A 239,503-nucleotide genomic window follows, 5' to 3' on the forward strand; every position below is an offset into this window, starting at 1 on the left:
CTCTTCCTTTACATTAGATTTCAGCACCCATGCTGTTGAATGCCATTTGCCAGCCATGTTCGTTCCTAACAAAGGCTTATGGAAATGTTGGCTGTCACCAAACAGTCGAACACGTCTGTATCGGCCATCGGCACAAATGGCCCTCTGCTTTGTTTCACAATGCTAGATTTGCAGAACTTGTGCCGTGCAGAATCATTGGTCGGTGCCTCTCCTGGCGCTTCCCAGTCATGCAGTTATTTGCTTCAGAACAACTTTGTGGTCATTACCCTGTTCTCAGGACTAATTTCTTATGGCGCCTGACTAATTTCTTGTGGTTCATTTGCAATCACCCATTCTTTTCAATTCCATTGCTGAGTTACCAAGAGAAACGTTTCTGCAAGACATAAAATTTGAAGAAACAACGCTTTACATGAAACCTCTGCACAAGATTGGTCTATCCAAAGACTTGCCGGATCGCGCTGCACGCCATTCAGTATTAGGGACCCACGTGGAATGAAGTTCACTACATTCAGTGCATTTCAAAAGGCAGCTTGTCGAACAACAACACCAGCAAGAGTCCTCTGTAGTCATGCAGAAAAACACATAAAAATTTGAAAGTGCTACCTGTGTTTCGTTTATGCTGGAGCACACACTAATTCATGCACTTGAAAATAAAAAATAAATAAAGAATGATAAAAAAACTGGAGCATGGAGCTCAACACGCCAAATTCTTCAGCTTGCAGCCTGGGACTTGTTTTCTGCTCAACATCAAGGCCTTCAAATAATCTGCAGAAAGGGCATGTAATACATTCTACCCCGAGCCACATAATCCATCATTTTTTGCTGGTCTGGTAACGATCCTAGCTACAAGAAGTCACGCAGACACAGGGGCAGGGGAGTTGGCATTAGAAGCAAACATCATTCAAAATTAATCAAGCACACTAATATTACAAACCTTGGTGATAACTTTCATCGGGTCTTCGATCTTATTTCAAGCACGCCAGCCGCCTCCTGATTGCATATTCCCATCCTGGCAGATCTGGCCGTGATCATAGATGATGTTAGAATTTATGCATGCAAATGAACAAGAAACTAGAAAAAGTTCATATATATATATAGGGATTTGCGATCCAATAGTAAATTTGTAAAAAGGTGCAGCATTAATTTGTGCCTAAACTTGCTGACTAAATTGTAGTATTTAGATACTCAAATGTGTGATTCCGAAAGTTAAATGGTTTAGGTGGCACAACTGCCCATAAATGGCAGATTGCAGTCGACGCATGTATCATCAATGGTTGGCTAGAGGCTCTAAGCACTGCTAAAGCATTTTTTATCATTAACTTTGATCACATCCCGTCGTATCTAAAAGTATGCTCAAGTCACAGGTTGCTTTTTAGGAAAAACCAATGGACCTAATGGTCACTTTTTAATTAAATGAAATGAAAATGAAAACGAAAACTGGAGGTTACCTTCGTAACGGGCGTCTAGCTCTTTCTCCTCGAGATGATCCAGACGGTGCTGTAGGCTCGGGGGAAGCACCTTTATACCAGGGCAAGATTGAGGGCCTGTTTGGCACGGCTTCACCGGCTCCGGCTTCGTCTACTGTAGCGCACTGTAGCAGCGCTGTAGCGCGGAGCCGGTGAAGCCACCCTTCCGTAGCTTCAGCGGCTTCACTCCTGCCGCAGGCAAAGCTGTTTCGTTTCAGCTCCGTGCTACAGTGCGGCACAGTGCGCGGCACTGTAGCACGGAGCCGGAGCCGTCCGCGTGAAGCTCTCCCAAAGGGGCCCTGAATACGAAGACTTCTAAGAGATGAGTACGCTTGAGGCCCATTCGGCAAGGGGAAAATTCGATTCATGCCACCACAACTCCGTGAATTTGGATTTCATGTTGAAAATCATGCCACTCAATGGCATGGATTTCAACATGAAATCCAATTTCAAAAAATTGTAGTGGTATGGATCCAACTAACCTTTCGGCAAGGATTGCAGGCTGCTGCAATCGTAAAGGTCGAGGTCTTCCAGCGATGGGAGCCTTCCCAAGCAAGATTCTAGCGATTTCAATTCACGGCACCCCATAATATTTAATGTTTGGAGGGCATCCAGCTGTCCTGATAAGGAGCGAAGATTGCCGCATGAAAACATATGCAAGGTCTTGATGGATGAAGGAAGATTGGCAACCTCTGCCAAGCCACCGCATTTCAGTATCGTTAGCGATTCTAGGCATGGGAGGAAGGAATGGTTGGCTGATGACGACAGCTTCAGTACAGCTGCAGACGCCCTGGCCTCACCGCTGGACCCTTGAATTAATGATGACATATCCTCCCGCTGGCCGAATATGATAGACTTGAGATTATCGCACTCGTGAATATCTAATGTCTTGAGAGATGGCGGTAGGTTGGGAACCTCTACCAAAGATGCACAGCTAGATATCCGTAGAGACTCCAGACATGGCAGGAGTCCACTCTGTTCTGTGATAGTATAGAAGCAGAATGCTTACTTCATTGCTAGCCCGAAGAGGCAGATTTATACTGGTACAAGTCGGTAGACTTACTACTTGCATGAAGTGGTAAAATCTAAGTTGACTACTGCTACTTCTACTGTATACAGCAGATATACTTACTAGTTAAGGAAACTACATGTCACTGCTGACCTCATATACTAATATAGGTCATGGGTGACATCACAGGATTACATGTGCAGCTTATACAATGCTGCTAGCTTTGGAGAGTGCCTTAAGCTAAGACTTACTCATCAATCACCCCCTAAGTCTTGGCTTCTTCTAGTTTTGCAATCTTGATCATGCCAATTTTGCTGCGCAGCGCTTCAAATTGGATCCTTCCCAATGCCTTGGTTAGGATGTCAGCTAGCTGATCTTTAGTGTTGATGTAGCTCACCCTTGTCTTCCCTTGATCAACACAGTCCCTGATGAAGTGGTATCTTGTGTCGATATGTTTGCTGCGCTCATGGAAGACAGGATTCTTGCACAGCTCGATTGCTGCTTTGTTGTCCATCCTTAGCTCAAAGGGAGCTGGTTCTTCATCTTGGAGCTCCCCGAGCAGCCTTGACAGCCAAATGCCTTGGCAGGCAGCAGATGTGGCTGCAATGTACTCTGCCTCACATGAGGAGAGTGCCACAACTCATTGTTTCAGCGAGTACCAGCCGATAGGACAGCTGCCGAGGAAGAAGATGCAGCCACTCGTGCTCTTGCGAATGTCAATGTCACCAGCCATATCACTATCAGTGTAGCCGACCAGCTTCATGTTCTTCTTTTCTTCTTCCTTCTTGTACTGGAGCCCATAGGACAGAGTTCCTGCTAGGTAGCGCAGAATGCGCTTTACAGCAGCAAGGTGCTCTGTTGTTGGGGCTTCCATGAAGCGACTGACATAGCCCACAGCAAAGCTGATGTCAGGTCGAGTGTGTGTGAGGTAGCGCAGGCTCCCCACAATGCTTCTATACAAGGTTGCATCTGCTGCAGGTGCTGAGCTAACCTTGCTCAGCTTGAACCGTGGCTCCATGGGCACTATGCAGGGATTGCAGCCTTGCATTCCACCAGCAGTGAGGATCTTGGCAGCATAGGCAGACTGAGATATGGTGATCTTGTCCTTCTCCTGTTTCACTTCAATGCCAAGGTAGAAGGAGAGCAGTCCCAAGTCACTCATCTTGAATTTTGCCTTCATCTCTGCCTTGAATCTTTCAATCTCCCTTGGATTGCTGCCGGTAATGATGAGATCATCCACATAGATCCCAATTACTCCCTCCTTCCTCGTTTATAAGGCACGGTGGAATATGGCACGGTCTTCCAAATGATACTTTGACCATTTATTTGTCATATATTATATCACTTATGATTATAAATTTATAATCATTGTAAACTATATTTGATCACGAATCCAATCATATAAAATTTACATTATAAAAATTAAAAATTAATAGTTAAATTATTGGTCAAAGATATAAATGTTTGAATCTTGATATGCGTGTGTGCCTTATAAACGAGGAAGGAGGAAGTAGGAGCCTTTGATCTCTGCAGCCACGTGTGTATATGCCATGTTCAGTGGCACACTGCTTGAAACCGAGTTCCAGCAGGCTGGCATCAAGTTTGATGTTCCATGCACATGGTGCTTGGCGTAGGCCATACAAGGCCTTGACCAGCCGATAGACAAGGTGTTCCTTGCCTTTGATGGTGAAGCCCGGCGGCTGCTCGATGTAGTCCTCTTCTCTGAGCTCGCCATTGAGGAAAGCCGACATGTCGAGGGGGTGGAGTGACCAGCCGGCGTGTGCAGCTGTAGCGACCAAGAGCCGAACAGACTCAAGTCGGGTTACCGGCGCAAACACTTCATCGAAGTCAATGCCGGCGCGCTGCACATATCCCTTGGCGACGAGCCGGGCCTTATGGCGAACAATGTTGCCAGCAGCGTCCTTCTTCACCTTGTAAACCCACCGGAGCCCAATTGGCCGATGTCCTGGTGGGAGTTCAACAAGCCGCCATGTCTTGTTCTCCTCGACTGCCCTGATTTCTTCATTCATTGCTTGCTGCCACTCCAACTTCTCTGCTTCAGCAAAGGATGCAGGTTCCAGTGATGAAATCATGTGCAGCTCGCCTTCAGCCAGCTCACGCTCTGCCATGCCGGGCAGTGGTGCGTCATCGCCGAGGACATTGTCCAGGCGGCGGAAGCGCACAGGCGTGTCGCTGTGCTCTGCATCAAGCTGGTCTTCAGCATCAGGTGGTGGTGTGGCGAATTCCACCGGAGCTTGTTCTGCAGTAGGTGCTGCAGATGGCGCTGGTGGTGGTGTATGAGCTGTTTGCTCTGCACCCCCATCAGTTGGAGTCGGTGATGCTGCTGCTATTGGTGTTGGAGCAGCAGGTGCTGGAGCATTATACAGCATGGTGGTTGACTCGACGGTGAACTCCAGGGTCCGCCACTCGCCATCTGTTGATTCTTCCACCTTGCTCCAGTCCCAGCCCCTCTTCTCGTCGAACACCACGTCTCTCGTGATGTGGACGCGCTGGGACACAGGGTCAAACACCCTGTATGCCTTGGTTCCAGCTTCATAGCCGATGAAGACAATGGCAGTGCTACGATCTTCCAGCTTGGACTGATGAGGCCGCGTCTTCTTCATGAACGCCAAGCACCCGAAGGTGCGGAGAAAGCTTACGGCCGGCTTCTTGCCGTACCATGCCTCATATGGCATTTTGCCATTGAGCGCCTTGGTTGGCGCCCGGTTCAAGAGGAACACGGCTGTTGACACGGCCTCTCCCCAAAACTTGGCAGGCATGCTGCGTTGCTTGAGCAGGCTGCGCACCGTCGCCATGACGGTCTGATTGCGCCGCTCCACAACGTCATTCTGCTGCGGCGAGTATGGCGCCGAGTGATGGCGCTGCACCCCCTTCGCCGCGCAGTAGTCACCGAACTCGAGGGAGGTGAACTCCCCACCATAGTCAGTGCGTAGGATCTTCAATTTCCTCCCACTTTCAAGTTCTGCTACAGCCTGGAACCTTTTTATGGCTGCTGGTGCGTCGCTCTTCGCTTCCAGTAGAAGCAGCCACATGAAACGGCTATAATCGTCGACCAGCAGCAAGAAATACTTCTTACCGCCGGGAGTTGCAGGCATGACGGGGCCACAGATGTCGCCATGAACCAAGTCGAGGGTGTGCTCAGTGCGGAACTTCGCCTGAGCAGGGAATGGTGTCCGCTTCTGCTTGGTGAGGACGCAAGTGTCACAGAACTGATCTGCGTGCTCGATTGCTGGCAGGCCGTAGACCATCTGCTTCTTCGCCAACTGCTGCAGGGCATTGAAGTTGATGTGGCCGAAGCGTTCGTGCCACTTCTAGGCGTTGTCGTTGGCGCGGGCAGCAAGGGATAAAGGCCTGTCGATGTCGAGGTGCAGGGTGTAGAGCCGATTGCAGCCCCGCTCGATCCTGGCCAGTAGCCGCTGATGCTGATCCCAAATGCGCATGACCCCACGCTTGATCTCCACCGTGGCGTCCCTCTCATCAAGCTGCCCAACGCTGATGAGGTTGCTCTTCAGGCGCAGGATGAAGTAGACGCCTGTCAGAGCTTGTTGCTCGCCGCTGGAGGTGGAGAAGACGACCGTGCCTTGGCCCTCAATGGTCACCAGCGAACCATCGCCAAAGCAGACCGTGCCGGTGATGTTTTGGTCAAGCTCGGAGAAGACATCTCGCCGGCCGGTCATGTGGTTCGTTGCACTGGTATCAAGGTACCACTTATCAGCATGGCGGTCGCCATCAGAGTTGAGGTGGAGTTGACCACGTGGCTCCTCCAGATGGACTTCAAACAGAGTAGGGGTGCTCTGTTTTGGCGAAGTAGAGCCCCCTTTCTCTGGTTTGGAACAGCAGAGCAAAGTGCTCTATTTTGGTGAAGCAACATCTCCTCTGTTCTGGAACAGCACAACAAAGTGCTCTGTTCCAGCGGTACGCAGACCTCCGCCATGAGCAGCGCTGGGCCATTGTCTTCCTCTTCGGCAAGATTGGCCCGTTCCCTGCGAGGTTTGCGGCAATCCTTGGCCCAATGGCCGTATTTGCCGCAGTTGAGGCACCGATAGGACTGCCTCTGATCGCGAGGTGGATCGCGAGAGGAATCGCGGCGGGGCGCCCTGTTTCCTCCTGAGACACCTTGCTTCTTTTGCTTGTGTGGCGGTCGGTGATGGCCGGTGTGGCTGGTCCTGCAGCCTCCAGCAGAAGACCCCTCGCCGGAGTTGCATTCCTTTCAGCGTGCCTCCCACTGCTCCTCAGTGAGGTACAGCTTGCCTCCCGCTTGAGGTTGTTCCACCGAGGAAGAGGTCGTTGCAGGGCGCTCATCCACCATCTTCAAGCGCCCGGTCACCTCCTCAATGGTGAGTGTGTCGGTGTCAAGTAGCGTCATGATAGATAGGGCTATCTGCGCATACTTGTCTGGAACCACTCGAAGCAGCTTCTCGATGGCGTTCTACTCCGAGATTTGCTCACCATAAATGGAGAGCGAGCTCATCATCCCGGAGAGGCGTAGGGCGAAGTCGTCAACCTGCTCGCCGTCGCGGAAGGAGAGCAGCTCCCAGTCGCGGCGGAGGCGCTGCAGGGTCATCTTCCTTGCACGGTCAGAGCCAACATGGATTGACTTGATCGCCTCCCAAGCTTCCTTCGCTGTGTGCTTGCTGGCCAGCGGGCGGATCATCTCCGCTGGCATAGCAGAGAGGATAGCATCTATCGCCATCCGGTCTTCCTGCCGACCAGCATCACCATGCTCCATCGCATCCCATAACCCTCTGGCCTCCAGCTTCACCTGCATCAAGAGGCTCCAGTCCTCATAGTTTGTGCGAGTGAGCTGCGGGTAAGGGGTGCCACTGACTTCCTTCACGATGCGCTGGACAACCACCTCTCTGGTCTGTCTCTGCATTCTGCCACGCCGGTGTGGTGGAGAAGGGGAACGACGGCGATAGGTGCGGAGCCGGGCATCGCCTGGAGCTGAAGACATGGCGCCTCACTCTCTCAGCAGCAAGACAGGGAAGAAAGCAACACGGCAAGGAGCACAGGTCTCTCAGAATATTTTTTAGCTCTGGTGCCAAATGATAGTATAGAAGCAAAATGCTTACTTCATTGCTAGCCCAAAGAGGCAGATTTATACTGGTACAAGTCGGTAGACTTACTACTTGAATGAAGTGGTAAAATCTAAGTTAACTACTGCTACTTCTGCTGTGTACAGCAGATATACTTACTAGTTAAGGAAACTACATGTCACTGCTGACCTCATATACTAATATAGGTCATGGGTGACATCACAGGATTACATGTGCAGCTTATACAATGCTGCTAGCTTTGGAGAGTGCCTTAAGCTAAGACTTACTCATCATTCTGGCGGTGCAGATTGCTCAGAAGCTTCTTGTGCGGTCAGGTTCTTGCAGGTATCAACAGTTAATTTCCTCAAGGATACTAGGGACTGGAGTTCCTTTTCTGGCCAGTACGCGAGACCATCACAATACCAAATAATTAATTCTACCAGCTGTGCAAAATATGTCCATAGCAACAGTGCACTTGAGTGGGAGAACAGAAGGTTGCATGAAAATAACAGCATTCTTGTCAGGGGAGATTTACGATCCCATTTCTCCTTGCCATGCACCAACTCACTTGAATTTTGATCAACCACAAATTCTGTTACTACGTTATCGGCACCCAAAGTCAGGGTGGACAATGAAGCGATATATCTGCTAGCTGCCTGTAGGGACAATATTTGTTGGCTGGTTCCAGTTACTTCTAATACACTTAGCTTCGGTGCCTCTGGTAGGATAGTCAACTTTGGGCATCTTCGAATTGTTAGTTTCTCGAGCCAGTGAAATGTTAGCTCTTCTTCTGGAGTTCCTTTGCCTGCCTCCCATCTCTCAAGGGTTCTCAAATCAAGTAGTACTAATTCCCTCAGCGCTGGAAATGCTGAGCGGCACTCGGTCTCAACCCCTCCAAATGGTGGTTTAATATCTGATGCCTTCGGCAATGCAGCTAGACTTTTACAATCGCTGATTGACAGCTTCTCAAGCCGAGGAAATATTACATGTTCTTCTACAGTTGCTTCATTTGCCTCCCATTGCTGAAACATCTCCAGGTGACGTAATTCCATTTCTCTCAATGCTGGAAATGCAGAGCACAACGCGGTGTCAATTCCTTCAGATGATTTTGTAATCAATGGCGCCATTGGCAATGAAACCAGACTTTTACATTCTTTGACTAACAGCTTCTCAAGCAAAGGAAATACTGGATTTTCTCCCTGTACGTCTCTTGTGTCCCACCATGTCTCAAAACTTGGCAAGTGAAACAAGCGAAGAACTTTCAGAGCTGGTAACTGCCAGACTGCAGGAAGCTTCTGGAGCTTTTTGCAATCAAATAGCTCAAGCTCCACTGTGCCTTTCAAGTTATTCAGCCATGTTGGACAAGTGTTGCCATTGTAAGAATATATCCTCAAAACCTTCAGCCCATCATGTGGCTTCAGACCTTCCAGCCCCTCTGTATCACTATTTTGTGCCTCCTTGTCACTATCAGTCCATCTTAATATCAATCTGGCCAGTTTTTTCTTATTTCCAAGATTTGCCGCATATGCATCTGCTTCTGTCACATTTTCTAGCTGCCTTAGCTCCAACTGCCCACCAAGGTCGTTTAACCGCCCCAATTCTCCCACCTTACTGCAACCAGAGCCTGCACCTGCTACAAAGCATGTAAGCGTCTGTAGGGAAGTGAGGTGTCTGAGGCCAGCAGGCATACTCTTTAACTCATCACATCCATGGGTGTACAGGTGACGGAGGGCTGTCATATACTTCATTCCCTTGGGAAGTCGTTCAAGATTTTCACAGTAAGAAAGGTTCAATGTTTGTAGATGATATAGGATGCTTATGTCTTCAGGAAGCGAGTCAATATCACTATTTGAGAGATCAAGATACCTCAAGTGATGAAGACATTTGGGTTTTAGGAATGAAGCTCGTGTGCTGATTATCCTTAATGCTCGTGCACACCCGTATTTTGACAAAAGCTGCGTGTCTGGGTCTAGACTTTGCTCACATATCAGTGTTTGGAGAATCAGATCTCCTTTCTCTCGAGAAGTATTGAGAAGAGTTTCTGGTTCAACTGACAATAGTAAATGACGAGCTGAATGGGGAAAAGCCTCACTTTTACTCTGTTCTGTAGTTATAGCAGCACATTCTTTTCCCATAGAATCCAGTGCGACATCATGCATAAGATCATGGATCTTACATGTAACTCTAGAATCCTCAATACCATTGAACTCAAATGGGATCCCCTTCACATCTTGGAAAAATGACCTAGACGCCAACTCATTGAAAATGTTTTTACCTGAAATTTCAGGATGTCCTTCTCCTTGTTGCTCTGGGATAAAACCATTGGCCATCCATAGCTGGATCAACATTTCCACATCAATCTCATAATCCTTGGGAAACATAGCACAGAAAGCAAAGCATTGCCTCATATGTGATGGCAAGCAGTTGTAACTAAGCTTGAGTACTGGTAAGATTCTGTTTCTATCATCACAAATCTTTTTTCTTCTTAACACATCCTTCCATTCACGCACGGTGGTCTTTGTACTTAACACAGAGCCCAATGCTGTAGCAGCTAAAGGAGAACCAACACATCTCTTGGCAACATCTCCAACCATGTTAACTAGTTCACGAGGCCAATCCTTTTCTTGTTTTGAACTAAATGCTTTTGACTTGATAATTTCCTCTATGAATTTTTCACCCAAGCTTCCAAGTTCATAGGCTTGTTTAGATGTACCCATCATTAGTCGAGCGACTGCTTGATCACGAGTTGTTATCAGCACTGAGCTACCCTTGCTACCATGCTGGAGGTAGGACTTCATTTTTTCCCATTTGTGTGCCTCATCACGGTTCCATACATCATCCAATACCAGCAAATACCTCTTCCCGCTAATTGCATTTTCAAGATTGTCCAATGCGGAATTTCCACTTGCTTGACAACCATTCTCTTTCACTATTCTTTCGTCCAGAGAATCCGCATCAAAGTTGTCGGAGACACACACCCAGAGCCGCAGCTGGAAATGCTTCTTAATCTCAGGGTCATTGTAAACAAGTTGTGCTAAAGTGGTCTTCCCCATCCCCCCCCCCCATGGCGACGATCGGAAAGATTGAGAGACTCACATTGCTGGCTTCATCAAGCAATGTCTTAATAACCTTCTGCTTTTCTCCATCTCTCGATCTGCTGGCAATCTTCATAGGGTCATCGATGATATCAGCACTATTCTGGCGCAAGTAATTTATGGGCACTGGCGGCTCTAGTTGGAATTTGAACCTGAAGGCATTCATCTCTGCAATAAGGACATCAAGTTCTTGCAAAATCGTACGGAGCTTGTTGCCCATCGTGTGACGGAATGCAACACGGTTGTGAGAAGGGAAGAGCTTTATTACATTCATGCCGAGCTCCTTGTAGTGACCCTCCTTCTTGGCTTTGCGGCGGAGCGCCTCGTACTTGAACTCATCCAAAACATCATTCGCCTGGTAGGCCATGTTTCAGACCGCCTCCAGCCAAGCCTTCGCCCCTTCTCTCTTGGCTGCTGCCTGCTCCTCTGCGTCAGCGATGACGTCCGGGATGGCCGGCAGCTTGCGCTTGAGGACCTCATGCTGCTTCTCCAAGCCCTCCATCACCCGGTACTGGTCCAGGAGGTAGCTGGAGGCCTTCTCCTTCACCATGGACAGCAGTGGCCCGACCACCATGGTGGCCAGTACCTCAGCCATCGAACGCCCGGAGCTCAGAACACACACACAGGACAGTGGACACACGGAAACACAGTTGCAAGGTGGAGAGGGTGGCGAAAGCTAGACGACGGGTTTGAGAAGCTGCTTTTGGGGAAAAGGGGAGAGTGCGAGCATTGACGGTGCCAAGTGGATGCGTTCCATTGGTTGCATAAATTACAGCAATACAGAATAATGGCGTTCGTACAGATGTGTTCCCGTGGTGCATCTTGATCTGCGACTCTTCAACCAACGAGAAGCCAAGGAAAATTTCAAACCATGTGGGAGCATGTGCCCTTCGCAATTTCCAGACCATCCATGTGCATCTCGACTCTCGAGGCCGCCTTCGACGCTGCCGCTGTCCTAAAGTCAGCGCTGCCGTTTCACTAACCGAAGTATTAGGGCAGTCCCAACCCAGATTCTATCATGGAGTTTAAGCCTTCTATTTATTGTGTTTTGCTGATGTGACAGTATATTTATGAAAGAGAGAGGGAGAGAAATCAAGACTCCAAGTCTTATTTAGACTCCAAGTCTTCGAGAGAGACAAGTGAGCCATATAAACTAAAGTAACACACTTTGCATTGGGAAGTATAGTTTCTTATGATGGAGTCTTTGAGGCTTAGACTCTATGAGTGGAGTTTGCATTGGGACTGCCCTTAGATGATGATGGAGCCAGGCATGGCCAGGTGGATCCGACCCCTAGACACCGCCCGCCCCCACTGCCCCCGGCCCCGGCCGCGGCCGATGTCGAGCGCGTCGCGCCCCCGCCGTAGAGCGTCGTTGCCACCCCCGCCGCCCCGCCATCAAGCGTCGTCGAGTGTCGTTGCCATCCGCTCGCCCCCACGCAGCAGTAGCAACCGGCGCCGCTACGGGGAGCGCGCTGTCGAGGCTGCTGCAGGAGGCGGCGTCGGAGCACGGTGGCGTCGACTGCTGGAGGAGCCGCGCGGGCGCGCGCAGCGTCAGGAAACTGGGTAGGACCGAGAGGTGGGGGAAGGAAGAAGATAGAAAGGAGCCTGACTGGCCCTTCGATTTTTTCTCCATGGAGGGTGGCCACACCAAGGCCACAGCGGGGCACTTCACATTTTGCTGGATCCGGATGCAGGGGCGGGATCCCAATGATTATGAAAGTGCAATAAACGCAAAATAGTTCAGGCATCTAAATAATTTAAAAATTATTTTATTGGAGTGTTATTTGTATGGGCTAAAAAATATAGCTCTCAAAGTAAACAGGGCCATGGACTGATGGACATCGATAGTAGGTCTAGTTTGACCCTTTGAGTAGATCAGAATCCAGGAGGTAGGCGATTAAATAGTAATTAGCAATAATAATAACCTTAATAAAATGTGCGGCGATGAAGCAAGGACGACGTTGTTGCGGGCCAAAGCAAGATCGGAAAAGGAGCAGTGCGTGGGTATCATCGTTTTTTCGCCCATAAGCAACATTCTGGATCGAGAGTGTGTTTAGTTGGTGAAAGTTTTTGAGTTTGGCTATCGTAGCACTTTTGTTTTTATTTTATAATTAGTGTCCAATTATGTACTAATTAGGTTCAAAATATTTATCTCATTATTTCCTACTAAATTGTGCAATTAATTATTTTTTAAACTATATTTAATATTTCATACATGTGTTGAAAAATTCGATGTGACGAAAATCTTAAAAAATTTTAGAAACTAAACAGGGCTTGAGAACTAGAAGAACGCCATCAACAATAATGGGCATCGCCCGGCCGTCGTGTCCGCGACCATGGCTCGAGGTGCCTGGTGACGTCCATGGCAGGTGCAACGGCAAAGACCATGTGAACTTCAGCCGGCAAGGCATACGGCATACCTGATGACGGACCAATGATATTGTTTGCATTCTTCTGTTCAAATTATTGCAAACTTACATTCAATCGTTCTAGTAACAGCCTTAAAACCCCTCCTGCTCTTTTTCCAAGATACATTCGCTGTATTCGCTTGGCTTATCAGCCAACCAGCCAGTAGTACTGTTCTCTCATACTAAATCAGCACCACCCACCAGCAACCAGCCAATCAACAGTACTGTTCTCTCATAATAAATCAGCACCAGTCATCAGCCACAGCCAATCGAACACAGCGGGTCGCTTTGAAGGTGCAATAACAATTTGCTGCTATTCCAAATATATATGGTGACTTTATTCGCTGAACAATTACAATTTCACCTTCTCCTGTTACAAATTGTTCTTGTAGATATATTGTTTTAGCTCACTCGTACTTGTTTATCAATACTGATCTCCTTTAAAAAATTATAATCAATATATTCAAACACCCTCCTTAGCTTTGGAATTAATAATGTTCTTCTAGATACTAGATCCGAAAAGACCAGCAAGCAAGAGCAGCAGGGATGTAAGGTTTGAGTAGGAGCAAATAAGAATTCAACCCAATAGCGCACTTGTTTCAACTTTCAAGTATTGGTCCCCATAGATCACACAAAACGATCGATAACCCTATTACCCTAAGAAATAAAAAGACAAGCACCATAACCAAAGAAAAAAAACAAAAAACAAAATCAAAACGAGCCAAAACCTAGCCGCATTGCAATGCCGAGCTGACCAGACCTGACTCATGGGTATGACAATGCTTAACAAGCCGCTTTGACCGCAAGCACCATTAGGGAAAACTCAAATATCAAAAGCCAAGAAAATCAACACCAAATTAAATGAAAATGTGGAGGACAGATCCATCTAGGTAGAGAACCAAATATCCCACCCTGATCAAGAGAAAATTAAGAGTGACATTGAAATTAAAGCTCGGAGGCAGAGTAAACTGATCAAAAATGGAATTCTTGGAGGAGGAATCATGGGAATGAATATAGTGTGCATGAATACTATCCACATCATAGTTACATCTCTTCCTTTCATGTTTCATCTAAAAACATAAAAAGAAACCTAAAGGCAGTAACCACCTGCACCTCTCCTTGTATGAGGTTTACACAAAGTACACTTAAAACTTGAGCACAATATGCCTATGAGCTAAGGGCTCCATCTCCATGTACATTTCCCGCATGCATCTTAAGGCGATCCCATGACTTGGTCTTCGATCTTTGCATGAACCGTGTCAACCTATGTTATCTTGACAAGTGGGTGCCTTGCCAACCACACGCGCTGATACGTCGGCATGTCTATCCGTCAACTAATTCAGATGGGTTCGGCTGGCCCGGTCGCCCTACGCTACTGGTGCTTCCAAAGGCGAAGCTCTCGTCTTTGGTGACCAGCAAACGGAGGGCTAAAACCTTTAGTTTTGAAGCAAGGGATGAGCGTGGATGCAGGCCTTGGTACCCCCAAAATTTGTATGCAAGATGAGCTTACAGGACTGCCAATCAAGCGAGCCACTAGGTTTGAGAATAATGTGGGATCCAAGAATGTAGTGGCTGGTGAATCACTGATCAAAAAGCGGATTTTTGAGAGATTCTTCATCGATCTAGTGGCCGGTGAATCACTGATCAAAGAGCGAGCAGCCGCCAGGTTTAATGATTTTGTGGGATCCCTGGATGTAGCGACTGGCGAACCGCTTCTTCTTCCACAAAGATTCAGACAAAACCGAGCTTGGATAGAACTGAAGAAGATTTGGCGAACGAAGAAAAAGGTAAAAGGGTTTAAAATTAAGAAAATCAAAGGAGGTTATTCAGTAGCCATCGCAGGTTTCATTACTTTTCTTCCATTCAAATTCAAAAAAGCTCTTAAAAAAAAGGATAGCGAAAGCTCAATTCACCATTGATAGCTTTATCCCTAAAAGGAGGGTAGATCCCCCCTCTGACCAGTATACTCATACGGGGTTGCCAGAGCACTCATCCCGAGCCCGCACGCAGGCTTCTAATCTAGATGCACTGAAAATGTCTATAAAATATCCAGTTTTAGAAAACAACACTCACTCTCTCTTTACGAGAATTTCAACGAACCCCTCACCCAATTATTATCTCACTAAGGTGGGAGCAGGTGAACTTATTTATTGGGCACCCGGGGACGAGTACATCTATCTATCACAAAGTAACATATTGTAAAAAAAGAAAACACTTTTCTGCATAGTTGACCTCTTTGAACATGACTGGAGAGGTCCGCCTGGAAAGCAGTTTACAGAGTTCCACCCAGTGAGTAACCAAGATAAGAAGTGTCTACAGTGGTGGAATAGTAGGGAACCCTGAACAACACCTCACCCTTTTCAAAGCTACATGCGGGAATACTGGGGGCAATGAAGCCCTTCTTATCCTATTCGGTACTAAATAGAAAAGCGAATTCTAGGAAGAGTTTTGAATATTTTTACTTAAAGGAAGGGCGGTTAAAACAAAGCAAGGGATGACACTTTCAATGCGCGAAATCCGTTTCGAGTTAGAGTGCGAAACTTCTTGCTGCAGCCTTCGCTGCTTGCTACTTTCTAAAATGGAAGATGAGATGAATAGATTGAATTGATAGTCTAGAAAAAAAACAATCTATAGTCTAGATTCTATTCCCTCGATCCACTCTCATTTAAATGATGGGATTGGGCCATACCAACGTTCACTTAGTCTTTATATAAGATTGCTTCGTATCTTCAAGGATTGGGTGGAGGTGGCGTAAAAAGGAAGGAAAAAGGAATTTTAAATCCGTCCCTTCCCACAGAATCATCAGGCTTGACTTTCCTTACTTTCCCAACCCCGCTACTGTAAAAAGAACTCTTTTGTTTTGAGACTAGCTAGTCGCTATGGTTTGCGGGGAAACTCTTCTCTCTCTGGTCTCACTTCGAGTCCTTCTAGAAGTAAATAAAGGAAATGCTTATTCAACTACGGCACTGTCGGACAACCGACCGGATAACTTTCTTACCCTGTCAAATCTTTCTACAGAAACAGCACCAGACCTACTTCAATTTAGTAAGGTTTCTCTTGGACGTATCCACGATTTCCGCTTTTTCCAGGTGAAGAGTGCACAATTGAGGGAGCTCAGACTTTCTTTCCCAATGAAATGATTCTATGAGAAAGCACCTTCTGGCGCCTCGCTCACACCAATGCGCGACTAAGGCCGTACTTTTATAGATATTAAAAAATCCAGATGGGTTTTATCTCCCGTGAACTAATAGGAGCCGTATGAGATGAAAACCTCATGTATGGTTTTGGAACGGAGATTTTTTGAATAGAATGAACGACCGTAACGGATGTTGGCTCAATCCGAAGGAAATTATGCGGAAGCTTTGCAGAATTATTATGAAGCTACGCGACTAGAAATTGATCCCTATGATCTAAGTTATATACTATATAACACGACTAAACGAATAGCATTTCGAAGACAGTCTGACTCTTGAATTATCCCTCATCTGTTGACTGACTCGCCTACACAGCTAACGAGGAAGGATATGGTCTGGTAAGGAATGAATTGTAGTACACACCCACTAATTGTTGAATAGTTCACAAAAGAATGGATTGGATCGAAAGGACTTTCCTACTTGGAAATAACAAGAGAACGAAAACACTGATTCTTCTTTGAAGGAAGCAGATCAATAAAATGAACACATTCAAAGTGTTAGGGATGCACGCACGCGCCTGGTAGCGCACCAGAATGAATTTACCCCAATTAGCCGCCTATTGGGAAAGATAATAGCAGGCTCAGTCCTAACTGGAGCGTATATGGGTATGGTTCAAGTCGAGCCAAGCCCTATATCAGTACTAAACAGAGTTAATTATACAGTCATCATACAGTTGTATGCTGTTCGGTGTGGACTGCGTGGTCTCAGAATGAACTGGATAATAGTTACATGGTTGTATCTAACGTGTCGGTGTGAATGGATTCAGATCTAAATTACGACCCCGTCGTAGTTCTCAATCATTTCGTGGCACCGGGTGTGGCTGAACCATCTACGATGGGGGAGCGAAGGGAGGAAGCTTAGATAAGAGAATACGCTCTCGCATCGCTTTTTTTTGTAGAAAGCTCGACCAGCGAGAAAAAGTGTTTGGCCTGAGCCAAAAAGAGGTTGATCCACTTCATTCGCCAAGCGAATGATCTTCGCTTCGCGGGAACAACAAAAACCACCATCTCGCTCTTTCCTTTCTTTGGTGCTACATTTTTTTCCAAGGGATGGGGTTGGGGTGTATAATAACCCATTTTTTGAGTATGCCCGGGAACAACTCCTAGGTCAATTAAGGATCAAATATAGGAACCTCATGGGTAAGGATAAGGTAATGGAATTGATAGAGAAATTCATAGACCAAGGTAGGATAGGCAAATTGATAAAGGGAATAGAGATGATGATAGAGATCATACTGAGAAAGAGGATAATTCCGTACGGGTACAACTCTTATTTGAACGAAGTGCAAAAAATGCGATCTTTTTTTGTCTAATAGAACAAACACTAATACCTTAATTGAGTCCAGAAAAGAAATTGACTTGTGACACCGTGAGATTGGTTGGTCTATTCAAGACTCATGACTCAAGTCTCCCTTTAGCGTCTTAAGCCAGAAATGAATGGATTTTTTGCAATATGAGATTGAATGCCATAACTCTGTTTTGTATTTTACTTTTTATTGGTGCAGTTGGGAAATCTGCACAGATAGGATTGCATACTTGGTTACCCGATGCAATGTTGGCTAGACCTAGAAATGTGACAGAGTTACTAGGAGGCGCGCAGCGGTATCTTGTATATTGAAACGTATGGGTTGAGTCGAAGGAAGAATCTCATTTATTTTTTTGAAGTATAAAGGTCAGTTTAATTAAGTATATTTTTTAGTATAAAGGAAAGGGCGTGCGTGTCATTAGTCAGCCTGTTTTTCTACTATTTCTATCGCATTTCATGCTAGATCGGTCCTGTACTTTCTATTGGGTTTTCATTATCATCTTAATCGTCATTCTTCACTATACGTGGGTGGAAACAAGTGTATTGGGTTGCGGAGCTAGCACTGAATCAAAGTAGACACGACCTTTCGCACAATGGAAATGGTACTACTGTGTCCCTAAGGGCCCGTCTTCCTTTTCAGAGAGAACTGAATCAGAACATCTTTCTCTATGAGAATTTTAGAGTCAAAAGGGAACCGAAAACATTGATTTTTTGTGAGAGCAATGATGAATCGAGCCGCATCACATCAACTATAGAACCCGAGACCGAGAGCGAGAGCGAGAGGAATTAAAGGGTGAATCAAAAATGGATCTAGTGGGCTCTCAATTACAGGTACGCGTACTCCTGGAAGACCCGCGTCATTGGCAAGGCCGGCTTCAACTGGGCCAGGGCGACCCTCTATCTCTAAATGATCTATCCACTCCAAGTTGGTGAAACGGCTCTCCGGATCCGTCAATTTCACTACAGGATTTGCGGATGAATGCTGGGCTGGGCCACCTCAAATGGCATGAGCCGCATGCGGGAAGACCCGCACGTACAGTTTTCAGGGGGATCCGGCCGGCCGGCGCCCACCCGACTAGAGGGACTGAGAAATTAATCGAGTACAAAACTTATCTTCAAGCTTTACCTTATTTTGATCGTTTAGAGGGCGATCGCGGAGAGCCCCTATGCTCCTAATGTAGAGCTGGAACTACAACAGTTACCATGGAATCTGCGATCACACATGAGTTACAGTTGTTTTTCCGATGAAGCTAGTACTTGAGTATACCATACTTTTTGTGTTGGAAACACCATTGTCACACGGGTCTAATAAGAATATTGACTGGCAGGTGAGCTAAAAGCCAACACCTGAGTCAGTCAGTCTTCCACTTCAGTTGCTGGTTGGCACTGTTAAATCTATGTTGGTTGTCAGTCTTCGGCATTGATTTTCCTTGAGCGGAGGAAATGGTGCTTCGTCGATCCGATTTCTCACTTCCTCACTTGAACTGGTCAAGTCTAATAGGCACAGATCCTACACCACCTCCAGTGCTTCATTGGTGCACGTGATGGTAAAAGTATATGGTTAGATTACCTCCAGCTTCACTTGGCTAACATGACTGTTCTTAAATCTGGACCTCGGCATAGCTTAGTCTTGACCTCATCTCCATTGATCCTTGTAGCACCACCAAATAACAATCATCCTGGGGACTGGGGTCAGTACAACACTTCCATGCAAACAACAAAAAGTCGACCATCAAATCGAAAATGCACTTCAGTCTCAACTCACTATATGCATGGCTGGTCAAGCTGGCCACGACAGGGCAGTCAAACTGACAGCCAAAGGTCATGTAGACAAGCACTCCCCTGTACCCGGCAAGATTCAAATCGATGGTCATTGGCAAAAGGTCAGTTAGATCAGAATTCACTAGGGAAGTTTCTGTGTAAAGTGTAAACTCCAGCTAGGCTGGCTCTCAACTTCCAGTGCCGGACCAGGAGGGCTGATAAGATCACCAGCCAGAGGTCGGTTAGATGTGCGGAAAAGTTCAGTTCAACCAGTTATATCAAATCTAACAAACTCAAATGTCAAATCTAGGCTTCAAATTGATGTCAATTACTCATCGCAACTTCGCAAGCATCTAGACATGGTATATATCCACCAGGTTTCTCAGATCCATTCCCACCTAATGAAGATTTTTATTATCGAAATTTATGTGAGAATGGTCAGGTGAAGCCTGTCATTTGATTGGGTGACTACTATCTTCTGTTCATAATATAATCATTATGGTGTATGTTAATATTAGTACTCTCAGGCAGAGTTAGAGCCATTTTCACAACAAAATATCTAGATGCATGCGGTTCGGTGTCTCTGGTTACTATTTGGTTTTATCAGTTCAAGTGCCTAGCTTAAATGGTGCTCTTGCCGTCCAAATTCATACATGCACAAAGAAATATCTTTTTGTGTGACTCACTGAAGTAGTAAAAGAACTAAAGACAGCAACATAGCTCTTGTACTGTACATTGGAAACAAAAGCTGAAAAGAAAACGGGCCCAACTCTTCCCCAGGCAAAAGAAAATGACTGCATCCAGGGGCGAATTTTTGCCCCCCGCCCAAAAACTCCATTGACGAAAAAGAAGAAAAGGGGGGAAGTGGAGATGGAGGAGGAAGCAAGAAGCCCCCCTAATCTAATCCCTGCCTCCGCCACTGACGGCATCTACATCAGAAAAACTCAGTTGCATACTCATCATGGCTCACCTTATTCTGTCCCAACTTGCAGTTCCACTCCCCAGTTCTCAGGATTCAATGTATAATTCTCATCTGTTACAAAAGAAAGCAAGGGCTTTAATATGATGCATAAAAAATGTGCAGGGACTCATAAGAATAAATCAAAGAAGACTATGGATATAAATAAGGCAAGGAAAGAAACAAAGGACAAAGAACACCAAAGAAACCAGTGAGTGATATCTGATTCATATAAGTTTTCCAAATAAAAAGAAATGCATCCTGCTAGAAGAGAAACTATATGTTTGAGCAATTTCATGTTATTCCCTGCAACCCAAGGGCCAGGTAAGCAACCTGCTCACCTTCCTCTCCCTCTCCTTTGCTCCAAGGTAGAAGAAGAGCTGAGCTCCTCTACACACATACACTCACAGCTCTCTGCGTTGGCTGAGAGCTAGAGACTGGAATGTGGCAAACTGAACTGCCTTTTCTCATTGCATTGCACTCATATTTATACACCATTGCTACCTACTCTAAGGTGCTACCACTTATGGCTAATAACTTCTATCATTAGTGGCCTAGAGCCATAAGTCAACAAAAGCTGCAAGTCAACAAAGGCTGCTAGCAAACTGCAGACTTGCCTTGCTAGCAAACTGCAGACTTGCCTTGCTAGCAAACTGCAGACTTGCCTTGACTTAATCAGATAAGGGACAGCTGCAGATTAAGTCTTACATTTCATGCCCTGAATTAAAGAAAAATGTGTGCCTAAACGGAGGAATTCCAATAAAAATGCACTGTTTCTCTGCGACTAGTATTGTAACAAAATTGTATGAAGAATGGACTTGTCTTATTAAACCTCGTAAGCGCAATTTTGAATTACCTGATCAATGTCCCGCAGACCATCCCAAAGAAATGGTGCCAATAAGACACCGAAAAGATTGATCATACCCTGTCAAAGCTCGGTTATTAGCAATCTCCTAGTTTTGCAACAACCCCGAGTCCATTCCCTCAAGCTGAATTCAATCTTCCCTGCTAACCTCAATGCTCAACTGAAGACCACGTGAGCACTACCATGTGCGGCTGTTACGGACTAGGTAGGCCCCATGCTTGCCCATAGAGAGCATACCCAAACCACAAGGCGGAAAGGTCCCATGCTCCCGTCCACCCAGACCTCACCACTATGCTGCCCCTTTGTCATCTCCGCTTGCAGTCTTCGGCACCTCCTTCGTCAGACACCCCATCCAAATCTTCTCCGCCACGTGGATATCCAGCACCAGGCTATAGCATGAAGCTGCTTGGCCGCTAAGACGTGGCATGGACCCTTTGCTGGCGATGTGGTACCCTCTGCTGCTGCACCTGTAAACTCCTTATTTTTGCTTGGGCTATTTACAGTTCTGCCCCAACTTTGATCTCTAACTGCACATTGCCCTCCTTAATTCAACTTTGCACCATTGCCCTTGCTTTGAACAAGTCAACGAATCGTTGCCACCTTTTTGTCATCAAAGTAGGGAAAATCAGGGGGCAATGATGCATTATCGACTTCGTCAAAGCAAGGGCAATTGTGCAAAGCTGAAAAAAAAGGGGGATAAACATGCACTTGGAGGTCAAAGTGAGAAAATATCCCTTTTTCGCTTTCCTCGTCATTGAACTCACCGAGGAACACTCTAGGCAGCACTGCTCGCTGCGAAATAGGGACACCCTAGGTTAACAAGCGTTGCCAAGCCGAGCTTGAGCTTGTCTCAAAGCCCAGCGCGGATCTCATGCTTGCTCGAGCTCAGTTTGAGGGAGTGTCAAGCTGAAGCTTGACATAGCAGGCTCGCTCAGCTCGTTGACAGCCCTAGCTATCTCGATGTGTGTAGCCTGGCCAGTAGCTCATCATCATGCACCAGAAAATCTCTCCCTCTTCCAGTTGCCACCAGACCAACTCCTGGCTTGAACTGGCTGACTCCAACTGATCCCTATTCATGACTGACACAAGTAAACCTACAAATTCACCTGCCCCTATAAGTACAAACTTATGAGCAATATCTTCACCAGAAATTCAGCTGCAACAACAAGCTGCCTATAGATCCTGTCTAGCTGAAACTTATGCATAAGCTAGCTTGTCACTGGCAGACTGAAAAGATGCTGCATGGAGAAGCTGGGTGTTTGGAAGCCTGGATTTTTTATGGGCTGATGAGATATTGAGTCTTACATGAAAAGATAGTGACTGAGGGTTATTTTTAACACAGCTCCAACATCTCAGATACCTGAAAATAGAGACCATTTAAGGAGACACAAGAGTGCAAGACTTGAACCAGGGAGCCGACAAGGTTACTGGCTGGGGTTTTAGGGCTTCAGGGTTAATGGCTGCCGGCATAGAAGGGTTCGGGTAGGCAGGCAGGCGATGCAGAGGAGCTAGACAGTGAGGATGGGGCGGTGAGCCAGTTGACAAGACAAGTACATCTTCGCAACCTCAACCAAAACGAAGTTGCCCAGAGCTTTTGATGTGGAAGCTGTTGGCAAGGGGGGTGGAGGAGGTGCTTTCCAAGGAGACCCGTTGAGGAGATGCATAGTTGGTGAACGACAAAGGAGACAGTCTAGATGAAAGATCATCCTAAAGATTAGAATAACACATATCTGATAAAACCGTTTCAATGTGGTGTATGATGTTTTACCAAATTTCCCTTCCACATGGTAAATCTTCAATTCACATGGTCTGAAACAGCATATATGCATATTTATACAAAATTAGAGTTGACCTATATCATGCGTATAGCAATTCGTCCAACAATAGGACATAATAGTTAGATCTTATAGCTTAAAATGTCTCAATCCAATTAGCATTGACCACCCTACGTACTCACTTATTCATCTATTATTGCCTATCAGCAGTTTTTCCAAAGAATTAACTTGAGAAGACATGACACTTAGAGCTTATAGCTTAGAATCATCTTGCATGTTTTTTCAAAAGAAAAAAAAAATCTGGCATGGCTGTAAGCAGTTTTTTCACCGACTCATTTATTAACCACGATGAAACACCTGATGATGTGAAAAGAACGTTTAGCATTAAATCAAGCATACATGCAACTTTTTTTTCAGCAATATGCTAGCAAAGGAAAAATTATTTGTCTAGCTTTTCTTACTTTTCAGTACTTGTTTTTTTTTTTGAAAGGATGGCAGAATGAAGCATTCTTGTTTTTTTTTCTTGAAAGTACTTTTCAGTACTTGTATCAGAGTAAAGCCTAAAAGTGAACAATTTCAGGAACATATGACAAAGTAGGCTCAAAATTTTGACAATACCATCCGCAACAGATATATTAAGCATTAAGCACGAATAGCAAACGAGCTCAATCCAAAAACTGGAAGAGATATCCAGTTTAACTTCTCCTATTTAATACGAATAGTGGTCAATAGGGGCAGAAAGAAAACCAAATTAGCTGCCACCACAAAGAACACATGGCAAATTAACTATGGATCTGCCACCACGAAGACATTGACATTGCAACAGATTGTTGGTCAACATTTATTCACCAATCGAAACAACTAGGAACCTCAATTTCAAAAGAACATTGTATAATCAACATTCCGCCCAAATTTCCTCCCAAAATTCAAACCTCACGGCAGCCTAGTCCTCGAGCTGCTTGAGCTCGGCCTTGAGCTGCTCCATCTTGAGCCCCATGGAGCGGCGGAGCGCGTCGGCGTCGGCGGGTGGGAGGCGCGCCAGGAGCGCGTCGAATGCGGCGAGCGCCTCGTTGGCGGCGTCGCGCGCGACGGACGCCTCCTCGTCGAAGTAGACCGTCTCCTTGCTCTCCATGGCCGCCTCGATCTCCTCCCGCGCCTCCGCGAACTTGCGGTTCACCTCGTCCACGTCCTTGCCGTAGTCCGCCGCCGAGGAGGAGAAGGCGCGACGGCTGCCGCTGGCCGGGAGCGCCGCCGCCGGGAGGGGTGGCCACTCCGCAAGCGCGGGCGCGCGCGTCGCCTTGGGTAGGGCTTGGCGGGCCGCCGCGCCGGGGGCGGCGCCTGCGGCCGGGCGGAGGAGGGCGGCGGCGGCGCGGAGGACCGCGCGAGGGTTTGGGCGCATCTTGCGTTGCGTGCGTGATTTGTCCGGTGTTCCTGCCCCGTACCAGCAATTTCGGACTCGGAGGTTCGAGTGGAGGTCCAGCAACAGAAGAGAACTGTGGAGGGCAGTAACGCCGTGTTTAGTTCCCAAATTCAAAGTTCCAAATTTTTTATCGGCACCTGTATGGACTTAAATTTAGATGAAATAAAAAACACATTGTACAGTTTGCATATAAATCGCAAGATGAATCTAATAAACATAATTAGACTGTAATTAGACTCAAAATTGCTACAGTAATACTACAATAAACAACATCTAATGACGGATTAATTAGGCTCATTAGATTCGTCTCGCGATTTATAGACGAGTTCTATAATTAATTTTGTGATTAGCCTATGTTTAGGCTGTGTTTAGATAGAGCGCAAAAAAAATTTCGACGGAATGTTGCTAATTTGAAGTACTAAATGAAGTCTATTTACAAATTTTTTTACACAAATGGGTTGTAAATCGCGAGACGAATCTAATGATACTAATTAATCCATGATTAATCCATGATTAACGGATGGTTACTGTAGCATCACTGTTGCAAATCATGGATTAAGTAGGCTCATTAGATTCATCTCGCGATTTACAGCCCATCCATATAAAAAGTTTTGTAAATAGACTTCATTTAATACTCCATGCATGTGTCAAAACATTTGATGTGATGTTTTTTTTATTTACGAGATTTATGAATAAATATCTAAACAGGACCTTAGTACTTTAAATATAAAAAAATGATCTTTCAAAAAATTTACGGGAGGCAATTAAATAAGGCCTAAAATGAAAAATCCAGCCAAAAAAATAATAACGGAAGCCCAACTGAAATCTATTAGAGCCAGGTTTTGATCCTTGGACCTGTGGGTTATGGGCCCACCACGCTTCCGCTGCGCCACTCTGATGTTGGTGTCCAAGTACATACTAATGTATATCTGTAACAGTTGTACCGACGCCCTCTTCAACACTGAACTTCGTCCGTTTGATGTGGTCGCTCTGAAGCTTCAGATACTTGTTTACTGCCTACTGAATGCTGGTCGCGTTCGGCATCATGTAATTCATAAGGGCAGGCGAATGTCAGGGCAATGGTTAAAATGCTTTGGCCGTTTGGCGGATTAGTCATAGCGTAGTTGAACACTTGACTTGGCATCCAAAGATTCTGATTGCGGTATACAAATACAAACTTCAAAATCCATAAAAAGCGATCACACTGGAAAGTTTCCAAAAGCGTCAGAAAACAACTAACTCTACAGCAAACGTATCTCAAACGAGCACAGAGACCTGTTGAGAAGATAAGCGTGAAAAGGAAATGGTGAATCTGGTTGCAACAGATGGACAATAAAATGATTCTTCGCGGAACAAACTGCAAGGTTTCGAGGTTCCACTATGAGGTCAGAAAATACTTGATCATGGCAACATCTGGAGTTGCCGCCGAATTTCTAAATCATAGTGAAAACTTAAGTTGGCAGGGGTATCGCATTGGAATCGACAAGAACCCTCTAATTCTTCAGCTGAACTCAATGCCAGATCGCATTTCAAATTGAACTTTGCTTTCTATGGTTCTGTCCTTTGTTTTCCTACCAAACTTGATTCCTTGACATCTCTCCCCGATTGTTTTTCTTTCTTGTGCTGCATGATAAATAGCTGGTTAAATGAGGCTGAGCATAGTCGAAATGAGAGAGAACATAGGAGAATGGAGTACATCAGTGTCATGTGCAGAAAGCCTGAGATCACTGCTCATGTGGCACCTAAGAAGCACTTTAGTTGAAAAGAAGCATGTAGTCCGGTAAAAGAAAATTGCTCGCATAAAAATTTGATGAAATGCAGGGACCGTGTTAGAACATAGAAGTGTGATAGTAGGTGTTGTTTTATGAAATCGGTAATTTGTTTTGGAAATGTCAACAGACATAAGTGCATTGGCATGTAAAATGATTGTTAAGAAAGGTATTTCAGCTCAACACAGAAAACTAGTTGACAACTTATGTTCCCTTCCTTTTATAGCAGTTCAACCTGAAGTAAAAGACTGACCTAAGCAAAAGCAAGCAGGAGTAGAAACGTCAAGCAAAAGTCAAGCGAGCAGGAGCGAAGTCTTTAGCACCGGTTGAACCGGTGGTGCGTCGGAGCAATGACGTCAGCAAGGGCAACGGCTACAAGATGATCAAGAGTCACCGGTTGAACCGACACAATAGCATCGGTTCAATCGATGGGTGCCAACTCAGCTGCAGAAACGTCAGAGAAGCCAACGGCTAGTTTCAGCCTGTGAGTGACCGAAAGAACCGATGCAGAAGCACCGGAAGTTCCGATGCCCACGCAGAAAAGCTGCTAACGGCTACAAACGGCTAGTTTGAGTTGGTGGCCTATATATATGTACTCCCCCGGCCATTTAAAGATTGCTGGAGTCCCAAGACATCTCATACACATCCAAGAACACCTCCAAGCCATCCAAGAGCATAAAGATCAAATTCTTAGTCCTTAGCACAAGCTTTGTGAGTGTTAGTGCTAGGTTAGATCTTGAGTGAGTGATCAAGTAAGGTTTAGATCCTTGTGCTGTGGTTCTAGAGTGAACCAACATTGTATCTTGGTGCGCCGGCCATTCTTGGAGCTTTGGTGGCTCGCCGGCAAGTCAACGACCCTCCGGCTTGGTGTGGAACGGCGTTGACGACATTATGCGGGGGACGGAGACCCCTCCTTCGTGGGCAATCTCCCTTAGTGAAGATCGGGATTAAGTTGACCGTGATTGTGTTCACGGAAGAGACTTGATTGTCGGGAAGCGATACTCTTCGTGAGTGCTTCAACAACGTGGACGTAGGGGTGCTTTTGTGGCAAACCGAACCACGGGATATATCCTCGTGTCGAGAGTTCGCTTTCTCTCATCCCTCTCCTTTAGCTTCCGCATTTCATATTGCAACTTGTGTGCCTTTACTTTCTTAATGTAGTATCTTGTTAGAATTGGCTATAAGTTGCAAAACTCTTTTGAGATGAGGGTTACACACTAAGGTGAAACATAGTTGCACATCTAGATAGTTTATTTTAGTTTAAGGTTTGTGCAAACTAGTTGGAGCCATGAGTTAAGGTTTTAATAGAGCCTAATCCACCCCCTTCCCCTTTTAGGGTAGAGCACCCGATCACTTTCAATTACGCTATCCCGTAAAAAAAATGTGCTAAGTCCAGTTAGCAGATTCTTCATGGTATGTGGTGTAATAAAATCTACAAGCGCATGCCACATGTAACATCAGGTCCCTTTTGTCCGAAGAGCGCATTGCAAAGATACTACCAATTTAATTGGGTCGCCACATGCAAACTACTTCATGACACTGTTGTCATCGACCATTACTCAAGCTTGAACCTGAAAAAAGGTCAAGAAGTTCGCAGTAAAAATCAATAAGTACTATCGGAAAATGACAGAACCAAACAGATTTGTACAGTTCAATTTAAATTTGACGGCAAACATTACTAGACAAACGAGGAGTTCTTTGTTCAAGAAACAGGAAATCAAATAGCCAACAAAATTCAGCTAGCTTCAGTGTCGGCTCAGGTACAAGAATTTTGGCTAGAGATGCACTTTCTAGTCTTCTAGAGTCATAACTCATAAAGAACGTTTTTGATACCTTGAATCGATTCAGCAATTGAACAAATCATCCTCGTCAAATAGTCCAAAACATTTCCGAAGTAAAAGAGTCTTAGCACCTTAGACTTAATGGTGTTAGCTGTCTAAACTCACGGTAGTGTCAAATAGACAACAAAAATTCAACTTGAGGACATAAAGAAGTGTCAAATAATCAATTCTCTCGAAAAAATTTGTACGCAACACGGAGATTCTTCTAGAGTTCTACTCCAGCAGACAAGAGCTATAAAAGTCAACCCGACATCCGTCAGTCCGTATGGGCCCCATGGCCAACATCAGCATGGTGGTGGTGACGACGCAGGATTCCGGAATCTCTTAATACGATTCGTGCACCAAAAGAAGCCCGCGGCCACGTCGCCTGCAATTCCCATCCGTCGGATCGGGCTCGCGAACGGTCCAGATCGTCTGTTTTCCAAAAAATTTCGCGAACGGCCTCGAACTTTAGTGAAATTAACCCGCAGTCCTCGACAGGGCCGCCGCCCCGCCCCCCGGTCCCGCACCTCCGCCGCCTCGTCCCGCATCGCCGCGGTGAGGCGGATCTCGCCCTCAAGCGGCGGGCGGAGCTTTCTCCCTGCCGCCCTCTGCTCCCCCCGTAACAGCTCGCGCGCGCCGGGCGCCGACGGGCTTCCCGCGTCTTCTTGCGCTTCGCGGTCGCCGCCCAGGCCAGCACCCAACCCCGGCCGGTCAGGAAGTGCCCACGCTCTCATCCCCTGCCCCCGGCGAGCGGCAGCCGCCCTCGGCCTCCGCCCCCAGCCAGCGGCCGCCGCCCTCGGCGGCCGCCAACTACTGTCGCTTGCAACTGCCGGGCGCCGGCTCCCAAGAGCGCGCGACGCCTACCCCCAGCTAGCGACCGCTCCGGTCGCCGGCCATAGACCGCGCCACACCGCCCGCCCGCCTCGCAGCACCTGCGGCGACCCTCCTCCGCGCGCTCGCTCCGGTCAATCCCCGCGCCTCCGCTCGGCGTGCCTCCTGCTCCTGGCCACGCTGCGCCACGCCGGCGCTGGTGCGGACTGCGCCGCCCACGCCACCGGGGCTCGGCGTGCTCCTGCTCCTGGCCACGCTGCGCCACACCGGCGCTGGTGCGGGCTGCGTCGCCCACGCCACCGGGGCTGGCCGCACCACGCCGCGCCCGCGCTACCTGGCGACCCCAGCTAGCGGCCGCCGCCCTCGGCGGCCGCCAACGACTGGCGCTCGCGACTGCCGGGCGCCGGATCCACATGCCACCGGAGAGGGGGAGATCATCTTGCTGGTGCTCAGTTTTGAATCTTGGGATGCACACAATCTGTTTGACTAAATGCTTCAGGTTGGAGACGATCACGGTGGCTCCAGTGCTGGGGATCGCAAGAGCTCCTTGGCATTTCGTTAAGGTCAGCACACTGCTCGCTTGATTTTTTTCAACTATTACAATGGCTAGTATTTTTTTTCCAGCATGTAAAGGTTTATGCGCGATCTTCCTGATATGTTCCTGCTAGAGCTATTCCCTATATTCCTACGGGTAAGCCAATCAACGATTCACAGATACTATATGCTAATTCTACAGGCAATCTGCACACAGTGTCACGTAGGTGTTTGTTGGAATGCTTGTCTGAGAATTGCATTACATTAAGGTCAATTAAAATTTGGAATAGGACAGAGCGAGTTTGTAGCCTTGCCACATCTACCATTATATTTCAGCTCCCAGCATCTCGAACTTCATTAAGTTTGTCGGATACTGAACTGAATTTCCTTTGCATTAAGGCATGCTAGACTGTTCCATTTACAATAATGAAGCAATCCGATTCTGTGCATTGATTATTCCGTACTTAGTCTAATATCATTTATTTATACTATCCATATCCAATTTCAGTCGTGTACTTTTCTTGTATGGGCTGAATGCCATGGAATGGTCACCAACTCACCACTATGCAGCAAAAGGACTGATCACGTTGAGCTATACTGATTAACTTGACATTCTCTGCAGATTTTTGTGTGCACAAACACTGAATTAGGATATGAGCCAGTACCACAATTCTTTCAGAAGTGTGGCATTATCGCAACTCAAATTAATTAACTACAATCTAAAAAAGAGAACTGCCCAGTAGTAGCCTAAGTTTATGCCCAGTGTCCAGCTTCAGGCTAAAAACAGCAGCAGCGTTTTCAACTGCATATAGCACAGCTCCTGATAAATAAAAGATAATATAAACAGAGATGTCAAATCAAGCAGGTAAATAAGCCTATATGCTCTCTTACAGATAAAACGGAATGTGTTATAATCGTTCAATAAATGATCACCGCAGAGATTTTAAGGACTTCTAATTTGTTGACACAAAGTTACAGAAGTGTGTAATTTTACATGAGAAAAGCACACAAGGATTGCCTTCTTTAGTCATAGACTCTGCATAAATGCACAGACCTTGTTGTGTTGTCCATGAGGAAGGAGTGGGGAACAGGAGCCGGCGCCACAAGTTTCACATGTTATATGGCTCAATGTTAGTCCATTGCTATAATAAAATGTGGTCACTCAACTTATATAATAGGACAGATTAATACATCTTATACTCCAAAAATTCTCTTTTGAGCAATGGTCGTCTTCTTGGCCTCTCCAGTGATTATTGTTCATGCAGATTGTAAAATCTACCTATAAATCTTCCTGTCAAACCCGAAACAGTTCGCATCACAAAGTATATGTGCATTATGCTAAAGATAAATCTGTACCGATGCTGTTAAGATGACCACAGTTAACCCAAAATTAATGTTGGCACTTATCTGAAACAATTACAATTCTTATAACTTTGAATCTTACATTCATTTTCAGAACATGGGCTGAGAATGACAATACAAACAAAAGGAATTTTAAAGACTTCGACAATAATCAGCAGGTACAATATATATCTTTGTCCTAAGTTGTTTCTATACAATGAACTATACAAAATATCGTGCCATGTATCACTTATTGTTTGCTTGCTTACACATAGGACTCGAATGGTAGTAGCGATGATGACAAATTGACAATACCCCTTTGAAACAAACTAAAACAACACGCTCATAAGGGAAGATCAACCAGTAAGGTATGCACACATTCACTAACCTGTCCACAATCTATGCTACATATTATTACTAGTATATGAAAGATATCACAATTTTATTAAACAAAAATTTAATTATTTCATCACAGGCTATCTCAATCTATGATTCTCCCTTCAAGATGTTCATTCAATTCAATCTTGTTGTTGCCATGTATTTTATTCATTAGTTCGAAACTATGTTTCTAGCACCATATTTTATCTTTATCAACAACTTGTTCTAGATTCAAAACATGAGATTGACTTTAATTCATTTTTTAAAAATGCTTCACAATGTAAAAACTACATATCAAGTGGATTGCTTTTGAACAGGAGCTAGCACCAGCTATGTCTACATATGAACAAATAGAAACTATCTTTTGTTGTATATGACGCCTCTGAGAAGAATGGTTAGACGAGCTGGAACTAATATCAACAATGTGAAAAAAAGGTGGATCTTTTGTTATAAATACTCCCTAGAGGATCAGTTTCCACCTCATCTGTTCTCGCTTTTGGACAGAAACTATCTTTTGTTGTATATAACAGCTCTAAGAACAATAGTCAGAGCAGAAGATCCTCACCCTTTTGTTATAAATATTACATATTGCCAATCCTACCGTTTCTGGAACTGATATCAGCAATGTCTCAAAAAAAAGGTGGAATTTTTGCTGTAAAATACTTTTTTAGTACTCCTGAGAATGCTGAAAAGATAATCTTAAAAAAGATGCTCATTAATAACTGCCGATCAACTTGAATATATCAACTAAATACACAGTACACAATTCAATTGCATGTTCCATGATAACATGACCACACACTGGCCAAACTCAGTACGGCGCAGCAAAGCTGCGCCAAAGATTCTAGTCCTTGCACGGTTCCCCACCAATCCCGCGTCTTCCCAGCCGCGCAACATCGTCACCCCCACCCCGCCGCCCGCGCACCAACGCCTGCTCAATAAATCCCCCGCGCTCCGCGCCCGCCGCCGCCCTACAACCCTAGCCGCCCTCCCTGTCGCCGCGGCCGCCGCCGCCGCCGTCATGGTGAGCGCCGAGGCCGGCATCGAGCGCGTGCTGTGGACGGAGGCCGAGGTGGCCGCCCGCGTGGGCGAGGTCGCCGCCGAGCTCGCGGCCGACCTGCGCGCGCTGCCGGAGCCCGCGGTCGTCGTCGGCGTCGCCACGGGCGCGCTCCTCTTCCTCGCCGACCTCGTCCGCCGCGTCGACGCGCCGCTCGCGGTCGACTTCGTGCGCGTCGAGTCCTACGGCGGCGGGACCGAGTCCAGCGGCAAGCCCCGAATCACGGCCGACCTCAAGGTCGACGTCGCCGGGAAGCACGTCGTCGTGGTGAGCGGCTCGACCATCCTTTTCTCGTGACCCATTTTGCTATGTTTCCTTTGTCGTGTGTGGCTCCTGCCTTCGGGTGTGGTCCTTCGATAATTTGTTACCTGCCGTTTGCTCGTGGATGGACTCTTTCTAAGATAATTCACGTGAACTTCTTAAGATTGTTTACATGCTTATTTATTGCTTTCCTCGGGAATTCAGTAGCTTCCAGCAAATGTTTTCTCTTCAATGACATGAATTCCATCCATTCTAAATTTCTAATGCAAGCAAAATAAACCCACACTCATCTCTCTTTGGTAGTTAATTTTAAGATTGCATAAGTGTGGACCGTTTTGACGTGATGTTCCTTTGCTGCATGTAATTTGTAGGTCCCTGCATATGTTCTTTAATATGTCGCTCGTTACAAGGTCCCTTATTGTGAACGTTTGAAGCTATCCTAGAACTGTTCTCCAGAAATTTGGCAAAAATGTTATATATGGGGGAGGGATATAATCAGGCAAGGCGCTAATAATCTGAAATTGATGAAGTATATAGTCTTTTGGGTGAAGGTTATTCTGTACAATGAGCCCTATAAGATTGTTTGACTGCTTAATGTCTTCGGAGTATTCTTTTCTCAGCAAAATAGGCTAATTTTCTTTTTCCATGATTCTTGAGCTTGGCAAGTATCAATAGGATAGTCGCACAGTCATTTCTATCAAATTGTTTGTTGGGATTACTATCTGCCAGAGAGTGTCTATTTTGAAGCGGGGAAAGATTTCGAATCATACCCACTCATTAGAATGATGGTTGCTTGTATGCAGTACTTTTGCGGATGGTAGAAATGCCTTCTATGTCCATTATTTATTTTAATTTTAACTAGGCTATGTGTTCAGCAACTGAATTGGTATATTGTATTGCCTGAGATGAACTCCTAGATCTTTGTGAGTCTGTTTCTGCTGGTATATGGAATTTGATAATGATATCATATCTTTGTAGGTTGAGGATATTGTGGATACAGGGAATACTCTCTCATGTCTCATTGCTCATTTAGAAAAGAAAGGGGCATCATCCATATCGGTTTGCACTTTCCTTGACAAACCAGCAAGAAGGAAAGTTGATATTCAGCTTGTGGGGGATGGAAAATTCTACAGTGGCTTTGAGGTACAATTACCATATCCTTTTAATATTGTTCTATGGCAGACACGTCTTTCAAAAATCACTACCAAAATGTTACATTGTTACATAGTTCAAGCAAACTATATTTGTTACCAGTGAAAGATGCAAACTAGATACTTATGTAGCCTTTTTTTTTCCTGGTAAACAAATATAGTGATGAAAAGCTCTACTAAGCTGCCCTTCCCCATCTTACAAGGGTTAATTTGCTTTTGTCCTTTTCAGTGCCCGGACTACTTTGTTGTTGGTTATGGTTTGGATTATGCAGAGCTCTACCGCAACCTGCCTTATGTCGGAGTTCTCAAGCCTGAGAAGTACAAAAAGGATTCAAGCAATTAGACCGGAGCCTCAACTTGCACAACATGCAAGAGGGCAGAGTTACAAATGATACAAACATCTCAGTTTTGCTCAGCTTTGTACAAGAAAGAAGCAGAAAGCCTGATAATTTACCTTTTTCTCCTTTTAAGCTCAGGAAAACTGCAGCTTCCCAGATTTCAGCAGCATAACAGTAAGATGTATCACTGTCAGCTTTGTTCGTCGCGGCCCCGCAACCCTGGAGGGAAAGATGTGGTTGTATGACATGTTAAATTCACTTTACAGGCCGAACAGCATATCTCGTGGTAACCTGCGTCTGAAGATACATCTCAGAAGTTTCAATGTGCTTGTCTATTCTCTTGTACTTGCTACTTGGTTTGTGATGCATTGCCAATGTTTTTTTTCTCCTTGGAAAGATGATGCATTGTCAATCACGTTTTTTTCTTGGAAAAACGCTGCATTGTCAAAATTGAAAGGATTGTGGATTCAGGCTTTGTCACTTAGGATTGGGAGAGAAAATAAGCTTGTTTCCCTACCAGTCAAAATGAAGGTATGGTGAGGTGACTATCGAACTTTTTAAGTCCGGGCGTTAAAGTTGGTCAGTTCAGTTTACATTTTGCTGTGTTCTTGCACATGGTGATGGTGATGTGCCACCGAGAAAACACGATTCGGGTACGGTTGCTCGATCCAAGAGACTTGATGATGGCCCCCGGTTGCCGCTCGCGAGTCGCGACTCCCCCGAGCGGCTGCCATGCGGGACGACGGTTCGCCTACAGCGCCAGGCCTGGCATCACCTTCCAGGATTGGTTGCTCGCAGACTCTAATCGCCGCCGCCGGCATATTGACGAGGACTAATGGGCAGCTCGGCTAGGAAGGGAGTGGTGGCGCTGCACCTCTGAATCTCTGATCAACTGTCCCCAAGTGTCGCGCCGGCGCGCGCACGACGCATATAGATTCCAATCTGTGTGCGTAGGCACAAAAACTGCAGGCTGCGTGAATAGGCTCATCAGCAAGAGCAACGCACCGGCAACGAACTGCTCGTCCGTGAAGGCCATTGTTGAGGTGCCATTGGAGCTGATCAGGACGTGCCCAAGGTGGCACTTGGAGAAGCTGGTGGAGACAAGCGATTCCGGCTCGTCGGAGGCGTCAGTTGGCCCTCTCGGTTGTCTCGCCTGTCGCCTCGCCCCTGCCTCGCTGGAGCCCGCGGCAGCTCTCATGTCACAGGCGGCCGCGCTCTCTGGCAGCGAGCATCACCCGCATATCAACGATATCCCGAGCATCCCCGCCCTCGCGAGCGGGCGCCACTGGAGTCCAACAAGGCAACCACATTTTGGTGGTGCGTTGGACACAAAGAAAAAACAAATTATTACTGGCCGGCGTCAGGGATTTCTAGTACTCTTCAATTTCTCTGCAAAACCAAATGCTCACTCTAAATTTCTGAGCATCTCCATTGCCGATTCCAGAAGCAGAGAAGACCCCCTCGGCCCCCAGCATATACTCTTCTTCTTGCTCGCGACAAAGCCTCGGCAACGGCGATGAACTTCATCTTGCCCACCACAATTCCCACATCCTCTGCCTCCCTCCTCCGCATCCGCCGCCAACCCGTCGCTGCCGGCCCCTCCCTCCCCACCCCCCTCAAACCCAACCGCTTCCGAATTCCACCCAAACCCCCACGCTCCTCCAGAGCCCCCTCTATCTCCCCCTCCCTCAAGCCCCCGATAGTCCGCGTCCTCTCGTCCGTCGCCTCAACCTTGAGGACCCTCCTATTCCTGCTCGCCGCAGGCCTCCTCTCCCTCTCCGGCGTCCGCCCGCCCCCCGCCCTCGCCTCCGCTCCCCCGCCAACTCTGCAGCCAGAGGAAATCGAGGGGCAAGGCGAAGACGAGCAGCAAGAATCCGAAGAAAGGAAGCAGGAGGTCGAGAAAGCAGAGGTAAAAGAGAAAGAGGAGCAGCACGAGGATGAGGACGACGATAAGTTTCGTATGTATTCGGCGATTCTGAGCCGCAGCCCGGGCGACCTGGACGCGCTCAAGTGCGCACTGTACGCCAAGATGAGGCGCGCGGACTGGGGCGGCGCGCTCCGGTACGCGCGGCGGCTGCGTGACGCCGAGCCCGGCGAGGTGGAGTGGCGGCTGATGGTGGCGCAGCTGCACGAGCTCACCGGGGACCTCGACGAGGCCGAGCGTCAGTTCAGGGAGGTCCTAGCAGAGGAGCCGCTTCTCGTCCGTGCTCTCCATGTGGGTATAAGTATAACATACATGCTCCTTCTGATCTAAAGCATCCACTACCTGCAATTGTTCTTGTTGATATGGTTACAATTGTCACATTATGATATCAGATTATGCTATGATTATTGGTTTCTGCTTGCCTTGGTACTGATCAAAGATCATACATGTTAAGACATTGAGAATTCAAATTGGTACTTGTAGCAATTGCAGTAGGTGGTTAGTGGTGATGGAACAAAAAGTCATGCCACAATTCCATTACATTTTGGCAGTTTACTGCAGCTATTTCTAACCTATGCTCGTGGTGTCCTAAGAATCCATATAATGTTATCTTAATGCTTGAAATTCTCAGAATGGAATAGAAATACATTTGGCTCACACTTGGTAACCAGTTCACATGCTAGCAAGTTCAAATGCAACATAAATTGGAGGGTTGTGGCACAGCCCATGAGCCCTTCCCATAAGGTGTTTTGTGATGAATATTTTATAGGTTTCATTAACACTCAAATTTTTATTTTAAGATGGTAAGAAGTACTATGTATGAGGAGGCTTTCTCAATATTTATTGTAGGGGTTATATAACTTGATTTGTCAAGTGTTGTAAATTTAACTGATTGATTTGAAAAAAGAACTGATTATCAAGCATTGTGAATTTCACTGGATAAAATGCAGCAATAAAAAAAACTGATTTTGTGAGAAATGAAGCAGAGCAAGCTCTCTACTTCTTGATCTGTCTGTCAGCATTTTGTGTTCAGGCATGTGCAGCAGATTCTGAACCCAATTCTAGTCCTTAAGACATTCTTAAAACATGTTCTTTCTTATAGCCCCATTCATAGGATATTTCTAAGTAGTTGGTATTTCCTCATAATCTGGTAACACCACACTTGCAGGGATTCGCACTGTGTATGCATAAGAAACTCGAAGGCCCTACTGTTTTTGAAATACTTGAGAATGCTTTGCAAGTTGCAATTTCTGACAAAAGGGTCCCGGAAGAGCGCGACATAAAGCTTTTGATTGCACAGATGCATGTTGTCATGGTAACAAATACTTCAAATGACATGGAGTTCTGAATCCGTGGCAGTTTGTTGCTGTCTAAATGAAAGTTTTGATGGCACACAGGGTCAGTTCGAAGTTGCATCTGAGAAACTACAAAATCTTATAGATGAAGATCCTCGAGATTTCCGGCCTCACCTTTGCCAGGTACTCTTTTATCTTCTGTAGATTGTGGTTTGTCCTTATTCCTGAAAGTATCTTTGTTTTGATTCTGACTTTGGATTTTACTTTTGTCTTGCAGGGCATTGTGTATGCACTTTTAGACAGGAAAGAAGATGCAGATAAGCAATTTGATATATACAGAAGCCTCGTGCCAGATGAATTCCCAGATAAGAGTTTTATTAATGATGTTATACTAGCAGCTAAAATGGAGTCAGATAATCAGATACAAAAGGAATTTGGATCAGAATTTCTATCAAAGAAATGATCCATTTGGATTTTCGTAGCTGAACGTCTCGATGCTCCTGGTAGAGGTAGATACGTTGCAGACGAAATATAATAAAGGGAAGTGAGTGAGAGGTACTTAATCTAGCACTATTTTTCTTGGCTCCTTCTCTGCCCCTGCTGTCACTTTGCATTAGAATATAATGATGAGAGATGAAGTATTTATGTCCACCACAGAAAAATCTGCTTGAAAGTTCATACTGAAAGAAGTGTGCATTGTTTTATTTCAAAAGAAGAAGTGTACATTGTGAGTTCACTGAGATGTGAAATGATATACAAGTGTACATACTGAAAGAAGTTGTAAACTCTATCACAGTAAAGTATTACCTCCCCTCTTTTGCACAAGCATATCCTTGTCTTAACTAACATGAATTCATGTTGAGTTCCATTCATACAACTTCCATAAGTGAGTAATGACACTTTTCAACGAATACTTTCTGTGTTCCAAACACCTTGCCTTCTAAAAATTCCTCTAGTTTTCCAGTCCTCTTGCACATACGATTCTATCCTATTCCTAAGCTTCCTTATCGTTTTGCTGTTCAATTGCTTTTCAAATGAGTATGATACTTGCAAAGGAATCTTCAAAAATCTCTAAATTCCTAGTGTGGAGAGTGAGAGAAACACTCGAGAGTGTGATTTAGCAATTCCAAAAGCAAAACTCTACCGTGAATAACCCACCGTTGTTAGTTGACTATCCACGGTCTTGTACAGATATTTCTAGTTTGACATATTCCGATTAATTATCCACTATCCTACTAACTAGATATCATTAAGATTTTGTTTATTATTTATCATTAAGATTTTGTTTATTATTATACTTGCACATAGTTTATTTGATAATGTTCACTGATCATATATAAACTTTGATTGGAACTATATAAGTGGTCATAGCTTACTGTTAGTAATGCATAAATTACTTTCACAAATTCAAATATAAAATATCGTGTAACAAATGCACATCCATTAAATTTCCGATTAGGGGACCTCACTAGATTAATCCTTTTTTGATAGGATTAAATCCTTCGGATACATCTCTCTCTCCCTCCCTCTCTCTCTTTCTCTCTCCCTCTCTCTCTCTCCCTCCCCCTCTCTCTCTCTCTCGTTTGACAACAAAAGACGTCCTCTAATCGTATAGTCAAAGAACTCATTAGATACAGTAACAGCTACTATACTATAATTGTGGAGGTGGTTTTGTAATTAGATTTCATTTAATATCTCTAATTAGTGCTCAAAGCTACAAAAAGTTTCACCAATTTTTTCGCGCCCAAACCAAACACGGCCTATAAAGTCTCTGCCGTCCATAAAAAACATGGTCACTTCCCATCACCATTGAAGTGACACGTTCACAAATCCTAAATTCAAACTCTTTTTTTGATCAGAAATTGAAACTCTTTTGACGGTGAAAACACGCAAAAGTCGGTGTGAAGTGTTCCTTTTTCTCGCGAGAAGACTACCCCACCTGTGAGAGTTGTTAGAGGGTGACAGAATGAATGTGAATGGATGTGTTTCCATTGATTGATTGTTGCTTATATACAAGACCAAGAGACAAAGGCCCAAGGGACATGTCCCTTTGGGATGATCCCTTCATAAATAGTAACTTCCTAGTGACATCATAATGATGTCATTAATCTAATTAATTACTTAATTACAGAATTGATCACTAATTCCTAATTCCTTCATAACACTCCCCCTTGATCAATTTGTCCTTCTTGTGGTCTTGTAATCAATTTGATCTTCTTGTGGTCTTGTAATCAATCGAATAACTCCTTGAAAACCCTATGGGAAAAATCAGGAGATGCAATACAATATATCTCCCCCAAAAGCCTTTCAGGAAAAATGTGAGGAGAATCTTTGGAAAACCATGTGGAAAAAACCAAAATAATACCGGTATATTAGGCAAAACTTCTTAAAACCCAATGGGAAAAATAAGGAGAAACACCATAATATACAATTACCAATGTTAGTAGACCCTTGAGATAAACCCAAAGTCTTAGTCTAATAACACCTTGACCCTATGGTCAGTATGCTTCAAATATCATCTTCTAAAAACCCCGGTGGGGAAAACTAGATGACATAGCATATAACTTTATGTTGTCATTGCCTCATCAAAAATTTTATATGAGAAACCTCTACAGGAAAAACTCACATAAAGAAAAGATTACAATGAATCGTATGTTCCAATATCATCCACCAAAAAACCTCTTCGGGAAAAAATAGATGATATGACATAGTCTTGTGTCGATATTGCCTCATTAAAAACTTTATATGAGAAACCCAAAGGGAAAAACTCATACAAAGAAAAGAGTGCAATATGATATTTTCAACAAGTTATTAATCAAAGAGACGAGAGACTCTCCCCCTGAAACTTGCAAACATTTCATACCAATGTACTCGACACATACGAAATATGGAACATGGTAGACTTTGTGAAAATCTCAACGAGATTATCACATACTTAATTTGCAAATGTTCATATGTCCATATGACCTATGGAACAGAACCATCTTAATGCAAAATATTGTATTAAGTATAACTTGTCTCCATCTAAACAACACAAGTTGCATTATCTTTATAGATAATGACCTTTGATTCAATAGAATCAATATCACATAACTTTAGTATGTGATATATCATTCTACCAAGCTATTCACATTCATGTGTAGCCTTATACAGTACAATGTCAAAATGAATAATGAAATTGACCATTAAATGTCTACTTAAAGACTATTATATAATGGTATTTCCATATTCGTGTAAAGCTTGTTTCAATGATCTGGAATTTTGGGGATCTTATAGATAACCATAATCATAATGTCCACGTAATCGGATCATGGATTATACCAAGTTCGTATGTGCTATTTTAAGATCTCAAAGATATTCTTAACTTCAATCTACCAACCTTAGGTAGAAATAGCGCTGCTATTAGATAGCAAATTATTGCAAAGACAATATCCGGCCGGAAACTTTTGCAATATATGTATTAGCGCATAAATAGCACTGGGATAATGGACCATACGTCCCAATATCTCAATTCAATCACTATGGCATAAAAACAATCTTCCTCATGCCTTTTATCTACCTATGTAGAACCACCATATGATTCCCTTTCATATTGAGTCATTCAATATGATGTGGATATAGATAGCTTTACTATAAAAACCTGGAATAAAATACTTGGATCCTAAACACAAAATAAAGTTTTGATGTATACCGTATCTCCCATCTCTAAACTTCGTCTTTAGATTACAATGTGCTCTTAATAAGTGTTCATTACCAATGACGTCAAGATTATTGACAATCATATAATACTAGAAAATCCAATTAAGAATTCTGAAATGAACACCACGTGTAATTAATCTTGTATCCGTTTAATTTAAAGATACATATAAAGTCGATTGTACCAAAATCAACTTAACTGCTTTAAGCCATATATTGACTTAAGCAATACACGGTATATGTTGCGATTTTATATAAGTAAGTATTTGATATGTGAACTCCTTCCCGGAAGTTTCACAATATACCAAATCAAGTGATCATATGTAATCATTACATCTATCAATTGCAAAGATAGACACTTTTATACTGCCAGTCAAAAGTTAGTATCGGAAATTTTATAATTTACTATGGAGAATAACCTGCATTGAAAATCAATGCTCTGGGCTTTGCGTAAACCTCTTGTGCTACTAGTCTTGCTTTAATCTCACCACCTCATCGTTCTCAATCCATTCTAGGATGAAAACACTTTTGTACCCACAGCAAAGGTACATCTAGGTGTTGGCTTTACTACCAAAAACACCTCTCTTCTGGTGAGCAAGACTATCTCTGTATATATAACTTTACTCAACAAGTTCCAGTAGATCGACAAAGCACTCTGCCATGGTATTATTAAATGGATAACTTGGGATAATATATACAATTTATTCAAAGAAGTATGTATCGATACATGTAATCTTTATATGATATAATTCTCCGGTTATCAAAACTCAAAAATAAAACCCCGAATGACTCATCGTGACTTCCTTAAACGAGAGTCAGGGCTTTCCGATATCCCAGCATCAGTAATTTGGTGCACCTCTGAGCTGGGTTGTGGATTATAAATATCCACAGGACATAAAATGTCCTCTAGGTACCTTTCAACCAAAGGTTGATTTGCATTTACTACTTTAGAAGAAAAGTCTTCTATTGCTAGCATAAATAATCCTTCTTTATGACCATATTTCTCCCCCTCTTATTTACAATTGGGAGTTGAGTGGTTTTACTTAGTACCACTACTCTTTCTGGCACATACTTGTATCAGATTAATGATTAGTAAATGCATGTGGCAGTTTATTTGCAATACTATGCAAATCAATAATTCTTTGAACTCAAAGTTCAGTTAATTTAGTACGTGATCCTGAGCTTGAAATGCTTCATGCATTCAAATATTTTTCGGGCATTATATATGGTACTTCTAATCTCCCCCTAATGCCTGGAAAAGCTCATTTATACTGAAATCCAGCATACAGGTTGTAAATATATCCTCTCTAAGAGATATAGATACTGAACAATTGATGGAGATTTGAAATCTCAGATTGATCCCCAGTTTCCTGTGTGAACCCATCAATGTATGCTGTGGTGGTGAGAGTGGTACGTATACAACGTAACTCAATTTTACGCAAATAGGAAATCTTCTTGTATTTCCACGTACTATATGCATATGGGGATATGCAGTTAATCATAAGTCAGGAGTGTGTAAATCCACCTGACTCCAACACGAAATTGGCAATAGCAATTTACTAATAGTGGTCCTGCTATGACTTAATGTCATGCTTATAGATTCCAATTTATCCTTTTGGATACATAGCTAAACTTTTGTTATACCAAACAATCGTCATTGTAGGTATAAAAGCTCAGTAGAGTTCGGGATAATGCTCATAACAAGAGGCATTATCTATCAAATGCATGGCTGAGTGTGTAAACTTTACACACTCTAGATCATCTCGTAGATGTATCTATACAATCATGAAATGCTTGAACTGTCCATACAATCTTTGTATCGGACACATACATATTCTTTTGAATATGATCAAGAAATCTAAGATAGTCAATCTGATTTTGAGATAAGAGGGTCTTAAAATCCGTGTCCCATTGGTACTTACCGTATCCATATTGTGGGAAAATTATGACCAAAAGAATTGCTATTAATTTTTCACGCATCCCTTTGGATGAGCAAGTTGATCATTCCAAATCTTGAATGGATCAACAATGTGAAAAAAATTTATACGCGACATATTGTACGAGAATGGTTTTATGCATAATACAACAAAAAAAATGAGTCTTATCTCATTTCTTATAAGCCATATCCTTAGGAAGAATGATAGTGGAAGAATTGAACAAACTATCAATGCATCGCATCAGTGATGACCAAAATTATTCCCTCTTCTTGTCATAAGAACCAGGAATATTTTGCTTCCATAAGTATAGAGTTTTTGTGGTACAAATATCCACTAGGCATATATCATTCCACATTGGAATGATTCCCGTACAATCTATATATGACAAGAAATTAATGAAATTCTTGTCAAATATATAGAAATTCATAAATATTGTCGAGTATCAAATCCATTAATATGATACTCACAATAGTTATGTATTGACAACAAGTGTTACAACATATTTCGATGGACAATATTAAATACTATCAATGGACCATGAGATTATTCCAAATCTCGAAGCAAGTCATTGGAATTATATTTGATGAGCTTGTTGTCAATGAATTTAGGTCCTCTTCTGATAAAACTAGGAGTTCTTTGTTATGCAATCTTCAAAAATCCAGGAAAAACAATCAACTTCCTAGAGAGCTTGAAATTTAAGATTGAAAAACCCTTCAAATCATATGTGTTAGCTCCCGTTTTATTCCTTATTGATATTTGGTATAGATCAATTTTTCCTTCCATAAGATATTCTTATCGATAATCTATATGGATATTGTTACTTAACAACAGTAATGCACAATTTTCTTTGATCTATAATAAAGGACCCCAATCAAAGGTCATTAAACTCTTTTATTAGTTGGGATAAAACCAATATTAATGCATATTGTCCATGTGGGATATTGATGCCATCAAGAATGAGTTCAATAGACTCATCTGAAGTCAATATCCAAAACATGTGACAAACCATTGATTTAATGAATTTACACCTTAGGTAAACTCAAATCACTATGGTGATGTTGTAATATCAAATGCAATACTTTATAGTTGTGCATCTTATCATAGTTTTGGATTATTGTAGGTAACCATATAAATATGTAGACCATACAACAAATCATCACAAATTTTGTTGATACACAAGACAAATAATCTCTATGTCAGAAACATAGAGTAGATCTTTATAGTAGTCAATGTAAATTGTTGCCTAAGCAAGGTCTCTGGGCAGAATAATTCGCAAGGAATTAAACGCAATCTTTGCTTAGGACTCTACTACCTTGTGTAATAATAAAACAATATGATGACAAAGAGCAATCTAAAACTTTTATTTTGATTAAAAAACACAATGTAGGTAATCATCAAGTTTCGTAGAAACAAGATGTAGACCTCTCAGTAACGGGTGATTAGATCACTGCTATGGCATGGTCTCAAGGCAGGATAGTTCATAAGGAATTAAACGCAGCCAATGCCAGAGACTCCATTACCTTGTGTTGATTAACCAAAATAATCAAGATATTTATATTGCATTTTTAATCCTATAATCCTATAAGGATTAAAGTTTTCTTGTACCAGAGGATAATACTATTAAATTGCGTCTACATAACTAGCAAATTTAACTTGTATGTGATTCAAAAAAATGGTTTGGAGGCACCAATATACCCAACTCTATTATATAATTACAAATGCAATCTATATGTTGGTGCAAAATAGGAGGTTTTGGGGCACCAACATATGCCAAGATAAATATCAAGTCACAAATATCATATAGATGTGGTGCAAAGGAGGAGTGGATGCACCACATATTTCAAAAAATTATAATAGAATCTTCTGGTCTTAAAAATAAACTATGTATAGGAGTAAAAACTCTACCATACTAACAATGTTAGAGTGACTAAATCAGAAAATCATAGACACAGAAAATATGTCCAAATATTAACATAATAAAACAACTACAATATATTATATTATGATGTAATTTATAAAGACTCGTAGGTCTTAAAAATTTATCTATTTGCACTATGCAAATAATTTGCATCGACAGGCATTTAAACACAAAGTTTAAAACAAGCATTTATAACATCAATTATAAATGCAATATATTGTAGTGTTTTATCTAGTCTAGGAGTTAAAACAGAATAATCTAACACCTCTAATATAAATAAGCAGAACTAAATATTTTTTAAACATATAAATATATAAATATCGAGAGATCTTATTGCAAAATTACTGGAGATAGAGAGAGGCTCGGCTAAGCTTGTTGGCCTGCTTGGGGCTGTGGGGCGTGGCCCATGGTGGCCCATGGCGGCCTGGCCGTGAGCGGCCCGTAAGAGGGTAGAGGAGCGGTCAGGGTTTGGCCCCAACCGGCGCCTCCCCTGGAACCGCCGCCGCCCGTCTGTTGAGCGATGAGGTGCCGTTCCGCGAAGCGCCGCCCCTTGCGGGGTGCTGCCGCCGCCCTGGGCGCCGCCACCGCCTGTGCCGCGCGCCGCCGGCGTCGAGCGCCGCGCGGGCGCAGCACCTCCTCTCCCCTTCTCCTGTGGAGCGCAGGTCAGGGACTGGTCGCTGGCCAAGGCCGACTGCCTTTTCCGGTGCCCCGCCGCACGGCCCCCTGCGGCCGCCACGAAGCGCCCCCGCCGTGCCTCCTTTTTGCCGCCGCCGCTCCCCTTGCCCGCGTGCGCCGCCGCCATGCGCGCCTCCAGGCGCGCTGGTCTTGTCTGCGCCCGCCCCCACGCGCCGGTCAAGGACCGGCCGCCGGCCTTGCCAGGGCGGCGTGGCCGAAGGGCCACCGGCCCGATGCGTCACCGTCGGGGCCTTCAGGGCGCACCACCGCCACTGACGTGGAGCAATCGCGGCCGGCGTGTGCCACCGAGCGCGCAACCTCCTGTGTGTTCGCCGCCGCCGGCCTTGCGTCGTGGCTGAGGGCCGCCGTGTGCAAGGAAGAAACGGCCGCCGAGGGCGGCCTGGGAGGGGCGAGTGTCAGCCACCGCCGATGATTATCATGGGGCCGCTGCCGCCGCCGAGGGCGGTCGGGCTCCCTCGTCGACAGCGAGGGCTCCGATGGTGAGCCATCCAGCGATCCCGACAACCGGTGAAGCTTCTGCCGCGAGCACCGGGGAAACGACGGCCATGGCGGTGGCGTCCAGTACAGGCGACGAGAGGAAGGACGAGGGATTCGTCCCGAAGTGCAAAGAAATAAAGGTGTGGCGAGTGCATTCTTACTCAATTTCTGTTGCTCTTGCCTACTCATGAATTCCGGCGAGTTGAGTTCTCCGGCGAGAACTCCCTGGCCTCTTTTTGCTTCTTCCGCTCAGTAGAGAGTATGCGTGCGTGATAATGTGTTAGAGAGTGACAGAATGATTGTGAATGGATGTGTTTCCATTAATTGATTGTTGTTTATATACAAGACCAAGAGACAAGGGCCCGCCCAAGGGACATGTCCCTTTGGGATGACCCCTTCATGAATAGTAATTTCCTAGTGACATCATAATAATGTCATTAATCTAATTAATTACTTAATTACAGAATTGATCACTAATTCATAATTCCTTCATAACAAGAGTAACCCGCTCCCCCGTCCAAACGCCTACCTATATTAGGGCCTGTTTAGTTCCCAAATTTTTTTCAAGATTCCCTGTCACATCGAATTTTTTGACACATGCATGGAGCATTAAATATAGTTTTAAAAAATAATTAATTATACAGTTTAGCTGAAAATGATGAGATGAATCTTTTAAGCATAATTAGTCCATGATTGGACACTAGTTACCAAATAAAAACGAAAGTGCTACAGTAGCCAAACTCAAAAAATTTCGCCGACTAAACAGGCCCTTAATGCGCTGCGCGCCCCCCTACCTGCCCAAAAACCAAAGCCCAATCCTGATTTTGCATTCACGCGTGACTTCCATATCTAGCGGTCAATTTTTTGTGCTCTCATGTGGCGGGGCCCACCACCCACTACTCACCTCTTATTATTGCCTTTCTTTGATCCCGCAGCGAGCCCGCGTTTCTCCTTCCTCCTGCTCCCCTCAGATCCATCCCCGCGCGTGCCTTCCTCCTTCTCCTTCCTCTTGCACCAGCGCGCCGACGGCGGCGGCCGCAAATAGCTCTGCCCGCAGCGCGCCGGTTCCGGCCGCGGGGAGCTCCGCCCGCGAGCTCGCCCCCGGCGGCGGCGGCAAACCCCGAGGGTAGTCGCAGTGTTTTTCTCTTTTTTGGATGCAAAGTTTTTAAAAAAAATCCCAAATTCAAAAATCACCAAAGTTTTTTTATGTTTTTTGAATGCAATTTTTTTAACTTGAGTTTTTTATGCAAAAATATTTTAATTAATTTTTTTGTTCTGACGCAAAATTTCAATTTTAATTTTTTTTCAATTTATTTCTCTAAATTTTTCTCTATGAAAATTTTCTGCCTCTTTTTTTCAAATTTTTTTCTTGATAATTTTATAAAATCAGGAAACAACCAAAAATTTTATTCAAATAGAAAAAACGAACAGTCGGAAAATCAATCGTACAGTCAACCGTAAAATAAAGGGAAAATTAGATTCATACCATTGAAAGAATCGAAACTTAGATATATACCATTGAAAATTACAGTTTCAGAATTTTAGCATCGAAAGTTCCTCCGTTACAGCAATCTACCATCCCTGTTAACTTGATGTTATCTAGCTGAAAAATGAATCAACACAGGCCGCCGCACGCCGCCGTAGAGCTTGCCAGCTTGGCCAGACCGAGCCCACAAAGGTACGGGCTCGCCGGCGGCACAGCCCCACCGCGGAACCTTGCTCCTCGACCCATCGTAGTAGCTCTTCCCCGGGTTGTCTCTCCATCGTGGGGCTCCTCGCCACCGAGAGCAACTAGTACGGTGGTTGGACAGCTCCAGCCTGCGCCAGTTGCCTGTCTGCGCTGTGGACAACACGCGTCGCTGCCCCTATCCGCTGATTTTTGCCAGGGTATCTTGAGTCCTTGACGCAGCTGGAACCTGACGGGCACTAGCATGTTGCGGAACCTTGCGGGGTCCTCGTCATCGAGGCGCGGCCGCGCGGGAGGTGGAACATGAGCAAGAGCATAATGAGGTTGGAGTTGGACGGGAAGAAGAGGTAACCTAGCAGGCTGGCACGTCGGCGTTGCGCACCGCCAGCAGCATGTCAGCACCGAAGAGATCGGCGATGAACGGATGAAGACAAAGAGGCTAATTGGTTGTGAACTTGAGGCCCGATAGCACTGCAGGGAGCGCCGGGACGGAGCGCTGCACCTCGACGAAGAGGAGCGTCTCAATGGTGGTGCCGCCGGCGCGGAGGTCGCCGAGCAGGACGGCCGGCGGCAGGGACGCCGGCAGGCCCAAGCCCGTGGCCTCCACTGCCCCTGTCAACGGGGCGCCCCTGCTGGAGGTTAGGGATGACAAGTGGACCCAAATGTCATAGGGAGAGGAAGTGGCATGCATGTACTGTGTTAACGTTGAGTTCACGGGAATGCTATATTACTATAACGGAGGGAATTTTCGATGCTAATATTCTAAAACTGAAATTTTCGATGGTATTTTTCTAAGTTCCGGTTCTTTCGACGATAAAAATCCAATTTTCCCTAAAATAAAATAGACAGACCCAAGGCTTCTCCGCTCTCGCGAAGCAGAGCTTCCCGATCAACATTTATATAACCCGATGAGGCGGCGCCCGGGCGAGGTCACGCGAGCGCGACTGGAGACAGTACGGCGGCGGCGAGCGAGATGACGGACGGCCACCACTTCAACAACATCTCCCTCGGCGGCCGCGGCGGCTTCGTGAGTCTCCCCGATCGCCTTTCTACCTATCCCATCTCATCTCGAGTTCACTTCGCACGTGCTTTTCGGCGAGTCCACTAGTCGAGGGGTTGTGTCTCTAGGGTTCCGGCTTGCTGCGTTCGGTTTCGCGGCGATCGGGCTGAGCGCGGCCGGGTTATTTTGTTGGTGCTTTGCGCGTTCGTGCGGCGTTTGATTTCCCTGGGCATCACGCCACGCGTTAAGGGTTTCCTCGGGGGGCACAAGTACTGCTGCTGCAATAAGGAAATTTTGCGACCTTCGAGGTTGTTTGATGAATGTAATTTAGCTAAAGGCGAAACGGGTTTTTTTGGTCCTTTGTCTGTTTTGTGCAATGCGCTGTGCTTTGTATTGAGCACCGACTGGAACAATCTGGAACAGTTTTCGATCATCGTTAAATGCAATAGTTGAAATTAATATCAGATACCAGATCCTTGTCATTCTTGCTAATGCTTGGCTGTCTTGTTAATCGCGCATTTGGGAACAGAAACGTACTCGGAACACGGGAATTTTGGAGGAATCTTACAATAACAGAATTCTGATGAGAAAAGTTCCAATATAGGCCTTTCTGAACAATGAAATGGGTTCATTGTTCGTATGATATCACGATGGAACCACGAGGCCTAACATAATGCCAATTGTTTTTAGTCTGCTTCCAAGACTCATTTAGCGTGAGGAGGTACTAGCTTGTGATTATTGGGCTACCACTGCACCATTTTGTAAGATCATAACCCATGGCCTCCATCATTGACAAAAATTTTAAATTGTTTCTTTTCCGCTGATCTTTGTACTTGTTTAAGAATTATTCATCTTATCATGGCCTTTTGCATTGATTATCATACTAAGTATGATGTAAGAACTTGATCAGCCAACCAATTCCATTTTTATAGCAAATATTTACTCTCCATGATTTTTTTACAATCTTTTATGTCCCTTTGCGGTCTTGAATTTCTTTTGTGTTGTTATGGCTTGTGGTTTTGTAGAACCCTGGACAGTTTAAACTTAGTTCAGGAGGACTTGCGTGGAAGAAGCAAGGTGGAGGAAAGATTATCGAGGTTGATAAAGCTGATATCACTTCAGTAGCATGGATGAGGATCCCAAAATCTTTTCAGCTTAATGTTGTGACGAAGGAAGGCCTATTTTACAGGTTCCTTGGCTTTCGTCAACAGGTGATATTCCCTTGGTCCCTCCATTACTTTTATCTGAAGGAAATTAGGTATTTGTATTTATATATCGTCTATGTCTAATTAATAAACGCTGAAAAGCAATGTGGCCGCATCGGGACTTCTCAGTCCTTATATATCTGCCAGTGTCTATGTTTCTATCTGACAATTGGAAGTTTGGAACCATTGGCCATATTGTAACTCGAAAAGTATTTAATTTCCTTTTAGGATGTTAGCATCCTGAGTGACTTTATACAAAAAGGCACGGGAATCTCACCACAGGAGAAGCAGCTTTCCATTAGTGGGCATAACTGGGGTGGAGTTGAAATCTATGGTCAGCTAAACTTTCTATTGCATTTAAATGTTTCCTATACTCTATTGCTTTCATATAACCTCTGGTTTTATTCCTTTTCCTATTTTCTTTCCATTTCAGGAACTAGGCTTTGCTTTAATGTTGGTGAGAAGGAAGCATTTGAAGTCTCTCTAGCAGATGTATCACAGGCTCAGATGCAAGGGAAAACAGATGTTCTCGAGTTCCATGTAGATGATACTACTGCAGCTAATGAGGCATGTTTCGCATCCATTTTTTCTTTTGCTTTTGTTTGCATCACTGTTTTCTAGGTGTAAAGGAAGAAGTGCATTATTTATGTCTATAAGTTTTGATGAAGGATTCCATAGTTGATGTAATTTATTTTTAATCTTTTGTAGTGTTTCTTGTTTGTTCCAACTTCCAAGACTGTGTAACAAAAAGATTGTGCTTCCATGTTGCTCTCTCAATCTTATTTGGTTGTTCAAATAACAGCAACGTGGTTGTTAGATGAAGTTTTCAACTCTGTTAATGGGCCAAATAGCAAATGCATTGAGTACTGTTTAAAAATTGTTTTGATTAAGGTGGTTGCAATTCTTATGGTCGATACAGCAAAGCTCAACTCCACCCTTGTTTTGACTACAGAAGGGTTTGCTGATGGACTTAAGTTTTCATGTACCAACTTCAAATGCTCAATTTATCGGGGATGAGCATCGTACTTCAGCTCAGGTGAGGTTGCTTGATATGCGTAATATGACAATCACATGTGCCGGTGTGAATCTGGAATATTCTTCTGCTTTTCAGATGTTGTGCCAGGAGATTTTGCATAGAGCTGATGGTGGGAGCCCCTCAGAAGCGGCTGTAGTTACATTTGAAGGAATTGCAATCCTCACACCAAGGTGGGAAAATCATAAATGTACAGAGCATATGTTTGGTTAAATTTATTATTTTGTTTTGCTGAAGTAACTAAGTTCTCCTTTTCAATTCAGAGGTCGATACAGTGTTGAGCTTCATCAGTCATTCTTGCGACTCCAAGGACAAGCTAATGATTTCAAAATCCAGTATAGCAGTATTCTTCGCCTCTTTATTTTGCCAAAGGTTACATTTTTTGTATTTATTTTATTTATGTGTTGTGAGCTCCTATTGTATGGGTCATTCTCTTCTCCCTTTATTGTGTTATTATTGACTCCAATCTAATCGAATGATTTTCTTTTGTCACATATGCAGTCACAAAATCCTCATACTTTTGTGGTTATCGCACTTGATCTACCAATTCGAAAAGGACAAACATTGTATCCCCACATTGTTATTCAGGTGTTGTATCACAATCCAGTTTTCACACTAAATTTGATAAATCGAACAAAAAAATGAGTTTCCTTATTGTGTGAACAGTTTGAGACAGAGGCAATTGTAGAAAGGGAGCTGGGATTGAGTGAGCAAGTTTTGGCTGAAAAGTACAAAGATAGGCTTAAGGGCTCTTACAGGGTGATATATTTACTCACTTTGATAAGTACTATATGCTTGCATCAATTGATGTCTACAGTCTTCAAATAAAAGATGGATCCTACATTATCTTGGTTTTACTCAATATCTGACTTGTGATTGACTAATAGCTCACAGAATTAATTGAAATACTTGTAGGATCAAATACATGTGGTATTCTCCAACGTCCTTTGTGGCCTATCTGGTGCTAAAGTGACTAGGCCAAGTACGTTCCGCAGTTGCCAACATGGATATGCGGTCAAATCAGCACTTAAAGCTGAAGATGGTTTGCTTTATCCACTTGAAAAGGCCTTCTTCTTTCTGCCAAAGCCCCCAACACTCATTCTTTATGAGGAGGTTTGTCTTTAAAAAAGATTAAAAAAATGCTGTTGATGGTTGCTAATTAATTTGCTTTTGGTCCGATTAAAGCTCTTTTTGCTGCAGATTGAATATGTATTGTTTGAGCGTCATGGTGCCGGTGGTGTTAATATATCATTCCAGTATTTTGACCTCTTGGTCAAGCTGAAAAATGATCAAGAACATCTCTTCAGTAACATCCAAAGGATTGAATACCAAAACCTGTTCAGCTTCATTAGGTATTTACCTTTTTTATTGATTTATTAATGGTCTTGTATGCCTATGGAACTGACAAGGGCTTCTTGTTCCTTTTATATTTTTCCAGTGACAAGCATTTGAAAATTCTGAATCTTGGAGATGGCCAAAGGAGAAATGGTGGTGTTACAGCTGTTATAGAGAGCACCGATGATGATTCTGTGGATCCACATCTGGAGCGAATTAAAAATCAAGCTTGTAATGAGGAAAGTGATGAAGAGGTATTGCCTTTGTTAATTGGATAATAGGATACTATAGATTACCTTGTGTATTTTTGTGTAACCTCTCTTCAAAAATAGGATGAAGATTTTGTGGCGGACAAAGACGATAGTGGGTCTCCTAGTGATGATTCTGAAGAGGAAGACTTTGATGCTAGTATGAGCGGAGGTGAAAAGGAGGTGACTAGATTTGCTCTTACAGTATCCCTTCTTCCGGTTCAAACCAGGAATCTCTATAGTAATGCAACATGCTAATGAACTTCTTGATCCAGAATTCTTCCAAGATGGAAGCTAGTATCTCAAAGCCGCGTGTGAAAAGGAAGCTGAATAGTGGGTCTGATGAAGGTTCTCAGAATAAAAAACCAAAGAGAAAGAAAGAGCAGAAGAGTGGGGTCGATGAAGGTTCTAAAAAGAAAAAGGCAAAAAGGAAGAAAGATCCGAATGCCCCTAAAAGAGCCATGGTTCCATTCATGTACTTCTCGAAGGCTGAGCGAGCTGTAAGTTACTTATAACCCTGAATTTCAGAAAGCCGTAATATCAACAGAATTTTGCTTCCTCTGGCTATACCTGTGCTATTTTTCCTATTCTGCACGTATACAAACATGCTAGGTTGCAAGAAACGACATGCGGCATTTGGCCTATAAATTTGCAAATCAAGCAGACAAAGTAGGTACATACTACAAAGTTAACTGACCCTTTTCCATTGCAGAATATAAAGAATAGCAACCCTCAACTGACTACCACAGACATTGCAAAGAAGCTCGGGGAAAGATGGCAAAAGATGACAGGTAACTACTCCCGTTCAGATATCAGTGTTACATACCCCGGTGACTGTGACGACATCGCTGTGCACATTATTATACAATCTTCATGAATCATGATGGTTGTCAATCATCAAGTTTGTTTGCATAAAGTAGATTTTTTTAAAATAATTTCTGCTGGTCCAATTTTACAGCCGAGGAGAGACAGCCATACTTGGAGCAATCCCGAGCCGACAAGGAACGTTACGAGCAGGAGTCTGCCGCCTACCGTGGTGCAGCAGCTCAGCAGGGCCCCGGCGACGGGTCGGAAGGAAGGTTATAGGTATTGACAGTTGATAGAAGGAACTGGGATTGTCGAGCGATCAGTGTAAATAGGACGGGAAAATTATCTTAGCTTTTAAGTGTTGCATGCAATCTTTCTTAGCCAGTGTCACTAGTAATATGCATGTATTGCCTGGAGTATCTTATAATCTGCCGTAAAGAGTGTAGATCGATCAAGATTCAAGAACAGTATAGAAGTAATCCCTCGTATACTCATAAGTCATTAGTCATCTAATGGTGCGAGCACAAAAGTGCCGCATTGTACATGTAGACTCGGTTGAAAACTTCGCATTGAGAAAATCCATTTCGGAAAAAAGAACCTCAACCAAGATAACAACCAGTCCGTTCAGTTTTTTTTATTATGAGCCATGATCTCCTCAAAATTGGCTCAGCGCTTGCATAGTTTACTGTACTCAACGCGGCCCTAATCATTTCCTCCGCGCGGCCACCACCAGCAGCCTATACTATGACTAAAAACAATAGAAACACTGATAAAATTAAGATGCACTAAATTCTTTCAACTCTGCAATGAGGACTTTATTTTTTTTTAGAATTGGGAAAATCCCATGAGGACTTTCTTGGTCCCAACGTATAAATCAAAGGCCGTTGAAGCAACTGCTTCGAGCATCACTCTCGAGTCTCGACCACAGTATTCCCATGCCACACTCAATGGCTGCGCTGCTAACATCTTCAGGGCATGCCATCACTTCTGCTTGGAAAGTTTCAGAACATATTCATGATGTCGTTTCCCGCTCACCACGTCACTATCACTGATCACAAAAGCCCGTCCACCCAAGAAAGATACTCCTAGAGCCATCACAATTTGATTTGAGAATATCGATCTAATGGTGGTTTTTGCCAATGTGATTTCTGTCGCATTCTACTTTTCTCCTCCTCTGCTGTTGTACGCCAGATCGGCAGATTCTCAGCACTATTTCTCCTCTACTTACTCTGTTTCTCTCTTTTCACCACATCCAAAGACTTGTCACTATTTTCAGCTACTTTTCTTCATCAACATAAAGTCATATTAGACATGTTTCCCGTACTTGCATTTAAAAAAAAAAGAAAAAGTCTATTTTTGGCCATCCAACTATTGACTAAGTTTGATTTTAGCCATCCAACTCCAAAACCAGGTATATTTGACCACTCAACTGTCAAAACCGTTCATACTTAGCCATCAGGTTGTTTTGGTGGGCGGTTTTGATGATGTGGCTGACACAGTGGCCGCTGGGCGCTGACATGGACGACACGTGGTGGTGGGGCCCACATGTCATCTCTATTTCTGTCTCCTTTTTCTTCTCTCTCCTCTCCTTTGTCTTCTCTCTCCCCTGCCTCCTCCCGTCCTCCATCCCCGATCCACCGCCGCCGCCGTAAGGGAAGATGGCACGACGCCGCCGCCCGTCTCCTCCATCTCCACGGTCGTGCCGCCGCCCATCTCCTCTGTCTCCATGGCCGCGCCGCTGCCCGTCTCCATGGCCGCGCCGCCGCCAGCCGCCACTGCTGTGGGGAGCGCCTTTCCGTGGCCACGTGCGCCGCCGCTGTCTCTTCCTGGCCGCGCCACCGCCGTCGTGCGGGAGGAGTGGACGACGGTCACCAGTGTAGAGGAAGGAGTGTCTCCTCCATCTCCACGGTCGCGCCACCGCCCGTCTCCTCCATCTCCACGGTCGCGCCGCCGCCCGTCTCCTCCGTCTCCATGGCCGCGCCACCGCGCGCCGCCACTGCTGTGGGGAGCGCCTTCCCGTGGCCACGTGCACCGCCGCCCGCCGCCACTGCTGTGGGGAGCGCCTTCCCCTGGCCGTCGTGCGGGAGGAGGAGTGGACGACGGCCACCGGCGCGGGGGTAGGAGGAAGGGCAAACGGCGACCGCGGCCGTGTGGGAGGAGGGGCGGATGGCGGCGGCCGCCGGTGCGGGGGAAGGAGGTGGGATGGACGGCGGCCGCCGGGATGGGGGAAGAAGGTGCGGATGGCGGCCGCAAGCATGGGGAGAGGAGGAGGGGCGGACGGCGGCTGACCGGCACAGGGCGCCCCTCCCTGGGGCCGCACCGCCGCCGCCATGGAGGATTTGGTTGGCCGGCCGGTGGTGACCATGGCGGCCATGATGGTGACTTCGGGTGAGGAGACAGATTGGGGTAGGGAGAGAGCTGACCTGTGGGCCCGGCTGCCACTGTGTCAGCCATGTCATCAAAATCGCCTATCAAAACTACCCGATGGCTAGGCATGAAATGTTTTGACAGTTGAGTGGTCAAATATACTCGGTTTTGGAGTTGGATGGCCAAAACTAAACTCAGGCAATAGTTAGATGGCCAAAAATGGATTTTTTCCTTTAAAAAACAAGTGCATATGTTTCAACTAAAGTTGTAGCTTATCCCGACGAATTGAGCTTAATACATTTTGTGATCTTTGTATACAATATTTTGCTCCATTGACACGCAGTTCATGATACACATCGTATCAGAAACAGTTTTTTTAGAAATATTGGAAACTGGTGGCAAAAGTTTTTTTTTTGCGTGAACTGGTGGCAAAAGTTGGACTTGTCACTAGCCTACAGTAATGGGGACATAAACACCTTTTCGTTGGCTCGCGAGAAAATTACCCCACTTGTCAGTTCCCGTGTGAACGAAAGCGCCTATATTAACGCGCCGCGCTCGCCTCCCCCTCCCCCTCCCCAACCCCCACCCAAAAACCGGAGCCGTCTTCTCCTCCTCGCGGAGAGCAGAGCTCCGCGATCACACAAACGACGAACGAGGCGATCGGCGAGAGGACGAGACCACGCGAGAGCGAATCGAGACGGCTCTAGCGCCAGCGGCTGCGCGCGCGGCGCGGGCGAGCGAGATGACGGAAGGCCATCACTTCAACAACATCTCCCTTGGAGGCCGCGGCGGCGGCGTGAGCCCTCGATCCCATCCCCCTTCTCGAGTTCATTTCGCCGTGATTAGTTATCAGAGGCGAGTCGAGTGCTTGATAGTCAGGTCTTACTAGTACCTCCTGTTGCCTTCGATTTCGTGGCGGCGATCTCGCTCTCGCTTGCGGGGTTTGGGATTGCGTGGAATTTTGTAGGTTGGCATCTCAGGCGGCGCTTGATTTCCCAGAGATCACGCGTTAGGGTTTCCTCGACGGCCATGTGAAAACTTTCGAGGAATTCTGCCGGAACTGCTCCTCGGACAATGTAGGCCTTTGGAACAACTAAATTAACTCTTGGGTTTCTTTATCAAATTATTACCGAATTTAGCATCAGGTCATAACTTGAGAAAAAAATATAATTCTTAAGATAATATACTCAATTCCTGTGTGGTTGCATTTTCGCAAACCATGTGTCCCTAAAGCCGAAGGGCCAATCTCGTTCAAAAAAAAGAGCCGAAGGGCCAATCAACTTGCAATTACAGGGCTATCGCTGCACCCTTCGGGAATTCTAACCTGTGGCCTCCACTATTTACAAAAGTTCAAAATATTTAAATCCTTTTGTTCTTAATATGTCAACTTGTTCAAGGATTAATATTCTCATCTTTCTAGCTTTATCAGTGTTTATCATACTTATGTAAAACGCGTTTTGTTTCATTATTGCAAATTTGAGATGTGGGTTTTGCCTCTACTCTTGATGTTTTTTTAGGGAAGTAGGAACGCATATTTCAAAATGAAAGGATGCAGTAAATCAGATCAGAGAATCATCATTTTTTATGACTCTTAACGCAGTTGGTTACGCTCATTGATGATGAAATTCTCATTGATGACTTGTGATGTAGAACCCTGGGCAGTTCAAACTTTATTCAGGAGGACTGGCATGGAAGAAGCAAGGGGGAGGAAAGATCATTGAGGTTGATAAAGCTGATATCACATCTGTGACATGGATGAAAATTCCTAAATCCTATCAGCTTAGTGTTGGGACAAGGGACGGTCTCTGTTACAGGTTCTTTGGCTTCCGTGAACAGGTCATATTCTCTCCATTGGTTTATCCGAAGGACCTACTTTATCTTGTTAACATGAAAACATGCTGAAAAATGAGAATGCTTCTGGATTTATTATCATACACCTGATATATATTCCAGGGCCTATTTTTGTTTCAGATAATTGAAACCAGTGTATATTTTGATTCCAGTTTTATTCCACTACTCTGTAGGATGTTAGCGGCCTGACTAACTTCATACAAAAAAGCACGGGAATCACACCAGAGGAGAAGCAGCTTTCCATTAGTGGGCATAACTGGGGTGGAGTTGCAATAAATGGTTAGCCAAGTTTTCTGTGGCATTTTCTGTGCTACATTGCCTTTTGGCGACCTCTGTTTTGGTTTGATTCCTTGTACTCTTCATCCACTTTAGGGAATATGCTTTGCTTTAATGTCGGTTCAAAGGAAGCATTTGAAGTCTCTCTAGCAGATGTGTCACAGAGTCAGATGCAAGGGAAAACAGATGTCGTCCTAGAGTTCCATGTCGATGATACTACTGGGGCTAATGAGGTCTGTGGTTTACCAGAATGTGTTTCTCTTTATCCATGTCACCTATACTTTTATTTAATTTTATTGTTTCCTTACATTACTATTTTCTGGGAGTAAATCAAGAAGTGAATTATTTATGTTTTCCCAAATATCATTGATGGATAACATTATTGCCATATTATTTTATTTTATAGCATATCTTATTTGATTACAAATGATTTTTGTCTAATTGATCTTTCAAATTCATTAATGTTTCCCATGCTTAGTCGTTAGATAGGCTTTTCAGGTATTTGATTGCATTGAATTGCAGATCCATTGACAAAAGCTGTAATTTTAATGGTCTATGTTTGATGATTGTTACCTTTACAGCTGCTCAGGCCTTTTCCCTTGATTTGACTGCAGAAAGATTCGCTGATGGATTTAAGTTTTCATGTACCAACTTCAAATACTCAATTCGTTGGAGATGAGCATCGTACTTCAGCTCAGGTGAGGTTGCTTATAAGAACAAGATGACAAAATCATATGCATACATGGTGCAAATCGTGAAAATGTAAAATATCTCTCCGTTTTAGATGCTATGGCAGGCTATATCAGTTCAAATTGACGGTGGGGGCTCCTCAGAGACTGCTGTTGCTACATTCGATGGAATTGCAATTCTTACACCAAGGTAGGAAAACCTACATCTGGACATCCGCTCCATTAAATTTAATGTACATCATTTTTTTAACAAAAGTATCTAAAGGCTCCTTTTCCATTCAGAGGTCGATACAGTGTTGAGCTTCATCAGTCATTTTTGCGACTCCAAGGACAAGCTAATGATTTCAAGATACAGTATAGCAGTATTCTTCGCCTCTTTGTTTTACCAAAGGTTACATTTATTTCATATTTATTTTATAATATGCTATGATCTTTTGTTGCGTATATGGCTGACTGCAAACTAATATATATGATTTCATTTCATATTTGCCTTTTCCACCTATGCAGTCACACAACCCTCATACTTTCGTGGTTATCACGCTTGACCCACCAATTCGCAAAGGACAAACATTATATCCTCACATTGTTATCCAGGTGTTCTACTACCATTCAATTTTCACACTAAATTGGATCAAATGTTTGTTCAATAGAAAATTAATCTCCTCATTCTATGAACAGTTTGAGACAGAGACCGTGGTTGAAAGGGAACTGACATTAAGTGAGGAGGTTTTGGCTGAAAAATACAAGGATAGGCTAGAGAGCTCTTACAGGGTAATACATTTACTTGGTTTTAACAAGTAGTCTATCCTTGCATCATTGAATGGATACTAGCATATGTTCATTTTACTTTTACTGGCTTTGTGATGTGTAATCCATACGCGAATACGCCTGTTTGCATATTTCCTTCACATGATGTGTAATATAATGGAACTATGCAAGCTTTCTTATCCTTACCGTTCTCTTCATTGCAAGCAAGGGGGGTTTATTAACAGCATTTGGCGAAGTTTTGCAACTAAACGAAGCATTGTGTTGACCTTAAAAAACTCAACCGCCGGGTTAAGACAGCCCGCCGCATTTAATTAAGTTGAGAAAATACTGCGACGCCTGATTGGGCACACTCAACCTCACGCGCGGAGCACACTTATCCCAGTGCCTGTGAGAGATTTTTTTCTCTCTTGTGCAAAACCTGGGTCCCAGCCTAGGTCGGCCAAACCCTCTGTGTTTTTTTTTTCTACCACTGTGTAGATCCTTATGTTATTTTCATCTGTCCCTGCACTCCAGGTTTTTAATATGCTTATCCCTTACACTGCTTGCATCTTCGATTGCTAGTTATAACCTTTGTTCATGTAAAATTTTCTTGGTTCATTGACTTATTTGTAGGGTCTAATACATGAGGTATTCTCCATGGTCCTTCGTGGCTTATCTGGTGCTAAAGTGACAAGGCCAAGTACATTCCGCAGTTGCCAAGATGGATATGCAGTCAAATCATCACTTAAAGCTGAAGACGGTTTACTTTATCCACTTGAAAAGGGCTTTTTCTTTCTGCCAAAACCCCCTACCCTCATTCCTCATGAGGAGGTGTGTTTTTTAAGAATAACATAAAAAAGTAGTTCTTCATTTATTTGGTTTTTTTTGTCTTATAGTAAGCTGTTATTGGCTGCAGATTGAATATGTTGAATTTGAGCGTCATGGTGCTGGCGGTGCTAGTATTTCATCTCATTATTTTGACCTCCTGGTAAAGCTGAAAAATGATCAAGAACATCTCTTCAGAAACATCCAAAGGAACGAATATCATAACCTGTTCAACTTCATCAGGTATTTGCTACGTTTTTGTTGATTCAATCATCATTTTATAGCCACCACGATTTTTACGAAACTGATGATACCTTCTTATTTCTTTCTTTATAATTTTTCAAGTGGTAAGCACATAAAAATTCTGAATCTTGGAGATGGTCAAGGTAGAGCTGGTGGTGTCACTGCTGTTCTTCAGAGTACTGATGATGATTCTGTCGATCCACATCTGGAGAGGATAAAAAATCAGGCTGGGAATGAGGAAAGTGACGAAGAGGTATTGTCTCTGTTTAACTGATATTCTGATATAGAGTTCCCTTAGTCATTTGTATGTTACATTTTTGTGCAATCTCTTCAACATTAGGATGAAGATTTTGTGGCAGACAAGGATGATAGTGGATCTCCTACTGATGATTCTGATGAGGATGGCTCTGATGCTAGTTTGACCGGGGGAGAAAAGGAGGTGACTAAATTTGCTTTTACAGAAACACCATTATAACGTTTTGAGTTTGAACCAGAACCTTTGTGGTAATGGGCCATGCTAATGAACCACTTGTTCCAGAAGTCTTCCAAGAAGGAAGCAAGTAGCTCAAAGCCACCTGTGAAGAAGAAGCAGAAGAGTGTGCCTGATGAAGGTTCTCAGAAAAAGAAGCCAAAGAAGAAGAAAGATCCGAATGCCCCTAAAAGAGCCATAGCTCCATTCATGTACTTCTCAAAGGCTGAGCGAGCTGTAAGTTTCTTAAAAACCCGAAATTCAGAAGGCTATACTTCTGACAAACTAAAAAAAATTAGGAGAAAAATCATTTTTCCTGTTTACCAAGCCCTGATTTGACAGTTTTTAGTAAATCCTGGACTGAGCTCTGCTATTTTCTCTACTTCTTCATATATATTAGCACTTGGCTAACTTGTTCATATCAAGCAGACATAGGTGAGTTACATGTGGAATGTTAACTGGCACTTTCCAATTTCAGAATATTAAGAGCAGTAATCCTGAACTGGCTACCACAGAGATCGCGAAAAAGCTCGGGGAGAGGTGGCAAAAGATGTCAGGTAACATCCCAGCCGTTGCACATACACTGGTGATCATGTGTTTGCTTAGAGATACCACCAGGGCAGTAGTGGATATTATTTGTTAATCATTTCCCATGATTTCGATTTTGCAGCTGAGGAGAGGCAACCATACATTGAACAGTCCCAGGTCGACAAGCAACGATATGCGGAAGAGTCTGCCGCCTATCGCGGTGCAACCACTCAGCAGGGCTCCGGCGATGGGTCGGAATGAAGGTGGCCTCGTTTTGATAGTTAAGTGCAGGGGAGGATTATTGAGCCATCAATATAAACTGAGCGAGAAACTTTACAGTAGCTTTGAATCTTCCAGGTTCCACCCAGTCTAGTATCTTAGCTGCTAGTTCTGCCATTTATGTCTGGAAGTGCCATATAATCTTTTCGCTATCAACTTTTAATGTGCCAAGGTAAAACATTCTGTGCTGCCAACATGTGTGGAAAACATAGCTAGTTGTTTCCTCTTAATGAAATATGGTGGGGTTGTCGTACCCCTCCAGTCGATTTTTTAATATAATTATAGATTCAATTATATCCTGAGCACACCAGTGATTGATGCGTAACAAACTGCCACTATCGCGGCTGGTCATCAATCTAATGCAGGAATTTCATAACAAACATTCACGCCTACTGGTTTTGTTGGGAAAAAAAAAGGACAGCGGAAACACGCTTTGGTGGTTACATATGTTTTTGCCCACTTAGAGATGAAGTCTCCATCAAATCAAATTTATATGTAGAGTATAATGCACTGGCCCTTCCTAAACTTGGGAGGGTGTGTTACTTAAGTCTGTCAACTTTAAAGTGGATCACTGTAGGTCTATATGCAACCATGTGTGCACGTAATGCTGATTGTACATATCTCGTTTCATTTATCTAATTACCTTCCTCTTCACTCACTATCTCTCTCATCCTACCCTGCTCGGGTAGGAGGCAGCCCGAGCCGTCGCTTAAGACCGCCTTAAGCAGCCCAGTAGGAAATGTCATGACGGAGAAGAAAGCCAAGGGTAAATGCATCAATCTCGTCATAAGCCACGTAGGTAGCCTCGGGACACACAATCGGTATGTCATGTTAGAAGTATGTCATATTAGCATTACTTGTATATGTGGATACGTATGGATGTGCGGTGAACAACTTATAAAGTTTATGAACCTAAAAATACACTTTCAATGTTGATGGATATATATAAGTGACACCCTCATGATATATGATCCCGACACATTTATTTTGGGTAACTTAAAAATATGCAGACATATCTCTATTCTTTCTAAGTCCAACAAAAATTCCACAGTCGTGCGACTCTCCTTGATAAATGGAAACAGATGTCCAATGTATGAATGGGAAGGAGGGAAAAAACAATAAACTCGGATATTTAAAAACTTTTAACATGAAATCAATAAGCTTGAACTCATAACCACTCAAAAACCTTACTATAAATTTAGAACTTTAATGTTGAACTGACTCGAATGTACATTCTTGCTATTTTTTAGAAAAATGAATTTTATTCCAATCTTTAGAAAAGTTATGCATTCAACCATTACAGTTTCAACCCCCGGTTCATTAAGACATGCTAGAAAAATGTAGGACCGAGAAATGCGACCAGAGGGGGGTGAATGGGAGCCTTCGGAAATTATCGCGAAACAAAACTTCGGCTCAAGATTCAAGAGTGCACCCCAACCCTAGTCCTAGGCAAAGTGTGTAGTAGCTATAGTGAAGCTACAACAACACAAGAAATCCCTAGGAACCAATGCAAACAAACACGGAAGCAAACGCACAAAAACAGTGCAAGAACAACGCAAGGTATATATCACCGGTTGAACCGACGCACACGTTTGAACTGCGTCGGTTAGACCGGTGATACAGAGCCTGCAGCGAAGAAAATCGAACACCGGTCGAACCGACGGTCACATTTGAAAGGCGTCGGTTTAACCGACATTGCCTCATCGGTTAAACCGACAAAATCAAACGGAGCGTCGGTGCAGTTGTCCAGAGACACTGCAAAATGCGTCAAAACACCCAATGAACACCGGTTAAACCGATGCTCCCAAAAACTCCATCACCGGTGCAGTTGTCCAGAGGGTTCACAGACCGAAGCAAATGAACGCCGGATGAACCGACGTTGACAAAACCCTATACACCGGTCGAACGCCCTCAACAGCAAAACCAAATTAGTAACGCCGGTTAAACCGACGTTGGGGAAATCAAAGCACCGGTGCAATCACACAAAACCCCCAAAAACCCTAACCCGTGACAAAAGCACTCACCGGTTGATCCGACGCACGCGAAGGCTAGCGTCGGTTCAACCGGCGTTAAGGAAAAATCTGCCCGAGCAGAGCAGAGTTTTTCCAGCCCGCGACATGAGAGAGATTTGACGTTTGAAAGCCCAAATCAAGTCGAAATCTAACCAAATTTCGCAGGCACGCTCACAAAGACCTTGTGAACCTACCCACCAAAGGAATCGACGATCCACTCCATGGATTGTGAGGAATCGACGAAGAACGAGGCAAGAACGGGGTTTTCAGAATTTTCCTAAAACTGAGTTCTTGAAGGCTTGTGATCTAGATGAATTCTAGCACTTGGTTAGGATGATTCTAGTCGCCAAGAAAAACCTTAAGAACCACAGCAACAAGTAGTCGAAACACCAGAACAAGGAAATCAAGAACTAGGATGATTCATGCATGTAGAGCTCAGATGAACATGAAACGAACCTTGATTTCAAAGCCCCGAGGGCACAAGGAGGGATGGGCCTCCTTCCCACAAGATCTCCTTACAAGTTCTTCAAAAATCCATTGCCAGAATTCTAGAGATGGAAGGGGAGAAGAAGAACACGGAAGGGAGGAAGGAGAGGGCGCCAGGGACTTGTCTTCTCTGTTCTGAGCGCCAAGGCAACCCAGGGAGGGGCGCCTTCCTTTTCACTAGCCAGGCCAGCTGCCCTCCCACTTTTCCTTTCCCTCCAAGCCTAATGACTAGACTACCCCTAAGTGCTGAAATTAAACTACAAGGCCCTTAGGGGCAAAACTGGAAAAGATACATTGAAGATCATCCGACGGCTGCGACGACTTGGAGTAGTTTGCTTCGACCCGACGCAATCTTCCCGATGTCGCCACGCGTCCTTCTGGAATCTTCGCGGGGGCAGTTTTGGGAAAACTGCCGAAACCGAGTTCGGGTGCGGTTTTGGAGGAACCGTGAAACCTTCCCGCGCGATGTTTCCGGGCACACCCGCCAAGCCCGATGACGCCACGTGTTCGACCTCCCGCCGAAACCTCTTCGACTTGGCCGACATCGACGCATCCCGCCGTTGGTTTTTCCCGAGGTACCAACAAACTCCACGCCGTCCCGCCTTGGCGCCAGGAGTGGATCGCCTCGCGGCCCAGCAGTGGCCCAAGCATCTGGGCCGCCCTTCTCCACCGCACGGTCGTCCGGTTGGGCCTCCAACGCCACCGCAAGGTCTCCCGCCTCCGCATGGTCATCGAGCTCCCACCACCGCAATGCCGCCGCATGGTACATCGGCACGCGCCACGCTCTTGTCAAAACCGACTCGCTGCAACCGCGCCATCCGTGTACCTGCACACCACAGACCAGGAAATCGACGCAATCTCCACAGAGTCGCGACTAAACGCCATTAGTCCACTCCACGTGTTGGCAATCACTCATCACACTAAGGAGCAGGCCTCCACTGCCTCTCAATCTCCCCCTTGATGAGTGCATTGTCAACACCACACCCCACATGGGCACTGGTGAAAACAAAGATAACCAAAAAGAAATAGAAAACAAAGAGAGCTATCTCAAGTGATCAAAAGCGAATCAAGGCCAGAAAAGATCACTTGAACATAGCAAAGCCAAAAGAGTCAGCCCCTATGACAAGGGCAACGGCTCGACGCACTGACTCCAAAACATGCTTGACCCCTCAAGAAAGAGGCAAGGCTCAACACAGCCAAGCATGTGCAAATCTGGTTCCTCCAGAAAGAGGCTAAGCTCAACGCAACCAGCAAAGAGCATGAAAAAGCTCAAAAACTCCCCCTGAAATGCAGCTCCCCCTCACTAAGCTCAAAAACTCCCCCTAAAATGCAGCTCCCCCTCACTATGCAACTCTCCCCCGATGTGTGCACACTCAAAGTCTGAATCTCTCCCTGAGATCAAACAAACAAACTCTCCCCCTTTGGACAAGGATCAAGGAATTTCACCCTAACCCCTAAGGAACGAACAAACTCTCCCCCTTTGGACAAGGATCAAGGAATTTCACCCTAACCCCTAAGGTGAGACAGAGACAAAAAAACAACATTCTCTCCCCCTTGTTGACAAGGCACACGTCAAGGAAACTCCCCCTGCCTAGATGCTCCCCCTGGAAATATGCCATGAAGTGCATGCGTGCCTAAAAGCTTCCAGGTACAGAACAAGAGCATTTGCAAGGGTCAAATCAGCACAGCATATGAGGGTGCATATACAAAGACAATGCATGGAGAAGCTCATAAGAATATAGCTATACAGATCATGAGCAAGCATTTGTCATTTGTAAACGAAAAGCATCACCATAAAGGACCTAGCATACTAGAAGGCAAGCAAGCATGCTAGAGCTAGCAAGAACATACAGGTGAGCTATCCAAACCATATCACAGTAACTGCCACTCAAGCAGCCTTGATACCAATTGAAAACTTTCAAATTTCGGTGCCAGGGGTTGAAAGCTTGCAAGCGCTTAACTTAGCGAATGTGCCAAGCCTAGGTCAAGGACCATCAGAAGCTTAAGACACCACTCTCAGTCATCCACAGCCTTGTCCAAGTTCTCCAGAGGAGCAGTCTCGATACAAGAACAGTGGTGCAAGCAATCCCACCTGGATCTTTTCACTCAAAGCAACCCAAGATAAACCAATTTGTTGGACTTTTTGAAATTAGATACCAATTAAACTATTCCAACAGAAAAGAGGGCATCTTGTTGCATGTGAGAGCAAGGGACCTAGCCACTAAGCATGATCATGATAGCATAAGCATACAAACCTACACATGCTAGTAGCAGACCCTGAAGGTGACCATGTTTTATGATTTTTAGAGAATAAAATAGCTAAGCTCAGAGCCAATATACAGCATATTCAAAGGAGCTAGCTACACATGGTCAAAGCATATATACAACTCATAGCATAGCACAAGGCACAAGCAAATGCAGATATCATACATGAGAAGCTTAGTGCAAGTGTAATGCATATGAGCAAATGCAATGCAAGATGGTATGTACACAAAATGCAAGAAAAAGCAAAAAGAAGGAAAAACAAAACCTAAACTACAAAAACAACTACCCAACTCAAAATGGGTAGCACACGCCAAGCTCTCCCCGCAAGCGAGCATAGGTGGCTAGTTCTAGGGGCTTGGTCAAGATGTCGGCTACTTGATTTTCAGTGGACACATGGGTCAGCTCGACATCACCCTTCTCATAGTGATCTCTCAGAAAGTGGAACCTCGCGTCTATATGCTTGGAGCGAGAGTGTAGGACGGGGTTCTTGGCTAAGCTTATGGCTGAAGTGCTGTCAATGAAAATGGGAACTCTGCCATAGGTTAGGCCATAATCACTGAGAGTGTGTCTCATCCAAAGGATCTGGGAGCAACAACTAGCAGCAGCTATATATTCGGCTTCTGTGGTGGAAAGGGCTACACTAGTTTGCTTGCGGGCAGACCAAGACACAAGAGAAGTTCCAAGGAACTGGCAAGTGCCTGAAGTCGACTTGCGATCAATCCGACACCCACCATGATCAGCATCAGAGAAGCCAACCAACGCAAGAGAAGAGGAAGAAGAGTACCATAAGCCAAACTCAGGAGTGTATCGAAGGTACCTGAAAATCCTCTTCACAGCGTTCCTGTGAGAAGTGCGCGGAGAAGCCTGGAACCTCGCGCAGAGACAGACCGCGAACTGGATGTCGGGCCTGGTGGCCGTCAAGTACAGGAGCGAGCCGATCATGCTCCTATACTCCTTCTGGTCCACAGCAACACCTTCAGTGTCCTCATCCAGCGCCGTAGAAGTGCTCATGGGAGTCGGCATGGGACTGAGGTCCCCGAAGTCGAACTTCTTGAGCATGTCCTTGGTGTACTTGGCCTGGTGGACGAAGGTGCCATCCCGGGTTTGCTTGATGTGCAACCCGAGGAAGAACTGAAGCTCACCCATCATAGACATCTCAAACTCCCTGCTCATGTCATCAGAAAAACTAGAAACAAGAGAGTGAGAGGAGCCACCAAAGATAATGTCATCCACGTAAATCTGAACCAACAGAAAATCAGCAGCACGCCTGAGGAGAAACAAAGTCTTATCTACCGATCCCATGACAAACCCCTGTTTAAGCAAAAAGGCTCTCAATCTCGCATACCAGGCTCTAGGGGCTTGCTTCAGACCATACAAAGCCTTCTGAAGCTTGAAGACTCGGTCTGGAAACTTGGGACTCTCAAAGCCAGGAGGTTGCTTCACATAGACCTCCTCCTCTATAAACCCATTCAAAAAGGCACTCTTAACATCCATCTGATACAGCTTGAACCCCTTCGAAGCTGCAAAGGCTAAAAAGATCCTGATGGCCTCTAAACGAGCTACAGGTGCAAAGGTCTCCTCATAATCTATCCCCTCCTGCTGGCTGTAACCCTGAGCTACTAACCTAGCCTTGTTCCTCACAACCATCCCATCCTCACCCTGTTTGTTCTTGAAAACCCATTTGGTACCTATAGGGTGGCAATTTGGTGGAGGCTCTATAAGGACCCAGACTTGGTTTCGCTCAAAGTTTTCTAGCTCCTCATGCATGGCATTGACCCAGTTAGAATCAGATAAAGCATGTCCAATATCTTTGGGCTCAAAGGAGGCAACAAACGCTGAATGAGCAAAGCCAGCGATACTTGTTACCTTGGACCTCGTGGTTCGTTCATTGAGGTCACCTAACATTTGTTGAGGTGGATGACGACGCTGAATGTGTCGTGGTGCTTCTCTTGACGAAGTCGCTTTGCCACCGCCCTCAACATGGGTCCCGGAGGAAGAACCTTGAGCTGGACGTGGATCGGCCGTAGTCGAAGCTGTGGGGAGCGGGCCGCCATCGTCGTCAGAACTCGAATCTCCAGGAAGTGGGCCTGCAGCCGGCGCAGGGACACCACCATCATCCTCAAAGGCCTCAGGCTCATCCTCATCCTCAAAGATGTCCTGGCCAAACTCATCATCACCTGCACACTCCAAAGAAGCAGACAAAGAAGGAGTGGACTCGTCGAAGGTTACATTACAAGTTTCGACGATCCGGTTAGTCTCAAGAATAAGAACACGATAGCCTCTGGATTGAAGAGCATAGCCAAGAAGAATGCCATCATAGCTCCTAGACTCAAACTTATCAAGATTTCCCTCCTTCAGAACAAAGCATCTGCAACCAAAAGCACGCAGGTGGGACACTCTGGGCTGTCGACCAAACCGCAACTCATACGAAGTCTTTTTCATGAATGAGCGAAGGAAGATGCGGTTGGCAACATAGCATGCGGTGTTGATCGCTTCGGCCCAAAAACGCCTAGGAGTCCTATGCTCATCGAGCATTGTCCTGGCCATTTCCACTAAGGTCCGATTTTTGCGTTCAACCACGCCATTCTGTGGAGGAACATAAGGAGAGGAGTATTGGTGATCAAGACCAAAGTCACAACAGAAGTCATCAAAACGAGCGTTCTTAAATTCAGTTCCATTATCACTGCAGATAGCCCTCATGGCATGTGGAAGCTCGTTCTGTAACCTCAAAGCAAGATCACGAAAGTGCTGAAAAGTCTCATCCTTAGTCTCCAAGAAGAAAACCCAAGAGTACCGAGAGAAGTCGTCAACGATCACAAGAATGTACCATTTCCCACCGACAGAGCGCACGCGAGCAGGACCAACGGTGTCCATGTGAAGAAGCTCGCCAGGGTGCGATGTCATCACCTGATTTACAGGTGGGTGCGGAAGGGAAACCATCTTCCCGTGACGACACGGGTGACACACAAGGTCCTTGTCCATCTTCAGCTTGGGCAATCCTCGGATCAGACCAAGTGAGCTGAGCCTAACTAGTAGATCAAAGCTCAAGTGACCGAGTCTCCTATGCCATCTCCAGAGCTCAGAAGACTGACCAGTCACCAAACAGTGAGAGGTGCTAGAAGAAGATCCAGAAAAGTCAATGCGAAACACACGGCCAAAAGGAACAATGCCGCACACAAACTCTCCTCTGGAATCAAGAACACGCGAGCAACCTCTCTTAAAACTCACTTCAAACCCATCATCAAGAAGTTGTGAAACAGAGAGCAGATTAAAACCCAGCTTATCAACAAGAGCAACTTCTCTCAAGGTGAAGTCATCTGAAATCCGAATAGCGCCAACTCCACGTACCTTTCCTCTGCTGTTATCCCCGAAGGTGATGTACTCTTTGTCCTTCATCGGGGTGAGGCTGGAGAACCATCTGTGACTTCCGGTCATGTGGCGCAAACAACCGGAGTCCATGAGCCATATGTCCTCCAGGCCTCGAGTGTCCTGCTCAGTAAGAAGAGAAAGAGCGGGCAAATGGCCCGACACTGGGGTTAGCACAGAAAGAAGCAAACCAGTGTCGTGCCATCTGCTCGAAAGCAGGGTAAGTATCCTCAAACGAAAACTGTGGCTGGCGACCACCACGCTGAGGAAAACGTGGTGCGCCTCCGCCACCAAAGCTTCGGCCACGCTGACCATCACCGAAAGCACGGTGTGGAACGGGGCCGGCGAAAACACCAGCAGGAGCACGGTAACCACCACCGCCTCCCCCTCCTCCACCTACACGACGTTGCCTGGCATCCCGCCTCTGCCCACGTCGAGCTGGAGTGTGTCCACCTGTAGGCTGGTGGAACACTTCCAGAGCGCGCCTCTCAGACTGCCTGCGCTCAAACCTCAACCTCCGAAAGCAAAATTCTGCCAAGTGACCCTCCCTTTCGCACCACTCACACAGGTAAGGCTCTCTCTTGTGTGTAGGCTGTGGTGTAGAAGCTGGGGCTCTCTGAGGAACTCTGGGGGGCTGAGTCCTCACCTTGGGCTTAGGAATTGGCTTACCACTAGGAGGGAGTGTATCCAGTCGGTTCTTGAGATGGTTAGGCTTGGGAACCCACACTGGATTTTTAGGTGAGCTTTAGGTGGCTCAGTGAGGATTCCGTCCTTAACTGGTGCTGGCTTAGGAACTGGTGAAGCTGTGGAAGAGAGTACATTCACACTCGGCTCAAGTATCTCACCAATCTTACCATAGGGTTGGACAAAGTCAGCAGGAGTAAAAGCAAAACCAACCCCAACACCATCAGGACGCTTAAACTGCTGAACCATCATGCCCAACTGAGGCTCGCGAGCGGACACCCAACTGAGAATCTCCCGAAGGTGGGAGTTCTCCTCCTCCATCCGGGTCTTGTCCTTCCGTGTCTCCTCAAGCTCAGAGATCAGGCTTGGGCACACAGTACAATCAGCAGAGCAAGAGCTAGGAACTGCGGATTTCTCCAACTTCCTCAAAGCAACATTCTTCTCCTTAAGCTCTTCTCTAAGTGCTGGGCACTCCTTGCAAGCACCCAAGAGGGTAGGCCGGGACTTGAGCTCATCCATGGCCTTCTTGCCCTCCTCGAGCTTGAGCAAGTTCTCATCATACTTGCTCCTGAGCTCGGACAGGTCAGACATCAAACCGATGCACTGACTGCACTCATCCTCCTCAACACACTCCTCCACAATAGGTGCAGACTGAGCAATTTCTAGAGCTAGCTTAGCTTCCTTCAGCTCCTGTCTCAAAGCTCTAAACTGCCTCTTTGCATCCTTAATGATCAGGTCTTGATTATCTAGAGCAGTGTAAAGATCCTCCAACTCCTCAGGAGTGGGGTGCTCAGGACGTACCTCAGAGCTTGACTCTAGCTGAGGTGCAAGCTCTGCAGTAGTGGAAGGAGTTCCGTCGGCGTCGGAGTCGATGGCCATGGTGCAGAGACCGGCCGCCTTCCCAGCATGGAGGCAAAGGCCAGTGAAGCCCTCTGTGGCCTTCTTCTTGGAGCTCCGCTTCTTTTCGCCGCGGTGGTGTGAGTCGGAGTCACTGGAGCTGGATGAGGACGAAGACGTTGAACTCTGGCTGGTGGAGGAGTGATCCTCGCTCTGGGCGACGAACGCCAGCTTGTCCTTGTACTTGCCAACGTTCTTCTTCTTCCGCTCGTGGTGCCGCTTGGAGCGTCCGCCATTCTTCTTGTGGGAGTGCCCACTCTTGTGCTTGTGGCGGTGCTCTTGTGGCGGTGCTCGCGGTACTCCTCGTGCCTGGAGCAGCCGTCATCATCCCTGGAACTCTTCTTCTTGGGGCACTCGGCGGCGAAGTGGCCGGTCTTGCCGCAGTTGAAGCAGGTCTTCGCTCGTGCTTGTCTGTTGTTGAAGGCACGCTGGAACTTGTGGATGATCAATGCAAGCTCCTCGCTCCCAAGCACCTCCAACTGCTCATCTGTCACAGACACAAGAGAAGACAAGCAAAAACCTCCAAGAGAAGGGTCAGAGTTAGCTCCAGAGGTGCCTACCAGGGCCATAGACTTGAAGGCGGAGGCATCAGCATGATTGCCTTCCATCTTAGCTCGAGAGAGCTTCTCCACCTCCGAAGCCTTGAGCTTACTGAACAGCTCATCCACAGTGAGGGTCTCCTAGCTAGCAGACTCTATGATAGTCTGGACCTTCACTTCCCAGACCTTGCGATCAAGAGCATAGAGAAGCTTCATAGCCTTCTCATGATCGGAGTAGGCCTGGGTGCCCTGTGGCTGGTTCGCACGCACCTTGTTCACAATCGACTGAAAACGACTGAACATGGTGTCGATGCTCTCACCCGGCAACTGAGAAAAGTTCTCGTACTCCCGCCGGTGAGTCTCATACAGCCTCGACTTGACATGGTTGGTTCCTTCATGGAAATTGGCCAACCGTGTCCAGATCTCCCGGGCTGTGAGAAGGTCGCTGACACGATCGAACTCAGGACGAGAGAGACAGGCTATGAGAGCGTTGTACGCCTTGCTATTGACCTCATGTCTCCTAACCTGAAGCTCGGTCGTGCGGACCGCAAGGTTCACATAATCAGGGTCCATGCAAATCTCCCAGACCTCGGAACCTAGACTCAAAAGATAGGCACGCATGCGCACCTTCCAATAGTCGTAATCGGATCCATCGAAGATCGGGGGTTTGCCCGGTGAACCCATGGTCGCACAACGTTTTCGAACCGAAGAAGGCTATAGAGAAACCGTCCTGGCTCTGATACCAATTGTAGGACCGAGAAATGCGACCAGAGGGGGGGTGAATGGGAGCCTTCGGAAATTATCGCGAAACAAAACTTCGGCTCAAGATTCAAGAGTGCACCCCAACCCTAGTCCTAGGCAAAGTGTGTAGTAGCTATAGTGAAGCTACAACAACACAAGAAATCCCTAGGAACCAATGCAAACAAACACGGAAGCAAACGCACAAAAACAGTGCAAGAACAACGCAAGGTATATATCACCGGTTGAACCGACGCACACGTTTGAACTGCGTCGGTTAGACCGGTGATACAGAGCCTGCAGCGAAGAAAATCGAACACCGGTCGAACCGACGGTCACATTTGAAAGGCGTCGGTTTAACCGACATTGCCTCACCTGTTAAACCGACAAAATCAAACGGAGCGTCGGTGCAGTTGTCCAGAGACACTGCAAAATGCGTCAAAACACCCAATGAACACCGGTTAAACCGATGCTCCCAAAAACTCCATCACCGGTGCAGTTGTCCAGAGGGTTCACAGACCGAAGCAAATGAACGCCGGATGAACCGACGTTGACAAAACCCTATACACCGGTCGAACGCCCTCAACAGCAAAACCAAATTAGTAACGCCGGTTAAACCGACGTTGGGGAAATCAAAGCACCGGTGCAATCACACAAAACCCCAAAAACCCTAACCCGTGACAAAAGCACTCACCGGTTGATCCGACGCACGCGAAGGCTAGCGTCGGTTCAACCGGCGTTAAGGAAAAATCTGCCCGAGCAGAGCAGAGTTTTTCCAGCCCGCGACCTGAGAGAGATTTGACGTTTGAAAGCCCAAATCAAGTCGAAATCTAACCAAATTTCGCAGGCACGCTCACAAAGACCTTGTGAACCTACCCACCAAAGGAATCGACGATCCACTCCATGGATTGTGAGGAATCGACGAAGAACGAGGCAAGAACGGGGTTTTCAGAATTTTCCTAAAACTGAGTTCTTGAAGGCTTGCGATCTAGATGAATTCTAGCACTTGGTTAGGATGATTCTAGTCGCCAAGAAAAACCTTAAGAACCACAGCAACAAGTAGTCGAAACACCAGAACAAGGAAATCAAGAACTAGGATGATTCATGCATGTAGAGCTCAGATGAACATGAAACGAACCTTGATTTCAAAGCCCCGAGGGCACAAGGAGGGATGGGCCTCCTTTCCCACAAGATCTCCTTACAAGTTCTTCAAAAATCCATTGCCAGAATTCTAGAGATGGAAGGGGAGAAGAAGAACACGGAAGGGAGGAAGGAGAGGGCGCCAGGGACTTGTCTTCTCTGTTCTGAGCGCCAAGGCAACCCAGGGAGGGGCGCCTTCCTTTTCACTAGCCAGGCCAGCTGCCCTCCCACTTTTCCTTTCCCTCCAAGCCATCCTCTAATGACTAGACTACCCCTAAGTGCTGAAATTAAACTACAAGGCCCTTAGGGGCAAAACCGGAAAAGATACATTGAAGATCATCCGACGGCTGCGACGACTTGGAGTAGTTTGCTTCGACCCGACGCAATCTTCCCGATGTCGCCACGCGTCCTTCTGGAATCTTCGCGGGGGCAGTTTTGGGAAAACTGCCGAAACCGAGTTCGGGTGCGGTTTTGGAGGAACCGCGAAACCTTCCCGCGCGATGTTTCTGGGCACACCCGCCAAGCCCGATGACGCCACGTGTTCGACCTCCCGCCGAAACCTCTTCGACTTGGCCGACGTCGACGCATCCCGCCGTTGGTTTTTCCCGAGGTACCAACAAACTCCACGCCGTCCCGCCTTGGCGCCAGGAGTGGATCGCCTCGCGGCCCAGCAGTGGCCCAAGCATCTGGGCCGCCCTTCTCCACCGCACGGTCATCCGGTTGGGCCTCCAACGCCACCGCAAGGTCTCCCGCCTCCGCATGGTCGTCGAGCTCCCACCACCGCAATGCCGCCGCATGGTACATCGGCACGCGCCACGCTCTTGTCAAAACCGACTCGCTGCAACCGCGCCATCCGTGTACCTGCACACCACAGACCAGGAAATCGACGCAATCTCCACAGAGTCGCGACTAAACGCCATTAGTCCACTCCATGTGTTGGCAATCACTCATCACACTAAGGAGCAGGCCTCCACTGCCTCTCAAGAACATGAGTTTGTAGATACAAAACACAAACTCAAATAGAAAATAAACTAAGTGTAAAGTTTAAAAAAAGCGGCCAGACATGCTTAGTGAAAATCTACACCCTATACATATCCACATGAAACCGTTGTCAATGAAAAGCCCTCATAGATTTAGAGATCAAAATATGGGAGGTGCGAAGCTTTTAACATATTAGGAGAGCATAATAATTATATAAGTATTATCGTGTGTGCTTTTAAATTAGCAAAATGTTTATTCACGGTGCAGTATAGAACCAATAAGCGCATCCTGTATTGAGCTCCTGGTTAATTAAGACTGTAATTATTTCTTGAGTTGTCCAGGGATTCATCTGCATCCTTGATACGTGCGCCTGACGCGGTGGAAAACGAACGCGACGGCAGGTGGCGTCGTCCTTCTCTCCTAAACAAATCGAGCGCTGCTCGGTGCTCGCCCTGCCTCTGCCCTCACAACATCCGCCGGCCGCCGCCAACTCCTTGCGCCCTTCTATCGGCGGCCACTCTACTTCACTGCGGTTGCAGCCAGTTTGCCGGTCGGTGCGCCTATTCGTGCATGGGCAAAAGGTAGCTGCGATGGCTCTCAAGTGGTGCATTCGTCATGCTGGCGTTCCAAAGCTCGCTGGTGAGGAACCAGCCATTTTCTTTTTCCAGCCTGTACGCGAGCCATCGCCCAGCTCTAGCTGCACCCATCCTCTCGCTTACTAGTGCGACCGTGGGGAGGCCCTCCTATGTGCCCGTCGGTGCCTCCTCCGTGTCGACCCCTCATGCTTACCAGGTCACGTACGAGGACATCCACCTTCTTCCTAGATGTGGCGATGGTCACCAGGCCAATTAACATTCACAGGGCCACCATCGAGGTCGTCGAGGCATCGTGCTAGCATGAAGTTGCAGGTTGCTGCTGACCTGCTTCCTTCTTCGTGCTTGCGGCCGTCGATCTGGCCATTCTTGCCAAGTCTGAGGTAACCTTGCCTGCTGCTAGCGCTTGCACTTTAGCTTTTTGATGAAATGTCAGTTCAAGCTAATAAATTTGTTGCACCTTCTTTTTTCAATGTATGTTGTAAATTGCTATAGTCAATAATACTCTCCAAGGTTCAAATTCTATTTGCTTCAGGTGAATGATTAACAAGAGGGAATAGTAGAATTAGCTTTGCTTTTATCAGCATTCAGCCATACTGCTACCGTTGGATCAGGTAGCTTACATAAAAAGACAACTCCCATTATCTCATAGTTTGTGTTATATACGATGTTCAGAACATGGATACCTGTGTTGTTTATGTTCATGACTTAATTCGCTTTAGCTTTTCAGCTTGTTAGAATTTATCATTCTACCTTTGCTGAATGGCACTGCAAAATTTTTTTGGAAGAATCGTTTCAAACCCTTGCGCTCTTACAGGTCTGTTAAAGGTGGATTTTCTTTTCTTTCCATGAGCATTCTCTTTTACCATTGTTGTATCTTTAGTGTGATCTATGCCTGCGATACTTTGAGGGATTGGTGAGAGGAAGGCATTATTACAAGAAGGTCAAAATCTATCTTTCTCAGTACATCGACACCACATACTGATTAAATATATGATTATAAATAATACATGTTGATCAAGTTCAAATTTTACTAATGTTAATACCATATTAATTTCTATATTAGTTTGCCTCAAGAACTGTACTAGGTCGTATGTCAAACTTACATGTTTGGTAAAATCTAGCAATATATTAGTCTGAGAGGTCCATCCACTTGAACACGAATGTAATAGATCTGTCATGCATGTTCTTGACTCCATATCTGTACGAAAGTTGTTGAGACTGTAAGGATCTGTATAGTGTTGATGGTATGCCAACCCTGAACTTCTAAAGGCTGCTATTCCATCTGTTTGCTTTTACATCACTAAGGCCTGCTAATAATATATCACGCAAATGTCTACCTGCTTTGAGACTTTCTTTTCTGCATTATTAGTTGTGTCAGAAGACTAGCTAATCCAGTGTGGTGCGGCCCAAGGGCAGCACAAAAGTGTTGGGATCTCTGCTTTGTAGATGTCCAGACAGGGAGCATGAACAGTAAGAAAGATGGCAATGAAAGTAAGTGTCGAACTCTCCAATAATGATCAGAAAATTCAACCCTTTACACTGTGGAGAGAGGGGGCTATTTATACCCTTAGCCCTCGGCCAGGTTTTCCTAAATTGCCCCCTCCCAACTCATTTACAGCTCACTCTCAGCCGGTTCCGGGGTAAAATTACAAGGTGAGAGGTTTACAAATCCGATCTTCTCACGTATTCGGGAGGTGTACAAATCTGACCTTCTTACATATTCACGTTTTACTCACATGTCTTCAGCCGACGAAGGTTACAATAACCTTCGGGTACCTCCGGGGGTTTCGGCCACGAAGGTCCCATCAACGATCGACCAGCCGTCATCCTCGTTCCCGGCCACGGGCTCTTTTACTGAAGGTCTTGATCTTCGAGTTTATGCTTTCGGGCGGCCGTTTGTCACCTTCGGCGCGGTGGAAGCGGTACCCTTCGGACCGAAGGCCTCGGTGTTTGCGCTTGCGCTTCTGGGCAGCCATCCGTCGCCTTCGGCCTTCAGAAGGTGTTATCCTTCGGCCCGAAGGTCATGGTTTTTGAGCTTGCGCTTCTTAGTGTTCATCCGATACCTTCGGATACGCTTGGCTCCATTTCGTTATGGCCCTGCAAACAGGTTAGGGAGCATTTCTGAGGGTGAGGGCTTGACCCGAAGGTCCAATCCCCAACAAAAAGGTTGCGACTTCCAAACAGCAGACAGCTCAAATGCCTATTTTTCCCTTTGGTCTTGAAAACTATCTAGCTAAAGACTATCTATCTCTACCCGCAGACGTGGTTTTTCTGCAACGCTAAGACCACCTGACGGGGTTATGTTTTTGTAATGAATCGAAGACTCCCATCTGACGGGTTATGTTTCATTTTGCATAACTAAGTTATCAAAGCAAATCTTACTTATTCAAGCTATATGTAAATTAACGTGTCAAGTCTTGCTATGTAATGGAGCTTGCCATCCTTTCTCCATCAGACCAAGCGGCAACTGCATCACCTAACATCCAAATTTGTGCCTCGCTACATTATCCGACGCTACATTATCCGACGACACATCTCCCATATGTAAATTGTATATTGCACGTGCCTGGATAGGTATGACAATACGACCCAATTTAACACTTCCACTGATTGCAATTTCTACTATATATAGTACAATACCACTGCATGTTTGATTCGCTGCTAAAGGTAGAAGCCGACATTAAAAACCAGCTGCTTAGCCGGTGTACTGGCGCGTTCCCCAATTGCTGGCGCGACGTTAGCGCGCCAATCATCCTAGTATATATAAGTATATAGCAGAAACAAACATAAGTTGGTCTTCTCACTGGAATCTCAAAAATACTACACTAAGCATAGAGGCGTAGACGACGCCCTAGTGCCCTACTCCTCGAGAGCGGCTGCATCGGAGGCCCCGGAGCAGATGCCAGCGACGTAAGCGACGAAAGCGACGGAGGAAGGAGCAGGAGGCCGAGGCGGCAGAGCAGCAGCGGCGGCGCCGGGTCCTGCCCTTGAGGTTGAGGCGCCGGCGGCTTGGGGTCGGGCTCGGGACTTGGCGTAGCGGCAGGCGCGAGTCCACAACTCCCTGATGTACGTCTGGAAGACCTCGAACCGCCCCGCCTCGGTAGCCAGCAGGTCCTTGCCGGTGGCGTACGCCGAGGCGGCGGCGGCGGCGCGGCTGGCCTCGGGCTCCGGGATGGTGCCGTGGCGCAGCGCCAAGTAGCCTGCTGCGAGCCCCATCTGCTTGGCGACCGTGTCCACGGCCCCGTCGCGCGTGCTCTGCGGCAGTGGCCAGATCCCCAGCGAGTTGGCCAACTCCGCCCTGACCTCCGGCGGCATCGGGGTGTGGCGGAAGACCCTCCCTGGGCGAGGCCTCAGAGATTTGAAGCATTGGATCTCCCCGAAAACGGTGCGAGCCTAGCGGTCGCCGGCGCTGAGGTCGTCGGAGCAGGGCCTGGTCGAAGAATGGACCTCCCGATTGCAGCTTGGGTCGGTACGCTAAGCGTCCAAACCTGGAGCGGTGGAGTTCCGTCGCCGCGCCGGCGGATGCCAACCGTCGTTCTCACGCCCATCTTGAGCCTCCGCGCACCGCACTGTGCACGCCCGCCCGACAATGCAGGCTGCAATCCGACTCCAGGCGTCTCCTGGACTCCTCCCCGCGGCAGAAATGGCGGTGGCAGCGGTGCCGCGGTGGCCGGCGGTGGGCGAGAACGCGCCGGCGCGGCGAGGCTCCCGGCAACCCGTGTGCTGCGCGTCGGGGCGGAAAATCCCAGATGGGGACGATCGAGCTGCATTATTGATCGGAGGCTCTGCGTTCTATGCGGTAGGAAGACCGTGTTCTCTCACCCCCGGCGCCCCTCAACTGCTGGCGGACGGCGGCGGGAAGGATAGTGGCCGCGGGGACGGAAAGCCAGGGAGGACGGACGGGGTGGACGGTATTTCATTTACCGTCCACCCCCGGACCTACCTACACCGTCGGATCGAGAACGTGCGGCAGGCGGCAGCGTTGTGTGGGCCGGGCCGGCGTGCGGTTACATCAGTTCGGCCCAGTCTACTCCGGAGGCCCAGCAAATGAAGCCAGTAGTTTCTCTCGCAGGCGCGGCACGGCGGCAGGCTGCTCCGAGCCTCCGACGTCGCAGCGAGCCCGCGCGGCGGCGACGGTGCGGTGCCGGTGGCGAGCCCGCTGCCGTCTAAGCGCAACGCGTAGCGGAGGGAGAAGACGGAGGCCATGGAGTAGCTGTAGCTGTTCGCCTCGCCAGCGCTGCTGATGCTTGTGGTGTTGGCCTGTTGCCCTGTTGGGGGAACTCTACAGTTTTCATAGAAGTGATCCAAACGCCACCGCAATCGAAGTTGCAACTCCAACAGCAAGCAGGCAACCAACTACAACTAGAGACGAGGAAAGAAGGCGACGACGCTTTGGGATGCAGGTGAACTTACTGATTTCTGTTCCACTCACAAGCAGCACCAAAAGGCATAGGCATGCTAGCTGATCAGGAGTCAGGACAGTGACAGGCGCACGGTGACACAATCTGAACCCACGGAACAGCAAAATAAAATTGTTTGCAGCTTGGAATATTGGTACATTCAGCCTTCAGCCGGGAGATTCGTCGCCGTGCAGGCGCACGCGGATGCCGTTGCCAGGCCGTCGCTTCTCACGCCCATCTTGACCCGCCGGCTGGGCGCGCCGCTCTGCACTCCGCACCGTGCGCGCAGACTCGGCGCGGCCATGGAGGCGGGAGACGACGAGTTTTAACAACTTAAAATTTGCATTACGCTTCACATCGCAAATCGGGCACGGAATTCGGATGTGCTCGGCGTATCCTCGAACTATTCCTGGCGGGAGCAACGGCGGCGGCGGTCTTGTTAGCGGTGCCGCGGTGGGCGAGAACGCACCGGCGCGGCGAGGCCCTCGGCATATGCGACAGCGACCCGTGCGCTGCGCGTCGGGGAGCGGGAAGAAAATCCCAGACGGGGACGGTGGGCAGCGCCGTTCAGAGGCGCCTGCGTTCCGTCCGGCATGACGACCGTGCCACGTCTTTCCCGGCACCCCTCGACAGCCGGCGGGCAGCGGCGGCATGGGGTGGACGGTGTCTCGCTCCTGTACCGACCGGGTGGACGGTATTTCATATACCGTCCCCCTCTGGAGCCACTTGAGTCGTCGGATTGGAAACGGACGGTAGGATCCCTAGCCGGCGGAGGAGGGCGGGCATCTCGTGGTCCGGTATGCGGCTAAATCAGCTCGGCCCACTTTACATCCGAGGCCCAGAAAGCGAAGCCAGTCATTCGCTGGCAGCTCAAGCTCCGAGCCTCCGAAGTTGCGGCGAGCCCGCGCCGAGGCGGCCGGCGGCGGCGCGGTGGTGGCGAGCCCGCTGCCGTCCAAGTGCAGCAACGCGGAGGGGAGGCGCTCGCTGCAGCAGAGGGAGGAGACGAAGGCCATGGAATAGCTGTTCATCTGACCTGCGCTGCTGATGCTTGCGGTGTTGCCTGTTAGGAACTCAACAGTTTTCATTTTCTTTCTTTTTTTCGAAACGGATTTTCTTAAACGAACTTTCCATTTTCTGACATCAACTCGAAATTTGTTACACCACTTGTGCAATCAATTCACCCGCTACGCATGCTGGTTCAGAACTATACTAAAACACGGAGGGAGACTGACGACTGCATTTGCTCCTAATTTTGCTAGCTCATACGCAGCAGAGTTACAGCAAAGGATTGCAGCATTTCATGCTGCAGCGATGGAAGCCGGTCATCAGGTTCTTCACTTCATTATATGTGACTGCATCTGGCGAAGCATCAACAAAAGAGGATAGGCTACTACGGCGCGCACTATGCCATTTTTAGCCTCTCCTCACCCGCATAGACACTGCAGCATCACCAAACCGATTGACTACTCCGTTGGAACCCCAAATTGATTTTTCTGATTGCGACTGGAAAGTCTCTTCTTTTTGCAGATTGTCAACTGAACAGCAGTATGTCTGAGCCAAGACAGCGATCGGAACGTCGGCAATCTGTAACTGAGCCATCCAACAGAGAACTTACATCCAATTTCAGCAACGGCACAAGGCAACAACTATTAGATTATTAGGAATGCAAACAGGTAAAGAATCCACTCAAAAGCAGCAGCAAGCTACAGCCGATGGAAAATTATATCACTGATTGCAACATAATACTGGTGAGAGCAAAATTGTTTGGGAAACAACCTCCCAAGTACAGCTTTGATTGGTACACTCAACCATCAACGGCGTTGAGAAGATGGAAAAATATAGCAGCAACCAAAAACATGTCATCTACTGTGTTTAAAATCCGACAGGCAAGACCAGTAAACAATCAAACATATTAGAAACCAGTATCGAATTTCTTTTGTTATGATGACTCAGTTGGAATCACCGAGTTGTAGTGCTCACCAAGACCATAGGCATGCCTATGAAAGGACAGCCTGATGCTAGCATCCCCAGCACTATTACCTCCGGATCCAGATTTGTATTCCTGGCCCATTTCCACATCCGGGAAGGAGCCCGAGTAGACCACGATGTGCTTCTTGAGGCAGTGGGTCAGCGCACCAAGCTCAAGCTGTCCACCCCAGGCTGCTGTGGACTCGATCTCCTGGCAGTACTTCTCAAAGCTCTCAGAGGGATCTGACCCAGTCTCAGCCTTGCCTTCTGCTAAGAAAAACGGGAGGAAGTCATCTGCATGCTCCCTCATGTACTTAGCTGTCATCTGCCGTAGGTCCTGGTAGCTGTACTGTGCAGTGCCCTTGGAATGGAGCAACAACTGGTTTTCGACAGCACGGTACAGGCAGTGGCCATCCGGCTTTATTTCTTGAATGGTCAGCCCCAAGGGCTCAAGTTTATTTTCAACCTTCTCGTTTTCCAGCATGCGGTCGCTGACGAGATTGCTTTGCTCTTCTTGGATCCGCTGCTCCCGAGCAGCTTCCTCCTTTGCCTTCTTCTCTCGCCGCCGTGCACCCTTGCTGGGCTTTGCGGAATCCAAATTGCTGGACATGGAAACACCAGCTATGGCCTTCACTAGGTTGTCAAGGTTACCCTTTTCTGAGCTGCCTGAGGGTTTGTACCCAAAAGAAGCAAGCTCCGCAGCATGTTTCGCCTCTAACTCAGCTGACAGTCGTGCAATCTCTTCTTCTACTTGCTTTTTCTTAGCCTTCTGCTCAGCTTTGCTTCCTTTGGCAGCAGCTTTCTTCAGGCTTGTTTCTTTGTCCTGGAGTTTGGATTTTTCTTTCCTGTTTCAGACACATTAAACAGAAAATAAACTTGTGATTTGTGACACGATTGAAAAGGTTGACCATTTGTGAAACCATCAAGTAAGCAGGTAAGGAACATCCAAGTCTGATAAATGAGGAATAGAAAACAGCAAGTTCCAACATCAACGAACTCAGCTACACAGCTGATTTCACACCATAAAACACAAGCAGAAATATGAAATAACTTTTGCAGGTCACAATCTTGTTGGGTTTGACTGACGTGAACATACATTTGGTGTATAATGAAATATATAATGTTCTAAACAGTCAGCTGCAGAAAGCAGCTTCTCTAGAAACTGACCAGAAACTTGAGGTTTAGCTGTGCAAATGTGGTTCCATAAATGATTCAACTACTATATTCGTGTAACATTTGATCATCTGATGAAGTCTTTAAACATAAACCTTTCTATATCATACTGACAAGTAGGCAAGAAAACATTCCATGCCACTTATAACAGTCTCCTCTTTTTTTCCAATATATAAAACTTTCCTTATGAAACTGATCTTTTGATACTAAAATAATGAAGTATCTACATTCTCAGCCAGTGTCCATTATATCATCACACAATTTGAAATACCAAACCTAAAGCGAGCCATGCAGCATATTCCATTTTCAAGATTAAGTTGATGTGATTTTCATAAAATTTAATTGACTGGAACATGAATAAAGGAAGGGCTTTACTATCATACACCTTATCCTTTATGCTGATCAGCTGAAAAGTGGAGTGTAAGGTATTCTTTATTAGAATTCTAGCAGGGCTCAGTCCTTTAGTGGAAATGTGCAGTGAATGCAACTGGTGTGAAGTCTGGCATAGATGAACTTCTTTACACCCAATAATGCAGTATTGCGGTCATGTAGCAGCAATGCACTTTGTTCATGGCACGTAGCATATGAATCTAGAGTCTAATGATAGAATATAACACGCGTTATACCTAACAGAAGCTATCCATGCAAATTTCCCTTAAGAAGGAATCTCAACCTTCAAGGGTCGAGACTCGAGAAAATGTCCCTAAAGCCGACATTAGCCAAGGGTGGACTCCATTGGCTGTGGCTGAACAACTGAGGCACAAAGCGAGGGACCTCTTTTTTTTTTTTTTGCGTGACCCAGGGTTCGAGCCCTGGTCGGTTGGCACGACAATTGGGTGCCCAACCATCGAGCTATCAGCGCATCGCACCACTGTGATATCTTCTAGAACCTTTAAACCTGCACATGCTACAGCACTTTTAAGGGAAAATCGTTCAGCGAACCATCTTGGGCCATGTGTGTGTTCGTAGTCACTCGAACAGCACGCAAAATGTCACTTGCATCCATATATCACTATATATTCAAAATTTTAATAGCGGGGAAGCTTAATTGTGTCCATGAAACAGTCCTGAGGGAAATTCTAGTCATCTAGGTCGAGAAGAAACACGCCAACAGCCAACCTCCCCAGGGTTCGAGCCCTAGTCGGCTGGCAGCACAACTGGGGTGCCCAACCACCGAGTATTCAGCTAGTTCGCACCACTCTTATATCTTTTAAATGCTTTAAATTGGCTCATGCTGCACAGGTTTTCAGCAAAAGTCGCTCAGTGAAACAACTGGGTGACAGGTGTATGCAATCACTTGAACAACAGCATGAAAACAGAGCATTTGCTTGCATTCACTAGTATAGACACAACTTTAGTGGCCAAGAAGTTTAATTGTAGCCATGGAACTAACTTTCTTATGGTCCTGAGAGAAATTCTAGCCACCTAGGCTAAGAAGTAAGAAGAAACATGTCCACCTTCACAGATAAAGCCCTGTTTAGTTCGTTTTACATGTAAACGTAAAAATTTTTTGCGTGAGAATCTTGCTAATTTAAAGTAGGCTCATTAGATTCGTCTCGCGATTTACAGCCCAACCATGTAAAAAGTTTTGTAAATAGACTTCATTAGTAGAATTCCTTCGCAAAATTTTGTGTTTACGGTTTTTTTGCGTTTACGGGTGGGAACGGGCCTGGAAAAAAGGATCGTTACGTCATCTGAAAAATACGCGCGGTGTCGTGTTCCTTCTACCTCCTCAGAGCGCAGGCACAGCTCGTGCGGGCCGACCGACTTTCCTCTCCCGCCGCCACGTAGGCCCCACCCTTCTCTCCCTACGCCCCTCTCGTCGCCCTCTCCACCAGACCAGCTCAACGCCTCGTGCGGCCGCACCTCGACGGTCCCTGAGCTAGGGTTTCCTCCGCCGCCACCTCCCAGTTACGCGGGCGGCCCGTAGCCATGGCGATGGCGCAGGCGGGCATGGGCCTCACGAAGGTCGTGGTCCTCGTCGGCGCCGGCGTCGCCGGCTCCGTCGTCCTCCGCAACGGCCGCCTCGCCGAGATTCTCGGCGAGCTCCAGGTGCGTCGCGTCTTCTGGACGCGGGTCGCGCTCTGACGCGGCCTGTGATCCCTCCGGTCCTGATCCAGGTAGCGGGGCGACCCGGATGCTCTGGTTCTGAGGATTTGTGACGTGTGGGTTTGCAGGAGATACTTGAGAAAGGGAACAAGGGGAAGAGCGGAGGTGCTGGAGACGCGGATGCCGAACTCAACGAGGCGCTCACCTCGCAGGTGCGTGTGATCTCCCTGCACTTCAAACAACTTGCTAGTATGTTGGATGTGGTTGTGCACTTGTGCGGATACGTGAGTGCCTGCTTCTGCCTCTCAGATTCAGCAGGACATCTTGTAATGTTCCCGTAATCCCGTCATTTCAATGCACCGGCTTCTCTATCAGTGGTCAATTCAAAACTAAAAATGCATCACGCATTCAGTACTGTATCCGGTTTGATGTTATTGTCATGTTAATTGGTATGTGTGTTCCAATGGTCTGAGGAAATAATATCCCGAGCAGTCTCTTTTCTTTTTTTAATAAAAAACGGAAATATTAGGCAGAACAATTATGCTAGATCCTTAGCTGACCACACACTATGCTATGGCTGAGACTCTTTTTCGTTATTCTGGTCATCTGGTGTCCCCTTTTCCTTGGTGAAGTGCCTATTGCAAAGTGGTCGGTTGAGGATTTTGATCATCAAATATTTGCCAAGTTTATTGTGCTCTGTATCGTCTAGTCTCTAGATAGATCCCCAGTTCTCGGTGCCAGGCCACCACTGCGCTTGTGTACTTCTGTTCTAATATTGTTCTTTTGCATGCACGTGCTTATATTGAATGGTTACCATGATTGTAGAAACACATCCTTCTATCTGCATTCATCATACATGCTTGTCTCAAACAGCTACCATGACCATGGAAACAAATCTTTTTATCTGCATTCGTCAACGACTCTCGGCAATGGACAATGCTGCTATAAAATTTGGATCATTGCTTCCCGGTTTCTTTCCTTTGCGAATTCTCTCATGCAACCTTTATTTTTCTCAGGGGAGATGGAGGGGGTAGTGTGGGGGTTCTGAATTAGGCTGTCTTTTTTTCTCAATGGAGGTATATTAGAGTAATATCAAAGGTTGATATTTGATCTAAATTTCCTTATAGGTTGAACTTAGTTAAGATAATGATTCTGCTATTACGATTGTTGTTTTTCATTTTGTGATGCAATGCAACATGTTGGTATTGGTACAATTGGAATTAAGAATCCTTAGCGCTTTTGGAAAGTTATTGATTGTGCATTGGTTCTTAGATCATTATGAAGTAGTGGTATAAACTGCACCAAGTAGGGCTCCAAGGGGAAAGGAGTTTAGGGAGGGATTAGACTGTAGACCAGGTTGATGTCTCTATTCAGGGATGGAGGCAATGGGGTAGCCCTGGGCCCCCTTATATGTTATACCTTCAATTAGTACTAATAAAATTTCATAGAGATTAGCTAGAGCCTAACACCATCATTAATTAGTATGATAAGCTTCCATATGTAAAGGGTTAGCAATTGTATATAAGATCAGTCTAAAAGAATGTGTAGGGTGTTGGGGCCTACTGCTACAGTTATGTGTGGGTATAGTTCACAAGCCTCAAAGAAGTGCATGGCCATAGTCCCTGTCATGATGTGGTTATAATCCATAAAAATACTGATTAAATGTAGCTTAACATGGCTCATCAGCACTATACGTGGTTTCAGTGTTCTGCGTGTGATATTTGATTGTTTAAATAACTACATGATTATTTTTCATTGTTAAGTACATATTTTGTTTATGTTTAATGGTCATCTTCATTCAGATTTCTCATGTCAAACACAAACTGCAACATTGTAGGTGCGTCGCCTAGCAATGGAGGTGCGACAACTTGCTCATTCACGCCCGATAACTGTTCTTAATGGAGGTTCTGGAGCATCAGGTTTGTCTTGCTTGATTTGAACTTAAAAATGGGAGTCAAACTGACAAAATTGTTTGAGTTTTAAGTTTTGACCAAGGATAGCTGGATGCTATAAGTTTGTCTTCAGGACATTAGCGTATATCCTTGGTGATGTAGCATATATGTAATACCAATGATCTTATCTCTTTGCAGGAGTATCGGGTCTGATAGTACCCGCAGCAACTGTAGGGGCACTGGGTTATGGTTATATGTGGTGGAAGGTATGTATCTCTCCTTGGTGATGAGTTTTTTATGTTTTGTATGTATCCCTCCTTGGTGATGAGTTTTTTATGTTTTCTTGGATACTAGCAACTTGCCAACTTGTTGACAGTATATGCTAATTTTTCTGGATCTGTCTGTTGTCTCCCATTTATGTTTCATCATTTATTGTCGTAAACTTAATATAATTGAAGTGTGGTTCATTTTCCTTCTATTCTGAAAAGCAGATATGATTAACTGTATTTTTTATATCTATCTATTGAGGCATTAAATTGTCTTCTTGAATTCCTTTTCTATCATCTATATTCACAAGTATATTAAATTCCTTATTACTCATTTTGTAGTGTTCTTGTCCAGGGCATCTCGTTCTCAGATCTAATGTATGTCACCAAGCGCAACATGGCAAATGCTGTTTCAAGTATGACTAAACATTTGGAGCAAGTGCAAAGCTCCCTTGCTGTAAGTACTTATAGTTCTTTCTTAGTTGCTTATAACAGAAACTGTGCCTTTTTCTTCTTTCTGAAAATAAAATATTGATTTAAGCTAAATTTTGAGTTCACTATGACTGCTAATTTGTCCTTCTCTAGTATGGTACTACTGTAGTAAAATGTTAATTTAATACACTCTAAATGTACCTGGCTACGGTCTTTTTGTCTTGCATATGCACCAGAAACTGCTAGGTGTTTGAATTGGTATTGGATCAAATTGGTTCTTGATCTTTCCTCCCAAGTCGTTGGTTATGTATTTCTGCCACGTTTGTTATACAAGAACCTGTGTGTTCTCAAATAATTAAACCCTATTCTTGTTTGTGCAGGCTGCTAAAAGGCATTTGACTCAGCGCATTGAAAAGTTGGATGATAAATTGGATCAGCAAAAAGCTCTATCTGGACAAATAAGAGATGATGTACTTTTGCCTTATGTCACACCTTTTTACTCTTTCTGTATTTTGGGTTTGTTTGCACATGGGTTTGCTTTTCATCCTATCTTAATTTAATGATGCCATGTCTGTTTGAGTTTTTTCTTTAATAATTGGATATCAATATGTTCTAAACTTCATTATATTATCATCCATTGAAAAGTGCATGAAGAGATTTCATTGGTCATATGGTTTTGAAACATTTATTTCCACTATTCAGGTTACTGATGCACGACTGAAGCTTGAGACTATCGGTTCAGAAATTAAGAACATCAAACAATTGGTCTGGGGTCTGGTAAGTGTATACCTGATTTGAAGGTCACTACATATAGTTCTTGTTACCAAGTTGTTTACATAATTTCTTTATAATTCTACAGGATGGGAAAATTGATTCAATGGAAGCCAAACAGGTGGGCCTTCACTTACAAAAGTTTCTGTTGCTATTTAAGTTATTCATTTTTTTCTTTTAAAATAGCAAAGTAAAAAAATATAAGTTTGAAGGTAGGAAGTTTGATGGTCCATTTTAGCATGTGTAATGTATTACATGCACTCTATCCATGATTTTTTGTTGGGAGTTTCCAAAGGTTCATCATGTATGCTTTTCATAAGTTATAACAGTGGGTCTGTTGCCTATAGGGGCACCAGATGCATGGACATCCAGTTAATAAATATTTCCTTGTACTATCTTTCTTATATTGACTGGGGTACTATTTATCAACAGGACTTTTCATGTGCTGGTGTCATGTACCTCTGCCAATTCATAGAGCAAAATGGTGGAAAGCTGCCGGAACGCCTGGTATGATCATTTCCACTCTATGTTACCCAGATACTCAGACACAAGTACGCAATAAGATGACATGCCATTTTCGCAAAAACACTGATAGGAGGATATACTTATACATAGAGTAAATAATAAAAAATATAGAAATAAAATTTGCTACCTAATTGACTGCGCATTTCATATAAAAGGAAAGAAAGAGAGGCAAAATGGTGATTCTAGGGGTGACATCAATGATGGGCAGCTAGGGCTAGCAAGGAGGTGGTCTCTACTTTGTGAGGAATGATAAAGGAGCGGCCTGGATAGGATGCTCATGCATATAGAGTGTTTTTATGAGCATAGTCGGTGATTAGGTTTAGGCTTTGGAGCTATTGGGGAAGAATTATAGAGGTATCAACAAAATATTGGAATTACTTTTATCTATTTAAACCATGAAAATTTTGGATACTTGTCTGACAAGTATCCCAGTATAGGGTATCGGTGTCAGACAAGCACCAGAGGAGTATTTTTATTTGATACGCGCGTGTTCCAAAGTATCTGAGCTTCATAATTTTCCACTTGTGACCTGAGCTAATTGTAGTTCCTATACTGCATTCCTACACTTATGACCTGAGCGTGGCTCTTTCTGTTTTATATCTTCGGTATTGCCACCTTCCAGGTTGTTTCTTCATTTCACTTACATGTTTTGTTAAATTGCTACAGGAGGGCCCAAAAGTGACTACGAAGCGCTTTGGAGGTCAAAAATTCTTACAGGTTAGTCACTACATATTCTAAGAGGGCGTAGCATTTAGTTTGGTTTGCAAATGCTCTGAGTACCAACACAGAAAATTTGGTGTTGAAATATCTTTGGAATGGTTATGAAAATGCTAAAAGTTGATTGTTATGAAAATGGAGTGAAATTTGATGGAATCTGCACAGCCAAATATTTCTGATACTGGTGCCAATTAATTACCAGTCTTTTGCAATCGATCTAGCTTGCAAGTTGTTATAATGGATGATAAATTACATTTCAGGGATTGCAACTGGCGATAGAATCAGGGAATTATGGCAAGGAAACCATTGATTCACTGATTAACGACTCTGATTCCTCTGATAAGATAAACAGGTTTGAAGATCCGAATCTCCTGCACACAAATTATCTTGCCTTCAACCTGGTATAGTTCAAACTAACTATTCTGGTGTGCACTTTTGCAGGTCGGGCTCCATCAAATCTGTCAGCTAATTACTCCCCGGTTGACACCAAGGGTAAAACATCTATCAAGATTTCATACCCCTCGGACTTATTGTAAAGGGTATTCATTACAAGTAAACATGTAAAGAGCTGCAGCCTTTTCTTAAGTTTATCTGCTTGCAGGAAGTGCTGTTTGTTTAATCTGTAAGCTTTGTGCAAATGCTAGTGTTCCTTCTTAGGAAATTAGGCCATGCTTAAATTTTGTGGCTTCGCATTGTGATATGAGAATTTGAAGCAGCACTTTGCCGTAAATAAATGGACAACACTCTGGTTGGCTTGTGACTGGACTTGTAATTTCGAAATTTGATGTGTCCGCTAATTCGCCTGGACCCGTGTTTTCGTGGTGTTATGCATCTCTATCCTTGTCTATACGGGGTGCAGTAAAATCAGTTTACGAGGTGCTATCGTAGACTTCTGTACAGTTAATTTTCCGTTTTAGAGCCCCTGTAACTATAGGCAAAGCAGTCTCCTGGGCTTGCCTTCTGTAAACTTGTGTTTTATCAATAGAAATGGTGCAGTCCCTGCCCGTTTGTACCCACAAAAAATTAGTAAATTGCATTCACCATACAACTTGTATTGTGCGTTAGATTGGCCCAACAAGTTGCAAAATATGCAAATGGATACATGAACTTGTTAAATATGTGCATGTATGGTCACACAATACACTACAAGTATATTATGCCACATTTTGAATATATATCAGATTGTTTTGTTTTACATTTAGTAGACAATGTTTACTTCCTATCCAAACTAAAATTTTGTATAGTATTTAATTGCTTTGAAAAATTGCATCACATGATCCTACCAACTCTACAATATTTCTTTTTATATTATGGAAAGTTCCGGCCTTCATCATTCACAGTTGTGATCGGCAATTGGTTGGATAATGATTCTATTTTTACCCTCGGCAAAGCCTTCTATTAGGCCAAACTATCTACAGTCATTAGTCCAAAATAATACTCAATAAGAGTTCCGTCCGACACTTGCAAAAATTCCCTTGGCAAAAGTTGCAAATCGAGTGGTGCAACACACACGTCATATCCTATTGATCTTTGCTCGCCCTCAGCGGTTGCTTCCTTCATATTCAGATTGTGTGTCCAGTATATATGTGTAGCCCATTTTAACCTCGTCATAAACAGGTGATTACCTTTTTTAGACATGATAAGATATGTTTAGCCCATTAAATCACCTATAACGAGGTATGTCCATGTGACCTCCCACCTTGGTAAAATATACTCTGGTGGATTCCCTTCCGTCCCACAAAAAATATAGTTTTAGAAAATTTCAAACACATTACGCATCTAAAGAAATGACTTTGTTACCCCTAATTATTTCTACCTATTGTGATTGAAAACTGTGTTATTTACTTAGTTTTCTGGATTCTCAATGAATGCATATGTATTGGAACTAGAAAAGTAATATCTACTAAATATTTGATTGGCGTTTTGTTTTTTTCTATGCAATGCTTTCTTGGTACCTGGTAATACTTTAATTAGAAGGATCTCATTACAAGCTAAAACTACACTCTTTGTGGGACAAAATTTGAACTCTAAAACTATACTCTTTGTGGGACGGAGGGAGTACATGTGACGTATACCTACATATTTAACAACTACATGCATCTATTTGCATTGCAATTTATTAGACCAAAGTGATACAACCATACAAGTTGTTGTATTGCATATGCAATTTACTAAAAAAAAATCACGTGTCTACATTTGATATTTGGATGAAGTGAATCTGGATAGGGGTCAATTATCCAAGTGCCAATAAAGTCGAGAAGTGGCATTAGGAAATTAGTTTATTGACTACTGAAAGACGACGATAAGCAAACACAATCATCATTTAACAAAATACAACTAGGTCTCTACTCTTGTGACACGTCGGACTTGCCACTCGAATCGTTCTGGCAACAAGCCAAAGCAGTTGCAACTGACAGCTGCACAGGGACCAGGTTCTTTCTTCAGTAGCAGTCATCAGATGAACTTGGCCAACTCCCCAAGGAAGGCGTCCACGTGCTCCTCCCTGACGCAGCGCGCCAACACGTTGGCGCCGTCCTTCCTCCATGGCAGGCACGCGACGCAGTGCGGCACCGGCATCCTGTCCATCCGGCACATCACCCTCGCCGGCCTCCCGCCGCCGAAGTCCACCGCGTCGGCGCCGAGGTTCCGCCAGCTCGTCACGTCGAAGGCGTTGTACCCGAACATCACGTCGACCTGCTCCGCGGACAGACCACCTCCCTCCTGCTGCTTGTGCTTGCCACCGCGACCTTCTTCGTCACCGGCGGCGGCGCTGTTCCGCTTGAACTGGTGCGGGATCGGCTGCTTGGCGCGCTTGATCAGCCTGATCACGTCGTTGATGTCGCCGTTCGCCACCTCCCCGCTCGTCGGGACGGCCAGCGCCGACGTGATGCAGTTGCCGTAGTAGCCGTGCTTGGCGCCGGCGTGCTTGCGCACGTTGGCGGCGAAGATGAGAGGCGCGGGGGTCGAGGGGTCGTCGGGCATGACCGCGCGCGTGCGGCACTGCCAGAGGACGGCCATGACCGCCTCGAAGACGGTGCACGGGCCGTCGGCGGGGGCGGCGGCGGCGTGGGCGGCGAATCCGGCTTTGATGCGGTCGACGCACCTGGAGGGGATGGTGATGTCGAGGTACGCGAAGTCCCGCGGCTCGAGCACGACCAGCGCCTTCTCCATTGCGGCGACCAGCGGCGGCAGCTCCGGGAGGGAGTCGTCGCCGCAGCTGACGGGCAGGACGGACGGGCGGGGCAGGCCCCGCGCGAGCTCGCCGACGGCCCGCATGAACTGCGCGAACCCCGTGCCGTCGGCGACGGCGTGGTTCCGCGTGACCGCGACGACGAACCCGCCGCAGGCGAACTCCGTGACCTGCACGAGCAGCAGCGGGTCCGAGGGGCGGAACCCCTCGGCGCCGAGGCCGACGGCGAGCTCGTCCAGCAGCGGCGCGCCGGTGGGCGGGTCGAGGAGCCCGGCGTCCGCCAGGGAGCGGTCGGCCGACGCGGCCACGAACGCCACGCCCTCGCCCGTGCAGGCGATGCGCAGCCGCCCGCCGCTGACGGCGACGACGCGGCCGGCCACCGGGAAGTAGTGGACCAGGGCGCGGGACAGCGCGGCCCGCACGGTCTCGGCGGGCCTGGGGATCGCGCGGTCGAAGACGTGGAACGACGTGACGGGGAAGAAGGCGAGGGCCCTGTCGAACGACGAGAGGTTGATGTGCTGCCCGGCCGCCTCCGCCGCCGCCGACGCGCTCGACGGGCCGACGAGCACCGGCGAGGACTTGGTGACCACGACGCTCCTCGCCATCGGCATGTCTCACTCACTGCCACTGGTCTGGTCTCGCGAAGCTGTTGACTCTCTCGCTCTCTCCGGTCTCTCTTCGCGAAGGGCGTGAGCTTTTTTTGGTTTTTACGGCGGCAGGTGGCCTGAGGTCAGATGCATTTACCAGTAGTCAGTAGAGTTGTGGAGCTGGCGACGCGGAGGGTTGGTTGACCAGCGGGGATGGGAAATTCAAACACGTCGTGGAGCCGTGTAGTGCTGCAGCGGATAGCTTTGTTTTAGCAAGTGTTGGACTAGCGGACGAACCCAGTGGCGGATTCTTTGTTAGATTTTTCTGTTGTTTGCACGCACATCGCCCTGTTTGTGTTTGGCGACTAAAAAAGTCGCCGGACTTTTTGGCTGATGCTTTGACGACACCCGGCAAGAGTCAGCGGGTGCGGGGTTGAAAATCCTGAGGAAATTTGTTTGGGTGGTGGAAGTTAAGGGCAGGTGACGGATCACTGGTATGGGCCAGTGACAGGACAAGGGCCTTCATCAAAAGTCAAAACAGATCCAAGGTTGGTGCGGCAGAGGTGGTAGGCGTGGGCCGGTGGGAGCCCAATGGCGGGGACGATCAGAGGATCTCTCTCACCCGAATGGAAGTTGACATTCCTCCACTCGCTACTCATAACTCAAAGTAGCTCAATGCTTATTGAGTCCATAACTAGGATTGAGTCTACGGATTCAACATACAAAATTCCTTTTGTTTTTGTTTTGTTCTCTTTCTTCCTGCTAGAGTATGCAAATATTATAATGTAAAATCCTGGAACAGTTGCGCAATAGTTTTGGGCATATTTTTTTTAGTTTGGAAGAGTATTTGGAAATGGGTAGGTATCTGCATCGATGCCACATCAAATCTCGAGATGTTAAATATAACTCGCTATCATGTAAACATAATTTGAGTTACCATTGATATAACAACAGTTCAGTGTTGGTGTCATCGATGCAAAATTGGGGTGCCCCACAAAATCTCATGCAGGGCAATGTCCTATAACTCTTTAGAAACCACTAAGAGTTTTACAACAAAATCTTTTTCGCCAAGCAAAGCGATCAAATCTCTTCCTCTCCAGAAGGCGAGTAGATCACTTGGGCCCAGCTTTTCCATAGGAGTCCTTTAGGGTAACCGTTCTGTTAAACACCAGCCGCTCAAGCGTCGAGTCTGAATCCACAGCGAAGTAACCTGTAACCACGCAACAAGGTGGTAAGAAACTAAGACAAATGATTCCTTTATCCAAAGTGGTAACCTTCGCCGCCCTGCGAAGAGCGCTCTAGTACCTGAACCTGGCAACAAGTGCTACGGCCTTTAGGGGGTCCGGAGCACCCGCTCGCGACATGATCACGCCAACACAGCCAAGTTGCGCCAGAACACTTCACGATAATGGCCCCACCTGCGGGTTCGTACCTCCCCTGAGGTGGGCCCGGGGGCCACTGTCGGTACCTCTGGACTAGGGTACCCCCTCTTGCTGTGTCAAGACTCGCGTAGTTATCCGTAACTACGCCTTAAGAGGCTGAGCAGCCGGACCCCTGGGGTCCGGCTCCATCTCACCAGACCAACGGTCCCGGACCCGCTTCCCGCTCGGGGACGGGTCCGGTGTCACCATGTGTCCTAGAGGTGTTGTTGTGTCTAGGCGAGAGCCTCGTAGTTATCCTTGACCACGCGCTGACGGCCTGAGTAGACAGGCCCTCGCGGTCCGAGGCCCTTCTCACCCGGTCAACGCCACGGACCCGTCCCTTGCTAGGGAAGGGTCCGGTGACGCCACGTGTTCCGGAGAAGGAAACGCTCAGCCAAAACAGCCGGGGGCCCCGGACCCCCACGGGGTCCCGAACCCCCATATACTATCCAGACCCCTCAGCAGGGAGGGAACAGAAGCCCCGCCTGGGGGGTCCGAAGCCGCCACGTATTCGCAGGCGCAGGCACGCGCGCGGCTGCGAGGCTTCCTCGGGAAGACTCGCCCACCTACCGCATTCAATGTGGGAGGCGTTAAGTGCGCTCTACCACAGCAGAGCCCGATGTGACTTTTGCCAGGCTATACTGTTGATCGCTCGTTACCGAGGCATACAGTGCAGCCGCTGGCGCCACCCACGCCACGCACGTCAGTCTGCAACGCCAGTTAGACACGACAGCTCGGCGACGGAGTATCATAACGCCTACGCGGTAGACCCAATAGTCTACGCTGCAACCTACACCGCCTCAACGGGTACCTCACCGATGGGACAGGTGAAGACCCCCCTCGGTCAGAGAGTCTACAGGGCGATAAAGCGTATCCGGCAAGAGATTCACAAAGCATTGTTAATGTCTTTTTCGTGGTATACTATACATCCTCGTTGGGCCCACTTGTCGGGGTCCAACACCTGTGTACGCGCCTCCCTTGTGCTATAAAAGGGAGACGCCCGTTAGAGAAGGACTCAAGTCCGAGAAAAGTCCAAGAAAAGTCCAGGAAAAGACTTGGAGGCAGAGGATAGACTCATCCACAGACACGAGATCAATACAACTCTCAGTGGACGTAGGGTATTACGCTCCGGCGACCCGAACCACTCTAAATCCTCGAGTGATCTTGTGTTCTTGCTTCATGAGAATATCTGAGTAATCGCTTGCACTTCCCCGAATAACCATCCTCTGGGATTAGGCGGGTGCACTACGCCACCCGGCTGTGGCCCTCCTTCTAGAGCCACGACATATGGCGCTGTCCGTGGGGATCGCACAAGCGTTGGCCAGATCTTCGCTCACCTCCTGGCTTATGAGGTTGAGCTCATCCTCTGCAACGACGACGAGAAGATGAAGAGTGGCACGGCGTCACCTACGCCGCATGCCCTGACAACGAGGCAGCAGTGTCCTCGGTGCGGTGGCGCACGGTAGCGGCGCCTGCTGTGCATCGCCACTACGACACCTCAGAGCCGGCACGGTGGCGCGCAGGGGCGACGCTTGCTACGCGTCACCCTGCGACACCTTAGCGTCGGCTCAAGGTTTTCTCTCAAGCAACCACCGGGGGTCCACTGCGGCGGCACGGCGTCGGCTCAAGGTTTCCTCTCAAAATGGAGCCTGGAGCCGACAGCTGTGGCTCGGGAAGGATGTCTGACGCATTCTCCCTCGCCTGGCTCAAGCCTCCCTTGGAGCTGCTGTAGACAGGCGTCGACCTCCACCGCAAGGTGCGGGGGCCCTGTGCCAGCACCAAGGTGGAGCCTTACGGGGCGACGGCTGTAGGTTACCACTAGATACGATTGAGTGTGTTTCTCCTTTGTAATGATGTGGTGCCTACGTGTGGCCCAGAGCGGTAAAGGTCCGCCCTTGTAAACTCGACCTCTGACTTCATCACACAAACAGGCGACACCAGCAAGTGGTCCAGAGTGGTAGAGGTCCGCCCTCGTAATCCCGACCTCTGATGTACACCACGAATCAAGTAATAAAGGAGATTTGCCTTCTCAGTACTATCTTTACATTAACTTAATAGCACTTGTCTGTTCAGTTTGCAAGTTTCCTTCTCCCGAACGGAGTTTTTTCTTTTGTTGCTAACGATCCAAATTGAGCTGTTGGCTTGTGGTCAGGTTGGGACACCCCTTCTAGCTGGAAGGCGGTCCAAACTCCTAGGGACCTACTCCGGAGAAGTGGTGCTTGTATCCTGGGGTGGAGAAGTTCTGCGTAGCCGCTTAGCCTGGTAATGTACCCTAAGCCTACGCATTTCACTGCCCTATTACGAGTACCCTAGTGTCCGAAGCTGCCGTACCTAGGGGTCCGGACTCCTTTCTAGTGTAAGGCGTGGTTTCCTAATGCCCCACCGCGAGGTCCGGTAACATATCTCGGTGGATCGATGGCAACAGCTCACGGTCGCCTGGAGCCGGGTCCGGGGAAGTGGTGCTTGCTCGCTGGGCGGTTCGAGGTCCGTGCAACCGCTTAGCTTGGTTCCGTACCCTAAGCCTGTACCTTTGCCGCCCTGCGAAGAGCGCTCTAGTACCTGAACCTGGCAACAATTGCTACGGCCTTTAGGGGGTCCGGAGCACCCGCTCGCGACATGAGCACGCCAACACATCCAAGTTGCGCCAGAACACTTCACGATAATGGCCACACCTACGGGTTTGTAAGCATATAGGCCCTCTAGGTATGTTTCGGTGATTAATGACAACCATTATTGTGACTAATTATTTTGTGCAGCTTAATGAATCATTATTGCTCATTTGGTCATATGTTAAAGAGCCCCCTAAATTTCATTATACAAAAAGGCGATCTCGGTTTTAAGTCAAATATATATCAAGACTAAGGATCTGTCTAGTCCTAAGTGTCGTAAGGTTGAGAAGGACACTTAGGTTAGTATAGGTTTTATAGTTTTGTAGAGGTCGCACTATAAAGAGGGGTTAAGGCTAAGTAACTCGAGCATAAACATGGTCAATCAAAAATGGATGTACACTATGGTCACTCAGGTTCCTAGAAGTTCAAATAAGTGGTTTTCAATTTGTATCTCAAGAATATTTGGATTTCATTCAAGACTCAAATCAGAAAAGGCAAAATCAGAAAAAGTCTATACACCGGTTTAACCGACGACTCCATTTTTCTATATGTCGGTTAAACGCAGTTATCAGAGTCTGGACAAGTATATACATCGGTTAAACCGACGATATGAAAATTAACGTCGGTGCAGTTGTCCAGAAGGTTGGTTTTCCAGGGTGTTTCAAGGTTATATACACCGGTTAAACCGACGATATTTGAAATTAACGTCGGTGCATTTGTCCAGTGAGTTGGTTTTTCCAGGGATTTCAGAAGTTAAACTCACCGGTTAAACCGACGAAGGATTTGAGTTAACGTCGGTGCAGTTGTCCAGAGAGTTGAGTTTTCAGTTGATCAGTGGACAACTACACTCACCGGTTAAACCAATGATACGTCGATTAATCTGCCCAAGTTGTAACGGCTAGTTTTCCAAATGGGCAGTTTACATTCATCGGTTAAACCGACGTTGACTATTGGAGGGCCGTCGAATTAACCGGCGTTAAGTACTTTTCTGACAGCTTTTCTCCAACGGCTCTATTCGTGTGAGCTGCCTATGTATACCCCTCCAATGGGTCATTTTGCTCTCTCTTGACACCAGGCAACATTCATACACTCATACTATTGTTGAGAGCACCTTGAGCTTCATCTTCCACACATTTGTTCATTCAATCATTCAAGAAGCAAGGCTAAGGACTTGAGTAGAGAGAAGCTTGTGTGCATCCGTTCTTGGTGATCGGTTCTTACTCAAGTGAATGCCCTAGCTTGTTACTCTTGTTGATTGGCAGCACCTAGGCGATCTTGGTGATTGAAGGTGTTTTTTCTGGAGCTTGCCAAGGATTGTGGGAGCCCGAAGAAGGTTGTACGTGGCTTGAGCTCCACCACGCCGGGATGGTGAACGGAGACTCTTAGTGAGCGCCCACGTCTCGGTAACATGGGAGGTGACAAGACTCTTAGTGAGTGTCACAACGTGGATTAGGGGTGTGTGCCAACACATCGATACCACAGGAAAAAAATCCAGTTGTCTCTTGCCCACTCTTTACTTTCAAGCACTTACTTTCATGCAATTATTCATGTGCTTGACCTTAGAGATCATAACTTAGCTCTACCTTACTTAGTTTTATATCTAGTTGTAGTTGTATTCTTTATAGCTTGTGTAGTTTGCTTAGTTAGCCGGTTGGTGAATTGAGCCTTATTAGTATTGCATAGGTTAAGGTTGCTTTATCTTGTCTTAGAAATTTGAAAAAGACCCAATTCACCCCCCTCTTGGTCCATCGATCCTTACAGGGTTCGTACCTCCCCCGAGGTGGGCCCGGGGGCCACCGTCGATACCTCTGGACTAGGGTACTCCCTCTTGCTGTGTCAAGACTCGCGTAGTTATCCGTAACTACGCCCTAAGAGGCTGAGCAGCCGGACCCCTGGGGTCCGGCTCCGTCTCAACAGACCAACGGTCCCGGACCCGCTTCCCGCTCGGGGACGGGTCCGGTGTCACCATGTGTCCTAGAGGTGTTGATGTGTCTAGGCGAGAGCCTCGTAGTTATCCTTGACTACACGCTGACGGCCTGAGCAGCCAGGCCCTCGCGGTCCGAGGCCCTTCTCACCCGGTCAACGGCCCCGGACCCGTCCCTTGCTAGGGAAGGGTCCGGTGACGCCACGTGTTCCGGAGAAGGGAACGCTCAGCCAAAACAGCAGGGGCCCCGGACCCCCCCCCACGGGGTCCCGGATCCCCATATACTATCCGGACCCCTCAGTGGGGAGAGAACAGACGCCCCGCCTGGGGGGGTCCGGAGCCGTCACGTATTCGCAGGCGCAGGCACGGGCGCGGCTGCGAGGCTTCCTCGGGAAGACTTACCCACCTACCGCATTCAATGCGGGAGGCGTTAAGTGCGCTCTACCACAGCAGAGCCCGAGGTGACTTTTACCAGGCTATACTGTTGATCGCGCGTTACCGAGACGCACAATGCAGCCGCTGGCGCCACCCACGCCACGCGCGTCAGTCTGCAACGCCAGTTAGACACGACAGATCGGCGATGGAGTATCATAACGCCTACGCGGTAGACCCAACAGTCTACGCCGCAACCTACACCGCCTCAACGGGCACCTCGCCGATGGGACAGGTGAAGACCTCCCTCAGTCAGAGAGTCTACAGGGCGATAAAGCGTATCCGGCAAGAGATTCACAAAGCACTGTTAATGTCTTTTTCATGGTATACTATACATCCTCGTTGGGCCCACCTGTCGGGGTCCAACACCTGTGTACGCGCCTCCCTTGCGCAGTTGCGCTATAAAAGGGAGACGCCCGTTAGAGAAGGACTCAAGTCCAAGAAAAGTCCAGGAAAAGACTTGGAGGCAAAGGATAGACTCATCCACAGACACGAGAGCAATACAACTCTCAGTGGACGTAGGGTATTACGCTCCGGCGGCCCGAACCACTCTAAATGCTCGAGTGATCTTGTGTTCTTGCTTCTTGAAAAGATCTGAGTAATCGCTTGCACTTCCCCGAGTAACCATCCTCTAGGATTAGGCGGGTGCACTACGCCACCCGGCTGTGGCCCTCCTTCTAGAGCCACGACAAATGTCTATCCATTCAATTAGCAACACACGTCAAGTGACTAGGCATGAAGTAGGTGAACCATTTAGATGCTTGCAAATATATTACCTCAGCATCACTGATTTACCAGGAGCAAGCACATAGAAATCTTTCGAATCCTTTGGGCGGAAATCAGATTGCTCAATGTAGACAGTTCTTGAGAATGGAACCTAGGAAAGTTGGGATAGACATCACAGGTAATAGCAGAATGATATCATTTCATCACCACCAAAAAAAATCCAATCTTTTTTTCTAAGAAAGATATCATATAACATGTGAAAATTAAGAAGCACCTTGTAGTGGGCTGAAGCATCATCATCGGAGGCATTAGGCCACATTTTGGCATCAAGGTTAATTATTGTTCCATGATCTAAATTAGTTATAACAACCTTTATTGACCAAAATAAAAAAAATTAGTTCATCAGTTAAGCGATTAATAAAGTAAGGAAAAAGAATTTGGAAAATAGTTTAATGGAGAACCTTAAGAGGATGCAAAACGACAAAAGCTCGAGGGGCTACTTTGTTAAGCTCTTCTCTAATATGGTATTCAAGGCGTTCAATGCGAATTAAGCAGTTGTCACTGCCATGAAAAATAAATTTAGTGGTATCAGTAATATAAAAACCAGAGAAGATTTTCCTGAGATTGGTATAGAAAGGGAGCACTTTGTTTGACGACTTTGTGCTCTAGGGGCATATATGCAGCCATTTTCTACCCAACCAAAGTGCATTCGGATATGTGATTCACTTTGTTTCCCTAACAATGGTGTATATAGCAAAATAGGTGGACAATACTTTTACGAATCTATGTAAAACATTTCTCAACTTACCTTCTTGTTATTCCCATCCCACGAATGAAAGAGTTAATCGCTGTTGATGATACTCCTCTCCTTCTAAGCCCTGCTAGTGTCAACAGTCAAGGATCATCCCATTCCCACCCATCTACCCATTTGTTTGTGACAAGTCGATTCAACTGCAAGACAGAGGATGTAACATCTAATTATATAATAGAACAAACTCCACAAATAGAAATTGCATCCACAAGTTTCAGTGGTATACCTTTCTTTTGGACATAACATTGTTTGATATGTTTAGCCTCGAATATTCCCAGACATGTGGCTGGTACTGGCCCAAGGCTACAAGCAGCCAATAGTATGATGGACGACGTACGTCAAATTCTAGAGTGCACAGCTGACAATATCTAATAGTTAGATTAGTTGATGACAATTTAGGGGCCAAACAACCGGAAAGCAATAATTAGACATTACCGAGTGTGTAATGTTCTCAAGAGAATCTACCAAACAATGGGCATAGTCATAGCTTGGGTAGATGAACCACTTGTCTCCAGCATGCGGATGAGGTGTGAACTGCATGTACATTAACAAAGATTATAATCCTACACTTGAGAAAAATAAAGACAGTTATGTCAGATCAATTACCTTTATTCTATATGCTATTAAGTCAGCCATGTTCTTGTTGTCATTCTGCATGTCCTGCTTCATCCGAAGAGTAGCGTTTCCCTCAGCAATCAACCCACGTCTCATATCTTCAAATAACCTCAGTGACTCTTCAATGGGCCTATCTCTCCACGGATTATTCATCTTCTTTTCTCTGTACTCCTTAATTTCTTCTGGGGCCTGCAAGCATCACTCAATATCAACATGCTTCATATTTCTTGTTATCAAAACACACCTATACGTGAAATTCTAGCTTCTTTGATCCAAACAAGCACGCCCAAAGAAAGCAAACCTGGTGATCGACATAGGCTAGTCCCTTCTGTATCAAACAAATAGCAAGTTCATATAAATCTTGGAAATAGTCACTTGTATATGTAACTTTGTAAGGTTCCCAGCCCATCCATGTGACAATTTCTTGAATATGGTCTATGTATTCTTTCTTCTCGGCCTCCGGGTTAGTATCATCAAACCTGTTGCACTGATATCATATGAGCATGTTTTTCAATGTAAAAGTGCATGAAAGAAAATAACACAATCAAGAGGAAAGTCTGTAAGTATTTGTGACAGAAAAGTAAACATCCTAGATCAATTAAAATTCCTTCATACCTAAGGTAACAGTGGCCATTGCGCTCTTTAGCAAGTCCAAAATCAATGAACATAGCCTGTATATGAGAAAGCATGTAAGCATCATTTCAAATTTCATGAAACTCATATTAGAGTAATGATCACTTCATTGTAGGGGATTATCAGAACCTTGGCATGACCAATATGAAGGTATCCATTAGGCTCTGGGGGAAAGCGGGTCATCACTTTTCCTCCAGTTACTTTAAGATGTTCCTTTAAAATACTCTTTTTGTTGTGAGCTCTCCATATATTTCCATCACTGAAAAATATTTCTGTATGGACCTAAATCACCAAAATAGTCAAGATTATTTCATTTAAGTTTTCCATAGTAGGATGAATATGATGGCATCTCATGCAGTTCATGCCTTCACGGTACCTTGAAGTTTTCTTCTGGTTGAGGAAATATGGAGTAGGGATTTAGTTCCTCCTCAGAAGGTGGAGCAGCAACAGTTTTTTCCTCCTGATGATCATTGAAAACCATACTGACTGACATGATAATTAGATAACCCTATCTTAAACTTGAAAGAATTGCTAACAAACCTCAACTTTGGTAGGCTTCTCCTTTTTCTTTTTCATCGGCTTAGCATTATCTGCTTCTGTCTTTGGACCTAAAATCTCCACAAGCCTTTTCTCAATTTCCTCCTGTAGCATAACCAAGTTGTAGTAACTAAGTGCGAGCCATATGGCCAAGTTCATAACATGTAAAAATATGGGGGGAAATTCAACAGCTTCAGCTATTTAGTAACCTTGACCAACTTAGCATCACCTCAGGGGTGCCTCTTCCTAACTTGTCCACATAAGCTACCAACTGAAAAAGAAAAAAACAGGAACAGATAACGTTCAACTCTTAGAGTCCATGTCAAAAGAAAAAAGGTGAAACAACAACAATGAATGAAGTAAAAGAAGGTGAGCTGGAACGCAAACCATTTATACGATATCGCTGTTCCACTATGGCTTCCATATTTTCATTAAGAACATCAGAGACTGCTGACTGAATCTCTTCAAATGAAACAACTACCCCTGCAAGAAAAGGAAATATTGTGGACTAGCGAGCATAACATCGAATCAAAATGGACAATGGGAGAGTACACTTTTAGCAATTAAATAGCTGATATCTTAAAGTATATTGATTTTACTTGATTATCAAAGTGCAAACTAGGCTGTGAGTTGTCACTGATTCTTGTAACGACAAATGCTGCACTAAACAAGCACTTAATATAAAGAGAAAATTCCCTATTTGACACTCCCAAAACTGTTAATTCCTTTCTTGGCCCTCGAAAGCTGAATATTCCCTATTTGACACGCCTCCAAACTTTTCATTCCCAATATGACATTCCATCCATGTCAAGCACTAACAGTAAACCGGCTGAAACTTTGGAAAATCATAGTAAATCGTAGAAAAATCAGAAAAATGCAAACTAAAATTGGTTGGATTCCTTGTTATAAGGTCTACAACTTTCTTTACATGCTGATCTTCAGTTTCTTAATAGTTTTTGCTCTAGTTTAAATGTTAGTTTAAATAGCTACAAACTTTGAAAATACACAGTAAATTATAGAAAAATCATAAAAAGGAAATTTAAGATGTTTTGGAATCCTTGTGTGTAGATATATGAAGTAGATGTATAATCTTGTATGCTTATGTAGTGCATGCTAACAGACTTGGATGGAATGTCATATTGGGAATGAAAAGTTTGGAGTGTCAAATAGGGAATATTCAGCTTTCGAGGGCCAAGAAAGGAATTAGCAGTTTTGGGAGTGTCAAATAGGGAATTTTCTCTAATATAAATTATCAACAGCAAGAGCTTGTGGCTCCACACCTTTACAAATTTTAACTGCAGAAGTGACATGGATAAACTACATCTAAGAAAACATACCCACACCACAAGCCTCTTCAAGCTTGACCAGATCCAAGGAATCAGGACCCAAGGTAGAAAGAAACGACAGCGCAGCATCCAATTGCGCAGAGTTCTTGATCTGGAAATTGCATGGTTTGAGTTAAAACTCATCCAAGATTACAGCATCGCATAATCAAGGACTAAAGAACATCAGGGAAACAAAAGCACCTTTTCTGACAGAATGTACTTAATGAGATTGGGGCGGTGCACTAGTGCATTTGCCGGGTACTTCGTCGCAACCTATTCAATTGCATAACAGATTCACGGGCGTTGGCCAATTGCAATTCAAAAGGCATAACCGAAGATACATCTTCGATCACTCAATTCAACAGTGTGAAACTCTTACAGTGTAGAGGAGATTCCCCACAGATTTGTCGCACCCAGTAACAGGCTGCGGCACAAGCAACAGTTAGAACTGCGAATTAACCGCAGACGCAATGCTAGGGGCGTGATTTCTCTCCCATCGGATCGAATCGAAGAGAGAGGGACGAGCTGAGGCGGGTGGCGCATACCTCGGCGATGACGGCGGTGAGGTTGGCTGTGACCTTGTGATTGGCGAGGGCGTTCTCCGCCGTGCGCTGGTCCAGCCCGATGGCCAGAAACGACTCAAGCTGCGGCGGCGCTGCCACCCCCTTGTCTCCGTCGCTGGCGATCGCCATTTCGGCTGGATTGCGGCGCAGCTCCGACGAGACGCGCGAGGTGTCGGAGCGAGCGTGGGAGTCGGGCTGGGCATTCAGGAGGAACCGAACCTTCCTACTGAACTTCGGTTCTTAATAGGTACCGATTTTTTTAGAGGGGGTAACCGAGCAACTTCGATTTCGGGTAGTTCGATTCGATTCCGGTACTTACCAAAGGAACCGAAGTTTCAAGATGCATAAAAACAGCTCATTATAGCAAATTTTGACAGCACATCCTCTAATTTTAGCACCAATCCAAACATCAATTCAAACAAGCAACAGTAGCATTATAGTAGCAGCATTACATCAATTCAAACAAGCAAAAGCAACGGTAGCATTATAGTAGCAGCAAGCATTACAGTACTACACATAGATGTTTTTATTGTCTCAAATTCAAATGACCAACTCAGTAGCAAGCAATCAAGCATTACATAGAATATACAAGTTATCCTTTATGTTCCCATCAGGCCCGGCATGCATCTCTGTCCAATTACTCACCTCTTGCTGCAAATCCTCCTCAGACATCTAGCAAAAATATACAAATTATCAGTTATCACCACTACAAATCTCTAGTTCCCCAAATCTAAAATCAGTGAGGCACTTATATTGCAAGATGCAATTGATGTAGCCGTTGTGGACTTCAAGCAGGAGCTGGCCTCGCCGGGGCACTGGGGCGGGCACTGCCGCGCTGGCGGTCTTGTGGGGCCTGGCGTCGGCGGGCGCTCGCTCGGTCGCCGCCTGGGTCGGGTTGCTCGACGCTCGGTCGCCTGGTGATTCGCAGCCTCCAAGGCGCAGCGCAGGGTCTCGGTCCGGCCCGTCGCGGTGGGTGGCCCGTGGCCGACCACGGACGCCGGACGGGGGTTGGGGGCCCGGGAGGGAAGTCAGGTGGGGCGCCGCTGTCAGGGGTGTACGCCTGGCCGCCTGCGCTGCGCCTGGGAGGAGCTGGGGGGCCTTGGATGAGTCGCGTGCACGATGTTAGGGTTGGGAACTGGGAACGGATGATATTAGGGTTTTTAGTTGGGCCGAACTTACATTGGGCCTAATGGGCTGAATTTCGGTTCTTCGGTTCCTTAGATCATGGAACCGAACAGGAACCGAACTTCTTCGGTTCCGGTTCCTTCGGTATCGGTTCTCGGTAACTTCGGTTCGGTTCTCGGTTGTCGGGTTTTTTTTGCCTAGCCCGACATGGGAGGCGTGAGCTGAGACGAGGTGTGGCCTGGCTGCCTGGGGTATGGGGAATGGGGACAATAGAGGTTCCGGCGAGGAGTTGTGGGCCCACTTCAAGTGTAAAACCCTAGCCCTATTATGCGACAAGGTCCCTGTAAAAATGTATTTCAAAATAAGCTCCCAATTTTCCGAGATAGTATGCCTTCCATCTGTATAGAGAGAATCGGACCTACCCACACAGACCCACTTTCCAGTTAGAAAAACAATGTGCCGTTGCTTGAAATCACATAACCAGCCTCAAACCTGGTCCCTGAAATTAATTTATATTCCCTCTATTCTAAAATGTAGGTTGTTTTGATTTTATAAATATATAACTTTTGTTAAATATCTTGATAGACACTACCTTAGATAGATAATAAAATCTATACATCTAGAAAATCTAAACGACTTATAATTTGGAGCGGAAGGAATGTCTTACATCTTACAAAAATGTAAAAGTTTGATCACTAGTGCATCGATGGAAAGCAATGTGATATGTTAGGATGTCTTGCGGTCCAACTTTGCATTACAAAGACGGTGGGCAATCTGTTGTTGACAGATCCACAGCTAAAATTTAAGAGCATATCTTCAAAGTTTCCCAATAATTTTCTTTTAAAAAATGATACAAACATACGCAACAATCATCCTTGTCAATGCGCACGAACAATCTACATATATAAACTCAAATTCGACTGGGTAAAGGTTATGAAAGGTTGGCACAGATTATTCATAGCTTGATAAACGTTTAAGGTCTTGTTTGGGTGTTATGTTTTAACTATTGTGTCTAGAAACCGTAATTTCTAAAACATTATGCATAGAATAGTGCAAATGAAGGTGCATATTATTTTACAATATAGTGAAAACAAGAATGTTTTTCACAGTCAGTATGCGTAAACAACTAAATACTTTCTCTATTCCAAAGATGTTTTAAATTTATGTCCTAGGTTAAACTTCTATAACTTTGATAAGATTTTATAGAAAAATACACTAACACCTACAATATTAAATTAGTTTTAGATATTGTGTAGCCATTACCATGCCTATGCCAACTACACAAAACTCAAGCAACTCAAAAAACAGACGGTATATATATGCCAAAAACAAGACTAAAATATATGTCACAAATAACATTTAGACCATTTCAGTTACCATATACAACCTGGGGGGTTCAGAGCTAAAAATAACCTGAAAGGCTTATAAACTGATAGGCGAACTAACTTGTCCATATATTAAGTTACACATGACAGCTACCGAACCGATATTTACCAACTGACGAAGCACAAAATGTGCATATCGTAGAACATAAAATCGCCATTAACAACAAGGTCCTATATATGACAGCTCAGCAGCATATTCTACGCTCACACTATGATGCAGTTGCAGGAAAGCCTCAATCTGGATTCAGTTATTGAACTATAAGGCTCCAGGCTCCTCTCCGGCCAAGAACTTACGGGCCCATGATTCTAGGTACTCCTTACCCATGTTAATGAAAAAGCTTCGATGCACTTCAGACTCTGGCTTACAGAGGTACATTCCAACAGACAGCCTATCAGGATGAGTCAGTGGAATTTCTTTTAGCATATTCCATAGAGGGGCATTTGGGTCTGATGTTGATGTTGGTGCCACCCGAATCAGTTTTGGAGCACTGTCACGGATCCCCACTAATGTACTGTTCAACACATCTATGTTCCTGCTATCATGCAGAGCTAGAGCCTGCGGTTTCAGACTGGGTTTTGTTTTGCTCATGATCTTCATCTTCTTTGCACTAGGCTTGAGAGCAGCCATTGTGCTCTCAGCAAAGGACCCAGATGGCTGAGCAGATGGTGCACTAGTGTCAGACATCACTTCACAAGGGACCCCACCGCTACTTGCTGCCACCTCATGATGGTTATCTTCACCTTCCAACTCAATAATATCTACACTCGCCCCTTCTTGATCCCTTGTATCTGCAGCCTGGGCAATAATATTCAATGCAATCTGGGCTTCCAACTCCTCATGAGAATCATCGTCCATAATAGGGTCTCTCATGCAGGCAGCATCCAGCTGACCTTCATTAAAGAGCTGTAGCAGATGGTCAAAGAATGGAATGGGCTTGGCGAGAATAGCACGCTCCGCGATCTGTTAAAGAAAAATATTCATTAGTGCAGTGGGAAAACATGCAAAATAATCTGTTCTTTCTTATGATACAATACTTACAGGTAAACTAGCCATAGTGGCAGCAGGAAGTATAAGCATTTTGTGTTTATTGTTGAACCTGCTCCCAATCGCATTGGCATACCGAGTCACAATGATCCAAATCTCCTTGAAACGCCTGAAATGGCGATGGACCTGGTCAACAGAGTAATTTGTTCTGAATTTAGAGTTAACTGCAGATGTGCACCAAACATGGTGCATCTTCTTGAACTTGGTCTTGGGTGGCATTCCTCTCTTCTTCTCAAGGTACCAATCAAGCAAAAACTTTGACATGACCCTGGGCCAATTTGTGGCTTTTGCCCTTTTGATCCTAGTGGTGGTATTGCCTTCTTCCAGGTCCATGTTGTGATCTACATGAATAAGGTATGATGACATTAAGTAAGAAGATTTCAGTGCAATTTTGCAGCAAGATGGCCACTGTATCAATAGTAGGTCAATCAAATTTAAAATTATGTAAAGTTCAAATGCTCGTCAATTGTCATGCTAGATAGTACCGTTTGTCAATTGTGGAATCATGGAGTTGTATGGCCACCATGATAAACCCCACTTTCAGACTTATTTAAATGGCATTAAAATCTCTGTAAGTGGTAGTATATGGGCCTAACCGCATACCTTACATCAGCTAAGTACTGGTTACCTACAACAAGAAAAACTCATCCAATTTCATTGAATTGTGAACACTACAAATTTATTACTTGTCTTACTCAGTGTTACGGAACACCCGGTTTCCATCCCTACAGGAATCTGCAATCCATTTTGCTTTACTTAGGCTGAGGGTATCCCTAAGAACTAGTATGTTAAGCAAGCTCAATTTGCTTTTCAAGTCTTGTTACTTCTGCAAGCAAATATGGTTCATGATTTTTGAACACCCTTAGTCCTTATTTATTCTAGGTTATTTCATATGCTAAAAGGACTAACAAAGATGGCTGATGCAGTACTGACGATCAGAGCACATCATGAAGACGACTAAGAACAGGTAAAGAATTATTCCTTGGACACAACAGTTTGCAGCCTGCATCTATTCTGGATTCTTTTTCCCGGTTATTTGAGCTGCCAAATATGTCTCGTCCATCACTGACAATCAGAGCACATACATGAACACAATTGATAATAAGTAAAAATCTATTCATTGGGCATCATCAATTTGCAGCCCTGTATTAGTTCACATTTAAAAGCTCAACAAAATTTCTCATAGAAAAAGATTAATGGCAAAATTCTCATTGTGTCTGATTGGCACATATTGTCATTTTAAAAGGCATCGCAAATGTGAACAAGAGTTGCTACAAACAAGATATTAGGAAATAACCCTTAGTTATCTCAGTTACTAAAAACTCAAAAAATTGTTCAAAGACCAAATAACCATAATCATATACAATGGAATAAACTACCCTGCCAAAAACAGGACACATGTGCCTTTTTTTCTCGAACAGGAAGGAGAGCTGCGCATCTTTGTATTAAGAGAGGAAAAAAGTCCAAATACAACCCCATCACCTTACCTTGGACTAGAGTAAGGGATGTAACTAGAACAAGAACCGGAATATTACAAACAAAAGATTAAAAAAAAGGGACCTGACCAACACTAGACCTCTTCTAGTTAGCAGCTATAGCACTCCCATGGCTCAGGGCAGCAAGCCCTTCGGCGCCAGAGATTTGCCATAGGTGATATTCATCAGGGAAGGCACATATAAACAGTCATACCAATTGTATCAGGGGAGGCTATTACCAACCAAGTATCTCTAGGCTATTCATAGGCCTGCAGAGATTCGTGAACTGCATTACATAAGCAACTTGAACCGTACAAGCTCAAGCTAGCTAGATAGTTGAAGCACTCATCTTATTCTTCCAAAAAGCGCATTAATATAAAACTTAGAGCTAGCTTAGACCAATCAAAGTCACCTGAGCCTTCGGGGTCTTCTTGGCCTCCAGACATCGTGCCCAGCACCGGCCGCCCAGAGATCCGAGAAATGGCAAGTTCCCACGGCGCGGCCGGTGACAGATGCGGGAGGAGTAGTAGGCTGGTAGCTCGGGTCCCTGTGTGGCTATGCAGAAGCGGAGGAGGAATCTGGAGGCGCTGTGGTGCAGCTGCCGGCGGGAACGGCGGCGAGGCGGGCGCGCGATGTGGCCGGCAGCTGCTGCGAGGCAGCCTGTGAATTGGGGAATTTGGGGGAGGATTCTCGGGGAGGAATAGCATGACAGGTGGGGCCCACAGGCACGGCCGCACCCCGGGCGGTGTGCCTGGTTGGCGAAGTTAGGCGAAATTTTGGTATAGGCCGCGTTTAGTTTGTGAAAAATAGGGTGAAAAGTTACTGTAGCACGTTTTGTTGTTATTTGACAAATAATGTCCAATTATAAACTAATTAGGCTTAAAAGATTCATCTCATGCTAATCAGTTAGACTATGTAATTAGTTATTTTTTTCAACTACATTTAATACTTCATGCATGTGTCGAAAGATTTGATGTGACGGATACTATAGGAAAAATTTTGGGAACTAAACGGGGCCATAGTTAGGCAAACAAGGCCTGGTTCCATGCATCAGGACACCCCTTTGGCATTACCAAACCTTTGGTGCTAAGATCGAGTAAAATATTTTTTACAGTGACGAAACATAATTTTTAGATTTGTGAATTGTGATTATATGAATGAACGACTCACAATGCTACTAGGTTGGTATGCCGCCTCATAACTACAGGTAGCCAAGCCAAACATTTATTTAGAAGAAGTTGATTTTGTCCACCATGTATAAATGTAGCTGTGATCCAAAATAACATACGTTGGACAACCGTGCAATATAGGTAATATACATGAACAAAAAATCCAGCAAGAAGTAATTAACATGATGATAAGTAACAATCGACTAAGAATCTCCCACATGCCTAGCTAACAATCGAGACATTCGAAGCGGCCTCTTAGTTCTTGTCATCAGTGACTACGACCGCTTCAATTGGAGATGGTCGATTGAGGGAACCTACACGGCTGCCTCGGCGTACAAATGTGACAGAACCGCCAAGTTAAACGGTTTAATTAAGCGTAATGGCCATCATTTGAACGCATCAGGCGCATTAGCTTAATTAAGTGTAACCTGACAGCCTGTTTCCAACCCACAGGCCGATCGAAACACACCAGAAGTCTCGCGCGACGGCGAGCACAGACGGTACCAGCAGGATACAATTTTATAAAATAGTAAACAATATTAAGGTATTTATAAAATGACTTTTACAAATTAAAGTACATATAATAGATAACAGCAGCGGTAGAGAGAGTCTAACCTGAAAAAGATTTTCATTAGAAACCAACTAAAATAAATTGAAATAAAACGATAACTACGGAGACGTGAGGACATCACATCGAGCCCACCGATGTGAATCCGGGTTAGCTCCTGTACCTGAAACAGGGTAAACAACAAACACTGAGTATACTAATACTCAGCAAGACTTACCCGACTAAGAATATACTTAGCCCATTATCTAGACATGCAAGACTTTCTGGCTGTGGATTATTTGCAGAAAACGTCTAAGGGTGGATCCTTACTTTCAATATTTTAGCTCACATTCTATATAAATTAATATCCTCTAGGCATTTGCAGAACCCTTTCTAAAACAAACATAATAGAAGATCAATTAGTAATCTCGACATTTCTTCAACATATACATTAATATTCCATCTCATTACTACGATACGGTGCTGCGATCAAGGTGCTCATATCCGAGAGCGACTGACGGCGAATCGATCCGATTTAACCTTGCAAGGTGGACCTAACCAACACGGCACGCATATGCCCCGTCGGACTATACGAGCCAACCATTCCCCTCCCCGTCTCGAACTACAAGACCGCCCCACCAGCGTATAGTCAGCCGAGCTCAACAAGAGACCACCAAAAGTAAATACATGCATCTCAATTCTCCGCGACTACTCGACTCGCCCTAAGGGGTGGGAAGGAGTCCTGTACTTTCAAAGTGAGGCAGTACTCGGCTTACCGGTTTCGACTACCTCCTACTCCCGGCATGCGGCTAGTACAATTCAAACTCGATCACAGGGCCAGACAACGAACGGTCCTTAACCGACACAAACGGGGCTAGCCTTTCCCCGCCCGGTCTCCATTTTCTTTTCCTTCTCCAACCTATTCCAATATTCCATATACTTAAAATAACGAGATATCTTATATCTCGCGAGTGACCAGAAATCACTCGACTTCTACCGAGATCTTATTAAGCATAGCATTTCTATCGTCCTATACATACTAATATAACTCCAGGAAATCTAGGGATCATGCAACTAGAGTTCCAAACAATTCCTAAACCTAATGCACAAGTAATAGAAACATATATAGGTGTCATAAATTTGAAATAATAGGATGTGCATCGGGGCTTGCCTTAATTGCAGGTTAAGTTAGTTTGCTTGACGCCGAGCTTGATCCATGGCGATTCCACCTGGGTGAACTCCAGATTGATCAACCGCAACTTCGTGAACGATAAGTGCATATTCCGGCTATACATGAATGATAAAATGCTATACATGAGTGCAATGGATGAATGCATGCATTTATGAAACAAACATAAACTACACAGTGAAATGCGATGACTACTCGATAACCAACGGATAGGGCAGTCAGTTACCGAACCACTAACTATTTACTAAACCACTATAAGAGGCAACACTAGTATATCTACTAACAACAAGAAAACTATTTTAATTAACTAAGTCCTAATTAAATTCAACTAGTTTATCAAGCATAAAATAATTATTAGCAACTAACTAAATTATTTTGGCATGAACCCCAAAAATATGTTTTTAATACAAACTAGCTAAATTCACCATGAGCAAAATAGATTTACTAAAGTAGATCATAAGTACATTCTAGTGATGAGCAAAATCTAGCATGAAACAGCTACTGATACAGTGTTCTAATTTAAATTAACAAGATTTTTCTTACATATAATTTATTCTTTAATTTATAGATATACTAAGATATGGAGAACCCAATTAACATATCAAACTATGTTTTCTGGATATGAAATTTTTATAGTGGACTACACATGCATAAAATGAAGTACCGCAAAAATTTCATAATTTTTGGACTAGCAGATTTGCAGAAATTAATTAATTAAGCCTAAACACAATTTAAATTTTTGCAAGGGTAAAAAGATCATTTTGCAAGAATTAATATTTTTCCCTTATAGATACAGATGTAACCACTCTAACAAAACTAATTTTGTATTTTTACTATTTTTCCTTGATTTGTTATGCAGTCTACAATTTTTAATGAATAAAAGTCAGAAAATCTTACCCACCGTCAACCGTCAAGACAGGTCACGGACGGACCATGGCCGCCTGGCCGGCGGCATGGCGACCAGCTCCCGCCGGCGGCGAGGACGTCCGGCGACGGGGCATGGTGGCGCGGCGGCTAGCGCAATCGGGTGGAGCCGGCGCGCACGGCAGCGCGGCGCAGAGCCGCGTGCGTGCAGCCCGCGGTGAGCAGCAGTGTGGCGGCGGCGACGGCGCAACGAACGAGCGCGGAAACTCGTAGAACGCGATGGAACGAGAGAAGCACGAGCATAAGTGCATCTCCTAGCTTCGATTTGAACCGCTAGACGAAGAAAATGATGGCCGGAGCTAGGAGTTCGATGGTGAGGGGCGGAGATGTTGTCCATGGTGGTCTGATCGTGGGGGAATCCTTGATTCCCAGCCGTGCGACGGCCGGAGCTCGGTTCTGAGGGGCTGGGGAGGGACCTAGGGAGGTGAGGGAGCTTCGGGTGTGAGGGATTTGGAATCTATGAAGGGAAGCTCGCGGATTTTGGATCGTACGAGTGGTCTGCTTGCTCTGTTCTTGCGTCCGGAGGTAGAAGATGAAGTTGAGCGAGAGAGAAATGAGGAAGAGAGCAGGCAGCCAGCTCAGGAGACGGATGGGGACGGCACGAACGTCGTGGAAGGCCAGAGAAGGGGAGATGGCTCGCCCCTGGGCGGCCGGCGCGTGGCGTTGACGAGCCTGTTGCCGTCGCCGGCATGGGTGCGGTATGGCGATGGAGTGGTGGCGCTCGGCTATTGGAGGCTGGAGCAGCGCGCCGTGGAGACGGCCAATCGACGCACGACAACGGTGAGGAGCAGGCAGCAAGCTGAATTAGTTTTGGATTAACCATGTTTAGACAATTAATGAGTGGTTAATTAGCTTTCAAACACCAGGGGTGTTACAACAAAGTTATGCATAGCGGACTGGAGACGACGACACAATCTCGAAGCCCATGATTACTGCTGGTTTTGTGACCAAGAGTTTGAGACAGCTGATCATTTGCTAGTAAATTGTAGCTTTGCGTAGGAGATTTGGTGGGGTACTTTGTCCGGGATGCAGTGCTCTTGTTCCTTCATAGAACCGATGGAGCTGCATCACTGGTGGGCTCACCTGCGCATGCTGCAAGTGCAAGGAAAAAAAGCGGGGGCTTGACACTCTCGTCATGTTGATCACTTGGGCACTTTGGAAGGAGCGGAATGGATGTCTGTTCGAGGGGTGCTCCTCCATAGTGCATGAGCTCCAAGACCGGATCAAGCTTGATATCAAGCTTTGGATCGATGCCGGCGCTAGCCGCCTAGGTTGTTTAAGAAGTGACTAGTGTGTTTCTGAGTTGGCTCTTTTGGGCTTCCACTTGTTCTTTCAGTAGCATCTCCGGGTGCCTTTGTTCTTGCGCGCGCCTTATGGCCTTGCGTCATTGTATTCTCTACTTTCGTCTTAATACAATAATGTGCAGCTCTCCTGCGTATTCGAGAAAAAAAAATTGACTAACATTGGCCATGGAAGGGGAACGAGAGCTAGCACTGCTGCCTTATTTGGTTAGCATACCATCCCCCAAGCCTCCTTCGAAGCTATGTGTTTGTTCCTCTTCTTAGAGGGTACATCAGTAAAGTTCTCTGGTCAAAACCTTCTGAAATGTTAGTTGGCCATCGAACTTACCCCTCTACACAAATAACTTGTGTGCACTCATTTTATATACTTATGGCATTTTTAGCCAAAATCACATGAACATGAGACCAAGAGATGGTCATGTTGTGCCCCACAGGAGAATTACACATGATACGAGTGGTTGTATCGTCACTCGGGATGGATTGCCGGTACGGTGTTAGGGCCGGATGGCAAATCTCTAGAGTTAACAAAAGACATTAATAATAGACTGCAATACGCAATAAAAGTTTTGGGATCAGAAATTGGACGAGAAATAACGGGTAGGTAGAAGAAAAATATTAGGTGTGGAGCTAGCTAAGTAAGACATCCTTGCTAATAAGTAGCTCCCGGAGAGTCTAAGTGCAGTTGTAAGTCTCATTATATACATGGTGTGTGTGGAGGTACATGGGCAGATGCTATATAGCTGAATCCAAATGGGAATTGTCAAGAAATGGATGTTGCATGACTGTTGACTTTTGACTAGACTTTATGGTCGCTTGGACCAGAGAGAGAAGCTAGAGGAACAAGCCAGGAAGTAACTATCTTGCAGTTGCTATTTCAGTCGAAAAAAGTTTCCCATAATAAGTAAACTAGAGCATTTATCCCTTCAAAAGTTACCATACACCGAATAGCTGTTGATCTTATTATTGGTATTAAGGACCAAGCAACTGCTATACACTGCAAAAAGAAAAAAAAAACTCACTGATAAACTCTAGTATCTGATGATGATTGTTGAGAAATGAGAACTGAGGTTAATTAAATCAGCAGCCTTTTAGCAACCGCGTATAGATTAAAGAGCGTGTACATAAAGAAACTAAAACAGACTGCCAAAAAAAAAGAAACTAAAACAGAAGAAAGAAAGAGGGCAAGTAACAAGCATGCTGTCATCAGTTATCCTAGTGATGATTGATGCGTCATAAGAAGAGGTAACTAATTGATGATGTGATTAAAGTACTTCTAGCTTAATTATTACTGCTACTGCACAACTGTAAAATTCCACAAGCAGATCGGAATCTAGCCGGCCGCTATCGTTTCTCATCCTACTTGGGGTGAACCACCGGGTCAAGGCTCAGAATTCCTCGGTCTCGATGTAGCAACACGTGCTCGCTGCTGATCGAGGCACGTTCTGGGAAGAATGACCCGCTCGGAAGTCAGAAGAGGTAGGAGCCCGAGTAGGAGGCGGCCGACGGCGAGCCGCTGTGCTGCGGGCTGTAGAAGCCGCCCCCGCCGTACTGGATGATGGCGGCGGCGCCGGGGCTGGCGTGGTTGTGGACGCCGTCGTAGGTGGTGATGACGTAGCGGGGGTCGTCGCGGTCCCTCTCCACGCGCTTCTTCACGCCGCAGCCCTCCGACGAGCACCGGTAGTAGTTCCTGCACGCGTGCGTGCGCGCCAAAACGTCCGTCAGAAATTCAGAATCGAGCGAGTAAATATTTCATTTTTTTAGCTCTCCGTTTAAATGTTCTTGGAATTTAACTGTTTCCCGGCCGGGATAGGTGAAATACGAATTTGTATAGGACATGTGACACGCTTCCATTTGGTATAATTCTATAAATTTGGTTGCACTTGAACTCGAAATTAGAGCGCACGTGTGTGTGTTTACCGTGGATTGGGGCTGTTCTTGACAGCTTTCTTTCCGTACTTCCTCCATTTGAATCCGTCGTCCAGGATCTCCACCTCTGATCTCGTCCTGAACCCAATCCTTCCACTGCTCCTAGGTCTCTTCTCATCTCGACCCCCACACCACCTACTCAAATCCAATCACCAAAGCAGCATCGAGGTAGTAGTTAAGCAACATGAGTACCAACCAAAATTACCACACCCTACCGCGGAAATTAATTAAATTTTCGGTGCGTATACATGTACATACATCGACTTCTCGTTGCGATCGCCCCCAGCCCCGGCTCCGGCGCCGTCGATGAGCGATGCCGGCGAGTACTCAAGCTGGCAAAGATCATCGAGCTCTGAGGAGAAGACCGCCGCGTCGTCGACGAAGGTGTTATTGGCCGCCGGGAAGCTCTGCGGCGCGTAGCCGGACATGAAGGGCGAGGAGTAGGACGACGAGTAGGAGCTGAAGAGAGCTTCAGGGTTTAGCCCAAGCGAAGCCGCCATTGCCGCATGCACCAGCGAGCTTCGCACTGGGTGGCTGTACTTGCACCACTAGCCGCCTTGCTTGTGTGCGTTGCGCCTCTGAATATTATTTTTGGCGTGCCGGCCTCTGCAATTTATACATCCGGCCTGCGATCTGCAAGGCTTCGTGGAGGCTTCCCAAAGCAGGCCCGAAAGTTCTGAGATGGGTCACCTGTCAATTCCTTGGACTACTGCTGTGTTCCGCTTTCAGAGATACATCACGTGTCAATTCAACTGTACATTTGTGATACGTGATCTGACTGTGACATGCACTTGTAGATTATTAGCTTATATATGTACCTGCAACTTGTACAGAGTATAATCTTGTAAAATTAATATGGTGTGGGATGTGATAAATATACATAGCTTAACTTTATACAAATATTTTTCGGGGTTAGATTGTCTGGAAAAGCAAAAGTCGTCGTGAGTTTTTCACAAAAAAAATTTTGTGTATACCTCGGTTCCAAAGATTTCACAAAAGATTAGTATGCTTTATGCATATGGAACAAATCTACGCTAGATCTGTCCTGTTCTGAAACATATGGCTGCGGACAAATCGATTGATTTTCTCGTATCTTTATCTCCCTACCCTCTCATCTCTTTCCCTTGCTAACTTAATTTGAGAGCTAGTAGGCGTTGCTTGACAGCGACGTACTTGTCATCTATAGATCCTTAACGATGTAGTTTTCCTACTTGATTACACTCTTTTAAAGGTAACTGGTACGTGCAGTGGAATATAATTTGGATCTAGCTAGTGGACGCAAAAGGAGAGCAAAAGAATTATCTTCTCCGATCCTCGTCAATCTTCTACAGCTATTTTTGGATTTCTTTCTTTAACTAATAATGGACTGAATTATTTGGTGGTCTATAAAATTTTCAGATTTTGTGAGTGCTACGTGCTGCCACGCACTAAATAAAGAAAAATCATCTGGAGAAGATAAGAAAAATTCATGTATTCCAAATACTTTCTTCTGCCCCCATGTTGCGTCTGTGCTAGTACAGTTTTGACCTTACCTCTCTATGTATATGTGCTAGTATATAGTACGAAATAATGGGAAGAGCTGCATAACACATGCTACTATAGTGCAGCACTGCTAAAATTCATTAAAGAATGACGTGCAATGCAAAAGCTTTCCCTCAGGCCTCAGCAAAGCTTATCTAAATGGTTCGATATTTCTTGCAAGGTATAGAAAAAGTGTAATATTTTTGTTTGCATGTAAAGATCCAACTCGGATGATTGTGTGCAGAATATATAGAAGGGAATAGGGGATGTTATTCGGCTTGGCGCCGCCAATAATACCTTTGGCATATAGAATATTCCCCCATCCAATCCCAAAAGTGTGTACTCATATATATTGGTTCCTTTCACTACTTTGACTATTATTAATTAGTTGTATACATTTTTTCAGGAAGTATATAATAAAATTTCTAGAGTCTTGAATTCTTTTTGGATACAAAAATAGCGCAAATTATCCGAAAGCGCTAGCCCAGGCGAGATGGGTTTATTTGGAGCGAAAGCCGCAGTCACGAAAGGGAAGCCACCAAGCGGCCTCCTCATCACTCCGTCGATCACCACCAGCTGGCCGGCTGGAGAAGAAGAGGTTGAAGCCAACACCCCTCCGCGACCAGCTGCCGCCTCCTCGCCCGGCCGCACATCAACTCGATCGCACGGCGGTGGGGCTGTCCGCTTGGCGCTTGCGGGCCGGCGGCGTCATGATCGATCGATCTGCCGTGTCTTCTCCGGCAGACTCGCGGGAAGAAGATAGCGCGGGTCGTCGCCGTCTCCATCTCGTCCGAATGCACACGGCGACGGCGACGGGGGTCCGTACGTGAGCCAGCTGGTGTGGCGTCGCTGTTTGTCACTGGCCTGGCTTTGCTCGGATTTTGTTCCCTCCACGGCAGGATTGGAGCCTAATTTAGTTTGACGAGCGATAATGCAGCCGGTCTCACCGAAACTCTGCCCTGGGTTCGAGGTTAGGAAGCGGATTAGGCGGCGTTGAATCTGCTAAGCGCCCAGGACTAGTTCCTGACGTGAGCATAGCAATCCCATCCTCCTAGACTATTGCGCGGTTCCAGTGATGTCACGGTGCACAGGAATCGAGGCAGGCACGTCAGCTGGTAGTTGGATCGTTCTGCACTTCTGCTAGATTGGGAAGAGAAGCTGGTGTTCCTTGCCTCGGTGATCTCTTGCGCTGGGTGCCTGGGTGGTGGCTTGGTGCTTCGTCCGGCGAGCGGCGGTGGGACCGAAGAAATGAAGTTGAAGACGACGATCCTGGTGTGCGTGCTTGTGTTTCCTTTGGTCTCCGGAGTGTGCTATGCCATGTCCGCAAGTGGAAGAGGCGATTCAACGATGGAAGCTACAGCTCTCTCATCCTTTCAGCCTGATTGATGGAGAATATGGAAGGGAGAAGATCTATTCCGGTGAACCCTATAACTGGCCTGTTAGTATAAAGTATAAACATCGCAATACCAAATTGGCCTTTTTCTTTTGTTTCACAATCATTGAGACCAAATTGGCCTTTTTATTCACAATTAGAGAACTGAAGTACAATACAAATCCCGCACGGCCGCATCGAATCGGAGCAAACAAACAGAGCGAGCGTAAATGGAACCTCGGGAGAAGCATTGAATGACTGTTTATCCGCACTTGTTGTACTTTATTTTATCATTTAAAATGATATTATATTCTGATCATCGAGATTTTCTCCTCTACTAGGTGTATGCCCGTGCGTTGCTACAGGTGCGATACACGGAGCACAAGCAACATGGTTTGATCTTAGCAAAAAAACAAGCATAAACATGTCAAGGACAAATATAGCACACGAAAATCTCTACTTCAAAGCTCGTAGTTTGGAATTATATAAAAAAAGGTACATATGCTATTGAAATATAGCGTACACCCACTTGGCTTAAACTTCTCAGTTGGACAAGGACACTCACCACTCAGTAGACAGAAATAAATCGATCAGTTAATTGAATTAGTTGCAATGATCCATCATTTTTACTTTCGTACATCTATTTGTTTACCATGGCTCACAAGTCACAAAGGCAGTGCCCTTAATTATTCTCATCAAGGCTTGGACAAATTAAATCCTACTCAGTTCAGGAGTAGAAACGCCATGTTCAATGTTATGTCACAACTCCCAGCTCACAAATGGTCTTCGGTGCAAGCAAGATTATATCAATTCGAAAACAATGTGTCTAGTAAATCTACCCGGTAAATCTAAAAGCAATGCTTGACGGTCGGAACTAACAATGTACCTGATGAAGATCTCCAGATTATATCTTGCAGCATGTGGTCATCACTCATCAGCCTAATGCATACGCAGCTCAAAAACTTTTCTACAGCGAATGGTATGGATCAAGTAGGGAACAAATAAGAAAGCTTATCCATTCTAACTGAAGCACAAAAGCAATAAAAATTAGCATCAGCAAAGGAAATTCAGTAGTCAACGTCATGTGTAATCAACTAAAATAGCACACCTTTTGAATCATGTTGGTAAGTCGCGTTCAAGGTCTCTTTAGCAGCATCTTGAAAAATCTGGTGACATGCAGGCTTATAGCTCGTCTCCTGTAGCCAACATATGTGCATAGATGTACCCATATATGTTAGTCTAACTTTCCAACTGATTATATATAGTAGGAAATTGATTATATAGAAAATGCATGGCTTCGGAGTTGTTTCTTTAACTTCAGGTATGTCCATAATATGTGATAGAGATATACCAGTAAAATTGAAGATTGAGAATATTTTAGTCAAAGTTGAAACTTAATCCGCAATATATAAAAGAGAACCATGTATTTCAGTCAAACTTGACACTGAACCTGCATCAGTAAATCATATGTGAGTATCAAATCTTGCTCATGTGCAATGCATCACTATGGATATTTCGAAACAGGTTGTCATGTGACACAAACACTGCCTTTACATTGCAAGGAAAAAGAAGACATCAGCTGGAATCAAACAAATTTACAACCATTTAAGTTTGGATCATGGAATATGTAAGCATGGGAAACTTTTGACAAAATAGATAACACACATCCATTATTTTATTTCCTTATCTCAAGCCTGACAAAAGGACTGTTATTATCTGTTCATGGTTGGCAAAATAGGCACTTTGATCCTTCAACTTTGCATCAAGGGTTAAGTTGGTCCCTCAACTTTCAAAAAGACCAATTTGGTCCCTCAACTTTTGTTTTTAGGTCAAATTTGTACTTATACTGATGTAATGATCCATAATATTATGAGACTAATGCTAAAAAATCATCTTTACTCTTGGCTATTTTCTCTCCTGTTAATCAAACATGTGCATGATATTCTTATATGATGTAGACTAAATTAAATACGAAAGGGCATTTCAACAAATATGAGAGACATCAAACCAGTGAACAGAATAATAAATCTATTGTGAACTATTATTGATTAATTACAACTATACAATAATGGAAATTGAGTATGAGAAGGAGCTAAGGGTAAAAATGACTTTTCGCATCTATCTCATGGTATTATGGAGCATCACAACAGTATAGGGACAAATTTGACCTAAAACATAAGTTGAGGGATCAAATTTATCTTTTTGAAAGTTGAGGGACCAACTTGACCCTCGGAGCAAAGTTGGAGGACCAAAGTGGCTATTTTGCCTTCATGGTTCATTATCTACTATTGATGTAATAACCAAATTCTCTGTTGCAATGTATTCAAATTCATGTTCGTTATCTACATATTTTTTTGGCAGAACAGTCGAAATAGTCCTTCAACTTCTATCCAAGGCTCAGTTTCATCCCTAATCTCTCAAAAAGTCCATTAAATCCCACAACTTTTGATTCTTGGATCAATCCGGTCCTGGACCCTACATGGCTTCCATGTAGGCATGCCAAATTAGCTAAATTGCATATCGGATTCCACCGTTCCACTGTAGGCCAATCTTTTACTTGCATTTGAGATGAGGGACTAAAAATCAAGACTGATATGAATTCAATAAATCATAAGATAAACTAACCAATTTAATATGCAATGAATTTTTCCTCCTACCCTTAAAAAGTTAGTCATTACCTTCACCTCCATATGTTGGTATAGCCCGATAAAGACCTTGTATTACACTTTTCCTCCTAGCTCAAATCAGTCCACTCACCATGCTTACTTGGCATGCCTATGTGGAAGCCATGTAGGACAGAGGGATCAGATAGACCCACAAAGTGAAAATTGAAGGATTCAATTGGCTCCTTTGAAAGACGAGGGGTCAGATAGACCCACAAAGATTTAATTGGCACCTTTGAAAGATGAGGGATGAAATTGAACCTGTGACCAAAGTTGAAGGACCAAATCAACTATTTTGCCATATTTTAAATATTTTTCATAAGTTTCAGATAAAACCATGTTAGACTACCGGGGCAATGGCCAGTGGAGCAACAATTGAGCAAGTGTGTGGGCGAAATGGGGACATGGGCTGCCTTATAAATAGGTGCATTCAAAACTTATGCATATAAAATTAGACTAATAATTTGTGATGGATGGGACAGACGGAGTAACTTTTACTTATTCCCTTCTATTTAAATTCTACTCACATTATTCGGTAGAGCGTACACTTCTGACGTTGTGCGGCAGAGGTGACCACGACAGAGCGAGTGATTACACGAAGGGTTTGTGGCCGTAGGCCCGTAGACACCAGGTGCTAACAGCTTTCGTGGGACAAGTCTACCGTGACGTCTGTCCAGTCCTAGATACGTGAGACCGGATCCATGCATCAGTGACCCAACTTCAGCCCTGGACACTGACGTGAGCCAACGTCAGGGGTACCGTTTCCCTTTCGTGGCCAAACTGCCGTCCCCTACTGTCCGGGCACGTTTGTGATTTGACGACGACCGCCGCCGCCGGGCGGCGGCCCATGCATTCCGTCAACCTGACGGGCACAGCCTTGGCTGAACTAGGACTCCGGCCAGCTGCGTGGGTGGCAAAATGTCTACGAAGGAACCAGCTATTTGCATTGCATCGCGCGTCCATACTTAGCCAACAAAATCCCATGCCTCGTCTCAAAAATCAGGGAAGAATTGCATCGGCGCCACTGTCCTTGAACATGAATGGCCTCACCTGAAATACCATTAGCTACACTGAGCACGGAACCATGCCCAGACCTCGTACCGCTGGCCCCATTTGTAGTGCCGGAGTTTCATAGGAAGCAGCTCAATTTCTATCGAACCTGGCGAAAATTCAAGGATTTCCAAACGGACCAAGGCATCCTGCAAATGAGAAAGAAAACTAGGCATTTTCAGGCTAAGACGCCACAGCTCACGGATAAGCTCCAACGGATGATCTCTGATGAGCATCAAACAGTACAAGCACAGGTCAACCAACCACAATGGCTATCCTAAGTCCTAACACAGTTTACCACCTCTTCATTTATATGTTAAAACGGGTCAAGAGCTGCCACACGGAAGGCAACAATCTAATACTATGCCAACCTGGGCAACCAGCGTCAAGAAGCACTGCCCTTCTCGATTCTCACTCGAAACACACTGCAAAGATACCTCTAGTTTGTACAGCAAAACGTGCTCGCCAACGATCAGAAGGGCATGGGACCTGAATAAAAGCAGCCAGGTCTCTTCAGATGCAGCCACATCATCGAGGGGCACTGATGCTGGTGTAGGACAGGGTGCTTCAGGAAAACCGCAGGGGAGATCATGGCACCATAGGGTCTCCCGATGAACCAGAGCGCATGTGGGTGTCCGTTCCATCCGGTTCCATTGATGAGTCCATGTCTGCTGTATCTGGGAATGTAAGGATCCAAAGATAAGAATAGACCAATGAATTTTATGTAGTTCTGATAAACTAGCCATGGAATGAAATACTCTACCAGATGAGGACCCAACAGAGTGCCTTGTAAACGAGGAGCTTCTCTGCAGATCTGCATGTGTACATGGTTCAAAGGTAAGAGAGGAAGCTAACAAGGGCCACAATGACATTGGCATAAAAAGAAAACCATGCAGTTCAACGGCAGTGCATTTAACAAGGCATTTATTTGCTACTATATGTAACAAACCTGCTGATTGATGCAAACCTTTCACCGCTTCAAAATTCTTGTATGTATACCCCACAAAGCTAAGATCTTTAGAATTAAGCATCATCTGCAAGAACATACCAAAATGATAATGAACTTCGGAGTTCAGAATGAAGCAATAAATAATGGCATGTAGTTATGGATGCCCATAGACATGAAACTGATATGAATAAAAGGAACCATCCCAGAAACTAGGACCACAGACAAAAAAGGCCAATTGTCAAGTTGCGAAACAATTTACCCATCCTAAAAATTTCTGTTAAATATCACAACACTAATAGCCAGTTCAACAACTGCGTCATAGTGAATCGCTCTCTACAGATAATGGTCACTACAGAGGATTTTTTTTTACATACCCTGTTTTTTCTCCACATTAACTATGTGAACAACAATTTTCAGAATAAAACACAGGAACACATTAACTATGTACTATCATTGGTATCATAGTATTTAACGTCAATGCAATGACAAATGTGGTTTAAGGTTAGCTTATGTATATGGTGCATACCTTCCTTGAAGCCCCAGAACCTGGCCTTGCTGGAGCAGGGTCAGACTGCGGAAAAGAATTGAAGGGCGTAAATGGCAAGTATAATATACAAATGATAGAAAAACATAAGCAGTTCACTTTCACAAGCACGCAGGGCAGCTGCGCGTTATTTCACTAAGTAGAAAGAAAAAAAAAGGTGCAAGGGAGAGGGTATAAAGACCTCAGCACACCTCACACACTCGGGCGCTTTGTGTCACTCTCTCACTCACACACACGGGCGCTTTGTGTCACACATACACACGGGCGCTTTGCGTCACTCACACAAACACACACGCGCGACCTGAAGCACAAGACCAGGCCACATTCGACCACATGCAGCTTGATAATATCTAAAGAACGAGACATGCATCAAACAAACAAAAAAAGATTTGCTTACTTCCTCGAACTTCATGAAGTTCTGTGTATCCAGCTCATCATTTACTTGGGGCTTGAATGCTGCCTCCATCTCATACAGCTTGTCCCATTGAACTCCTTGAAACCAAGGATGAGCCTAAGAAAAGGATCACAGAAATGATAAAGACAACCTTACAAAAAATATAAAATCAGGGAAGCCATATCATCCAAAATGAACATCAGTAAGCAGTAGATCTTAATAATGAGAAATATACCTTTATTTGATCTGCCCCTGCGCTGCCAATCCTGTGATCAACATCACACAATAAACGACAAATGAGATCCTTTGCTTCAAGTGACAGCTTTGGATTGTCTGGAAATTTCAGATAGCTTCTCCAATGCACAATCTAGAAAATAAAAATATATAGTCAGCAGAGTCTAGGAGGAGGAGGACAGTGCATCATTACTCATGTTATAACACTTAGTCAAGGTTTCAAATGTATGGGTTCAGTATAAGTTGATGAAAGAGATGAACAGTCGAGGGTTTCAAGTTATATCAGCATCGAGGAAGTTAAGAACTAAAGAAAAAGGAACTTTGCTTTAAACCTCTCCATTCATACATAGACTCTAAGCATAGGTTTCTCAATATTTGACAAACTATAGCAAACTTGAGCAAATCCATTTGGTATCATTTCCACAGTTTTTATTTTATTTTATTTTATTTGACACAGTGCTGCATCTTATTACGGTGCTTCAGCCATGAAAAAAATTTACGTTCTAACGCAGCAGGCATTAATTAAAATCAGATATAAAAATGTTTGGTAAAACATAAAATCCAGGAGTTAACTATAAGCTCTGTACTAAGCTGTAATAACAACTAAAAACGTATAACTAAACTATTAAGTGATAGACTGAAAATATGCTCAAAAGTAAGATGGAGAAAATTGTTTGGCAGCCAAGACAACAACCTTTCGGCATGTAGTTATTGGATCATCTGAATAAAATGGTGGATAACCAACAAGCATTTCATACATGATTGCACCAAGAGACCACCTGCATGCAAAATAAATATAAACAATGAGATTACAGAAGGTCAAATAAAAGTTATGTCTTTTAGTTTTGGAGGATGAAAACAAGAGACAATTAAGCATGTGAATATATTAACTTCTTCATACCAGTCACACTCTACTCCATATCCCTTCTTTAGTAGAACCTCTGGAGCAATGTAATCAGGTGTCCCAACCGTCGAAAATGCCTGAATTAACATTTACACAGCATGTTAAAAAAATTATTGACAGTAACTATTTTTGAGAATTTATGATAATGAGAACTTATGTAGCTAGAGAAGCACTCAATAGAAAGACATGTCTACCAGTTTTCTCCTGTTCTTCTGCCAGTGCTGGAGTTGTTCGTTTGGACTTCTCCACCTCCTACCATTTGCTGTATTGGATAAAGAATGATCAATATCCATGGACTCCCTAAGGTTTTCATCAGCCATTGGTTCATCTTCATTCAAGGTGGACAACTTCGAACAATCAATTGGCTTGCACAATCCAAAATCTGACAATTTCATATGACCATTCTTGTCTAGGAGTAGATTGTCAGGTTTAATATCTCTGTAACGATGATGAGCCAAAAAAAATTAAAAAAAAATGAGAAAGCATACAGAGCACACTGGAAACCATTAAAATCAGATCAAGAAGATGTAACCTGTGAATGTAGTTATGTTTATGAATGGATTCAATGGCGAGGACAGTCTCTGCAATGTAGAAACGAGCCACATCTTCATTCAGAGTATCCTTTCGTATGAGGAGATTCATCATGTCACCTCCAGGAAGGTACTCCATGATAAGGTAGAGGTACTCAGCATCTTGGAAAGAATAATATAGTTTCACAATACAGTGGCTACCAACTTCAGCCAGCAGGTTTCTTTCAGCTCTAACATGCTCCACCTAATTACAAACGTGAAAAATATTAACTACAATGACAAGATAAAACAAATACAACAACAACAACAACAACAACAGCATAGCCTTTTGTCCCAAGCAAGTTGGGGTAGGCTAGAGATGAAACCCAAAAGACACAAAGGTCATGGTTCAGGCACGTTGATAGCTAGTCTCCAAGCGCTCCTATCCAAAGCTAACTTCTCAGAGATATCCCAATCTTTAAGGTCTCTCTTAACCGACTCGTCCCAAGTCAGTTTAGGCCTACCTCTACCCCTCTTTACCTTATCAACACGTTTTAGCACCCCACTACGCACCGGCGCCTCCGGAGGCCTCCGTTGGACATGTCCAAACCATCTCAACCGATGTTGGGTAAGTTTCTCCTCAATTGGTGTTGGTGCCACCCCTACCCTTTCCAGAATAGCTTCGTTCCGGAGTCTATCCCTCCTTGTGTGCCCGCAAAACCACTGTAACATCCGCATCTCTGCTACACTCAGTTGCTGGACATGTCGCCTTTTTGTAGGCCAACATTCAGCACCATATAACATCGCCGGACGAATCGCTGTCCTATAGAACTTACCTCTTAGCTTTTGCGGCACCCTCCTGTCACAGAGGACACCAGAAGCTTGACGCCATTTCAACCAGCCAGCTGAGATTCTATGCCTAACATCTTCGTCAATGTCGCCATCCTTTTGTAACATCGAACCTAAATACCGAAAAGTGTCCTTATGGGCCACCACTTGCCCATCGAGACTAACGTCACCACCCTCATGCCTAGATGCGCTGAAATCGCAAATCATGTACTCGGTCTTGGTCCTACTAAGTCTGAACTCTTTTGACTCTAACGTGCGTCTCCACAGCTCCAACTTCCTATTTACCCCTGCTCTACTCTCGTCTACTAGGACCACATCATCAGCAAAGAGCATACACCAAGGGATATCACCTTGTATGTCCCTTATGACCTCATCCGTCACCAAAGCAAATAAATAAGGGTTCAATGCCGACCCCTGATGTAGGCCTATGTTAATAGGAAAGTCAGTGGTTGTCGCCACCACAAATCCGGACAAACGTCATCGCATTCTTGTACATATCCTTGATGAGGGTAATGTACTTAGTTGGGACTTTGTGCTTCTCCAAGGCCCACCACATGACATTTCTCGGTACTTTGTCATATGCCTTCTCGAGGTCAATAACGACCATGTGCAAGTCCTTCTTCTGCTCCTTATATCTCTCCATCAATTGTCGTATTAGGAAAATCGCCTCCATGGTCGACCTTCCAGGCATGAACCCAAACTGGTTTTGGGTCACACTTGTCACTCTTCTTATGCGGTGCTCGATAAGACAAGAAAAAAAAACAAATAAACATACCAAATACTCATCCATTTTTATAAGGCGCAATTTGACTTAGGATGGTCTTTAAAATTAAACTTTACCCTAGATTTTCCTAAAGATATTCTTACCTATTAGAAAACCATTGTATATTGAAATCCACTTTTGTATCAGTATCACTACACCATGTTAATTAAGCCTAATTAGTGCTCAACAGTTATAAAGTTCAAAATACATATTTCCTTGTGGTTTTGGATGGCATACCTCAGTACACCCTTAGTAAACGTTATAACGAACACAGACAAAAAATAATCAAGCTGGAAATAACATACCAAGTCTATATTAACAAATAGGGACCGCAAAAACTGAAAACAACTCGATCCCAAAAAAAATACTTTTGCTAAGTTTCCTTTTGTAAATTTTGGAACGCATAATTTTTTGTCAATTATAAAACTAAGAAACCATGACAAAGCAGTTTGTCACTACAAAGTATGTAACAGATTCAGCAAAACACCAAGTAGTTAAACAAAAGGGTCAATATTCTCATGATGATGATGATGCCACTGTTACCACAGATAATTACAAGTGCTATATCAAATAACATCAAAATAAGAAAATAAATATTAATTAATTGAATACCATATCTGTGGTAACAAAAAAAAAGCAACAATAAGTGATGTTAGAGTCCTCTGCCTTACCTGACCCCTAACAAGCATTTCAGACTTCTTTAGCTTTTTCATTGCATAAATGTTGCCGGAGGACTTTTCGCGACATAATCGGACCTGTGAGAATAGCAAAAGTTAAGATATCAACGCAAGGGATACGAGTCAGACTATGGAAAACAGCAGTTGTATTGTATACAACAGGTGTTACGGAGAGGTTATAGACCAAGGAACTGTTACATGTAGCTGAGTGACACAACAGCATATGAAGATTATCATGGCCAGAAAGATGAAACTACAGAAAATAAATCATGAGCATGCTTGCAGAAATTGGAATGCGCAAACCTCCCCGAAAGCGCCTCTTCCAATGATAGTCAGCATCTCAAAGTCATCCACACAGATTCTATGCCTTTTGAGTCTCATGTATTCAGTCTCCTTTCTCTCCAGATCCTTTATTAAGTTTATCTGCTCCTCCCTGGGAACTTGTGAAGAAGCTAGCTGTTGTTCCAAAACCAATCGCCTACAGACACAAATGATACAATATGCTCAAGTTCATTAAGTATGGAGATAACCAGTAATGGACTTGAAATAGTGAAAGATAAAACTTTGAAACGAAGTAATAAACCTGGAAAGGTATTCATAGTCCAAAAAAAGGTACAAAAGGAAAGATCCAAAGCCTATTCACATTACCATATTCAACACCAGTTGTCAGCATGCCACCAAAAGCACACCTCTCGCGAGTAAATGGCCATAAGCAAGCGCGGTGCAAATTTTATTTCTTAGCGTCCTACCACAAACGGCCTGCAACTTTATTCAATGATGGAAAGCCCTATATAAACTAACATGTTGATTCTAACTGACAAGTCAAGCTCAAACAACTCAGACTTGACAAAACCACAATCAGATTAGACAGCAACAACAATACAGAGGTCAATCCACTGAATACATACTACAAAATCCCTCCAATCATGCCAAAGTTCAGCACTAATATAACCTATTCTACAGCCAAGTTCATTGAAAGGCATCCGTGCGACTACAGCTAAATGTGCAATTCGAATCCTCATCCCCCAGCACCCCTAATGGAGCTTAAGCATACAGGCTACCCCCAAACTCTGTCCTCACGGATTGCACCCCTCGATTCACATTACAATTCAGCCAAATGTGCAACTAAAAGCATCACCTCAGCATCCCCACAGGAGTTGTAACATGTATAGCACATGCCACACATGAAGACATATTCACATCTTCATGACCAACCTCCAACCCAAATTGTCAGCATGCCACCGAAAGCTAATGTATAGCACATTAGAGTACACGTCAGGAGCCATGTGTCCCCCCTCCCCAAAAGTGAGGAAGTGACCATATGCGCAAACCTCATTTCTTTGCATGCTCCCACAAACAGCCCGCAATCTTCTTCCAATAATAGCAAGCCCTCCAAAACTTACCATATTGATTCTAGCTAAGTCAAGCTAAAACAATTCGGACTCCACACTCCTCAAAGCCACAATATGCTTTAGCTCTGCTGTAGTAACAAGCAACACCACAATCCACTGAATGCATACTACAAAATCCCACCAGTTATGCTCATGCCCCAAAGAACAGCACTAGTAGAACATAGAGTGACATTCTAAAACCAAGAACCATGAAAGGCTTCCAACCAGTACAGCTGAATGTGAGGTTCAAATCATCATCCCCCGGTCATCCCCGCATAAGCACAAGCATACAGGCTCCTCACAGATTGGACCCTGCGATTCACTTAATAATCCAGCCAAATACACAGCTACCCAACCCCCACCCACCACCACAAACAGAAGCATCACCACAGGAATACGCACATACAGGTATAGCACGTGCCAGTGCCACACATGAAAGACCTATTCATATCACCATGTCCAAATTCTAAAATGCCACCGTATGCTGACGTATAGCACATCAGAGCACACATCAAGCGCCGCGTCTCCCCTCCCCCAAAAATTGAGGAAGCTGCCATAAATGCAAACCTCGTTTCATTGCATGCTCCCACTAACGGCCCGCAGCTTTATTCCGATTATGGCAGGCCCGCCAAAAACCGCCATACTGATGCTAGCCAAATCAAGCTCAAGTAATTTGGACTCCGCAAAGCCACAACCTACTTAAGCTACACTGCAGCAACGCACAACACCTCAATCCACTGAATACATACTACATCATCCCACCAATCATGCTCCAAAGCACAGCACTGGTAGAACCTAGAGCGACATTTTACAACCAAGCACCATGAAAGACTTCTGAACCACAGCCAATCCTGCTGAATGCGCAGTTCAAATCCTCATCCCCCAGGTACCCAACAGGAGCATAAGCATAAAGTCTGCCCCCAAACCCTCTCAAGGGTCGGACCCCTCGATTCACTTGACAATCCAGCCAAATCCGCAGCTAGAAGCCTCAACCCCAGCATCCCCACAGGAATCCAAGCACGTGTCACACACGAAAACCTATTCACATCCTGTCCAACCTCCAATGCCAACTGCCAGCATGCTAACGTATAGAACGTCAGAGCACACGTCAATCGCCGTGTGTCCCTTCCCCCTAAAATTGAGGAAGCTGCCATAACGCAAACCTCGTTTCTTTGCATGCTCCCACTAACGGCCCGATGCTTTATTCCGATTATGGCAAGCCAACCGCCATACTGATTTTAGCTAAATCAAGCTCAAGCAATTCGGACTCCGCAAAGCCACTATCTACTTAAGCTCCACTGCAGCAACGCACAACACCCTCATCCACTGAATCCATACTACAAAATCCCACCACTCACGTCCCAAACCACAGCACTCGCAGAACCTAGAGCCACATTCTACAACCAAGCACAACGACATGCTCCCGAACCACAACCAATCCAGGAGAACGCGCAGCTGGAACCCTCCCCCCCCCCCCCCCCAAGCATCCCCTCCAAGAATACAGAAGCTACCCCCAAACCCTCATCTCGCAGCTCGAGACCGATCGGCGCACCCCCACGCGAGATCTATCCGAATCGCAGGCGGTCGTACTCTACGAGCTCGGGTTCCTCGTCCGGTAAGGAAATCCTGAGGAGGGGTTGGGATTCCAGTACCTCTCCTTGCGCTCCTGCAGGGTCTTCATCTGCGTTTTGTAGTGGTCCTCGATGAACTTCTTCGCCGCCGCGACGCGCTCCATGGTCTTGGTGGACCCCACCACCGGCGCCACCTCCTCCGCCGCGCCCTCGCCCTCCTCCTCCGCCACCGCCGCCAGCTGCCCAGCCCCGCCGCGCGCCCCGGCCGGCGCCTCCTCCGCCATCTCGCTATCCATGCCCGACCCCGACCCCAGCCCCAGCCCCGCTCTACTCTCCCACGCCCCTCACTTCTCGCCGCGGCGAGCTGCAACTGTTTCCTCCTCCTTTTCCACTCGCACTCTCCCCCGATTTCCTTTTTGTTTTCAAGCGCTTTTCTATGCGCGCACCGCGCAGGCCCGCCTGCCTGCCGCCTATCTTTGCTAGGGTATACTAGTAAGTTGGAGGTCAGAGGCTGAGAGTAAACTAATTGCGCTGTGATGGCGGGTTAAAAAGGCTGGAGACAGCTGGGAGCAAGCTTCGGTTTGCTTAGCTTGGCAACAGGTAGTGCGGCGGGGCGGGCTTCGGAGCGGGGAAGGCGCGACGCAACGGAACGGTCGAGCCTTTTCCGTTCCAGTTCGCGGGAGCATTTAACCACCGCCCGCCAGTTTTTGTGCTCTGCGTTTTGGGGAGGTGAAACGCACTCCATGTGACTGAGGTGGAGTACATTAGCATATTTTTAAGGACAGTGTCCAGGGCACCTGGTAAATCTTGGGCATATAAATCGACGATTGATTTATCTAGTCTTTTCTTCCTGGGATCTTCCCTTTCTAGGATTGTGTTCTAAGTGTCCATTCTACAATGCTACGGTAACCTATTGAAGTGAGCAGCCCTGTCCCCGAGTCACAAACTGTCAAAATTTAGACTACATTCCCTTTGTTCCAAATTATTAATCGTTTTGGTTTTTCTAGATGTATAATTTTTATTGTGCATCTAAATGTATAATATGTCTAAATGCATAGCAAAATTTATATAGTTAGAAAAACTAAAACAACTAATAATTTAATTTAAAACAGATGGAGTAGCTTATAACTCTGCAACGTCCTCAACCTCAAGTTGCTGAATAAATCCGCACCCACCGCGAGTCGTTAGGCTTCCCGTGCAGTGTAATCTTGTTTAAAGAAAAAGATTGGTTCTCCAGCAGAACATGTAGTGTAGTCAATCCAATATTAGCTAAGAGTATGCTGTTATGGGTATATTCAAGTTTGCTTGCGTCCTGAATGAATTGTATATCATGATCTTGTTTGGTTTTGTCCCCGTTACTTTGACCGCTAATTACGGTGTCAAATAAATCCAGTTTACAAAACCAACTTCAGAACCCCCGTGCTAGTGACCCTGAATAATCTAATGAGGCCTTTGACCACACGATTAGAAGATGGTTACTGCAGCATCACTGTAGCCAATCATCGATTAATTACCGTCATTAGATTCGTCGCGAAAAGTTACACTCATTCCTAAAAAGGTTTTGTAAATAGACTTTATTTAGTACACTTTTCGGAAAACGTGCACGCTAGAATTCTTGCGGAACCAAACAAGACCTATCGAGTGGCTACTAGTATTTAGGCCCTGTTTAGTTCCCCGTAAACGCAAAAAAAAACGTCAAATCGAATGTTTCGACACATGCATGGAGTACTAAATGAAGTCTATTTACAAAAATTTTTGCATGGATGGGCTGTAAATCGCGAGACGAATCTAATGGGCCTATTTAATCCATGATTTTGCAACAGTGATGCTACAGTTACCATCCGCTAATTATTGATTAATCATGAATTAATTAGCATCATTAGATTCGTCTCGCGATTTACAACTCATCTGTACAAAAAGTTTTATAAATAGACTTCATTTAGTACTTCAAATTAAAAAGATTCCATCGCAAAAAAATTTTTGCAAAACATCTAAATACGGCATTAGTACTAGGGTCCGAGGACGACACGCCACGGCCATGCCCATGTCCGATTGTCCATGTGGCGCTTCGTTTGTTTTGTTGCTGATGACTAGTAGTATCTTCACTGCCTTCGTGCGAAGTTTGGTTGGGCTGGGCCTTTGACGAAAGCCATGCGCACACACGGAAGAAGAAAGAAGTGAGCAGGCCAGGCCAGGCACTTGCCGTCCACAACCTACTAAGCACTAAGCCCACAATACTTAAGGCGCAGTACAATTCCTCCAAAGCCCAACGGCACTTCGAGTATTACTGCAAAGAAATCCCAGGGCGTGGCATTGCCGCGCCAGACACCAGGGATTTCCTTTTCCCTGGAATCCAGTAGCTTTAAAATTTGATGGGAAGTATTTTAGTTTTCCATGTCATCACTGGATTGCTCGTATTGGTTGAAAATAAATACTCCCTACGTTTTTAAATATATGACACCATTGACTTTTTTTCTTCGTTTAACTATTCGTTTTTTCTACAAATATTTATGCAAATAGCCAAATCTTCAAGTTAGATTCAAGAGACTCTTGATAATAGACATAAAAGTACTCATTTCACTTCATTTAACTAACTGATTAATTAAATAATATTGGTCAAAGTTAAAGATAAAAGTCAACGGTGTCATATAAAAAAGAACAGAGGGAGTAGGGGCGATGCTTTCCCTAAGATGCGAATAATATATAACATAGATAATTCGAGATAGGAGTATCACTTTGCAGAGTCTTAGATTATGTCATAATCAATTTTTTTAGAATTAAAATTCAAACTGCAAGCTAGCACATCTAGTTTATTTTGTTATTGACAAACACAAGGGCTAGAGAGCACAAACTGTATTGAACTCAATATTAATTATCTTTCTATCATGTAACCGCGAGTATGACATGCTCTTCCTGAGCTAGCTAGGCAGCGTATTTCCTTTGGACTGGGGAGTGGGGAATGGGGAATGGCCATGCCTATCTGAGGTCACCGTTGTCTTTTTGTTGGATTGGGAGAATGTAATGGGACTGATTGCGTATAGTACAATGAAGCACAAACGTAGTTGAGATCAGGAACAGCTTGAATTATGATGTGAACATATTAATGTCAGTGTCACACCGTTGGAAAAGGTAGATGAAGCTTCCCGCCAATGGTGACATTTAGAATGCTTGTATCTGGAGATACAAATTGCTACCATGAAACCTCAGATACTTGATTGATGTCATATGTACAAGCTATATTCCCCTGCCTGGTCTTGGTAGCTTCAAGCAAGGCCAGCGGCAAGGTCTAAGACATCTAGGTATAGTGTACCTGACAAGAGTAAGGCTATGAGATGTTCTAGCAGAAAAAAGGCATCTTTCAGTTGCTATACTTGGGTGAACTCCAATGCGTTCCCATCTGGGTCTCTTGCAAAGATTGCTGGGCGCCCAGATTTGCTGAGTGTGTAGCTGATTCCTGCATTTCAGTTTAGTAGTAAAGCCATCAGATTTTCAGGTGGCCGGTAAAGGAATGGTGATACTGTTGTTCTGACTGACGGTCAGTATCTAATAGAAGCCTTTTTTTGGCTGGAAACTATGGGGGAGTTCCCCGCTGCATGACCTTTTCCAACTTTTTGAAAAGGGGATAAAGTACATTAGTTTTTACAGGACTCAAAGTCCAAAAAGAAAAGGTAAGTAGAAAAGAGGTAATGTCTGGACGTCTGGTACATCAGAGACAAGTTCTACGTAGAAACTGAAACATGAATCTCATGTTATACAATAACGGAACAGAAAATAAAGTCACATGGATCTAATTTACTGAGATCATACGAGGTCTGTTGAACAGACGACTACCAAAACATCATTACCGAGTTTACTGTAAAATTATAGCTACTTCTGAATAGCCAACAATGTTGTAACAAAATGGTTGCCTAAAATCATGTCCGAGTTTTTACTGGAACCTTTTTTTTTCCTAAGCATGATTTTAATTTAGCAAGCCAGCAATATTAATAGGCTATTCTTATCAGTTTTGACTCAAATAACATTGCTTAATCTGTATAGTTATTTCATCAACAGTACAAGCAGAAAGAATAAGCAGCAGGCATGGAAAGTAAAGATTCAGGCATACCAGCTTTGTCAAATATTTCTTTCAGCTTCAACACATCTTTTATTGCTATACAGGTATGACGATCGCGCCCACCATGTTCTGGGCGTCCTGTCAGAGGATCAGGATTTGGCAGCTCCATCAAGTGGATCATCTCAGAACCAACCCAGAGCCAAGCACCTCTGTATGGAAGCTTGTCAGTTGGCCTAGCAGGATTCACCTTAAGACCTGATTGACCAATGCATCAGTTTGCTTTACAAGCACGAACTGCAGAACAAAAGAAGTATACAACATATAAAACAGACAGCTAACTCACCTAGGAGGTCCTTGTAGAACGCCATTGACCTTTCAAGATTTTCACACAGAATCCCAACATGATGAAGGCTAACAACTCCATAATCAGGTTCTGCATGGAAGATCGGGCAGCAATTTTGTTTAGACAAAAGCTAGTCAATGGAAGTTTGATAGAAATATACATGTTTATGTCTGTAGGTAGCCACGAGAATGCTGAATATTCCATGGCAGTAGCAAATTAGGTTACTAACAGTTGTGTTGTACAGAGAGGTGAAGACCTGCTAAGCACTTTGCATCATTATTATTGGCTGTGCTCATCTCGCTTGGCAGGGGATACGCATATGTCTGGGATGAAACCAATCTGAGATGTACGCTACATCAGATGGAAATGGGAGGCGATAGCATCGACATTAGTGTTCACGGGAGAGGAAGAGGAGGACACTCTGATCTGGCAGTGCACCTCCTCAGGGGTGTATTTTTCCCAATCCTTGTATAGAATCATCCATTTCAGGGGCCTCACTCCTGTGTTTACGCCAGGAGTGCGGAAGCTACCCCAGTGTACATGTTTTCTTGTGGGTGCTCATATTAACTTAGCTAAGAGGAGGAAAGTAGAAGATGAAACTTGATTTCTTTTGTTGTGAAAGAAAAGAAGGCATTATCCACCTCTTATTTGAGTGTGTCGTAGCAAAATAAATGTGGTTCTGCTTAGCCGAAGTTGTCAATTTGCAAGCTATAGTTTACTTTGAATCAAGAGCCACATTTTGAATTTGTGATAAAAATCATGCTGCTCTCGATTTTAGGCTCTGCTGCTCTGTGGGGTCTGTGGAAGCCCAGGAACCATTTTTGTTTTCAGAAAGGAATTTGGTGGGACATGAGGATGGTTTGACGCTAGGTGATCCCAGTGTTCAAGGGTTAAATGCTGGCATGCTGCTCTGCCCAACACAACACCTCGAGGCATGTAAGCACCGGATGGAAAAGCTGGAAGATATGGTGTCAAGACCAAAAAGGCTATATCAGATGGATGGTGCACCATGCTGTCCAATCTGACACTCCATATTGGTAGCAAAGGTGAGCTGGGAGCACTAATAGTAACAAACGCCCGTTTGTTCAGCAAAAATGGTATAGTGCACCCTGTTGTATGCTTTGGTCCCTGGAACTCTCTAAAAGAATAGAATACAAATAAATTCTAGTAAGAACCAACAATGTGGACGAAAAAAGTGCATGCCTGTGAGCACTGAATAGTAGCCAACGCCTGTTTTTGTTTAGCAAAAATGGTATAGTGCACCCTGTTGTATGCTTTAGTCCCTGGAACTCTCTAAATTAATAAGATACAAATAAATTCTAGTAGGAGCCAACAATGTCGACAAAAAGTGTGCATTATGCCTGTGAGCACTGAGCACTATTTTTGTTCAGTAACCTTGCTAAATTTGAGTAGGTAAGGCGGTCACAATTTATACAGAGTACCAGCTGAAGCTCCATGGAACAATTTCAAAGTGTTATTCTGAACATAATATAGACAATGCAAAAAAAAATCATTGATATCTATGCCCCAAAGCATGAACGTCAAAATGGGACACTATGGGTCCTTGCTCTCCATTATTGGCAAAGAGGAGCAGCCACGAAATTGGATCTGCAACTTCGGATCCAGGACTCAAATAGCTCCTAGAGTTAGTGCTGAGCTAACCGCACAATTATATGTTGCAACAAGGTTCTCGGTCTCTTGGACAGCAGGCCCAATTAAGAGACCGAATTCAGAAATCAACCAGTAACCATCTATCACCAGAACACTTATTCACCTGAATACTATTCATACAGAGCAAGAGATCTCCGCTTTGCATAATCAATAATCAAGTGAATTTGATAACAAGCATCAGCAAGAACCAATAACTCACCCTGGGCCGGCTCCTGCGCCGTGATGAGCTGCTGCTCCCCGCCTGTGGCGACCGAAAGGCGTTTGCGGAAGCGGCGGGGCGCGGCGGCTGGTGGGGAAGGCTGCGCCCTGGCCGCCGCGGCGCTGGATGCGGAGAGGAGGGGAAGAATCGCGACACACCTCGTCGCCATTGCTGCCTTCTTCCAAGAGTCCCCTCTCTGTTCACGACTGTGGGCTATATGGGCCTCTATTTCTGTGTGGCTCCGGCCTTTTGGCATTTGCTTTTGATTTCGTTCATTTTGTTGTGTTCCTTTTGACAAGGCCTCGAAACTCAGGATACAGCAGCATTTGGCTGTTGGGTCATGTGCGGGCGGCTGCACTTGTGGCTAGCCTTGCAAATGGGTTGGAAACCAAATTAAATCCACACCAATCTATTTTCATTAGAGAAATTAATATTATCCACACCATTTCAAACCACCACCACCGTAAACCAATCCAACCCAAACATTTCAGCTCATGATGTAATAAACTATTAGCCAAACTATGGTTACAATTCAATAAAAACCCGTTTCTCAAAAAAATTATAGTATAGATTTTGCCACACAGTTTTGCACAGAGTAGCTGTCAGTTATACTGAGTCATCTCCATAAAATTTTGGTTAATTTCGATAAAATTTTATAGTGTGAACGCGAGGTTTTATTTCTAGGGTCCGGCTTTTGACGTGGGACCCACGTGTAATTCTAGCCATGCTACTTTGCACAGAGTAGCTCCTAGTCATACTGAGTCATCTACAACAAATTTCAGTCAATTTCGATAAAACTTTATAGTGTGAACGCGAGGTTTTATTTCTAGGGTCCGGCTCTTGACGTGGGATCCATGTGTAATTCTAGTCACGCTGCTTTGCACAGAGTAGTTACTAGTCATACTGAGTCATCTACAATAAATTTCAGTCAATTTCGATAAAATTTTATAATGTGAACGCGAGGTTTTATTTCAGTCCATTTCAGCCCATCCCAATCCACTCTAATCCATATTTACATAGAATCCACCCCACCCCATCCCATTAGCTAATACAACCCATTTGAATCCACCCAAACACAATCCATATCAAAATCTAATCCATTAAACTCATTTCAACTCAATCCATTAACAGGGCTACTTGTGGCGAAAAGTGACGGAAATAATCCTTTCGGGTGACCTGTTGTTGAAACGGAATATTTTTTATCATATTGGAATAATTGTTCAAATTTCACAATAAAATTATTTTGTATTTGAAAAAAATGTTCCACAAAAAAATCATCCAAATGTATTGAAGTGTGACATTATTTTGAAGATTTCAAACGCAGTGGTACCGTCGGTTTTTAATTCGCATGTACGGTTTTAGAAAATATGAGTTTTTCTTGTTGTTTCTTCTTGGACCACGTACCTAGCCCCTTTTTATCTTTACAATATCTTGATTGCTAGTCACACATATAACTCCTAACGACGTCCAAAAGAGATTGCCACAATCTAGGAACAAGTATGGAGTATGTCAGAGTCCGCCAACGGCGGCAACCAAGATTCAGAATTCAGATCATACATGTGACATCCATAACCTCAGCTTGCAACAGGTAATCACAGTTAAATTTCGGTATGCGCTAGCATCCGGAGTATTCAGGTTGCCCATGGGCACGCGCAATCGGAACAAGACAAGTTTCACCACCACGGACAAACACTGAAACGATTAACACAACACGGCAGACGACAGGTGCAGGCGTGTAGCATCTGTTTGATGGATCATGTATAGCCGTATATAGGACAGTTGTGAATTCACGCTCCGCCCTTGAGGATCTCTGGCACCCTCGTCGCGATGCTCTGCTTGGTCGCCGGCGAGATGCTGTGCTCCCCGATGATGGACTCCAGCACCGCCTCGCAGAGCGGCTTGTTCTCTATGGCAGCGATGCCGGCGCCCGGCGCCGACGAGTCATCGGAGATGGCGACCTGGATCGATGGATCATGGATGAAGCAAATCAATTGAAACGCCGCAGGTAAAACCATCGTATGATATCGGAGTGCGCGGGTGGAAACTCACGGTGAGGACTCCGGCGAGCGAGTGGGTGAAGAGGACGGACGCGCCCGGCGCCAAGCTATGGCTCTTGAAGGCCGCCTTGAACTCCTCAACGGCCGCGGCCTCGGCGTCCGTGTACGCGCCGGTGGCCTTCAGGTACGCCACGCGGCTCTCCATCACCTTCGCCGCGAACTCCTCGGCGGCCACGGCCTTCGGCCAGATGAACGTCACCCTCGTGAACTTCTCGAACTCGCCTGCATGCGTGCATGAGAGATATGGTCAAACCGTAACGTATAAGCACCAGTCGCCGGCCGGCGGTGAGCCGATGACTGAGAGCGTGCGTGATCTACTTACCGGTGTAAACGTCGCGGAAGAAGGTGGGGTCCGACGCGAGCTCGTCGGCGGTCTTGCCGGCCCATTTGCCGGCCAGCGCCGGCACGGCGGCGTCCTCCAGGTACACGCCGATGGCCGCGATCTTGACGAAGTTGCCTTCAGCCTCCATTAGTCCTCGCACACCTAATCATGTCACGGCCATGCTGTGTGATACTCTGCACCAACTTACGTGACAGAACGTAAAACTGTGACGCACAATGCTGACGCACCTCCGCCGGCGAGGAAGTGCTTCCTGCTGGAGCCCGGCGGGCAGGCCACTGGCGGCAAGACGACGCCCTCCACCGTCACCGACGACGACGACGACGCGGCCATGGATGCGCGGCAGCAGACGGAGATTGGGCCGGTCTACTACCTGTTGCGTGCAGATGCGACAGAAAAGATTGGAATGGAGGGAGCTGTGAGAGATCTGACCTTTAAAAGGCATTGCAATGTTGACAGTGTTTATTTCATCAGAAATAAAATGATCCGACGTTGTGAATTGTGATAAGCATCGTGTACAATTCATTTCGGGTGACGAACGAACGCCACTAATTAGTAACTAGAGTATGTCAGGCTCCCTCTGACTTTTCAAGGTCGAAGATACGACTTTGACTGTTATTATTTTGATTGCTTCGTATTAAGAAAATAATAATAAAATTATACAACAATCTGGTATTTTCCTAGATTCGACTTGATAGTTTTAAGGGTCAAAGTTTGTATGAGGGTACGGGTTCGTCAACAAAAAATGAACTAAAGGAGTATCGTAATAAATATTAATGAATTCGTAGTTCCTCTAAAATTCTGCGTGTAATATTATAGATTTTTCCACAAGGATAAATGAACCCAACAGAACAATAATCAAATGCGATTACCCAATTATAAATACTCAATTTCCTCCCAAAAAGAAACTGAACTTTTATAGGAAAAAAATGGGACTCTGCTGCAGTGGAGAACGAAGGCGGAAAGGCCCAAAGCAAGAAGGCATAGCAGCCTTTTTTTCTTTTTTATATTTAAAAAATCAAAATTTCAAAAATATATGTCCGTTTTGAAATATTTCAAAACTACCCCTGGTTGCCCCCCATAGGGCGACAGGCCCTAATTGTAATTTTTTTCTTCAAATTTGCAACGAGATCCCTGACCAAAAAAATGCAAGGGGGCATGTCGCCCCCCCAACGGGCGACAGGGGGCCTGTCGCCCTCCCCTCGGGCGACCGATGGGCCCCGCCCACAGGCTCGACAGGGGGCCTGTCGCCCCCCCCCCCCCCCCCCCGCGGGCGACAGGGGGGCATGTCGCCCCCCCTCGGGTGTCGCCCCCCCCCTCGGGCGACCGGGGCTTGCTCCCCTATATAAGACTTCTACCCTCATTCTCTCCTCATTTGAGCCCAAAAATTCCAACAAAAATCCAGAAAAAAAGAGAGGGTGAGGAGAAGGGAAGCGGCGAAGCCATGCCGGATTTCGCACTTGTGATCTGTAGGTTAGTACATTTAATTTATGTATTTTTTCATTGGTATTATAGAGTAATTTAATTTAATTAGTGCTATAGTAGAACCATTTAAGTAGGTGTTTAATGATACTTTAGTTTTTAGTTACGTAGTAGTAAATTAGTTTAGAAAATTAGTACTACGCATTTATTATTACAATTGCAGTACTATTAGAGACGTGTTTATAAATTAATTACGATTTAGAATAGAATTTGAGTGTCATCACGTAGTTATGAATTCTTATACGTTGTAGTTGAATTCCATACTTAGTTTTTACGGATTATTGAATAAGGTAGTGAAGTAAAGAGTATAACTCGATAAGTATTCTGTGATATACAGATATGTCGAGCAAGATGCAGTTTCAAGTATTTTATGGTGACTACAATATTTTCTATGGGCCAAATGGAGTAGACCTTTCTGTCTTTAAGTGCACACCTAGCGCCATAGATAAACCTCTGGAAAGGAGTTTTGATTCCATATGTAAGTGGCTGCAACGTGGGTTCCGTGTTGATCCGTTGACACATGTGATGACCGTCCAGTCTCTTGTTAATTGGGAGGTAGAAAGTGATTTATGGGAATTGATGATGATACACAGCACTGATGACTGGCAGAAGTACATGCAAGCAGCTCTAGAGCGTAGGTGGCCTCTGGCCATTCTTATTCAAATTCGGGAGAAGACGCAAAATAAAATCCAACATGGTGCAGATCAAGCAATTCCGAGTATTCGAAGAGAGACCAATTATGTTGAGCAAGATGAGTTAAAAGAGACAGAGAACCAAAACATGGGACCACAAGGTCTTGCTGATGAGGGAGAGAGAGGATACATAGCATTGTGGACGAGATGGAGACAGAAGACCAAACCGCAATAGAGATGGAAAAATATGAGGGCTCATCTGATGACGAGCAGTACTCATTGCCAAAAGAGTGGAAGGAGCATGGTTTTGGCCTCGACATCGCAGAAAAATAGCGTATGTTGTCCCGCTACCTTGACTCGGTCTTTGCCGTATCGCTTAGGTGGATCATATTCGTAGTTCTCACACATAAAGAACCTCATGCCGTAGTCATCTTCTAAAACCTCAGATTGCATGAACTTACATAACGAACCGCAGAAGCACATTGGCACATCAATTCCTTCAGGTACGGTGGATTCACACTTGCTCCACGGAATATAGATTGATCCTGACGAAGACATTGGCACTATAGTGTGGTGCGCCAAATGACAAACAATGATTTAAATAATGCACATATCGTATACCAAATCAATGCGTGGAAATATAGGTACTGTCAAAATTCTATTGTCTTATGCTGCAATATCAATAAGGTACTGTCATAATTCTATTCTAATGCATAATTAATTTAAAAACAAGTCTGTAATAGTACTCCAATTGTAATACTAAACGAGTGTTCTAAAGCACCAAATCTAATTCAGCTAATCTGCTAATTAAATTAAATTGTTATACAATATCAATTGATTCATACGGAAGTTACCGGTAGATCACAAGTGCGGAATTCGGTAGAGCTTCGCCGCTTTTCTTCTCATCACCCCTCTTTTTTTTCTGAATTTTTAGGCTCAAATGACAAGGGAATGGCGGTCAGGGCTTATATAGGGAGGGAGGGACCCTGTCGCCCCTGGGGTGGGCGACAGGCCCCTGTCGCTCGTTGGGGGGGGGGGCGACAGGCCCCCTTGTATTTTTTTGCTAGGGACCTCGTTGCAAATTTGAAGAAAAAAAATTACACTTAGGGCCTGTCGCCCTATGGGGCGACCGGGGTAGTTTTGAAATATTTCAAAATGGACATATATTTTTGAAATTTTGATTTTTTTTTTAAATATAAAAAAAGAAAAAAGCGCGGCATAACAGCCTTTTGCAGTCTGGGGCTCGTTGGCACAATGAAGTTCGAAGAAGGCTGAAAGAGCCTTATTTCGTTAGCAGATTCTTTGTGGGCTCAGGCAATCTGCCCCATTACCTTTAAATTAGGGCCTTGTTGGAACCACATCCTCTCCCTACAAAAACTAAAATTAAAATTCCTTCAAAAAAATAAAAATCAAACAAAATCTACTTATATGAACTGGATGTTCCAGATCCAGTCCAGGTTACAAAATGAATCAATGGAAGACAAACTTTGACCAATAATTAAAGTTATTAAATAAAGACAGTTTACAAAACAAACTCCACAATCCCTGCGCTGTTTCGCGAGACGAATCAAATGAGGTCTTTGACCGCACGATTAAAGGATGATTACTGTAGCCAATCATCAATTAATTACTGTCATTAGATTCGTCACGCAAAGTTACACTCATCCGTGAAAAAATTTTGCAAGTAAACTTCATTTAATACTTCATACATATAAAATTCTTTTTGTAGCGCGAGTAGTGTGCGGAACCAAACAGGGCCGATGCATCATGTGCCACTTGTACAAACTAACACCAAGACATCTGAAGCCACAAGAAAGATTGATCTTCAATGTCCCCTGCTGCCATAGCTGCACCAATCCCTGCACCGGGGTCTCAGTCAAATCATTCAACAGCATTTGATGAAAAATGATAACCTGATTTTACATCCCAGAACAACGTTGTGAACCTCTCCCCCTTCGTCACCGTCGCCGGCACGCCGTGCAGACCAGATTACTACGTGTGATTCAGGGAGACAGGGAGCTGCGACACTTGTGCAAACAGAGCAAGGTTGTGTTTAGATCCATGAAAAAGTGAGAGAAAAATCACATCGGATACTGTAGCACACTATAGCACTTTTCGTTTGTTTGTGATAAATATTATCCTACCATAACCTAACTAGGCTCAAAAGATTCGTCTCGCAACGTACATCAAAACTATGCAATTAGTTTTTTTATTTACCTACATTTAATACTTCATGCATTGGTCATTTGCTATATTTAATGTTTCGATGTGATTTTGATGTGATGGAAAGTTTGGATTTTGGGGAATTTTGTGGGAAGTGAACACAGCCCAAGCTCGGACGTCGCTGTATTCTACAATGTTCCCTGTTGCGTGCTGTCAGTTTGTCGCACACACCAACATAAATCCTCCTCCTCGCCAAGTCTCTGTCAAATCATTTGCTCCTACGTCGACGTGGGAGAGGATCAGTATCCACTAACCCTCCTTTTAAAAGAAAATGATTTTACTTTGTCTGGCTTCACATCCAAACAAGGACCAAGAAAGCCAAGAACTTTGAGCACGCTACAACAATTTTTGTGCCTATCCACTCCACCTATGTAACGCACGAGCAATAATTGAGAAGTTCTGCAGTAGTTTGAAATGGAGAGGAAAAATATGAAAAATGAAACCATGCAAACAGGGAAAAAAATCTTCAGATGTGATCCCTGCATGCCTAGATGCAGAGATTGATTCTCCCATCACACGTGTGAGATCATGGTTTGAAAGGGAAAACAAAGGCTGTGTTTAGTTGCCCCAAAAGTCTAAAATTCAAAAAAAAAATCTCCATCACATCGAATTTGCGGTACGTGCATGGAGTACTAAATATAGATAAAACCAAAAACTAATTGTACAGTTTGATTCTAATTTGAGGGAAGAACATTTTGAGCCTAATTAGTCAATGATTGGACAATAATTATCAAATACAAACGAAAGTGCTACAGTGTGCTATAGCGTATTTTGGCACTCCAAAATGGGGAACTAAACACAGCCAAAATTAAGTGCCTATCTGCATTCACTGCAATGGAGTAATTTTGATGTAGACTCGATACGGGGCACGCTCTACTATAGTACAAAATGTTAACTTCACCTTGTTTAGTTGCAAAATTCAAAATTCAAAATTCTTTTCCGACACCTGCATGGAGAATTAATTCTAGACAAAATAAAAAAAGCATTGCACAGTTTGCCTGTAAATCGCAAGACGAATCTAATGAACCTAATTAGACCATAATTAGACGCTAAATTGCTACATTAAACAATCTCTAATGATGGATTAATTAGGTTCATTAGATTCGTCTCGCGATTTACAGACGAGTTCTGTAATTTATTTTGTGATTAGTCTATGTTTAGTACTTCAAATGTAGAAAAATGTCATTTTAAAAATTTTTACACAGCGCAACTAAGGGCCCCTTTGGGAGGGCTTCACCCGGACGGCTCCGGCTCCGTGCTACAGTGCCGCGGCACTGTAGCACGGAGCTGAAACGCACCGGCTTTCACTGAGAGACCGGTGAAGCTGCTGAAGCCGGGTTTCACTGGCTCCTCCGGCTTCGCGCTACAGTGATGAACAGTGATCTACAGTGATGATGCCGGAGCCGGGGTAAGGATGGCAGTGGGTTGGGTTTGGGGCGGATATCCGCGGATTTCGGATTTCGGGTTTCGGTTTTGGGTTTTAGTTTATGCCCATAGATTTTCGGGTTCGGATACCCGAAATCTAACGGGTTTGGGGCGGATCTTAATCTTTACCCACGGATCCACCGTCGGGGCTCCGGAAAGCAGCACGAGCTGCCAAGCAAGGCAGCTGACCCAGCTTGGCCACACACGAGCAGCCCAAGGCCCACACGGCTTGCTGCAGGAGCACTCCTCCGCATGGGCCAGTCCAAGGCAGCCAGACCAGAGGCAGCTCCCACGGGAGTGGACAGGCCAGAAGCTGGCCCGTGGCCCAAAGCAAGTAGGCAGCCTGCACGGGGTCGCGTCCAGCAGCTACAGAGCAAGCAGCGCGCCCAACAGGGGTTCACCGCGCAGCCCGTTAGCGCACAACCGCACACGGTGAAGCAGTAACGCATGGTTCGTGAACTTTTTTCGGGTTTTGGATAATTCATTGGGTTTCGGGTATCCGCGGATTTCGGTTTTGGGATGGATTTTCACCCGAATCGGTGTTCGGGGCGGGTTCGGATTTTAAATTCGGGTTTTGGGTTTGGGTGCCCAGACACTCCACCCGATCCGAACCCGACCCGTTGCCATCCTTAAGCCGGGGTGAGCCCTCCCAAAGAGGCCCTAAACAAGACCTCACCTCAGTCTTGAGATCAAGCATTCAAGTCAACGTTTGTACTCCTGGGTCCTGGCCTCCTGGGACACAGATGTCCCAGCTGGCCGCAGGTAATTTTCTCGTACCGTGTTCTGAAGGTACAATGAACACCTATATGCATGGCTATGAAGGGACAATGAATTGATGCTGCTGCATGGATGATAAAAAAAACTAAAATCAAGCTTCCATTAAATGATAAAAACATTCAACGTGTATGAGGGTAACATTTTTTTAGAAGAAACAAATAAGATGGACAATGGCAAATTGGCAGCAGGTGGAAATATGCTTGAGAATCTAAAATGATCTCAGCATGCAATCTGATTAGACAAGGACTACCTTGACGTGACACGTGACATGTAGTTTGTTTGATGTCCTTGGCTCCCAAACAGATCACGATTCCTTTTCTTTTTTCCGTTTCCCTCTTTGATGAAATCCGAGATCGTAGTATTCAGGGCAGTGCCGGCATAAAGCGGGCCTTCTGCAAAATTATAAAGTGAAATCGACTAGACAAGCGAAATAGAACAATCAAGTATTAAATATAATATAATAAATTATATAGGAACGAAACATGTCAAGAATTGTATCTATTTAATCTTAACAACTTTATTCTTGTCGTATTCTTTGAAAATGATACATAAACAATCTACTCCATCTCTCAAGTGCTATCATGACCAAATCATTAACTGCGATTTGCCGGAATTATATTTTCTAGATCGATTTGCAAAAGATATGACTTCAAGAGATCTTTATATTACAAAAGATGAATGCGTCGGCACAAGTCGTGACGGCGTGATTAGATGGTTAAGGCCACACTTCCATCTGGGAGTTATATTTAGGGGTGAAGGGCTTTAAAATTTAGTCTAGATAATCTAAGGACCGAGCACTAAAAGGCCCTGGCTTTAGCTCTAAAAGGATTGGCTCTAATATTTTATAATTTTAAACTTAAAATCTATAGTATTAAATTGGATTGTGAAGAGACTACCAGAGCCATGATTTTTTACCACCCCTAGTTACATTTGGACCGACCAGAACAAAGGAGCTAGTTAATAATTATTGAACTAAAAAATTGATTATGATAGGCTATGATAAATCAATTTAGAGGCCCCAAACAAATGGGGGCCCTGTGCCACCGCACCTGTGGCACGCCCTCTCGCCCGGGCCTGGTAGTATTCCTCTCTCCCTCAAAAGAAAGAAAGAAAATAAAATGAGATTCTAGTATGGTAGCGGTGCTCAACAAAGCTCCGGCATTTTAGAGAAGGGGTTTTTTGATTGGTGCCACTGTAATTTTCGAAGTTCTGAGATATGCCATTACAATTCACGTATTTTGAATCGTGCCATTACAATTCTTCTCTTCTTTGAACCGTGCCATTTTATACGTCTTTGATGTTCTTGGACCCACTCGCAGACCCGTGTATTTACGTATGGTCCAAAATACCCTTGCTACTTCTCTCCCTTCCCTCACTAACGTGTGGGGCCCACACGTCAGCTTCTCCTTCAACCTCACCTCCACCACGTTGCTGCCCCACGCACGAGAGAGAGAGGAGGAGATGGAGATGAGACGCCGCCACCGTCGGGATTCACCGTGCCTGGCCGGATGCCGCCGCCGCGCCCCTCTTCTGCCGCCGGTGCCAGGAGGCAGTCGCGGACGGCGAAGCCCCACCGGAGGAGCTCGCTCGAATCCTCCGCGCCGGCCTCCGCCACCCCTGCACGGGCCTCCGCCGCCCTCGAGCCCGCGCGCCTCCGCCTCGCCCTGGCCGCCGCCGTGGGCCTCGCCATGGCCGCCGCCGCGGGCCTCCGTCCCGCCATAGCCTCCGCGCGTCGCGCCTCCGCCTCGCCATGGCCGCCGCGCCGCCAGAGTCGAGCCGAGACGCGCCGCCTCTGCTCCGGTTCCCCTGAGTGCACGGCCGCGGTGCTCGCCCCGGCCCCGCCCTCTCCCAGCCGAGCAGAGCAGAGGCGCGAGGCCCCGCGCGGGCCTCCGCCACGACCTGGATCCATCGAGGGAGGTAGGGTGGACAAGCGGAGGAGGAGCGGCCTGGGTGCCGTGCGGAGGGGCTCGCGGGCGGAGGGGCGGCCGCGAGGAGCGGGGGCCATCTTGCCGCTGGTCACCTCCGCCTCGTCCTCGCCCGAATCGAGCCGAGGAGCCTCACCGCGAGCAGGGGCTAGAGCAGAACCGAGGAGCCCCGCCGGGGCGCACAGGGCCAGGCGAGGCAGCAGCAGAGGCGAGCCAGCACGAGGGCCAGGCAAGGCCGGCGGCGGCGGGGGAGGAGCTCGCCCGGTGGGGGAGCAGGCCGACGGCGGCGACATGGGGGAGGAGCTCGCCCGGTGTGGGAGCAACGCGGTGGAGGTGAGGTTGAAGGAGAAGCTGACGTGTGGGCCCCACACGTCAGTGAGGGAAGGGAGAGAAGTAGCAGGGGGTATTTTGGACCATACGAAAATACACGGGTCTGCGAGTGGGTCCAAGAGCATCAAAGACGTATAAAATGACACGGTTCGAAGAAGAGAAGAATTGTAATGGCACGATTCAAAATACGTGAATTGTAATGGCATATCTCAAAACTTCGAAAATTGCAGTGGCACCAATCAAAAAAACCCTTTAGAGAAAGTATTTCCAACTCCTCCACCCAATCGATACAGACATGGAAGTTAAAAAAATTATTTCAGTCTAATCTTGCTCGTTTAACCTTGTAATATAAGTTGCTAGAATTGTGGTATGTATGGTTTTCTATGTCGCAACGATGTACATGTAGCAGTGTAAAACCACCCCAACACATAAACAAAAGCACAATGAACTACACAACAAACATACAACTACAACCACTTCGCACTATTTGTAATCATGCAAAGATTGATACTTTTTCACTGAAGTCATAGCATTGGGTTCAAACCTAGTAGAGCAATACCCACTTCGAGCAGCAAAAAGATTAGTATGGTGTACAAGCTATTGTCCTAAAAACATAAAAGAGAAGACAAAAAGGAATCCTTAACATTGCCAATAAAAATGCGTGAGACAAAAACAACCATCAGATGCTAACGGATTCATACGTGCGACAACGAGAGCCTGATGGCGTGAGCGGCACGCGGTACGTGAGCTGCGCTGCGTTGGCCGCCCTAGCCGGACTATAGGAGAACAAGGTGACAAAACTTTTATGAATTTTGATGTCTACTGACAAATTTTGTTTCTCCTCAAAATGTATGGCGTCCAGCCCATTTTGCACTAGCATTTGCGAAGCATAAACAGTCGCTGTCTTCAGCTTTCATCCAATCTCCATCCATAAATCGAGAGCGCCGCTTCCAATTGCGCCCAGCTGTCTCTCTGCCACGGAGGCCCCACAGAGCCCCACCTACTCCTCCCGAATCCCGATGCACATCTGACGGCCCGGCTCACACCCGGCGCCCGCTGCCATCCTCGATTTCGTTAACGGAAGAGTGGAGAGCAAACAAGCCCAGTGGAGCGGAAGGCCGAACCATCACCAAACCCCAAGCCCGACCGCCCACCTCGCCGGCGCCGGCGATCGGCCGCCGCCCCCGCCGCCGCAGTAATCCCTGCCGTATCCGTACATTCTACGTGCGGCTCTGGGTCTCTGATGCGTTCCACCCCATGGCATCCCACATTCCCCTTCCCTGCCGCCGGCTTCCTCCTCCTCGCGCTCTTCGCCGTCGCATCGGGGGGTCCGGCTCCTAGACCATGGGGTTTCAATCGGGGGGAGGCGGACGGCGCGGAGGCGTACTCGATCCTCACGTTCCACGACTACACGCCGCCCCCGCCCCCCGCGCTGCCGCCGCCGCCGGCCGCCCCGGCGGCGACCTGTGCCGGGGACCTCCGCGGCGTCGGCGACCTCAACACCCAGTGCGTCGTCCAGAAATCGGTGACGCTGGGAGGCGGGGTGTACATCAGCGGCAACGGCAGCCTCGTAATCCTCGGCGGCGTCGCGGTCACCTGCGAGAGGCCCGGGTGCGTCGTCTCTGCCAACCTCTCCGGCGGCATCCTCCTGGGGCACGGGGCCCGCGTCAGTGCCGGGTGGGTTTCCTTTGCGGCGGCCAACATCACGCTCGGCGACGACGCCGTCGTCAACACCACCGCGCTCGCCGGCAACCCGCCGGACCAGACCAGCGGTGTGCCCACCGGGACGTATGGGGATGGCGGTGGACACGGCGGCCGTGGCGCCAGCTGCTTCGTTAAGGAGGGGCAGGCGCAGGAGGACTCATGGGGCGGTGATACCTACGCGTGGTCTGCACTCAAGACCCCAAATAGCTACGGCAGCAAAGGGGGATCGACTACCGTCGAGAAGGACTATGGTGGCGGAGGCGGTGGTGTAGTGTGGTTGTTTGCCAAGGAAATTTTGTTGAATGGAACAATTCTTGCTGATGGTGGAGATGGAAGCACCAAGGGTGGGGGTGGCTCTGGGGGCAGCATCTATCTGAAGGCCACAACAATGTAAGTATATTGCAGTTGTTTTCTGATGGATTCTCATTTCTCACTTCCTAATTCCTATTGTGTGGGTTGAGCTATTTATCAGGCATTTGAGCGAGCTGATGTAATGGAAGACTGAAATATCTTTCCAATTGGGAAAAATTAAGGCGTCTTTGGGCCCAATCAAGAATTGAGATAGTTTGTGCAAAGCTGTATGATTAACATGTCGCATGTAGTGTGGTAATTTAATACAAATACATACGGGAAACCCGCTTAAGTTTTTTGGATGATTAAGATATGAAGTTTTTGTTCCTCTTTCAATACTTCATTGATAAACTTAAGTAGCATATGGGGTATCACCTGCTTGACTTTTTTTTCAGTTGAATAATTAGATTATTATTTATGCTGATAATTAATAAACTTGAGCCAGATTTGTAATCAGCATGCACGCAAAACAGTTGATGGCAATTAGTGCTATACAATGAGCACTGAATCAGGAGAGCACCGCCAATTCTTTGACATCGTGAGATGAATACTAGCTTATGTACTCCCATCAGAGCAGCTGTTTAGTGTGCTTTTGTTAATTGTTAGTTGCACCTACAAGTAATTATGTGGAAAACATAACATGGTCATGATTAAGTTGATGTTAACCCTCATGGAGAAAGAAGAGTAGCCCCCCAGGTCATCGATTAGTAATAGAAATATAGAATAATCCTAGTAGTAGTCCTCTTGCCTAGCGGAGTCAGCCCTTAATGGGCAGACCAAAGATAAAGTCTTTTATGAAATCAGAGTTAACATGGCATGAATGAAACAACTGACACATTACAGAACAATGAGCTAGTCTGCTACAACCTAAGCTGCTAGTTAATATTTGGCAGTAAGTACATGGCCAATAAATTATATCAAGTCTACTTTAGCAACAGCCAACAGGATTTCTTGTCTGGTTGCAATTGAAGAGGGAGAATGTGGCTGATGGAGAATTTTAAAGTGTTGTTGCAATCTTTTTATCAACATTTCTTCCGCTTAATAAATTTGCAATTTGATATTTGAACTCATGTTCTTCCATAGCCTGGATGTTTCTAAGTGATGATGTAGACTTCTTTTCTGGCTATTCTTATTTAAATGCCATATGGTCCACCTGTGTATTCTTGTGTGTGTGTGTGTGTGGGAGGGGGGGGGGGTGCTCTTTTGGCTAAATTTGTTGGTGACAGATTGCTCATAGTTCAAGTGCTCCCCTTTTGACACCTTATCTGAACCAGGCGAGGAGGTGGCAAAATAAGTGCTTGTGGAGGCAATGGTTTAGCTGGCGGAGGTGGAGGACGTGTCTCCATTGATGTTTTCAGCAGGCATGATGATGCCCAAACTTTTGTTCATGGTAATTGGCCTGGTTTTGTTTTGCATTAGAGACTGCACATTTTGAAGCAGGCTACCTGTGTTTGCATCATTATATTGAAGTTATCGATCCATTTATTTGCCACTGTCCTCCCTACCTTATGTAATCTTACTTCCGATCTGTTATTCTACAAGGTCTATCAGTTGATGAGCTTAAGCCCTAAGTAGCAGGGATCCGGTGTTACCCATAATAGTTGGTAAATGGAGAGTACATGATCTCCTCAAGCTTCTTGATTTACTATGTTTAAATTTGGCTTTTTCTTGATCTGCTCTACTACTACTAGTATGGTTGCCAACACCTTTTACTTTTTTATCCTCTTTTTGGTGCCCCTTGCTCGGTTTCATCACTAGCCTATCGCAAGTTTCTTGGGACTAATAGGATTTGTTGTTGTTCTTGTACAGGGGGGAAGAGTTCAGGATGCTTGGACAATGCAGGAGCAGCTGGAACTCTTTATGAAGAAGTACCTAAGAGTATTACTGTTAGCAATGATAACTTGAGCACACAAACTGATACAGTTTTTCTAGATCCCCCATATGAGCCACTCTGGACGAATATTCTTATCAGAAATCGTGCCAAAGTTTCTCTTCCCTTACGCTGGAGTCGTATTCAGGTTGGATGCTTACAATATTATCTTTATGGATAGTGTAGCCAATACAATTTTGCTGCAAGTACCGCACTTGACAGCTTTGTTTGTCTTTGAGTTCTTATCCAGCTAGGGGGATTGCTGTTTGTTAGAGTATATTAGGCAACTCCGGATATGGTTAGTTTAGGATTGATTGTAATCCCGGGATAACCTTCTTTATCTCTAGGAGAGGCTACTTGCCCTCCAAGCCATGTACTCCTATATATACCGCCCAAGGGGCTCAATGCAATACATCGACCACATTATACACATTCTACTTTCCTACATGGCATCAGACGCCTAGGTTTTAGATCCTGACCTAGCCGCCGCTGCTTCCGCTGCAACCCGCGCTGCCCCCGGAGAGATCGATCTCTGCCGGGGGCAGCGCCCACCTAGGATGCGCCGCGGATCCCTCTGATCCGCGCCGCCGTCGTCGTCAACCAGCAGCAAAGGGACTCACCTTGCCGGTCATCGCCAGGATCCGCCGCAAGCACCGCCGTCCTCATCGTCCCTGCCAGCGCATCTGGCAATGTGCCCCCATCTACTCCTCCAGCGCCGTCACCACCGCTGCCCAGAGCGCGGTTTCGCTGCCCTTGTGCCGTCTCTCCACCTTCTGTGGCGGGCCGCCGCGCCGTTGGAGCGCCACCCCTCCCCACCGGCTCTCCTCTCCGCCCGTCGCGCGCGCCGGAGAGGAGCGCTGCTTGGGCGCACTCCACCCCCGATGTGCTTTCGCCCTCCTCCCTTTTCCCCTGTCTCTCTCTGTTTTGATCGACGGAAGAGGTAAGGTGACGGGTTGGCGGGCAACTGCTACATGCATCCGAGATTGTACCCGCGGGTCCCCTGCTGCTGTGGTTTTTTTATGTTTTTCCCGATTTGTTATCGGGTTTGCGTCGCCCTGTCGTTCGTCGCTGCTTCATCATCGACAGCACCAAAGGACGAGGTTGTTGCTGCGCCCTTCCAGGCTGCAGTGACGACATTCGTGATCAAGCCACCCTATCAGTGTCGTCGCCTTTTCAGGCAGTGGCGCCACTCGCCGCCGGTCTTCGTCAAGCAGGCGCTCGATCCGCCTCCGCGCCTCAAGCCGTTCTCGCGCGGACATCGCCGCCGATGTTCCTGAAGGAAGACGTTGTCGCCACCCCTGATCTAAGCGCGACACTTGCTGCAACCTGCGCCGTCGCCACCCCTGTCCTGAGCGTGACCTAAGTCGCAAACTGCGCCGTCTACCATCGTCATCCGACGCACCGTCCTGCTGCTGTCTTCGGCAAGAAGCTGCTGAGTTTGTGAACTCGAGCACCTCGACGACGCTTCGACCCGCGTCCCCTCCACGGCTTCGACCACGTCCACCTCGACTTCGGCTACTACGGCACTAAAGGGCTATCATCTGCATGAGTCTCCAGTCAAAGCTTTCGCACCGGCGTTCCGACTGCAGGGGGGATACGTCTCCATTGTTCTCCAGTCTGACCGTTCGTATTGCTACCGCTACTACTGCGGGTGGATGTTAGAGTATATTAGGCAACTCCGGATATGGTTAGTTTAGGATTGATTGTAATCCCGGGATAACCTTCTTTATCTCTAGGAGAGGCTACTTGCCCTCCAAGCCATGTACTCCTATATATACCACCCAAGAGGCTCAATGCAATACATCGACCACATTATACGCATCCTACTTTCCTACACTGTTATTCTAGGGCTTCTCTGTACTTTATATAGTATTTAAACCGCAGAATATTGTTCCTCCAAATCACAAAAAAGAAGAAGTTTTGGATACATGATCCCGAAACATAACTTTGACCCTTGTTTTCTACTAAAATGTATGTTTAGGACAAAGAAAAAAAATGATCCTGTGAAAGTCTTTGTTGATACATTTTTATAAATCTATATATACCCCCTCCAAGGCTCTGGTTGTTAGTGTGGTATAGGGCAAAATGTGTTATAATTTCAGTGGATTTGTAAATTATTTGACTAAATGTTTCTTCCCTTCTATAGTGTCCTTTTTTAATTGCTTTCTTCTTTCAGGCTCAAGGACAGATTCTTTTAGCTGGTGCCACTCTAACTTTTGGCCTGACACATTATCCGTATTCCGAATTTGAGCTGTTGGCTGAAGAACTTCTTATGAGTGATTCTACAATCAAGGTTCTTCCTTACTTTTGTTTCTTTGTCATTTGCAATGCGTTTTACAATTTAATGTTCTATATGTCGTTTATATACGACTCCATGTTTCAATCAAATTCAGGTCTTTGGCGCTTTACGAATGTCAGTAAAAATGCTCCTTATGTGGAACTCGAGAATGACTATTGATGGTGGCAGAGAATCAGGAGTAGCGACTTCCCTACTAGAAGGTAGCAATTTGATAGTCCTGAAGGTATGTTGGCAACCGTAAGGTGTGTTATGTCCTTTTTTGTCTGCCTTTACTGTATGTGATATTTTTGTTCACATGCTTGTCAGGAAGCATCCGTGATACATTCAAATGCTAATCTTGGGATTCATGGTCAAGGCGTTCTAAATTTATCTGGTCAAGGAGATACTATAGAGGCACAACGCCTTATATTATCGCTGTTTTACAACATATTGGTACATGAAAATGCTTTCTCTTTTTATTCATTCACAATCTCTGAAATTATTTTATTTGTATTGTACTGCATGCCCATTGTGCCTTTCTTAGCGCAATTGTATTGGTTTCTGATAGAGGTTGGATAGTTTTTATATCTTTGACGTTATTTAAAATAAAATTGGGCCTCTCATGAAGCTGTTGTCTGGGGACTTGATCACTGGCTTGCATCTTTTTTATGGCATTTGGCTGTTTTGCGTTTAGTCCGTAGTATTAAAAGCTTAAAATTCTCCTGAGAGAATCATGTTACTTTTCATAACCAAAGAGGGATTTCTAGGGTACCCACAGCCGGGTGGCGGAACGCACCCGCCTATTCCCAGAGAGGGAGTGCTCGGGGAGGTACTAGGCGATTGGGCTGATCTAGCTCTGAGATAGGCACACAAGAACACACGATCTAGAGTGGTTCGGGCCGCCGGAGCGTAATATCCTACGTCCACTGGGAGAAGTTTTGATCTCTGTTGTGTATGAATCTATCCTCTGCCGGGCCTTGGCTCTCACCCAGCCTGAGTTTTCCTTCTAGCGGGCGCCCCCTTTTATAGACCAAGGGGGCGGATACATAGGACGTTGGGCCCCCGACAAGTGGGCCTAACGTGACTATGCAGCATACTGCGCAGAGCATTTAGATGGCTACAGTGGTTACGAATCTTTCCTCCGATATGCCCTGCTAGCGCTACAGTGGTCTTCTCTTGTCCCGTCACCAAGGTGTCCGTTGGGAGAGCGTAGCTTGCGGCGTAGCCTGTGGAGGCTATTATGTAGGCGTCATAATGGGTGAAGCCGAGCCGTCGTATCCATCTGTTATGGCAGACTTGGCAGGCGCGGCGTGGGCGGCGCCAGCGGCTCCACTATCTTGGTAATACGCGATCAATAGTGCCCCCTGGTCAAAGAATCGCCTCGGCTTCCACTGCATCAATGCGGGCGTCCACCTACCACAATAAATGCAGTGGTGGGTGAGGCTTAGTATGGAGACCAAGCGGCCATGTACACGTGTCCGTGCTTGTAGACACGTGTCGGCTCCGGACCACCCCGAGGCAGGGCGTCGACTTCTTCCCTTAGCGAGGGGTCCGGTTACCATACAAGGGGTCCGGGACCCCTTGAGGGGTCTGGGACTTCTGCGGGGGTCCGGACCCCTCGGGAGGTCCGGAGCCCTGGCTGTTCGGGCTGCCCGCCTCTTCCGGGACACGCGTCGTTCCCGGATCTTTCCCAGTCGTGAGGCAGGTCCGGAACCGTTGTCGAGAGATCAGGACTCCGGACCACAGGGGTCCGGCTGTTTGGACGTAGTCAAGGATAACTTCAAGGCCCTTGCCTAGACACAGCAAGAAGGGGTACCCCAGTCCTGGGGTACCGACAAAAGCAATCAAAATTTTGTTTCTTCCATTCTTTGGATTGTTTGTGCTGGATGGCTGGTACAGTCATAATATGGGCAACATGGTTTTTGATATTTGTTTAACTGGTCCAGTTCAATACTTCATTGTTGCAGTTAGATTTTCTGTGTTTCCTAGCCATTTGAAGAAAATTGTAGTAATTGATAATTATTTTTTTAGGTTGGACCTGGAGCTGTTCTAAGGGGACCTCTTATAAATGGAAGTAGTGGCGACATGTAATTTACCACCTTCAAATTTTGTATTAAATGCTCTTTTTTATTGTTTTCCTCATTGGTCAAATGTTAATAAGATTTTGTTGGCAACACTAGGGCACCAAAGCTGAACTGTGAAGATGAGAGTTGCCCTATGGAAATTTTTCATCCACCTGAGGATTGCAACTTGAACTCTTCATTGTCTTTTACTTTACAGGTGTGCTTTATTTCTCTAAGTTGTAGCCTTCCCCAAGTTGTGATGTTTAATCTATTTATTTTAGAGTAAAATGCATTTGTGGTACTTGTTAAGGGTATAATGGTAATATCCTAGTATCTAGGGTTTGGGGTGTGTCTCATGTATATATAGCCCTTTGGGCCTCTCTCAATATATCATACAGTTCACTCTTCTTCTCCAATCGTAACATGGTATTAGAGCTGTAGGTTTCGATCCGTCCGCCACCCTTCATCATCCCGCTGTGCTGCTCCTGGGAGCATCGATCTTGCTCCTGGGGGCGGCATCTCCTCTAGTCTCTAGCCTCAAATCCATTTCTCTTTTCGGTTTGAGTCGCAGCAGCAGCAGACGTACCCATTTTGTTTTCCCTGTCGGGATCCGTCGCCTCCCTCCGCCGCCGTCGCGGCTCAGCTCGTCGTCGTCTCCGTCCCGTCGTCGATCTGCTCGCGGAAGAGGAGCAGCAGCCCCTACCCGTCATGGATCCGCCCGCCGCGGCCCTCTTCGCCGCCCGTTGCAGCTCGTTCCGGCGTCGATTCGTCGCCGTCGTCATCCACCCGTCCTCATCCGCGCCCGACGCGCAGAGCCCGTCCGCTGCGCCCGTCGCTGGGACGGGATCTCCAGTAGCCCCAAACCCGTAGATCGAGTCGCAGCAGCAGAGAACAGCAATACCTATTTTTTTCCCCTTCCGGCGCCCCCGTCCTGGCCATCGCTGTCCGCCTCCCGTCCGCGCGCGCGTCCGCCCCCTGCGCCGCGGGAAGGGGGGGGGGGTGCTGCAGCTGCTGCCCATCGTCGCCACCTTCACAGACTCCCCGTCGTCCGTCCGCCTGTCCTCGTTGTGTCGTTGCTGCTCTCCTGCCCGCTGGGATTGAGGCAGCAGAGGCCGTCGCCCTGCTGCGTGCTCTGTTCTGCACTTCTGCAGCTCGTGGTGCTGCATTTGGGGCTCCCATATTTGGGCCAAGGTGATGCTGTTTTGGGCCTGCACTTGCACGGCATCTGCCGTTGCTTTCATTTGCTTCTAGTCCCTGCTATCTGCTGCTAGGCTGCTCCTATCCATTATCTGCTTTTGTGTATTGCTTGCTGCTACTTCGTATAAGTCCATCCATAGTCCCATTTTGCTTGTTGCTTGTCTGTCTGCTTGCCAGAGGGGGTGTTAGAGTATAATAGTCAAGGGTAGTATAGTCTTTTCCTCTATTCTAGGGTTTGGGGTGTGTCTCCTATGTATTCTATATATTGCCCAAAGGGCCTCTCTTAATACACACACAGAGTTCACTCATACTCTTCCTTCTCCAACCGTAACAGTACTTAAATTTGTCCCATGGTGTCACCCAGGTCTTGAACTCCAAAAATATAAAATGCATATTTGGGTATCTAAACTTGTATGTGTGCCCCACAAGGTTCATATCCCACTAACCAACATGCACCATCCTATGTTCATGCTGATTTGAGTATTTGAGAACTCTTGAGGCATGCCAATAGGCAAGTTAGTGTTGGTTAGGAAGATTTTGACCTTGAGTGGTCCATTTAACAAGTATTGGAACTCAAAAATATGCATTTAAGGCCTACTTTTTGGCAGCCCTCTCAACTCCCCATGAAATCAAGAGTTTGTATGTTAAAAAAGCGTTGTAAATTTTTATTTCTAGTCTAAAATAGAAACAAATTACTTTGCCAAACATCCTTGATGTTGCCCAGCTTAAGCTACATCGATTCTTGGAGTTAGTGGTATCCACTCCAAGAGCAGCTGGAGCTCTGCCACAGGACCTAAGGGTTTAAGGGCCCTGGATGACACCATGGGATATGTTTGAGGACTGCTGGTGCATTTCACTCTTTATTTTTATTTCCTAAATTTTAAAAAATGTTGCGGGGAGATGCCTTTTAGCTTTACTTGTAATCCATGGTGGCTTTTGGCATGCAGATATGCCGCGTTGAAGATATTGATGTTTCCGGCCTTGTGCAAGGAACTGTCATTAATTTTAACCGAGCAAGAAGTGTCACTGTGGAGACATCTGGGACCATAAGTGCAACAGGATTAGGTATCCTATCATTGTTTTGTTGGTCTGAGACTCAGAAAATTAGGATATCATGTTCTATTGACCACCGAGTATGCATGGTGCCACAAACCAGACAACATATTTTTGCTATAGACAAGTTTGGAAAAGTTCTATGATAAAATTCAGTTACTTGGTTATTGCCACTTATCATAATCTGCTTACCTATTTGAGTCTGTACTTCTGCACTATGGGCCTTAAATAAGAGGATGGTCTGTCTATTGTCTTCACACTTTGTTGTACTATAGCTAAATATTCAGGTGTTTTGAATAGCTAAATTGGCTGTGCTATATTTTTTTTTAAACTTAGACCCACAAATATCTAATATTTCAGCTAAGCTGCTAAATGGTCTTTACTACCAGCAATCACTGCAGATTATATGGGTTTACGGTATACTACATGACTGGTCCTACAACTTGGCACTTTCACTTTCCTTTTTAATTTTCATTATTAAACACCAGCTTTAAAAGGTAATTCTTTTCAATAAGTAACACCAATCAAGTATACAATCCCTGAACTGTTCAAGGATAATACAATTCTTAAGCTGTATACTATGCTTGTGTTGCTTTCAGTTTACTTATTGAAATATGATTATTTTGTTAAACCATGCATGATCTAAAGTTTACTCACTGAAATATTCCCTCTTTTTTTGTTAATGTGTTTGTGTTTGCTTGTCTTGTAGTTTCAATTAATTTTAGTGGGATTAATCACCGAATATATTGTTTTGAATAACCCTTGTCTTGTAGTTCACGGGGGCTATTTTTTAGTGTGTTTCCTGCTAGTCTTGTAGTTTTAAATATTTTTTTTCTGAGAGCATGAGACTAATCACTGATTATGCTGACATATTGTTATGAATAGTGCTTGTATTGAATGGTAACTCCATGGGGGCAAATATATAGAGTATATGGTGTGGCACTAGGATTAGGAAAGGACTCTAATGGGAAGAGGAAAAGGACTCAGTTAACATATATATATTCCCAAAATAAAAATATCTATGTAGTACACCTTACATTGTAGCTAGCTTTACACCAGTGCTGTGTTGAGAATTCTCTTTTTGAGTGATAATCATGATTTGTTTACTGGAATCTGGGGCTTAAAATGAAATGAAATAATGCTTGTAACAACAAATAAATGTTATTGAATGTTCCAAATGTTTACTGCAAAGAAAAAAAGAGGATATTTTGCACCAATGTCATAAGATGTTGCTCTTATTTTACTACTATTACTAATGTTCAAAAACAAGGGCGATGTTCAAAGTTGTACTAACTACCGTGGGATTAAGCTAATGAGCCATACGATGAAGCTTTGGGAGAGGGTTATCGAGCATCGCCTAAGAAGAGTGACAAGTGTGACCCAAAACCAATTTGGGTTCATGCCTGGAAGGTCAACCATGGAGGCGATTTTCTTAATACGACAATTGATGGAGAGATATAGGGAGCAGAAGAAGGACTTGCACATGGTCTTCATTGACCTTGAGAAGGCATATGACAAAGTACCGAGAAATGTCATGTGGTGGGCTTTGGAGAAGCACAAAGTCCCAACTAAGTACATTACCCTCATTAAGGATATATACAAGGATGCGACGACGTTTGTCCGGACATGTGATGGCAACACCACTGACTTTCCTATTAACATAGGCCTACACCAGGGGTCAGCATTGAGCAATGTTTTCCTAAACGTTAAACGGTAAACAGTCGGTCACCCTTTGTTTAGTGTTTAGGCCGTTTAAACGGTGTTTAAACATAGTTAAACGGCCTGAACGGTTTGGCATATTAACATTAAAATATGCATATTTATGTACTTAAATGTCAAATATGCTAGAAAGTCTACATATTTGCACGTGTAAAAAGTAACTATTCTGCCAAATAATCTTTCCGGAAGAAATTTAAATCCCACAACATTTCATATACTTACGGTGCTACTTGGTTTGGTATTGATTGTGGTTGTTGTAGTCCTCCTATTGACTAGATTATGAATTAAATGATCATCTAGCTCATTTAATCATGATTAACTCGACTCTGTTTAGACGATTTAGACGGATTTTAACGGTTTAAACGGGTTTAAACAGTCCAACCGTTTAATTCACCGTTTAGGGCCTAAACGACACGGGTGACCTCTGTTTACTGTTTAAACGCTGTTTAAACGGACTAAACGGCCGTTTAGGCGAACAGAGGCATTGAGCCCTTATTTATTTGCTTTAGTGATGGATGAGGTCACAAGGGATATACAAGGTGAGATCTCTTGGTGTATGCTCTTTGTTGATGATGTAGTGCTAGTTGACGAGAGTAGGACAGGGGTTAATAGGAAGTTAGAGCTGTGGAGACGCACGTTAGAGTCGAAAGGGTTCAGATTTAGTAGGACCAAGACCGAGTACATGATGTGCGATTTCAGCGCGACTAGACATGAGGGGGGAGACGTTAGTTTAGATGGGCAAGTGGTGGTCCAGAAGGATACTTTTCGGTATTTAGGATCGGTGCTACAAAAGGATGGCGACATTGATGAAGATGTTAGACATAGAATTTCCGCTGGCTGGTTGAAATGGCGGCAAGCTTCTGGCATCCTTTGTGACAAGAGGGTGCCATAAAAGCTAAAAGGCAAATTCTATAGGACAACAATTCGTCCGGCGATGTTATACGGTGCTGAATGTTGGCCTACAAAAAGGCGACATGTCCAGCAACTGAGTGTAGCAGAGATGCGGATGTTGCGGTGGTTTTGCGGGCACACAAGGAGGGATAGAGTCCGGAACGAAGTTATTCGGGATAGGGTCGGGCGGCACCAATTGAGGAGAAACTTATCCAGCATCGGCTAAGATGGTTTGGACATGTCCAACAAAGGCCTCCTGAGGCGCCGGTGCGTAATGGGGTTTTTGAGCGGGTCGATAATGTAAAGAGGGGTAGAGGTAGACCTAAATTGACGTGGGATGAGTCGGTTAAAAGAGACCTTAAGGATTGGAATATCTCTAAAGAAATAGCTTTGGATAGGAGCGCTTGGAGACTAGCTATCAATGTGCCTGAACTTTGAACTTATTTCTTTCGGGTTTCATCTCTAGCCTACCCCAACTTGTTTGGGAATAAGGCTATGTTGTTGTTGTTGTACTAATGTAATTTTTTTATATAAATATAATATCTATTTTCTAAAACCACCACTATTTGGCTTGGTTTCAAACAAAACTACAACTTTGTGACTACTCCCCATTCATTACCAATTGGGTCCACATGTCAGCAACATATTCACCATAGTTGTCACGTGGGCAAGCTGGCCATGAATTTGGTTGGTTTGTGAAAACCTTGTTTTGGATCTGTCTGATCTGAGATAAGTCAGCAGTTTCCCCTTTCCTGTTTTTCGCCTTCTAGGCCCTTCCTGTGCACCGCCTGCACTGTGCCTCTGTTCCTGTGCCACATCCGCCTGGGCCATCTCCGGGATGATGCCCTGCACATCCGCGCCACATGCCACACTGCTTGGAGTATTGAGAAAGATTGGGGATTCCCCTATAACCAGTTAGTAGGGATTGAGGAAGGGAAACTGCTGTCTATCTACTGGCCTTGAGGGTTCACGGTGCAGTGGCAAAAGCCACCGGCTGGGGAGCTCCCACCCAGGGTTCAATCCCTGGGTGCTGCACAATTTGTGGAAAACAAAAAAATCCCCTCGTCGCGCCTCCTGTGGGGCATCCGGCTTGTGGCAACGGTGCAGTCCAACCAGGGGGTCGTTGATTGTGGGCCGGCCCAAGCAACGGCTTGCTGTCCCGGGTGTGCTGCGGGGTTCGGGGGTTTTCTCGGTCGGGAGATACAGTCTCCTTAATTGAAAAACTGTGGGGGCGGTCTTACCCCCACCGGCCGAGTTTTTATGTTTGAAAGAAAATATTTATTTGAACTGGTAGAATGGATGAATGGTCCAAATTAAACAATGACATGACTAATCACTCGTTCATGTTAGATTAGGAATTTGATGCGGATACTTCAGTTTAGAGATTCTTTGCTAGTTATCAGCATACAATAAAATTTGCTAGTTATTCTGGAGTTTAAGTTTCTTCTGTTTGCAGGTTGCCAGGGTGGAATTGGACAGGGGAAAGCTATAAGCAGTGGGATTAGTGGTGGGGGTGGGCATGGCGGTAAAGGCGGTGATGGCAGTTATAGTGGCGATCATGCAGAGGGTGGACCTGCATATGGTCATGCTGATTTACCTTGTGAACTTGGCAGTGGCAGCGGCAATGTCAGTGCATCTTCAACAGCTGGTGGTGGTATAATAGGTATCAAATATTGTATATCTATCATTCTTGCCCTCTACTCAGTCAGTGTACCTCTTAATAGCACTTCTGTATTGCAAATTTTTAGTGATGGGTTCTTTGGAGCAATCTCTGCCTATCCTCTCCCTTTCTGGCTCAATTGAGGCAAATGGTGGTAGTTTTAATGGTGTGGCATCTCATGCCACAATTGGAGGACCAGGTGGTGGTTCTGGGGGTACAATTCTTCTTTTTGTGCGGACTTTACTCCTAAAGAAGGACTCTGTACTCTCTAGTGTTGGTGGGATTGGAAGCAATGGCAGTGGTGGAGGTGGAGGGGGTCGGATTCACTTTCACTGGTCCGATATTCCCACTGGAGATGATTATGTTCCTTTTGCAACAGTTAAGGGAACAATAATTACAAGGTGTGTTTTAATTCGGATGCTGTCTGTCAGCCTCTCTTCCTTTATATTACTAGTTTTGAATTATGTTGAAAGCCTTGTTTTGTATGCACTGTATCTGCATGATTGTTTAGTTTTAGTTTTAATAATCCTACAGCATTTTGTGCTGCCGAGGATAGGAGACTGGGAGGGAACAAGAAGGCAGAATTTTTATTCATTTTGATGTTGATTTTTCAATCCTTTGGTTTTTCATCACCAGTATAAATTTATTGTTTTGCTTTATCCTGTTACTGCCTTTTTCACCCCTTCCACATTTTAGTATTAGTCTTAGTTTCAATTTTGTTTGGCACACCTGGGTTCCACATATTAGTATTAACCTTCTTTTCACATGATCAACTGGATTGCTCGTAGGTTGTGTGAGTACCTCCCTAAAGGGTTCGGATGCCTTGAGTCAGGCAGATGTCTTCTCCCAGTGGTCTCTTTTGAATCTGTGTTTTTTTATTGTATTTTATTGTTCAATGATGATGCCTTAAGTGCCTTCAAACTTTTTTTATTGTGTCGCTAAATTGCTGAGCTGACCATTTGTTTCTGCTACAGAGGAGGAGTCAGTGAAGGCCATGGTTTTCCTGGTGAGAATGGAACAGTCACAGGAAAGGATTGCCCAAAAGGTCTTTATGGAACATTTTGCAAGGTAACTTGTGAGACATCAGATGTGCTTTCTTACCTCCTTTGGGCCAAATCATATAATGTGTTATGTTCAGAAGATTGGTTCCCCATTTCAGTTTTCTCGTGTATCAGGGACACAATCCAATGTAGTAGCAAGCTTTTTGTGCTCTGCTATTTTTTTAATAGAACTCTGAGAATGGACACAGCTTTGGGGTGAGATAGCTTAGTAGGTTAGTGAGACCGTTGTTATTATTACTAGAATTACCTCCTTATGCTTTTTCTGTACCTCTTTTTGGGTTTCATCTCTAGCCCAAATGGTCTTGTTGACTAAAAGGCCTCGTTGTAGTTTACTGTCACTATTGGTGCAATCACATGACATAAACATACACATACACTTATCAACCTAGCAGGAACCCTCAATTATACCTATATTTTTTTAGTTTAACTGGCTATTGCTACTTCTACTTACACTGTTGCAATGCTTTCTGTGGAAAAATACAGGAATGTCCTTCAGGAACATATAAGAACATTACTGGATCATCTAAGTCCTTGTGCTCACCATGCCCTCCAAATGAGCTACCTCACCGTGCTGTATACATAAGCATCCGAGGTAGTTCTTGCTGCGTTTTCTTCTTGTTTGAGAAACATTAATCTAAACCGCAGATCGAGCACGTCTTATAAGTAGCAGACTGGAACTATATGCTTTTGATCTCTGACATACATATATATGCAGAGTCCGTTCTTCTAAACTTCTGTAGTGTCACATGATTTTTTCATGCACTCCTTTGTCTCATAGGCATGTCTATAAAGAAACCTTTGAATGGTGTCCTCATCTTTTCTTAAGTCATTAAAAAAATATAAAATAGTGTTAGGCTGGGTCTCGCTTGTATATATTTTTTGTTCTTCCGTGTGGTTATGAAGTTTCACGTCTGTTGTCTTCTAGTTTTTTTAATCCATTCCATTTTTTGTTGTTTCATAACTTTTGTGTTAACTATGAAAGTTTCTGTCAGTTTGCCTGTGTGTTCTAAACTTAGCATTATGTTTTTGACAGGAGGTGTTGCTGAAACCCCATGCCCATACAAATGTGTGTCAGATAGATATCACATGCCTCACTGTTTTACTGCTCTTGAAGAGCTGATATATACATTTGGTGGACCTTGGTTGTTTGGCCTGCTTCTTTCTGGACTTCTTGTTTTGTTAGCTCTTGTTTTGAGTATTGCTCGGATGAAGTTTGTTGGTAATGATGAGTTACCTGGGCCAGCACCGACTCAGCACAGCTCCCAAATTGATCACTCTTTTCCCTTCCTTGAATCACTAAACGAGGTTGTGAAATTTATTCTATATACTGATTCAATATCTTATTAAGCTGTGGTGAGATCAATTTCAGTTTTACTGAAATTTCTGCTAATGGTGCAGGTATTGGAAACAAACAGAGCAGAAGAATCTCACTGTCATGTGCACAGGATGTATTTCATGGGTCCAAACACCTTCAGTGAACCTTGGCATCTCCCACACACCCCACCAGAGCAAATTTCAGAGATTGTGTATGTATGCCGATCCTCTGTTCAATTTCTACCATTTTGTGTTTTCAATTCTTTACCGATTTCTTTCTCGAATCCAAATTTTACCTTATCCCTGACTGTTTTCCTGACTATTTTTTCAGGTATGAGGATGCATTTAACAAATTTGTTGATGAGATAAATGCTCTTGCAGCCTATCAATGGTGGGAGGGTTCAATTTATAGTATTCTCTGTATACTTTCATATCCCATGGCATGGTCCTGGCAACAGTGGCGCAGGAGAATGAAATTACAAAAACTACGTGAATTTGTTCGATCTGAATACGATCATTCATGCTTGCGGTCCTGTCGTTCACGGGCACTTTATGAAGGGCTGAAGGCATGCATATATTATTTTCTGCTTTATTTGCAGCTCTTTTCTAATGTTTCAATTTCATGATTGCTTTATGTCCGTCAAAATTCGTAAACGGTACACATGAACATGCCAGATAACTTGTAGGGATTGAGCTACAACTTTACAGTTATTTCTGAGGCTGTGCATCACCTGCAACTTAAGTAGTAGCAGAAAGCATAGGTTGCATTCTTAGTATTGCCGATTGATAATTTATGGTTTTCAAATTTGTAGGTAGCTGCTACTCCAGATTTAATGCTGGGTTATTTAGATTTCTTCCTTGGTGGGGATGAGAAAAGGACTGATCTTCCCCCTCGACTTCATCAAAGGTTTCCAATGTCCCTTATCTTTGGAGGTGATGGAAGTTATATGGCTCCATTTTCACTTCATAGTGACAGAGTGGTTACAAGTCTTATAAGTCAGGTTGATTCTGAAAAATTTTCAGACTGTACCAAATTGCTGAATTAAACCAATTATTCCCTCAACTTATTGATCTCTTTTCGTAGGCTGTACCATCGTCAATATGGCATCGTCTTGTAGCCGGATTGAATGCCCAGTTGCGTTTGGTTCGTCGTGGAAATATAAATGCAACATTTCTTCCTGTACTCAAATGGCTTGAAACTCATGCAAATCCTGCGTTGAACGCTTACCGGGTGCGTGTTGACCTTGCATGGTTCCAAACTACAGCATTAGGTTACTGTCAGTTTGGTCTTGTTCTTCATGCTCTGGGGGAAGAGGTGGCTGCTGAACTTCAAGGTGGCTCTTTAATTAAAACCGATCAGCATTCAGTGTGAGTCATTTCTTACTTGCCTGGGCATTTGTATTCTTTCCCTCTGATCATCATGTCTCCTTAATCACTCCCCCTATATCATACAGAAGCCAGAATACATATGATGATTCTCGATTGGGACACTCAATGTCCAGCGATGCTCTTTTGCGTAAAAGGATAACTGGCACCATTCTCAATGTTGAAAACTTAAAGATGCTCAAAGACAGGAGAGATTTGTTTTATCCTCTCTCTCTTATCTTGCACAATACAAAACCAGTTGGACATCAGGTGATTGTCATCTTCACAGATATAGTAACATACTAACATAGTCATAGTGCATATGACGAGACTTACTGCATCTTGCACTCACCATGGTTCTTTTGCTTTGAACTGCAGGACCTCGTTGGCCTAGTCATCTCAATATTGCTTCTTGCAGATTTCAGCTTAATCTTGCTAACTTTCCTCCAACTATATTCATATTCTATGGTTGATGTTTTGTTAGTCTTGTTTATTCTTCCTCTTGGGATACTGGCACCGTTTCCTGCTGGGATAAATGCTCTTTTTAGTCATGGACCGCGGCGGTCAGCTGGCCTTGCTCGTGTGTATGCCTTGTGGAATATTACATCACTGGCTAATGTTGTAAGTACTCATCCATCCTTGTCTGTATCTGGATTTTACTTTTACAAGCTCATCAGGTTGTTTAGGTTAAGAATCATGGGAGTTATGTAGCATCATTGCTGTCTGCTAGAGCATTTATTGGGGATCACATACACATATTGCCATTAAGACTTCAAGCATGCACCCCCCTCCCCCCCCCCCCCCCCCCCCCCCCAAATGTAAAACTCAGCAGTAGACACTACTCCAGCAGTGACCTTTTTTTCCAGTGGTTTGTCAGGAGAGAAAAAAAAACTGAGAGAATGTGTGATCTGGTTTGTTTTGTTTTGAAATCTTCCTGATTTCCATTTAAATTATGTTTGCTCCTTGCATGTGTACGTTGTTCATTTTTCACATGGCGTCTACTTTCTTCACAGTAGCTACAGTAAAGTATCATGTTTACCTACAAGTTCACATAACTCGCAGATCGTGGCTTTTGTATGTGGAATTCTGCATTATAAGTCATCAAACAAGAAACATCCAAGCATGCAGCCATGGAATTTTGGCGGGTAAGCATCTATTCCCTTCCTGCTAAGAGGTGGCAACTGAACGTGTTCATACCTGAACAACCTTTTACCTAAGAACCTTAACCTTTAAACTCTTGGCAGGGATGAAACCAGCTGGTGGCTATTCCCAATAGGACTTGTGCTATGCAAATGCATTCAAGCTAGGCTTGTGGATTGGCATGTATCTATCTTAGAGATCCAGGACCGTGCAGTTTATAGCAATAACCCAACAATATTTTGGCAGTGACAGCATTTTGGATCACAGAAGTGGCTCAGGATGGGAGCTTCACAACTCAAGTTTTTTGGGAGTTGATAAAAAGAAGGCTAGGGAGAGTCCGTTCTTTGTCGGCCAGTCAGGGGAAGCATGTACAAAGTAGAATGCTTACAGATGCCTGCCATTGACTTATAGTGCATCCTTGACCTTTTGTCCAGTCGAGACCCAACTTTGTTTACCTTGTACATAGGAAAAGGGTTTAGTTGATCCATTCATTGTATGATTTAGGATTTAGACACCACAGGATTATATATTTACCTAAGCTAATCTCCAATAGATAGTGGGAAATATCTCTCCTTTTTTTTTGTTGAAAGCGCTCTCGGGGTCGTTTACATAACTGTCAGGTTGGCGCGCTATGCGCGCCAATATCAAAAAGTTGATCTAAAATAATAATGAAAAAATATTATCTCTTACTATGTTCAAAGCAACATCGTATCTATGCATTGAATAGAATCTAAAAGTTAGAGTTTGAGATTGCATCAATTCCAAGCATTTTAGTTTTTTTTAGTAGGTACAGTTGATGGATTGGTTTACATAGATTATTAGTTTTGGTGGAAAAAAAGATAAGATTAGCAATGAATGAATGATTCAATTATATTTTGTGAGTTTACGAAGTGAAAGTAAAGTCCAAAAGGTAGTAGGGCTACCATATGTCCAAAAAGTCGTGTTATTATTTTTTGTATATAGAAAATAATAAAATATATTTTATGCGTGAGTCCCAACTAAATAGTACGTAGGGCACAAAAGAATAGTACACAGGTCCCACATGAACCCCAATTGAACAGTACACGGGTCCCACGTGAACAATACACGGGTCCCACCTGAACAGTACACCCACCTGAACAGTACATGGGTCCCATGTGGGTCCCACCTAAACAGTACATGTGCCCACCTAAACAGTACATGGGCCCCACATGAATAGTATATGAGACCCATGTGGGGCCAAAACGCACGGGAGCTCCCCAAATCTTGGCCCGTTAGTATAGTATATTAATTACATTACATTTATGTTTTGCTGCAAAAGATTTGAGGCATCAAATATGTGGGGTTTTTTTCTGTTAGATGAATTAAAGCTAAGGATGGCAACGGATTAGGTTCGAATTGGGTGGAGTGTCTGGGCACCCAAAACTAAAACCCTAATTTAAAACATGAACCCGAACCGAACACCATTTCGGGTGAAAATTTATCCCCAAAACCGATCCCCAAAACTGAACCTGCGGATACCCAAAACCCGATTGGATACCCAAAATCCGTTTTACATAATAATATAGTAAGAGCAATAAGTACTTCCTATAAATATATACATGATATATATAACATTCACACATATAAGCAAGAGGCAATAAATAGTAAATAATTTTCTAAGTCAATTTAGGATAAATTTAGTAGTTTAAATAAATAAAGTTATTATTAAGTATACTATAAAAACAAGAGGTTTTATTCGAAATGGGATCCACGGGTGAAAAACCAAATCCGAACCCGAGGCTATTTCGGAACCATGAACCCGAAAACCGTGGGTGAGGAATAATCCCCGAAACCCGAACCCGCTAGATTTGAAACCCGTGGATATCCGACTCGTACCCGCCTCGTTGCCATCCCTAACAAAAGCAAATTATTGACATGCTGATGTTTATTAACATGCCATATATTGCTGTGGTGATCCCTCATCAACAAAAAAAATTCTGGGTCCGATCAGAGCCAGTGACTTAGTATCATACCAGCCTCCAGTAGGCGTTCTGTGCCGCACAGGTATTGCTTTCCCTTAGGATAAATTTTGGTTATAATTTTAATATTTGGTTAAAATTTTCTGGATTCTGCCGTTTTTGTGACCTAAACATTTCTTCCAGAAAACTGGAGGTAAAAAAAGTTGTTCAAATCAATGGGTACTAGTATCCTCGGGAAATCCACCATTGCAGGCAAGAGAAGAAAGCAAGCTGATTTTCTATTTTCCTATTATTTTCTCTAGTTATCATCACGGCACATTCTGCTGTAGTTTGCTAGATACCATGGTATTTTGGAGTTTCAGAAAACCTACTCCTCACCAAACAGAGCTATTGTGGTAGCTGATTGCCTGTGCGGCTGTGTTGTACAGCCGGATCTAAGTTCTAGTTAACACATCCGTACATGTACGTCGCTTTGTGTATACGTAGAAAAATTGTGAAACGGATGGTGATTTTTTTGGCCCGTAACCAGCCTTAAGTGGGTACCCTCCAGTAGGGTTTTGTACCTGCCAGTATATTGATAAAGATAATGTTGGTGAAAATTTGGTATCTGGTTAAAAAAGATGAAATTATCATGACAAATTTGTGGGCAAAAGTGATCAAACTTTATCTCGAAAAATTAACAAGTCTCATTTTAAGATCCCAAATCTTAATAGTTTCTTCTTGTGTAGGAGTATTAATTACCAAAGTTTTTGGGTCGTTTGTTACAGGACAAACTCAAATGATATTAATTTAAGAGCGTATATGAAAATTTTTACAATGATTGAAAAAAATATGAACCGTCCATTTGAAAAAATTCTAAAGTAGGAAGTACCTAGTAGAATAAAGTACCCAATACTTCCAAAATGTGGGACCAAGTACCAAAATGTTGGACCGAATGCTAACTTAATTTAATTTTATAAATATTTTCCATAGATCAATGACTAGAAAAAGTTTCAAGGTAAAAGTACCTGAAAGTACTTTACCATCATTATAAAAGAGCTCATGTAATATTTGTTCTACTCCCTATGATTTATGTGCTCGTCCCTATAACTCGAACATAGATCTATACTCTGTTGAAATGCCAAAAGAAGAAACCGTAATGAGAATAGCATTAGACGATAGATAGAGGGCACCTCATCGAGTATGGACGAAGAGGCAGCTCTTAAGCATTTGGGGAATAGCTTAAAGAGCTTAGCAAGGCCTAATGTGTCGCTGTTATGAACTTGTGATGGATGGTGGAGACGCATACTCTCTTATACCTTGTTCAGGTTGAGCGAGAAGGAAGATGCCGTAGATAAGTGGAGAAAGCAAAGTGTTTATTGCTATTCTTCCAAGTTTGTGATCGGAAATGCAAATGGTACTCGACCATGACAAAGCTTTTTTTTAAAGATCCTGAATCTTACCGGTTTGTCGTTCATTAAAAAAGAGAAACAATTGACCATATTTATAGGTAAACCGGACTGGAAACCGAACAACTACAACTACAAACCTACAACTAAGCAACAACCGGTTAGATTGGGACATCAACCAGAACACACTCAACTTTGGTTAGTCGGATTGGAACATTGACACGAGCCTCAAAAAAAAAAAACTCCGCCCAGTTGGATTTGGACATCGACCCGAGCCTCCGTGAACTTTGCCCGGTTGGACTGGGACATCGACACAAGCCACCACAACCAACGCCACATCTCAGCGTTGGGAAACCACCGCCCAATCAGATTGGTACATCGACACGAGCCTCATCAGAAAACTCCGCTCGATCGGATTGAGTCATTGACACAATCTCTCCTATCACGCCCATTGCCTCCAATCAAACTCAACAACTAGCAGCATGAGAAGTAGCCAGGAGCCTCTAGCCACGCCACCATGCCGCCATTGGCGCCGCTACTTGGGAACTGCCAGCCAAGCCACCATGGCATCGTCAGCATTTACCGAAGCAAGCTGCCGCTAGCCACACCGCTACGGCGTAGCTGCCGCACCCCTACAGCTGGACAGAGTGGGAATGCACAGGACAACGCCTCCAAGGAGGTAAATGGCATTCGAGGACGTTGTCGTCGACTTGCCGGCAGAACCGACATTGCTTTCGTCTGAGCTTGCCCAACTCCTGACCAAACTAAGCAGGGAGCCCTCCCGCTACAGCGCCTCGCTAGGCGCGTGCGCTACCTCCTCATCTGCTGTGCCTGCGCGTAGCCAGATTCGCCAGAGGCAAGCTCCCCCGTGTGCAGCCACCCGCCACGGCTGCCGACCAGCCGTTGCAGGGCCGGAACCAGGTCTCGGCATTGCCTCCTTGACGTCTGCGCGCGGCCTCCACCTAGCACTCGCCGTTGGTAGTCGGCTGGCGCGCCCTAGCCGCTTGGACATCGGATCTGACAGTTGCTGTGTCAGATCTAGCGCCAATGACCCCGTAGCCACCAACCGCCACCCGCGCCAGAGAGCGCCCTAGCCACATAGACCACCTGCTCCCCTTGTGCGCCACCACCGCCTTCACCACGCACCATGCGCCGCCACCGCCGCACGGCCAGTCTGTCGCTGGGTCGCGATCATCTACAACCTCCTGGGCACCTTCTCTGCCATGAACGGTCCCCGCCAGATCTCATGCACGCGGCTCGAGAAGTCTCCACCGCCCTCCTAAGAAGCCGCATGGACTTTCGGCAGCTCCCTCTAGCGACGATGAGGAGAAGAGGAGAGAGATTGGAGGGGTGGTGGCGGCTAAGGTTTGAGTCGCCGTCCGAGTCACCCAAGCGGGGGGCGACGTGGGGGGCATCGAGAATCATCGTCCTGCAGGAGTTACCATGATCAAGCTTCTTGTTTTTTTTTTTAAAAAAAGCTTCTTGGTTTTTTTTCTTTTACTTCTTTTTTTTTGAAGTTTTCTTTACACATAATAAATCATTTTGTCGATTGCGTACGATTGTGTTTAACCCATACCCACTGTCGTTAAAAGGTGCACTGTTGCCAGGTGCACTGTTGCCAACTCCTCTTAAGTCTTAACACAACTTGTTTCCCCCTACCACAAAAAAGTCAGCTCATCCCTGAATCACGACACTTTCATACTTGGAAGCAGGACTTTGCAGATTGTAATCTTCACAATCCACATGCTATGCAGGCAGTTCCGACTTCCAACTGCTGAATTTGTAGCTGTCGACGTGTCAATTATTCTGTCAAGCACGCGGCATCGGGTCCCTTTCCCCCCGTGCGAACGCGAGGATCAACCAACCAGCAACGGCCAGTCCGCTCGAAGAAAACAACACACGCGTCCTCGCCCGTAGCCGCTGCGTGCTTGGCGTGGTCTGACGGGCGGGATCGCCAGAGATGCGTCCATCTCCCAACCGCCAGTCGGGTGGCCAGTTTGCCCACTACGCCTTCACGTTCGTCTCCTCGTCGCCATGAATCCCAACGTCCACTGGGGGTGCGAGATTAAACGCGAAGTGGACGGCGACGGCGAGGTCTGAGGCCGTGGGAGATTAGAAGGGGGAATTTCGCTGTGCATGTAGGTGTTGCCGGGAACCGTCTGTTCTGGATCAACAAACTAGAAAGGGACGGGCGAGAGGGCAAAAGGAGAGGTCAAGAGGCCCGAATAAAGAAAGGCGCAAGGTGGCCGGCACTGCGGCGCAGGCTGTTGCTCTCGCTGAAGAAGGAGACGGGACAAGAAGCTTGCAGATTCCAGCGTCGCTTGGAGTTGTCCTGGCCTGCGTTTGGGGAAGCAAGAGAACAAGCCGAGGCGCAGACGGAACAACAGGAAAAAGTAAGCAGAGGCAGCCCCCACCCAATTTTGTCCTGCTTGCTTGCTTGTTTGCTTCTTTCTTCTTCTTATTCCTCTTCTTCTCTCTCCCCCTTGACCTTCTTTTGTTGGTTGCGAGCTGAAGTCGGGGCGTGGCAGCCTAATTTTAGCCAAACTGGAGATTACCATGGGCAGATTTCTTGAGGGGCAGCTTTGATTGGTGTCACGCCGGTGCCAGCGTGACAAGCGTGAGTCATCGTCCATGTAACTGGGCAGTGTGTGAGCCATGCACATATAAGTCGGCGCGTCTGTATTACTGGACATGAAAAATCTGAAAAGTAAAACTCGTTACGCAAGGGGAAAAGGAGACCTCCTCCTTCACCAAGTTATCCGAAACTGAATCCCCTTGTTGAATCTCACGTCGGCGGCGATCGTCGCCGGCCACGGGTGTGACAATTGGTTGCTAGGCTGTTCTTCCCCCAGTCTGTCCGATTCCCCGCCATGGAGGTATAGCCGACCACTTGCAGTTGCCGGAGCTCGCGTTTCCTGACGCGCGCTTTCTGGCGTTCTGCAAAATCTCATCCCTCCAGAGAGGCAGGAACAGATTCTTCCCCATCCATAACCTTGTTGTCTGGTTGGAGCCAATTTTTTTTTGAATTTGGCACGGCTCCGCCCCTCGTGGCGCAAAAGGATGCTCCTTTTGTGACCAGCAAGGTTGGATTTTGATCACCTTCGTGGCTGTCGATTGGGTTCTGATGTTCTGGGCGAGGTAGGCGGCGTCAGATGCACAAGCCCGGAGGTTGCAGCACCAGCAGCGGCCGCGGAGGAAGTGGTGGTGGCGGACCGAGCGGCGGGGACGCCAAGGATTTGCCCCAGCTTTTACTCAGGGTGGGCACCGCCGTCGCGCTCTTCGTCGCTGGGCTGCTCGTCTCGCGGCGCCAGCGGCCGCCCCGGCAGCTCCAGCTGCCACCCTGTCCTCCTTCCTCAGGTACCAGCCATGGAAAAAAATTGTAGCGCCTGTTAAGATGGCGCATCGATTGTCAATTGTGCTTTACTGCTTTGTAATTTGCTGATGATGTGCATGTGTGTTTGTGATTGTAGACTCGGATGATGCCCCAAGCATGAAGGCCAGAACAGGGCTCAAGGAGCTGAGGATCCTAAAAAATGTAAGCATTTGGATTCTGACTAATTTAACGTCCTGATTTATTTGTAATTCATAGTTCCAAAATTCAACCGCCCTTTAATATTTGTTGATGCTCATGCGTAGTATTTGTGGCTTATGATGGAAGCTCTGCAGTCTGCACAGAAATTTTCGGTTCTGAAAATCTGAGTACTGGTGTTTCGATCTTCCCTCGAGGGATTAAAATCCTTTTAGATTGCTAGGTGGTGTTAATATCGTCCTAGCATATCATCCTTAACAGTAACAGATGATCGTTTTGGAACACTCTTCTTTCAAACGGTATCTTATGAAACAAGGTTAAGTTTTCAATTTTGTGGTAAAACATGCATGAACGTTTTTCGCTTCCTACTTTCAACACTGGGTGTAGTTTGTCTTCCAGCTTTCCTCACAAAACTTGACTTCATCTTACAATTCCTGTTTTATGTTGCATATTTATTCCTATTGAATTAAAAGAGTGTGGAAAAATGCTCTATTGACATGGGTACCTTTTCTCTGTTTGTCAAGGAGGACACCAGGGCAAAAATCATCAGCGGAAACTCTGTTCACACGACCACTACAACCACAACGACCACCACCACAGCCTTAGTGCCATTGGCGCCCAAATGCAGAAGCATTGCTGATGATGAAGAATACCTCCTTCCAGAGTTCAATGAAATGGTTCTCAAAGAATTTGGCCGAGGCATAGACAGTATCCCAACCACACCTGCAGCCAGAGTACGGGAAGATGTATCTAATGACCATGAAATCTACAAGCTTAGAGATTTGGTGAGATCACTGCAAGAAAGAGAGAAGACCCTGGAGCTACAGCTTATGGAGTGTTATGGTTTACAGGAGCAAGATGCTGCAATGAGGGAGCTTGAGAATCAGCTAAAGCTTAGCAATGTCGAATCAAAGCTATACTTGTTGAAGATCGAATCTTTACAGTCTGAAAACCAGAAGCTGCAAACACAATTGTCAGAGAACTCAAAGATAATCTCTGAGCTTGAGGCGACAAGAGTGAAGTGCAAGTTGTTAAAGAAGAAGTTGGCATTGGATGCAGAGCAGGCAAAGGAGGAAATGACTTCCCTTCAGAAAATGGTCGATTCATTGCAGAACAAAGAGACTGGTGAAAACAAAAATCATATCGAGGCTGAGAAGAACTTGAAGAAACTAGAGGAGCTGGAAAAGGAGGCAACAGAGCTAAGAGCTGCGAATTCGAGGCTGCAGCAGGAGAATGCACATCTTATTAGGAGACTGGAGCTTACACGCCTACCCCCTGTACCCAAGCCCAGCACGGAGGTGATTCTTTACTGTTCATGGACTGTATAGTAACAGGCACTTACTAACTCAATTTTAATAATCTCTTGGAGTGGTCATGCCTAAACAGGACATGCTGTTATCCATATTTCTTCTGCAGAAGAAATTATGTGCAAAAATAATTGTTTTATATGTTAGTTTAAAGCTCACTCTTGTGTTATTGATACTCTCTGTTATTGGTTCATGAATTCAATAACATATAATGGTTTCAGGTAAAATCATTGGAGGAGGCTGATCGGCTGAAGCAAGAAAATGAGAAGCTGGCTAAAGAGATTGAACAACTGCAGAATGACAGGTTTGCAGATGTTGAAGAATTGGTATATCTGAAATGGATAAATGCCTGCCTACGGTATGAGCTGAGAAACAAGGATGCTCCATCAGGGAAGACAGTTGCACGGGATCTTAGCAAGACCTTGAGCCCCAAGTCTGAACTGAAGGCCAAGCAGCTGATAATGGAATATGCCAATGCTGGTGTGGAGGACAACCACTTAGGCCATGTTGACTTTGGTTCGGAATGCTCTTCCTCACGGGCATCATCGTCAGGTGAACCAGATGATGTATCAATTGATATTGCTTCGATGACAAAGCATAAAAACCCGAAGAAGAAAAAGTTATTTTCTAAACTTCGGAAACTGGTGCTAGGGAAAGGAAAAGAGAACCGTGGAGTTTCTACTATGGAGAGGAGAGTATCTATTTCAAGCTGTTCATTCGATGACTTCACTGGAAGAGATTCACATGATAGCTATTCTTCATTCATGGCAGAACCAAACATATCTGATAGTCGACGACATGGCGATCATGTTTTCAGTATGCATTCTTCTTTGGATAGCATGAAATCTTGTCCTGTTGGAACAGAAATTGGAAATGAGAGGGATCATTCTGCGGTCAAGAGTGTACCTTCTAGAGAGGAAAGGGTAAACACATTTGGTCACAGCGCTCACCTTGATAGCGGCAAGGCCATAGCTGAGGATGCCGAGATCCATAAATTTGCCGATGTTCTGATCACATCAAGGTCAGGTTCCATGTCGTCAAGAAGGTCATCATCCTTCCGACATTGATACACGGATAGATTAGGAGTCATCTGCTGCTGACCCATCTGCCTGGATGTATATTTGTGCCAGGTCTTGATGGGGAAGTTATAGGAGACATCACTGGAATGAAGTTCTCAAGATTTTATTCTCTGTGAATGTACAATCACGTATAGAGTGTAGTTTACTAACCTTTAATACCAACCCTTACCATTTGGGGTCGGTAATGTGTATCATAAAATGACACAGTTTGATGGCAACCATACGACACTTCTTTTGATGTTGAATTGTACTATGTTAAATAATGTTCCAGTTTCCGCATCCTTTGTGGCAATTAAAGGTTACTTGCAAATGTAGCTATCTTCATAACATGACTGCAACTTCTAATTGGGCAGATGCCTGTGTGGCAGAGGATGGCCTTGAGGACGCTGCTGCCGCTGCCGGCTAGCTGAGGCAGCGTCAGTGGCCTATGGAGCACTCCGTATGCTGATGGAACTTGGGTAATAGTAAGATGGCCAAGTAAATGTTTTCCATGCTCTTTCTCGAAACAATTTTGAAACTAAAAATTCATCATGCTAGTTATTTCAAGGGAATTGCTTTCAGCAGCATGGATAATGGATTCATGAAATGGAACAGAAGCGTGAGAGTGTGAGACAGATATCATATGACAGATACCATTACATTTCAGAGTACAGAAACATTGTGAGACTCCTGAAGATGCAGACCACATTGTCTCACAGTGCCCCTTGGCGCGCCAGTTCTGGATCCATATTGGGTGGAAAACCCTGATGCCCTGCGAAGGACAACTGAGCTCTGGACAATCCAACCGCAAAGGGGTGCTCCAGCGCACGCCCTGTCCACCATGACTCTCCTGTGCTGCTGGCAACTATGGAAACATCGACACGATGTAGTCTTCCGAGTTCAGAGCTCTCACCCCTACCCTACCTGGTTTGCTAATAGCCTGCAGGAATGAAGCACAACGTTTTTTTTTTAATCAAGAATGAAGCACAGCTTTGGCGCCACTGACCGTATGCCAATTGCCTCCAGACATGGAGCAGACCTTTGGTGCTCAAAATTCATGATGTAAAGTTCCTCCTCTCTCCCCAGTTAGGCAACAACCTTGCTGCTCGCAGCTATGTAACCCACGCCCAGCGCTTGTACCGCCAGTGGCTTGCCCGCATATGTGGTAATATATTCAGGCAGGAAATACAAACCCCCCCCCCCCCCCCCCCCCCCCCCGCCCCCCACCCCAACCCCCGGGTGAAAAAAAAAGAAATCTCTTCTCACAAACCCATTATGCAAGGCAAGGAACATCGACTCATCATTCATGTTCTCATGCATTATCTGAAGTACAGGGATTATCTAATTGCATATGTGTGTCGTGTCTCCCCATTACAATCAGTCTATCAGCTGATCAGTCAATGAACCATCAACCCAACATTAACGACTTTGCTGTGATTCTAAAGTGCCGTCATTGTATGATATAGCTGAACAAGCAGCCTGATATAAACAACATAAATCAAAACTCAACTAAATTACACACGCTCACAATCTCACTCCGAGCCACTTTGAGAAGTTATCAAACTTGGTGTAGTCACTGAGACACTATCTGAGATCATGGTGCAACCTTGAACCTGGCAGCCTCCTACAAGCACCAGGTTATGTTCTGTACATGCTTATCAGCAAAATAAATAATTAACATCTGAGGTCATGGTCAATGTAATGACTGGAACATTGAATATTCAAAATAATATCCTAGTCCTTTTCCCATCTAGCAGTAATATTCATGTTAAAATGTGCCCCATTGCTAATACTAGGATAGTATTCAGGTCCATAAACTTACAGGTGCAGAAAAGAAGAGAAAAGGACTACTGATACATGTCTAGAAACATACAGGATAAATATGCTATCCAACCTTGTTTCAAGCAGTCATCAATCCATACAAGTCTAAATGCAACTTATGAAAACAAGCTCATACTGATGGAAAAAATACTACTAGCATGTAAAAACAACAATTGCGAGTGAACAAAACCTTACCTCAAGCTTCATCATACACTTCCACTGTCACCCAAGGCCCCACCCCCAAACCCAGCTATCCATGCTACCGAAATTTCCTTATACATTGCACTCACATATGCTTTCTGCTCATCATCAAGACAACTCATGTCCACCAGCCAACTCTTCGGTTTGGCTGGTGAAGTCAGTTTGATTATTAGCTTCCACTCCTATATCTTCTTTATTCTGAAACTGACTTTCAAGGACATCATTTACATTGTCGGGTGGGCAATGGTCAGCATGATTCCTAGCTTTTGTCTGGCAGAAGCACTCCGGCCATGAATTTGTGTAGAAAGACTCTGGATGGATGCGCTTGTGGGGGGCGCCAAAATAGGTGTTGAACATGACCTGCCTGACCCTCTTCTCAAATCCAGATGCATGACCTTCCTCCCTATCCATGAATATCGGAGCAAGGGCCATCCTGTTTGGTGTGATTGTGGTTTGGAAACCATAGTATAGGCGATGGCCCATGAGATTGTTTGCAAAGTTGCTCGGGCCATCATATGTGGGTATAAAAATGTCTGACAGGAGACAGACCATGTAATCAACTGCTGACCCCGCTAGCCCTCGGGCATTTTCTTCCAGCTTTCCAGTTCCGACCATACTATGGTTTTCTAGACGTGGAAACATAGCCCTGAATGGCTTCATGAATCGTTTTCCACCAAAGATCTTGCCAGAAGCAAGGTAAATCCATGTTGTGTTATCAAATCCCATAGCACGTAGAATAAGACCTACCTGCAAAACAATAATATAAATAGAACATTTTTCTATTATTATGGAAATATTTATTCAACAGAAAAGTTGGTTATGATATGGCTCTGATATTTATTTTTCATATACTGTCATCCCACATTTTTGTGCTTTAAAGAAATAATATTTAATGTAACAAGGTCTATTGTGGACCCTAAGTCCCTAACCATTGCCATGTCTGGGCCAACAAAATGCACGGCTTAGTCTGAGGGCCAAAGTTCTCTGGTGCTCTGGTTTTGAGGGCCAAAGTAGGCATGCACCGACTCTTATACTTAATATTTTTATAGAAAATTCAGATTTGTTCCTTACACTCAATTTTTACCAATCAGAATGGGTCAAAACACCCTAAAAGTTCTAAGTTTGGAAGGTCCATTAGCAAAGCATACTTAGAAGCTTAAAAAAGATTGAAATTTGGCACAGCCTACTTAGACTGATATATATCCATGCCATGTTCAAACTCAATCTGGATTAATGATACAAAAATGATAAATTCACTGCCATGTGTGGGCCAAAAATGTAGGGCTTAGTCTGAGGGCCAAAGTTCTCTGATGCTCTGGTTTTGTGGTTTGAGGACCAAAAAGGTAGACATGCACGGAATTGTATAAGATGTTCAAGCAATCATGGAAACTAAAACGCAGACATACAAATCATGAATAGCAAACACAATGCGACGAAGATTGCGTGGGCCTTGCTTTTAGTGAAAGGATATTTTGTCCACGATACGTAAAGAGAAGGTACAAACAATAGCAAGTACGCTGCAAGAACAATAATTCATGTTACCTATATATATTTGGTAACCCATTGTTGGTCATTTAAATTGAAATGTAATGTAAATACAAAAACATACCCATGGAGCTAAGATGAAAGAAAATGCACTAGCATGCACTTACCAGCCTAAATTTGTATCCACATCCAGTGTCAGCACACAATTAGATTATATATTAACACTCAACAAACATCAGGAACAATGTCTATAAGAAGAATCAGTACCTCTTCTGGAGTTAAAGGGCACTTTCCAATAAGCCTTCTTTCCCTGGGGACTAATATCTTTTCTGGAAAATGTTCTTTACGATACTTCAACAGGATTTCCTGTTCTTTAGGTGTGAATATGTCGAAGCACCTGCAGTTTTCATTTTGGGAGTAAGGTATGTTCATCTCTAGCAACACAAAAACAAAATTACATGGCAAGACATACAAGTAATAACCACTGCATATAACAGATTTTCATCTATACGTTATCAACAATAGTCACAATTAATGAACTAAATAAGACAATAGTTTTTTAAAAATTCTAGTATCCAGGACTGAAAATGGCCATTTTGACTTCATCTTAATAATTTGATATCAATGAATGAATGGTACGAGTTCCACATAAGGGCCATGTTTGGCCCTCGTCAAGACTTTCCTACGCCTACAACAACAAAGCCTTTTAGTCCCAAATCAGTTGCGGTAGGCACTTTAGCCTGCTACAGAAAAAATAAATCCAGGGATTGACTTCTCCATTAATGGATACACTTCAGCACTAAGCAATCACACACTGTGATTTGATCAAAGTCCTACCCGGCATATGCAAGCATATCCAGCTCAAACCGAAGATGAATTGACATGAAATGGCCTTCTGAACGGAGCTTATTTGCTATATCACTGCTTGTTTTCATGATATTTGCCTTAAATCGTAGTGCATGATAATTCACCCTGCATCTCAATCTCTGGAGCTCTGGATCATCAATTTTTTCTGCCAAACGGTGCGAAAATGGAGTTAAATATATCGCACCATACTTCCTTATCTTCTCCAGCGCGGTTGTTCTGTACCAAGTAACTGGTGCATCTCTAGGTGGGTCAATCTGTAAGGACAAAAATGTGTTCCATAAGTATAGAATATCTAGAAAAAATTGACTTTTCAAAGATATAGAAAAGGTTAACTTAGTATAGCCAAATTTAGTGTGCAGTGCTATAAAATATATTGGGTCATTTTGATCCATGCCACTCCAATTTCTTGAAGTTGGATCTCATGTTCAAAATCATGCCATTGAGTGGCATGATTTTGAACGTGACACCCAATTTCACGGAGTTGTGGTGGCACGAATCGAATTTTCCCAAATATATTCACCTTATATGCTCTGAGCTTCTTGGTCTTTCCTTGTGCAGTTATTTTTGGAACGCTCATAACAATTCGAACATCATATTTCAATGTCTTGATGAAGTGGGGAACATCATATATATCTACAAAACCACTGGCCCGTACATAAATGCAAAAAAAAAAGTCAACACCAAACCAAGAACAATCTTGCAAAGCCAGAGAAGAAGTGAAATCAATGTCATTATAATTACCAAATAAATTATCTTGCAAGGAGTGCAGCATACTAATATGCAATAGCCCCCTTATTATTTGAAAATCTAGTCAGGTATTAACCGATAGTTTTGGGTTTGTCAACTAACTTTCCACCATAACTTCTAACATCTTCATGATGGCATCAAAAACAAAAATAAGGATTTCAAAGCGTGTCAATAATATCTGCACTGTTACCTTTCATAGAAAAGTTTTTTTTTTTTACAACTTAGCTCACAATTCATCATCTAGTATACTATGAACGTTTCAGGCAAGGATGCTGAAAAGGTGACTAACTGTAATGACCTATATAAGGGTTTGTAGACTGTAAAAGTTCCTCCTAGAGTCCTATTACGATGAACTCATCTTAAGATTCTTTAACTGTAAAAGTTTCTTCTAAAGTCCTACTACAACGAAGTAATGTTTCCAAACAAGTTATAACACTGCAAATTAGTTTATATAGACACATTTTCAGCATTCTAGAAGTATGCTAATTTCCAATAACCCGACTAGTGGTTACGAAGTCCTAATTATCTACTATCAATCAACGCAAACTGCAGAATATCTGATAAGAAAACTTGTAGAGTGAACTTTGGGGGACACTGCTTTTACTTTGTAGGAAGAAAAAATACTGCTCAGACAGAAGGAACCATAATGAACACAGGGTTTGTGGTAACTTTGCATGCCATGATCTTCCTGCATGATAGACATTTCAGACTTACATACCTCTCATCATCCCAGAATGAATTTGCGTCTAACTCTGGCAGCACTAGTGTAGCATTCAAGATTCGTGCTGCAACAACAGCATTACATATCTACAAAATCAAGGCAGCAGTAATCTTAAATTTCTTAGTTATGTTGCCATGAATACATAAAACTCACATGATGAACGATGCTACTTTAGAGAAAAAGTTTCTTATATTAATCATACAGCACTGCGCTGTTGGGTCAAGCCACCATTGCACCGGACACGCAAGTACCCATTGCTCTCAGATTCAGTTGGTGGGGCTGCAAGTAGAGAGATCGCATTTCAGAATTTCATTTTGCCATCATCCAGAATGACATAAAGCTGGACCAGTAATTTCTGGGATGATACAGATAGAAACTTACGAGGCCAATAGGTGCGTGGTGCAGAAGATGCTCTCCAACCATCTGAATCTGCAGTTCTCCACAAGTCATTTACAACAGAATCCTTGAGTAGTAGCACTGATGTCAGTATAAGATATAATTTGGTAGAAATTCAAATAAGCATTGTATATACAATTCAATTCCATGCATTTAGCATAACACAATCTATAGGTCCAACTGAAACTGAAAATACAAGTGATGCAGCAAAGATTTATCTAAGAAAATTGGGACACTTCTATTTAACATTATTCCATACCCATTAAATATTTATGAGCCAGAACATGACGGGTAGAACCATACTTTGTGCTGACTTGACTTCAGTAGTTATGTGGCAATTCCTTATTCTAGTCTTCACTCCAAGCCAAACAGAACAAACAGCAACGAAATCGCGAGGCGAGCACACCTGGACCCTGTAGGTGCCGAGGGGACCAACGGAGGAGGAGGACCAGAGCCAGATGGTGCCGGTCACCAGCGCCGCTATGGCGACCCACAGCCGCGCCGGTCCGCGGTGCCGGCGCGGTAACATCTCGCTGCCGAGGCCCCTGCAAGCGCGGCTCGCCGAACGCCTCAATCGAATCACAAGCACAAAGTAGATCGGGTTATTCGGATAGCCGGCGGCGAGTTTCTCGCGGTGGCTTCGACCACCCGCGCATTTAAAGCCTCAGTTGGTGGGCGCCGTAGGTTGTGCGCGGCGGACCTCCACTTTTTTTCCGTACCAAATAATTGGAAACTCCGGACTGGCCAGGCTCACGCGCTATGGCGTGAGCCGCGTGAGGGCCTTCATCCAGGACATCATCGCCGGAGGAACGGAGAGCTCGGCGGTGACGGCAGAGTGGGCCATGTCGGAGCTCCTGCGCCGGTCTGGCTCCATGGCCGCCGCGACCGACGAGCTCAGCCGTGTTGTCGGCCGCACGCGCTGGGCCACGGAGCGCGACCTGCTGGACCCTCCCCTACATCGACGCCGTCGTGAACGAGACGGTGCGGCTGCGCCTGCACCCGGTGGCCCCGCTCCTCGTCCGGCACCAGGCCCGCGAGGAGCAGGGGCCCGTCGTCCCTGCGCAGTAGCTGAGGCAGCGTCAGTGGCCTATGGGGCACTCCAGTATCCAACCATGCTCTTTCTTGAAACAATTTTGAAACTAAAATTCATCATGCTAGATTGCTAGTACAGATATCGTACGACAGAACCCATATATATTGATACCATTACATTTCAGGGTACAAAAACATTGTGAGACTCCACATTTAACCAAGGAGCATGCGAACTGTATACAACAACACCAGACGGTATAAACACCACAAGCACGTCACCTATGACTAGGGGTGCAAATGGGTGATTCTTACATGCACCTCCAATCCTCTTTAGTTCAAAATTTTATACTAATTTTTCAAATTGAGATATGGTTTTGGAGATTTAGTATAAAATTTTGAACTAGGAAGGGTTGGAGGGGTACCCAATGGATACCAATTGGCACCCCTACCCATGACTCATGAGCAACAAAAGCAACAATAGGGGGCAAAACTTCAGGGGCATATACTACTTGTCCAAAGGAACAGAAGGTAGTCCACACCATTATTTCCTTTGTAACTGCATGGGACAAAAGCAACAAATGGGGGCAAAACTTCAGGGGCATATACTACTTGTCCAAAGGAACAGAAGGTAGTCCACACCATTATTTCCTTTGTAACTGCATTCCATGCTATTCTTGTTACTTCCATGAGTTCACCGCGCGCTCTCGAGGACCGACTTGCCTCAGCAACTGTCTCATCAGCAAGCGGTAAGTAGGTACGAACAGATGTTCATCATCCATGTAAAAACACTGCAAATGAGAGTGGGCAGCAACAGGGCCTTTGGTCTTTACAGATTAGAGTGTTGCGTTTACCTGAAAATATGTCTCCAGCTTCTGCTTCAGGGTGGCATGCTCCCTCTTCATCTTCTGGAGCGACCTGCGGCATCTGAGGTGAGACAAGGAATGGTGAAACAGGTTAGCGCACTGCAAAAGAATTAGATGCAGATATAGATGAAGAGTAGTGAAATGTACCCTTCCAGATTCCTGTCACTGCAGTGTGCTTTAAACATGGAGCACTCATTCTTCATCCTCAGAGCACCGATGCTGTGCCAGAAAAGAAGATACCTTTAATGAACTTGAACTATCTTACTAATCATATTATTTGTATCAGTGAGCTGAGCACTCTAAAAAAACAGTCCAGAATAGGTAATGAGAAGATTCTGAATTGCCGAGTTCTGCAAAACGATTGTTTGCACTATGTTTCTGGGCATATTCACCACCTCTATACCTTGATCCACTGCCTTTGAACTGGTGCGCCAAAGAATCCAACCGGTAGAAATCCTGAGGGTACTTCTCACTGCATCACAAGAAATTGAAAAGTGAATGCACTAAATAGGATGCTTTCGATTCCTAATTATGTCTTGTATGTTTTATGTGTGCATTGTACCGGAAAATCCCAGTTTTGTCTATAAAATGAATAAGGCATATACTACTTACAGTGCTCGCTCGATGTTTGTCAACAACCTTGATGAATCTTTGAAAAACAAAGCCACCACTTCTTCAACAAAATTGGGGCTTGAATCATCCTGCAGTTCTTCCAGCTGATTAAACTGTTCATCCAGGTAACCCTGCAGGAAAAGCACGGGTTAGATTAAAAGGAAAAAAGAAGAAGAATTAACTCTTGTGGTAAAAAAAACAACTTCGCTCTTAAGAGCGGTCTCTTCTAATTGTTTGAGACATTGTAGTGACAAGTATGGTGGCACGTTGGACATAAAAGAAAGATACATGGAATAAAAAAGTATAAGAAAAAACATATATCATGGATTTTCCTGTTTTTCATTTGCTCCGAATAATGTGTTACATGATAATGGAAAATGAAAGATAAAAGTAGCAACCTGTACACTGTGTGTGATTTTTTTTTTCTAGAATCAACTGGCGGAAAAATTATGGTTACCCCTAATGGTTGCAAATTCTCACTAAAACGCACCACAAAAGATCAACTTTTGGGTAGTCCACATAAAGACCAACCAAGTTCCAGCAAGTAGTTTTAGCTAGGCTTCAACCTAGCCAGGCATAAAGGGGACTCTGATGTTTGCCTACCGGAAACTAATGTATGATCAAAATGATCCTCAATTATGATGACCCGGTAAAGTTTGAAAACCTACCTTTCTGTATATTCTCAAAGGAATATGAAAATAGGTAAATAAAGTGGCAAGCTATCCTGTATGGTCGGCGACATCCTTCCCATTTATCTACTAAAATTCAATATCACACATTCACAATGTGTGTGCCATGATGTAGCAGAATACGTTGTGTAACTTTTAGATGGGAAGATTGGAGCTACTTGAGCATTGTCTATACCAGATCAAAATCTAACAAAATGAGCATTGGTTACTTAGAAAACCAAATTTTATAAAGAATTAGTTAGTGTATAACCTGCCTGACAAAATGAGCTACGTTGATTATCCTGTGAAAAATAAGAGCTCCAGACATTAAAAAAATGTTAGTAGGTGGTGACACAGTTAGTCATTACTATCCCAGGTTCCCAGTGAACCGAGATTGGCTACCTGATCGAAGAGGCTTTTCTTCATGGAAATGATCTGGCGCCGCAAATTTGAGTAGTCCATATTTGGCTACCTCAGTCAGTGCAAGCAGGTATAGAGAACTGAGATTGGCACACTGAGATACAAAACGAAAGAGGGTGTATATATAGAGGGAAACATGACATTTTTATAACATGCAAAATCTTTATTCTACATTGATAATGTCCTCCTGTGAATAAAGCATAACAAAAAGACAAAGAACTTTCCTTTTTCAATGAAACTGTTGGGAAATAGCTGCAGTACAAATGCTGCAAGTTGCTCTATGAGCTCTTTTACTTTATAAACCCAGAAAAAAAAACATGTGCCATTGGGGGGGTGTCTCTGCTACATAAAGTTTATGTGGCTACAACGTAAAAAGCGAGGAACTTCAGAATATCAAGAACCTGCACAACAGAAATACATAGAACTGTCACACCATAGAACTTGTTCCTTAAGAAGGTCATGACTCATGAATAAGAAGATAAATAAAGTATTTTTTAGATAGTGCATGATGAATTTACAAATATAAATAATTGCACATTCATCTGTATCACTTATACATATCGAAAGCTCTTTCTAGTTTCTACTATTCAGAGAGTCAGGGTAGCCAGTCTCACTATCACACGATCAAGGCCATCAAATATTGTTAGTGATTGATGAAGAGGATATATTCACTAAATCCAGAAATCCTAACTTTACAAGATATATATCTTCTGCTACAAATGAGTTTCTGGAAGAATTAGTCTTTAAATGGGCATCAACCGTTGAAATTCCTTGTAAGTATTTACATAAAAAATTCCTTTTAATTCAAAAAATTACAGACAAGTGGAGTAGTAACTATGGCCAAGCTGTATCTAGAAAAGTTAACAGTTATCGCGCGCTGAAACAAAAACGAAGATGATGGCTAGCTCACGTAAACTAAGACTGTGCTACCACAAATACAAAATGAAAATGCATTTGGAATAAGCAAACAAAAAAAGTTTTAAATGATCATTGTTTTAAAATAGGATAACAGTATACTTTTCGAGAAAAAAATTACAGTAGTGCTGATATCATAATTCCTGATACAGATGAATTCCAATAGCCTTTCATGAAAACAACTAAAACATTGAAACTCTGTGACTGGACTGGTACTAGCAGAACAGAAAGTGATATACTTGGTACTACAAGAAAAGAATCTAAATGGAAAAAAATGATTGGAGAATCTTTTCAAGAGGTCACTAGCCAGCTATATATTTAAAGTCACTTCCGAAAACGATAGGAACAGTTGGAACTCAAACATGCCAAGTAACCATTATACTAGAACAAATTAAAAACAAATAACACCAAAATAAAATATAGCAAAATTCAAATTTCTAACAGATTTAAGCATTTAAGTTGGAATACCGTTAGTTTGAGCTATCGTCTTCATATATTGTAGAAATATTTAGAGGCACCAAAGATGCAACATCAATAGATTATAACATCTTGTCATCTGACGAGCCAAAGGAACTAAAGTACTAGACTATAAGGAACTAGAGTGCTAGACTCTGCTGCTTTTCGCCAGTCGCCACATCTCACATATCCTGAAACACTGTCCAAAGAAGACTAACAACAAGGAATGGGTGTGAGGCATGATCATCAAATGGCCGAAGCAGGCATCCTACTAAAAAGGAAGAAGATAAATAGTGGCATCACCATGCTTCCACACTAAAACCAAATGGAGAATTGGATGATAAAGAGGAAGATGCATGGTGGGCAGGAAATTCTCACTTTATTCGTTTCTAGTAGCTACTCCCATGGGTTTTCGGTTGTAGTTATATATTTTATTTTGTTTCATCCCATCCACTACTTTCGATAAATGCTGAAAAGAGGAATAAATTGTATAATTGGTGCAGTGAAAATGACCTCTAGGTATCTCTGCTGGATAGTGATAAGAGAATATGAACCTGGAACAGGACATTAAAATGACGGATATTGGTTTAAATGGTTAGTGTCAGTAAAGTTCTTATCTGCGCGAATCATGACAGCAAGATGCATAGCATACGATAGCCGCAGAGCACAAATCTGATCATAAAGTGAGAGGTGGCGCCGGCATAGCCAACACATCACTACCTTGACAGTTGCAAGAATTGTTATACGTCTTTTTTCTATATGTGCACCTAAGCACCTTGCGATGCATATTCCCAAACACATAGCGTATTAAAAAAATGAAGCAGATAAGGAGAGACAGCATCCTTTCCATGTAAAGTAAGAATCGATGAAGGACAGTAGTTCATATTTCATATTTATATTATGCAGACTGCATAGATCGGATCGTTCACCATAGAGCGAGGTCTGTTAATGGCAATATAAGAAATCAAATCAGAAACTCATACATAGGAATACACATTTCTTTAACTGATGCGCTAATGGCGAATCATGCCGAAATAAACCACCAAGATCTCGGATCCACCAACCAAAATTGCTTACGACAATTCATAGCCACTTAGCTACCAGGTTTGGAGTAAAGCTGGATAGTTCTCAGTCACAACTCACAGACAGGTCCAGCCTCTTGTTATAGACCATTGCAGCCTGCAGGTGAAGTTTCTTTATCGAATTTTCCAAACTACCGATGGAGACCTCTCTCTGTATACCCTAAATACACCCAAATCCAGCCTCCCTGAAGAAAGCCGACTACTGATCTCGAAGCGTGCCCTTGGAAATCCCTGAGAACACGGAGGCATGACGACATGCCTCGATCCCGAATCATGAAAACACAGTCGCCAGAGCGTTGCTGCTGCATGCCGGGTTAGGACTTATTCTGTTAGACATGGATTCATTTCGGGTCGGGAATGATAGAAACAATAATAAATATAACAAGAGACCGGGATTCATTCTAGGTCGGAAACTAATTGCAATAAAATAGGCTTATGATAGCTACATTAAAAGACATGGAATCAATCCATGAGTCTAGAGGTGTGGAATTAATCCCGGCCTCTTGTTGCACCTATTATGAATCTATTTTTTTGCAATTAGTTTTTGACCCGGAATGAATCCCGATCTCTTGTTATGTCTTTTATTGTTTCTATCATTTCCGGTTCGAAATGAATCCATGTCTAATCAAACAAGATCTTAGGGTTTCGGGGTTGGGTTGAGGGCGACACTGATTTGGGAAGAAGATATCCAGGTTTGAACGGCGTGGCCAGTACGCTGGTGGTTTAATTTGCTATACTGCGGCGGTGTTTAATCTAAAGTTTCTCTATTTCCAAATGGCTTGAGTAATTATTAATAACAAATCAAAGTGCATTCACAAGGGGCAGGTGCATACATGATAACTACATGCTTGTGCAGCAGACCATCAAGATCCTACGTAGGCGCAAAATCTCAAGTCTTTTTCTGAAATTAGATATTAGATATTTCCAAGGCCTTTGATTCAGTAGATTGGCCTTTCCTTTTAGAGATCTTGGCACATTTGGGTTTTGGAGCTGTTTGGCGTAATCTTGTCTCTAATCTCCTTCACTCAGCCTCTACTCAGGTGCTTCTAAATGGAGAGCTGGGAGATTTCATTACTCATCAACGAGGGCTCTGGCAGGGAGACCCACTTTCCCCCCATGCTGTTCATCTTGGTCATGGATTGCCTGAACAGTTTATTCATAAAAGCTGAAGCGGAAGGTCTGCTCCTACCTCTCCACTCTACTGGGCAGCGGTTATCTTTATATGCAGATGATGTAGCACTCTTTATTAGATCAGAAGAAGATGATCTGCAGATTACCAAGAATCTATTGCAAGTATTTGAGGAGGCATCAGGGCTGCGAACAAACCTACAAAAAGCTGTGTGATTCCAATTCATTGTGATGGTGAAGTTGCAGAGGTTGTCAACAGTACCCTTCAGTGCAGTACAACCTCCTTTCCCACTACTTATTTAGGTCTACCAATTTCAGAAAGAAAGCTGCGAAGAAGTGATCTATTGATCCGAATAGAGAAGATTGCCATTAAGCTTCTTGGTTGGAAGGCTCCTTTAATGAGCTTGGCTGGTCGAGCTGTTTTGGTGCGTTATGTTATCACTGCCATCCCTATTTACCTACTGATCGCCATCAGAGTCCCCAAATGGTTTATCCGAGCAGTGGACAAAATCAGAAAGTGGAAAGGAAGAAAGGAAATCAATGGTGGCAGCTGCTTGGTGGCTTGGGAAAAGGTTATGAGACCTATAGATTTGGGAGGCTTGGGAATTCATAATCTTGAAATAATGGGTTGGGCGCTACAAATGCGTTGGCTTTGGTTTGAGAAAACGAAGCCGGATCGTCCTTGGGCTGGCCTTGAGATCCCAGTCCACCCAAACACCGCTGCTTTGTTCGCCGTGTCAGTTTTCACTATAGTTGGTAATGGGCATAACACTTTGTTCTGGACAGATCGCTGGTTACATGGCTGCAGCATTGAAAACTTAGCACCTAATGTTTTCGAGTGCATGCCAGCAAGATTAAGAAAATCAAGGACAGTGAGGGAGGCTTTGCATGACCTAACTTGGGTATCGGACATTCGTGGAGCTCTTGGCTGGCTGGGTCTTGTTGAATACTTGGAACTTTGGGATGTGCTCACTGATGTTGTATTACAGGACACTGAAGATATCCATCACTGGAAGTTTGAAGCCTCATGACTTTTTTCCTCCAAATCTGCCTACAGAGCTTTCTTTGCTGGATCTGCGGGCTTTGAGCCATGGAAACGGCTTTGGAAATCTTGGGCCCCCAGTAAATGTAAAAACTTTGTTTGGTTGGCCATTCGTAACCGATGTTGGACGGCTGATCGCTTGCAAAAAAGAGGGCTCCCTCACCCTGATTGTTGCCCGCTGTGTGACCAAGAAGAAGAGACAGTCCAACACTTACTCACTACATGTGTGTTCGCCCGACAGCTTTGGTTCTGCATTCTCCAGCCCCTGAACCTTTCCCATTTAGCACCTAGACACACAGATAACTCATTTGCAGACTGGTGGAAGAAGTCTTGGAAGAAACTACAAAAACATCTACGAAAGGGGTTCAATTCACTTGTGATCCTGGGTGCCTGGGTTATTTGGAAACACATAAATGCCTGTGTCTTTGATGGAACAACACCAAATTTGCAGGGAGCTCTTCAAAGCTTTAAAGATGAATGTCACCTATGGCAAATCTCTGGCGCCAAAGGGCTTGCTGCCCTGAGCCAAGGGAGTTCTATAGTTGCTAATTAGAAGAGGTCTAGTGTTGGTCAGGTCCCTTTCTCTCATTTGTTTGTAATAGTCCGGTGTATGTTTGAGTTACATCCCTTACTCTAGTCCAAGGTAAGGTGATGGGAATGTTTTTGGACTTTTTTCCTCTCTTAATACAAAGATGCGCTGCTCTCCTGCGTGTTCGAGAAAAAATATATTAATAACCACTTTTGTATAGTCAAAACAGAAATGTGGTCATAGTTTTATTTATAAATTGTAATAATAGGCATAATAAGGAAAGATAGAAATGTGAACGATTCGAGACATAATAAGGAGGCCCGTCAGCAAGCTCGGCCTAGAAGGCCCAATCTCCGCTATACGGGTAGTCAGTGGGTGAACTAGAATTAGGCCCAAGGCCCGTTCGGGTGGCGTGCGTGAATGGGTGTTTCCTTGCTGTATAACAAGAGGTGAGGAGGGGAACAACGACTTGGCGAGCATCTGAACTCTGGTGTCGTCCGGGTTTCCGGCGACGAGGTCAGCGGCATTGGTGGCGGAGAAACTGAATACAAACCTATCCACATGCATTCCCTGAACTATGTAGCTTACCAAGCTCTACCTTGGAGAACTGAAAATAATATGGAGCTGGTCTATCTATTTGACTGATTTCTTTGCTCCAGCCTTTGGAATACAAGGATCTAGTGAGAATTAGTTTGCCCATGTCATGTGTTTTTCTTGAGAAACCAGGATTGTATTCACAAAAGTTTCTGATGGTTTACAACTCAACACTTACAGCGACACCTTTGAAGGAAAAGAAAATTACATTCAGGTTCTTGCAAGTTTCTCCTGGTCATCCTCATCGCCGATGGCCGAAACAGACGCGTTGAAGCCGACCACCCTTCCGACGAAGAAACTTCAAAGGTTTTAGATGGCACCAGGAGCAGCATACTGGCAGCACCAACATGCTTTTTTACCCCCTAAACGCACGGGCCTAACAAGATGGCTAGCAACCATGGCATCGTCAGACAATAGGTGGCCTGGCGCCTTAGACACCGACATCTCTAGAACGCCGGCCAACAAGACACCTCGGAGGGGAAGGAAAACCACCAAAAAAGGTGGGAACAAAGAACCAACCTAATTTCACAAGTTGGTAGCAGTACGTACCTCCCAAGGATTCCGTCGGAGAATCCAGCATTGGTGCGGGTACCAATGAAAATAAGGTAGGGGACTGTAGGGGAGCAGCAGATACGGCGGAGCCCCAAACAAACAAACAAAATCGGCCAAAAAGGGCCACACCAAATCACCGGTGAAGGGGAGGTGCACTGACCTCACCAAAAGATCACCGAGGACGACACTAGGGCCGCCGTCATCATCGGGGAAGAACTTTGGGTCTCATTGTATGACTAACAAAATATGGGCATACTAAAATGTGGGCTTGATTGGTTAACTACTATTTTTTTTACCAAAATGTTGGTAATTTTAGAAGGTGAGCTATTTTTTGGATTCCAAAAAAATTGTCAAATTTTTTTGATATACCCACATTTTGGCAAATTTTGGTAGCCGACCAATCAAACCTTTTATTCTCCATCGGTGCAGGTCCTGCATCGCCGCCACTCCCGACACCCTAGCACCACCGTTACCAACCTAACAACGTCTAGATCTACAGCTATCTAGCGTAGCATTCACACAGATGGACGAAACTCTCCCTCCCCTTCATTTCTGGCGCCGGAAAGGACGCTAGAGAAGAAGGGGAGGCGGCAGAACTTTTCCGAACTCGAGTCGCCTCCCTTGCACCTCTCTCTCATGTAGAGTGATCTCTCCTCTCCAGTAGAGTGTAGAAGGGTGGGGTCGTCGATTGGACAATGCAACTGACACGACAGCATGAGCCTGTCGGTGTTTAGCCGCCAAGCTTGCTCAGGGATACCCTTAGCAGCAGGATTGTAGGCAGGGATCGACTAGCTCTAGGACTCAATGGTTCAAGGAACACAAGGATTTAGACAGGTTCGGGGCCTGAGGCGAGTATACCCTACATCCTGTGTGGTTGCTTGAATTGCCTTAGAGGTTGATGTGATGTTGTATATTTTGAGGGGGTCCATGCCCGCCCTTATATACTCCGGGGGGACAGGATTACATGAAAAGTCCTAGCCGAATATTATTGGACTCCTACCTCAACTGTATCGGGTAGTTTCCCTGTATTACAACCAGTTCTACGCCTATTCGGGTATTACAAAAGAGGTAAGGTCTATCCATGTGCTATTCCTTACTCTAGAACATTCTACGCCTGCGAGCAGTCTCGCTGCCCCGGGTCTGACAGAGCCACCTGTTTTGAGGAGCCACCAAAATTAAGTCCAGTAATTACTAATAAATATGCTAATTTCATTAACCTAAAGCCCAAAAGGCCAAGGGCCCTAGGCCAGTAACGTAAGATGCAAATCAAGGATTCAAGGGACGCTCACTCATGATCGACAATTTGTATTCCCTCGACGCCGCCAGGCTGGACGCTCCAATCACCGCTGCGTGCCTGTTGCCGTGTCGCGAGCTGCCATCGACCATCAAGTGCTGGTCGTCAAGTTGTCATCACTGCTTGTCAGACCCGGGGCAATGGGATTGCTTACAGGCGTAGAATATTTAGAGTAAGGGACAGCACATGACATGTACCTTATCCGATTGTAACTACTGGTATAGGAGTAGGACTAATCAAATAGAAGGACACTATCCAATAGACATTGGGAAGAACTCCTCGTAGTATCTGGCTAGGATTTTCATGTAAACCTGTCCTCCTAGACTATATAATTAAGGGCGGTCAGGGACCCCCTCGAATCATCATCAACCATCAACCTACTCTAAGGCAATACAAACAACCAACATGACATAGGATATTATGCATCTCGCGGCCCGAACCTGTCTAAATCTTTTGTGTTCCTTTTACCATCAGATCCACAAACTTACCACCTTGGGGTATCCCTCGGTGGGCTTGGTGGGGTACGACGAACCTATGCTATCATTTATTCCAATTCATGCAAGGTTTTTGTGCAGGATTTGATGGTCAAAACGAGTCAAAATAGACCATCAACATAAGTTAGATCCGTCCAGCGGGGTTTAACGTGTTCACCAATTTATCGATAGAAGTTATCAATCCGTTAGGTTAATTGATCCGCTAATCTAGCTTTTGTTGCTTTTACCACACGTTATCGACATCTGCTTAGATCTTGCTAAGTTAATCCATTTAATCTAGTTGGTTTTAAGCTTTTGTCATAAGCTATCCAGCTTAGATCTATCATGATCGGCCACATCCTGTGATCTGGTCACGCAAGCCGATTTTGATTTGGATCTAGGTGTTGCTCGCGGGCTATGTTGCTTTAAGCATAGCTTGCCTCCTCCCAATCGGCTGCACAATAGCCAATTGCTGGCGTCCCTTTGGATGCCACTTGCATCGATCATGGAGGACTTGTTTGAAGCGCTCCTCGACAGAAGCTGCTTTCTCACGTTGTTGGTCACGGGAAATTCCCTGAGATCCAGCATGGGTGTGCTGGCGCTTCCGCGCCGGTCCTGAGTAGTCGTCGGGGATTCAGTAATTAGAAGTGGAGCTATACGCCTCCACCTCCTCCCACCCTTGTCTTTTGGAGATGATGATGTTGCGTGCGTCGCAGCCGCGTTGACGTAAAAATTGCCCCGCCAGACGGGAAATCCTCACGCTCCATGTTACGCTAGGGCCGGGGAGATCTGCTTCGCTCCGACGTACCGAACCCAACAGGCGTGCGTGTGGTCCGCTAGGCGTGCCAGTCAATTTGACCTGCAATTGACAAGTAGGATACACGTTAAATTCTAAGGGCTATCGGTTTGACCTGCAACCCGAGCACATGTGACACATACTTCATGATGTTTTGAGGAGCACCTTGCAGTCGCTCCACCAGAGTCTTCTCTTGCGCATCTCCCTCCTCGGGTGGATTTATCATATCGACAATAACCTGGGCTGCAGCCTTCAGCTCATTCAGCTCCCTCTCCATGTGTGTCCTTTCAGCAGCCATGTCCTTTCAGCTCCCTCTCCATTCATAGTTGAAGTATGTGTTCTAAATCATGTTTAAAGTCTCCAACAATGAAGCAGAATACGAGGCACTGCTACATGGGCTTCGCCTAACAGTTTCTCTCGGCATCAAGCGACTACTTGTCTACGACGATTCTCTACTCGTCGTCCAGCAAGTAAATAAAGAATGGGACATCAACAAGGACACAAGTGACGCATATGTTGAAGAAATCAGAAAGCTCGAGAACAAGTTCTCAGGATTGAAAATCCACCACGTAGACCGTGACAACAATGTGGGAGCTGATGTCCTATCCAAACTTGGATCTACTAGAGCAGCTGTTCCACCTGGAGTCTTTGTTCATGAACTTCACCATCCATCAGTCAAGGTACAAAGCCAACAAGCTACTGACGCGGAGGCCCCGGTCACAGTCAGAGAAGTGCTGATGATCGAAGAATACTAGCAGACTCAGTTCATTGACTTCATCAAGGAGTTCAAGTTTCCACCACACGTTGATGCCAAGAGCGCTGAAGCTACCCGCATTATCAGGCAAAGCAAGGGTTTCGTTCTCGTTGGCGACAACCTGTATAAGCGCTCTGCCTCCGGCATTCTCATGAAATGTGTTACCCTTGAAGAAGGCAAAGACATCCTCAGGGAGATACATGAAGGAGTTTGCGGCAACCATGCCGCATCAAGGACACTAGTCGGCAAGGCTTACAGATCAGGGTTCTTCTGGCCAACAGCTGTATAGGTTGCAGAAGACCTTGTCAGACGATGCCCTGGCTGCCAATTCTTTGGCAAAAAGACTCACGTTCTAGCACACAACCTGATAATAATCCCTCCGTCATGGCCATTCGCCTGTTGGAGTCTGGACATGATCGGACCATTAACTGTAGCTCCAGGAGGATTCAATCATGTGCCGGTAGCAGTCGACAAGTTTACCAAGTGGATCGAGTACAAGCCCATTGTCAAGATCTCATCAGATAGAGCAGTGGATTTCATCTCTAACATCATACACCGGTTTGGATTTCCTCACACCATCATCACAGATCTGGGCTCTAACTTTACATCACAATCTTTCTGGGATTTCTGCGATAATTCTTGCATAGAGGTCAAGTATGCTTCAGTGGATCATCCTCGAGCAAATGGTCAAGTGGAGCGTATCAATGGCTTAGTACTCGACGGCTTGAAGAAGAGACTCTACAACGCTAACTCCAAGAAGGGTGGCAAAGTGGATTAAAGAACTACCCCATGTGGTCTGGGGGCTACGAACGCAGCCTAGCAAAGCAACTGGGCAATCTCCTTTCTTTCTTACCTATGGCTCAGAGGCCATTCTACCGGCAGATATCATGTGAAAATCTCCAAGAGTAGAAGCTTATCAAGAAGGAGAAGCAGATGAAACTCGACAACTCGAATTGGATTCAGTCAAAGAAGTCAGGATCAATGCTTTGACCCAATCGGCTAGATATCTTCAAGGAGTCAAACGATATCATGATCACAATGTCCAGCAAAGATCTTTCAATATAGGAGATCTAGTCCTACGAAGAATTCAAGATGAAACAGGACTGCACAAGTTAAACTCCAGATGGGAGGGACCTTTCATCGTATCTAAGGTTATAAGACCCGGATCATACAGAATTACCGACGCAGACGGTAATGAGGTACCCAATTCCTGGAACATTGAGCACTTGCGCAGATTTTATCCTTGATCCAAGTTACGTGGTGATTGTCAGTTGATCTCTTTAATAAAATCAAGGGTTTCCATTAACCATTCGACTACATTAAAGGCAGTTTTCAACCTGGCAGCATCATATTGGACTATTCACTAATAGGTTTTTCTAACCAGGGTAATCTTCACAGATTCATACCGACCTGGATAACCTGACCAGGATAGCTTACACAGTCTTTCCATTGGGATAACTATACAAGCCACATCCTTGTCCTCAATGTAAGGACAGAACCTACTCGCTGGCTCGAGAAGGTCTATGGATACCTTTATTAGTTTTTTCAACTTGGGTAACTCGACGGAGTTCATCCTAATAGGTCAACTATAAGGAACTCCAGCCTTGTGTTAAAGGCACAACTACTCGCTTGCTTGAGTATGTTTTGGATACTACTAAAATTTGTCCTACTGGGGTAACCCGACGGGGTTCATCCTAACTGGTCAATCTTAATAGTTACTCCAGTCTACATGTTAGACACCCTACTTGCTGGCTCGAGTAGGTCTCGGATATTTTTAAGATGGTTTCATCTTGGGTAACCCGACAGGGTTCATCCTAACAGATCTATCTTAGAAATTACTCCAGTCCTTGGCTAGGACACCCTACTCGCTCGCTCGAGTAGATTATGGATATCTCTATACAGCTTTTTCTAACTGGATAGTCCGACGGGATTCATCCTAACTGATTAACTACGGAGATTACTCCATGTGATCATTCTACTCGATCACTCGAGTAGTTTTTACTTATCCTACGGTATCAGATCATGCTTTTAAAGATACACCAACAGGATAAAAGCAATACATACAAAGACAAGTTCTTACATAAGATCACAAGAGCTGTTACAAGCAAATTACTCTGCTAAGTTCCTCAAAATCTCCTCGGCAATCACTTTTGCTCCTTTACAATAGCCCTAGAAATCTTCATCAAAGCAATCAGCGGCTATTCCCTTAGCTATGGGAGCTAAATTATGCTGAGGAGAGTAAGACTTGACAATCCCAATCATATGGGTAAGATAATTCTTGGAGGTGGCTGTCATGACATCAAAGAACTTCTTGGGAGCCTCTTCTAAACGCTCTGCCAAAGACTTAAAACTCGACGACCCCTCTTCAGAATCTACCATATCTACAATGACCTGAGCTGCTGCTACTAGTCGAGTTTGGTCACTTGAAGAACCTGCAACAAGGGCATATCAGTGATTAAGTCAATTATTGGAGAAGTATTGTCAAGAAAAGGATCAAGTACTCACAGGCTTGGGCAATCTGCAGTTGTTCCTGGAGCTTGGTTTTCTGTATCTTATAAAGTTCTCGAGTATGCTCATGATTCGCTTCATAAAGCTTGTTCTGTGTAGCAAGGGACTCATCAAGGCGCTTGGCAATTTCTGTATTTTGCTTGGCCAAAGTTTTCCGATTGTCAACAGTCTGAGACTTAAGGAAGGACCGATTGGCAACTTCCTACAAGTGCAACAAATGATGGGTCAGACATTATCAACTACTTGATATACAATATCAGAAGAGGGCTTATCTTACTGTATTTGAAGGTCCACTGCATACAATCTGCGATCTTCTTTACATTTTCTATGGACAACAATGGGTCGTCAAAGAGCTCTTTCCCCATCTCCTCCTGGGTAGATTGTGGAAGAGACTGAAAGGGCACTACTCAAACAGCAGGATTCACAGTTGAGGTACTTTCAGTAGCTGCAGAAGGAGTAAGCTTGGGTGCTTCAGGATTCGGCTCTTTTGATGTCCCAGACGTGCGTGCATCCTGACAGACAACAGTTGAGTTCTCGATCAACCCAATTATTGGTGACTCGGGGGCTGATCGAGTAGTTGCTTCTGGATCCTTTTGCATCCAGTTACGGATGTCTTGGACCTGATCCTTCTCTTGTGCAGAAAGATATTGGATCCTAGCCAAGCGAGATTGAAAATAAGAAAACTGAGGCTAATTGGATCTAATTTGAGAAGATAATATTCTTACTAGCCACTATCGAGACGGGTTGTTTTCCTCTGCAACAAAGATCCAGGAGCAGCTTTTCGCTTCTTACTGTCATCAAAAGGGGCAGCATCTTCCGAAGATGGAGGTATGCAGTACCATGTCTTATAATTCTTCTAAAAGAAAGAAAGGATTCTTTAGAAGATAATAAATGCTTATCTACAAGTACTCGACAATGTTTTTTAACACTTACCCAGGTCTTTTTGGGTGGATTGATTGCCGAGAAGAGTGCTGGTAGTACCAAAGACTTGTCGAAATTATCAAGTACTTTGCAACATCTTCTGACTACTTCAGAATGAGCCATTGCTTCTGGAGAGAGTCTGGTGGGATCTTTTGTACCTTCATATCTGAAAGCAGGATGCTTCCGACGTTGAAGAGGTTGAATCCGACGACTCACAAAGGAAAAGACTACATGATTGCCAGTAACTCCTTTGTTTTTGAATTTTGCAATGGCTCTAAGTATACATTTGACTTGATTGCCACCAGGTCCTGTACTCGACTGGCTTGCTTGGACTTGGGGGGGCGCCAGCAATCCTTTCTGGATGTGGAGATTCGAAGTTCCCGACATGGAACCAAAAACTTTTCCACTCGGTTCCTTTACCCGTTGGGTCATAAGATAAGTACTCGTTTTGGGTCTCAGGACGGAGCACTAATTCACCCCCCCCCCCGACGACGGCAGGTTCTGTAGCATTTGGAATGGGTGCAAGGGTGAAGAAATGTTAGAAAAGATGGAAGTGGGGAAGGATACCAAGGAATGCTTCACAGAAATGAGTGAATATAGAAAGATGCAAGATGGATTGTGGGGTTTGATGATGCAATTGGATTCCCTAGAAGTGAAGAAGAGCATGGAAAAAAATCAGAAACAAGTACTGCAAGGCCACGTTCCACGAAATCGCGGAACAAAACAGTCTCAAGAGTACCTTTGAAAGGATAATCTTCTCCTTCGCCTGCGCGCCATAGGATCACAGCTTGACTTTGGAGAAGACCTATATTCTCCTGTTCTTGTATAGCTGCTTCAGACATTTTGCTTTTGTGCCAGCCCGGGGAAAGATTCGCAACCGCTTCATCTTTGACTTTGGACTTGTTCTTCTTGGGAGCCATCTCAGTGTCACGAGCTATGCTCGGGGGCTATGAGAGGGGCTAACGGATAAATAACTAAAAGCACAAGTAATTGGGAAGTTCGGATCTAAATTTGACGGCGGCCAGGAGTTAAAAGAGTAAAACCCTAGAAGTCACCGCAGGAGTTTATATGGTTTCCAATGGCAATTCTGTGAATACCTGGAAGATCAACGGATTGTTCACTTTTCTGAGCAGTTTTACCACATATTTTGTCACGAGTTTTTGATCCTTAAATCTAAATTGAGAGATTTAAATTCAAGACTCGGGGGCTGCAGGATATGTGTATTCGAGATTTATTTTTCAATTTTTTTGGAAAATAATGAAGGAAAAAGAATGAAGTGACCCTCAGCATGATCCTGCGATTCAACCTAAGGCTCGGGGGCTACTCCATATGGAGCGCGAGTACTTCGCACACCATATACGATCAAGATTCCGGGGCATGAGCACCTCACAGCCTCGGAGCAACCAGAAGTACTTGGAGGACTACTCGACGTATCTGAAGGAAGGCCCAGAAGCAACCAAAAGGATATTTTGACTACTTGAAGTACTCGAAGACGCCCGGCCAAGTACTCGACGCCTGCAGAACTCGGCTACGAAGAGCTCGGGGGCTTGTCAGACCCGGGGCAGCGGGACTGCTTACGTGCATGGAATGTTCTAGAGTAAGGGATAGCTCATGGATGTACCTTACCTTTCTTGTAACTACCCGAATATGCGTAGAACTAGCTGCAGTACGAAGGAAACTACCCGATCGTGTTGTAGTAGGACTCCAACTGTACTCGGCTAGGACTTTCCATGTAACATTGTCTCCCCGGATATATAAGGGCGGGCAGGGACCCCCTTGAAACACATCAACTATCTGGGTAACCAGACAAGGTCTATCCTAAATGGTCAACTACGAAAACCCCTCAAGGAGTACAGATAAGTTCTTGATACTCTAAAATAAGTTGACACAAGTTTCCTGCTTGCTTAATTTACTATGGGAATCTCTGTTACAGAATCTTTTTGTCTTGAGTACTTGATAGGTACTACTCGCTTGCTTGAGATATAAAAAGAACTCATGTTTTCCCTCTAAGTATTTGTCGAGAGCTTCCCGTCTTCTTATCTATCGAGAAACTTCTTAAAACTCCTAAATACTCAATAAGAGTTCTTCCCCCATTTGAACAACAAAGTTCATATTAGCCGCGTGCTAATTGAAAATTTTTCCTCCAAGAAGGAAATTGATACTAAGCTATGGCTTCTCACACCTTTAAGTGCTATTCCCACTTGGTTAATCCCGCGAGATTCAATCCTAACCAGCCAGCACTATGATTACGATTAAGAAACATACAAACTCAATTTGATTCGAGAATATGTTGCCTCCTAAGGCACCCACGGATATAATTCATCGTATCTACTATTATGACTGAGTGGGCCCGATGCTGCCTACACTCAGAACCCACGAGTACAACTACTCGACACATTAAGGGATTCCACAATCCTAACAAGTACTTGACTTTACACAAACATCCAGCATTTATTTAAAGTACTTCTGGCTCACATGCCAACTCAAATACAAGAAAAGCTTAAGGAGACTCTACTCTGCTCAAGGCTTCTACAATCTGATCAGCCACCCCGGAAGTTTCCGCCAAGTACTGACGAAACTGGTCATCAGTACAATCAGCCTTGGCTCCTCGACCAAGAGCATCCAAACGAGTGGTTGGCCAATAAGATTTCACCAGCCCAAGTACGTGACCTACATACTGGCGGGTAATGTGGGAAACAAACCTCTCGAAGGCTCCAGGCACCCTGCGAAGCCTCCCGGCCAGCGTGAGTGGTTCATCTCCATCTCTAACTGGGATATCCATGGCCTCGGCTACCTCCAGGGTGGCATCTCTGACTTCTTTCAGCTCCACGAGCTCACGCTGCATCGAGTCCCATGACTCTGACAAAGTCTTGAGTTGTTGCAGCATCGATGCTGTCTCACGATCAGAGTCCTCCTTGATCTTCTTGAGCTTCTCTATTTCATCTGCATTTCGGTACATAAGAATCTTTAAATCCAGTACCAAGCTTTCCTGAATCTCTAAAAATTTGGCACAAGCTGCGTACTCGATAGAAAGAAAATCTTATAAACACTAAGCGGATCTACTAGTCGAGTGCCTATCAAATGCTAAAGACTAACCTTTCTTAGATTGGGAAAGCTTTTTCAGCTTCCCCTCAAGAGCAGTCTTCTCATATGAGAGCGTCTTAAGCCTCTCTTTGAGAGCATTTAGCTCTATCTCATCTGGCATCTGGACACCCTTTCGTCCCAGTACCTCCTGCAAAATAAAAAGATCAGCATACTACTCGATCTTCTGTAAAAAGTACTCGAAGCATTCGACTACTGAAGCGTCCCCTCATAAGAGAAGACTTAAATGTGATACAAAACATCAGTCCCAGGAGGCTGATGCCACATTTATTACATCAGATGGTTCAAAACCTTACAAACCTTGGCGGACACTCGATACAGATGATAATAATAATTAACCAGGCTACGACATAACACCAGACCGCGAACCACATAGGGTCTACTACGGGCTCAGAGTACTGCGACAGCGGAGGCATCTCAACAGGGCCGGTTCCACAGGCAAGGTTGGGTGTAGAACGGTAACCCTACTCGGCGTCGTCTGGTACGAAGTCCGGGTCTTCTTCTGTAAAAAGTAAGAGTGGGGTGAGTACAAACGTACTCAGCAAGTCCAACCACACCCACGGAGGGGGTTATAACAGAATAATATGCATAGGTAAAACAAGGATAAGGTTACGGTTTAATTTGCAGAAAAACGGCATTTTATGCAGGGGTTTATTTTACGAAAAACCTTTTAGAAATCAGTTTTTGCAGTAACACAGAGTTCAGGTTTTAAAACTGCTACCGGACTCCCCGTCCGTCGTAGCACACGGCACAACTGCCGGAACCAATTCCAAAACAACTCACACCAGCCCATCCCAAAGAAACACTAGTTATGTGACCACACCATAACTCGCCCAATACCGTGGGCACGGACTATTCGAATAGATTCTTAACTCTGCAGAGGTGTGCAACTTTACCCACAAGTAGGATACCACAACTCGAACACCGTCGTGTCGGTGTAGATCCCAACATAGCCATTACCCACCATAGCTAAGCCTGACTAGCCATCACGGGACGCACCAAGGGGTCATTGACCGTTCACTTAGGTATAACCGGGCATAAGTCACTCGGGGCTTATCCCTTTTCCTTAGTCACCCGTTGCTCTCAGCTCTCCTGATGGCTACCACACCAACTAGTGGGATTTATGCTACGCCGTTGCCCATTCAACGGTCGAGTGGTTTGCACGAAAGTGGAGTTAGGTGAGATGACACACCAACTCGGTCCTTAGACACGACAAGATGGATATCTCCCTCCTTGCTCTGCCACACAGGCACAAGCACACCAATCGGCAAATCACACAGAAATGCCGTCCATCCCATCCATACTCATCTTTCGAAATCCACATTTTATCCCTTCCCACACGCACACATTTTCTTTATCAAATAAATCATATTATGAGTAAAGTCCTGAGCGTTCTAATATCGATTAACGTCCAAGCAAAATCAGACATTAATCTAGGTGGTCAAGGAATGGTCATCACAAGTCAAGGGGTGGCTATCCAACCGTGTTTTCATGCAAGTAAAACATATGCAACTTTATAAAACAGGCCATTGGGTTGTGTTTATAAAAACTAGGACAGAAACATGCATCAAAGGATGGGATTGAACTTGCCGTCTTCAAAGCCTTCGGGGAAGTCCTGTCCTTCGGGCTCGGGGTCGCGGAACGGGTCCTCGTTCACCTGCTCACAGCACTGCTCGTCAACGGGTTCTCCTTCGTTCGCTCCGTGGTCTACAGCGCACACAAACAGGCACACAATCAAAACACAGAAGACAAAGATTTGTCGTCGAGCTCGAAACGGGAACACATGAAATATAGAGCATAGAGTATTATTTTTGGATGGTTTCTGAGTGGTATGGCTGCAACTGAGCTAGGAGAGGCGGGGTAAAATTTTAGGTTAATCCGGGGTCGTTAGGCACATAAAATGATAGGTCAGGGGAGCGTTTAGGCCCTAAACAGGGGTTCAGGGACCTAATTGTAATTATAATTAAGTAAGTAAGGGCTTGGTTTATATTTTAGAAGTTTCTTGGGTTAATTAAAAAGAGTCAGGGTTTTATTTGTAATTATGTTTATAAGGTGGGGGGTTGGTTTTGGAAATATAACAAAGGGTAAGGGTTTAATTGAAAAAGGGGCTTAAAAGGTTGGGGTTTCTTTGCTGATTAGAGGAAAGGGGAGGGGGCTCAAGGCAAAACTGCCTTTCCCCTTCCTCTCGCCACTGGAAACAGGGGAGGGGTGGGCGGCGCACGGCGGCGGCCGATTCGGCCGCCCTGGGCCTCGACGGCGGCCCGGGGTAGAGGGGAAAGGAGGTGAGGGCCCTGCGGGGTTGATCCCTGGCCTCACCTTGTGCCGGGACGGCGCTCAGAGGCGGGGCGACGCGGGCCGGCGGCGGCGGCGCTACTGAAGCGGGGCGGCGGCGCTAGCGCTGGGGGAGGGGAGGCGGTGGTGGCCAGGGAGGTTTGAGTGCGATGGTGTGGCGCCGGTGGGGAGGTTTTTATAGCCGTGGAGAGGCGGTGGCGGCTTGGCGGGATGCGGCGGAGGCCGGCGGCCGAAATAATGGCGGTGGGGGCCGGCGTCAACGGCGGTCGGGCTCGGCGAGGCGACGTGACACCTCAGGCAGGCGGCGACCGCTGCAGGCGTCACTGTGCCGAGGTCGCCGCCGCCTGTACGGCGTCAACGGTGGTCGTGGCGGTGAGCGCGCGCACGGGATAGGAGGCAGGGTGTGGCGTGTGCGGGCGCTCTGGTGGTGCGTCCGCGTGCGTGCGCGTGCGCGTGCGCACGACGTCGCGGCGGCGCCAAAGCGGCTCGGGTGCAGCAGGGCGCAGGCGAGCGGGTCCGGGCGGCGGGGCGCGCGTCGCGGCGGGCGCGGGGCGGGCACGGCCGGGGCGTGCGCGGCTGTGGCGCTGCCCTGCAGCGCGAGTGCGTGCGGCGGGGGTGGCGCACGGGAGCAGAGAGGGAGGGGGCCGAGCGCACGGGGTAGGAGGAGGGAGAGAGAGAAAAGAAAAAAAGAAAAATGGGAAAAAGAAAAGAAAGAGAGAGAGGGGAAGGGCGGGATTCATGCCGACGCGATGCGGCCCCGGCCGGCCACGCGCGGCGGTCGCGCGTGCTCGGCGGGATTCGCGGCGCGGTCTACGGCCGGTCGGCCACGCGTGCGTCGCGCGGAGAGGGGGAAAGGGACAACGGTGTTCGGGACAGAGAAATGATCTCGGGATTTGGCGTCTAGGGTTCATGGTTTGGAGGGGAAGTCGAGCTCAACGACGAAGCAAAATTTTAGCGCACGATTTATTTTGGGTAATTTTCGGGATGTTACAACTACCTACCCCCAGCAGCTTAAAAGCATGCACCACCTTCTCTCGCGACAAATCACTTCCCGATGTGACTTGGGAAGTACTCGCCACAACAAACAGCCTCCTTGGGCACTTCTTCAATTCTTCCTACAGTATTCCCCGTGTTTTGGGAATCTAAAGGAAAAACATGCTACTTAATTACATTAAGAGCAAACAAAAAGATACCTTTCTACAAGGCACTACAAGCTTACCTGCAGGGGTCTCCGCAGGTTGTTTATCATCGCCTCCCTCAGGAAGTTCTCGCCTTCTCTCTCTTGGAAGCTTGCCGCTTCCTTCATCCTCTGGGATTTCCTCATTGGCCCTCTCCAAGTTCCGCAATGGAGAATCTAGAAGCATAGCGTTGGCCTTCGCCTCCGCATCATGAGTACTCATCTCAGGAGTACTCGTGGGCTTCTCCAGCCCCGGCTGAGAATCCGTGTGGCTCTCAGCCCCCACGTCCTATCCCAGGACTGCATCTCTGCAAAAACAAAGTAGTTACAAACTACTAGATTTAAAACAGAACCTACACATACAAGTTCTAAAGAACTTACACATGAATTACACATGAACTCTTATTAGGGCAAATTCCTTGATGCCAAATTTGCGGACAGGCTTTGTGATCACAGCCAGCTTACCCGCATCGACGGTCTTATCAGCATAGGAACTACTCGCTGAAGGAGTAGCTCCGATCCCACTTGATGGGTCCACTGTGGCGGAGGGGACAGTCTGTCCCACCACAATATCATCCCCAGATGATACGATCCATGGCATTTTAGCCGACGGACTGGGAAAAGCAAAAACACAAATCAAAACTTACAAATCGACAACTAGAAAGTACTCGATTGCAAAATAACTAGCCATTTACCTGTCGCTAGTAGTATGGGAGGAGCTGTTACCCTTCCTCGCCACTGACCGAGTACTCCTTGGGCGCTCGGTCTGGGCATCAGCGCTTGGAGTGGGGCTGTGCTCCCCATCACTCCTTTCCCCAGACGTTGCCTCATCTGTACAAACAAATCTGGATATCAGTACTGTTTATATGAAATCTCATATGAGCATACCAAGATTTGATTAACAGATCGAGAAAATTAGAATAACAAAAGGGCGAACAAATGCCTGGTAGCGAAGGACTACTCTTAAAGCGATCCACGTCCTCCTACAGAAAGCAAATTCTATCAGTTTTATACTATGGTAAAGTACTCGATTTCTATGAATCGACTACACTTATCAAGTACCTGCTTCGGTGGACTCGCAGCAAAAAATGTACCAGAACCAACTGGGATATTATTTACATTCTTCAGAATTTGTTGTATTCGACTAAAAACTACATCATCTGAGATCTCTTCCTTCGAGTATCTTGACGGATCAGTTATTCCCTGATACTAGAATCCAAGTGATTCCCGAGCCTGCAATGGCTGGATTCTTCGCTTCATCCAGTCAAACATGACTGTTTCCCCAGTCAACATACTTTGCCTTAAAATGGCAATCCGCGCGAGTAGTTCAGAGATTTGACTCTCGTCGGTTGGTTTTTTATTCCACTCGGGCCATTGGATCGGAGGGCCAGGAGTAATGGATGGAAAACATCCCGACTGGTTCTCGACATAGAACCACTTGGGTTTCCATTCGATTACTTTATTATTAAGGTCATAAGGGATATACACTCTATCTTTCCTTTGCCTAAGTTGGAGACCCGCGCCCCCTACTACATCTAAGACGAATCTATTGGGCTGCGGTTTCAAATGAAAAAGAAAGCGAAAGAGCTCAAAATGGGGCTTGATGCCCAGAAAAGCTTCGCATAAATGCACGAAGATGGAAATATGGACAAAGGAATTTGGGGTCAGATGATGCAGTTGGATCCTGTAGTAGCGCAGGAGTCCAGAAAAGAAAGAAGAGCAAGGAAACCCCAATCCGCGTTCCAAGTATGAGGCGAAAGCAACGATTTCCCCCGTATTTTCATACAGATGATCTGAACCCAAGGCAGGACGCCATTGGATAACAGATTTGGGAACTAAAAGACCCTACGACACCAGAGAATCTAAGTCAGATTGAGAACACTTACTTGTGTTCCAACCCTCATCACGAGTTGGCTCTGCAGCCACACCCTTCCCCTTGGTCGCTTTCTTGGGGGCCATCCGGAAATCTATGGATCGCTTCACTTGCATACACTGGCGGAAATCCTAGGGCGATAGTGGGGAGCAAAGGGAAACAAGAACTTTGGATCTGGGAGCTCGAGAATGAAAAGACAGATCTGAAGCAAGTGGCAGCCGGTGGGGTAAAACCTAAGTTACCGCTTCATTTTATAATGGCGGTGGTAACATGGTAAAAACACCCAACAGGCCAACAGTCTGTTGCAAATAGAGGAAATAATGGGATTTAAAAGGGACATTCCTTTTTTTTGAAATTACATTTTGAAAAAGAAAACACTCACATCCCTAGTCGACTACTCAACATCCTTTTCCTTAACTAGGATTACATTCCAAAACAAGGATAAGTACTCGACATAGTACATATCCTCGACATTACAACTCGAGAACTTTTTACATAACTTTACCAAACGACTCGGGTCTGTACGCACACTTCTTGGCTTCCTGAGAAGCATGTTGCAGCTAGATCGGCCCGAGGCCATGACAAAGTACAAACTTATTATTCCCATTTCGGGAATAAATATATTCATATTCAGGGAGATAAGCTACAAGAGTATGGAGGCAGATTACAATAATCACCTCGCAAGTCCTCTTGTAGCATCTTGCAGAGAAATTTCTCTTTCTCCCTAAACACTTTGTGGCAAGATCAAGCTTCCCCGCTAGAGATGTCAGTTCTTGGGCACCTAGAAACAGACAACCCCAAGGATGTGACACAACAGGACTCAACCCAGTGACTCCAAAACTGCATCATTGAAAGATGCAAGGACATGATGTTCAGCATGGATCCAACGAAGGCATTAGGAACGCAGGAGGAGGCAGCAGAGACTTGTCTTGTCACTCGCAAGTTCTCTTCTAGCGTCTTTTGTTGGAAGGAACTACACAAATCTCAGGAGGGCGAGAGCAAGAACACCAAGGAAAAGTCATGCTTCCGGATCTGATGAATCCTGCAAATAATCTGAAGGATAAAATCTGATGCCACGACTTAAATCCTTAATTCCAAATCTACGTTTGGGGGCTACTTACAGCAAAAGAGATTTTGATTTAAGGCTCAGGGGCTGCTGGATATAGAATTCAGAGATTTATTTTTCAATTTTTTTGGAAAATAGACTGAAGTGACCCTCAGCCTGATTCTACGATTCAACCTAAGGCTCGGGGGCTACTCCATATGGAGCGCGAGTACTTCGTGCACCATATATGATCAAGATTTCAGGGCTTGAGCACCTCACAGCCTCGAAGCAAACAGAAGTACTTGAAGGACTACTAGACGTATTTGAAGGAAGGACCAGAAGCAACCAGAAGGATGTTCTGACTACTTGAAGAACTCGAAGATGCCTAGCCAAGTACTCGATACCTGCAGGACTCGGCTACGAAGAGCTCGGGGGACCCGGGACAGCGGGACTGCTTATAGACATAGAATGTTCTAGAGTAAGGGATAGCTCATGGATGTACATTACCTCTCTTGTAACTACCCGAATAGGCACAGAACTAGCTGCAGTACAAAGGAAACTACCAGATTGTGTTGTAGTAGGACTCCAACTGTACTCGGCTAGGACTTTCCATGTAACTCTGTCCCCCCCGGATATATAAGGGCGGGCAGGGACCCCCTCCAAACAATCATCAACACCTAAGGCAATACAAACCACACAGGACATAGGGTATTATGCAAACTCGCGGCCCGAACCTGTCTAAATCTTTGTGTTCCTTGTACCATCGAGTTCTAGAGCAGTCGATCCCTACCTACAAACCCTACTGCTAAGGGTATCCCTGAACAGGCTTGGCGGTAAACACCGACAGTGGATGTAACGTTGGTGATGCCTGGTAGTCCATCCAAACTAGTCCACCGTGCTCCACACATCAAAGTAAGTAGCTGATCTCCTAGTCACAATCAATAACCAAAGGAAACTGTTCCTACTTCCTAGCCCTCCTTTACTGATGACCAGTCATATGAACTCCATATTTATTAATTTAGCTTTCTTCTATATTTTTGAATTATAAACAGATCGATCAATTACTCAATCATGTCTTGTAGATTTAGAAATAGAAATCATGAGTCTGGTGCTCAAAAGCACAAGAGGCAAAGAAGACTAGAACAAGTCGCTTAAAATCAAAAGGGTGCTATTGATAGATTTGTTGTTAGAGAATGTCAAACCACCACAACATCAAACTCTTCATTGGTTGGTGATGGAAATTATAGAGATAACATATATTTACATTTTATAATATAGTTATAGGACCACCATTTGTGTTCTGCACTAGGGCCACCAAAACTTTGGTACGGCGCTGTAGAAGGGATGGGAAAGTGTGCAACGGAATCCATTTGTTTTTCAGAAAAATAGGAAGGAAATCCTTTACGGACGTAAACGCAAAATATTGCTGGATCCAACTCCTCGGCCCACTCACTAGAGGCTACACGCCTGCACAATGGCCCAGTCACTTTGATCCTCCTCGGCTCTTCGTTCCAATCTGTGACTCCTTCGCAGCTACTTATCGGATCTCCTTCGCCTCCTTTCGCCAACCGCCTCCACGAGACGCCGCCGCCTCCCCGCCGACCGGCTCCGCTTTACTGATCGCACCCAGTCACTTCAATCCTCCTAGTCTCCTCGTTCCAATCCGTGAATCCTACACAGCTACTATCGGGTCTCCTTCGCCTCCTTTCACCAACCGCCTCCATGAGACGCCGCCACCTCCCTGCCGACCAGCTCCGCTTTACCGATTGCATCGCGACCATGACAATGTAAGCAGCCCCCTCCCACCTGTCTCCTTTCATCGCTCTCACTTCGGTTTCATCCGCAACCGTGTGCAATCCCAGCCAGCCATTCCGATCCAGTTCCCCCGCTGCTCTAAACCCTCGCCGGCGCGGTTCGTTTAGCGGCAGGCGCGGCGCCATTTCAATTGCTCATCTAATCAGCTCATATTATCCTAGATGGGTTCTCTCTTGGGGACAAGGAAGCCGCTAGCCTGCGAGAAGAAGGGGCGTGCCCTCGACGAGACGCTACCCGTTCGCCCCGCCAACAAGGTCGACGGCGACGAGACGTTCCCTATCGGCCCTGTTTGCAAGGCCGCCGGCGAGCAGAAACAATCCTTGCACCACAGCAACAGGGGCACTATTGACGAGAAGATACCTGTCCGCCACATCGACAAGGGCAAGCAACCCGTTCTCCACGTTGACAAGGGAAAGCAACCCATTCTCCACGTCGACAACAGCGCCGTCAAGCAGAGACGACCAATTAGCCCCCTCAATGTGGGTGTGAAGCAAGGTGAGGAACCTAATGTACATGGGGTGTTGAAATATGCAATTCATACTTGGAACATTCTAGAAGATTGTGGAAATCACAAGAAACTAACTTTGCAATGAATGAAGATAAGATCATGCCAAAGTAAGAAGGTTCTAGAAGAGTGGTGAATAAGTATGAGTAATAGTTATCATACTTCATGGTAAAGTGTAGAACTCTCTAGAGGAAAGATATTTGTATGATAGGATAAAAATGGAGAGAACTCTAGAAATGTAGAAGAGTGCAGAAGATGGATACATGGCAACACCATATGAACCATGGAATCCTATAAATAGGGGTGTCCCCCTCATCTCTTGCCATACCATCGCATAAGTGGTCTCAAGTAGGAGATGGCAAGGTTGCCATGTAGTGTAGTGATGTCATGGTAGAATAGCCACATAAAGAATGTAAGTGTTATCTTGTGTTGTATCAAGTTGAGTTGTGAATAAAGATTTGAGTTCCCTTGTAAGTGTTAGTCTCTCAGTTTCTAAGTACTTAGTGTATAAGTTGTGATCTATTGTAGGCTGGCTCTGCCACCCGGTATCAAAAAGGGTCTGGGCTTCATCGTAGGAAGGCTTTGCCACCCAGAAGCGAGAAGACAGCTCTATCGTCGAAAGGACCTTATACACTAAATAGCTAGAAATTGGAAAGGCTAACCAATTCTAGAGTGAGTTGGTGTGTCTTAAGACCTTATATAACTGTAGTTATATATCTTTATAAATTGATCCATGTCATTTAGATGTTCTTGGGACTGAAAATGAAGATGGCTGGAAGTCATCCATTGTGTATAATGCGGAAGCAGACCTCTATTCATTGTCCCCTATGGGGAAAGAAGTGAACAAAGACTATTCTCTATCTGGTCATCTGTACGGAATGTTGAAGCTGCACCAAAAACAAGGGTTGGGATGGCTATGGGGATGCATTGCCAGCATCCTGGTGCAATTGTTGGTGATGAGATGGTGCATCGCCGGGAAAGATTTCGAGAGATCGGGAGCTTGGACAGAAAAAGAAATTGAAATGATTTGAGCTCAGCGACAAAAAAAGATTTTAAAATTTATTTTTAGCGAATGATTTATTTCGGTGAATTTTACGGATGTTAGAGCATCTCCAGCAGTTTGGAAAATTGAGTTGCCATCTTTGATTTTTGGCAAAAACGTTAAAAATACTCCTCCAACAGTTTGGCAAAAGACTTGGCAATTTTTGGCAACTTGAGAAAAACCAGCCTCCAGCGCGCAAATATACGCGCGCGGCGCGCAGTTGGCATCGTGGTTTCTAGTCAGGTGGGAGGGAGAAAAAAAAATAAATAACATAGAAGGGTTCCTAATTTAAGTTTTCAAGAGGTGGAAGGGCATAAATATAATTTTGTTTCTCTCAGAGTTTCTGATGTAAGTTAGATCTGAGTTTAGCAAGTGAATTATGCCAAACTGTTGGAGATAAGCTTTTTTTTTACTTGGCACATTTTTTTAGAAGTTGGCAAAACACAAAATATGCCAAGTAAAATATGACAAACTGCTGGAGATGCTCTTACACTAGGGAATTAGGAAGCATTACTATTGTGAAGGAAGCATGTTGCTTTGCTACATGTCACTACCCGCAGACATAATAGACATGTTGCATGTTGTGAAGTCATATTTGCATGAATGTTTCTGGCTTCAATGACAGCACACTAGAAAGTCTTGTTAGCATGTTTTGGCCTTCATAACAGCCCAACAAAAGTGCTTATGTAAAGTTAGAGGATTTCGTTCATGACTATTACTTAGTGCAAAGGTTAAAAATGCATATAAAAGTCTCATAGAACACCTTCCAGATAAGACACACTGGCCAAAAGTCGCCCTTCCTTTTAGTGTTGGGGCACCATTAGATAAAAAAAGGGCCTGGAAGATGGAGGAAACTAAGAAGTGAAGGGTGTTTGGAAGGTGGTAGTGGTGGCAAAACTAAGAAAGATGCCGAGGCTGCAAATCAAGCTGATAAAGATGCTGAATTGAAGGCTGTTGATGCTTCTAAAGGGAAGAGGCAACTGATTAGAGGGAAGATGAAATGCAATAGATGTGGTGAATTGAGACATGGAGAGAGTAGCTACAAGTGCAGATTTAATGGGACAAACAAGCCTCCAAAAAGGAAGGCTAGGTCAAATACTACTAAATATGGCCCAAATGCAAGTCCCTAAAATGAGCAAAGAACCAGCCTGAGAATGAAAGTGGCCAACCTCTGGTCACAACTCCCACCAAAACAAGGGAAACAATATTGCAGGAGAGTCCAAATAGGCTGACAAGAACGTACATCATTTCTAACATTTTTTTATTCACATGTTCAAATATTTTTCCGTCAATTCAAAACACATTTTGTGTTGCCTATTGTACATTTTCAGACAGCTTTCTATTATGATGGGGAGAAGAAACATGTGCTCAGCCGAAGCCTACTCATAATCTGATGGGAGAAGGCACAATGGCTGCAACCAATCACACTACAAGGAAGTTGATCCCAAGGAAAAAGACTACCTGAGCATGAAATTTGTGTTATCATAGTAAACTTATGTCAGTCCGACATCATGTACTTGTGACCTTACGTCTTTTGTGTCACCATGAGAACTTATGTGTGGATTAAACTTATGTTTTTAATGTCAGTGTGACATCTAATATATTTGTGAACTTCTATCAAAATTCTGTCAAATGCTGTCAAAATGTTATCAAAATTTTATGAAAATATTATGCAAATGATTTCAAAATTATGTAACGGGCGGATTTAGGCAGTAGCTAGGAGTAGTTGGGAGGCGGCGTTGGATAGAGTAACAGGAGAGGAGATGGCAGATCCGTTTCTGCGCTCCGTTATGAATAAAAGTGTGAGAGGGAGGTAGGGGTAGAATAGGAAGAATAGGTTCTTTTTTACTTCTCAAGAATTAAATCAGCTCTGAAGTCCCAAGAATGGCATTTGAGATTATTAGTCCAGTTTTATGATGGCAAATTTGCGAATTCAGTTTAAGGGATGGCAAAAGTGCGAAACCAGATTCTTGTAAGGGCGAAATTGCCAATTTCTCTCAAGGAGAAACCGGCGCCGCCGTCCCGACTGGAAAAAATCAGGAGGGTCGGAGGTGGGGTTTCCTTCCGGGCTGTAGGACGGGCGGAATGACCCTTCCAGAGCTTCCAGATCGAGCTGAACCGAACAACAATCCCAGCCCAGACCTGTTTTTGAACCAGATTATTTTGATCCATCTGGAATGGCACCTGCTCCAAGCCCAATCGAACGAGGCCTTAGGTGGATTCATAAGCATTTGGCTACAATAGTCTAAAATCATTTTCCTGATGCACAACAGTTAATGTCAAATAGGATAGGAAGATGCACAAGCACACGGTCTACAGGTAACACATATTCTGAGACTACTGACAGGTAAAAGATAGTAAGGCTGACGTTTATGGAGTATTCTGCTTCTGATTGTCCAATAAGATAATATAAACCGCGCAATAAGATTTAATATTTAAAAATTCTCAATGGAAGTCGCAACTTGGTGCAACAGGAAAATAAACATGGTGGGATTGTGGGCCTTGTGCCACTGTCACAACATTCTGGCTGCTAAGAATATGTATGTAGTATTTACATCCATCTCCAGCATAAGGCGCCTCATTGAGAATGAAGGTTTCCTAAATTCATATGCTTCATGCTTCCCTGGAATGAAAGCTTGTTCAGTGAACCAGCGTTCCGACAAGATGTCAGGTAGGCAATGATTTCAAGCTGTGGGTATCGGGTCACCATATGAAAACTATTGAGCATAAGCTGCGCTTGGCAAGTCACAACAGTCAGGTAACAGAATGAGCTTATTAGCTCAAGTTAAAGGAAGGAGGCAATTGAAGAACAGGACCTACTTTACAAGATATTGAATAAAAAAAACTTGACCTGCGGGGGTAAGACAGCCCCCGGGCATTGCATTTAAGAAGAAGACCTTCTCACATAGGTCCCTGCCCCATTCTTACACAACGGCACCGTAGCTCATGTGAGACGACCACGACCGGGGCCGGACCTTAGTTCGCTCCCACGAGGAGTCGAACCCAGGACCTGAGGAGTGTTGTTGGGTTCCTCTAACCAACTCAGCTAGAGGCCCTATGGCAAGATATTGAATAAAATACATCACTAATCACTAGGAGAGCGGTGCAAGCATGAATAATGTACCGTTTGAGGAAACATGTAAAGCAACATCCATCATGATCAGTTCTCGACCCACTGTGCTGGCGTCCTCAGAACCGACAAGTTGCAAGGTACCATCTGAAGGGTGCATATTTGAAGCCCTCATGTTTCAGGTTTGCAATTCTGATTTTTCAGTGGCTTGAGAAAAGTTAAAACTCACGAAACAGATTAAACTCAACTATACGTTAGCTCAAGTACATGGCGGTATATGAATGTCAAAAGATAGCTTTCTTTGTGCATTGTATGCAAAAACTAATTTAGACAGTTTGAAGCCCACAAATAAAACCATTTCATTCATTTTTTACGCGTTGGGCTGTTGGACCAACAAATCAGCGGCCCGAGAATGGCAGTGAGACTACCAGGTGAGAGAATTTCGTTAGATTTTGTAAAGAACATTTCTATTCTTTTTATTTTGGAGAAACATTTATATTCTTTTTGGAACTGTAAAAAGATTAGATTCGCACAAGGGACAGATGTGCATCGAAATATCATATGGATTTTGACGCAGATCTCAATTAGGCGAAACTGAGTACTTTGGCACCAACCAAATCAAATGTATCTCTCTAGCATTACACTGGTTTTAAGTATATAGTAGTATAAAGACTCAACAAATTTGTCAGAAGAATGAACGAAAAACACACCCGTGATTGACCACTATATAACAAAGTGGAAAAAAAAATGACTGACGGCCTGTAATGGTGTGGTATGCCGTATACGATACACAGAAGTACAGTACAAAACAAAGTTTAAAACTCCTCTAGCAGCAGCAGCAAGCTCCAGCTGAACAAATTTATTCACTCACTCACGACGACCCTGCAGCAAAAATGGTGCCCCTCTTCCCTCCTCGGCCGCCGGCAACGGTGCTTACCGGTAGTTGCGGTAGGTTGGGGTGTACATGCAGCTCTGGGCGTACTTGACGAGGTCGTCGGGGCGGGGCAGGCGGCTGGCGAGGCCGAGCTCGTAGGCCTTGGCGGCCACCTTGGCGGCGATGCGAGCCGAGATGGTGCGGATGTTGGTGAAGGGCGGGAAGATGAGCCCCTTGGCGAAGTGCTCGTCGGTGACCTGCTCCGCCAGCGCCTCCGACGCGGCCAGCAGCATGTCGTCGTGGACGCGGATGGCGCCGGAGATGACCACGCCGAGGCCGAACCCCGGGAAGATGTAGGCGTTGTTGGACTGGCCGGGGACGTGCACCTTGCCGTCGTGCTCGACGGGGTCGAAGGGGCTGCCGCTGGCGAACACGGCGCGGCCCTGCGACCAGGTGTAGGCCTGCTCCGCCGTGCACTCCGAATGCGACGTCGGGTTGGACAGCGCGAAGATGACGGGCTTCTCGTTGAAGGACGCCATGGCCTCCACCACCTCCTTGGTGAAGGTGCGGCCCACGCCGGAGGTGCCGATCAGCACCGTCGGCTTGATGGACTCCACGGCCTCCAGCAGGGACTTGAGGGGCTCGTGCGCGTGCGCCCACGGCTGCTTGAAGTGCTGCAGCGACTCCTTGCGCGACTCCACGATCAGGCCCTTGGAGTCCACCAGCCAGATCTTCTTGCGGCAATCGTCGATCGGAGTATCCGTCTGTTTTGGGCAAACGCATCAGGAATTTGTTTTGTTTTCTTGGGAGGAGTAGTAGTGTACTCCATGGATCAATGGACATGGGGAGTAGTTACTTACATGTTTTGACATCTCAAGAGCAATGAGGTCAGCAATACCAGTTCCAGCCTGCAAGTAGAGAAAACTGAACGGATCAGCGAAAGCATGCCAACATTGTGCAGAAAGCAGGCCATGATTCAGAAATTGAGGACTCGTGTCTGATGGATCAAAGCATATAAATTTTAGTGGCTGACCTCGCCGGCGCCGAGGAAGAGGTAAGTGTGGTCTGCAAGGGTGCCACCGACAACCTTGAGCGCCGCCAAGAGACCTGCGAGGACCACGGACGCTGTTCCCTGCAATCCCATTGTTTTTGTTCAGCACACTTGAAACAGAGGAGTACAGAACAGGGCAGGCACCCCTTTTCTGAACTTGGCATGCATAGTAACAAGGCTGCATAATCCTACCTGGATATCGTCGTTGAAGACGAGATGGCTCTTGCTGTACTTGGCAAGCAAGTCAAAAGCGTTGTGGTTGGCAAAGTCTTCGAACTGTCAAAAGGAACATACATTCCATCAGACTGAACAAGACTTGGCACCTAGAGAAAGGCCACAAAGAAAAATCATATAGTATACTACTATGACTAGTCCACTGTGGCTGTGGCTGACCTGGGTGAGGACTTTCTCGCCGTAGTTTTGCTTGACGGCGGTCATGAACTCTTCAAGAAGCTCGTGGTATTCCTGTGCATCACAAAAACAGAAAATCACATCTCATTTCAGATAAGAGACAGACCAATTCACCAATGTTCAGAACTCTGAGGTCCAGACAGCGACGAACCTGGCCGGTGGCACGTTTTTGGCGGAGCCCAATGTAGAACTCGTCGTTGAGCAAGGTCTCGTTGTTGGTGCCGACATCGATTGTGATCGGCAGGCACTGCAGCATGACCATTTTCCCATCATCAGCAAAATAATTCGTGGATCCTGATTACATTTTTCTTAATGGTTACTGATGAACGGCGTTAGCGATACTTACAGCAGATGGGCGAACACCTCCGAGTGCGGTGTACAGTGACAGCTTGCCGACGGGGATCCCCATCCCCTGGCAGCCCAGATCGCCGAGCCCCAGGATGCGCTCGCCGTCGGTGACGACGATGACCTGGATGCTCCTCTCCGGCCAGTTCTTGAGCACCTCAAGGATCTTGCCCCTGAAACAATGACAGCAGGCACATCCTCTCTCCGTCAGATAGAGAAGAACACACGAATCAACGGAACGGCCGAGCAGCAGAAAAGAGCCCGGCTCGCTTACTTGTCCTTGAGGCTAATGTAGAGCCCCTGCGGGCGCCTGTAGATGCTGCCGTACTTCTGGCAGGCCTCGCCGACGGTGGGCGTGTAGACGACGGGGAGCAGCTCCTCGACGTTGTCGATGAGGAGCTTGTAGAAGAGGCGCTCGTTGCGCTCCTGCAGGTCCATCATGGCGATGTAGCGGTGCAGGGGCACCGTGTACTGGCGCAGGTTGTGCATCATCTTCTTCTCCTGGAGCTCCTGCGACGCCAGCGCCGGGGGGAGCAGGCCGCGCAGGTAGTGCGCGTCGCGCTCCGCCTCCGAGAAGGCCAAGCCCTTGTTGTGCCGCGGGTCGCGCAGCAGGGTGTAGCCGCTGGAGGGTGGGACAGGAAGAAGAGATCGTCAGATCGCTTGCCATCAAGATCACGGCTCCGGTTCAGCTTTGTCACATGGAATTGGTGGTGCAGTATTTGATGATGCACAGATGAGATGTTTGTTGATTGTCAGAAAAATTCGTCGTCTTTTTCTTCTTTTTATTTACAAGATGAGTGAATGCTGCAATGCTGTGGATCAAGAAATTCCTAGAAGGTACTGCAACGGAACATGAAGGGAAAAAGGCAAATTTCGGTGAAGATTGAGAGAGAGAGAGAGAGAGAGAGAGAGAGAGAGAGAGAGAGAGAGAGAGAGAGAGAGAGAGAGAGAGAGAGAGAGGGCAGCGTTGCGTAACGTAGGGTCCCCGAAAAGGGAAGAATGTCTCGGTAACGTCAGCCGGATCGCGGAATCATTCATTCATGGCGAGTACGATCATCTCGCGCAACAGATCGACAGGCAGGCCACCGGAAAGGATCATAGCGTGAAGCCGTAAAAACGAAGTCGGAATCTGAGGCGCACTCACAACAACAGTGACGAGGGTTAGGGAGAGAGGAGCGATCCGACGGACCTGGCGACGGAGAATGCCCACGGCGTGATGAGCTGCTCCTCGGTGGCGCGGTCCTCGCCGTACGCGTCCTCGACGCCGCCGCCGGCCGTCTCCATCCCCGACGACATAGCTAGCCGGGCTCTCCCTCTCCGACGATCGACCTCGACGGTCTCTCGGACAGCAGCGACGCCGGCCTGGATCGTCCCGGTCGGGCGGCGCGGCGGGCTAGCTAGCTCTGGTGCTCCCGAGTCGTGTTGCTCAGCGCCAGCTGCGTGCAGGCAGATGCGGAGGGAGGAGGCCCGGCGGTGGCGCGGATTTATAGGGCGCCGAGCGCCGCGGGGCCCGCGCGGCAGGGGGTCGGCCGGGGTGGGCCTGGAAAGTAGGCTGCTCGGGCGTGTGAAAGGGAGGAAAGGTCGGAGACGCGGAATAGTAAGCGCCCGCGGCGATCTATTGCGAAGCGCCCCCAAGCCAAAGGAAGGGGAACTTGGAAACCCATGGGGAAGCTGGCCGGTTGGTGGTGGTGGTGGAAGAGTCATGGCGGTCGTGGGCGGGTGGTGGTTTCCACTTCCATGGCGGGCGCTTTTTCTCCCGCGCGCACCTGGTACGCGACCTGCCGGTCGCCGCCGCGCACCGGCGTGGCCGCACCGCGCATGCATCCCGTGGCGACGTACAGTAGCTGCGTGCGTGCCTTCTCCTTTCCCCCCGCTTCACATGGATGCATGCGCGCCATGCACGGAAGAAAGGTCAGGCCGGGGGAGCCCAGCTACTGCACGTACGCGCCCTCCTCGAGTTTGTTTACACCGCGAGGAGAGATGACGGGTCGTGTACCTTCGTCGACTCCTACTGTTGGATGGATTCGGTTCGTGTACGTGGAAACGTACATCCGTGAAAGAAACAAAAAAGAGAAAAAGGTAGCGTGGGACGTAGGAGTACTACGTGTCTGTTGAGTTCCGACACACACTACTGGTCCGGCCGTGGTCAACCCACGACGTTTCTCACCGTGCCAGACCTGTGCTCCGCCAACCCCTGGTCAACCCGGGTACGACGTTTCTCACCGTGCCGGCTGTGCTAGTACTTACCTGTAATGCTGCATGGTCATCGGTCAACATGATCTTGGGCGCCACTACTATCTTTTTTTTTTACCCCTGCTGACTTGTCCTTGAGCCCAAAGCCTATTACTGGTTCCGCGGTCGACGCGCTACAGTGAGACCAGTGAGCCACGCATGACAACTACCTTGGGACCAGTGCTTTTTCGGCTCCTCTTTCATCTTCTCTTTTTCTAATTTCCATGTATTCTAATTTTTATCTTCAACTTTGTTGTTTCTTTGATTATTTTTCTTTAAAATTTCGTGTCAAAATATTTATCTCCAATTTCTGTATCTCACAATATTTTTGCATAATTTTTTGGTTCCTAAATTTTTCCTGTACATAATTTTGCATGATGACTTTTCTTTCAAAAATTTATCAATCTCAAAACATTTATCTCCAATTTCTTTCCCCTTTCCTTTTTAATTTTTTCTTTCATGCCTAGTTTCAGCCATTGACTAAGTTTGTTCGTGAAATTTATCTCCCAAACTTAGTATTAAGTTTTGTTTGCAAAATTTTTGCTTCTAATTTTTTGTTCTCAAAAAGTTATTTTTAAAATCTTTTATCTCCCAAGTTTAATCTCAAGTTTTTTGCTTCCAAATTTTTACTTCTGACCTTTTGTTCCTTCATTTTTTTTCTCCCAAATTTTGTTCTTGAGGTTTGCTTCCCGATTTTTTCTCGTGAAATTTTGTTCCTGATTTTTTTTAAGTTCCACCAAATGGTTGTTTCAAAAATTTTCCCATTTGTGATTTTTATTTCTTACCTTTTATATATTTTCTCTTTTCTACAATTCTTATCATTGCGATTTTGACCAAACTTTGTGTATATATAATGTTTGTATCTAATTTTTTTTATATATATAGTTTCTTATCAAAAGAGAGAGAAAAATGATACATGGAAACTAATACAGGTGTTGGAAAAAGAAACTTAAAAATGTGTTTGATGAGCATTAACTGGCAGCTTGGCGCTGGAAATTACCATTAGCTAATTTACTTTGCAGGTAAGGGGAAATGGATGATACACGGACGGCAGTTACTGGCTGGAATTTGCGTTCAGAAAAAAAATACTCGCAAGATGGAACGTGCGTGCTCTAACCACAGGTTGGCCGAAAGCCGATCGAGTATACAAGTACTTGCCCAACGACAAAAGGAAGGAGAATTGCTAAGAAATTTCAGAAAGGGAAAGTTGGACGAAGAGACGACTCCAGCGCCCCCACCTACCAAAGCGCGTCCGGGCCGACCTTCTGGGGGCCGCCTCGCGGGCGCCGCGGCGGGTTGCCACAGCAGCCCGCACACGGCACACCACACCACTGTAGGGGCACGCATCCTTTTTTACGACGCTGACCTTCGTTCGCAGTCAGCCAGGCAGCTCCACCTCACCCTTTGGTCCTGCGTTCCCCGGCCGAAGCTGTCATGACACCCACCGCTTGGTCAGGTCGTTGTTTAGTTGTCTTTAAAATTTCAAAAGTTTACAAGATTTTCAGTCACATCGAATCTTTTAACGCATATATGAAATATTAAATATATCTATACAAAATAACTAATTACATAATTTATCTTTAATTTGCGAGGCGAATATTTTGAGCCTAATTAATCCATGATCGGATAATAATTGCCAAATACAAAAAAAGTGCTATAATACTTTATATCCAAAACTTTATACATCTAAAAAGGATCAGGTGTAAAAGGGTTTTATTCGCTTGGTCCATGAGAGGAGAGCTAGTGGTGCGTGGAGACTGGGACTGCCAGTCGCGTGTCCTGGCCGCCGGCCCGTCTAGAGCCCTCACTTTGGTAGCAAGGTTACTGTAGTAAATTTTGATTATCAATTAGTGGTATTAAATAAAGACAGTTTATTCACGAGACGAATTTAATGAGCCCTTTGATCGCATAATTAGAGGATGTTTATTGTAGCAAATTATGGATTAATTAGGCTCATTATATTCATCGCGCAAAATTGCATCCATCTGTGAAAAGATTTTACACATAAATTTCATTTAATATTTCATGCATGCAAGATTCTCTTTTTGCACTTTTGATTTGGGCTGAAAAAATTCGCGAAAACTTTTTGCACTTTTGACCACTAATTTAGAGTATTAAATAAAGTCTAATTACAAAACCACCTACAGGAACCTTGGTAAATTCACGAAACCAACCTAACGAGGCCTTTGACGCACGATTAGAGGATAGCACTGTAGCATCACTGTAGCAAATCATAGATTAATTGCTATCATAAGATTCATCTCGAAAAGTTATACCCATCTGTAAAAAAATTTCGCAAATAAATTTTATTTAGTACTACATGCATGCATTCGTTTTTTTATGAAAAAAATTTCGTGGTCTCAACCAAACGCAGCCTATGTGTGCTAGGGTGAACCAAGACCCAGAGCAGAGCAGAGCATGCGCCCGCCGTGGAACGGATCGGAACAAGCTAGCCCAGGTCCTGCGGTGTCGTCGTGGACCGAATGATGATGTGCGCCGGCGACGGCGAGAAGATGGGAACCGTATGTGGACCGCGCCGCGCAGTAGGAGAAACGAGAAACGTCATGGCGTGCGGCGGCCCTGCCCCGGCCCCTGCCCTGCCTGCCGCGGCGGATCGCCACCAGCCCGCCCCGCACAACACGGTCTTCAATTCCACGACGGCAGGCAGGTCGCCGGTTAGGTGGGAACGAAACGAAACGAAACGGTTACGGACTGCTAGAGATGCTGCAGATCAGCATCTGCTAGCTGCCGGGTGAAAGCTCCTCGCTCAGAGGAAATTAAAGGGAATGACTAGTGCTGCTTGTTGTTTTTTATTAGCATCACAGAATTTTCATTAATTCGAGGCATGATTACAATGAGTGGCTGCTACATCCAAGAGCCGCTCTGAAATGTAGTCAAACCAAAATTGAGACTGATCAGAGATCAATCCCATGCCAGCACATGTATGAGCTACTGAGTTTGCATTCCTACCCACCCAATTAACTCTAAACATACCACAACTCTTGCCAGTCAATAAATCAGCACATCAGCCACCAACCAATAGAGATTGTGACTAGTGCTGCTTGTGGTTGTGGAGCAACAATTGTCCAGCTTGCGATTTCGAGATCGATCTTATCATATCGCTGCACCACCCGCGGCACCGCGCGACCCCACACCTAGGGGTGGTAATGGGCCATGGTCCTAATGGGCTCTTCACAGCCCAATAAAGCCCTTAAAATTTTTAGTTCAAAAATACATATATTTAGAGCCCGACTCTTTTAGGACCCGATCTTTAGATTTTCTAGTTCAAAATGTTGGGCTCTTTACCACCCCTACCCACACCTAGACCTGGGCATGGGCTGCCCGACCCGACGGACCCGACCCAACCCGCCCGAAAATAGCCCGACCCGACCCGACCTGAAGAGTTTGATGGGCGGGCTCGGGTCAAAATTTTTTGACCCGGTATGACTGACGGGCCGGGCACGGGCTAAAAATTTTGACCCGAAACCCGAAAAACCCGAAGGAACCCGACATTTTACATAGGCCCGACCCAACCCGACCCGAACCCGACCCGACCCGACTGGCTGTCGGGTCGGGTGCGGGCTCAATTTTACGGCCCGGCCACCGGGTCGAGTCGGGCACGGGCCGCTAGAAAAAACACCGGGCTTTTTTTGGCCCGACCCAAACCCGACCCGGCCCGAAGGATGCCCAGGTCTACCCACACCACGAGCGTGCCCGTGCCCTCCCCACCCGCGCACGTCGCGCGCCTTGGCTAACTCCCCAGTCTCCACCGTACCCGATCCGAGGTAGACAAGTGCGTGCGCTGGAGCAAGGATCACGCATCCACCGTGCTGGATCGGATTGGCGGCACACACGTAGATATGTGGACACTGCAGCACGATGCCCACCACAGCCGCAGCTCCAACAAACCAAGGGGCGGCGCCGCTTTCCTAGCCGCTAGCAGATCGATCGCCGGCCACCTCGATACTCCAGCTCGCTCCGATCCGGTGGTGGCGGTGGACGATCGTGCATCTGTATTTCCCACCGGCCACCGGCACGTAAGTTACTCTTACTCCCTCGGTGCGCGCAGCAATAGCCGCACAGTTCAGTTCGCCTAGCTACTTTCTGTCGCCTGCTTGTCGCGTTGCCTGTTACCCCCACTGGAAATGCTGGCTGCTGAAGGAAAGAGAACACGGCCCATCTTGCATTCTGGTCGTTCGTCCACCAAATATGTTTGCTACCAAAATGATGGATCGCATCACCTTACTTTCTTGCGCCGCTAGCTATAGAGGTTTGAGCTTCTTGGTGTATTCTTTTTTACTACTAGTAGAGAGGTTTTCTTTTCTTTTCTTTTTCCCACCGTCGCAATTCGCCAATGCCTATCCAAAACGAACCTTATGGGCCGGCCTGGGCTAACGCTTTTGGCCCACCACAATGCTGGTGGGAACGGTTTAACCTAACCGAGTGATAAGTGCTCAGAGATGAGTGCAGCATGTGCCCTTGCTGACATGTCCGCCAGAGCCTCTACTTTTTTCTTTCCAGGACACAAATATATATAGGCACAAGTGAATTTATATCCTCCAAGTGAAGTGCAGACGCAAAAAGATTAGGAAATGAAAGGAACCGTGTTAACCTGCCTACGGCTACGGGTGGTAACGGACATGACTTTAGTGCTTCCTTCACAATCTAATTTAATCTTTATATAATTTTAACTTAAAATTATATATATTAGAGCCCGGTCCGTCATTAGATTATCTACGCTAAAATTTGAGATCCTTTACCACCCGTACCGGAAGCTTCAGGAGCAATCTCAAGTTGCTAGCTCTGAAACCGCACGTGCGTGATCCCTGGCTGGTAGCATCGTCGGTTTTATAATTAAAAAAATAAAACACATCTGACTGGCGTATCAGATTGTCTCGATCGGGCATTTGCTAGATCGACGACGACCATGCGCACGTGGTACATTGAACAATAATTTCCCCAAATAATGCGTCCGAGCTAGTGTCCATTTCCAGACTCGTCTCGATCAGAGAGAGGAGCGATCAAGCATGCGCAGCTTCCCTTTTTCTTGATGCTTACCCGCAGATGGCTCATAACATACTAGTACTTCATATACAGACTGTACGCTGCTGCTCATGAGTGTTTCATTTGCTAGAATTTCAGCTTAGACAGGGACGGACGACAGTTTAACGGGAAAGCAGAGGAAAAGATCAGTCAGTGCATCGTGCGTCTTGGCAAAAGATTCAGAGCTAGCGAGCGAGCGATCTCAAGAAGCTGTCAACCGCGCGTGCGTGCGTGCGTGCTCCCTCCATCCTGGAAATCGACTAGCAGAGCATGCCGTTCCAAAGTTAGTGTGGGATGGGCACATCACAAGCATCACTCGTTTCAACAACAAAAAAAGTATCACCGTTTCAAATGGTGTAGTAATCTATCGCATCTCGCTTGGATGGTGTGCTAGCTGATGTGGCTCGATCGTAAAGTGGGCAGGGCATTACAGTTACAGCAATATTAAAGCTTCTTCATCGGGTAATTAACGAAAACGTACTTAGGCCGCACGTGCCGATTTGAACAATTCCTAAACATCTGCATCTTACTATTACTAATTGGAGGCTCCTTTCAAGGCTCCATGTAAAGCCACCTAGGATCATAGGTGGATTCTCTACAAAAATAAAAAAATCTAGAAATTCTCACAAAAATCAGAAACATTCAGCCATCAATCCGACAACTTTAATTATAATAGCCGTTGGATCTATTATCTTTCCTAACAAATTACCCACCTCTGCCATTATGAAAATAGACAGAAATAATCCCCTAAACATATATCTAAATTACTCACTTCTACCATTATAAAAAAAAACTAAAGTAACCCCCTAATCTTCATGTAAATTACCCACCTATGCCATTATAAAAATAATGCAAATAACCTCCTAAATTTGCATATAAATTATTCACTTATATCATTATTAAAAGTTAAAGTAACCCCTAAATCTGAATCTAAATATAGAGTTATAATAAAATATTAAAAAGAAACAATATATATCCTAAATTACTATTTCTATCATTAATAACATATTATTTGTGTTATTACTTATATAAAATATTATCCACAATATGTGTCACCATATATTCATGTATGATGGAAGAGATAAAAATACTAATTCACAAATAAATAGTATAATTAAATATATATCAAACAAATGAGGAGGTATGATGTAAAATAAAATCTATTATAATTAGATAATGATAAATATATATTTTAGGGCATGTGTTAGAATATTTAATAAATGAAAGAAAGTGTGAGATAGATATTATAATTATTAGCTATAAATTTTGTTTTTTAAATTAGTTCTAATTAGCCCCTGCGGGAGCACGGGTTGATAGGGTAGTGCTGTAACAATTCTGATCCCAGAAATGTAATGCCACACGGACAGTATCTATGTCCACATCAGAGCATCAGGTAATTATGTGTCTGTACCCTGCAGCTGGGGTACCCACTCATACTGTGCCAAGACTCGCGTAGTTATCCGTAACTACGCCCTAAGGAGCTGAGCAGCCGGACCCCTGGGGTCCGACTCCATCTCATCGGACCAACGGTCCCGGACCCGCTTCCCGCTCGGGGACGGGTTCGGTGTCACCACGTGTCCCAGAGGTGGAAATGCTCACCACCTGTGGCCGCGGACCCGGACCCCCGCAGGTGGGTCCGGGACCTCCACGTGCCATCCGAACTCCCGCAGATGGGTCCGGGACCTCCACGTGCCTATCCGGACCCCCGTGAGCTCTCAGCTCAGCTAGCTGCTCGGGAGGGGTCCGGAGCCGCCACGTGTCACGCAGACGCGGGCGCGGGCGCAAGCCTTCAGCTGGAAGCTCCCTCACCCACCCGCATTAAGTGCGAGTGGTTGAGACGGGCTCTGCTGCCTCTGGGCACGGGGCAGCTTTTGTCAGTCCACACTGTGGATCGCCAATTACCGAGGCGGCTCGTCAGTTACCCAGGCAAGCATTAAAGACTCAGCGCGGTGCGCATGGGTGACGAATCATGATGACCAGCTACTGACTGGAGCAACAGTGCACGCTGCTACAATGGACTGAGTCAGTAGTTCGGCGTTTCATTATGACCTCGACGCGCGGCTGCAAAGGCTAGACTCTACTCTGACAGGACAGCTCAAGACCATCACTGGTCAGAAGCTACGCACGGAAGCCGATGACAAGATCTCCGGATCTGAGGCATTGAAGGCCAAAGTGTAGTTTATAATACATCGCCGGGTCCACATGTCGGGGCCCCGCTCAGTGTACGTGCTCCCCTTGGACATATAAAAGGGAGAGCACACCCGCTAGAACACAAGCACACACAGACTCACGCTGGACTCAGCACCAGAGACGCCAAGACTCTCTCGAGACTAAGGCAATACAACATACAGTGGACGTAGGGTATTACGTTCCGGCGGCCCGAACCACTCTAAACCTGTTGTGTTCATCGTGTTCTTCCAGCGAGATCGAACTAGTCCTAGCTAACCCCCGAGTAGTCACCCTCTGGGCTTAGGCGGGTCCATTCCGCCACCCGGCTGTGGTTTGTCACACCACGACATTTGGCGCGCCAGGTAGGGGCACTTTAGCTAGTTTTAGTTAATCTCTTGCTCATCTCCATGGTTCGGATGGTTGAACACTCCCACGACGACGACGATGTGGAGATGACGCAGGGTGTGGCGTCATCCGCGCCACGCACCTCTCGCCTTCCTGCGCTAGGGGCAATCGTGCCCGTGGAGCAGCCACCGTCGGCAGTGGCGCGCGCTGCACGTCGGCGAGAGTCAGGGCGCCCGTCAAGGGCCCCCTCACAAGTTGCGAGCGGCGGAGCGACAAATCCCAGCTCGCAGCATACCTCACTCATGCGAGGAAGCCCGCTCCGGCGGAAAGCTGACTCCGGTCGCACTAAGCCCGCTCCGGCGGAAAGCCCACTCCGGTTGCATTAAGCCGACTCTGGTGGCTCTCCCCGATGTTAAGTCGACTCCGGTCGCACCCCCGACTCTACATCTCTGTAAGTCCTACCCTTAGAGGCCCAGTAGGGAATAAAACATTTTCCTTTGTAACTAGGTAGTACTTCCATGTGGACCAGTCCGGTGAGCCTCCCCCGTGGAGGGGTCCGGACCTCTGCAAACCAGGTTCAGGGAAGCGTACTCACCCTCCGGGGAGGTCTGGAGCCGTGTAGCCGCTTAGCCTGGTTCTGTACCCTAAGCCTGCATGCTCTACCTCCCTAGGGCGAGTACCGTAGTACCTAAGACTGGGGGCCTGGAAGTCCGGACAGCTCCGGTCTCATAAACCCGTGTTCTGGCTTACATCGCACATCTCATGTACATCTAGTTATAAAAGAAAAGTTTATTCTCAGTTCGCCTCTAAGAATGTTATATTCCAATTTCAATCTACGCATTCTGTTTGCGCTAACCCCCACATGGCTTCTTACTCTTGTGTGGTGATTGTGGTCCAAATTGAGTTGGCTAGTTAGTGACTTAGCTCGAGACCCCTCATGGAAGAGAGGGGTTCAGACCCCTGGGAACCTGCAGGTTCAGGGAAGCGCACTCATTCTCCGGGGAGGTCCGGAGCCGTGTAGCCTCTTAGCCTGGTTCCGTACCCTAAGCCTGCACGCACCACCTCTTGTGAATGAGTGTCGTAGTACCTAGGACTGGGAACCTGGAGGTCTGGAGTTTCTCTTAACCTAAAGGCCGGCCCCTTGAGCTCCGTTCACCGAATCTAGCTGTCTATCTCAAAGGATTACAGCCAACGGGATTTGAGACTCGTGGGCACGCTACTAAGCATCTATCTTGAGTCATGTGCAGGTCCAAACGTGATGATGCAGCAGGTGACCCAAAGGATGGACGACGCAGGACAAGACCCTTGCGACACGCACCGCTGGGTGCCAGAAGCAGCCAAGTTGCTCACAGTAGTGGCCCCACCTGCGGGTTTGTTGCCTCTCCCGAGGCGGGCCCCACCCCTACCTGGCGCGCCAAATGTCGTGGTGTGGCAAACCACAGCCGGGTGGCGGAATGCACCCGCCTAAGCCCAGAGGGTGAGTACTCGGGGGTTAGCTAGGACTAGTTCGATCTCGCTGGAAGAACACGATGAACACAGCAGGTTTAGAGTGGTTCGGGCCGCCGGAACGTAATACCCTACGTCCACTGTGTGTTGTATTGCCTTAGTCTCGAGAGAGTCTTGGCGTCTCTGGTGCTGAGTCCAGCGTGAGTCTGTGTGTGCTTGTGTTCTAGCGGGTGTGCTCTCCCTTTTATATGTCCAAGGGAAGCACGTACACTGAGCGGGGACCCGATATGTGGACCCGGCGATGTATTATTAACTACACTTTGGCCTTCAATGCTTCAGATCCGGAGATCTTGTCACCGGCTTCCGTGCGTAGCTTCTGACCAGGGATGGTCTTGAGCTGTCCTGTCAGAGTAGAGTCTAGCCTCTGCAGCCGCGCGTCGAGATCATGATGAAGCGCCGAACTACTGACTCAGTCCACTGTAGCAGCGTGCACTGTTGCTCCAGTCAGTAGCTTGTCATCATGACTCGTCGCCCATGCACGTGGCGCTGAGTCTTTAATGCTTGCCTTGGTAACTGACGAGCCGCCTCGGTAACTGACGATCCACAGTGTGGACTGACAAAAGCTGCCCCGTGCCCAGAGGCAGCAGAGCCCGTCTCAACCACTCGCACTTAATGCGGGTGGGGGCGGGAGCTTCCAGCGGAAGGCTTGCGCCCGCGCCCGCGCCCGCGTCTGCGTGACACGTGGCGGCTCCGGACCCCTCCCGAGCAGCTAGCTGAGCTGAGAGCTCATGGGGTCCGGATAGGCACGTGGAGGTCCCGGACCCATCTGCGGGAGTTCGGATGGCACGTGGAGGTCCCGGACCCACCTGCGGGGGTCTGGGTCCGCGGCCACAGGTGCTGAGCATTTCCACCTCTGGGACACGTGGTGACACCGAACCCGTCCCCGAGCGGGAAGCGGGTCCGGGACCGTTGGTCCGGTGAGATGGAGTCGGACCCCAGGGGTCCGACTGCTCAGCTTCTTAGGGTGTAGTTACGGATAACTACGCGAGTCTTGGCACAGTAGAAGTGTGTACCCCAGCTGCAGGGTACCAACATTATGTATTCACAGCCTATGGACTACTTTAATCTGGTGCTCATCTCTTTACATCGCTTCAGAGTGTTACGTTCAGAAAGAAAGAAAAAAAAGGACATCGCTTCAGAGTGTACTGCTGTGGCTGCAGGTGCAAGCCGGGAGAGAAACGGCATGCAGCGGTTGTTGCGACATGACACCGTGTAGAATTACGTCCCCTCGCCATGATTCCCTGGGAGAATTGAACTTGCCAAAGATGCTCTTTTGTGGAACACTTTTATGTTTCCAAATCCCACTCGAGTGTCTTGGAATGGTTTTCTTTTCTTTTCTGAAGTGACTGCCACATGGGATTCAGGTGCCCGTGTGAAAAATGGTGCTTGCAAATTTTGGGTTCCAATCTTTCGGAAAAAAAATTGGGGTCCGCCAAAGGCTCGTTTCTCTCTCTGGTAACATATCTTTTACATTATTAAATATACTAAAAATTGGATCTGTCTTTTCATCAGATGATTTAGATATTGCATTTCTGTAAATCATCTATTTGACTGGGTAACACTGGACAGAAAAACAACTAAATACGGGAAGGGGAGTTGGCTGGGTAACACTGGAAACAAAAATAACTAAACAAGACACCCAATGAATGCACTAGAGATAGAGCACATGATCAATTGGATAAAAAGCCAGACACAAAATAACTAAACAAAGGAAGTGGAGTTGACTGGACAACACAGGTGACTTACGCAAATATAAGATCTAAGTCACCTTAAAATAAGTAAATCTGTTAAAAATTAGTCACGGAGATAGATAAAACTATTACTAAACCACACGGGAAAATTTTGTTTTGTTTCTCACTTTTATAATTTTTTATTTAAAACGCGCATGGCGATTCCGCTAACGCATTTGACGTCCCCAAGAGGGGAGAGCATGCGGCAACCGAGCTAGCCAGCAGGAGGCTCCATTCTAGCTCTACATGTCATCTTACTTCTCATCAACAAGTCTAGCTAGGATTTCGCAGTCGCTTCAATTCCATCACCGTCTTCCCCAACGGGTTTCCTCTCTCGTTCCTCGCTCGATGGAAGGCGTGGCAAGCAACTCTTGTGAATTGTGTACTAGTAGTACCAACAGTCTAGCAGCATGTGAAAATAAGATTAATATTTTTTCCAATTGTAGACTATATGGCTATTTCATCTTAAACCAATCTTATAGTAGTTGATTATATAGGTGAACTGCACCATTAATACTTGACCATCTTTCTTCTCTCACGAAGTTTATTAGAGTATGTGTTGAAGTTTATTAGAGTATGTGTTGCAGCCCGTTTCTCTTCTCAATCTCCTTCTCTCCCCTCGAACTCAGCATAAATATAATATGCCAACATTTAGCCCGCCAACATTATTTCATATACAACAAACTAAAAGCCCACTCATGCAACAGTGTAGCTATGGACATAGACTAAATCATTAATGGTTTGCCCATTTCGTTCTCTCACAAAAAAATATAGGAACCTAGGCATTAGCCGGCCGTAAGCCAGCAGTCCGCTTCTATTCTCTTCTCTTCTCTTTCTTCCAACTCACCATAAATCTTATTTTCGTATGAGTTGGGGAGTGGGGATAGTTGAGTTGGAAGAAAGAGAATAGAACACGGACGAGGGCTACGACAGAAGAGAGAATAGAACACGGACGAGGGCTACGACAGCGCGGCCCTATTTTTATATTATTTTTTTTATTTTTCAAAAATATATACTGCAAAATTTTTTTTTGCAGATCTGACCTCCTGTCACCAGCTCAACTGGCGGTAGGGGCATACCACCGGATGAACCGGCGATAGGGGCACTATAGCGATGTTATCACCGGTTCATCCGGCGGAATTTTTTTTGACCTGAACAGCTCACTTTCAAAAATCATAACTAATTTTTATGAACTCGGATGGAGATAAACTTTATATGAAAATTGTAGATCTCGAAGAGATCTACAACTTTGTAGTTCAAACTTTTTTCATTTGGAGCCATCTTGGTGCTCAAATAATCGACACAAATTTTAGATCTAAAATTTAAATTTTGGTCTGAACACTGGACAGCACACCTTCAAAAAATCATAATTAATTTATATGAACTCGTATGGAGATAAACTTTACATAAAAATTATAGAACTCAACAAGATCTACAACGTTGTAGTTCAAAAATATTTCATCCGGAGCCATCTTGGTGCTCAAATAATTGTCACAAGCTTTAGATCCAAAATTAAATTTTAGATCTGGAGCATTTATCGATTATTTGAGCACCAAGATGGCTCCAAATATAAAAGTTTGAACTACGAAGTTGTAGATCTCATCGAGATCTACAATTTTTATATAAAGTTTATCTCCATCTGAGTTCATATAAATTAGTTATGATTTTTTGAAAGTGAACTACCCAGGTCAAAAAAATTCCGCCGGATGAACTGGCGATAACATCACTACAGTACCCCTACCGCCGGTTCATCCGGCGGTATGCTCTTACTGCCAGTTGAATTGGCGACAGGAGGCCAGATGTGAAAAAATTTTTACTGTATATATTTTTGAAAAATCAAAAAATAAATAAGATAAAAATAAAAAAACCATTACTTTTTATTCTAGCCATATACCCACTGCATTGGCTTCTACAGATTGCCACGGAAAGAGGCCTCCTAAGCAAGCTCCATGGCTGGGCGGCGAGATTCCGTGTTTCCATGTACGCTGATGATGCCGTCATTTTCCTAAAGCCAACCTCAAGGGATGTTTCGAACATCAAGGAGCTCCTAATGATTTTTGGTCTCGTAACAGGACTACACACAAACCTCCAGAAAACAAGTGTAACACCAATCGGCTGCACCAATATTGATATCAAAACTATCCTCGCAAATCTGCTGGTGGCACGTGCCTCCTTACCACTAAAATACCTCGGCCTACCGCTTACACCTAGAAGGTTGTGCGGGAAAGCTCTCCACCTGGAATGGAAGAAACTTAACACAGGCTGGTCGGGCCTGTCTCACCAAATCAGTGCTATCTTCCCAACCAGTGTACTTAATGACTGCACTAAAACCGCCTAAGGAAGTCCTGCTAGAGGTGGACAAGATCCACAAGCGCTTCCTCTGGTCTGGCGACAATGCAATTTTAGGGGATAAATGCAAGATCAAATAGATGAAAATAACACTGCTGAAGGAATGTGGCGGACTAGGTATCCTTGATGTTGAGAGATTTGCGCGGGCCCTTCGCCTCCAGTGGCTATGGCATGAGTGGGTTTCTCCGGATAAATCTTGGCTAGGAATGGAGGTACCTTGTGATGAGACTGGCAGACTGTTGTTCGCAGTATGCACACACATTCACTTGGGAAATGGCAAGAAAGCAGACTTCTAGCGCGCGGGCTGGATCCACGGAAGACGCCCTAAATACATATCCCCCCTGCTCTTCGCCAAAACGAAAAAGAAAAAGCGGTATATTGTAGATGCCTTACATAATAACAATTGAATTCGCGACCTGAATCACCGAGCTGGCTTCACGACAGCGCACATAACGGAAATCGTCACCCTATGAAATCTAGTCAGATCGACCGAACTGCAGCCAGATCGGGAGGACCACATCACGTGGAAGCTAACGCATCACGGTGATTACACCACTGCTTCGGGCTACAGAGCCAAATTCTTTGGTTGTTTCATCGTGCCGCCGATCGCCTCCATATGGAAAACTTGGCAACCGCCAAAATGCAGATTTTTTGCATGGTTAATCCTACAAAACCGTGTTTGGACCGCGGACAGGCTAGCCATCAGAGGGTGGGAGCACAGCCCTGTGTTGCCCTCTATGCAGAATGATGATGGAAACAACGCATCACCTGCTTGTCACTTGCCGCTATTCGAGACGCATATGGAGTCATGTGGCTACATGGACGTGACAACCCAACCTCCACCTGAATGAATGGCCCAGAGCACGACGCCACTTGAATGGTGGGCGAACATCTCGACAACCCCAACTACCTCCCGCAAGGCCACCTGTAGCCTTGCGCTTCTTATCTCCTGGGAGATTTGGAAGGAGCCGAACGATAGGATCTTCAATCATCACGAGTCCTCGATTCCGACCATCATGGCTAAAATCATGAATGAAGCGTCAATTTGGATCGTTGCAGGGGCCAAGGGCTTTGCAGCCCTCTTAGCTCGAGAATAGATCTTCGCTTTTTGTTCTTCTGTCCGGCTAGCCGGCTTGTTAAAACTTCTCTCTTTCAATGAAATAGCCGTTGTCTCGTGCCTTTCGTTCAAAAGAAAAATAAATCTTATATGGCAACTCTTGAAGATTCTATTCTCTTTTTTTTTCTCTTTTCTCCAACTCATCATAAATCTTATATAACGACTCTTGCAGCCTCACCTACCTCATCTTTACGAGGCCTTTGAAATCATCAATTTCACCTTAAGAAGAGAGTTCTATAGGATGATAGAGGAGTTCCATCCCTTATAACTTAGAGCCCATATAGTAACAAAGTTTTTAGTTTTGGTCACTATACAATGAATCTAGCCTAATAGTACTTGCTCTTATCTCGATGCATGATATGCTGGGGTGATTGTGAACCAAACGTCATGGGCCGTGGCGCAGCGGTGGAACATCTCTCTCTTCCCGCTCAGCAGCCACGCAGCCAGCCAATGAGCCAACCACGCGCCCGGTAGTGCCTACTGCCTAGTACCGACGGCGACGGAAATGTTCGCCGCGTGTTGCTCCGCCACTGGCTCAGGAAGCACGCTCGCGTGGGCCCGCACGAGCAGTGGCGCTCTGTGTGTCTGGTGGCAGGGGCCGGGCCCTTGTCGTGGCGTCGTTGCACGAGCGCGGGCACGAGGCCACGTGCACCACCAAGGGAGCTCCACGGAAGTAGTAGCTCGGAGCAGTTGCCAAGGGCGTGTTTGGTTCACTGCATGTGCCTCAACCAGGCTCCCTGGATGCAACAACTCATTGTTTGGTTACCTGCATCGATATTTGGGTCTGGCTCGCGTGGTGCAAAAAGCGTCCTTCAGCCAGGCTCTGCAGATACAGAGAAATTGAGCGTTTCCTGGCGGCCAGGCTCGCTCGATGCACGAGATGCATGTGGAGGGGCTGCGTGCGTAAGGGTCGGAAAGGATATTAGATATTCGAATTATCCGATATTCGTATCTGTTTAAACATCAATATAGATATCTGTATCTGTATTCGAATTTAATGTGGTAGTAAAGTGGATACATCAGATCCGATTTTCTCTATCCGATTCTAGATTCGTATTCGACAATATCCGACACTATCCGTATCCGTATTCATTCAAAACTATTTAAGAAATTATATTTATTTCTTACCACCCATATTATTAATTTTTATAATAAAGATATAATATAAAAGATTAAATTTACTTTTAAATATTCTTATTCTATTTCAAAATTACTTCTATACTTTTATTTGTATATAATAAATTATTTATATGTTTATTGCAATATATTTTTAGTTCTAATTTTATTTTTGTGTATTTATTTATTAATGATAAATAAATCATTTTAACTAGATATCTTTATTATGTTATTATACTTTAATTTGTACATGTATAATATTTTTATAATCTAAAACTAATAATAAAGAAAATAGCTAAACATTACCTTATATATCAAGTCAATATCCGAATCTGTATCCGAGAATATCTGTATTCGTATTCGATTTAAAATATGGTAAAAAGTGCTATTCGAATCCATTTCCATGCGAATCCGATCTGTTTCCATCCTTATGCGTGCGGCAAAAATGTGAAGAGGTCAACACCAGACCCGCAACCAAACAGCGCTTGTCTGCAGCCTGTTCGGATGGACGCAAGCAACCAAACACACACACCTTGCACGCGTTCAGCCTGGGCGTGCAGAGCCTGGCTCCCTGCTAGGAGCCTGGCTCCGGTGGGCAGCGAACCAAACGCGCCCCAAGCCTCTCTTCGAGGACATAAGCTCCCAGGCTCCCACAACAATGCCGGGGAATAGAACCGGTTCTAGCAAAGATGAAGTATATTTCAACTCAAAAGGATGCCCGACTGGTTTAACAATCTGCTAAGATAGCAAAGATGAAGTATATTTCAACTCAAATGAATCTACTGCCACTGCCAGTAACCGAAATAGCCGTTACGAAGCCGTAAACCTGCTTTGCCGCTGGTTTGCTGGACAAGAGAGAGACGGAGAGGGGAAATGTGGTCAGAGAAGGAGAGAACAAATGCGGTCAACTGGTGTGGTACTGTTCCCCTTTTTACCTCTGGAAAAAGGAGCAAAGCTGGTTGGCTGGCTATTATTACTGTCTGCACCCCAAGATTTGGTCGTGGTCAAGCTTCGTAGACTTTTTTTTTACAGACACTGGCAGGCCGCCCCCAACCTATGGACCTATACGTACTTCAGCACAGAATACGGTAGTGCAATCATTTCCCGGAGGACATTTGACGACATTTCACAACTGTCCCTGCAAAAGTGAACAGAAGACATGCAGGAGAGATATTCTCCTCTCCCAAAATATTTGTTTTTGGTCCATTTAGTTCGCGAAAAGTAGGCGAAAAATTACTTGACAAATAATATTCAATTATGGACTAATTAGGATTAAAAGATTCATCTCGTGCTAATAAATTAGACTGTGTAATTAGTAAATTTTTTAACTTCATTTAATACTTTATGCATGTATCCAAAGATTCGATGTGATAGTTACTGTAGGAAAATTTTTGGGAAGTGAACGGGGCCTTTGGTTTCTGCTATCAGTGTGCAGAGACGTGCAGTAGCAGCCAGCAGGAGAACACTGTTTGCAGTTCTTCAAAAGTTCTCGTTTTGAAATCTCGCTAGACCAGTTGGGTTGAATCTCGCTGCTCCTTCTGATGTTCTCTTTACGTTTTGGTTCTTCTTATTGATTTATTTAATATGGTTTGTAAAATTTTCATGGAAAATTGTAAATGGAAGTTTGGTGGAAACAATCAATCTCTCATCAGAGCACATGGATTTTTAAACATTTTTGTGTGGTTCTTCCTCCCTGACTCGGCTATCAAACCAGGACTAACTTTAGTTCTGAGAGGTACATTTTATTCCTACCCACATACACAATTCATCACATGATATAATTTCACAAATGGCCTCTTCATCATGCCCTGTCTCGGTTCAATGCTCCTCTCCACACCAAAACCAGCAGTTGTCACTCAACTCCAGCCGCCCATGAACAAATTAAGACAACCATCTACTTCAGCTCGCTTGGTTTATTTCTAGCAAAAGTCAACACAGCAAGCATTCCACTTTCTGACATGCAACTCGATCTCAGCACCAGCGCTACCAACATTCA

General features: G+C 45.3%; 18 protein-coding genes, 3 long non-coding RNA genes and 4 pseudogenes across 37 annotated transcripts; 11 read left to right on the top strand and 14 right to left on the bottom strand.

Annotated features, from left to right (window-relative positions):
- Nucleotides 1-488: 488 nt before the first annotated feature.
- LOC120664310 lies at nucleotides 489-1,781 on the bottom strand. The gene is made up of 3 exons (XR_005670832.1): nucleotides 1,449-1,781; nucleotides 935-1,018; nucleotides 489-843 (listed from the first exon to the last, which is right to left on the bottom strand). It is a non-coding gene; the product is annotated as an uncharacterized LOC120664310 (long non-coding RNA).
- Nucleotides 1,782-7,798: 6,017 nt separating this feature from the next.
- LOC120664308 lies at nucleotides 7,799-11,347 on the bottom strand (annotated as a pseudogene).
- A 3,148-nt stretch (nucleotides 11,348-14,495) lies between these two features.
- LOC120664309 lies at nucleotides 14,496-24,364 on the bottom strand. Of its 3 annotated transcripts, XR_005670831.1 has the most exons (3): nucleotides 23,826-24,364; nucleotides 20,266-20,328; nucleotides 14,496-19,213 (listed from the first exon to the last, which is right to left on the bottom strand). XR_005670831.1 is itself a non-coding variant. In XM_039943465.1 (2 exons), exon 1 carries the CDS (start codon nucleotides 24,290-24,292, stop codon nucleotides 23,837-23,839), a length of 456 nt encoding a protein of 151 aa, XP_039799399.1. In that variant the 5' UTR covers nucleotides 24,293-24,364; the 3' UTR covers nucleotides 19,962-20,328; nucleotides 23,826-23,836. The 3 variants fall into 3 exon arrangements, 1 of the variants encoding a protein (XP_039799399.1); XM_039943465.1 differs by lacking the exon at nucleotides 14,496-19,213 and having other exon boundaries at nucleotides 19,962-20,328; XR_005670830.1 differs by lacking the exon at nucleotides 14,496-19,213 and having other exon boundaries at nucleotides 19,966-20,328; nucleotides 21,110-24,361.
- Nucleotides 16,986-17,593, top strand: LOC120667547 (annotated as a pseudogene).
- Nucleotides 24,365-29,044: 4,680 nt separating the features above from the next.
- LOC120664313 lies at nucleotides 29,045-31,607 on the top strand. 2 transcript variants are annotated; one of them, XR_005670833.1, is made up of 4 exons: nucleotides 29,045-29,299; nucleotides 30,727-30,790; nucleotides 30,887-30,979; nucleotides 31,307-31,607. It is a non-coding gene; the product is annotated as an uncharacterized LOC120664313 (long non-coding RNA). The 2 variants fall into 2 exon arrangements; XR_005670834.1 differs by lacking the exon at nucleotides 31,307-31,607 and adding an exon at nucleotides 31,087-31,209.
- A 149-nt stretch (nucleotides 31,608-31,756) lies between these two features.
- Nucleotides 31,757-34,271, top strand: LOC120664312 (hypoxanthine-guanine phosphoribosyltransferase-like). The gene is made up of 3 exons (XM_039943467.1): nucleotides 31,757-32,313; nucleotides 33,286-33,450; nucleotides 33,688-34,271. The coding sequence occupies exons 1-3, from the start codon at nucleotides 31,765-31,767 to the stop codon at nucleotides 33,799-33,801; spliced, it is 828 nt and encodes a 275-aa protein (XP_039799401.1). The 5' UTR covers nucleotides 31,757-31,764; the 3' UTR covers nucleotides 33,802-34,271.
- Nucleotides 34,272-35,055: 784 nt separating this feature from the next.
- Nucleotides 35,056-37,843, top strand: LOC120664311 (protein SLOW GREEN 1, chloroplastic-like). Its single transcript, XM_039943466.1, has 4 exons — nucleotides 35,056-36,011; nucleotides 36,889-37,035; nucleotides 37,118-37,198; nucleotides 37,293-37,843. The coding sequence occupies exons 1-4, from the start codon at nucleotides 35,313-35,315 to the stop codon at nucleotides 37,476-37,478; spliced, it is 1,113 nt and encodes a 370-aa protein (XP_039799400.1). The 5' UTR covers nucleotides 35,056-35,312; the 3' UTR covers nucleotides 37,479-37,843.
- Nucleotides 37,844-48,292: 10,449 nt separating this feature from the next.
- On the top strand, nucleotides 48,293-53,661 carry LOC120664314 (FACT complex subunit SSRP1-B-like). Of its 4 annotated transcripts, XM_039943471.1 has the most exons (17): nucleotides 48,351-48,453; nucleotides 48,956-49,187; nucleotides 49,452-49,637; nucleotides 49,860-49,965; nucleotides 50,065-50,198; nucleotides 50,584-50,667; nucleotides 50,743-50,837; nucleotides 50,928-51,036; nucleotides 51,166-51,252; nucleotides 51,331-51,423; nucleotides 51,580-51,777; nucleotides 51,865-52,016; nucleotides 52,103-52,253; nucleotides 52,332-52,430; nucleotides 52,523-52,747; nucleotides 52,960-53,038; nucleotides 53,206-53,563. In XM_039943471.1, exons 3-17 carry the CDS (start codon nucleotides 49,557-49,559, stop codon nucleotides 53,331-53,333), a joined length of 1,821 nt encoding a protein of 606 aa, XP_039799405.1. In that variant the 5' UTR covers nucleotides 48,351-48,453; nucleotides 48,956-49,187; nucleotides 49,452-49,556; the 3' UTR covers nucleotides 53,334-53,563. The 4 variants fall into 4 exon arrangements, with proteins under 4 accessions (XP_039799403.1, XP_039799402.1, XP_039799404.1 ...); XM_039943469.1 differs by lacking the exon at nucleotides 48,956-49,187 and having other exon boundaries at nucleotides 48,293-48,453; XM_039943468.1 differs by lacking the exon at nucleotides 48,956-49,187 and having other exon boundaries at nucleotides 48,293-48,453; nucleotides 49,860-50,198; nucleotides 53,206-53,661.
- A 2,340-nt stretch (nucleotides 53,662-56,001) lies between these two features.
- Nucleotides 56,002-61,581, top strand: LOC120664316 (FACT complex subunit SSRP1-B). Of its 2 annotated transcripts, none has more exons than XM_039943472.1 (16): nucleotides 56,002-56,217; nucleotides 57,072-57,257; nucleotides 57,446-57,551; nucleotides 57,645-57,781; nucleotides 58,163-58,246; nucleotides 58,333-58,427; nucleotides 58,520-58,628; nucleotides 58,745-58,831; nucleotides 58,916-59,008; nucleotides 59,618-59,815; nucleotides 59,901-60,052; nucleotides 60,155-60,305; nucleotides 60,393-60,491; nucleotides 60,591-60,758; nucleotides 61,000-61,078; nucleotides 61,192-61,581. In XM_039943472.1, exons 1-16 carry the CDS (start codon nucleotides 56,164-56,166, stop codon nucleotides 61,308-61,310), a joined length of 1,917 nt encoding a protein of 638 aa, XP_039799406.1. In that variant the 5' UTR covers nucleotides 56,002-56,163; the 3' UTR covers nucleotides 61,311-61,581. The 2 variants fall into 2 exon arrangements, with proteins under 2 accessions (XP_039799406.1, XP_039799407.1); XM_039943473.1 differs by having other exon boundaries at nucleotides 60,594-60,758.
- A 13,267-nt stretch (nucleotides 61,582-74,848) lies between these two features.
- Nucleotides 74,849-75,758, top strand: LOC120667359. The gene is made up of 2 exons (XR_005672165.1): nucleotides 74,849-75,412; nucleotides 75,565-75,758. It is a non-coding gene; the product is annotated as an uncharacterized LOC120667359 (long non-coding RNA).
- Nucleotides 75,759-81,144: 5,386 nt separating this feature from the next.
- On the bottom strand, nucleotides 81,145-83,090 carry LOC120664317 (OVARIAN TUMOR DOMAIN-containing deubiquitinating enzyme 5-like). Its single transcript, XM_039943475.1, has one exon. The coding sequence runs from the start codon at nucleotides 82,008-82,010 to the stop codon at nucleotides 81,372-81,374; it is 639 nt and encodes a 212-aa protein (XP_039799409.1). The 5' UTR covers nucleotides 82,011-83,090; the 3' UTR covers nucleotides 81,145-81,371.
- A 1,244-nt stretch (nucleotides 83,091-84,334) lies between these two features.
- LOC120664318 lies at nucleotides 84,335-90,005 on the top strand. The gene is made up of 12 exons (XM_039943476.1): nucleotides 84,335-84,625; nucleotides 84,751-84,834; nucleotides 86,460-86,541; nucleotides 86,713-86,780; nucleotides 87,136-87,237; nucleotides 87,593-87,682; nucleotides 87,915-87,989; nucleotides 88,072-88,104; nucleotides 88,416-88,490; nucleotides 89,175-89,225; nucleotides 89,486-89,577; nucleotides 89,667-90,005. The coding sequence occupies exons 1-12, from the start codon at nucleotides 84,506-84,508 to the stop codon at nucleotides 89,692-89,694; spliced, it is 900 nt and encodes a 299-aa protein (XP_039799410.1). The 5' UTR covers nucleotides 84,335-84,505; the 3' UTR covers nucleotides 89,695-90,005.
- A 1,674-nt stretch (nucleotides 90,006-91,679) lies between these two features.
- On the bottom strand, nucleotides 91,680-93,020 carry LOC120667548 (acyl transferase 15-like). The gene has a single exon (XM_039947603.1). The coding sequence runs from the start codon at nucleotides 93,018-93,020 to the stop codon at nucleotides 91,680-91,682; it is 1,341 nt and encodes a 446-aa protein (XP_039803537.1).
- Nucleotides 93,021-93,898: 878 nt separating this feature from the next.
- LOC120664319 lies at nucleotides 93,899-104,813 on the bottom strand (annotated as a pseudogene).
- A 2,207-nt stretch (nucleotides 104,814-107,020) lies between these two features.
- Nucleotides 107,021-114,116, bottom strand: LOC120664320. Its single transcript, XM_039943477.1, has 5 exons — nucleotides 113,435-114,116; nucleotides 112,516-112,631; nucleotides 110,041-111,528; nucleotides 108,148-108,494; nucleotides 107,021-108,069 (listed from the first exon to the last, which is right to left on the bottom strand). Exons 3-5 carry the CDS (start codon nucleotides 110,333-110,335, stop codon nucleotides 107,365-107,367), a joined length of 1,347 nt encoding a protein of 448 aa, XP_039799411.1. The 5' UTR covers nucleotides 110,336-111,528; nucleotides 112,516-112,631; nucleotides 113,435-114,116; the 3' UTR covers nucleotides 107,021-107,364.
- Nucleotides 114,117-115,803: 1,687 nt separating this feature from the next.
- On the bottom strand, nucleotides 115,804-117,267 carry LOC120664321 (probable WRKY transcription factor 50). The gene is made up of 3 exons (XM_039943478.1): nucleotides 116,943-117,267; nucleotides 116,676-116,819; nucleotides 115,804-116,445 (listed from the first exon to the last, which is right to left on the bottom strand). The coding sequence occupies exons 1-3, from the start codon at nucleotides 117,182-117,184 to the stop codon at nucleotides 116,226-116,228; spliced, it is 606 nt and encodes a 201-aa protein (XP_039799412.1). The 5' UTR covers nucleotides 117,185-117,267; the 3' UTR covers nucleotides 115,804-116,225.
- A 6,198-nt stretch (nucleotides 117,268-123,465) lies between these two features.
- LOC120664322 (serine/threonine-protein kinase 38-like) lies at nucleotides 123,466-132,642 on the bottom strand. Its single transcript, XM_039943479.1, has 13 exons — nucleotides 132,157-132,642; nucleotides 129,417-129,591; nucleotides 129,108-129,191; nucleotides 126,848-127,089; nucleotides 126,510-126,753; nucleotides 126,313-126,392; nucleotides 126,106-126,190; nucleotides 125,413-125,544; nucleotides 125,181-125,294; nucleotides 124,766-124,810; nucleotides 124,240-124,324; nucleotides 124,054-124,104; nucleotides 123,466-123,967 (listed from the first exon to the last, which is right to left on the bottom strand). Exons 1-13 carry the CDS (start codon nucleotides 132,369-132,371, stop codon nucleotides 123,879-123,881), a joined length of 1,641 nt encoding a protein of 546 aa, XP_039799413.1. The 5' UTR covers nucleotides 132,372-132,642; the 3' UTR covers nucleotides 123,466-123,878.
- Nucleotides 132,643-135,137: 2,495 nt separating this feature from the next.
- LOC120664323 (uncharacterized protein YwkD-like) lies at nucleotides 135,138-138,595 on the bottom strand. The gene is made up of 4 exons (XM_039943480.1): nucleotides 138,343-138,595; nucleotides 136,473-136,562; nucleotides 136,181-136,384; nucleotides 135,138-135,529 (listed from the first exon to the last, which is right to left on the bottom strand). The coding sequence occupies exons 1-4, from the start codon at nucleotides 138,509-138,511 to the stop codon at nucleotides 135,441-135,443; spliced, it is 552 nt and encodes a 183-aa protein (XP_039799414.1). The 5' UTR covers nucleotides 138,512-138,595; the 3' UTR covers nucleotides 135,138-135,440.
- A 1,301-nt stretch (nucleotides 138,596-139,896) lies between these two features.
- Nucleotides 139,897-141,072, bottom strand: LOC120667550 (chalcone--flavonone isomerase-like). The gene is made up of 4 exons (XM_039947604.1): nucleotides 140,970-141,072; nucleotides 140,722-140,883; nucleotides 140,392-140,621; nucleotides 139,897-140,300 (listed from the first exon to the last, which is right to left on the bottom strand). The coding sequence occupies exons 1-4, from the start codon at nucleotides 141,070-141,072 to the stop codon at nucleotides 140,130-140,132; spliced, it is 666 nt and encodes a 221-aa protein (XP_039803538.1). The 3' UTR covers nucleotides 139,897-140,129.
- Nucleotides 141,073-148,966: 7,894 nt separating this feature from the next.
- LOC120667551 (translation initiation factor IF-2-like) lies at nucleotides 148,967-149,671 on the top strand. The gene has a single exon (XM_039947605.1). It carries the CDS (start codon nucleotides 148,967-148,969, stop codon nucleotides 149,669-149,671), a length of 705 nt encoding a protein of 234 aa, XP_039803539.1.
- A 963-nt stretch (nucleotides 149,672-150,634) lies between these two features.
- LOC120664325 lies at nucleotides 150,635-169,862 on the top strand (annotated as a pseudogene). The gene is made up of 22 exons (XR_005670836.1): nucleotides 150,635-151,627; nucleotides 152,863-152,978; nucleotides 153,398-153,606; nucleotides 155,635-155,751; nucleotides 155,852-155,980; nucleotides 156,064-156,189; nucleotides 157,768-157,823; nucleotides 157,917-158,016; nucleotides 159,944-160,061; nucleotides 164,116-164,322; nucleotides 164,408-164,720; nucleotides 165,294-165,387; nucleotides 165,864-165,972; nucleotides 166,414-166,685; nucleotides 166,779-166,906; nucleotides 167,026-167,260; nucleotides 167,507-167,695; nucleotides 167,779-168,062; nucleotides 168,149-168,329; nucleotides 168,438-168,680; nucleotides 169,122-169,204; nucleotides 169,304-169,862. The product of XR_005670836.1 is annotated as an uncharacterized LOC120664325 (transcript).
- A 4,941-nt stretch (nucleotides 169,863-174,803) lies between these two features.
- On the top strand, nucleotides 174,804-178,721 carry LOC120664326 (protein CHUP1, chloroplastic-like). Its single transcript, XM_039943481.1, has 4 exons — nucleotides 174,804-175,884; nucleotides 175,998-176,062; nucleotides 176,581-177,354; nucleotides 177,585-178,721. Exons 1-4 carry the CDS (start codon nucleotides 175,680-175,682, stop codon nucleotides 178,428-178,430), a joined length of 1,890 nt encoding a protein of 629 aa, XP_039799415.1. The 5' UTR covers nucleotides 174,804-175,679; the 3' UTR covers nucleotides 178,431-178,721.
- Nucleotides 178,722-179,694: 973 nt separating this feature from the next.
- On the bottom strand, nucleotides 179,695-185,224 carry LOC120664327 (O-fucosyltransferase 1-like). Of its 5 annotated transcripts, none has more exons than XR_005670838.1 (9): nucleotides 185,066-185,224; nucleotides 184,645-184,726; nucleotides 184,466-184,542; nucleotides 184,261-184,349; nucleotides 183,316-183,439; nucleotides 182,766-183,049; nucleotides 182,196-182,325; nucleotides 180,438-181,190; nucleotides 179,698-180,045 (listed from the first exon to the last, which is right to left on the bottom strand). XR_005670838.1 is itself a non-coding variant. In XM_039943482.1 (8 exons), the coding sequence occupies exons 1-8, from the start codon at nucleotides 185,186-185,188 to the stop codon at nucleotides 180,552-180,554; spliced, it is 1,548 nt and encodes a 515-aa protein (XP_039799416.1). In that variant the 5' UTR covers nucleotides 185,189-185,224; the 3' UTR covers nucleotides 179,698-180,551. The 5 variants fall into 5 exon arrangements, 2 of the variants coding, with proteins under 2 accessions (XP_039799417.1, XP_039799416.1); XR_005670839.1 differs by having other exon boundaries at nucleotides 179,698-180,066; XR_005670840.1 differs by having other exon boundaries at nucleotides 179,698-180,075.
- Nucleotides 185,225-185,521: 297 nt separating this feature from the next.
- LOC120664328 (pseudo histidine-containing phosphotransfer protein 2) lies at nucleotides 185,522-188,483 on the bottom strand. Of its 5 annotated transcripts, none has more exons than XM_039943488.1 (7): nucleotides 188,237-188,382; nucleotides 187,167-187,297; nucleotides 186,958-187,026; nucleotides 186,702-186,773; nucleotides 186,543-186,615; nucleotides 186,331-186,419; nucleotides 185,583-185,727 (listed from the first exon to the last, which is right to left on the bottom strand). In XM_039943488.1, the coding sequence occupies exons 1-6, from the start codon at nucleotides 188,294-188,296 to the stop codon at nucleotides 186,369-186,371; spliced, it is 456 nt and encodes a 151-aa protein (XP_039799422.1). In that variant the 5' UTR covers nucleotides 188,297-188,382; the 3' UTR covers nucleotides 185,583-185,727; nucleotides 186,331-186,368. The 5 variants fall into 5 exon arrangements, with proteins under 5 accessions (XP_039799418.1, XP_039799422.1, XP_039799420.1 ...); XM_039943486.1 differs by lacking the exon at nucleotides 185,583-185,727 and adding an exon at nucleotides 185,832-186,247; XM_039943487.1 differs by lacking the exon at nucleotides 185,583-185,727 and adding an exon at nucleotides 185,832-186,281.
- Nucleotides 188,484-217,803: 29,320 nt separating this feature from the next.
- Nucleotides 217,804-221,346, bottom strand: LOC120664329 (NADP-dependent malic enzyme, chloroplastic-like). The gene is made up of 9 exons (XM_039943489.1): nucleotides 221,090-221,346; nucleotides 220,175-220,522; nucleotides 219,902-220,073; nucleotides 219,707-219,802; nucleotides 219,538-219,609; nucleotides 219,337-219,420; nucleotides 219,127-219,225; nucleotides 218,954-219,001; nucleotides 217,804-218,857 (listed from the first exon to the last, which is right to left on the bottom strand). The coding sequence occupies exons 1-9, from the start codon at nucleotides 221,194-221,196 to the stop codon at nucleotides 218,153-218,155; spliced, it is 1,731 nt and encodes a 576-aa protein (XP_039799423.1). The 5' UTR covers nucleotides 221,197-221,346; the 3' UTR covers nucleotides 217,804-218,152.
- Nucleotides 221,347-239,503: the final 18,157 nt, after the last annotated feature.

Source organism: Panicum virgatum, chromosome 3N, assembly GCF_016808335.1.
Source record: "Panicum virgatum strain AP13 chromosome 3N, P.virgatum_v5, whole genome shotgun sequence".
Classification (NCBI taxonomy): domain Eukaryota; kingdom Viridiplantae; phylum Streptophyta; class Magnoliopsida; order Poales; family Poaceae; genus Panicum; species Panicum virgatum.

Excerpts from the sequence above, each read along its gene's own strand:
- LOC120664309 (XM_039943465.1), bottom strand. The coding sequence starts at position 24,292 with ATGCGCCCAAACCCTCGCGCGGTCCTCCGCGCCGCCGCCGCCCTCCTC.
- LOC120664323 (XM_039943480.1), bottom strand. The coding sequence starts at position 138,511 with ATGGCGACGAGGTGTGTCGCGATTCTTCCCCTCCTCTCCGCATCCAGC. Across the intron at positions 136,563-138,342 it reads GGCGCAGGAGCCGGCCCAGG|AACCTGATTATGGAGTTGTT; the intron begins GTGAGTTATTGG and ends TCTTCCATGCAG. Across the intron at positions 136,385-136,472 it reads GTTCTACAAGGACCTCCTAG|GTCTTAAGGTGAATCCTGCT; the intron begins GTGAGTTAGCTG and ends TTGGTCAATCAG.
- LOC120664311 (XM_039943466.1), top strand. The coding sequence starts at position 35,313 with ATGAACTTCATCTTGCCCACCACAATTCCCACATCCTCTGCCTCCCTC. Across the intron at positions 36,012-36,888 it reads TTCTCGTCCGTGCTCTCCAT|GGATTCGCACTGTGTATGCA; the intron begins GTGGGTATAAGT and ends CCACACTTGCAG. Across the intron at positions 37,199-37,292 it reads TCCGGCCTCACCTTTGCCAG|GGCATTGTGTATGCACTTTT; the intron begins GTACTCTTTTAT and ends TTTGTCTTGCAG.
- LOC120667548 (XM_039947603.1), bottom strand. The coding sequence starts at position 93,020 with ATGGCGAGGAGCGTCGTGGTCACCAAGTCCTCGCCGGTGCTCGTCGGC.
- LOC120664321 (XM_039943478.1), bottom strand. The coding sequence starts at position 117,184 with ATGGCGGCTTCGCTTGGGCTAAACCCTGAAGCTCTCTTCAGCTCCTAC. Across the intron at positions 116,820-116,942 it reads GATCGCAACGAGAAGTCGAT|GTGGTGTGGGGGTCGAGATG; the intron begins GTATGTACATGT and ends GGATTTGAGTAG. Across the intron at positions 116,446-116,675 it reads AAGAACAGCCCCAATCCACG|GAACTACTACCGGTGCTCGT; the intron begins GTAAACACACAC and ends GCACGCGTGCAG.
- LOC120664318 (XM_039943476.1), top strand. The coding sequence starts at position 84,506 with ATGGCGATGGCGCAGGCGGGCATGGGCCTCACGAAGGTCGTGGTCCTC. Across the intron at positions 84,835-86,459 it reads ACGAGGCGCTCACCTCGCAG|GTGCGTCGCCTAGCAATGGA; the intron begins GTGCGTGTGATC and ends GCAACATTGTAG. Across the intron at positions 86,781-87,135 it reads ATGGTTATATGTGGTGGAAG|GGCATCTCGTTCTCAGATCT; the intron begins GTATGTATCTCT and ends GTTCTTGTCCAG.
- LOC120664327 (XM_039943482.1), bottom strand. The coding sequence starts at position 185,188 with ATGTTACCGCGCCGGCACCGCGGACCGGCGCGGCTGTGGGTCGCCATA. Across the intron at positions 184,543-184,644 it reads ACCACGCACCTATTGGCCTC|CCCCACCAACTGAATCTGAG; the intron begins GTAAGTTTCTAT and ends CTCTACTTGCAG. Across the intron at positions 182,326-182,765 it reads GATATGCTTGCATATGCCGG|GTGCTTCGACATATTCACAC; the intron begins GTAGGACTTTGA and ends TGAAAACTGCAG.
- LOC120664314 (XM_039943468.1), top strand. The coding sequence starts at position 48,400 with ATGACGGACGGCCACCACTTCAACAACATCTCCCTCGGCGGCCGCGGC. Across the intron at positions 50,838-50,927 it reads ATTGCAATCCTCACACCAAG|AGGTCGATACAGTGTTGAGC; the intron begins GTGGGAAAATCA and ends TTTTCAATTCAG. Across the intron at positions 52,254-52,331 it reads ATGAGGAAAGTGATGAAGAG|GATGAAGATTTTGTGGCGGA; the intron begins GTATTGCCTTTG and ends CTTCAAAAATAG.
- LOC120667550 (XM_039947604.1), bottom strand. The coding sequence starts at position 141,072 with ATGGCCGCGTCGTCGTCGTCGTCGGTGACGGTGGAGGGCGTCGTCTTG. Across the intron at positions 140,622-140,721 it reads CTTCCGCGACGTTTACACCG|GCGAGTTCGAGAAGTTCACG; the intron begins GTAAGTAGATCA and ends GCACGCATGCAG. Across the intron at positions 140,301-140,391 it reads CGCTCGCCGGAGTCCTCACC|GTCGCCATCTCCGATGACTC; the intron begins GTGAGTTTCCAC and ends CCATCGATCCAG.
- LOC120664322 (XM_039943479.1), bottom strand. The coding sequence starts at position 132,371 with ATGGATAGCGAGATGGCGGAGGAGGCGCCGGCCGGGGCGCGCGGCGGG. Across the intron at positions 126,393-126,509 it reads AGAAGAACAGGAGAAAACTG|GCATTTTCGACGGTTGGGAC; the intron begins GTAGACATGTCT and ends ATGTTAATTCAG. Across the intron at positions 124,325-124,765 it reads GTTCTGGGGCTTCAAGGAAG|ATGATGCTTAATTCTAAAGA; the intron begins GTATGCACCATA and ends ATGTTCTTGCAG.
- LOC120667551 (XM_039947605.1), top strand. The coding sequence starts at position 148,967 with ATGGCCGCCGCCGCGGGCCTCCGTCCCGCCATAGCCTCCGCGCGTCGC.
- LOC120664312 (XM_039943467.1), top strand. The coding sequence starts at position 31,765 with ATGTTCCATGATAACATGACCACACACTGGCCAAACTCAGTACGGCGC. Across the intron at positions 32,314-33,285 it reads CCGGGAAGCACGTCGTCGTG|GTTGAGGATATTGTGGATAC; the intron begins GTGAGCGGCTCG and ends ATATCTTTGTAG. Across the intron at positions 33,451-33,687 it reads AATTCTACAGTGGCTTTGAG|TGCCCGGACTACTTTGTTGT; the intron begins GTACAATTACCA and ends TGTCCTTTTCAG.
- LOC120664317 (XM_039943475.1), bottom strand. The coding sequence starts at position 82,010 with ATGTCCAGCAATTTGGATTCCGCAAAGCCCAGCAAGGGTGCACGGCGG.
- LOC120664320 (XM_039943477.1), bottom strand. The coding sequence starts at position 110,335 with ATGCTATTCCTCCCCGAGAATCCTCCCCCAAATTCCCCAATTCACAGG. Across the intron at positions 108,495-110,040 it reads AGAAGACCCCGAAGGCTCAG|ATCACAACATGGACCTGGAA; the intron begins GTGACTTTGATT and ends TTATTCATGTAG. Across the intron at positions 108,070-108,147 it reads CCACTATGGCTAGTTTACCT|ATCGCGGAGCGTGCTATTCT; the intron begins GTAAGTATTGTA and ends TTTCTTTAACAG.
- LOC120664328 (XM_039943484.1), bottom strand. The coding sequence starts at position 188,296 with ATGGACTACTCAAATTTGCGGCGCCAGATCATTTCCATGAAGAAAAGC. Across the intron at positions 186,774-186,957 it reads TTCAAAGGCAGTGGATCAAG|CATCGGTGCTCTGAGGATGA; the intron begins GTATAGAGGTGG and ends TTTCTGGCACAG. Across the intron at positions 185,728-186,542 it reads AGCTGGAGACATATTTTCAG|CTACTGCGCAGGGACGACGG; the intron begins GTAAACGCAACA and ends ACGCTGCCTCAG.
- LOC120664326 (XM_039943481.1), top strand. The coding sequence starts at position 175,680 with ATGCACAAGCCCGGAGGTTGCAGCACCAGCAGCGGCCGCGGAGGAAGT. Across the intron at positions 176,063-176,580 it reads AGCTGAGGATCCTAAAAAAT|GAGGACACCAGGGCAAAAAT; the intron begins GTAAGCATTTGG and ends CTGTTTGTCAAG. Across the intron at positions 177,355-177,584 it reads TACCCAAGCCCAGCACGGAG|GTAAAATCATTGGAGGAGGC; the intron begins GTGATTCTTTAC and ends TAATGGTTTCAG.
- LOC120664329 (XM_039943489.1), bottom strand. The coding sequence starts at position 221,196 with ATGTCGTCGGGGATGGAGACGGCCGGCGGCGGCGTCGAGGACGCGTAC. Across the intron at positions 220,523-221,089 it reads TGGGCATTCTCCGTCGCCAG|CGGCTACACCCTGCTGCGCG; the intron begins GTCCGTCGGATC and ends CCCACCCTCCAG. Across the intron at positions 219,002-219,126 it reads TCTTCCTCGGCGCCGGCGAG|GCTGGAACTGGTATTGCTGA; the intron begins GTCAGCCACTAA and ends CTCTACTTGCAG.
- LOC120664316 (XM_039943472.1), top strand. The coding sequence starts at position 56,164 with ATGACGGAAGGCCATCACTTCAACAACATCTCCCTTGGAGGCCGCGGC. Across the intron at positions 56,218-57,071 it reads TTGGAGGCCGCGGCGGCGGC|AACCCTGGGCAGTTCAAACT; the intron begins GTGAGCCCTCGA and ends CTTGTGATGTAG. Across the intron at positions 60,759-60,999 it reads TCTCAAAGGCTGAGCGAGCT|AATATTAAGAGCAGTAATCC; the intron begins GTAAGTTTCTTA and ends TTCCAATTTCAG.